General features: G+C 35.8%; 1 protein-coding gene and 3 long non-coding RNA genes across 6 annotated transcripts; 2 read left to right on the top strand and 2 right to left on the bottom strand.

The window, feature by feature from the left end:
• The first annotated feature begins 25,312 nt into the window (after positions 1–25,312).
• LOC146767354 (uncharacterized) lies at positions 25,313–55,583 on the top strand. Its single transcript, XR_014955675.1, has 2 exons — positions 25,313–38,458; positions 40,004–55,583. It is a non-coding gene; the product is annotated as an uncharacterized LOC146767354 (long non-coding RNA).
• Positions 55,584–132,437: 76,854 nt separating this feature from the next.
• Positions 132,438–138,402, bottom strand: LOC146767353 (uncharacterized). The gene is made up of 2 exons (XR_014955672.1): positions 137,904–138,402; positions 132,438–134,736 (listed from the first exon to the last, which is right to left on the bottom strand). It is a non-coding gene; the product is annotated as an uncharacterized LOC146767353 (long non-coding RNA).
• A 10-nt stretch (positions 138,403–138,412) lies between these two features.
• On the top strand, positions 138,413–252,277 carry PRKD1 (protein kinase D1). 3 transcript variants are annotated; one of them, XM_021539325.3, is made up of 19 exons: positions 138,549–138,889; positions 196,933–197,071; positions 209,859–209,990; positions 210,679–210,839; positions 213,584–213,607; positions 222,823–223,033; positions 224,690–224,767; positions 227,653–227,857; positions 230,253–230,376; positions 231,148–231,225; positions 231,808–232,087; positions 234,326–234,378; positions 235,448–235,520; positions 236,389–236,495; positions 236,944–237,105; positions 238,454–238,552; positions 239,608–239,875; positions 249,061–249,146; positions 251,301–252,277. In XM_021539325.3, exons 1-19 carry the CDS (start codon positions 138,701–138,703, stop codon positions 251,517–251,519), a joined length of 2,688 nt encoding a protein of 895 aa, XP_021395000.3. In that variant the 5' UTR covers positions 138,549–138,700; the 3' UTR covers positions 251,520–252,277. The 3 variants fall into 3 exon arrangements, with proteins under 3 accessions (XP_021395002.3, XP_021395000.3, XP_085436556.1); XM_085580430.1 differs by lacking the exon at positions 138,549–138,889 and adding an exon at positions 162,155–162,175; XM_021539327.3 differs by lacking the exon at positions 213,584–213,607 and having other exon boundaries at positions 138,413–138,889.
• LOC116183731 (uncharacterized) lies at positions 195,992–213,026 on the bottom strand. Its single transcript, XR_014955673.1, has 2 exons — positions 212,925–213,026; positions 195,992–196,196 (listed from the first exon to the last, which is right to left on the bottom strand). It is a non-coding gene; the product is annotated as an uncharacterized LOC116183731 (long non-coding RNA).
• Positions 252,278–288,358: the final 36,081 nt, after the last annotated feature.

Here is a 288,358-nt window from a genome sequence, read left to right as displayed (position 1 = left end):
CAAATGCTGAAGTCAGAGCTGACACTCAAGATTTGTCCCTAAACAATGAAGACAGCATTGCAACTGAACTGTACAGATATAGCCTTTTTGGGGTAATCACTGTGTTTAAATTTATCTTTGCTAATGAATAAAGACAATAGCATGGCAGATGGGACAAATCCACTTCATAGATTAATGAGAAAATGGACATATATATATACATAACCTGATGTTATAAATGCAGAAATGCATCTGAAAGTGTATTATTGAAGTATGTCAAGGAGAAGCTGGAAAAATGCTTCAAAAGACTCTTTATAATTCTTTGTCTAATTTTTGAACAGCTATTCGAATAAACTGTGCTTATGCACCTCATTATGTGCTGTTTATGAGCACTCACATTCCTATCAACATCCTGGAAGTTCTATTCTTGAGAAAAATGAAAGAAAAGAATGATGAATAGCTAGTGGTTTAATGTACTTTCTTTTAAGTTATTTCTGTTAAAAATGTAAATATTCAATAATAGTCTAGAAACATGCTATTTTTACAGTATTTTTGCCACACACCCCAAAGTATAAACAATTCATTAGTAGCCTTAGTCCGACCTTTGCTAGTATAAATTGTTGTTCAAGTCTTTTTAATGGCAAATAAACTTGAACACCTCAATATGCAGTCTTAAGAACTGTCTAGGCTGTGCTCAGTTGAGCAACAAGAAAAAAATAGCAAGAATAACAATGCCACTATTGTGCTAACAAAGACCTTGGGTTAATAGAGACTATTTTGACCTTATGACACAAATTAACACTACCTCAGGGTTCCTTTAATTTAGGCCACCCTGCAATAGCCTCTGGCAGTCAGGGATTATTGGATGAAAGCAAACCAGTTTGTTGTGAACAGAGGTTCAGGAGACCTTCATTCAATTCTTGGTGACACCATAGAGTCTTTGGGTGATATTAGGAAGTATTAAACTTTCTGTGCCTCCAGCAGCTGTATGGTGAAGCAGCATTAGTATTTACATACTTTATAAATGTATTATTTAATTAATTTAACACATTTTTGGAAACTTTGTGCACAAACCCCTAGAAGTCCACTAAGAGCTTTGTCAGTCTTTGGTTGTGACAGAAGAGTCCCTAAATCACATCTGACTGCTTCAATACATGAAGGTTTTTTTTGTTTCTACATGTCTTTTTAGCATGCAAAATATAAAACACCCACAACCATCCATAAAAACTAGGTTTGTTAAAAATCCCTGGAGCATATGCTTCCTTGAAATAATACATACACCTGAATAATAGTAATTAAAATATTCTGTGAATGGATTTACACGTATGCATGGATTTTTGTGGAACGAGACGTCTCCAAAGTCCAGTTTTTGGGTATGTTGTAATCAATGCACTGTTTAGGGAAGACTTCTGTATGAAAGAACTTTAGTATAATGGGTTGTGTGCAAATTCTGAAATCTATATTTTGAACAGTTTTGTCATTCAGATGTTTATTTGGCTACAAAAATGTCAGTTCCAGCACACTGAATTTTGTATTACTCTGTAGAGAACTAGTTGCTTTACTTCTAGTAATACAATAATTAATTACAAAGTTTCAATTTCATTGTTTTTATTTAGTTTCAAAGCAAATTCTCACTGATATTTCATCACATCTTGTATGCATGAATTCCATAAAAACAGAATGAAAAATTAACTTTATTTTTCTACAGATCAACAAGTTATCCTTATTTAGTTAGCACATATCCTATGAAATATTCTGAAGGTAATATAAATTAGTAATTTTCTTATTACTTATACTGTCTAAATAAAGTAGCACATCATATTATGTAGAGAGAGAAAAAGTAATCGCTGAGTCCTAGATAAACTAGAGAGGATACATTGTGTACCTAATGCAAAGGAAAGAGAAGAGGTGGTGTTCTCAGGTATATAAAATATTTATGGACTGATTGTAACATTGGCAATAATGACAGGTTGTACTCAAAAAGCTTTAGACTTCCTTTGATTATTTAGTTGACAAATGTCCAAAATTCTGTGCACTGGTATCTGGTGCGGAAATTTTCACTTTAACATAACCTTGGGAGTCCTGTTGTCTTTTATATCTTGGTGAGAAATACATAAATCATTTGCTGGGGCTATTTCCACACAGTCTCTCTCATGGTTAAGAAGTAGGAGAATGGATGCCAAAGAAAAAATCATTCTAAGTCTTGAAATATTATTTTTGGAGTCTGATTTGTAGATTTTGAGCCCGTTATCAAATGCAAGTAATTACACAAAAAATATCCTTGTCTATCATCCAAAGTCATGTCTGTCTGATTTCACCAAAAGTATTCTAATTTCCAGAACAAATAGGAAGGGTATATATGTGTGTACCTGCATTCGCATAAAAGTTGCTTTCAGTTTAATGTTTCAAATTTCTTCCCTGCAGTAACTGAAATCAAGGATGTTGTTTTGTAGCAACCACTTCTTCTTTCTTCAGTTACTAAAGCTCAGCAATATTATTTATGAACTCTTGCAGATTTTACACTTGAATGACATATATTTTATGAAAATAGCTTAAAACAAACCTCAAACTGTCATATATACCTCAGCAGAGCAACAAAACAAATGAAAAAAAATGACAGCACAGCTACACGAATGATGTTTTGTAAGCAGCCATATATGCTCTATATCAAGAATAACAACTTCTTTATTATTTATATGTTGCCATAAGTGTACATAGGCATCAAAGTCAAGGCTTGTAGAATAGTTAATGAACCAAACAATAAATATTTTCAAAATTCTCAGAAGACCTAAGCTAACTCAAGTCCCAGCTGAGGAGGAAGGCAACATCAGAGCAACTGGGGAGTGATGAGAAATCAAACATGTTATGAATGGGGCAGATATAGCCCAAGTGCACAGCTGTTCCATGGGCTCACAAAAAGCTAATGCATTAAATAGTTAATCTTTCATTAAGAGTGTGTAATCAGTTGGCATGATTTGCTCAACACACAAGAAAACTGGTGACTGTTCCCTTGGGAATGCAATTCCAAGCTTCAGCACTATCAGTGCTGAAACCTCACCTCCCAGTTTTAGATAAAAATTTTAGATACAAAAGGCAATTTTGTTCTTTCTCAAAAGTATAAAGTAGAAGATGGAGGAAAAAAGAGAGAAAAAAAGGACAATATCAAGACAAACTCTTCACCTTTGTTGGGACTGAGTGAGGATCAATACTAAGTTATGAAAAGACTTTGCAGATTAATCTGTAGATTAATACACTCCATCAGCAGCACCTGCCATTTCAAAGGAGCAATAAAAGGTGAAGGGAACACGATCAAGCAAGGTTACTCTTCAGCTGTGATTCCTCCTTTGGAAAGATGCCTTTATTTGTTCACTAAAGGAGTGGAGTCCAGCTCCTGGTGTTGGTGTCGATGGTATGAGGAACTAGGAGGAGTGAGGTGGGGGATGGGACTCCAGGACTCCTCTTCCACTAGTTACAGCCACTGGGGCTTAATGCGATCTATAAACTCATCTGTCTGTTTACATACCAGCAAATGATACGTCTCTCTGATCCACTTACATTTTCAAGCCTAATGTATACACAGGGCACTGACGTTGTGTATACAAGACACAGAGATAGCTGGGGGCTGTGTGCTATCCCTGCTTTCACAGCACACTGTCACTCTTATAAATAAAGCATTCGCTCGGGAAAAGAGTCTGAGAGCTGGAGAGCCACATTGCGTGCAAATCCAGCTCACTGCCTGAGCTTCCTCGAGGTTGAAGCTAATCCTAACTGACATGTTACAGTAAAAGTACTTTATAAAATCAATATTAAATTCACAGCCTTTGACATCCTGGGACATCAAAGATAAAGGGGAAATAAGCTGTGGAGTAAACAGTCCTGCAGCTATGCCAGTTGCTCAAGGAGAGAGGCAAAGGAAGACACAGGAGACCATGGGGTAAATTAGTATTGTGCTAGTCTTGTTTTTATACCAAGGTCTTGACATCAATGAAAACATTATAAAAACAGCACGCGAACCCTTACAAACAAGAAAAAAAAATATTAGGAAAGACTCACTCAGTTACAAATTCATACAACCTTTTCAGGTTAAAGGTATATTATGCTCCCTATACAAAACACATTTTTAGCTTTCTCTTTCAATAAATTATACCTGAGAGTGATAGGATAATAAAGAACTGGGCTAGAACTTGACTGCACAATCTTAACGTGACATGATCATTCCAGCTTTCTGTGATGTACACCTGTGTATATTCTAGAGTCATCCAGGCTGACATACAGTCAGCCATCATAGCATTTGTACTATGGGTGTGAAATACAAAATGTATTGAGTCAAGAGGAGAAGAGCTTGAACTATGGTAGAGCTACTTGTTTGCTTAATCCCAAATTCTCTCTTTCATATGTAGAATGACAGTCACAATTTATACTTTAAATGGTAACACTGGTCTTGATCAAGGGTAAAATGAAGACCAGAATCAGCTTAAAAGTAGAAAATCTCCCTTCTTCACCCCTCACTATCCTCCTCAAGCCATTTCCTATTGATGAATAAAAACAGCATGTACTCTTGATGCAAGGTAGTGTAAGTCAAGCTGGTGAGTTGACAAGTCCTTACTGGAGATTTGCATTGTGTGAATTAAAAACATTCCTTGACATTTTGTGGTTCTTGTGTAGTAAAGTTGGTAGTTCTAATGGCTCTTGGTGGTACCTGCATCAGTCTTAAGAACAGACATTTGATATACAATCACTTCTACTAAGTATCGGCATTGAAAGAGTAGAAAAATCAAATCTTTTGTGCAATGAAATTTCCAAAAATTGTAATTAAAAAACAACAATATTTGATTTTTCACAGGAAACCGCTAATGAATTTCTACTCATAATAAATTGACACACTAGCTTGCTGTACCACATAATATTGCTACCAACCATTACCCTCAGGTTAGTATTTATGATGAGACAACTGTTATGGTTTAGGAAAGAAAGAGAAAATTAATATGTTTGCTAACATTGAATATGGACAAGAAGGTACAGTAACAACTGTTTTTATTTAGTTAATGTGTCTTCAAGAAAGAAATTTCTCTCCTGATGCTTAGGAAAATGTAATTTCAATAGTGTTCAACCCTAAAGTTAGCAAGGACTAGATACCTAAAATTATTCTGAATAGATTGATTGCAAATATTTGAGGGAAAGAGACTAAACTTAGGGGAAAGGACTGAAGGAGTGATGCAGTGAAAGTGATAGGCCTGATAAAGGAAGAAGCCAATTCACCTCTCTACAGAACACACACATTTTCAGATATGCAAATGAATATATGTTTTTCTAGCCCTTAGACTGATGTCAACATTTAGGAAATGATAATTAGGGGGTGAGGTGAGATGTTGTGTGAATCCTATTAGAACAAAAAAAAAAAAAAAAAAAAGAAATCCAAACAAAACCCAATCCAAAACAAAAACACCCATAGCAAAGAAAATACCAGAAATGTCAATTCTAACATCTTTTTTTAGCATATGTCTGCAATGCGCAACAGATTTTACTAGGATGAATAAAATCTTTGTCATCAAACAGGATGGAACCATTTTAACAGCCATTATAAAGACCAAACCAACATTTAGCCTAAGGCTAGTGTCTTAATTTGGGAAACAATTAGACCATCCCTGCCTTTTCTAAATATACTACTGGGTTTCAGTGACCAACAACTAGTAATGGCATCTATGGCTGCCCTTTTGGAGCTTTCATGTGCTTGGCAGCATGCCAATTTTAGAGTTAGGCAAGCCAAAAGCTGAGTTAAACAATTCCTTTATGCATTATTTTACCCTTGTAGAATAAAAAAGCAAATATGCTGATTGCCAGAAACCAATGCTTTTCAGCTTGCTTTATTCAAGGGCATAGAGGATTTGGTTCAAAGCAGCCTGATACTTCAGAAGACAGTGAATACATCTGGCCCTGTGGAAGACCCATGATGAAAGATTTGAGGATGACACGTAACTTGAACCGTACTCCTCACATCAAAAGAAAACTCAGGCAAAAAAAGGAATTTTTGACAACAGAAAGGAAAGTAGATGTTTATTAAACCAATACAAGATTCAAGGAAGTAATTTGAGGTTTTGAGAAAGATTTCCTTCATGTTTCTTAATGTACTTACTCCCCACAAGAAGAAGAATTCCTACTGTTGTATTAAGGACTTAGTTTTTTTGTATTCTATGTAATGTTTTGTGTGTTATAGAAATGAAAAATCCAATTATTTTCATGTAAAAAACCAATAAAAATGTGTGAGACATTTGATTCTCTTGAGGTGTCAGCACTATTTATCTTACTGAGTGCTATAGCTCATATAATAAATATTTTTATCATGTTCTGTATATATTTGCACACTGCACTTATAATCACATCTTAACAGCTCTGAGCACTGTACTAAGCAAAAAGAATAACATCTATTACAGATTATTTGCATTTTCATTCCCCCAAAAGAGGAAGCATATACAGTCAGTACCTCATTTTTGTAAGGTTGATTGAATCCTTTTTGGTGTTTTTTTGCTAGGATATTTTTTGGTGAATCTTTTTGTTGGATATATTTGTTTTCTTTTACCAATTTCCATGGTGCTGTACACTTAGCTTAGAGATGGAAGAGTGAAAGTACTAGATTTTGTCTTTGGTTGGAAGTTTTCTGCAGCTACTGCTTTTTTTTTTTTTTTTTCCTTTTGCAATCATTCAGAACAGATCAGTTCTTTAGGATTTTTTGGTAGTTTTGATGAAGATACACTGATGGTCATTCAATAGATTGGAGTGTGCCCAAGAGATTGAAGATTAAATATTTCCCCATAGTGAAGAATAATTTGCATAAGGTAATCTCTAAATAGCCCTGATTTAGAGTCCTTCTGAGGCAAATGTGATATAGAAGTCTGTTCTTTTAGGTCCAGGGTCAGATTTGATCAATATACAATCATACTCCCTACTGTACTTTGAAGACTGTAAAACAATGATTGTATGTCAAAGGAAACATTTTAAATACAAAGTAAGTACTTTCACCATCACTTTCATTTTCACCAGGAGTTAGTACATTCATGCCTGGTAACAGTTTGATTTTAATTAGACAAAAGGCTGTCTAGAAAACATATTTTACTATGTAGCAGAGAGGGCTACCATTACATGTTGAAGTAATAGAGTAGAATTATACTTCTGCTTGTTCCTTCAGGAAATAACACTTCAAATTAAATATTTTGCTAAATGTCCTGGAGGGTATAACAATATGCTCAACATAAAATAGATATGCAATAAATATTCAAAACATTACACAACATTACAAATTCATATCATCACAAATGCTTAATTGAATGGTTCAGAAATAATTTATTATGGCCTCTGAAACTGTTTTTTAGACTTAGGTAAAACCTTAAGATCGTAATCCATAAAATAAAGACTTTAGCACAAAATGCTAAACATATTTAATATTATATTTCATTATTTCTTCTGTAATATTCAAATATACAGGCTCTGTCTCTTATCTTAGAAAAAGTTTTGAATTAATATCTTAAAGTAATCTCTTCATCAGCAGGAAACTATCAAATTTAAAATTCCTGTAGCATGCAGAAAAATTATATCTATTTCTGCTTTGCATGCCCACTTCTTTGTCACTACTAGTAATGAGAGAGGAGACAAGAGATTCAAATAAAGGATTTTGTTTCATATTGCATATTGCTGTTTTTAGCTCACCAAGCCGTGGTTATTTATGGTTCATTTCCAGGTAGTCATGCGTAAGAATCTCAGCTATAAAGTCTATGAACTGCAGCGGATTATTGTGCTAATATAAACTTCGTATACTGATAAGAACACAGATGGAACCAAAGTGTAATTTGTCATTACTACAGATTGGTACACAGAAGTGGCCCAAATTAGGTGACACATTATGACAGTAGTTATTAAAAAGTCAAAATTTGCATATCACCATTACACATCATTATTCAAAATATGTAATATAGTGAGGCTATACATAGGGCATCCCAACTGTACCCCACTATCACTGAGTTCTAATTAAATAATGGGGATTTGAACTGAAGTTCTTTGGTTGAGCTGTGTATAGGAAGCCCATATTAACAATTATACTCTTAAATAACAGTTATCTACTTCAACTGATACAAAAGCTTGTTTCTTCCTGCAAGGGATGAAGTAAAATCAAAAAATAAAATATTTTTCTTTTTGACTGAACTAGTCTCTGTCTTTATCATGTTACTTTTTAAAATAGCACTTTATCAGATGGTGAAGGAAATATTATCATTTCATCACTGATAACTGGTTAAGTCATAAGTCACTACTCTGCAGATTGTTCATTGATGAAATATTAATGTGACCTCAAATATACTGGAAAATTTAAACTATTTGTGAATTGCTAACAGTGAATCTCATTCTAAATAACACAGTCTATGGTATCTGTACTTTTGTAAACCAAAAATTATCTAGCAGTCAACTTTATTGGTATAATCATAATCAAATATGTCAAATGCAGCTATGCCATAGCATCTGGACTCTTTCAGTCAGATATTCAATTAATAAAATAAATAAATCAAACATATATGCAGATGACTCACTCTGCGTTTACAAAGTTTCACAGCTTCAGATTGCAAAGTCACCATTTAATCCATTTTGCTCTCCATGTTTCCTTTTTCATTCCAGGATTCCTTCTGAAAAACCAAAAAGTATGAAGTGGAGAACTCTAGAGAGGTCCTTTCAGAATGCACATGATTGTGTGCATATTGTAGCAGTGAATGCTATTCACCCACATGGGTAGCACAACCAAGAACATTTGCTGGAGCAAGTGCTGCTGAATTTGCATTAAGGCTGTAACTTCCTTCTAAAAAATTAATGCTTTAGAAATAGTACAAAGATGAAAGGTTTTTTAAACAAAAATCTCCAAAGCATTATAGAAGTATTAAGTCTAAACTACAAAGGTGAAAACTTCCTCCATGCAAGTAATACAGTTTTTTGCTTTAATTTTCATTCATAAAACCCCCAAAAACACAACACAGAAAGCAAAACAGTCTGCCCTCCCATAATTATCTCAAAAGCAAACAAAAGATAAAAACTTTTAAGGAGGCAAAATCTAAGAAACCTTAGAGTGCTGCTTCCAGAATTAGCAAATGCCAGTCTTGGGTTGCAATCCAGCCTGCGTCAGCAGATGAAAACTGCTGCTTTACCTCTGTCTAGAGAAGACGGTTTCCATGCAGTATGTTAGAAAAGCATGGTCACAAAGAATACTGATTAGGCCTTATGTTTGCTTAACACCCTCCCCTCTCCACCCCCCAATTTTTCTTAAATATTTTGTTAAGTACTATAATGTAAACTGCACTGGATACCCTCAAACTCTCCAAATTTGAACCACTCAGGGTCATGTTGAAAGCTGTACTGACATTTCCTTTGCTTTTATTGTTACATGTACAAACCTCACTGGTTTTAGATGTTTTTGGAGCTGTCTGTATGATTTTCTCATACTCATCAATCCCTAACTGGACTGAAGTCTCATATGGGTATGTACACCTGCAGCCAGCCTGGTCTTCTGTACCAGATCCCGTCGGTTATGAGTCTTTCACTTTTTTGTTATTTTGATTTTGCTTGAAATTGATTGTTACTCTTTTCAGTGGTAACCAAACTTTACTCATTTTGGTGTAATAAAAATGTTGATAAAATAGTTTTAAGAAGTAGAATTTGTTCTGTCTTATTCATGGACTACCAGGAAACATAATGTAAAGCTCCTTGACTAAACTTTGGACCAGACTCCCCCACTAGTCTACCACTGTGCCAGTGGAGCTGGCAAAGGAGCTTTCTCATTTGGTTTCTTAGTGTCTTAAGGACACAGGGAGATCAAAGCACTTCCTCAGAAGAAATTTCCTACATAAGTATTTCAAGGTCTTTATAATTTTTCCAGAAAAAATTTGGTATAGCTGACCTTTAGTAAAATATTTGTCGGAAGCACTACTGAGTATCAGAGTTTAAGTGAATAGTCTTGAACTAAATCAATACCAAATAGTTCTGAATCCTGATGAATTTTTACACAGCACTCTTAATAACAGAAAAATTGAGTCTTGGGAAACTTGGGTCTTACTTCTGTCTCTGCCATTTATCTGCTCAGTTTGATTCCAAGTCACTTTGCATCTCTTGTGAATTCTCACATGTGTGGCCTACCTTGTCTGTTTAAATAGAAAGATCTTTAGGAAGAGATCTTGCTAAATTTCAATTCTGTGGCTAAGCCAGCAAGGCTTTATGTTCAACTGAGATTTATAATCTTTCTTGACATAAGAAAATGTAAAAATGTAATGCTTGCCAGAACAAGGAAGTTGAATGTTAGCCTCAGATTTATTCCTTAAAGAAGAACTCTACTGCAAAGAACAATTACTTTAATTAAAATTCAATCTTAATATTATTATTTTTCACACGTAGACTTAAATCATCTATTAACTGGTGGGAATATTTTGTGAGGAGTGAAGCACATTATTGCCAAAAATCATTTAGGCTGAAAAAGAACTCAGAGATAACTAAGTCCAACCTTGGACCATGTCAACTAGACCATATCCCTAAATGCTATGTCCAGTCATTTCTTGAACACCTCCAAGGATGGTGGCTCTACCATCTTCCTTTGGCAGTCCATTCCTGAGTTTAACAACCCTTTTCATGATGAAATTCCTCCTGATGCCCAACCTACGTCTCCCTTGGCACAACTTGTGGCTATGTCCTGTTGCCAGTTGCCTGGGAGAAGAGGCCGACCCTCACATCTCCTTTCAGGCAGTTGTAGGGAGTCCTGAGATCACCCCTCAGCCTCCTCTTCTCCAGGTTAAACAACCCCAGCTCCCTCAGCTGCTTCTCCTGCAACTTACCCTCTAAATCTTCATCTTATTATTTAATTTGTAATATTCATATCATGTCATCTTCATTTGTAATATTTCTGTTATTCCCATCTGTTTTTTCTTGTGGTAACTTACAGAAAACTCTTCCACCATCAACTTTTAAAATACATTAAATACAGAAAATCATTAGAAATTCTGCCATTCCAGGTAATTAACTGAAGAAAAACGTATTTGGTTTGGTTTAAAACAATGTCAATAATGTAGTAATTTAGAATTTGGACATTAAGAAAGGCAGTTATATATACTAAAAAAGGACAGAAACTCTTCTATTAGTAGTATGTGATAGGATCTCTCTCACATATGCAGGTGTAGATTATTTATGTAACTAATTAACAACAGGTGTTATTAAACTGCTGTATCCCCAGGAAACAGACCAACAGATGTAATCCTATCTACAGACTGATGCAATTTTGATTTAATACTGATAATATTTTGATATAATAGAAGTTTGTAGTCTTCAGAAACAGAGAAAAACCTGCTAAGTCACTTTAGGGTATTTTAACACATGACAGACATTCCTTTTTGAGAAGTGCTTGCGGCAATTTAATTTAGAATGTGTTCATATTATGCATAAAATCATCTTTGCTATTTGAAGAACAACTTCCAAGTATTTCAGTTCGCTAGGAAAGAAGGAGAGTGGAGAGTCCATTGCATTTCCTGGGGTGCATCAGAAAGAGCATTGCCAGCAGATCAAGGGGGGTGATCCTGCCCCTCTACTCAGCCCTCGTGAGGCCTCACCTGGAGTGAGTGCTGTGTCCAGTTCTCCTCAGGAAAGGAGTGACATGGAGTTCCTGGAGCAGGTACAAAGGTGATTAAGGGACTGGAGCATCTCTGCTGTGTGGAAAGGCTGAGGGAGCTGGGCCTGTTCAGCCTCAAGAAGAGACAGTGAGAGGGGACCTAATCAATATCTGTGAGTATCTAAAGGGAGGGGCCAAGAGGATGGATCCATGTTCTTCTCAGTGCTGCCAAGCAGTAGGACAAGAGGCAACTGGCAGAAACTGATGCACAGGAAGTTCCACCTGAATGTGAGGAAAAGCTTTACTGGGTGGGTGACCATGCTCTGGAAAAGGATGCCCAGAGAGGTTGTCAGATCTCCCTCCCTGGAGATATTCAAGAACCGTCAACACAACCCATGCCATGTGCTCTAGGATGACCCTGATTGAGCAGGGAGGTTGGACCAGATGACCCACTGTGGTTCCTTCCAGCCCTACCCACTCTGTGTTTCTATATAGATTTTAGTGTTCAAGATCTTTTTAATCTTTATTGATAATATAATTTCATATCTGGGTTTTTCAATTATTTTTCAGATCTTAGCTATATTAAAGTTTTCTATGAATTAGTATAGCTTTGAATTCTAAGTGGCAGGCTTACCTATTGGGTAAATTCCCTGAAACTTCACATTGTAATACAATTTCTCCATGGTTAATCTCTCTGAAATTGTAGCTGTCTTTGAACTACATTTTTAATATGAGTGGAGTTTGTTTTGCGATATTTTGTTTCATTTTATTTTAAAATTTAATCACTAGATGAAATTAGAATGGTGATGAATAGAGCGTTAAAACTTCTTGTGAGAAGGATACTATCTGTTATATGTACCTGTTGTATTTTAGAACTCCTCATTTAGGCAATGCCATTTTTTGAATATTACTACTTCTGCTACCCATACAAATATCTGCCCAAAAGTGACACTGTTATAAAAGACTCAAATAAACTTGCCTGTTGTCTGTAATGTTAGTAGAACTAATTTTCTACTATTTTACAATTGATGTTCACTGAACATGCAGCATGTTAGGAACATGCTCTAAAATGCTGCAATTGCTATTACTAATTGCTTAATGGAGGAAGGGGGTTAAGCTCTGATACAATATAGACATTATTTTATTTGTGCTTCAGCGAATTACCTAACCACATGGATGAGAAAGAGGTAAAGGTCAGACAAAATACTAAATAAGAAACCTGGGAAACTGGTGCTAAAGTGGCTTAAAGCTGCTAAGGGAAGTGAAAGTGACTAAATAGGAAAACTGAGGTTAGAAATGATAAAGATGTCTAAGAATTAAGCTATTCAGACAGCAAAGAAAAACTGACAAGAAAAATATAATAATATGCAGCATACAAAGGCTAGTCTCTCAAGGCTCTGTCTTGAAACTGGTGCTCTTCCAGACCTTTGACAACCTAGACAGTGGAATCCAGTACACCCTCAGCAACTTCATAGATGACACAAAGCTCAGCGGGACAGTTGTGGATACCCCATCAAGGCCAGGTAGTATGAGACCCTGAGCAAACTGGTCTAGTAAGTGGTATCCCTGCTCATGGCAAGGAGGTTGGAATTAGATGATCTTTAAGGTCCTTTCCAACACAAAACTTTCTATTCTCTATGATATAATATCATTATAAGAGCATATTATAATGGCTAGAAACTGGAGAGCAGGGGAGGAGTAAGGTCTGGAGGATATGGGGAGAAATATAAAACAAATATAATTTTCAGAGTGTGCAATTAAATTCATTGTTAGTCTGTATATGCTATAGTCTGTTGATAAGCATGTCTTGTGTGCTGTCAGTCTTTGGAGTAGCTCAGTTACTTCAATGGCTTAAGTAGCCAACAAATTTTCAGGGGATTAAAAATAAGAGATTCATCTTGATCCTAGGAGTCTGATCTACTTGTATAGCAAGTATTTACATTTGCAGTAGAAGAAGTTGGGCTATAAGTATATAAATTATACTATAAATAATTCTATGCAACAAATGATATATACTATAATAAATATAAATTATTTTACAGATGAGAATTGAATATGAGTTTCTCTGATTTGAGACTTTTATTTTAAAAGATGCATTTTCCTTTTCTCTCTTCCTCTGTCAATTTCCCACCTGTAAAATGAAGAGTTGACCTCCACGGTCAAAAGGACCAAATGAATATAAATTAACTCTTGTGTGAAATAACAAACAGCACAGTAATGAATGCTACAGAAAAGACATTAATGAATTCTGTCTTCTAAGTAAAGCTTAAACAAAGAAGAGTAAGAAAGTCGTAAGTCCACACATTGAACAATGGACAGAAAACAAAACTCTAAATAAATGCTCATTAAGAAAGTATTGTCCATCCTCTACAGGGAATGTGACAAGAGTCCTGTGAAAACCAGTGTTTGTGATGCTTTAATTAATCAAAATATTGCCATGAGATGCAAGGGGAATGATGCTCAAGAATTAGGTTTCTGCAGGCACCATTACACTAGTCATGTTGAAAGTTTTGACTGCCTGACTTTGAATCTCCATGTATTTTGAAATATTTTTAATAGTTTAATATTACAGGGTATTGACTTAAAAGATAATAGATGATGGAAAATTGCCTTAAATAGCACAGTTCCATTTCAACTTAAAATACATGTTTTGATAATTGTAAATATATTCTGTTGTGTGTATACTGTTATATTAAGTAAAATTGGTGAGCATCAGTACTAAAAGGTCTTTTTTTTTTTTTCTAAAAATGACTGTGTTAGAGAATTTTAGTGTGCCAAGAAGACTACATCCTCTGTGGCGGCTTCCAGCTCAATTTCCTGAACATCTACTGGTACTCATCTTTGGGCCCTTTTTTAAGCTACCAATACATGTGATAGCTGACCTACTTTTGGGAACTTTCTAAGACATGGAACACTTCAAGACTCACAAAATACTTAAAAGCTCTAATTCTAATATAATCACAAATCTCAAAGAAATGCCAGTGAAAGGATTCAGCTCAGCTCTTGCTTTGAAACAGAGCTGCAGACAGGGGCAAGAAGCAGCAGTGATCTGCACGTATCATCTGTTCAGCATTCACATTACTTGGCATTTAAAATGTGTAGACTACTGCAGACGCACTGACCTGGAGGCTTCTGTATAGCACAGGGATGTAGGAAGAAAGAAAATTCCCCATATAGAATGAAATAGAAGGCAACTGGAATTTTATATGCAATACTAAGTGCTTGATTGTATTGTTAACACAATGGCTAAAATATGATAATTTAGCAGTATCTAAAGGTAATAATGAAGAAAATTACTCATCTACATATTTCAGTGTTATTTCTATTACTGGTTCTATATAGAAGAAAAATATTACAAAAAAATTCTGAATAACTCTTCTATTTATTGAGATCAAACATATGAATAGATCTTTGATTTCAATAAATTCTAAGTGGTCAAGATGTTAATTATTATTTAATTTGCACAAATAGCCTTGCTTAAGCTTGAATGTATTTCTGACAGTTTGTATTATTTATTCTTTCTATAAAGTATACCATGAACATTTAATCCACTACTGTTCTGGATAAATAATTTGAAATTCAGAACATTGAATATTTGCCCTTTTGACTGGAGAAAGCTATTGCGTTTTATTATTTATGTGAGGATAGATCACTTAATATGATTCATAAAAGGAGTGATCACATTTGAAAGGATTGAAAATATACTTGAAAAAGAATAATCACTGTTATGTGGTAAGATACTGACTTAAAAATAAAAGCATATTTACCCCACAATGTCCACCTTTAATTCAGAAAATAATACCCTAATGAATAAATGTATCAAAATTGGGCTCTATGGGATTTCTTGCAATCTCCTGACAAGCATCTGTTACTAGCCATTACAGGAAACAGGATACTGAACCAGATGGATCATCAGTCTGTTTTGAGGGAATTGGTTTCTGATGCAAACCAACACTTAAAGTAAGTACACCAGCACAAATTTGCTCAGCAGGCCCAGTAAAAAAAAAATGAATTAAATACATAAGCATATACTTATTAGGAAAACAAGACAGGAAGATAATTACACAGACAATGAGAAAATCAGAAAAGAAACTGTAAAAAAAAATCTTAAAATGAACAAAAAAATGCAGAGAGTAGCATTTTTCCCACTTACTCTGCTGGTTGACAGAGTAATTATACCTCTCCTGCAAAGGACTACCAAAAAAATTCTTTTAACAAATGCTTTTTCCTCAGAAAAAACAACTCAGATTAAAATGTAACTTTTGTTTTTGTAATTTTGTAATGTTTTTGAGAAAACTTAGTGGAAGTGAGCTTTACTCATGTTAATTATGGTCTCTATGTAGATCTTGCTTGTCTGAGGCCCCTGTTACTGAGCTTATTGTAAGACTGCTATCTTAAAACATGGGATTTATTAAGAAAAGAAAACAAAAACTGCATATTAATTTGAAGATAAATTGCAGTGTCTCATAAAAATTGAACTGTTAGCATCCTAATTTCATGCCTTCCCTTTGAGTTCGTCTTTCTGTACTCAAGGCCATTTTACTGATGAAACACAATATGAGGAAGCAGATGGAAGGAGTCTCTGTCAAAGGTCTCCCCAAAAGACTTCTAAAGCATTCCAGCAGGGCTCTCTGCTGTGTTTCTTACTGTTGGTCCTGCTTAGGCTACCCTGGAGTGGGGCAAAAGTCATGCCCATGTCTATACCCAGAGAGGTACCCCATTAAGCCAAACCTTAATCCTGACCTGTGGTCTGACTTCCTGGCTTGACCTGTGAGCTCTGCAGACTTGTCTGGAGGCACTGTCCTGTGTGTAACAGTGGACAATGTATATGGACCTGATTGCATCCCCAGATTGACCTTGGAGCTGCTTCATCATCAAGAACTTGATTAGAGATTTGGATCCTTAGCTGCAACTGATTACTCTTGCCAGAGCTTCTCTGTTTGTCTTGTTTTGGTGCTGTGAGACCCTTGTCAGTGAGACCTCCCTCTGCCTTGTTATTATGCTTGGCTTCTGACTTCCCTGTCCTTGCAGGGTAGAGCAGCTTCCTCTTGCTGCTCCCTGATATGGAGCTTCTGACAATTTCCTGCAACAGATATGTTAACAGAATCTGGAGAAAGGAGAACAATGCTAAATACAACAGAAGTCTGACCAACATTTATGTGGAATGGACACAATCTTATTAACAACTGGACACAGAAGAAAGTCTAATATATCAGCAATCTCTGTTTATTTTCTATATATATGGGAGAATATTTGCAGGCACACAAGAGCTTATTCCATCAACACTGCTCTAACCAAATGTGAGCTGGTTGCTAGGAAAAGTGACCATAGCGCCAGCTTTTTAACTCATTAAGCTCAGATTGAAAACAAAATGTATTTTCTATGCTAAGCTCTACTATGCTAAGCCATCAAGGACCGTAATAGAGCAAGCTTTAGTTTGTCCATAAAACATATGTAAACATACTAATAAAAAGTCTTGACCTGTGGGCTTACGTCTGATGAAGTAGAAAAAAGTACAGTTGCAAATTCTACTCTATTCTGCTCTAGAGAGACTCTATTCTCTGCCCTTAGCATTAGCCTTGTCTTGCATTCAAATCCAGCTATATGTTCTGTTTAGTCTGAACATTGGATCACAGTGGGGACAAGGAGTATGCATGATGTGGTGGTAGGCAAAGTAATCTGTATATTATTTTCACATCAGTCTTTTACCTACTTCCTACAACATTGTGTTGACAAGAACTGGTGAAAGTATTGATCCCAGTGAGACCTGACATTGAGATATCACTGAGATAAAATTATCAGTGAAATAAAGATGTTTCCCCTGAAGGCAAACCATGCCTTACCAATCTCATGGTTTTCTATGATAGAGTGACTGCAGTGGTTGACCAGGGAAGACCAAACAAGTCATCTAGATGACTCACAGTCAGGGTTATCCAGAGAAATTGTGGATACCCCATCCTTGAAAAGTGTTCAAGGCCAGGTTAGACAGGGTGCTGAGCAACTGATCTAGCAGGTGGCATCTCTACCCATAGGAAATGGATTGGAACTAGATGATCTTTAAGGTTCATTCCAAACCATTCTGTGATTCTGTGATTTTATGTTACTGATCCAAATATGGACAGTAGAAAGTCTATTTCCAATACTTCTGAAAAGTAGTAGTAGTGCCTTTATACCTGTAAATTATAGGAAAAGGAAGCTTAAATAGGATGTGAAAACCACCATGAAACTTTTCATTAGCAAGTTTCTGCTGATGAGCACTTTTAATATCTGTTTGCATGACAGGTTCCCCATGCTTTATAACTAATTGAATTTCAAAATGGTATTAAAAAGACCCAGTAATATAAAGGAGTTTTGCAGATGCTGATCTATAAACATCCGTGTCTGCAAACATCCTGTTTTCTTGTGACACCGACCCTCGCATCTTTAATGGATTAGGCTAAGGTATTATAAACCTGCTAATGAATCCTTTGCCCATCTTCCATAGTTATAACCATGTTTGTCAACGTGTCTAATTCACTTTACTGATTATTGGTAGCAAGTTAATGTTTACAGGCAAATCTTGAAATTGTATGTTTCCCCAGAATATTTTTCAGCTAAATATATCCTTGTGAATTGGAATTCTCTTCACATGAAGTACATCTTAAGTATACTAACCAAATTTCATATTTAAAGAACATCCTCCTTAGTCTTTGGAGGAAAACTGAAATTATACATCAGAGAAAAGCAAGCTTTTATTTTTATAAATCCACAAAATCTTCCTGCTGTGCCTTCAAGTTTGTAATTGGTTACAATACATGGGAAAGTCTAAGAACTCAACACGAGCCAGACTAATGTCCAGCTGGTGTCAGTGCAACGGCCTCCTTGGAAGACAAAATGTGTCTCTTTCTTTTTCTACCTCCAGTTTTAATTGCTGAGTATGAAGTTGTATTGTAAGGAATATATTCTTTTGGCCAATCTGGGTCAGCTGTCCCAGATGTGTCTCCTTCCAGTTTCTTGCCCATTCCCATCCATAGACAAGCAGAATGCTGCACTGTTCAGCCAGAACATTGACATGTTATCATCACTGTTTCATCCACAAATCCAAAAAACAGCACAAAAAGAGCTCCTCCAAAGAAAGCTAACTCTGTCCCAACCAGACATAGTACAGATAGGAGATAAAATAAAGCTTATTTAAATTAAAAAAAAAAAATCTATTACACAGAAATAGATATTTCCACTTCAACATTAAGCTACAGGATATATTTCAGCCTTAAATATTCCTCAGCTGCCACAATACATGCTAGAATGGGGCAAGAAATTGTCAGTGATGGGCAATGTAGTGAGACAGAACAAAAGAGTTTGTGGAATGAGAGCCCTTAGAAAAGATTTGTTGAAATTGGTTTGGAGCAGTAGCTGCAACAATGTGGGATGTAATAACTTTCCTATTTAAATGATATTTTATGCTTAAGGAGGTATTCATACATGGAATTTGATAAAATTTAAAAGCTGCTATTTTTAGGGTAAGCCTTTATTTAACAAACCAAACAAATGGTTTATTTTAAAATATTAATGTTGTCATTATTACCACAAAACACTGAGTAATAATTTACACATAGAAAGTGATATTTGAATGTGTCAGTTTACTATCAGTTACCATAAGAAGTATCTCAGTTTGGCAGGTTAAAGAGAAAGATGTAAAAAAAAAAGTGGCATCATGGTCTGAATATAGACCTTAGAGCAAGAAATTGCATCTCAGTTCAAAATACAGGCTCCTGCAATTATCTCAGGGAGATCACAACTTTCTTCTCTGTTTCCCCACACCTAACAGAGGATAACACTGCGTACTAATCTGTATGGATGTGCACATATGTTTTGAATAATGCTGATCCTGATGGTAACTCTCTCTGGGACTACTACTTGCAAAGTAATAAACAGAGCAGCAGCAGATACTCTAGGAGCCAACCAAAAACTCTGTTAAAGAGCCTTCTGAACAGTGGTAAAGGAAACTCATTAAGATATATTAGCATGGCTATCTCCTTAGAACATGTACATTTCTATATCAAGGTCAAGACAAAGTTCTAAAGCAAAAACTCTGAATCTGAAGTTGCTAGAATGTTGAACATATTTGAAAAATTAAAGGTTAATAAAGCATGAGTATTTCTACAGAATTGCTTCTGTAACCTCCATCTTCCTTTTCTCCAGTTGCGTGCTGTATAATAGCCAATCCCACATCATTCTTCAAAGTTTAAGTGTAATTTTAATAATATATTTTCGAGTCCCCAGATCAGTCTGAAAACAGGCATTCTTATTACACTGCTTTCTTACCCCATCACTCACTGCTCTACTACATCTTGAAGCCCTACAACCAGATACTGCAAAACAGAGAAAAGCAAGGCACTACTTTTGGACCATGTAACTGGCCTGAAAACAATTTGGGCGGATCTATTTCTGTTGTAGAAGGCAATGGAGGTTGTTCCCTTGGAATAGTGTCCAATGACAAAACCAGTACTCAGTTTCTCAGGTCCCATGTCAAAAGTATTTCCATGAATAATGGAAATGAGTTCTGAATAATATGAGTTAGATGGGAAAAAACATTTAGATAAATACACATCAGTTATCTGCCATTATGGCAACCAGTTAAATAGGTACATTCCTCTTATCTAGTCTTTCCTTTCTTATTAGCCCATCACCCAACTAACTCTGTTCTAAATATAGAATTGATACCTGCACAGAATGTACTCTATAATCTGCCTAGTGTTATTACTGATTTTAGCTCCTTAATTAGTGCTATTGCCTCCTAGGTTCTGCATGTACCAGGTAAAATAGTATTAACTGAAAAATCATACTAGACTTTCTGTTAAAACCATTTGATCTTTAAATTCAATATTTTAAAAAATAATCCCTCCAGAGCAATAAATTGTTTTATATGCTAAATAAACAATAAACAATAAATTGTTTATATATGCTAGCTTAAATTTTTTTCTTTTGTTTACTATTGTATTTATAGCATTTCCATACTATTGGGAGTCATAATGCCATCTGTATATATAATGACATACTGCAAATTCTTCATTTGGGAGTATCACTAGGTAATTTAAGACTTAAACCCTTTTTCTTTTCCTGTGTTTTGGCTGCAGGACTCTGTCTAACAAGGATCATTACATACCTAATAAAGTTTCATGCAGAATTTTGTCTTTAATAAATTGCTTAATGACAGTAAAAGCATATAGATTTAACTGAAATATCTTCATCTGTTGTTTCATTATTTGGCTAAAAAAAGCAGTCAAGTTGGAAATAATTTGCTTTGAGAAAATGAATTCTTTATATTGCTTATAATTCAATTAGCAGTTGAAATATTTTAATACTTGATTTTTATTATAAATTTGCATAATATTAGATTATTTCTGGCAATTACTGCTGGGATTACTGTGTTTCCAACAAACCCACTCTAAAGCAGAGATTAGCAAGAGGGGTTATCAGAGACCAAAAATTATATTCTTTTCCATGCATTTGGAAGACAATTTTTTGGTATCAGCTCTGGTTGTGAAATCCAGCCACTTCTCTTAAAGTATATAGATCATGAAGCCTTCAGAGTCTGTGAAAAATAACTGACTAACTGAAGTTACTTAGCTGCTTCAGATCTCTCAATTTTCCTAGACAGCCCAGTTTTCCTATCTCTTGCATTTTTCCAGCATCTTAATGACTTGTTGACTCTTTTTGGTGACACTGATCTTGTAAACAAATTTAGTAGAACACTTAAGGGCCCAGACACTTTCAAGCTCAATCTAATTTATTAGTAGATTTACTTCTGTAATACATCTTTCTCTGTGGCATATTTGCAATAACTCTTTTTATCCTTTAAAGCTCAATTATTTCCATTTTAAGGTATGATAGGAGACAATGAAGCAGATATTTACAGAAAATAAGGAAGTTTCATAAATCTGATTCTGCTTTGGATAATACCCCTAAGGGAAAAACTGAAATGGGAAGGGAATGGGAAGGGGAAGTGAAAGAGAGAAAAGGAAGGGTAAAGGAAAAGAGAGCAGAGAAAGGAGAGGAAGAAAATGAAGAGCAGGGATGAGAAGAGAAATGCAGAGCTTTACAATTCTAGCAAATGTTCTTCTTTCTATGCCATCAATTAAATTGACATCACTATCACTTGTTTCTATACCATCAAGTAAAGTGAAATTTATTGCAATACTTACTGTGATCAGTCACATTAGTGAAGCATTAAACCTTGATTTAGACAGAGTTTGACTGTTTGAGCCATACAAGAGTTACTACAGAAAAAATGCACCTGTAAGGGAACGTGGATTGAGCCAACTACTTTCACTTTAGGCTAGCTAGGATGGGTGACAGTAGCGAATATGAGGTACACCAGGGAAAGCCCCTCAGCAGGATCTAGCTTCAGAAAAGAACTCTGGAAATCTACAGTGCAGACTACAGTACCCTCCCTCTTTGCTCTTTATTTCCTACACTGATTAGATGAAACAAGCACCTATATGTTAACTACTTCTACTTTTTTGTGTTTTCATGCATGCTATGGCTATGGCGCTCATACTGCAGTCCAATCCATAACACTTGCTTCTACTTCTACAGCAGAGATAAACTTTTACTATTAAATCAGTTTTGCTCATCTTATAGGAGAGTAATCTGCAGGAAAAATGACTTGTGACAGGTATTCAGACTACATAGCTATGAAATGTGAAAGAGAAAATTCATACAATCAACATTGCAAAGAGGCATCACAGGATTTTGGACTAAGTACCTACATAGCTTGTTCTGTAAGGGCAGGTCAGTCTGTTTCCTCTGTTCTGTTGCTCAGGTTACATGCAAGAACATTCTTAGAACTGGAACTGAACAAGTTCTAGAAATAGAATGGTGTAACTACTTTTCATTTTATAACATTCCTGAAAGGACTGCATACTGACCTGCTAAGCATAGGAAACTTTAGGAAATTATTCCACTGAGTCATCAGTACTGTACTGCTTACCATATGAGCTCCTCTTGTCTGTTAAGCCTACTTGCTAGATAGCTTTAGAAACCAAATTAGATAGCTCATTCCACTTGTATGACTGCAAGGTTTTATCTCAAACCCTGTTTTCCAAATGCTTGCCTCGATTTTGATTTCCTGACTTTTCTTCATTGTCTACACACATTCCGTAGCTGCACCTATTTTCTTAAATTTTTTAATCTCAGAATTGCATGTAGGCTATTGAAAAAGCCACACCCAACAGTCCAATGGGCAGGGCATCTGACAGTCTCTGAGACATCGGGATTTAATTTTCCACAGTACTAAAGATTGCCTATGTGCCAGACCTATATTCAATAGAGACCTTTGGGGTCCCACTCCACTCTGCAGAATTCAGTGTTTCCAGTTCTAATTAATTCCATGTGAGTGATGTAATCTTCATTAGGAGAGAAGCTAGTTTGGCAATTATGTGAGAAACTTCAGCATTCTCCTCAATTTTAGACAGACTTGTAAGAAAATTCTGAGTGTCTTCTTGCCTTGCTTGTTTTTCTATGGGACTTTAATGATGGAGACTTTGAGTATGATGTGAGAATTCTAGGAACTTAAATGTTAAGTTTAGTTGCCTAAAGACTCATTGTGACTGATACCATACCTGCCTGTCCATCATGTACTTTGTCTGAAAAATATTTTTCAAAATAATTTTGTTTTATTTTTATGAAGTGTGCTGTGAATTATAATTAAAGCAAAACCAAAAGGTAGAGTAATCATACATATGATTGTTTCAATACAGAGTCTCTTAGATCCCCTTTCATGTCACTGGATCCCAAAACCTTGAGTTCAGAAAGTATCTGTACAGAATGAATGTCTATGGAAGCTAGGCTGAAGTCTATGTCACTATTTAATAGACTGTTATTATTGTAACATATGGCAGCTAGAACAACATATTTGAAATGAAAATACTAAGGGGAGGCCTCCTTATTTGAAAATATTAGTGCCTTTATGTTGTATTTCTAAAGCTGAGCAAATGTTATATTTAGACCTAAGAAGCAACAGGGCATGAATTATTGCACACTAATTCACAACTAATGTGTTGCTGCGAATGAAGCTAAAGGCTGAGTGCAATCAACTCCGTTCCATCAGTACAACATTAATTCGCACACTAGAAGATCTTACTGCACTTATAAAAATATTATTCCAAAAGGTCACAGAATCTAAAAATAAATGGTAATGTAACCAGGGTCAAGTTCTAAGAATTATTATCAAGTACCAGTTTGATCTATACATTTTAAAAATAAACACATTTATCACAGAAAACTTGTGTGAGCATTAGCCAAACCTAAGCATATTCCTGATTTCAGCAATAAAGTTGCATGTAAAATCACTGAATATGGAGTTCATGGCCATACATGGAAAATAAAACAAAATATGTCTGCTGCATCTGTTCAGAAAAACTGGTATAAATCAAATGGATACAATTCAACATTCTATTTAGATGTGATATTTGTGAAGGACACATCTGGATATAATTCCAAGTGTTATGGACTACCCAATTTCCTATGTCTAGGCCTAAGGAAAATCGTGGTTTTGTTTGGTATTCCTCCTACAATTTTGGAGTTTAAATACATGGTGACTTTTTTGGGGAAGTGTTTTGTTGTATTTTATATATTTATGTATTTTATGTATTTTTGTTTATGCTGTATTAGTTAGGCTTTGCAAACTAAATGTTTTATGGGAATTAAATGTGGTTTTAGGGAACCCAATGTAACTTTCTTCTAATGCTTAAATATAAAGTATGCATTGATTATGGCATCTTCTAGTGTTTACATATTTTTAAAATAGGCTTGAAGAATATTTTTCAGATTTTTATTTAACCATGTAATGGTTTCCATTATGGAATAGACCAGGAATAGGTTAGAAACAAGATGTGAGAGACCTTTTACCAAAGGATAACTGGGGTTATGACTTTCCTGTGGCTGGAGAGGCTATCTTGTCTTTCTTCTTTTATTGGGACTGACAAGAAACAGAGCTTTTGTTCCATTTGGAGGTCTGTCCTAAGAAATGGCAGCTCTATAAAATAGCCTGTAGGGAGAGAAAAGTTTTGAATGAGCTTAGGGTATTCATGTTAGTACTGAAGAAAAACAGATTTGAAAAAGTACAATACAGCAATTAAGAGGAGATTTCAGATTCTAGAATTTGCTTTGCTCAGGAAAGAAAATAAGTTACTCCAGAACTCATGTTAATATTTCTATACATTCCACTTCATTATATTCGAACTTCAATATATTTTCAATGAACATTAATGTAAATCTTAATCCTAATCCAAAAACTAATCCAATTTTTAATATTTCATTCTAAACCCAAATGCCTCACAATGATGATTTAATTTTCATTAATAAAACTGTATCTGCTGAGAAGTATTTGAAAAATGTTGCATGTGCTGGAATTTAATTAAGAATATTGGGATAATTAAATAGATTTAAAATGAATCAAATCTATTCTAAGATGAAAATGTTAAATTTAAGGCAGTTCTTAAAAGGAATTTTGATTTAACAAAATAATGTTTATACCCTGCATCATGACCACCAAGATTCACACAATGTACAATGAAAACTACTTTATTATGGACAGTGGATTTACACTGAAATTATTCTACACAATACTGGATTATTTAATTACATTTCTTTAATAAGATTAGACAAATTAATGCCAGACATAAATAATTTAAGAAATTTATGTACTTTTTTAAGAGTGAGACGTGATAGTAGGAAATAACATAATATTCTTGTGGTAATTCAGATATTGCACTAATATTTGTGAAAGATTTTTTTTGTGAATGACTTCTTAGATAGAGAAACGAACTGTCCTACTCAGTTAAAATATATCTCTTATGTAGAGACTCACTGTATCTATTCTCCATTAAAATGTTTTGTGTACTATTTAATAGGTGGGAAGTTCCTAAAGACAAAATATAGACAAAATATTATTGGTATTACCCTAAAGAAAATGACTGTATTCCTGACAAGAGAAAGATATGTCAGAAGATGGCAGAGCTGTGCCACGTGAGTCAAAGGGCTGAAATGTTGTCTAGGGCCTTCAGGGAGCTAATATCATGTCTCTTCAGACATGAAAAATAATAATTAAACACTGCTTATCAATTAATGCCAACTTATAGGAAGGTCCTACACTTAGATTAAGTGAGGAGATTGGGTTGCTTGAAAACAGCAAGAAAGGAGAAAGAAAAGGACTATGAAGATGCAAGGAAAAAGCAAAAATAATTAAACAGACATGCTCTTATACAGAGTTGGAGCACTCATATTTCTAATTAGAATTTCAATGCAGGAGCCCAATTTAACCTTAGGGAGCCTTATGGTGATGCATGTCACTCAATCTAATACTGATATACTAGTGTGAATTTTCATATTGCATTTAGAAGGATGCTGTTATTTATACACATAATATATTTCAATTTTAGGGCCATTTTAGTGGCTGTCTATAATATCTGCTTGTGAGAAGGGTTTTTTTATTGAAAACCTCTAAACTGACAGTTAATTTCTTTTTTCTCATTCTTACATCATTATGAACGCATGTATTTACTTCCCTTATTGCTTGAATTGACAAAGATCTCCTATTTTTGAGGTATTATACAATATTGTCATTATTTCAGAGGCAAGTTTCTTTCAATATATAACATATCCAGAGAAAGCACAAAACCACTTAGCATTTAACAGGTGAAGAATGTGCCCCAGTGAAATGGCCATAATGATACTGCAAAACCTGCATCCTCTATCAGTTTCCAACCTCTAATGAAGGCTGTAAATTGAATGATTGAAAGAGCAGTCAGTAGATCAGGAAAATAATTAGACAAACTAAAAAGTTCTGGAAAATATTCTATTTGACAGAGTATTTCCTTAGGAATTGTGGTTAAAAAGAGGAGCTGAAACATTTTAAATATAGCTGAAAATGTATATTTAAGACATATTTGGGTTTTATCTCGATTTAGATTGATGGCATCTTTACTTCCTCTTGTATTGTCTAAACTATCATGTACATATCATTCCCTTTGAGCAGAATTCCTCCTAGTTACTTCACTACTTAGACAAATTTTAGCCAAGTTTCATGGATGGCAAGTAGGGTTGTGCTGGAAGGGTTAATTTTCCATTTCCCCACCAACAATGCTCAATGGGGCATATGTGCTGCTGGTCATGTGATGCAATTACAGCTGACAGCCTGTCCTGTCCCCTGAACAGCTGGGTCTGATCCTCAGATTAACGTATTTAAAACCGTAAAATCTCTGTAAGTTGTAATGATCAAGAATGACAACACTTTTTAGAGTATATCCCATATTCCTTCTGACCAATACTTTTCATGGGAAATTACTGACTTATTTTTAAACAAACCAGAGAAAAGTAACTAATTAATTACTTATTACCTGTGAATTTTATAGAAATATTTGGTTTGCAGTTTTATGTGTCTTTATTCCTATTGATGAATTTTTAAAATTACCCTTCTTTAAACCCCCAGAATGTTTACACGGTCCTTGCACACTAACATCTGCTAAGCTTTTTTTGTTCAAGAGGAATAATTCATGCCTCTTGAGTTTGCACACGTTTCCCATATGTCTAGAAAATCATATGCTATCACTCCTTTCTTGTCAAAGGTTTTAATTCTCCATGCATTTATCAAGGAAAAAAAATTGAAACACACTTTATTTTCACAAGTTTTTCACTACCCATGTTTCATTTTGAATCCCTATACATTTACAAAACTGTTCCCATGGAAACCAGAAGGAAATTTTCTCTACAATATTCTTGATGGATGAAATGCAAGTAAAAATGTATTTAATAATTTTAGTGAAAACTTTTGGTGTTTCAGTTCTAGTTCAGGTTTTTAAGAATATATTTTGAGCATGGTGTTGGGGGATTAATAGTAGGGAGCTCTTTCAACATCCATGAAAAGATTCAGGTGCTAGCATACATCTGCAAGCTCAACACAGCCTCACCATGACTTTTCTGCCAGTGGTATGGTGGTGACAGTAAAACTTTAGAAGTTCTGGTTTGGACCACAGACCTTATGTTTTTGAAACAAGAGTTGCCTTCTACATTACTAGCTTGGATCAGATGAAAATTCAGACAGTTTGCTTTACAGGAGAAACTCTAGTGACATCATATAGGCCCCTACTGATGAGAAAAAAGTGGCATCCTATCACTTTTGATTTTTTCAACTTTCAAGTTCCACGGACTCAGGAAGTTACATATGACTAGCATGGTAGGTGAGGTGAGAGCAATAAATGTTTTATATAGACTTCAGTAATACTTTTAGCACTATCTCCCACAAGATTCTTGTAGAGACACTGACGAAGTATGGTCTGGATAAGCAGACAGTGAAGTGGATTAAAAATGGGCTGAACGAGTTCAGAGTTTTTTCACATGACATATTGTGTGAGACCAGTATCTAATGGTGTACCCCATGGATCTATGCTAGGCCTGATTCTTTTCAGTGTCTTTATCAATAAACTGGATGATGGGGTAGAGTCTACCCTCAGAAAGTGTGCTGATGATACAGAATTGGGAAGAATGGCTGATACACCAGAGGTGTGCTGCTATTCAGAGGGACTTTCACAGGCTGGAGAAGTGGGCTGATAAGAAGTCACTGACCTTGTGCAGTTCAACAAAGGAAAATGCAGTGAGGAACAACCCCATGCACCAGTATTATGCTGGGGACCAACTAACTGAAAAGCAGCTTTGTGGAAAACAACATCCAGGACCAGTGAACACAACACTGAATGTGAGGCAGCATGAACCCTTGAGGCAAAGATGGTATCATGGACTGAATGAGGACAAATGTTGCCACCAGGCTGAGCAGGTAATTCTTTCCCTTAATTCAACACTGTTAAGGCCTTCTCTGAGCTATTGTATCAATTTCTGGGCTACTCAGTACAGCGGAGACCTGGAGCCACTAGAGAGACATCAGTGCAGGGCCACTAAGATGGTTAAGGCACTGGAGCATAGCTTCTAAGAAGAGAGGTTGAGCAAGATGAGACTCTAGCTTGAAGAAGGGATAGCTTGGGGGGATCTTATCAATGTATTTAAATACCTGAAGGGAGGGTTCAAAGAAGACAGATCCAGGCTCTCTTCAGTAGTGCCTGGTGATAGGAAAGTGGGCACAAATGGATACACAGGATGTTCCATATGAGCACAACAGTACATGTTTGTTTGTTTGTTTTTTTACTGTGGGGAGACTGAACAATGGGACAGGTTGCCCATGGACATTGTGGAATTGCCATTCCTGAACATGGTCAAAACAACAACACAAAAAAAAAAAAAACCCAAAAAAAAAAAAACAACAACAAAAAAAAAAAACACCAACAAACCCCAAACAAGCAACCCAACCAACCAACTAACCAAACCAACCAACAACAACAACAACAACAAAGAAAAAAAAAGAAAAAAAGAAAAAAAATTAAAAAAGCATTTTGGGCATGGTCCTGGGCATCCTGCTCTTGTCGTCCCTTCTCGAGCAGGGTAGATAGACCAGATGACCTCTAGAGATCCCTTCCAAATTCAACTGTCCTCTGATTCTGTAAATGTGGTCTGTCAACTTAATTGCTAAATCCTCCTTTTTGGCTTTTGCGAGTGTGCATACAACTTAGTACAGAAATAGCTTTAACAATAATTAAAAAAAAATTTCTATTAAGAATTCAGCTATACCTAACATTTGCTCCCAAGATTGCATTCTGCAAAATGGGTCAACCTAGATACATGATAGGAAGGTATGGGTATTACATGATACATGAAAATGTAGTCAAGAGAAGATGTTCATTTTATATGCATTTTACATTTTTAAAGTATAAATAAGTCTGTTCTCTATGTAGATTTTTTAAAGCTACAAACCACAAATAACTTCTGATAATAAAAAGGCAAGAGTAGGGGATCAGAATGAAGTGTAAGATATGTAAAAGAGTACTCATTTATAAGAGAAAAAAAGCAATGTCAGTAACATTTCTATCAAGCAGACTTTTGAAAAGCTTCATCCTCTATAGTAACATTTCTTCCCAACAAATCTATGATTTCTCAGGTTGCAATGAGTCATGTCATGTAACTGAATGTGTCACATCCAACTGCGATATGATGAGAAACAACATAACAAAAAGTGACAAGATTTAACATGACAAGTAAGAATGAAATGCTACAGTGGTAAACACCAGTTTTCAGCAATTTGGTATGTCATGTTTTTTAAAAAGGACACCTAACAGTATGGTTCTCATATAATAATCATAGCTCCTGACAAACAGAATTACTTAGTTTTCAATGATTCATGTTTTCAGACACCCCAATGGTGATTATACTTTTATATGCAATTGAAAGATGGATTTTTGGCTCAATTAACACTGATATACCCAAGAAAATTAACCATCATTGTGAGTTTAAAACAAAGGTGTTTACTTGTAATCAGCTGAAATGGGACAAACTTGTTTAACCAATAATTGCAATTTATATTATTGATAAGGAGAACTGCTTAGAAGAATAATGCCACTGCTCATTTCACAGTAGCTTGTAACAGCATTTGACTTCTTGGTGATAAGTGTTATAAGCTATCATCTGCTAGGCAAATTTCTAGGTAAAGAAAAAGTAAAAATAATTTAAAATTCATCAGTGCAGAGATTAAAAATTGAAAATTTCAGTTCAGACTGGAACTGAAAAGACAGAAACATTAAATCTGGGAGGCAGAAAGGGAAAAAACAAATTGGGAAGAATCAACAAACTTATAGGAAAGAAGAAACTAAGTTTCACCATTGAAATTTTTATTTTGAAAAGTTTCAAAATATTGGTTTAAAATTATTTTCAGCATAAAAAATATATGAAATATAGGTTACATAGTAAATAATAATGTTACTGCTGATATGTCATAGTATGAAACTGCAGTTTGTTAGTGCTCTGAATGAAACCTTTTCTGGATCACAGTGTCCTTGTTTTACTGAGACAGTTTCTTTAACGCTGAAAGTGTAAAACAAAGACTTTGTTATTAGAAACAGAGATCTAAGTAGTTCCCTCAAAATGGTTTGAAATATTTGCCATCTTCTAGTTAATGATGCAGAAATCTATGCAAACACAATCTATCCCAAGCTTGCTCTACAATTTTTTTTTTTTCTTAAGAACTTGATATTCTAACAAAATAAACTATGATTTTCACTATAGACTACTCTGTAGATTATAAGAAACAAATAGATCTTAAGATATGAATAGGTCTAGTTCTCCTCTGATTGATTCAAGAACAAGTTTTCAACCTCTCTGGTGTTTATCAGTTTGTCAAAAATAGAAGTAGGAAGTTCAAGGATTTCTGATTTTCAAAATCCTAAAAAGAATATTCTCTCTTTCTTGATTTTTAAATTTTATTTAATAGTAAACTCACTTGAAACTACCAAAACTCTTTTATTCTGTAAACTTTTTGCTACCAAACGGTAAAAACAAAAACGCTAGAAAAATACCCAAGAATCACTACTGCAATTTAATTGCATCCTTGGTGTCTCTGAGGATGATGCATGTATCACCCTCCATGAACAAGCATCTGTCTGTTTTTTTTTTCTATTTTGCAATTACAGTCAATGATATGGAAGTCCTACAAAAGTTTTCATTGCAGTGGAATAACTAACTTGAGTATGGTCACTAGTGAAGTGTGCAAAAGCCAATTCACAAATAAAGAAGGAATTGATTAAAACTTCAGATCATAATAATGAAGTTTACATTCCAGCAAGGAGCTAATGAAGCCTTTGAACAACAAGAATTATCAAGACACAAACAATTTTTACTCAGATTCTGACTATGATTTTTCCCTTAGATGATCACAAAATGCTGCAACTGTGTGCCTAATTTACAACAGACCAACATTACACAAGCCATAGGGCTAAGAACTTGGCCAAAGTGCCTAACTGACAATCTTAGTAGAGAAAAGTGAGCAGGTGTCCTTTGGGAATCTAAACATTAGTAAATTGAGACAATAATTTCCATTGTGTGTGGCTTTTAAAGTTCTGGCATTACACCCTTTGTTTGGAGAAAAAACAAATGCAGACCAAAAGTTTGCCTGAGTTAGAGGTAAATATAAACTATATTCCTTCCTTCTATTACACATTCAGGATTGCAGAAGCTCCCTTAGGCTTACTGAGGGCAAAGTGTGTCAAAATTACCAACCAGAGTGCTCACATTTTGAGACATGCCTGTGTTTTACAACTAGGTAGTCACACTTGCAAGCAAGAGTATTACTGCTATGATTACAATACCCTGCAGTGTTACAGGTCACTAAGCCATAAGGTATTCAAGCTTTTTTCCCTTCAGTTTGATTGTATGTATCTAGGAGAGACACACGCTAGAATTAAAATCTAGCTCTGATCCACCAGTCTGTGAGCAATGTTTAGGTCTAAAAAAGATGTTCCATTTAGGTGCCATAATCGTCAAGTGCTGATAGCGCCTACCACAGATGGGGAGCTGGTGTGGCCATAGCTCCTATCAGCTGCAGCTTTCAGTGCTGCTTCCCCATGCTCGCTGCCAGGACTGCCTCTGCTGATACACCGCAGTTGTGTTGTTACTGCTGCTTTTCAGACTCGGAGTTTGGAGCAAGAGCGCACATCAGAGCACTAATCTGGTTCTCTTCTTGAGAAAAGGTCTAGCATGTGTTGTCAGTATCTGTTCATTTCATAGAGGTTTTCCAAAGAATTATGGTTAAGTTCCTCTATCTATCCATAATTTCCTTGGGCTGCCAGAAAGTTTTTGGCACTCCCCCAGAAATATGCTTCCACAAGTTCTGCTAAGATTCTCAGAGCAGATTTGCCTACCTAGAGCAGAATATCAGAAGATGAACTGAAGCTGTACAGCTAATGTGGAAACAGTGTACCACTGGCTCCTAAATATGAAACTACACCAGTGTTAAAGGCTCTGCAACACAAGTCCAAGATAGCTTAGCTTTTGATCATATCTTTCAGGGAATATTTCCAAACTTTTCCTAAAGCCATGCTGCCATACAGGAAAGAACACAAAATTCAATGTATCTAGAAGAACATGAAAATAGGAATGGGGTTCTCTGCCCCAGGAATTTGCTTGTGGGGAAGAAGGACTTTTGGGTTCTGACATCTATGGTTAGGCTCTTGTAGTTTCTATGGATTTGTCATTGATTAAAATGTATGAAGGAAAGGGGTGGTAGCAGACTATTTAAATTAATTTTAAAATATGAATTGCTATTTCCACATTAGTGTGCTCATCATGGAAAAAAATATTTTGATACTTGGTAGCAAATTAATAACAGAGTTTTAAAAATTGTATGTATTTCAACTTTTGCATCTCCAGACATGTTCTACTGTCTTGGAATTTGAAATTTGATGTAGACTACAGAAATATAAGGCCATGAAATGGTCAGTTTTTGATGGAATTTTTTCTTGGAGTATTAGCATATTTTTAATAGTCCTCAAAAAAAAAAAAAAAAAAAAAAGAAAAAAAGAAAAAAAAGCACTTTCAAGGGGCTTAGAAGGCTTCATTTATCATTAGCCTTTTCTGTCTTGCACTTTCCATGCAGACAGGAAGATAATGCTGAATGCAGGTGAGATCATTATATTAGTAATATTATTGTATTCCATGAAAACACTTTATTGCCTGTATTTGCTCAATTCAGACAGTAAAAGTAAAGCAGTGATCAATAGAATTTCTAAGCTTATCCCAGCCATATGAGATTCAGAAAGAGTTCCTCAGGCAAGTCTGTTCTAAATGAAAATTCTGTGCAGAAAAGGGTAGCATAATTAGTATGCTGCATATGTACCTATAAAATAATTTAATACTTAGAATTGATGAATTAGAATTTTTTAACATAAATTTCTCAGCAATATCTATAAATGTAGTGTTTTATTAGAAGAAGATATGTTGATTTTTTTTCTTATGTGGGTGTTAATTTGGAATTGAAATGCTGTAAAACATGAAAACTATGATCTCAGAAGCATTACCTAAAGAGTACCATTCAAAACACTCCCAAATGACTGAAGAAAATGAAAGTAAACCTTCTTGTTAACTGTGCACACTTTTGATCCCTTTACTTATCCTTCAGCAACAAATTTGCAAAATGAGGACAGAAAGTGATATTCATTACACGTTAGACTGCTCTTATTTCTATGTAGGCTGATTTTGAGACCTGCATTTTATAAGCCCATTATGACACCAAAAGGAAAAAGCAATTTTAATGACTCAAATTCAGTATGGATTTTTTTTTAAATGCCGATTATAATGCATAAGATATGGACATAACGTCTAGTTGTTTGAACAGTATTTTGAGTTCTTCTAGATCACTAATCCTACTGTCCTATATACTTGAATAGTGTTTAGAAAAAAATATGAATTTGGGAGGATTTATTTTAATTTTTTTTTCATTTTATAGCCTCTACTGACAGGAATGCTTTTAAATAATACAAAAAAATTAAACAAAATTCTTAATTGCTTTTATTTTGATATCTCATTAAGTGATTTAAACAATTGGGTTATTTTCAAACAAATGTTTGAAGTGACTAAAGCTTTATGACATGTAATACATATTTTCCCCAAGATGTTTCTTCTCATCTCTATTTCATGAGGTTTTTTTTTTAGTTTTATACTGGTGATATTCACACTGTTGCTGGATAACTTGTGTCTGATTCATGGGCAGGGAGTAAACTAGAAAATTCCAAGTTATAATTCTGGCTTAAAACAGTTACAAAAAGATATCTTTATTTTTTTTCCTTTTATATATTATAATAACAACTATAAAAATGTATTTTATATTTTGTATTAATTATTATTGTTTATATGTCAAGTCCATAGGACCTCTTTCCATATCCTTAAAAAGAAAGAATATAAATCTAATTTTGTTCAGTCCTTTAATTACGACAATGCTTTCATATTTTGTGTCTCAACTGGACTGCCTAAGCATTTTTTATGATTATTTAAAACTTGAACTTTTCTTTTTGAGTCACGCACATAATTTTTAATCACTAACTGTAGCTCATGCAAAAAAAGTAACAGCTTGCTACTTGTATGAGTCAGAATCTAAACAGAGCTATTTAAAAATCATTTGGAAAATGTGTTATTAGCTAATTAGCATAATGTAGTTATAGAGAAGATATACAATCTAACAAGTTTCACTGAATCAGTTCATAAACAAAAACTGCAATTAGCTACTATTTCCTTTGCATTATTATTTTCCTTGAGATCCTATCATATGGCCAAGTGAACCTAACAGTGTTGTCAAACAGATTTCAGATCTGAAACACTGTGCTGCAGTTAGAGCACACCTTTCATTTTTCATGTATTGCATTCCAACACTTTCTACTGAAATATTTGCATCAAATTTATGCTTCACATCTAAATAACTTTATAATTACTTATATGCATAAGAAAAGATATCCTATTCTAGCTTACCATTTCCACTTAAATTGCCTAGGTTAAAAATCTGAAACAGTAAAACTGAGCAAGAAGGAACGATTTGTTTTTTCTAGACTCAATGTTGAGTTGAATTTGTGTTGAATAAAAAAACACACTGAAACAGGAAAATCAACTGACTTTTTATGGCTATTTTAATTGGTTGTTAAATTTTGCTCCAAAACTGATTAGTTGTAACCATTTGATCATCATGTGAATTCCATGTGAAGTAATAACAGAGTCCATAAATCAGGCCTGACTGGTCTCTGAAATTTTCATTCATCTGTGAACTTTAGCATATCTTACAAAGCTTGGCCACGTTCTCCTCGAAGTCAGCAGAGATTGCAAGGTATGCACCTTCTTCTGAAATCCCTAAGCTCACCTGTAAAACAGTAAGGCCTGAGAGATTTCAGGGATCATTTCTTGACATTCATAGACTATCTCTACATCCTAGTTACACTGTTTCCTAGGCCTCTAGAGAAAAAGAATGAAAGGCTTTTAGCCACCATCTAAAATTTCCCTGATCTATGCAGACTTCTGATATAGCCACATAGGAACCAGCACAGAAACCAGGATAGGGGAGGAAAAAGAAAGAAAAGATAGCTACATTATTAATTGAAAATAAATTTGTATTTTGAGAAGAAAATTTATAACAGTGTAAAAAAGTGATACCATCTGTGTTCAGGGTGAATATCATATTTATTTCCAAGAAAAAGGACAAATTTATATTTTAAAAAATCTTGAGGGCACACTGACTGATGTGTTAGTGATACTTAACACGCTACTGGTGAAGCCAAAGTTTAACTGATTTAAGACTACAGAAGCATCAGGAACATCAAACAACTGAAGCTTTGTAAAGCAAAAAGCAGTATTTTTCAAAAATGTAGTATAATGGTAAAGCTATTTAGAGGAGAACACTACCTGTCACTGGGCATCTGTGGTTATTAAACAGTTCCCAACATGTCATCTTTTGCAACACTGGCTTATGAAGACAGAAAATAATTAGGGTTTTTTTAATCAGAGTTCCCAAGTATTTAATCTTGCAAATATCTAGATTTCCTGGTCTTGTGCCTTGTGTTCAGTGACAGTGCTACAGATGGTCTGGGTAACCTCACAGACAATCTTCTAACTGAGATCTTATCCTGATTCTTCAGATTCCTTCCCAAGGCACATGCTAGTTGTTTTTTATGACTGCCTTTCAATATTTTCTCTTAGGCAGACAACATCCTGCATTAAGTTGATTGCAGAAAAAATGAAACTGAAGATTCATTTTCCCTGTTTTTTAGGTTAAGTTTTAAGATGAAATGATGAAAACTTTACATTAGTAGAAATGGTCATAATAAACAAGAAGAAAAATGCTGACTGTACATCCAATTAAAATAATCAAATGCATTTAATTTAAAATATCAAAATCCCACAAGGCATATAGGCAAATACCAACAGCTGCTGAGGAGGACTCATAATTGTAAACTGAACTGAGAGGAAAGGATTGAGGGAATATTATGGTAAACTCCAAGACTAGCGTTTAATGCTCTTCATCATCAGGGATTTGCTTCCTTTTGCAATATTGAAATAAATTAACTTCATTGTGAAGAAGGAAGATCTCTTTAGTCAGTGGATATTCTACTCTTGTCAGTACCTGACCTCCAAATTTAGTCTGCATGCACTGGCTCAGACAGCTGCACAGGATTTTTGTTTGCTGGTATGAAAGACCAATTGGACAGTTCCTTGGCAAAATCATGGACATTCTTATGGTGCTCCCTCAAGGGGAGCTACAGAACTCTCACTGATACAGCACTAGCACTGTCCAAAAGGCCATCTTCCTCTGAGACAAAAAAGACTGGATCTGAGGAGATTAATATGTAAATCACCTTATTAGTAACATTAAAGTGAACATCTCCAAACTGTATACAAATAGCTCATAAAAATGTTGCTATAGTTTTTCTGGGTTATTTCAGAGTTTCAGCCTGGTCATACCACCAGTTTTACACTTTTCATAGCACAGAAACTTTATCTCCAACAGGAATCAGCTTCTAGGTTTAGTCTCCCAGCCTAGCCACACAATGTATTTTTTTTCATAGTTTCTTTGTGAGGAGCAGATTTTAAATAATTTAATGAGTGAACCTATGTTGTGTAGGTGACTGGAAACATAGATTCCCTCAGCAATTTCCATTAAAATGCAAAGAATCACTGCTTTCTCACCCAGTTCCTGTATAATTACCAATTCATTTGGCATCATTGTAATAATTATCACAGTAATTACAAAACTGGAATTTGTATGAAGACAACATATCCATGCACCTAATCCCATAAAATCATCTACAGTCCAAATGAAACATACCAGACAAACTGGTATCCTGGTAAAACTGTGTTTTGAAGATTCTCATGATACTGTAACAATATAAATACTTTCTCCAAGAGAGGGAGACATCGCTTCTTAAAATACCACTTGAATACTATGTAAAAATGTATATGAAAGAAACACCAAACTCTGTGTAGTGTCTAGAAACTCTTGCTTATGACCTAGAAAATTACTAAACTTATTATGTTCTGAAAGATGAGCAGAGGGTCATAATTTGTACCTCAAGTCATCAAAATTAGGAAGTCAGTCTCCATCAGTTTTTTTGTATAGGCAATGGAGAGACCTTATCCTCTGTGAGAATTCCTTACAGTTCTCTGAGATATACTCTGAAAGAATCTCTCCTACATTTGCAGTTGCACAGAACATACGGAAACTGTCCTAATAAAGAAGGAACTATAAGCAGAAATTTTGTCATCAGATAGAATAGCCCACTTGCCTGTTTCCAGATAAGTAAATCCCTCAGCAGTATGTTATGAAGAAATCACTAGCAGTGATGATTTTTAATTATTGGCTTATTTCACTTATATCTGAAACCATGCTGCACAATTATATTTCACTAAGAGGGCGTAGATGGGACACTACTGCTACTACTACTGTAACTGCTCTTCAAGAGCTCATTACCTCCAGGGAAAACCAATCTCAAAGCCCAGTTTGTGACCCTTGCCAGACTGGTGTTATCCGGCTCCATGGCTGCAAGTCTGCTTCAGAAAAAGTTAATTTCGAGGTGATCCCTCCAGCCCTTCAGACCATGTGTTCCACTGGACTTTTATATAAACCTGAAGAAGTATTTGAAGAGGTGTTGGGGTTTAGGATTCTTCCTTTTGTTTCTTTCTCTCAGGGAATTTTCTCCCATATGTGTTACCAGGAGACAATAATGACCGGGTACTTAAGGGAGACAAAAGAGTTTGCCCAGCTCAGGGGTGGAGGGCACTCAGCTGCACTCCGCTTATCCGGGTTTCTCTCAGAGGGCGGAGATGCTGCGGGAACTGGGCTGGGAAAAGGGGCTGGAGCAGCTGCCAGCTTCTTCTTGCTCACTCGGCATTTGGAAGAGAAGGAGGCTGTATTCGCTGTGGGAGGAATCCACCACCACTGCGGGGCTCTGTCTCCTGCTGCCTTCTGCGGTGAGTGGAGCTCTGCTGGTCAGAGTGACCTGACCATTGCACTGAGACTTTATCAACACCCCGCCTCACCAGGTAAAGGACTCCTGGCCACATGCTGCAGCTCAGGGTTCCTGCTCCCTGTTGTGTTGCTTGCTGCCCGGGAGCCCACGCTGCCGTCCCAGCCGCAGCGGCGAGGTTCCCGCTACAGCCGCTCTGCCGGCCGCCATCAGCGCGGCTCCTCGGCTCCTCGCGCCGCAGCGCCCCCTGCAGGCGCGGGAACCGCCGCGCCCGCCCGCCCGCCGGGAGCCAGCAGCGCCCCTGCTGGCCGCGCCCGGAGCTGCACCAGAGCGGAGAGTGCCGCGGCCGAGAGCCCGGCACTGGGTTCTGCGCTCTGGGCTCTGTTTGGTGTTAATGCCGGAGCTGTTTGTTTGTTTACTTTATCAAGCTTACTAGTAAAGAACTGTTATTCCTATTCTTATAGCTTAGCCTGAGAGACCCTTAATTTCAAAGTTATAAAAACTTGCAGGGAAAGGGATTATGTTTTCAATCCCAAAGGAGGCTCCTGCTTTCATTAGCAGACAAGTCTTTCAAGCCAAGACTAGAGGAAATACTTTCTCAAAATCTAGGAAACCAAAGAGCTCTTAATTCTTTGCAAATGTTTAAAAATAATTCAGACCTAAATTACTGTCTGGGTCAAGTTATTTTGCACAGGAGTTCTCCAGCTCCATATGGCTAATGCTTTTCAAATACAGCTGCTTTTGAATCTCAATTGACTTGACTGGATATGTTTCTTATCCAAGTTAAAAATTTCTAATGCTTCATTTTTGCTTAGAGAAGGAAATAAAAAAGAGTTGCAGCAATAAAAATAATTAGTGGAAAATTTCAAATATCTATAACCTAGAAAAGATGAAGCCATTTTGAAATTAGGCAAGTATGAGTCCTGACAAGATAATGAGGATAGATGATTCTCACCACCTACACAACAGGAGATGAGGATGGAATGGCTGATAACAGAAATACTGAAATATATTTTGTAGCATGATTGCTTTCCTTCTAAGTTTGTAAAATCATCACAGAAATAACAGAATACTTACTTATAGCAGATAGGTAAGCAAAACTGAAGTATAACAATGATGAGAAAAAATAATTAGGTTCAGACTGACCTTTATGGATCAGAAATAGTTAGGCAACTTGATTAGGAATTTTTCTTTAGACTGTATTTATTCATTGCAAATATTGACTTCTCTGATTATGTTGAAGGGCTATAAAGAAGCAGCAAACAATAAAACTATAAATTGGGAGTTCTTTGGAAGATATTCGTTGGGGGGATGCTGTGCAGAGACTCAGAATCTTAGCCATTCAGGAAGAAAGTTACACTTGGGAAGAAATGTTAATTAGCTTTTTCTATAACTCACCAGAGATCATTTGGCCTAACTCACTAAGCATGTATTGCCTTGCCTAGAATCTACAGAGCTCCTTTCCTGTATCTAGTACATTAATTTCTGTTAAGGATTTGGAGTGGGTTTTTTCATTAACTACATGAGGGGTCCCAAATCTGTTATCCAGGTTTTTCAGGTGGAAGAGCTATGTTCCTCTGTCAATGTTGCCAACGATCCTGCTCACATGCACAAACTCAGGCCTGAGTGTGCCACAGGGAGAAGTCTTTCCTAAATTATTCAAGAACATCTTAGTTCTGTTTCTGGCAGCTGCTTAGAGGGTGACCCCTTCATACTCCTGACCTGCAGCATTAGCAAGAACAAGAGAAGAAGGAAGTTTAAAGGAGCATTTTTTAATCTCGGTGAAAGAGCACTAAACCCTGATGGAAGAGGCGATGAAGGACTTAACTGCAGGATTTCTATCTATAGGGTAAAATAACATATTCTCAGATAAGATATTCTCAAATAGATACTATTTTTTCTAGTAGTAAAGTCTTAAAGACACTATTCCATACACCTAAAACAAGAATTATTATTACAGAGAATCCTCTAGACATGGAAAACTGAGAAAATAATTATTTAACTTTAGATATGACTGTGAGGGAAGGGATTATACACACTTCAGTAAAGTTTTTGACTACATATTTCTGTCTGGAAAATAAACCTTGTTTTTCTTTTCTCAGCAACACACATTTGTTTATTTTCCTCTTTGCACTTTCACATCTAGAGGTTATTTTTCTTGGATATTTTTTCAAATGAAATGAATATTATGCAAAAGAAATTCCCAGTTTCCTAAGGATTTTCATTTCTTGATGAAGTCAGTCATACTGGATATGTTACATAATAAATGGCAATGATTTGGCAAGATGTAATCAGGGTCAAACAATCATGTCTAAATTCATACATGCATGTAAATATATGCATTAATAATATTTACTTGTATACATAAAGCTTTTTTAAAGCAGTGTGCTTATTGAATTGCACATCGAATCTGAACTTGCAAGTGTAATGCAAACAATGGATCAAAACTCTGCTTGAAAATACATAATGGAGGGTGAAAAAATAAGTGCAGCCTAAAAAAAAATCCTGCTATTTTAATTATTATATAAGACATAAATTGGGATTTAGATTATGCTCTACACATTGATTCAAGATAGCCTGAAACTAAAGTTTTTGAGATTTAATTTTCTGTTGCTATTAATGAATATTACAACAGTAGCTGCCCCCTGTGGCTTGGTACAAAAAGCAGTGTATATACCTAGCACAACATTTGCAGACCTCCTCAGTTTTCTGTTTTTAATGTGATGAAAAATTGTACAAGTAACAAAGGAAAATGTCATGGTAACTAAAACATTTCCTATACATGTATTTTAGAGGGAAGCTAAATCAAAGGTCTTCAAAGAATTACTAGGGTTCTTTCTAGGAGGTTATTGACAAATATGTAGTTTGTCTTCTGAGTTTGTGCCTCTTTCACAGATTGGTGTATTTGTGATCCCACAGGCAGGAATAAGTGTCTGTAATTCATTTCTCCTTGTTAACTAGTGTGCTTTTGTGTGTAGGATGATTGACAGCAAACTCGGCTTAGTCCCAACGGATGAGCTTGTTAGCAAAACCCTAGCATCCTATCTCTAATAAAGCATATCAGCAGTACATTTTGTCCTATCTATTAGCCTCTCTGTTTCTTTTTTGTGAAAAGCTGAGTGTCCCTTTGAAGCAATGACAAATAAACCCCTGAACTGAAGTGCTAGGCTGCCTTATGGACAGCTGGATAGTAAATGTCACACCGTGTATAGAATGCCTATTATCAGAGTGAGCCATTTGTTCCATTCCTTTCAGTATCTTAATGTAATACAAAATTGCTAAATCAAGCCCCATGTCTGTGACAGAACATAATTAATGAGAAAGCAGGAGCCAATTCAACACTCTTTATTGGGACCTAATTGGCTCAGGCAACAGAGTTGTCACTCAACAAGAGACTTCCTTTAAAGCAATTTTGTTCTTGGTTGTATTACAGAGCCTATTAAATTGTCCCCTCCTTGATCACACAAAGAAGTATCTGCATGCAATAATTAGCTTTTCCAAGGGGATTTTTTTAACTCTTTCAATAATAGCACATTTTCAAGCGCTGCTGGAGGAAACACAGCACAGGGATATGTGCAGCCTCTGGACTGAGTAATTGCAATACATGCATTTCGGGAAAGCCTGTGAGGACTGCATCAAAGTCTGGCCATAATGGGGAGGCTGATTTCAGAGAAGGCTGCAGGTCAAGCTGGGCACCTGATATTGCACTCTGTGCAAACTGTTCAGCTAAAGGACCAGGTGAAAATGTAGAGGTATGGATTGTTTAACTGAGTGCTTGCTTTCTGACAAAATATTAAGCCACCATGAGGAATGAGAGGTCCTATTTCCCAGTGCAAGTATCTGCAGATTCTAACACTGCCATCAGCAGCCATTTATTTCAAGTAAGAATTAAAACCTGGTAGTCTTTTTTTCAGTAATTATTCATCAGAATTTCCTGGGCTTTGTATCTTAATCAGTAGATTATGGGAGAATAAACTGGGAAGACTGTTAGTTTTAAGAGAGATTATTTTTTTTGCCACACAAAGAACAAATGTCACTCTTTAGAGTTAAGCAATACATAAATTGTACCTAAGGAAGAAGGAATTCTAGAACCTGGTTCTGTAATCTCAAAAAGCATGGATTTCTACAACTAGTCAAAAGACAACTTACTCAAACACAAAATACATCACTGATTGAAGTTCAGTGATTTTACCACCATCAAAAATTTCCGGAAATGTTCACTATGTCTGTAGCTAGAAAAATTTAACATATTTTCCAGAAATTTTCAGCTTATTTGAGAGCCAGACAGCAAAATGGGAGGGATCCTGAACCAGTTGAATATCTCTGTGTTTAGAAAAGCTTGTCATAAGTTGAACTTCACATTTTCTGTTCAGTTTGGAGTTAAAGATATATTGAAGTACTTGGCCCATGTTTTTTCTCAAAATTGTCACATAACATCCTGTATAACATATTAATAGATATGTAAATTGCTGTATTAGTTGTTTGTCTTGGAGAAAGCTAAGTGTAAGAAATCAGTATATCAGGACAATTTAGTTCTTCCCTCTTATGTCTCAAGACTAAAATGATTGGACTAATCATATAAATAATAGTGTATTATCACTTCTTATTTTCTTCAGGGTAAAAATTATAGGGATTTCAAAGGGAATTACCAAAGCAGAATTAAAAGAATGCAGGATGTTGTTTTTTTCCTAAGAAATGTGTGTTTATTGTTTAATGTTTTATTTGCAGTTATATTTAACAATTGTGAGGAATGTGTTTTGATTTGCACATTTTATGTAGCTTTTTTAATGGTAGGAGTTCATTTACATCTGCTCTAATATGCAAGCTACAACATAGCCACTGCTTTGAAGGCTCAGCTAGAAGACAATACATGAATATTTTACAAAGCCATTTTTTTCAAATTTAATAATGTGCAAGACAAGACCCTAAATGCAAATGCTAATCAGCAATGTCCTTTCACAGGTGATTCATGAAGTCTCTGAAAGCATATATTCTGAGTACAATTTTATTAGCTTATTCTAGTAACAGGTAAAAATTATTATAAAGACTTACATAATCTATTTTTCTTTAATTAATCACATTCAATCAATATTATAAAAATAACATTTTATGTTATGATTAATTCTACATGGTATAGAATACTAATGGATACTGAAGAATTAAAAAAATTACAGAATGGGCATCTACTGAGAAGAATTTGACAAGTCAAATTAGAATGTTAAAAAAATAAACATTTTAAATGAAATATTTTACCAAACAAACATTATGTGGAAAAATAGTAGTGGAAAAGATATTTTGGGAATATATTCAAAACAGCACTGATTGAAATAGTTTATCTAATGAAACAGTTCTCCGATGTTTAATTTTCATTCAAAAAGTACTTGAGCTCCTAAGTGAATTGCCAAGCTTCTGTAGTTTTGGGCATCATAACTGTATAACATGAGTTGGATGCCATGCTGTCTGAATATAACACAAGACCAAAAGGCTGTTTCTCATTTCAGAAAATCTTGGGATCCAGATATTAGTAACAGTCTCCTGACAACACATAGGCTCAAGTTAGATATCTCCGCATGTCTGTGCTTGAAAGGTCATTGTCACTGATGACATAAAATTGAGGTCTAATCAAGAGAGAAATATGACATCATTTGGTTGTCAGTGCAAACAGAACTAGAATGTGTGATTCCAGGACTGGTGGTTATTAATACTTCAGCAACTGAAAAAAGACAATCCATATTAGTATTGTGTCTCTATTTAATGCATAAGGACAACATCTTGCATCTACATTAGCCGACAGTGGCTAAGAATAGACAAGAATTAGATGTGTGTTTTTGTGAATTATATAAACAAAGTTATTATGATGCATAAAAAACCATTGTTTAGGTCTGCAAGTTTTTCCTCCTTACATATGCGAGGACCTCACAACAGATGTCTCAGTAAGGACTAGTTTACATAGTGGCTTTGAACTGTTTCCTTGTTTTGATAAACAAAGCATTGTTCTAATTAGTAAATTGGGAAAAATGTCTGAGTCAGGACAGAAATCCTTCCATCATTTTTTGTGTCTAGTATTATCCTGTAATAGTCCACAATGTTACCCTAGGAAAATGATGACAAATTCCTTAGCATACAGTTTTCCAGAATATTTTGAAAATGTCATCTTGTTCGTGTAAATGCTGTCTTTCTTCATCTCATATTAATACTTGTCCTAGTATCTTGGTCCCCAGTTGAATAATTTTACATACGTCATTATATTTCAGAAACAAAAATATTGAACACTTTAAGCAGGCTTGGATTTCCAGGCACTAACTCTGAGGGAGTCTGCAACCTCTGAATCTGTCATGTAACCAGACTTTTCTTCAGCACAAAGTATGATTAAAAGTAATAACACATGTCATACCACTGTGGCAATGCCAACACAGAGGATGCGTTTCTACAGAACAGATGGTACTTGCAATGCTAAGAAGTCTATTCTCTTCATTTTACCTCATTGTTGCTTGGCTTCTGTGCCTTCTCACACACGTCACACATTTGAAAGTGTGCACAATGTCCTCTTTCTAAAGGGCATGAGCATATGAACTCATACAAACAAGATCAGAATGCAGATTAATTTATCTACATCATAATTCAATATAGATTAAAAACAATAATAATATTTTAGCAGCAGAACCCTATAGCTATTATTTTAGCATCTAAGGAATTTATAATTTTGCAAAGCAGGGAAAGGTAGTACTGATGAAAAAAACCTAGCAGGAATCAGTTCACCTACTATGCACAGATACTAGTGTGAAATATAGCAGTTTCAAGAAGTGCTGAGTAAACTACATTACAATTTAAGACTGAGCATTATGAAGAATAATTTAAAAAACAAAAGAAGTGTGAGGCATGCAGAATTCTGTCAGACCTTCATCCAAAATTGATACTCTTGTGAAATAATCATGGGACAAAATGATTGTAAGAGTTTTTAAAATATCATTCACAAATTGCCATATCTGCTAATTGAGAGTAAGATACCAAGGCAAGAAGTTACACCTACCTAAGGAAAGAGCTTTCTATATTATATAATCAGTAAAATATCTTCAAGGCCTTCAATTTCCTTCAGAGATATGTAAAACCTCCAAATTAATGTTTTTGCAGATTTTGCGTATCACAAACTGAGGAAGAAAGGCTTCAGTGTGTACAGAAGGAAGGGACTGTTCTGGGTTATGACTCAATAAATCTGTGTACTGCTCCAGCAGTTGTTCCGCTTGTTTATTTCTCAGCACACGAAGTGATGTTCAGTCTATGAGTATAATACTTTCAGATATAGTATGAAGAATCAGGAAGAGTCAGAACTGGTTTAGTGAGCAAGCAGGAATGGTCTGCTGTATATGCACCAAAACTAGTCTGTTAAAGAGTGAGTCTGTATATGGTGTGATAATAAAATGTGGCTCCTTTCTTGATCAGCAAGGGTGTGAATAATGGCCCTGAAAGCCAGTTTATGCATACTTTTGGCAGACTGAAAATTACACAAATGACCTGAAAATAGGGCAAAATTAACTGCCATGATCTATCTGTGTGTAATCTGAAAAATTCTGACAGCCTGCTTAATCCTCTTCTATGACTGCCTCTGGGGTCCCCTGTACTAAGAGATATGTGAGATTCAGCCTGAGTAAGTCTTGGAGAAATACTAGCATATATAGCATCTATATTTTGATGTCATCCTCAACATTCTCCATAATTTTTTCTGCAACCAGTCTAGTCTTAAGAGACCTGTTATAATAAAGTGATCTGCCTGTTACGCCCACTTATCTCGGTGGCTAGACAGAGAATATTGTTAGTTGTATGGTATATGATAGAGTTTTCACAATGGGTGGTACAGCATAGTGACTCACAAATTATACAAATACTGTCCTTCATTTTTTTTCTGCTAATTGACTTTGTTTTCTTTCTCTTTGACTCATATTCTCCAGAAGAAAACATCTTGTAAATCACTGGTCTTTATTGTATTGTGTCTGAAATTTAAGTAGGACACAAAAAATGGGCAAAAAAAATTATTCTGCCCTTTTTTATCTGCTCACTTAAGAGATCTTGACTTTTTTGAACTTTGCTTCTGTAGACAAGGCTTGCTAAGAGAGTAAGTAGCAATTTGTATGACTATTTCAGGGTAAAACAACAACTTTTTGTTAGTCTCAAGCATTTGGATCATTCAAAATTAAAGCAGCAGAAATCCTTGAGGCTGACTATGGTCCATCTCAGTGTTGAACCTGTATATTACAAGTTATGATCTCTGTAAACAGAAGGTACTTTGTCATGTTCCCCCCATTGTCTTTCTTACTGTGACATTCTAAACAGACTTTTGGGAACTCTTGGCAAATTCAATGCATTATTAGTGATCCCTTTCTGGTAGATGCTTCCTGTCAGCCCAGGGAACAAAAAAAATGATTATGAGGAACATGAATAAAACTCCTTCAAAAGCTGACATAGCCATTGACTATGGGTTAAAGTTCTTCACACTGCTCATCAGCGGGGAAGAAAATGACGTAAGCATTGTACTTCTTTCGACCTTTGGGTACATTTTTCATTTTGGCTGGGAATTCTATGTGAAAAGTATTTTATCATCTCAACAGTTTTTAAAATAACTATAAAAACAGTTCACCCTCAGACAACACATAAGGCTTTATTTGGGAAAGAGAATTAGTACGATAAAGCTGACAGTCACTCTTTATTCAGGAGAGATTCAGCAAGCTGTTACTACTTCTGTTTTGAACAAGAAACATTAAAAAATCATTATTTCACTGAACTACAAGGTTGCTTAGACATTGAAGAGTATGGCACTAAACAGTGAATGTGAGCATATATCTGTGTGCAGATCACCTAGGAAAATACAAAGTCAGAGAAACAATCAAAATGACATAGAGACAAAAAGGTAATATGACCCCAAAGAAAGACTGGAAATGCCTCTGAGAAGAGGAATCCTGGGAAAATGCTGAGAAGTGTGAGAAGACAAATTGTCTACAGCTATTTGATTCATGCTGTGTTCTTAGAAAGAAGGTTTTGTGAATTCTTTGTAAATGAACATGGTCTATCAAATAATTTCTCTATCCTCTAATGGAAAAAATTGAAAGCATTTCACTGGTTATGTGTTACTATCAAAGGGATGCAATTGCTATAGATTCTGTATTGCTCTTCCAAAAAAGTCACACGTGAAATTGTTCAGTGAAAACAGCTTGGAGGTAGAGCCTCAGCTAATCCCACCTATGTAGATATTTAAAAAGGACTTTACATGATAAGGCTGAAAATTTCAGTGCTCACTATATGATATTTGTGCATGAAGATTTAATAAAGGGTGTGTGAATTTCCAGGCCAAACCCTCAAATAGCTGTGGATTGAGGAGCCATTGTGACAATAATTCATATGACACAAAGAAATATTGTAGGAAATTATACTTCTTATAACTTATGATTAATTTTTAGGAAAAACTCCTCTGATTATATATTTTTAAAAGGTTTAAGCTGCCTTAGAATTTCCACTAAGTTTTATCACTTCTCTAGAGAAGAGGAAGAAATTGATTTGTAGAAAACAAATAAAAAAAACCAAAACAAGTTAGTCACAGCAATTTGATTTATATGGGAATATAATCTCCATACAGTCATCAAGCTATATACAGATATTTATGTTATTATTCTGTATTCATGACTGAGATTTATTGATGTGACCTATTTTTGTATTTATTTTTTAAAAATATTTTTTAAAATTAAAATTAATTAAATCCACTGCACTATTAAATATGGAACAGACCATAATTTGATTAGCAAGTAATATAGCACATGGAATTTATGAAATAGCAAAGTTGAACTGTATGTTTGAAACAGATCCTCTCTACTAACTTTTCATCCCATTCTCTATGTTGACTGTTGAAGAAAGAAAATTATCTTCAATATTTTTCAAAATCCAGGCTCTTTATTAAACACTATTACATGTGCGTGAATTAACTTGCTTTTGAATGCTGAAAATTCTTCAAATCAAGAGTCTTAAGCTACAGAGGAAAACTGAAGAAACTTAGTCTAGGTCTTGAAACTGCTGCAATAAGAGCACTAAGAATTCCAAACGCTGTTATGTTCATTAGAGAGGGATTGAGAGATGTTTATAGTTTAGATAATATAATTAGTAGACTAATGAATCTAATGTAGACGTGACACACATATTATCAATGTCAAATATGTAAAGTCTTACAAACAATTAACCAATTTTAGTAGTCCATTTTGCTAATGCAAGGCTAAAACATTTCCAAGTTTATTTAAGAAGCAGCCAAAACAATTAAATATATTTTTCAAATGTTGTGTCCTTCACATTTTTTTTATTCTAGCATTTGTGATAACTGGAACTGAAACCTGAGGATTTATTGGTATTTCAGAGTATTAGTACAAAGGAGAACATGACTGTGAGATGACTAATAAAAATTGTCATTTGATCAGGAAAAACTTTATATAAAGGAGAGAAACATCAAATTTTTGTAATTATACTGGATAGCCTACTCTTAAGTATCTTAGTATAAATCAGGGTATTAAAAATATATAATTTTAATGTGCAGTTATATTGACAATTATTATTTAAACAGGAATTAGAACAAAAAAAATTCAGAAAATTAACAAGGAATATGAAATGTGTCCATATAAAATTGGTTATTAAGAAATCCACAGAGCTACTGACTTCAATTTCTCATTAATTTCTTACTCTGTTTCCCTCAAATTGTGCTTCTCTTATTTTACATTGGCCACTCCTTTTATACACTACAGTGTCTTTATCTTCAAACTAAATTAAGTTTAGGATTTTAAAAATCTCATTGGCATGTAAGATTATGACAAAGATGTACTTCCAAATACCATTAAGGGACCTTGATGGCAAACACGGTGATCCAAATAACTATTGTGGCATTACAGCATTTGCCATTCCAAACTGCATCAAGGCACATAGTTTTCCATCTTTCTTAGTATGTATTAGTAATATTAATCTCAAAGACTTGTGGTTTGTTATAGTGTCTTTTTATATATTTCTAGACTTGAAATTAGAATTTTCAAAATATTTTCTTTTATGTACTTTCTCATTTTAATGCTTTGCATTCACAGATATTTGAAAAAGGACACAAGCCCTTTTCAACAATTTATATAAAAACCAGTATATGACTGAGTAACTTTCAAATGAACCCTAGAATGACACCTTTGTCAATGGCACCTCTTGAAATACTAGTTTAGTCTTCTTCCACATACGACTAATTTACACAGCCATTATGACTTGAGACATGCAAATTAGCAGCCAAGAAAGAATGGAGATTAACTGCTGAGATTACAAGTAACAACCTCTTAAAATTAATTAGTATTTTGGCTTCACTTTATTTTTAGGTTTAAAAAAATCAAGATCAAAATGTTTAATATCTTTTTTCAAGTGGAAGTCAATACTGGACATAAGCAGCCAAATTTTCAGAAAAGTTTGATTTCCTTTGAAAATCAGATCACCTTGCAACGCACCTTTATTGGGTCCTGATTTAATGGCAAATGAGCCATTTGAGTCATGAGCTTTTTGCCTCTTCCTTTTTCCCTTCATGTTAGGATTGCTTTCTTCCTTATTGGGAACTTGTGTCTATTGTCCTATTCTTTCTACCAGCATCTATTGTACTACTTATTGCATTTCTATGCATTGCCTACAATGAAGCATAGTGGCATTTCAGAATTTTTCTAAAATAAAAATAAAGTAGTAGATATTGTCTTTCAATTTTTACATTATCGAATAAATAAGGCTTCAAAATTAAAAAATTGAAAAATCCAATATTATGTCCAAATTTATCAAAATATTTCATATATAGAAGTAAAAAATATACCGTTTATGACCATCAGTATACAAATATGGAATAAGTTTCTTAAATAAAAATAGCAAGAACATTTTTATGTGAACATGTAAGTCTTCAATGAGAATAATGTGTTATCTGTTATAAGGACATAATAAGGGAAATACTTCCATTGTTATTTTCACAGTTTAAGACAGAGTGCACTGTGAACTCCTGTCCTTTCTTCTGGAGAGCTTCCCAGGAAAAACAGACTCAAAAGTGCAATATCCATACTACCTGAACCTGGAGAAAAGTATTTAATGCATTTTTGCCAGTCTATAATAATGATATCACTTTCTAGAAACCTTGCGGGGCTGAGTTGTAGGACTGAAAACGTGCTGTTTCTTACCTGGTCTGGTCACCGGTATAGTCTTACATACATAACCACTTTTCTCTTAAGATCTTTATACAGTTAAATGTGGTGAACCCCAGCTCAGGGAAGAAATGATGATGTCTGGCTCCAGATCAGAAAGCTGAAGGATAGCTTTATTAAAACAATACTATATTACATTAATATACTATTTAAAGAGATATTATACTATTCTATATACTTTTTACTTACCTAACTCAAACTAGTGACTCTGCTGAGAGTCTGAGACACAGCTGGATCTGATTGGTCATTGAACTCAACTTTCACTAAAATCTAATTAAGTAATCACTTTACTAGGTAAACAATCTCTATACCACATTCCACATGGGGAAAACAAAGGAGTATAGATTAAGATTTCTCCATACTTCTCCAAGAAATCCTGAGAGACAGAATTATGTCTCTCTGTCCAGAGAATGTGAATATCACATCTTTACTTCCAAAGAACTTTTCTCTAGTTAAACTAATTTCTATTATTTCCTGAGTCTAATTTTTCTTTGAATCAGTCAAGTGCCTTATTCATATCTAAGTCAGACTTTGCTAAACTGTACCTCAAGGACGACAATCTATATTTACCTCTAAGAGTTAGTACACAGCTTTTAAGAAAATTGCAAGGTAGAAAAAATGAAAGTGAAAGACGTAACACAGTTTTATCGCAAAGATTTTTTAACTTGATGAAAAAAGAAAAAGCATAGATCTTAAACTGTAACAGTTATACTTGCTCTTACAGTATTAATATCATGTTGTGTGATAAAATCTTACCACTGAATTTTCAGTTGTTTCTGGAGTTCAGTTTAGGAAACAGTAACACAACTGTCTAATCTACTGTAAGACTTAGATCCTTATGTAATTTTCATTTCTCTGAGGACAACACTGTAAATATAGGTGAAATGACATCAATAAAGTCTTCTGTGAAGTACTTAGTGCTTAAAGAATTAACAGAAAATTAGCTAATGACAATGAAAGCAGAAGTCAGTGAAGAATCATAAAGTATTCAGAATACAACTAGAATTACAATCTGATTTTTCTTCTATATGTATGTATTATGAAATACTTTTATTTTAATCACTTTGAGGTCTAACAGATTATGTTAACCTTTGAATAAGGTTATAGTATACTATATATATATAAAATCTTTCCATATAGCAGAAAGTAAGTGGAGGTAGTAGAGTTTACCTTGCTTCTTCTTTCTGATTAGCCTGGAATGGGTAATATTAACTGATCAGATGACACTGCTTAAAAATCCTGTCATTGATTGTGTGCCATCACTGAGGAGAACAGAAAAAAATCCTATGGATGAGTCAAAAAATAAAAAGCATACATAAAAATACTTCAGTCAACCATCAACCATCATACTTTAATAACATATTATTCTGTGTGTTATCTGGAAATGACTGAAGAAAAAAATCCCATAAAATAAACTGGCCACCATTTGATGAAAAACATTTTCACCTTCTGATTGTGGAGGTTGTTCAAAACTGCAAGAATAAATTGGCATGTGGGATTTATGCATGTGATAAAACACTAATTTTGTAACATTAGGAATGATAAATCATACAAATTTTCTAAGCTCAATCCTCCACATATTAAGCAGAATTACTGGACACTCCCAAAACTTGATGCCAACTTTCATGGAAAAACTTTCAAATTAGTTGATATTTATTCTTTTTTTTTTTTCTTTTGTGCTGCTTTTACAGACCATGGAATTATTTTTTGAGGGGTTTCTTTAAATACATGATTAAGTCCTCTTTTCTGGGCTTTTACTAGCATTATCAATGAATTCTAGAACAGTTCTGTAACAACAAATTTACAGGATCTGCATGATGAATAGTAATAATATACTACAGAAAATGTCAGACTTTTTACAGACTTCCACTAACTGGACAAAACCATTGCAATTACAGCAGATTTCATAAACTCAGCTATTTCAGCAAATAAGATTTAAAAACAATAGACTCTAGCTGCTTCCTAAAATAGGTTCTACTCCAACTCCACCTGAAAGACACTGATCTCTTCTCTTTGGAGACTAGTGATGGCTCAAGGGAATGGCATGAAGCTGTTTCAGAAGAGGTTTAGGTTGGATACCAGCATAAGGTTCTTCCCTCAGAGGGTGGCTGGGCACTGGAACAGGGTCCCCAGGGTCACAGCACCAATCTGAAAGAGCTCAAGAAGTGTTGGACAATCTTGTCAGGCACAGGGTGTGACTCTTGGGGTGTCCTGTGCAGGGCCAGGAGTTGGACTTGATGATCCTTTTGAGTCCCTTCGAACTCAGACTATTTTATGATTCAGTGATCCTGTGAAAGATGCTGCACTGAAATACACAGGCAAAAAATAATTTTAATCGGATGATTTACTAAAATACATTTAGAAGAGTCCTTGTCACAGTTCCCATTCCTGAGAATTTTGGGTTCTGGGACCTGTCATGTTTTGTAATATGGCACCTCAGTTTAAAAAGAAAAAAAACAAACAAAAAAATTTGCCCTTTCTGAAAACTGATTAATAGAAAGCACTGACACACTAAGTTGAAAAATTCTTTCAACAATAAAAACTGAAGATTGCTCAATTAAGCGAGTTGTATTTTCAAAGCATGCATTTTTGTTGAAAAAATTTGTACTATGCAGATAGAGAAGGTTAAAATCAAAATATGGTAAATTTCAAAGCGGCTGTTCTGGAGTAGGAAAAGACAGATCTTTCTCTGCCAAGAAAAATGTGCAGTAATCTATGCATCAGCTTTCACAGACCTTCCTTCTCCATAAGAAAAGTTCAGCAGACACCAGTTCAAACTCTGACCTAAATTTTGAGGGAGCTGTACTGAAATCCACCATGGAGTAATCCATCGATTTCTAACTGTATTGAAGAAAAATATGTGGCCACTGTGTATAGTATGCAAATAGACTACAGTTTCTGGCTCTGTAATCTGAGCTATTGAAAAATTAGTCATATGGCTCAAGAAAAATAGAATCCATGCTCAGTTTGAGAGGATGTCGGTAACAGCTTGTCTTGAATTTCAATGCTGTTTGGACAAAGACTTAAGGACTTTTTGAAGAAAACACAAAAAAATTGGTTTAATATATAAAATTTTGTTTAAAATTCAAGCTGTCACTCAGTGACCCTAATCTTGGATTTAGCAATATAATTGTTTTATAGGGAAGTTCCAGCTAAAAAGAAATCATTGTTCCAGTATAATAGAGCTATTTCTAACTCCTATGCTCTGATAAAATGTCATCTTTGTGATAACCAGTCATCTATATTACATCTACTATCAAGAGCTAGAATATTGCATGCATGTATAGATAAACAGTATCTATACAATAGAATACATCTTGCTGGGAATATTAAGGCAAGTCTTCACTGACACAAAGGTAAGCAGATCATTCATGCTAGGTAATATTTACCCACATTCAAACATGAGTTTGGCTTATCTCTATTTGTTTTCCTATTGGGCATATTTTCTGTGAATACATAAGTATTCTAGATACACTGTGTAAATCCTTCTTGGCACAGCTTATATCTGAAAGGAACCTTATCATAAAGCCACTTTACAACCAACTAAACAAGGTTTAGAAATCAGCAGAAATTTTATCTTCCCTTTATTGGTCTACAAGATTATAAAATATTAAACTTGGTCATAAGGTAGGAAAAAATGTTTCTGAAAATTAAGTGTACTGTAATGCTGACATGACATATTAATCACAAATCAAGAAGATTATTTTTTTACTGAGTATTATGCATTATACAAGTATTGTCACCCAAAGTTTGTGCACAGAACAATTCTGAAAACTTGAAAGAGAAATTTGAGAATTTTTGGATATTATTTTGTCAGAAGATGTTTCATTCCATAGAAATCATGCAAACTCAGAATCTTAGAATAACCCAGGCTGGGAGGAATCTCTGAAGGTCTTGTACTTCAGTCTTCTGTGCAAAGCACGGTCAAGACTGAAGTCAGAGCCAAATTCTAAGGTAAATTTCCAGTTGAATTTTTTAATATATGCAAGCATGGAGATGTCACAACTTCTCTGCCAACTTTGCATCCCATAATTCTGATGTGGCAACTATCAGCCATTTACGTGAAAAGCAGCATTTAGTGGTCTTACAAATGTTTGCCTTCTCAGCTCAGTGAGTAGAAAGAAAAAAGAAAGACTGCTCTAAAAATGGACAGCTCTTTGTGGACATAAAATTATTTTTCTTACAAGTTGCTCTTCTGGAATCTCCCCTGATACAGGAAATACGCCCTTAGCAGTTACTGAAAACTCAAAACAGAAAATCATGAGTAAAAATGGGCTATAGCTGCTGCAGATTTTATGCTGTGACATATCAAAAATAGCTGTCCTTTGGTAAATTTCCATAAAGGGGATTGGCAATTAGATTATGGACTCTTTGAAACACAAAGAATGTAAGTCCAAATGATGTCTTTTTTTTTTTTTTTTTTTTTTTAGGTTGCAGATTACTTACTTCTAGAAAGTCAACCTCATATCAACATCAAATAGGCCCTTTGTCTCTTCAGTGTTCCTTCCCACTATAAAATGAACTATAGGAACTTATCCCCCTGGGCAAAACTGATTTAACATATGTGCTACCCTAATAAGCACTTCTTCTCATCACCTGTTAAAAAATTGAAAATTATTCAATAAAAACACTTTGAAAAAGTCCACAGAAATGAAAGTTATTATTGCTTGTTTCTTCAAATTTGATGCAAATGGAAGTGGGGATTCCTACAGAAGACTCCTCAGCTTCTTGCTGAAAATTAACTGTGAATTCATCCCTAAAGAGACACCGTGATTTTTCTCTTCAGCCTCATATGACTGTTCCAAACTGCTCTTTTTTGATCACACCTGTGTTACAGTAATGATATACATAGTATATGTAATTTAAAATGGGATCTCTAATAAAATACATTTAAACATCTGCCTTTGCACTTTGCTTACACTGTTCTACTGCATCTCTTTACAAGCACTTTACAGAAAACATTTAAAATATCATTGTACTAGTATTGTCAATCATGTAAATTATCTTTGGCTTCAATTTGAAGAATGCTGGTGGTGGACTGAGTCATTTACTGTATCATCAGTAGAGATAAAATTAAAGGGAGTGAAGCAGAGTCATGAACAAAATTTAGCAAGAGCTATAAAGAAATAGGAACTACCCTTAGATATACTGCAATATTAGAATGCAAAATATAACACAGGTAAATGAGTCACACAAAACTGTAAGCTTATAACTATAGTCAAAACTTATAGTCATGTGGATATATATCAATAACTGAATGTGTGGTCACTAGGAAAGTCCAAAGGATTAAGAGACTCCATTATATTTCTGGTAAAATGAAAAATTGCAAAAAAGCAATTCCAAACTAATCTATTAGAGGAAAAGAAGAAAAACAAAGGTTGTTTTCTAACAAAAGGTTGTTTAATAACAAAAATTTCCAACAGAAAACTTGAGCAAAATTTTCCTTTATACATAGCTTCCAGAAATATGCAAAAAAAATATTTATCCAAAGCAGGTTTGACACATAAAGAAAATATTAAACCTCCAACATATCTTGTAGATTTACTCTAGATTGTTTACAGTCTCTACAGATGAAGAAAATTTAGGATAATCATCAAACAGCAGCTGGAAACTCAAGAGTGTTCTAACTTTTATTTTCAACCTATGCTTGTAAAGTGCCAATAAATTTTAGAGAAAAAGACAAAACACAATACTTGGTTCTCTATCCTGTATAAAAGCTAAATTAATTTAATAAAAATGCATTGCTTCAAGAACAGAATTTAAAAATAAAGAAAATATATTCACACACTACCCAAGAATAAACTTAGAAAATGCTACCTTAGATTTTTGGTGGTGATATCAACAATCCTGTCTGTATTTTCCCCTGCAAATGACAGGCTAAGACCCCAAACTTTTTTGCATTCATTTAAACATTCTGTAGCATTTGAAAATTGACAGACTACAGCTCATCTTGAATTCTGGTGATTACAAATGAATGCAATACACTGTTATAATGGCTAAGCTGATATAAGAAGGGATAGAATCACAGATGTTTAACTTCAGATTCTATGAACCATTGCTAGACAGTCACTGGGTACAGTGCCTGTGTGGCACTATACTAAGGACTGAGGCTGGCTGTATTTTACATAAGCCAAGAAATGGACAGAAAGTATTAAATGATAAAAATTATTCCATCTGGTACCTTTGAGAAAGGCATAGCTCAAAAAAAGGTGTACTTGGAGAGAAGATATCTTCAGGGAAAAGCAATATTAGGAACACAAGTAGTGGAGAAACTTAAAGTGAAATCCAATTCAAGAATAGCAATTCAGTGCTCAAACATCTGGGGAAAGGCATTGCTACATTAAAAGGACTAGGATGTTAAATGGTTTGGGCTAAGAGGCCAAGTACCAAATTTTTGGCTCTCTGGAGTACTGCCAAAAAAATGCATTTCTTAGAATAATTACCAGGCTTGTCCTAGAACAGTGAATAATTTATTAAATGCTCAAGTACACTGTCATAACTGAGACTTTAAAAGGATGCATAGGCAGTAATTCCAAAATGGGTAAGATTACCAAAGAAATAATGGTAGCTGTTTTTAGTGCTAAAGAGTATTGGGATTAAAAAATGCAATTGGGCCTCAATAATGGTGTTAGTTCAGGAATTAATCTGATGCATTAGATCAAGGAATGCAACTGGGCCTTCAGGAACGTCATTGCTTTTAATTTCAGACTGTAGTAGAATTTCTAGGGTGTTTTCATTATCTCTCATCTATACTCCTACTAAAAAACTTCGGTGAAGTCAAGCCTTTAATTTAACTTTCATGACTCCATTATTAACATACTTGTAATGATCTTATTCTTGTGCTAATAAAAGTAGAGTAGCACATAATGCTGGGAAGAATGAAGGTCATGGTAGAAGAGCCTGTCACTCTTCCACAAAGGAGGAACAAGAGATGATGTAGGTACCAACATCATACGTGGAAACTAGATTCAAATTATTTCTAAGGTGAAACTCATATTAATTTCCAAAAGTTGTTATCACAAACCCACTACTCAGCTGGCATGAGTTATTGTTGACAAACCTGGGACTGACTAAAAGGGATATCACAATTATCCTAGCAGAACTAGTATTGAGAAATATTGGCAGAATTGAGGAAGCCTGCCTACAACAGTCTCGAGACAGTACTTCTCTTCATTTTAGTATCACAATATCTAGTGTGATTATAAAACCTAAAGAAAATCCCATATAACTTTGTAGTAGCACAACCCAAATGAGTAAAACTGAAAATATGCCAACCTGCTATTAATAACTGACAGACTTGGATAGTAACTGCTGTTAATAGATTTTCAGATCTAAGCATGCCACCAAGCTTCTAGGTAAGGCTAGTTTAAAAGACAAGCTAAACAGAAGGCTTGTTCTGCAGAAGCAATACACAACACTGTCATTACAAAAGCTTCATGTTTGGCAGAACAATCATTCTCCCCTTTGATCCTGGGATCTATAAGACCCTGCAATTTTCAGACAGCAATGGCACAAGATCAAGGTCAATAGTATCTTTTTTAAGATAACATTTTTAAACAAAAGGATAGAAGCACAGAAACAGCCAGGCAGCAGTTGCACATGTGGCATTCATGTTTTGTAATAATTTCAGTTTGAATCCTGCCAATATCACTTCATCTCAAGCCACTTGCTGGGACGCTGAGCACATCCATCCTCTCCTGTAGGCGTTATTTCTACCCAACAAAGAGACTGTGCTTGGCTCCAGAGGCTGTTAGTCTTCAGTTTCATGGGCACAAAAACAATTCAAAATGTACTATGAATAGTGAATAGGAAAAAACAAACCCTTAGCTGTCAGTAGTAGGCACAGCATCATGGAGGGCGTCTCCATTAGTAGATAGCTGTCTTGTAAAAAAAATCCTTGGCAGAACCAGGGCTTGGAGCACATTCAAGGAAGGAAATTTTCTAGAAGGATTTCATGATTTTCCAGAGATTATTCCAAGATTTTTGAACTAATCTCCAATCATTTTTGGTTTGCTCACTTACATATTACAAAATTTCATAGACTTTCTACCAGCAGCTTTGGTGGTACAATAATTATCATAATAAACCTTTATAAAACACAAGACAGTATTTCTGAATAGGAAAGTACACTGGATAAATGCAGCTTCTGTTCTTAAAAAAACAGATTGCGTATGCATAAAGAAATACAAATTAAAAAAAGGTCTACAATAAAAATGCAGTTACTTAAATAAGAGTGGGAAAATATTTTGGCATATATCTTAACTACACTTTTTTCTTCATATTTGTATAGCACAGAGTTCATGCCTAATACTGGTGTGACTGATATTGCTGTGACACAATTGCAGCGCTTGCAGAACATTGTGTATCGTGGAAGATATACCTGGGCCTTCATGTACTCACATCACTCAAATGCTCAATCCCACACTGTGTGTATCAGATATCCTATTTTTTTCTGAGATGACGTGTAATTTAAGAATTGTTTTTAGCCTTTAAAGAGCGGTCTGCATGTTCCCCGTACCTAGGGACCAGCATATGACATGATACCCTTCTGGAAGCTCCCCCAGCACAGGTAGGAAGAGGAGCAGACTCTGCAGCGCCCTGAGTCACCAAGTCTCGATGGCCCTGAGTTGACCCCTCTGCCTCCTCCACCCAAAGCCCTTCCCGTGGATCCAGGGGCTCTGTTCAAACACCGAGTGCCCTCACTTGCCGGGGTTGGGCAGTTCCTGGTCCTGGTTATCCTCACCTGCCCTCATCCTGACCTGCGGGTTGCTGTCCCAGCTTGGCCTTGCACCGGCCGTGTCAGCTGCCCTCTGGCTCTGCTCTGCCACCTGCGACTCTGCACAGCCACGCACCCACAGCTGGTGTGGTGGGACCTCCAATACACCTCCGAAACCATAGAAAACAAACTGTTTAAAAAGTGTAGTTTTAGCAGTTTGGGGATTCTTTGATTTTTAAGAAGTACTACATAACACCTGTTACTTCTAATAAGTATAATGAACTGGAGCAACAGGCTGTACTTCCCAGAGACAAGATATTCCTTTGTCTGATGTGAAGCTTAAAATAACTTCTGAAGAAAGATTCCTCTCTCTCCAAAAAACATCATGGAGGGGGCAATGTTTTTCAATTCTAACAGATGCTTGTCTTCATCTTTATTACATGTATTTCACTGTATTCCTGGGAAGAACACACAGAAGAAAAGCACCTGAAGAGAAGCCATGTAGTGGCTTGTGGTAGGCTGTGTCTCCAGAATATATGACGTGTGTCAGTTCAGGGTCAGGCTGTGCATTGAGACAATTAAAAAAAAAAAAAATCACTTCAAGACTTATCAATCTTTGCTTGTACTCAACATTTGGTAAATTGAGAGGACGACCATGATATCCTATGAGCTACTGCAACAACAGATGTCCTAAGTATGGCACTCTCAGTACAATCTGGATACAAAGGACTCAGATAGCTTTCAGCATTGCAGAAAATAAAATGTTATATGTTTGTTTAAATGTATTCTCAGGTCCACAAATAATATATTGTCAGCATACAGTTCATCAATATGCACATCCTTCTACAAAAGAAATCCTTCCACGGACTTTTGAAAGTACATATCTTGCTGAAGGATTACTCAGTCAAAAACCTGATATTACTTTTCTGCTTAGTGATACAATGCAGTATGCTCAATATAATAATGGGCCATTATCTCTTGTTTTCTAAAAGATGCCTTGAACTGTAGATAGAAACTTACATCTCATTATAACCTTTGCTCTGTTAATGTAAAAATCCAAAACACTGCTGCTTCTGCTGGAAAGTGGATTTTTCATTTTAGGTTTTTACACTTTTTAAAGCGCTACTAAAAGCCAAACCTTTTTTTTTTTTTTTCTAAAGTAGCTCTACTGACATGGTTGGCAGACTATACCAAAGCTTCTACAAATGAAAGTGTGAGTATCTTATATCCAAGTACCATGCACTTGCATCCCAGTTCCATGAATTTCCTTCTAGATTTTAAGTTTCTTCCCATGCCTCTCTCTGATTATCCAAATTGTTGAGTAGTTAATGGTCAACTGAACTGTTCCAGCAACAATGGTGCATTTTATTTTTAGTCTAAGATAAAAACTTGTGAACAAGAGGATCTTTAAATGAAGGGGTTAATGAGGAACATAAGTCAAATCTAAAATCACTCACACAATAATTTTGTGACATTGGTTTGGGTATTTATTCTGTTGTTTAGTCAATTCCTTTGGCATGCAAACCAGGAAATCAAAATGATGCCTCTACATAGAGTATTAGAGGGCAATGCATGAAGATGTGACTTTTTACAGCATATAGGAAGTGATCCTTTTCTCCTGCAGGTATCACCACTGACAACTTTTCTTAACTTCATTTTTGTTAGAAATTAGAAGGTGTAATTATCAGATGGTTATTACATTAAAAACCCCTAAGTCTTCCTTTTAAATTGGCATAAGCCATTGCTCTGGGTTAAGCTGGTATACTGTAGCATAAATTATAAGGAAGAAGACTTATTTATAGCCAATCCTGTCTGTAAGTACTGAATTTGATTCCTCTGTTAAGAATATCTGAGTCACTCAAGTAGATGTATTTGATGGGCATGAGATCTAATTGTGTTACTGCTAAATCTCAAACAGTTGCTATTAGAAGCAAATTAGCAAGAGACCTTTGGATAATTCTACCACTCAAATCAAAGCCTCAATCAATTAGCCATCTTAATAAATAACAGTTTCCTAAAATGAGACCGGAAAAAGAGACTAAATAAATATGCAAAAACCCTATAAGGTGAAAAATTTAACAATTTTTCAAAGGTCAGGAAGGAAGCCAGGATCTAAATTAGATTAAAGGTTTGATTTTTCTACTCTCGTCTTTATTCAGGCATATTAAAACCAAACTAAATTTTTTTTTTCATTGTGATCATAGGCCGTATCTTTGTAAAGAATTCAGTTCAGCTGCATGTTATGAGAGTCAGGAGGGTAGCTTAGAGCAAACAGTTTAGTCAGAAGCAATCACCAGGTAACTGCAAGCTTTTGGCTTTTTGTGGCCCTTTAGCTGTCTTGTCTGCCATGAAATGAGAATTGGTGCTCTAAACAGGAACAGTTTCCTTCTCCACAGCATTTGTGCTTCTCTATGCAGAGAATTTTCACATCCATGCATATATAGTAGATCTCTCTGCCCATTGCCTTGATTTTGCCTTGCCTATGCTGTCCCAGCAATTTGCATCATGTAATTTTCTGTAGGTCTTGAAGTCAGGCCAGCCAAAAGGTTGCTAATGGAGCAAACTAACTATATATTCCATTGCTCTAGAGCATTTCTAAGCAAGATTCATGTCTAAGTGTGATTCTAAGCAAGTCTTTTGGGAGATGTGATGTTGCATATAAATATTCTTATACTATTTTTTAGGGGAAGATATATAGAATAATTTGAAGAATAACTTGAAATAACATACCAGCCTGTAAAAAAAAATTAGAGATGAGTAAAAATATGCCTTGCAATTGTGCAAGTGATAGAATTGATGATACTGTATGGTACAGGTTCTCATGATTTGGAATTGAATCCATATGAAACTCCCTCATATGCAGAGAAGAAACAACACTTAGCCCAGTGTTGCTGCTGAATAATGCATTTCATACTTGCATTTTAAAAATCTACATTTAAAATACTGACTTGGCTGACAAAAATGCCCGTCATAGAGTGACTCCATTTCAGCAAAAGAGAGCTTTGTGAGTACAGACGAAATAAGGGGGATCATGTCATAAATCACTATACATATGGTTACTGGCAGCGACAATTTATAGGAATTAACTCACCTGATAGCCTAATTGTGCTTCTGTTAAAGACAACAGTAAACTCCTTCTGTCTAACATAGAAACAAAGCTGAACTCATAATATGCTTAGGAATTGATAGCTCTGTACTCTACAAATTATAATGCTGCATCCCATTTCTTCTTAGCTGAACACACTTTAACACTGTGATTAAAGAAATTGAAATAAATAAAAATATTTTTAACAAAATAGTCACAAGCTTTGTGGTCTTTTAATCTGGATATATACTTGTGTACCCTCATTTATTGCACATAAATGCTCAGTCTTTGGTCATAACAGTTTTTGTGCATATGTAGAATATTCTTCATAATGTATGTTTCATTCATATTGCAACATAAAAATATATATATAAAGTAATTAAATTAAAGTTCAATTTTCATATACCTTTATTACAGTTGGCTTAAATCTATAAAGAGCTACCTATTAAAAAGTCTTGAGTAGATTCTATAAAAAGAAGTTACATTTATGATGTTTAGTATTACACATTATACAGTTCCTTTATTTTTTGCTCACTTGATCATGCTGTGAAAAATTCATGAATATTTAGCTATTAAATGAAATGCAAAATTTTCATTACCATTTTATTGAAAACTTGACATCTTAAAATACCATACATACCATTAGTATTCTAGTGCATTGTCACCTTATTGAAAAATGCTGCTAAAAAACAATACCACCATTCAGAGAAAAAAAAATTGTCCGCCCAAGGCTATTAACTATAGTTCTACACATACATTAGTGACAAATAAGTGAAGCAGCCAATGCTCACAAAAGATGTCACTAAAATGCTAGGAAACAACTGTAACCATAGAAACCATCTCACACTGCAATCTGAACATCTTTTGTCAGTGTTTGACTAGAAATGAGATGCTTAAAATCATTAGGCTATCAAAAAATCTGAAGTCTCTTCATTGAAATTTACATATTTAAATATTTTGAAACCTGCAAAAACTTCAACATGATACTTTCATAAAATATTGTTTCAGCTCTTAGTCCTCAACTATCACTTTTGATATAATAACAAGGATTATAGAGGAAATTACTCCCTCTCCCAAAGTCTCCCCCACCAGACCCTATCGTTAGTGCATATACCGTAGAAGAAGACAACCTAGGCATTTAAGAAACCCCAAAACAACCCACCCTGAAAAACTGAGATGAGAAGTAAGGACAATTTACTCAGCTCTCTTTAATAAAAAATATTCGTAGGCATGGCATTCACTAACTCTGCCTACTGCGTTGATATTTTGTAAAATATCCTCATTGACACCATCCCCCCTACTAACAGGATTAGAGATACTGTATAACCTTCATGACATTATGCACAAAATTTTCTACAGTCAATAAAATTTTTGGATGAGATTTTTTTTTATCTGACTTATAAAAGTTTGAAAACTTTTGAAGATTAAGTATCTTTCCTTTAGGCTAATGGCTTATTATTAACTAATAAAAATGGCCTATACTTCTGGCCTATAGAACAATAGGACAGCCCAGCCTTTCTGTACACTGACTGATCCTGTTATGTTGGACTGGGGGAGATATAGGAAGGCAGCCTTAGTTCATTTTGCATTCGAAATTGTTGTTGCAGTAAATCTGTGATAGTCTGAAAATCCAGGTGCATATGGGCAGTACTACTTAACCAAGTCACTGTTATGTAGTGTGTTGCTCAATTTCTGTTTTTTATGCCTTTAAGCAAAGTTCAATGGCCTTATTAAAAAGCTTTGAGCTGGTCCTTTAAAGCACTGTTTGCCAATGTATTGTGATTTAACTCTTGTAAAGGAATGTGGAGAATTTCAAATTATGCCTCTTCTGACCACCTCCACCCTTTGGCGGTGGAAAAGGTCAGATTTCAAGGTCATCAATCTCATGCTTTTGAAAGTACTGCAAGACACATTAGAGCTGGCAAGAATGTCTTTCTTCTGGTTGGCAAACAAAGGTGGTACAATTTACAAACTAGGAATCTGCTATTTTTATCAGCAGACTTGATTGCAAGTGAAAAAAGGCAAAAGAGGTAGAAATTAAGAATAAAATTTCTTTACAAAGTGTTTTTATTATGCGTGTTTTACCAAAAAGCTTCACAGAATTATACAGGCAAGAACTAACATATCTTAAATGCTGTCTAGCTCATTGTATAATTTGTGATTGATTGACTTAACATATAGTTCCTGAGATTGTGTATATATAGATATGTTGCAGAAGTTAAAAGAAATAACAGTAATATAAAATGCAAGATGATATTTTCTAGAGAGAATATCATATACATAAGCACACAGGTAAAAAAATTCTTCATAGGTTTTCTGAAAAAGAATGGCTCACAGAACTTTAATGATAATGAAGTAATCCTTTTGGGATGAAGTACTGTATGCAACTACCCAAGCAATTTCATCTAAAATTATAATGACTTTTAATTTATGAACCCAAACTTGTCCTACATCATGTCCACATGCATATTTAAAGTCTATTTTAATACTACTCTGTTTCTGGTAGTTCATTGTCTTCTTATCACACAAAGATGTGCTAAGAAAAATGCTTTGCAGAAGACAAAGAAAGAGGAAAAATTATGAACAAGTATCACAACTGTTGTAACATCTCTAGTAATCTTTACTGGTTCTAGTATTCTGATGGCCAAATAGCAAGTATCTTGATTTTACCAAATCAGATTGAAAACTGCATCTTCGGATGCTTCTTTGGATTCATTTGCCAAACATGCTTTTCTACTTTGTATGTTTTACAGAAAGATTGTATAAGTAGGAACCTTTTGACTTATCCTCACTAGTAAGTGTTGGTTTAGTTTTAGCAATATATGAGGATAAAGCACACACAAAATTACTATATTATTACTATATAAATACAGAGCTAATATAAATATATGTTCTTAACAAAGTCATCAACTTCTGCAATGCTGACAATAAAATTGACAACTTACCACCTTCAAAACCATTGGTATTACAGGGGTTTTAACACATCCAGAACTGGAATTTAGCTTGTTCTACATCCAGTGCTTGTGACATCTGTATTAATTCTTCTGTTTTTAGCTAACTCAAAAGTTTTTCTGTTCAGAAAAAAGTTGGCACAGAATTATGGAAGAGCAGCTCTGTTCCAATGGCAGAAGAGTGTCTTTGTCTGATTCATGGACACATGCTCTTACTCACAGTCATATCTGATAGGAATCCCAAGAAAAAGAAAATAATATTTAAACAATCTCTATATTTATCAGGATTTTCCTGCAGCTAACTGAAAATTATTTATTGATTATACTGATTTATTTTACTAAGGAGAACAATTTAAAAAACTGAAGCTGTGAGGTATGAAATAAATAAATTGTGATTCTTGCTTTTTTGACCTACCTTGAATCATACTTTGTCACCTATACTAATAGTTTTCATCAAACTGAATTCCATAGTTAGTCAATCACTCAAGATGGAGGTATTAGTTGTGGGCTTTTTTCTTGAATATCTGTGTATCAGCACTCACATATTTTTCCATGGGTATTTAGTATACGGTTGTAAATAATCTTCAGTGTCACTAGGCCCCTACAAATCCCTTTTTAGACTGCAAAGTGCAACAGTATAACATCCTCTAGCGGTTTTGGATTATTACACATTTTGGTCTAGCAATGTAATACTAATACACCTTTGCTGATGTAATAAGTGCAGTGGTCTCCTATTTGTTTTCAGGTACAATATAATAATTTATTTGCTAAGATACTCAATAATTGTTACTCAGTAATAAGATACTCAATGATTGACTTTGGTTAGTTGACTTTGTTCTTTCTTCTGGCAGAAATGGAAATCTGCTGAGCTAACATGAAATGGCTCGATGTTGTGGGCTGACCTTGGCTGTATTCCAGATGCTCACCAAGCCTCTCTACCATTCCACTTTCTCAGCTGGACAGGTGGAATAAAGGTAGAAGACAACTCATCGGTTGAGACAAACAGTTTACTAAAGCAAAAGCTAAAGGCTGCATTTTCACAAGCAATGAGAAAAAAATATATTGAGCTACTTTCCATTGACAAGAGCTGTTTGGCCACTTCCCTGGAAACAGGACATCAGGCTGTGTAGTGGTTGCTCTGGAAGGTTAACACTGTAAATCACAAATGCACCTTGCTTCCTCCTTTTCTTAGCTTTGATAGCTGAGCTGGTGTCATGTGGCTTGGAACATCCGTTTGGTTAACTTGGTCAGCTGGCCTGGTTTTGTCCTCTCCAAGGATCTTGCCCACCCCCAGCCTACGTGTGAGGGGCAGAATTTTGGAGAGACAGCATAGATGCTGTGCCAGGGATCCTCACCAGTAGCTAAAACACTGTTTTATTATCAACACCATCCTTACTACCAACACAAAGTACAGCATTGTAGGGGGCTGTGGTGGGGAAAATGAACTGGACTCTAGGATATGTCCAGGCTCACTTATTTTCAGTAAAGATCATCTCCTATTGCTGTTGTCAGAGCAGAACTGTTCCAGATGGCCAAACTTAGTCCAGCCCCAGCAGGGCGTGTCTTGGTCATGTCTTGATGAATTGGAGGCCTCCTATCTTGGCTCATAAAGCTAATTTCAAAGTCTATTTATTTATTTATTTATTTATTTATTTATTTATTCATTAATTCATTCACTCAAGTTTGGCTAAAACAGATTGAACATTAGGAAGAAATTCATGGGCTTATTGGATTCAGTTATGCATTTGTAATGCATTATTTACTTCATTTATACACTTGAATATTCAGTAATCTAAATGATAATTCAGTTCTTTCAGCAACTGATCAATGACATTGTCTCATAATAGTAAATTCTGTATGCCCACAACTGTCAAATAATATGTGGGTTTCTAGTCATATAAATATTTCAAATTTCAAGATTCTCCGTCAAAATATAACAATAGATTTTTTCAATAAAATTGATGTTAGCATACCTAATATTTTAATATAAAGAAGTATTCAGAGGTCGGTTACTTAATTTTATTTCTTTATTCATAGCTTTGACTTGAAAAGATAAATTAGATCATAAATTTGTACTTTTTAATGTTTTTATATTTGCAATAAATAGGTATTTCACATATTTCTGTTTTAAGATGAAATGAAACACTTTACAGAAAGATTAATGATATCTTGATTGATTATGTATACCATAAGAGTGCAAAATTATAATTTATGTTTTGGACTTAAAACTTTATATGCTCTTGTACAATTAAATTGCAACATTATGATATTATGATATTAAATTACAACATTACAACTCTCATTTTCTGTGATAGGAAATTTAAAGGAATGTTGTCTGATGTACAATAAAGGTTGCTGCAATTTCTCTGCAGTCAACCATTTCAATTGCTGTTATGCTTCTGCTCTATCCTTTCACACTCACACTTCCTTTGTTTTTTCGTTTGTTTCACTAGGATAAAATGTCATTATCCAGACACCAAACATTCCAGACATGTACTGTCATTTCCAAAGTAAGAAGGTAAAATCTCAATCCAATCAAGATTAGTATAAAAGTGCCCCATTTTCCTTTATCAGACATATCTATTAGTATCAATCTGTTGAATCTGTATTTCTTGAATCTGTTAAATAGACTTTTGGTGTTAGAGTCATTAACTGCATTTCATCTTCATACTTTGGTTTCATGAATGCTTAATCCAAAACATTTGTTAAAGGATGTAACAACAATGTCTCTACCAAGACAGATGGGGTCTTTAGAAAATGAAACCCAAACCTGAGTTTTAATACCTGATGAATGAATGCATCTAAAGATACATATCAAATCATGCACATAGCTAGACATTAGTCTGTGTAGAAATAACCTTTATTGCAAGTAAAAAGACTCCACACAGTTCATGAAAGAGGCAAATTCCCATTTTTACCAAGCAGTCCTTGAAACATACACGTCAACCACAAGTTGCAGAAAGGTGACCAATTGTAGTAAGTGATGAAGTAGGGAGTTTGGCTATACTGAATATCCACATTTCAAGCCTTCTCATATTTAATATTTTTAGTTTTGAAACCCAACACTTCAGTTAAGGAAACACCAAAATCATAGTCTTGTCCCTTTTTTACAAAATAAATTAGTTTTTAGGGTAAAGGAAAATATAAGATTGATATTTTTGTCAAGTTTTGATATGTCACCATTAGCGCAGTATCTTCACTCACAATTAAAAATAAAAATCTATGCCTAATGACTTCATATAACCACAGGCATACCCTGACTATTGTAATAGTGGTGATTTCTGATTTGAAACCAAAGTGGATGTAAATATCCATTATTTATACCCTCACAGTCTATCAAGTAAGTTTACACCCAGCATTTGTGCTCCTTGACTACATGTACTGGTGCTGATGCTAAATAGGTTAAAATATTTATATAATACTTCATTATTAACAGTCTTTTTCATGACAATTGCAACAGCAAATTTTGTTCCTCATGCTTGTATAGAGACTGAACTTTGACAGTGGATCACCAGACTGCCTTCCAGGTTATCTTGCTGGCTAACTAGAAAATATTGACATGGGATTCCAGGGCTCAGCAATATAACATATTCCTTACATATAGAAAATTTTCATAATTTTATTGTTAATGACACAGGATTGCATTCTCATATAGATATTACATTCAATACACCACTGGGTAGACAAAGATATTTCATAGAATTTATAAATAATAATCTTATTTCAGTTTCAGCTGTTGTTTATTGTCAAGCTCACAATAATGGATTCAAAGCTTGACTACAAATATAAGGAAAAATACAGAAACACAAGAGTAATTATCTGAGATTTTCACTGAAAGGTATTTTCACTGAATTTTTTTTGATTACATAAAATGAGCTAAACAAATTTGATCTCAAAGGAATTTGGTGTTTCAGTGGCAGATTGCAATATCTTCCAAACATCATAAAGAACAACCTGTTTCACATTACATATAAATATGCTTTCACTTCTGTAGTAAATCAGGACCAGGACTATGTATAATCTCTAATGTAAGTGTGCTGGTTTGGGCTAGAATGGAGTTAATTTTCTTCACAGTGGCTAGTGTGGGGCTAGGTTTTGCATTTGTGCTGAACAGAGAGCTGATAATATGAAGATGCTTTTATTATTGCTGAATTTACAGAGCCCAGGCCTTTCCTGCTTTTTGTACGGCCACGCTGGAGCAGAACTTGGGGTACATGGGAGCCTGAGAGAAGACACAGCCAGGCCCGCTGACCCCCGCTTAGCAGAGGAATATTCCAGACTATGTGACATGTTACAGCGAGCTCATGGGCACTCTATTTCCCCTTCCCCGGGCCCCTGTGACTCTGATCAAGATAACCCTGGACCCTCCTTCCTGCCCCAACGGGGTTGGCAGAGAGCCAGGAAAGCCCACCCTGTCCAAAGTCTGTATAGACCCCTGACATTTCCTGTTCGTGCTCTTTGTCCCGCTCTCCACATGGACATCACAGAATAAAGACAGCTGAACCAACATACATTGGGGGTAAGAGCCTCCTTTGGAAATCTTTGCCATCTCCTGATAGTCCTCCCCTCACAGCCTCAGACCTCTGAGCTAGCCTAGGATATTTAGGGGGCTGTGCAAGGGGGGGACATCAGTGACATTATAGTGTATAAGGCTCATTGTATAAGGTGAGGGGTTACAGGAGGAAGGGGGTATGCTTTGAGTGATGGTGTGTGTCTTCTCTATCACTGTTGCATGTGATGAGGTCCTGCTCTCCCAGAGATGCTGAACACCTGCCTGCCCATGGGAAGCACTGAATTAAATCCTTGTTTTGCTTTGCTTGTGTCTGCAGCTTTTACTTCCCCTGTTAAACTGTCTTTATCTCAGCCCATGAGTTTTCTAGGTTTAACCCTTCTGATTTTCTCCCCAGTTCCACTTGGTGAGGGAGTGAGCAAGCAGCTGCCCAGGGCTTAGTTCCTGGCCGGAGTTAAACCACCAGTTCAGGACTTGAGTCTGGCACTCTCATGTGATCATCCATATTGTTGAGTTGTTGTGCTTTTGGCCTGGATCAGCTGGCATTCTCTTTGCCAGGAGCAAGCATGGTATGCAATCTGGGCAGGGAGAATTTGGTGAAGATTTTAGCCAGTGGCCTAAATAGAAAACTGCTGTCCTTGGTGTGGCATGTTCTGAGTAGGTAAAAAAGGCCCCGTGTCACAAATGAAACAAAATGAAACCAAACCAAAATAAACCAAACCAATCTGACTGATAAATCTATTTGCAAAGGTTTAAGTGTTACAGCGATTGGGGACCTCAAGATGTGAGAGATCTTTTGTGTTTCTGGGCATTCAGCAGAATATTGGAATTTAGATTATTTAAGGCTGATGAAATAATGAGTGGAGATGAAGAAATGAGTGGGAGATGAAGCAATGTTCTTAAATGTTGGAGCTGCTGTTGAAATATATTTGGGGAATCTCATCCTAGATGTTTTTCCTATAAGCATAATCTGAAGGACCACATGGCTGAATGCCAGGAAGTTCTTGGAATGGTATTTTCAGAAGCAGTGAGCATAATAGACAAATAGACCACTGCAAATGTAGTTTCAGCATCTGATAGAGACCTTCAAATTATACCACAAGTATACTTGAATTCATTATTTTTTTATGAGTGCTCTGGGTCCAGCCCTCCTGCTACCAGTTTAAAAAGCAGTTTCTCAAAGTGAAATCGAATTCCATCATTAGGGGACAGATTGTTCTAACAAGCTGGATTAGAGCAGCATCAGCATGAATTTCAAAAACTTGCATGGAGCTATAAATATAATGTGCAATATTTTTGCAATATCTGATGTGTTTTGGTCTAATGTTGAACATGCCCCATTGTTAAAACCAGCTGTGTTCTTTCACTTTTCATTCCTATAAAGCTATGATAAAGGCTGTCAAAGCAAACCCTGCAGCACCAGCCTTTCTTGATAAAAGTTCTGTGTACACAGTGCACAGTAATCTCAAGATGGAACTTTGTTTCAAACCAGAACAAAATCTTCAGCTAATTATAAGTGAACTATATTAAGCACAAAAGGCAATTTCAATTTATACTGAACAAAGTTGCATTTTACTCTTTCAAAATGCATTTGTCGAGGTTTCTGGAATTAATTGAAAATTCATTTTACTTAATTTTCTAAGGTTATTTCTTTTATTGCTGTAAAGAAGACTGTGTAATGCTGTAACATCTAAATCCCCCCCAAAGAAGATTAGTGGGGTTTTTTCTTTGTGTTAATTTGTATTTAAAGCTTTAGAATAAGAAATGAATCATTCTTTTCATTCCTTACATCACATTAGTGCAGCAATCACTAAACTAACAGTCTTATTATGAACACATTCAAAGCACTTGGAGGAAAATTGCCAACAGAAGTTCTACACAAAAATAGGTCTGCTGTTTAAACAGAAGAGGATTAAAAATAAAATTGTAGTTTATAGGTGACTGGTTTAAGTAAAAAAAAAATATTTGTGCACTTCTATTTGTTTTGACTTTCTTTTATATGGTATAAAGAAAACCTGTGGATTTTTTATTTTTAATTCTCTTAGCTGTTTTTTGGGCAGGATTTAATGGAAATAACATAGAATTGTCTCTTCTCATTTTCCTGAAAGATTTGTGACCAGTGGATAATTCTCACATCCCTTTGTAATACAGGATTGGGCTGGACCCAGGCAAAGATATAAGGGCTAAAATATCCTACATATATTACCTTGGCTCTACATTGTCAAAGAACCTTTGAGTGGCTATATTTTTGTCCCAGAAATGTCAACAGTAAAATCTATGAGCTAGAATTCAATTCACATTTTTGGTAGGATTGATCATGTCAACAAGAAGGACATTGTTTACTCCTTACAGAAACTGTAGGGTGGCATGTGGCTTGCTCCTTGCACACAGAATTAATTTGCCGGTCACCCAGCATTTCATGAAATGGCATCAACCCAGGATGTGAGCAGGGTTTTCAAAGAGTCTCTTGAGACTAGGACTGAGTTCTTTATATTCCCTGGTTTGTTCACTGTGGGTAGGAGCTGTTCTAATCCAACAACAACCTTTCTGAAGCCCAGGTACAGGAGACAAAGTTGATGAGCAATTAAAAGTTCCAGACATTTCCTCTTGCCTTTCAGATCAGAGGAAAATTTTGGAAGAAGCATTTTGAAACCAAGTTAGGAAAAAAGCAAAAAGACTGGAGGAGAAAAGAAAATTTATTTTAAATACATCACATCATCATTGCAGTTTCATCTGCCTACTCTGGGGTCTGCAATGCTTCTAAAAAAATAGGCTTCCTTTCAGTGAGGAACTGCTGAACAGAATTCAGAGGCTGGCAGAAATGACTCAGAGACAGCTCAAGTCTTCTCAGCAGTGGTGACTGATTTTAGTTCCCTAATGCTAAAGATAAAACTATCTCTGAGGCTATAACATAGGATAAGAGGCATAGAGAGTAGTAATTTGTCTTTCTACTATTAAAGGACTACAAGAGATGTTTAGTTCTGATGATTACTTAATACTCAGGGGCTAATGAACAACCATATTGACATCATCTGAATGTAGAGGTAGGAGGCAGAGACCAATAGGCTGGTTTGGAACTTTTGGCAAATGTGAACCAGAATGTGGAAGTTGTTATTTGAGCCAGTGTGGTGTCCTAGGCAAATCTGAAATATCTGAACCTATCTCTGGTTTGCCATTTCCAGTACATTGTTAAAAGGAAAGCTATCAATTGTGTGAGAAAGAGAGAAGAGTAAGAATCAGGTAGAACCCAGGCCATGCAGGTACTAGCAGCTCTCCTGCAAGTGGTTATCAGTCTTCCTGTTGCTTAGTGGTTATAAAGCTTTCTTTAAGAATTCATATAGTATATATAGCTAGAGACAGACAAAAATATGTAACTGTTATCAAGGTAAATTAAGAGGAAACTAGATCTGAGATGCACAGAACTCAGAGCCAGAATACAAATGAAATGCATGAACCTTATCACAGTGTACTACTGCAGACCTGCTAATATGTGTGTTCTGTGTGCCTGGTGAGTTGTGTAGGAGCCAATGTTCTACCAGACAGGATTTTCATTTCCTTACAAAGCCATAAGGTGTTAGGAGCCCTAACACACCCTTCCTGTTATAGAAGATTAGGACCACAGGAAGATTCTTGCTCTGTACAGGAGTGACCAACCCAAGATGCATGAGTCTTCTCCATTGGTTTGATGGTTAAAAATGACCAGACCAATATAGGTTGATTTTTGTTCCCCTAGTAATTTACTATTTGGTAAATGTTGCAAGTGTTGCACACTAGTGGTATGTTATTAATTCTATTTGGTCAAGACCAAGGTCTGGTGTGTATTATGAAGTGTCATATTTAGTCCTCTTCCTTCTGTTTCAATGTGTAAAGTTATAAAAAACCTGTGGGTTTATGGATCAATGTTTTTCTGATCAGGCTGTAATTTTTGTTTCAATGGCATAGCACAATGCTGAAAGAGGCTTAGTCTGGCAAGCTGGTAATCACAGGTAATTCATGACCTTGACAGATACCTCTTTGTAAGCAAGCCTGAGACTATCAAGTATGGCATTTTTTAGCTGTGTTATGGCTATCAGAGGTATATCAGGAAAAGAAGGATTTTTAACCTTTTTCCAGAATAACAAAAAAAAAAAAAAAAAAAAAAAAAAAAAAAAAATCAGAGACTAGCTTGGGTGAATCCTATCTTTTATAGGATAGCACTTAGGGAGGTAAGAGCTAATAAAGGAGAACCAGCATTTTTGTCAAGATGTTGAAGGTATATAAGTCTGATCTTTAGGTGTTCCAGACTGTGTACAGGTAGATGTCTCCACTCTTAGGGATGGCATGTTACACATGGCCATGTTATGCACCTCTAGGGGATGGCTGCATTCATCTTGCTGAGCAGATTAATTCACCTAAGCTTTGGTTAGGTGAAACAGGAATTTTGGATATGTACCAGGACAATAAAAGAAAAAAAAAATATTTGAAACTGTCAAACTGAGGGTGGAAATATATTGTTAGATTTTTAAAGACTCTTGCTATTTAATTCAACTCTGCTGGCATTTATTATAAATGTCTAAAAACAGTTGAAAGAAAAATATTTTTGTTGCATTCTTCACATTCTCTGATGCTGAAAGAAGGGTTCATACTTTGGTCCTATTGAGAAAATGTTATAGTCTCTTTCTTGTCAGTACAATAATGTATTTAAAACAAAAAGTAGCCATGCTTATATCAATTTAACTATTCACATACTCAATTTCATGCAGGTATAAAGGCAGTTCAGGTTACAATTTGCAACAGAAAGCAGAAAGAGTTGGTCTTCAAAACCCAGCTCTGTAAACCCTGTAGTTCTACAAGTAATACAGTATATTAAAAAATCCAACTGACATTATATTCCTCACCTGGTCCCTCCTATCCTCCTCTCCCCCCTTCCCCACGATGCTTCCCATTTCCCCCCAGAATTAATTAAAAAAAACCAAAAAATTATTTTAAAAAATCAGGTGTTTGTCTTCATTTAAAAGATGATGTAGGGAATGTAGAACTGCATTTTATTTTATTTTTGGTTGATTTCTTAGGGAGTATGACATCCTAATAAGCTTAATGCAAAATTGGTATGTGTTCCCTCAATCCTTATGGGCAACACCTAAAATGGACAAGATAATCTTCTGCACCTGTCTGGGAACATTTATCTGTATAATCATAATCTATTTCTTAGCTGTGTGCTGCTTTGTGATTGACTTATTTTATGTATTTTAAGTAATTTGTTTTATTTGCTTTATTTTAAAAATAAATTCAGTTAAGGGGGATGTTCCTGTCTTATTATTTTCAAAGGAAAAATGCGATATAGTTTAACAAAGGACATAAAGTAAAACTTGTGAAATCTGTGGATGCCATGTCTCTTTCCTTAGGTTCTGAGAAGAAATGTCTCCCTGCAATTGCACAGAAAAGGCAAAAAGTTGGAATACCATAACAAAATATTTGTAGAAATGAGAGAGGACACACACACTCTTACTCACATGAAATTACTCTAGTAATTAATTAAATTGTTGTTGCTACAAATTTAGCATTGTTCCAAAGTGCACATTTAGATCAACAATATTTCCTCTCAATATAGTACTGGTGAATTTTTCTGTCTCCTAAATAAAAAATAATATTGAATTGCATGTGGCCATTGCTGCTCTCAAAAATGAACTGGAAAAGCTTCAGAATGGATTCCCTTCTTTGGATGATGCATTTTAAAAATATTTGGGATACATTTGATTACTGGTTGAGATCCACAACTCATTGGTATATGCTTAATTTGAAGCACACGGATAATTTCACTAATTATAATGGGATAGTTCAAATATTTATTAAAATTATTTTGCTGAAATAGCAAAAATAATAAATTGAACTATACATGTGAGATAAAAGCACCCTTATGAATTTTTTATTTCTCTACTTTAGCTCCATCTCTCATCTCAAGGTATTGGAAACTAAAATATGTTCACAGTTTCTTAAGGTTCTAACTGAGAATGAGATATTATAGTCCAAGTTCTTTACTTATTTTTTTAAGAGTATGAATTTTTTTCCTCCTAAGGAAATTCTTTCTATGACGCTGAAAATATATTCCTTTCTCTCAGGAAATAAGCATAATCTTTATCTCTGAAGGCAATAGCATTGCCATCTTCTTTCACTTATATATTCCTTCACTTGAGAGAAAATACACATTTCATTTTCCTCTCCAGCTGTTTCACTTCTGTTCGTGTCTTCTTTGAATGTATAAGGAAAATATCATAACTGTAGCTTCCCATTAGATGTAATCTAATTTGAGCCTGATGACACATTTTATTAAGACTTCTAGATGATTGCTTAGATCTTAAAAGACATTTATATTTTTATTTAATCTGTAGAAGTCATAAATGCTAATCATCAATTTGTACACCCAATCTTTAGCCCTGCTAGTAAAAAATGTGTTCTTTAGATAAATCTTTCTTCAAACAGTCCATTACATCTTTCCAAAAGGTTATAAAAATGTGGTATGCAAAGCAATAAAGCCAATAAATTTTATCTAAAATATATTTAAAACACTTGGGTCAATTGTACCACTTTTAAATATGGAAGGTACAAATTCACTAAGGGAGTCATAGTAAGATAAATAAGTGCTAGTAAAATTATGATTCATGATTCAGTAAGATATGGCTTAAAACTGGAGATGCAGTTGTCCATCCAGGTGAGAAAGCTCATATTAAGAGTCACTTCATGGAACAAATGTGCACATACAAATCTTTGACAAGAGAAGAAACACAAAACCAACCAGGTCCATGAAGAGCAAATAAAAAAGAAGGGAAAAACTCTGCCAGTGATGCCACTTTGACAATAGACTTCTTTTAGCCTTGCATTGTTCCCATTTAGATGAAGATCTACTGTATTGCCAGGTCTACAATGAATGCCTTGTACATATATGCATAAAGGACTTATTATTTCCACAGTGACTCAAATATATCATGAATAGGTCAAATCTACAGCACGTGCACAGTAAGTTTCCACTATGGTTGTGCTGAATTTTCCCCAGGATGCTCAAATACACAGTGCATTAACAGCAAGTTCACATATGTACATCCCTGCATCTCCAGAGTCAGGGTTTGGAGAACAGACTCACAGCTTGGGCAGTCTGGTACCACGGCCCTGAGCATGAACGCGGTGCTATCACTCAGTCACAAGGCAGGAATGCCCTGTCTCCTCAGGGATGCCCTCTCTGGGGCACAGGGAACTCCTGCACAGGACAATGGAGCTTCCCTCTGGCCTTTCCTCACTTCAATCTGACAACTTTAATACTTGGCACATGAAGAATCCTGCCTTAGGTTTTAAACCTCCATGTCGTGACACAAAAACAGAAGCAGAACCACAACTTCCTTGTAACTTGAGGCCCTATATGCCCTGATGAAGCTCTTCCCAAGAATTACATTCAGAGCAGGAAAACCTAGACAGATGTTGTGGCACCATACAGCAGGAAAACTGAATATGTGGCATTCAGCTTTCCTCCCCCAGCTTCATCCTAGAACTCTCAGACAGTTTTCTACTAAGCAGATGGGTCAGGTGCTCTTTCTCCAAATACTGTGTATCGCACCTTACTAGTGAGAAACAGGAAAATTAAGGTGTTTATGCCTCTCAAAAGTTGTAACTTCTGGAAGCTGAAGATACAAATTATTTTCTTGGCTAATCTTTCTCATGAGCTGACACTTTCATGGTATTTAGTCTAGAGAAATATATTAATTAAAACAGCCCAAATGCATAAGGCCACGACGCTGCTAGCTGAGTGACAAAATCCACAGAAAGGTGGCTAAGGCTAATCAGCCAAATGAAAAAAGAAAATACGTAGGTTAATAATGAGAAAAGTTCCCTGTCCAAATGATACGCTCTTCAGTGGAGTAGTTTCCTGAGGGAAATGATGGAAATGCCATCAAAAGAGAATTTTTAAACTGAAGTAGACAAAAAAATGTGCTTCAGGAAAAATCCTGTATGTATCCTCTGCCAAAAAAATGTGCTGAGTATATTTCTATTTCTTAGATTTCTCTGATTCCACATAAGTTTATGCTATGTAATAGAAAAACCCACTGTTTTAAAGATATAAGCTGACTATGCAAACCCAAACAAAATTATTTTGATAATTCTTAGATAAACTTTCTGTATCATCTCTAATAGCAAGAAAGAAACAAGAATCTGTTCAAGATAGTGGCAGATATTTTCTAGTATTTTTTGTCTTAATGTTATAGACTTAATATATATTTTTGACTCTTAAATTAATCATTTTATCATTTTCCAAATAAGAGTCCTGGATTTCTTACTTTAACTTACTTTTTCTAAATATCAAAAAACCTTTAATTCCACAAGATACATTATAACATTATTCCAATACTTTAAAATCTATTATAATCAATAATGTGGTGAGAAGTTCCTTTTCTCAGAGAAATTCAGAGCCAAACAAAAGTCAGATCAAAGATACCACAGCACACATGTCACAGCACACAAGGGCGAATTTTCTGCCTCAGACTGTGTTAAAAGCCCTCACCAAAAAAAAGCTGAACCAAAACTATTCAGGAGCATTTACCTTGCTACTCTCCATCTTGTTGATGTTTTACATATATTTTCTTTTCATTTGTTATTTAAAAATTGTCTGCGCTCTAATGGAAATAAAATCTCAGTGTCATTAGATTGTTAACTTCATGGGAGATTTCTGAGACTCTGCTTAATTCTCCATAATTCACTGGTATTCTGTGAAGTGGAATAACTTCTAGATCTTTGGTGATGAAGGTAATTTGAGTTAGAAGAAAATTCCCATGGTTTCCCGTGGTGGACGCTGAAAAAGATTAATGTAATCCTAGACTATTTCTCAGGGATGTTATAAATCTCTGCTCAATCAGTTCTGCTGCAGTGTCAGGAGAATGTCTGTCACAGAAAAATATCTGCTGCAGAACAGTTCATAAAAATGAAAACCTTTTCATTTTGCAATGCAGTATTACAGAAAAAAAATGGCAATTCATATTTAACAGACACTGTTTTACAAATATGCTGAATAACAAACAAACCACCAGAGAGCCAAGTACAGCATTTGGAAATACATATGGGAAGAGGCCAAGATACGTATTTTTAGAAAATTGCAACGTAGGTAACCAGCTACAATAGTTTTTACAGACAGGATGATGCCTGACACTCACAGGCTTAATTTTGTTAAGCAAAGGAAAGGCTTATTTGTTCACGTTCCTATCAGCCTGTTCTGCAGTACTGTAGTTTTTGTGTTTTAAGGAGATTTTCTCCAGGGAATTGCCTTACTCTGTAAAGAGTGGAAAGAGAGTGGAAGGAAAATGGAGCAAAATAAAGGCTCTTCCTCACATTAATAATCTGCCTAGTGTGAGGTGGAATTGTGTTAATCCTGCGAGTTTTAAAAGCCCGTACATTTAACATCTTCTTCTGGGAGGTAGCAAAGTATGAGACCCAAATCCAAAATCATATTTCATGAGCAAAGCATCAAAATGCAAGCAACCTACTTTGAGCTGCGGGTTAAAAAAAAATAAATCTGAATTAAGTTAGATTGCAATTTTGTTGTTATTGCTGTGCGAGTTATACCTGACATCGCTCACATAAAGTATAGGAATAACTTTAAGGAATAACTTTATTGATGCGCCGCAGGGCAGCCCCCGCTAGATGTCGCTGCAGGCCGCGGGCACAGAGCGGCCCCGGCGGGAGCGGCGCGGTCCTGCGCGCTCAGCTCCGCGCCCCGCGCCCCAGCCCGCGCTCCGCCCCGCGCCCCCAGCCCGCGCTCCGCTCCGCGCCCCCAGCCCGCGCTCCGCCCCGCGCCCCCAGCCCGCGCTCCGCTCCGCGCCCCCAGCCCGCGCTCCGCCCGCGCTCCGCTCCGCGCCCCCAGCCCGCGCTCCGCTCCGCGCCCCGCGCCCCCAGCCCGCGCTCCGCTCCGCGCCCCGCGCTCCCAGCTCGCGCTCCGCGCTCCGCTCCGTGCTCAGCCCGCCCCGCGCCCCCAGCCCGCGCTCCGCTCTGCGCCCCCAGCCCGCGCTCCGCTCCGCGCCCCGCGCTCCCAGCTCGCGCTCCGCGCTCCGCTCCGTGCTCAGCCCGCCCCGCGCTCCGCGCTCCGCTCCGCGCTCAGCCCGCCCCCAGCCCGCGCTCCGCGCTCCGCTCCGCGCTCCGCCCCGCGCTCCCAGCCCGCCTCGGCAGCGCCCACAGCATCAGGCCAGGCACAGCAATAGTTACTGTCGTATAGGCAACGAGATACCTTTTATTCACAAGTGGGAAAACAATGGTTTGCGAATGCTAAGCATTAGGAAAGTTCACACCATTTTTTTTATTTGGGATATTGGGAGGTGTGTGGGTAACCAGTGGCAGAAGAAATATGTGGCTTTTTCCTTATGAAGAAAATCTCATTGTTTAGGATTAGTTTACAAGTTAATAAACAACTGAGTAAATGGAGGACCATGTTTATTGAAAAATACTTAATTTTTTTGTGTTTGAGCTTCCAAACTGGACATTCAGATGGCCCAGTTTATCTCAGTGGTCTGCAAATATAATCAAAATAGTTTTGTAGGCATTGATTATTAACCTTCTTTAATGTTGTCTCAAAAGTAATTTAAATTATTATTCAAGTAGCATTCTTCACTTTTATTACAAATACAACATTTATTGGATAGTGTTTTCATAAAAAACAACCAAATTTAGAATTTTTCATGTTAAGAGTTATTTCTGTTTTATTCTTTCACCAAGCTATGGTACATTTGTGGAGTGTATCTATGTGCAGGAAAAGGCTGCACTAGGGGTAAGCAAAAACAACACTCCATATGTGTACAGAGAGGAACTAAACAGAAGACAGCAATGATTTGTGGCATAGAGAGAAAAGTTGAAATTTTTTTTTCTTTCTGAACACATTTGGAACGCTTAAAGTTACACATTCATCTGTGCTAAAGCATGTCTGGACTAAATGCAACCAGCATGTGTAACCAGTAACTGCAAGGGGCACATGTACCCATGAGGGCACAGTGGGATATGAAAATGTACCAGCAGCACGACAGCAAAATGTGTGCACATAAAGGAAGGATACACTGGAATAAGGGAAAGAGAAAGCTGGTTAGATTTATTGTAGGGATACCTGAAAAAAGTAAATCAGACAAGTTTATCTTGGAAGATTAACAGAATCCTAGAAGCATTAAGGTTTGAAAAGAACCTTAAGGACATTGAGTCCAACCATTAATGTGTACTAAGGTACACTAAGCCATTCCCCTAAGCACCACATCTACACATCTTTTAAATACTTCCACTCTTTCCTTGTTTCCAGCCTGTTCCAATGCTTCACAACCCTTTAGGTGAAGATATACTTCCTAATATCCAATCAAAACTTCCTCTGGTGCAACTTGAGGCCACTTCCTCTTGTCCATCCTATGGCTTGTTAGTTGGGATACCAAGACTCACCTCACTACCACTCATTTCAGGTAGCTGTAGAGAAAATAAGGTCCCCATGAGCTTCTTTTCTCTAGGCTAGACAACCCCAATTTCTTCAAGTGCTCCTCATAAGCCTGTGTCCCTCCCCTTTTCACATCTGGAATATCATGTATGGTTTGAATTCTTTGAATAAAGCAGCACTTAAGATCTAGTACAATGGACAGATTTCTGTGTCAGAACTTTATGGAAATTGTAGCAAATGATTTGCCATGAAAACTAATTTTAAAAATTGGTTTAAATTACTACTGTGTCAGCATGGTCATGTGTTTGGGGTTACATCATAATAATATGAAGTCTGCAATTCTTTAATATTTTTCTAGGTATTTATTTTAATGGAAATGCAAAAGGTGTAATCAAATTTAAATATTATCAACTTGGGCTTATTTTGGAGACAAGTAGCAGATATTTGGTGATATGACATACCAAATGTCATTCAGTGGTAATTGCCATTGCTTTGTCCCATCGCCCATTATATAATTTTTTACTAAAGTCTGTTTAGAGACAATGTCAGCCTAAATGAAAGTGATCATCTATAAGAATCCAGGACTATGTGTCCTCTGTAAATCTAAGCAAATGCTAATTAGGGTGTTGCTAAGAAATATTAATTACCAGATATTCTACCCATAACAACTGTACACGATACCCATTACAATTAATAGGAGCTACACATGCATACTGAAGAGAAATAAAATAACAAGTATTTAAATAATTTAACTTGTCTCCTTACAGGAATCCTCTAAGTGTGGAGAAGAATATTAAATAGGGAGAACACAGAATCATATAATCTTCAACTTTGGAGGAGACCTTTAAGATAACCAAATCCGTACGTCAACCCAGCACTACCACTGTAAGCCTTAAACCACTAAATCACCATCCAGTACCAGATCCAGATTCCTCTTAAATACCTCTAGAACTGGTGACTTCCTATCTCCCTGGGCGACCACTTTCATGTCTGATCACCCTAACAAAAATTTTTTTCCAATATGTAATCTGAATCTTCTCTGACCTCTTAAGGTCATTTCCTCTGCAGGTCTTCTCACTGCAGGCATGGCAGAAGAGACCAGCCCCACCTCACTACAGCCTCCTTTCAGTTGTAAAAAGTGATGAGATTCCCCCTGAGCCTCCTTGACTAAAAAAGCCATTCCTCATAAAACATAATCTCTAGTTCTTTCATGAGCCTTGTTGCCTTGTAATCTCAGTTGGTTTTAGTAAGGTTTTCTAGCATCTCGCATAAATGTGCAGCTATGCTAAAGTAAATATGTTGAAAAAAAGTTGCAAAGTGAGCCCTGGAGGAGACATGAAAATGTTTCCAGTACTTCTAAAACATGCATGTTGTTTACATTTAGCAGCAGCAAAATGCAGTACAAGATGCAAAGATTTCAGTGGCATGGGATCTCCCACAATGGGAGCCTTTCTCCAGCTCAAGGATTGCTAACAACCTTTCAAAAGGCAAGAGACACTGCGGGAATACGGACAAGCCAACTTGCTACTTGGCATCCAAGCTTTCATTTTTAACAAGTCTTTAGAAAAAACAGTTGTGAAGGAAACTGAGAAAGCGTGCCTCAGTATAAATCACAGAACAATGCCTTTCTGAGTTAGCACAGAGGTGAAGCAATAGCTGTGATATGTGAAGAGCCCATATTTATTTAGTAAAGAAAACAAGCCCTGGAATTAGGGTAAATGACACTGACTCTCAGAGATGAGCTGTTATTGTTCAGACTCCTGCAGCTGTTCCAGCTAACAATTTCCAATTAGAATGAAATTACTCATAATCAAAACATGGGCCGAAGTAAACTGAAATCCCTAACTTCCAATATAACACAAAAAGATAGTAAAGGAAACAGAAAAAATTAAAAAACCATACGATAAAAAACCATAGAAAGAAATTCACTTCAGCTCCCAAAACAAGGCAATCTATCTTTCCTGCAAAGACTGAATTATGGCATTCTCTCATGGACTAAGGACTTTCAGTTCTGCCTCTAAATACCTGGCCATACACAGCCAATGTGAAAAGTATTTGGCTGTTAGCATTCATTTGTTATTTTAAGCTATTCCTTTACACCTCACACTCAAAGGTAGTAGGCAGATGGAGTCAACCTGTGGGCTACCTGCAGTGAACTCTTCCCCACCCCTGTTATAAGAAGGAGAATGAACACCACAATCAGATATAACCAGAGTGTCACATGGCAATTCATGTAATCCTTTCATTTTTATTACTATTACTATTTATGAATAAAAATTTCCAAGTTAATGAAACTTTGCATACTGCAGGTGGAAGCAGAGTCTTGAATCTATGATTGCAGAAGGCTATTGGAATAGTATGGTTGCTTCAGATTGCTGAAGAGATTGCTCTTTTAAATCAACATTGCTGGAATGCTGACATTTCCAATAAAACCACAAAAAATATATACCAGAACATGTGAAAAATTCTTTGCTTGTTCTCTGGTTTTTACACTTGTCAGTAGCAGGATTCAATATCCTGAGTTGCTGTGCGTTATTTCATTACAGAAAGCAAAAGCTGAAGTGGATCAGCAGAGTCAAAGTTGAGAGGTCTTAATAGGTGCATAGGTAGAGTGTCTCAGGGAGAACTTTAGGAAGCTGGAGAGAGAATTTGTACTGAGGTGGTGTTTTGCTTAAATCCCTAGATATTTCATAGTTCCTAACAGCTGAGAAGGTAGGCTTACCTTTTTTTCAGCTTATGTGTCATTTCACTTTAAAATTACACCTTGCAATATTAGAAGAAGTAATATTAAATATAATGTCTGCTTTCTAGCGTTGTTAGAAAAGCTAGAATTAGAGATAGCTCTGAAGTCTACTGAATTACACCCAGCTTGACAAAGAGAGCGTTTCCAAGGTTATGTCCGGTTAAAAAAAGTGTGAGCCATGTTCCCTGGGAGACTTGTCCAATATGTAATTATCATAACTGAGGGCTTAAATCAAGAGAAAGTGACTACATTACAATTCTGTATGAGTATGCCAGAATTTTTTCCCTACTTTAGGCAGGTTCTAATTAACAATGTTAGAATTTGTAAGTAATACTAACTGCTGTGGGTTAAAATTATATTTCTCCCCTCAGATATCAAAACAACCTAATAACAAGGAAGAATTTTAAATATAAATCAAGATTTAGGACCATATTTACCTCTTAGTAGAAAATCTTTCAAAACTGGCAAAATGCTACAGAGCTCACCTAGGGAACAAGTGTTTAATCAAAGAGAAGAAGAGCTTTCTGTAGCATTGCACATACTCTCTGAGAGATACCCTCAAGCAACTACTCAATTCAGAGACTTGACAGGTGATATTATTTGTGGGAATGACTGTGTGCTTTACTTTTTGCCATGTAGGTACAGCAGCTTTGCCTAACAAGAGAGTCAACACGGGAAGTTCAAAACTACTAAGTAGAGAAGAGAAATACCCCAAAGTGAAAAACACTTTTGCAAAGGACATAGGCAAAGACATCTTTACTGTTTTGTTTTGCCTTCTATCTGCCTGAGTAAAAGGGAGAGGTGGGAGTCTGTTAAATTTTTTGAGCTTGTGTCAATAGGTATGAACAATAAAGTTCTGGAAAAATAGAGCCTATATGTGCTTTATTGATGTTCTCCTGGCTTTACTATAGCAAGATGTTTGTTTGCATTGGGGTTGCTGTTCTAAAAAACCCTCCAAGAAAGCAACTGTAATAATAACCAACCAAGTCAAACTTATCACTAAGTAAATAAAGTAGATTTATTTTTTCTTGTTACAAAAAAGAATCTCGTCTAGTAAAACATTTAACTGATTTTCTTCACTATAATTTCTTCCATGGTTTGGTTGATGTATGCAATGTGAAGTTTCAGCTGAACTTAAAGAGTTTTTATGCATGGCATTACACAATGTTATATAAAAAACCTGCTTTAATTCTTATTTTCTCTGGAAGCAGCACAGTCTCAAAGTAAGTTTCTTTCCTCAGTGACAGACAATGAGTTCATGCATGTATTATCCACCTTTTACCAAGTTTTGATGACCTGAATTGTATTGACATCCAGGAGAGGTACATTTTACAACATGAGAAGATTTTTTTTATTGTAGATTACACAGCCTACATTTAAAATAATCATAGTATCTTTCTGATGAAAATGTCCAGCATTCAATTGAAATGTGTGATCTCGATCACAGAGGCACAGAGTGTTAAAATGAATGGGGTATCATCAGACTGGTCACCTATCACTAAAAGGGTTCTGCAGGCCTCTGTTCTCAGCCCTGTGCTCTTCAACATTCTCATAAGTGATTTGGACACAGGACTGGAAAGGATAAGTGAGCGAGTCTGCCACTAATATAAAACTGGGAGGAACTGTTGACTCCCTCAAAGGCAGGGAGGCCTGCAGAGAGACCTCAACAAGGGCAAGAGAGCTGAGCAATCACCAACCATCAGGAAGGGACAGTGCAAGCTCAGCTGCACCTGGGACAGGGTAATCCTGGATGTACAAACAGAATGGAGAATGAGATGCTGGAAAGCAGCAGTGTGGAAAGGGACCTGGGGGCTCTGGTTGACAGAAAGCTGAATCTGAGCCAGCAGTGTCCTGGCAGCCAGGAGGGTCAGCCCTGTCCTGGGGTGCATCAGGCACAGGATCACCTGCCAGGCAAGGGAGGGGATTGTCCCGCTCTGCTCTGAGCTGGGGTGGCCTCAGTGTGGGGGGACTTTTGGATACTGCAATACAAGAAAGATATAAAGCTATTGGAGAGTGTCCAAAGCAGGGCAGCAAAGATGATGAAGAGCCTTGAGGGGAAACCATATAAGGAATGACTGAGATCACTTGGTCTGTTCAGCCTGAAGGGAGAACAGGGAGACTATTCTCCTTCAGGGAGACTGAAAGGAGACCTTATTGTGGTCTATAACTTCTTCATGAGGGAAAGAGGAGGGGCAGACACTGATCTCTGTGTGGTGAGCAGTGATAGGACCTGAGGGAATGGTCTGAAGTTGCTTCAGGGGAGGTTTAGGTTGGACCTTAGGGAAAGGTTCTTCACCCAGGTATTTGGGCACTGGAACAGGCTCTCCAGGGAAGCGGTCACAGCACCAAGCCTGCCAGAGTTCAAGAAGCATTTGGACAATACTCTCAAGCACATGTTGTGATTCTTAGAGCTGTGCCGTTAGGCAGGGCTGGGAGTTGGGCTTGATGATCCTTGTGGGTCCCTTTCAACTCAGCATATTCTGTTATTATGTAATTAAAAACTTGTATTGTTCTATTTGTTTTACCATGTAATTATTTAAGTTATTCTGAATCCATTTTCTTATAAATCCTTGGTTAGTGTAAGAATGTTTAGAGAAACTTCATTAAAATGCCAGGACATGTACTAGTGGAGCAGTGATTGCATCCTAATACCAGTTGCCTTTTGCTGACTTTTAGAGAAATCAGAAAATATCTATGTCAAGCATTGGCAGTCAGAAGATAATGAATGTCTATCATATTCTCATACTTTTCCTTCCTTGGCAAACCAACTTTTATGCTCACATATTACTCATATAATGCTCAAATAACACAGTCTACACTCTGTCTTGAATGGGCCTGTGTCATTTAAGTGAAAAATATGGAGTAGTTACAAACATGACATCAGAAATAAGTCTTAAAAACAGAGGCATTTGTGTTCTCTCTCTCCAAAGATGCACAATATCCCGAAGAATAATTTCATGAACTGTATATGGTAGTGGCACAGAATCAGACTTCCAGAAAAGACTAAAAAAGGAAGTAAAAGTTGCAATTCAGATCAGTTTATGAAAAAGGAAGGAATAAATCAAGAATCTACCTGTCAAGAGGACCTTTTTCAGAAGGTAAGTGGAAACTGAGGATGAGACGATGGGAGGCCAGAGGCAGAGGTACAAGAGGCACTTGAATCAGAGCTATTCCAGACCTTGTAAGTGCATGTTGAACAACTGAAGGGCTTTACTTATACTGCTAATGGATGCTCCATTACCAGTTAGACTTACAGTCAGTTGCAGATAAACTGCTCTTAACTTTTGAAGAGATTCAGTGTAATCAGTTTCCCAGCCAGCCTTCTCTAGGTGGCCTATTTATTCCTTTCTTGGTGACACAAATTTTCTTGAGCATATCAGAATATTTCACATGGACTGTGGTTTTTGAAGGTAACTAAATAGAAAGAGTTTACCGAAATTTTCAGTCAGTCAGTCTGAAATGCAATCAACAGTCTATGCAATGCAATCTTTCTCTGGACAAACTGAAGGGATGGTGGCATGTGACTGATGCATCCTTGTCCATATAAGGCTTAAACTAAGACATAAGAAATGGTGGTAATGTAGTATAGTTGCTGTGTAAATTGGTGCAATCTTTCACAAGAACAACTGCTGCATTCAAAGTATCCCTACTCTAGCCACTGAGACAATGGGACAGTTCAGTTCAGTGGGTACTTACTAGGTTCACTAGGTATTTTCAGCATCCTAGTCTACTATTTTTTAAACTGTACCAAAACTCTTTGAGCACATGAAGGACAAGTAGATAATAGAAAAAAGACATTTCCTAGAACAAAAAATACCCTCTGTATTTTTTTGCCTGAAACAATGCTTGAGAAGTGCTGAGAGAATGGACTTGGCTAGTTGAAGAAATGGAACCATTTGATACAGTATTTCACAAAAATGATCAAGTTTATATTATTATGGGAACCAACATGGAGTTCTCTTTGGGAAATGGTACACATTTCTTGCCTAGCTATATTCTCAATTTTTTAAAAAAATTCTGTCTGCTCTTCAAAGGAAAATGTTGAAGGGAAGGGAAGGGAAGGGAAGGGAAGGGAAGGGAAGGGAAGGGAAGGGAAGGGAAGGGAAGGGAAGATTCATGAGATTGAGTTGTAAGGATTCTTTGTAAGGATTTACCTCTCCTAATCCTCTGCTGAGAGTCTTGACAGGGACAAACCACAATTTTTGAAGAGATAATATAATCTTTCAAAAATTTTAATGGAATGAAATTGTTCTTGCTTACGTATCTTTTACATTACTCTTGCACAAATATCTACATTTTTTGATGGATATTTTAAAATGGATGGATGCTTTTACTTTGTACAAATGTCCTAGTTTCTTAATATTCATGTTTTTTTCCCTAAGCTATTTGGCTCCTACCATTTAGATGTTGGTGCATTTTAATGTTTCTGCTCCTGTTCAGCTTGCAAACATTTTGAGGAAAGTAGTCCTGATGAGAGAAGCTATACGCTAGTAAATGTCAAGTATTTATAAAAAAGCAGCTCTCCAACTTTAATTATATTTTAAAATTAGATGCTAGTGTGTAAAATCTCTGAAAAAAGCAAAAGATTTTTTGACTGGCATACTTTCGGATGCAGTTTTGTGCCACAGAAGTAGTTTTGAGTCAGCTCTCATACTCTCATCTATCTAAACTGACCTACCTGTATTTCATGTGAGCAGAAATAAATACCTGATCTTCTCAATTAACCAATATTTTCCCAATTCCCCAGCAATACTGCTACCACTAGGGAGTGGCATTGTTATCTACAAAGTTCCTTTTTTTTAAGAAGATTAAGACTAGCTATTTTGTGTATATGTTTATATATTAAATATGTTCTAGTGTGCTATCTACACAGTGCACAAATTTTCTTTGGGAATGTAAATGCAATGTAGCTGCAAGTGCCAGTTCTTATCCCTCTCAGACCTCACAATGCATCAGACCATTAAGTTAAGGAGAGGATTGCTTTCTGTTCTAACCACACTTATTGATTTCACATGAAAAATAAAAATTGTATTGGAAGTCTAGATTTTCAAGATGATGATTAAACTTTTAAAGGCTAAAATGTCTGTGCAGCACTTCCTGTCACTCTCAAAATGACTTATAGTCCTATTCTCTTCAGAAGAATTGTTTCACAGATGAATGTCATCAAAAGCCTATGGTCTATACCATATTAACCTAAGTGCCTCCCTTTCTAGCTTTTTTCCCATAAATTTCAAAATGAAATGACAGGTAGTGTTTTGATGTGGAAAATAGTCCCAATTTATGTCATTCCTTATCCCATTAGTTTTTTCAAGTACAAATATTCTACTAAGATGAAAAATTAATTAGTCCTACTTAGAGTATTTAGACAGAAGTAAAATGCCAGTAGTGACTATTACACTCCTATAAAATCTCTGTGGCAGCAGCTCCCAAAGTAGGTATGTAACATACAAGCCATTTTTCTCAATACAGAAGTAAAAGCTGCTCATGATCATGGTCATTAGTAACTACAACTACTAATGGTGGCTGCTGTACACAAAAAAATTATACCGTTTTTCTCTAAAGTCTCTCCTTAGTGTGAAGGAAATCTTTTTAGTTATAGAATTGTAGAAACTATTTTTTATTCCAAAATATTTAGAATTATCAGAGGTTTCTCTAAATAAATTATTTGAAAATAATTTCTATCAGCTTTCATTTAGCAATCTGAGAGATTCATTACTACTTAACCAAAAAAAATTGTACTTTAAGTGCAACAAAACCATTTACTTATGCATCTAAAATGCCATATTAGTAGTAGATCATTATATTAATTGGAAAGCTATCTGGTAATCTAGTACACTTCAGCGGTTTCTCTACAAATCCACTAAATTGAAAGGAAATTTTGCAAAGCTTTCTTAGGAGATTTCATGCAATACCATCCTAACCATTTTCCTAAAATATTTTCCTTTTTATACTTAGGAACACCATGGAAGAAACTCTAATTTAGGTGCTAAAACTAGAAGAGAGAATGTCACTGAATGGTATACACAGAGAGAAGAAATAATGGGCTGTTTTTTTCCTAGCACACTTATGAGATTTCATATAAGTTCTTCAGAAAACTTAAAACAGTGAGTTTGCTCCATACCTTTACTGTCCCTGAAGATCTCTGTGAAATAACTAGTGGATTCACAGACACCAGTTGTATTACATACCTGAAATGCAGTAGAGGGAAAAAAAGACCATGTAAATTTGATCCAAATTACTGAATTAACTTCATTGTGAGCAAATCAAGATGACAAGGTACTGTCAATTCATTAAAAAAGGTCATTGTTTTGACAGGTTTAACTCAACCTACAGTAATCTGATCAGCCTTCAGAGTGTAGAAAATCTGAAGCTGACTTGGCTTTATCTGTTTTGGCACTTAAACTGTTTATTAATTAATGATGTGAACTTTGAACATATAAGGCAGTTTTCATCATATGCTAGCAAGCAATCTCATAATGTCTCTTTGTTAATACTAGCTTCATATTCCACTTCCACAACTTTTCCAAGTATTTTGAAATGACACTCTAGGTTCTTAATTCTTCTCCAAATGAATGTTTTTGTCCCACTAGAACTTGTAATGAATGAATAAAAAAGAATAATTATCAGTTATTCTTTGTCATTGTGACAGTCATTATTTGTCATTGTTGACAAATTCTTAATGCTTAAAAGCATAGAAGCTTCTAGCACTACGATAAATTCATTAATTTTCAAAATCAGTACAATTCAAAGTGGCTGAAAAGTCTCACAAAATGGATTGTCTCAGAATTCTCTTATATTAAGTTTATAATTAACCTACATTGTGGTGCACATTTTTTCCCATTTACATATTGCATCTTAACTGCAAAATCCCTACCTGTCCTTTAACTCTGCACAGAAGTAAAACTGAGACCATAACTGCCTTCTAACAGGGTCCTTATTGCTGTAACATATTGATGTGTTTAGATGATTGCATCCCTGTAGACAGGCTATCCTGTCTTTTGCAATTGTTGCATAAGCAGAAACATGAAAAACTTTCAGAGGGCTCATCTTCAGAACTGAAAATGTAAAAACATTCATGTTTTTAAGTAGCTGATAGGGAATATAGAACAGCATGGGAAATGAAGGTTTGTCCAGGTTATGGCCAATAAATCGCTTTTACAGTGTTCAATCTTATGACAGCCACACCCCATACAACAGCCATTCACAGTGTTTTCAGCTGTGCTCTGACAGTGACAAGGTTTTGGTAATAGATATGGAACTCAGACTATTTCTAAAAAATTTAATTGGAACAGTCACCTCTTTAAGTATTGAAGCCAAGTGTAAAAGTCATTCTTCTGACATCACTTTTCTCTGCCTGAAAAACATCAGTAGTTACAATCCTCCTGAATGCTATTGCATGGACAGTCACCAAGTTGCTGATCCAGCCTGTGGATCCCTTGTGCTCCTTAAATGAGTGAACCTTAGCAACACTTAAGATCTTGAATTTGTGGCTGCCCTATCAGGTATGGCCACAGTTGTAAAACCACGTTTCAGTCTAAACTCCAAAACTGTCTAGAACTTAACAGAATCTCTACCATGCTAGGACTGCTAATTATATTATTTTATGATCGGTGAAGCATCACAAACTAGCATCACAAAGCTAGCATCACAATGACAAAAAAATCAATAATATAAAACTTTAGAAAGATAGACAAAACATTTTTTTAGTCATTGTGAAAGTAGAGTTGACCTCAGGCCGAATGGGCCAGGTCAGCTATGCCACGTAGAGATTTTAGGACTCTGCTCTTTTATTCTTCCTATTCTGTCTAGTTAATTTTTCATTTGTCAGTAAATGCTTCCCTTTATACAGTTTTTCTTCTGGTACTTTGTATTAATAGACCACACCTTGTGGTTTCTAACAGCAGTGGGGCAATGCTACTGTGTCACACATGATTTCTAGGGCCTATTCAGAGCATGGATGGCAACCCAACAGATGCATACTCTCACCTTAATCTCTTGGATGACCCAGGGACATGTAAATATACTTACAGATATACTCTTCCAGATGCTTTTTAAAAAGAAAGTTAAATTCACTTTAAGAAATAAAATTATGATTTTCTGGCTTGAAAGAATATGTATGAATTAATCACAGTTCAGCAAAGGAAACAAATGAGACTTTGATCTATAGCTACCTTTGAATCTTATTTAAGAGATAGTGGTATTAAGTTGTTCGCTGGAGCTACATAGTAGAATGAGTTTAATTTGTGTAATTTATTCTTAGATGCAAAAATAATGGATTTTTGAAGGAAAAAAAAAAAAAGAAAGTAAAAAGGATTAAATTTCCAAATTGTTTTCAGGTGCTTGTAAGCTCATCTAAGACATTCCACACTCTGAAATGAAGTAATGTCTACCTCACATTCATCTGGTTATTCTGCACAATAAAGGAAAACAGAAGCACGAGACAAACTATTGGAACAGTCAATGAATATGGGAGAAGAATACAGAATGACAGTAAAATTTTTCCTTTAAAATCTTGTGATAGAAGTACTTCTCAGGTGTAAAATTTCATTTTGGTCCACCTGTTCTTTCTATAAATATGAGAGGAAAATTTTCAAACACACATTTCTGACACCTTTACTAATTAACCCCTTCTTCCTGCTTTTTGATAATTAAGTCCCAGAAAAGCTTTTTTTCTACTTTTATGTAAATGAAATTTGTTTATTAGACTGGCTGACTCTATTGTATTTATGGTGTTATCTTTTAAAATGGGTTTAAACCCAGGTGTTTAAAGTCTTTCAGAAATGCCAAGACTTAAACAACAGACTTCTGCCTGTATTCCCTTGACCTGAACCAGATTAGCATCACTGATTACTGAATAGAAGGAATTAGAAAGATGAGGCAAGGCAGTCCTCTGAATAAAAATAATACAGCCTGCCCCCTTGAATTCCAATATCCTTTGTTCAGATTTCTTATTTGGTTACACAAAGGACTTAGTTTAGAAAAAATCAGTTTGTTATTTTCAAATAGTAAAAAGTTTCTTAAGATCTACATTCTGTTCCATTTTTCAGATGAGTAGGATAAAAACCAAGGTTCCACCAAAACAAGTTTTTTCCAGCCAGATAGAACCACCGCTTTTAAGAAGTGGCTGAAGTGGTTCCATCTGCATTGAGAGCTGCACCTGAAGCCAGTGTTAGAGGTTTTATCTTGCCAACATTTATATGCTGATTACTTCTTTAAAACTTGAGAGTCATTTCCCCAGCAGCACCTGGAATAATTGCAGAGTGACTGGCAAATGAGTTATGAAGTCACTGTTAAGTGTGCCAGTCACTGTTCAGCTAATAATTCTCCAGAATCAACATGAAACATCAGCACATGACCTTTTGCTTCACTGCAACCCTGTTTTTGTATCCCTCTTACTTGATTTGTTTGTTGATGCTTGTAACAATGACAACAAAAGACCTATCCAAACGAGATTATTTTTCTGTGAAAAGGAACAGTGTTCATTAAAATGAAGAATGAAAGAAAATGCTGCTAAATCCAAAAGGGTTTTATCAAAATAGATGACTACTTATTACCTGAAAATACCTTTTACATAGACTTGCATCAATTGTGCTTTAGTTCTGCTGAATAGCCACTTAGTTAAAGGTGTAACTTTTAAACAGGGAAAAATAAATTGTATAAAATGTGGATTTTAAGCTCTCAAAGAACACCATTTACATAGCACACTCGCCAAAGATGATTATCTGATTAATTTTTAAAAAATATGTCAGTGTGAGCATTGCATTGCATCTGCCTTTTTTAATCTGAGAATGATTATTTCAAAGCCATCTTTACATCACTTCATGCAAAAAACTCACTTTTAAAAGAAAGATTGGGCTATTTAGTCAGGTTAAGAGGCTAGCAGTTTGTGATAGTTTACCTTTATATCGGGTTTGTGTGGCAAGGTTTTGGATGCAGGGGGCTCCAGGGTGGCTTCTGTGAGAAGCTCCTAAAACTCCCCTTGTGTTGGACAGAGCCAGGGCCAAGGTGGGTGGGCCTGCAGTGGCCAGGGCTGCATGGCAGTGCCTGTGGCATAGCTGAGCCAAGGAAGGGAGGCTGGGGGATCCCGAGCCATGGCAGTGCCTGTGGCATAGCTGAGCCAAGGAAGGGAGGCTGGGGGATCCCGAGCCATGGCAGTGCCTGTGGCATAGCTGAGCCAAGGAAGGGAGGCTGGGGGATCCCGAGCCATGGCAGTGCCTGTGGCATAGCTGAGCCAAGGAAGGGAGGCTGGGGGATCCTGAGCCACGGCAGCACCAGAGAAGAGCAGCGAGCACCTGAGAGGGGCTGCTGACACCAGTGCAGAGACCTCCCTGCAGCCCCTGGAAAACCATGGTGGAACAAGTGGGTGCCTGAAGGAGGCCGAGACCCTGTAGGAATTCTGTGCTGGAGCTGGCTCCTGGCAGGACCCGTGGCCCCATGCAGAGAGGAGCCCACTCCGGAGCAGGTTTGCTGGTGGGACGTGTGACTCCATGGGGAAACCAACGCTGGAGCAGCCTGTTCCTGAAGGATTGCAGCCCTGGGAGGAAAAGCAGGGGAAGAGTGTAAGGAGTCCTCCTCCTGAGGAGGAAGTAGCAGCAGAAAACATTTGAAGAACTGACCATAACTCTCATTCCTCATTCCCCTGTGCCACAGGGTGGGAAGAGGTTAGAGGAAAGCAGGAGTAGTTGAGCCCAAGAAGAAGGTTGTCTTAACCCATGAGTCTTTCATTATATTTTCTATTCCCTCTCCAGATGAGGAATGGAGTGACAGAGTGGCTTTAGTGGGCACCTGGCAGCCAGCCAGGGTCAATTCACCATGTTAGGTGTAATAATGTCTAACAAGTTCAGGATAATCACTTGATACAAAGAAATCCTAACCAGGGGTGCACTGGAATAATTTGAAAACCTTACTCTGATGATGTTTATCAGAGAAATGTGTGTCAGTGAAAAAAAGCTTCACATTTAAAAATATAGGTTTTGTGCATAAATATATAATACACAGTATTAAAAATACATAATTATATATATATATATATAATTTCTACAGGAAAATTAAGTATGAGATTTTCAATAAGGATTCCCACATCCAGATAGCTGCCCTAATTTCTAGTCTTGTCTTTTCCTTGCATTATATTTCTTTTGCTCAGATTACATTTTTCATGCTGTTTCTGGAAGGGTTTTGTTTTTAATGTAGGATGAAATAGTTTTACAAGCCTCAGAAGTATCTGAAAGATAAGTTTGATTTTCTGTCGGGTCCTCATTTAAAACAGTATTACAGAAACTGCCAAGAAAATCTCTTGTGATGACCACAGAAAGAAATGATGACAACTATTTGTCCTCAGTCTAGATTTATTTTCATGAAAATAAGAGCAAAGGATTTGGAGATCAGCATAATATAACCAATATTAGATTAGGATACAATTGAATGCTTTCCAAGAGAATGGTTCCCACCTGTTCTCTTATTTGTAATGAGAGACAGTGGCTTCAGAAAACATATAGCATACAATTCAATTGCAAGTGCAGGCTAATTAAATTAGGAAAATGCAAATTTTGTAGGATGTTGGGGTTTTTTTTTTCACCTTGTTAATCCTCATTTAAAATGATGCTTCAGAGTAGTGCAGTTACCACAGTGATAATTAAGTGATCATTCTCTGGTTTACTTGACTGACAAAACATAAAGAAGATAAATATTCTGCAAAAGCATGAACTCTGGGAACCTCAGTAGTCTGGTATTCTAGCTATTTCCACCACTATATTTCAAAATACCTTCTTGCTCCTTCTTTTTTGAAATCACCACTTCCTGATATTCTTCCATTTTCTTTTCACTCACCATAAGAAGAATCCTGTCCCAGAAGAATCCTGTCCTGGGCTGCACCTGAAGTATTCCTGATGCCTAATGTCCCTGACTGATAAGTAGCTACTGTGGGACAAGGAGCCACTGCTAGGTATGTCCAACTTTCCAGGAAGGGAAAGGTGTCACTCACTGTGTCACTACAAAAGCACCTCACCACTATCCTGGAGCTAGTTTTGAAAATACGTAAATGTAATTATCCAGTGAGTACTCACTGTAGTCTCTGCTTTAACATGTTAATGCTCCTGCCTTCCCAAGCCTTGGACCAGCAGGATTAAGCCAGAATTAAGAAGAAAGAGACATTTGTGGGTGCCAGTTGAGTTGAATGAATGGTGCTTGCATTGTTTGAAGTTGTACAGAGAAATTCTCACATATTAAAGGACAGATACTTTCACAGCTTCCTATGTTCTTACAGAAACAGCTTGGAAATTGCAGCTACTATTTTTTATTTTACACATTATTTAAATCAAGCTTACAAGGTCCATTAAATATGTTGTAGTTTAGGAGCTGCTGCTGTAGTGCTTGCCTTTCTAGCTTTCTGAGAGACAAGTCAGATCTTTCAGATCAATATTTGTTTCCTCTTCAAATGCTTTCTCTCTCAGAAACATCAAGAAGTGTCCCATGTGAAAAATGGTTCTAATTATGTGTTGTGTCAAAACTCTCCTGACCCAGACAGGCAGAAAGAGGAAGAAAGTCTGAACTTCATTGATAAAAATAGGGAGAGCAAATGGGTGGCCTTTTGACCCACATGAACAGACTCAGTATAAATTCTAAAGCAAGACAGAAAACAGAAGAAGATGTACTCAGATCAACAGGGGACAAATATTTGCAGCTTAGTGTATATGTGAGACTGGAGGTAAGAAAAAGAAAACTCATACCCCCTGCCTATCCCTCTGAATCTAAAGCATACCTTCCCATCTGAAAAGTCATCTGCAGCCCACTTGGACAGGACATACAGTCTGTGTTTTGCATACAGGTTTTTTTTCTTAAAAATCTCCCTGTACCATAAGTTTATATTTTCTCTTTTACCTAATGCACTATATACACTTCCAAAAACTCTCATATAACTAATTTATCACTTTGCTACCAAGACCATAAAGCTTCTCATTCATAATGAAATATTTTCAATCTATATAAATAAGGTTTACTGTTAGAAGAAAACTGAGGATGAATAGCAAGGTGTGCATTTTCTTTCTTAGTGCATCAAGTACAATATTTATATATTCATGTAGTTGCCTGATTTAAGAGGCTGTCATAAATGGGCTGAAGATACTTATGAGAGGCAGGCATTCAAGGAAGTTATAGAAGCTCCTCCATCTTCCAGGAACAACCTCCCAATTAACTGCTTCAACATGAAATTGTGAAATTCTTAACGTGATAATACCAAGAAGCACAACATTTGGTGAAGATATTTTGATATGAACAGAGCTGGTAGCAGTAATACAGCAATAATTGCTAGCTCATTTACGGCCTATTTAGCTCGTGCAGTGAACCAGATGAGAACAGCTAATGAGCACAGCTTCTTGCTGTAATTAGTAGAACAGTAGTGGCTCGCAGATGATTTACAGTTTGCAAAAGTCAGTGTATTTACTGAAAAGCTTGTGTTCTCTGTGAAGCTGTGCCATATGATGAACTAAGGATGCCATGTTTTACTTTCTAATAAGCCTTAAGATTTAGTTTATAATAACCTCAGAATTCATCTCAAACAGAAGTACAACATTGAAGATTTCTGTGTGCTGTTTCTTAGTCTGCAGTCTAGTCTATCAGAACTTATTTTGGCAGTTGATGTATTTTCTTTCATTTCTCTTGTTGCAGAAATAATTTTTTAAAAAATGGTATAATTCTTGCCCTACTGGCAGATTACAGACTATGTTATGTTGTGGTAAATCACAGACATATATGCTGTGCAAAGCTAGAATTCAAATAAGTTAAAGAAGGGACAATAAAATATGGGAGGAAAACATTTGCGAAAGACCAGAACTGATATTTATAGACCCCAAATTAGAAAATAGATAATTTTAAGAAAGGATAAATTATCTTCCTTTCCTTGACCATTGAATGGACTGTTTATAGACAAGAATGCAATTAGAAATGTCAGACAACTAAACCCAAATTATATTTACTAAATCTTTGTAGAAATAATAAATATTCTTATGAAGTGTTGAGCTCAGACTCACATAAGTCAACCAGAACCAAGGGTTGGTTGGGTTCTGGGTTTTGTTCTTGGGTTTCTGGAATTTTGTCTTCATTGTTATTTTTAACACTGTGGGTGCTCGAGTGCTGCTTTTGTTCTTGAAGGACAGCAACTGAAATTGTGAAACTACTAAGTCCTAGTAAAACAGTAAAACAGAGGCTTTCCTTTAGCCAAGATTTGTATAAAATCATACCTCTAAGAGCAACCAAAAAATAATGAAAGTGGGAAAGAATTATATAATTCATGATGGTATGTAATTAAAAACCACATAAATAAACTTTTTAATTGAAGAATGACATAACTAAGTAAAATGTACACCTACTTCAAAACACAATCAAGACAATGACATTATTCAGCAAATTCGATTCAAAATTGCTGGTCGAGTTGAAAGGAAACAGAAGTAACCCTGTTTTAAATTTCAAAATAAGCAAATTATCTTTTTTAAAATCTCATATTCAGAGTGTCATAAGCACTTCATAATAGTTTGTTTTAGAGATGATCGCTTGTCATTCATTTAAGGGTTCAACTGTTGTATCTCATATGCAAATGAAAATCTCCGGTCCTTCCTGAGGCTTTCCAAGTCTTCACCATGGTGTTCTGTCCACTATATTCCACTGTAAGGACTGCTTATCACATTTCTCACACTGACCTGTTTTCTTTATCTTGCAGGAACTGCTTAATTATTTAATGATTTAGAATAAAGGAATTCAAATGAAGACTTTTGACATACTAGGAACATACCAAGTTCACTACCTTAATCAATTATACTTAATAGCTCAATAAAATCTTAGCACTGGTGAAAAGTTCACCCAGTCCACACGACACTGGTTATACACCTCAGTTAAATCCAGCTGCCTACAGTACTGCTCTCGTAAGTCAGTGAAATGGGTTTGAACACCTTTATGAAGGGAGAGCAGAATACACTTCTTCAAGACTTTTGCCAGAATGGGGAGGCTAGACAAGGTGGTCTCTTTCAATGTCAACCATTCTGTGATTCTCAGGTTGTGTATTGTTGGGGTTTATTTTTTTATTTTTATTTTTTAGCATGTAGTAAAACAAGAAAAAGTAAAGCTCTGACACACAATGTATATATTGTTCACTTGGTCGCTGGACAATGAAAAGTCAACTGTGCAAAAAAATACACAAAATAGACTAAGCAAAATTAAGTAGTGTATATTTTCACTTTCTCTTTTCACTTTACTTTCTCTTCGTACTCACTCTTTTTCACTACTTCTTTCATGTTTTATTTGTATTACAGGCTGGATCAGAATTCTGAAACATGATTAAAAGTCCTTAAAATGTTTAGCAGAAACTCTTCAGCAAAATGATAAATAGAAAGTAATGATATTTGCAAGGTTCACGTGTGGTAGAGAGGCATTACCAGTCCCCATTTGTATGCTAATACAAACCTGCATCATATAATATGGCACCTGCCCATTTCTAGTTGGAAAGAGTTTTCAGCAAAATAAGAAATATTTGATGCAGAGATGTTGAATACTTTGGCCAGTGAAACAGCCACAGAATCACAGAGATTCACCCTGCTTTTAAATACTGTTTGATCTTACACCAGTTTCATTTTCTTGCCTATATTCCCTAATCACCATGGCTTCTTTCTTGTTTTGTGTCGTATAAGAAGAGGAACAGAATATTTGCCTTTCTTTGCATGATTATTTTCCATTGCTACTTGGAATCTTGGGTTGCTTTGTGACTCTATAATGAAAAAAGCTGTCATAGTCAAAATGTAGAAATCTCCCATTTAGCTGCTGCAAACAACCCTCTTAGTCCCAAACACTACAGAAAATTTTAGCTACAGAGTGTGACTAGTCTGTCATGTTTGACTTAGTGCACCCAGAAGCATTGATTATGTGCTTAAAGGCAAACAAGGGAGAACAGTAATTTTGCAGGAAATCTGCATAAAGGCAGCTTCCTGTTTATTAGCAAACCCCATAGATTTTCTCTGGGTTTGTTCTGTCAGTTTTTCTTTTTCTGTCATGTCTTTAAATTTATCTTCATGAGTGTCATAAAACGATCCATGTGAAAGTGACTAAAAATGTTTTCATTATACATACAAAGTTTAAGGACTTTTCTCAGTGGGTTTATATGAACAGAATTTTTTTACAGATATATCCACTGCCTGGATTCGAGTGCAATTATATGTGCTTGGTGCAAGTCACTTGGCTTTTAACACCTTGACCTTCACCACAAAACTACATGTAAATGTAGCAAAACTGTGAAGACCTAGATTTCTCAGAAAATTATATTTAAGAGATTAACAAATTTACTTTCTCTGTTTTTTTTCCCCAACCTTATGCATGGTTACTGTTCAGGAAATTCAGAAAAAAGTTACAGTCTGGCATTTATTGGAAAAAAATTCAGAAAAAAGTTACAGTCTGGCATTTATTGGAAAAATAAACTATCACATGCACATCCTATACTATTATTGCATGTTTTTTTTTCCTTCAAGTATACAATTATGAAAAGGTAAAAGGCTTTAAGTTGATGCTGATAAACTATGCCTTGAATTACTTCTACTCTGACATACATAGGTGAACCTTACATTTAGCTTACCCAGAGAAAAATCTAAATTACATTGTATAATATCATATTTAGGGACTATTTAACTATAAGTTAATACAAACCTACAGTAGTAGGATGCAAAATAAGGTATAATCCATTAAAAATGAAGTGTCTTCCCTTGGAACTTCCAAATTTGTAAACATAAAAATAAGCTTTCTCTTTTTGCATTGGTCTCTTTATTTTTCTCTTTATGCATTGGTTTTGCAGAGTTCTTTGTTCCATCAACACTGTCACACCTCCACAAACTTTGCACTATCAGTATGTTCTGTAAAGGACAAACACATCACAGTGACATCATGCTCAGCTGGGACACTGTAGGAAGAGAGTTATGAGGATGCACACTGTTGCTTTTCCATAAACACCCCTCTAGCCAGTCCTCTTTTCCCGTTTAGATCAGTGAACTGATAGTAGCACACAACAGGAACCTTTGGTCTGAAGACTCCAAACCCACTCCAACCAGCTCAAACTCTTCCCATTGTGGATATTGACTGCTCAGAGCTTTTGATAAGTGATGGAGAACTCTCAAACTGGCCTGGACTCAGCAGCAAGCTCTGCCTGGAACCCCAGCTGCTGTGCAGGTCCAGGAAAAAGCAGGTAAAGAGGATGAGAAACTTTGGTCTGAGTCAGTATGACTGGTCTGTCAACATTTTGATGCTTGTCATTTAGTTTTCTGCATGGAAAAAAACCCCTTTTGTCTCAAAAAGTATATGAGAGATAAAAAATAATCACCTAATATATCAGCGTGTGTATCACAAATGGCATTTCACATGGAGTTTTCATTCATACTAGAATATAATTTTGAAATGTGGAATATTAAAGAATAATAGTATTTGAAATAATTGTAGGATTGTTTTCCAATTCACCACTGAAATATAATTACATTGTCAAAAATTTACTGTCATAAAAATAAAAATTAATACCTATTCAAATTAATATTTTTTTCCTGAACATTTAAGTGATATGCAATACTCATATTGTCAAACCATTATATGTAATAAAATGTAAGGCTATTATTAAATGCAATTCTTATATCTCTTTACATACATAGGTCACCAGTATGTCTGTTATTTGGATTATTTTAAACTAAATTATATATTAAAAGGTTCATGTAATCCCTAATTAGAGCTGTACAAGCAGGAATCAACTATATACATTGAATATAAAATTGCAAAGAATTATGCTTTTAAAAATATTGATATAATTGCTGAATATTAAAAGAAAATCAAATGACTAGACCATTTTTGTGTATTTCCAATACTATATCTTTATTTTAAATAAAGGATTCATTTTAAAGAAATTTCTGCAAAGACACAACAGGACCTTAGAGGCAAAAAATATTTTCTTCACACTTTGAAAACTGAATACCATTTGAATATGATAGAACTTGTATTTTTCAGATGCTGTTTAAAAAATGGTTTTTAGTCCTGGGAAGGAACAATTAAAAACATTACTGGCTCTTAAACTTCAGACCTTCATTCATCTAATAAAAGTAGGCAAGAAGTGTAGTTGCTTTTTTATTAAATGCTCTTTTTAAGAGGGCAAGAGTCTCTCACAGAGGAGTTTCCATAAACTCTTTGGTCTTTCTGTCATAATAATTGGAATAGATACTGTAGAGTTATGTATATATACTTAAAGACTTTATTTAATTGACCCTTTTTTGGGGGGAACTAAAAAAAAAAATCTGGATGATTCAAAGTATAATTATTTTTTTAAAAAAATGATAGAAGCTAAGATTCAACATGATGCACTGCTAGTGAAGGACCATAGTTCTCTACCTATGAGACAGAAAATTAGACAAGTCTGCTACTAGAGCACTGTTACTGGTTTTCTAGATATTTATTATGTGTTATAATGTTTATAATGTATCAGTGTGAAAATTATTTCTATTACATCAGAAAAAAAGGCTTAAATGTATTATGTGAATGTTAAAATTTCATGTCTGCATACTATTCTTGGTCATGATCAAGGATGTTTCTATGATCAATGCTATGTCCTTTCTGAACTTTCTTAGATCAGTATTTTATTTGGGCAATACAACTCTTAAGATTCTGCAATTGGGTCATTTTCAGAGAGATGAATAAGTTATGGCTTGAAAAAATATCTTTTGTCTAAGTTGTGTCACAAGATGCACTTATTCAAATGGAAGTATTTTCCTCCTAGAAATGTGCTTGCTAACACTTGGATTTCAAATCTAAATAGAGATACCCAAACCCTAAAATTGGTACCTTTGGTATTTCTTACTTCAGTTGGAAACAAAAGCTAAGAAAGAAGCTGGCAGAACTTTAAGAAAAGGCTTTCATGCCTGGAGTTGCAGAAAAATGTACATAATGATTTCTCCAGTGTTGCACAGTGTGCATCTTTAAGAATACATGAGTCCACCCAACTTAAAGTCACACACGCACAGCAAAACAAGTAATGAATAATGAGATGGTGAAACTGAACTGTCACTGAGGTTGTAATTCTCTGTGCCTCACTTTTGCTTCAGTGACTCTTTTCTTTTAGCCTGAGACACAAGCAGAACAAACAATTAGTGCAATAATTGGTGATCTGTGCCTTCAAAGCTTGTGGTGGCCATGCTCATGTTTTATAAGTCTACTAATGCAAACAGCTCTTGTGATTAGCATGCTGCATTTTGTTCAATGACAGTGCTTGGGAGGTGCACCTGTATCAGACAAAAGATTTTTATCTGCTCTTTTTGGTCAGTGAATAAACTATATGTTATTCCTTTCTGGTTTTAGACTCCAATAACACTTATATCTGTAATTGGTGGAATCATTACATATGTAGTTCATATTTTAAAACCTCACCTTGCCTTCTGATTGGGCTGAGTTTTTCTTGAGAAATTGTAAAATAATGCTACAAGTATTAAAAAAAAACCCTCTAAATTTATATATCTGGTTTTGCTTTCCTTGATTTATTCAAACATTGATGTTTCTAGAGTCAGATTTTATCCACAGTAGTCTAGTAAAGTTTTATTTATTATTAAAAATAAATTCCTAGCGTCTTTAAAAGCCAGCAAAAATCAAAGAGCTGTAGTTTTATTCTTCATCACCAAGTTCCAGGGTAGGACAAAATGAAATTATAGGTGGGAAGAATAATTAAATTGATAAACAGCATGCCATCTTTGCAATAGAATATCTTCCATTGTGTATTCAATTCCTTGATTTAGAGTTTAGAATCAGATAGGATCTGGATAAGTTAAGTATGGAAAAAGTTTTATCGTGGTCTGAAACCATTCCACAATGAATAGAAACGTAATGAATGGTGTGCACACTCACCATTGATTTTATGCCTCTCTAGCACATGCATTTCTCTAAGGCTGCTTGTCAATACTTCTATACTAACTTGCTTTCCTGTTTTAGCTAATAGGTAAAATAAACCTTAATTATGGTCCACATTGCCAATAAGGAAATGGAACTGCCCTTAGAATCTTATTAAAATCTTCTGGAATCTATAAAATAAAATAATGATACTCACAGGAACCTGCTTTGCATGGATCAGCTTTAGTCTTTTTCTGTATGAGTAATCTAAAAGAAAAAAAAAAATAAAAGAAAAAACGCTGTTCTTTTGCAATAATGGGGGAATCCCCCCACTGAAGAAGATCCTTAAAAGATGATTGATTTTTTTGCAGACATCTAATTTTTTTTCATACTTCTATACTTGTAGAAAGACCCAAGAAGTTTAAAGGGCTAACAATTGAGATTCTGTAGTATCCCATATTCAATTCTGCAAGATTTCATTCTTATAGAAAGTGTCACAGATTTGAATATTCTATGTTAATGGTGCTAACACAGGCAATTCATATATTTAGAGCTCTCAACACTTGTGTCAAAACACAACGCACAGTGTTAACAAAGCACTCTGCAGTTCCTGGGTAAGTGCAGTTATCCACGGTAGGAAGAGTGACTTCAGATCTGTGAGTTTTGGATATCAAGGGATCCTTACTGGAGGTTGTCTTCTCTCTCTCATCTACCATTCAGAATTCATCATCCTTTATCTACTTGCACACCATAAACTCCAATTCTTAACACATTTGGTGTCCTCCTTCAGCATCACTTAAAAGACTGCTCTAAAGGTATGCTGCTATGTATTGAGAGAGGAAAAAATCTTCTGAAAAGTATCAGATTACTGATTCATTAAGTGACAGCTAACCTGAGATAAAATTTATAGCCACATTAAGTCCAGCTCTGACAAGAAATCCACCCAAAGAAATATGCTGTGGGAAACACAGCATAAAAATATTACTTACAACATTTTGATGGTCTTTCTATTGACAGGTAAAATCTTATGCAGCATCGTATTAAGCCAAAGGGAAATGTTGAGGGGAAATTTAGGAAATAGAAAACTAGTTGTGTGAACTAAACCTGAACTTATCTTTCAAATGTTGTTGTTAGTAATTTTTTAGCATTTATACATGAAACAAGATCATTATACAGGATAAGGTTTACACAGCAATGTTTGTTGAAGACCTTGCTGAATATTTACAGTTGCGTCAGAATTCAGTTAAATACCTGAGCCTCTACTGCTTTTATTCTTTTCAATGTTTGTTTACAGTGAATATATCTATTACCACCTTCAGAATATGTTGTGTTTTCTTTTTTTCACATAGCTAAATATTTTTCTATACAAATTGATGTAAAAAAAATCTCATTGTTCAGTTTAACCACAAAAGCAGATAATTTATGCTCTCATGCATTTCCATTTCAACTCCAGTTGCTCTAATTTCTTATCTGACGTACATCCTTATTAAAAAGAAGTCTTTGTTATTCAGAACTGTAAATTAAGTTTCAGCAGATTGAGTCTGATCAAAACATATTCAAAAAGTGCTTGGCCATAGATGGTCAGTCAGATAAACAATTCTCTTACTCATACTTAAAGAAAAAAAAATATTATTAAAAATTTTAAAAAGTCTGTGCAGGATTCAAAAGCAAATCCAGCATATTACTACACACAACTATGTATCACAATACTGGGCTCATACTGGCTGTGATATGAAGGATAGCTGGTAAAAAATAGCTTAACAAATGTGTCAGCTTAATGCAATGTCAGAGGTCCTGCTGTTATCCATGACTCACAACAGCAAACATGAAGCACAGTCTATACAGCTTCAGAGAATTCCCACTGATTATTCATAGCAACATATACTCATTATCAAGCTTGCAGTGTGTTTTGTTCGGTCTCAAAGCTTTTATTTTGACGGATTCACTTTGGTCTCATAATTTTGAAATCCTAGCTCAAATTTTCTCATGTTTCAGCTATTGTTCCCATTGTGTATGCCTGGAAGAGGAGAAAAAGTAGGTGGCAAAAAAGGAAAATTGAACAGATCTCAAGATGTGACACTTTGAATTCTGAGACCTTTATTAAGCACAAAGTTTTGAACAAAAGCTTCCTAATGCTCTTTCAAGGCCAAGGTGAGATTCATATCTTTCTGCTAACAAACTGAAAAGATCCTTAAAATCTATTGGACCTAAGGCTTCTTACATTAATTGAATTTGAACTTCTCTATTAACATTTGACAAAAGCAAATATTCAATGGAGGAGAAGTAATTTTATTGTGCTTGGTGCATGGTTACAGAAGAGCAATCAAAAAAAAAAAATCCCATCAGCAAACTCTAACTGCATCATCATAAATTTTTGCTACAAAAGTTAAATATCCTAAGATTTTATCATTTTTCTTATATCTAAGAATACAATGTATCCAAATTATATTTTTTACTCCTTTGCAGAGAAATTTACTTTTCAAAATCTTTTAGATAAAGCAAGCACAAAACAAAACTTGTAGAGATTGGTTGCAGAGTTGACATAATTTACTGGCTTGTTATTTGCAGACACATCCTATTTAACATCAATCAGAACATTCAAATTATGTAGCAAGATTTTTTTGGTACTGCTGCACTTTTTTCTGAAAATCTACTGTAATTACTTTTTTATAATGCATATGAAACACTAAAAGACAGCATAAGAGGCAGGTGATGAGTTTTCACATTTTGCCTAGCGGTCGAAAGTTACAAAGACCTATCTATGACACTGCTTGCTTGCACATCCTTAATTACTTCCTGAGGAAGTCAGCACATCTGACTCTAAACCAAGAAAGTTAAACTGCAAAGAGTACATAGAGACACAACATAAATCACAACAAGGAAAAGAAATAGAAATTTTCCTGAAGGACAGTTCATCTGCTGAATGCACCAGTGAGCATCCCATTAAACCTTGCAGAGCAAGAATGATTCATTTGCTGGACTGGTACCTGTTGCTCCTTGTCAGCTCTGCCCTCATTCTGCAACAGCAACAGTTTGTCCAGCCAGCTAGGGCAGCATGGGCACAAGGAAGGTAAGCCAGCCTCATGGGGGAAAATATGTGTCACACTGTGTTTTGGTTTTGAATTTCTTACAGGTCCCACCTAGCAAGTATGAGTCCTCTATGTGTCAAAACTAGGTCTAACAATCTAATAAAACATGATTTTACAAAGCTGAGCATCCAAGTGGACTGAAGAGTTTAAAGTAAATGTGTGACAGAATATCCAGACAAGAGTCTGTTTAGGGTCCTGTCACAATTTGGCATAGTTGAAAATGCAAAAGTAAACAATGAGCAGGCAAGGTGTCACTTTTGTCCCAAGTAACAATTTCTTAAATAGATACTAAGTAAATCTTTGCAGAATGTTTAGCATATATCTGCAATTTCCTGATTTGAATGTCTTTTTCAAGAAGTCAGTTTAGATATAGATATTTATATAATTATATTTATTTAGTAATTTCAAGGACATCTTAATTGGCTGAAGAGGAAGGAAGGGAGAAGAGGAGACAAGTGAGGAAGGGTTTAATGATGTCTGATCTGATTTTTTTTCCTTTTTTTCCAATAGTAGTTAGTGTGACACTGTCATGTTAGAGACTTATCACTTAGCTGCTGAAATGCATAGGCAACTGGAACCAACACATAAAGTGCATCTCAATACAAGTTATTAAAAGAACAGAGGCTTTCAATTATAGTAAATTAAATCAGTTTAGTGAGAAGTGTTAGAAAAATGCATGTAATTTATCTGATTGTGTACTTTTGTTCCTATAGTAATTTGAAAGCAGACGGTTTTGTTAGCAAATTATCCACTAGAATTTGGAATCAAAAAGTGTTCAAAATGATATTTGAAGTAAAGACTCAGATTTCTTGGTCACACCTTTATTACCATTTGTCTTCTCCAATTTAGTTTTCCTACTTTACATGTATTGTAGAAAGAAGCTGTGATGCTAGTCACTAAATTAAAAGCCTTCCCCAGGTTTTGTGAAAAATCTGTCCAATAAAAAAATTACAATGAAAATTGATCTCTTAATCACTGTGTTATCAAAGCACTGTGTATTCTTAGTCATACTTGCAGCTGATACACCTGAAAATGGATGGATATCTGTTATTTATGTTCTCATCTGGGTAAATGGGTATATCCATTTCAGTGCCATGCCCAAATCTGAATTTAGGAATTCTAGGAGTCATTACAAAAAAAACAGAAAAAAGGAAAGAAAAAAAGGAAAATCCCAGAACCCCCCCAAAATAGAGTAGAATAGACTATTTCAGTTCTATTGAAGTTTTATGAAGGGTTCTACAGCATCATCTAGCCCACATGCCTGACCAGCCAGATGAAGACTCACCAACAGTTAAACCACATAATTAAAAGCATGCCTAGATGTCTCTTAAACACTGACAAACTTGGGGCATCAACCACCTGTCTTGGAAGCCTCTTTCAGTGTCTCACGACTCTCTTGATAAAGTAATGGTTTCTGTTACTCAGTCCAAACCTTCCCTGGCTCAGCTTCGAATAATTTTCACATAATTTATTTGAATAATTTCACATTTCCTGTCACTGGATCCTAGGGAGAAGAGATCAGTGCCTCCCTCTCCACTTCTCCTGAGGAATTTGGAGAGAGTTAAAAGGAGACACTTTCCCCTCACTTCATAAGCTTTCTTCAGGGTCTTTTCTCCAATATGTTTGCTTAGATGGCTGGAATTCCAAGAGTGAAAGGCAGGTCTCTCCTGCATGGCTAAAAAAAATTGACAAATACATCTTCTGCATCTTTCACCATATGAGCAATTAATAGTGACTAATCAAAATCAGAGTTGACAGACTGCCACATTAATTTATATGGGAGAAACCTAAGACTTTTTGCAGTGTTATTGTTTCAGATAGAGTAGGCCAAGAATATCAAATGTTCTCCAAGAGCATAGTTGAGTTTCCTGTGAACTACAGATGAATTCAGGTTTGTTCTCAGTTCCTAGTGAAACACTTCATGATATCAGCAACAAGCCTAGTGATTAAGCAAAATTTTTGTTGTTACCTTTGTGCAGTGCCTTTATGTGACATGCATGTCTCTCCCTGTGAGAGAAGGATTAATTTTAAAAGTTACAGTTCTATTTATTTTTTCTTTTCCTGCTCTTATATTTTCTCAATTAATTCATGTTTCTTTCTTTCCTAATTCATTCCTTCCCTCTATATTTTATTCAATGAAAAAATCTTCATATCTCCCAACAGTTTTGCCTCATTTCCTTCTGTGGTATGTACACTAAAATAATCACTCCTAAGACAGTGAATATGGTTGCTAACAGAACATCATCGGGCTTTAGAGCTAAATATCACAATGAGGTTAATGACAGATGGGAAATGCTCATACATTGCAGTCATGGTTTCAGTCTGTCTGCAAACACAGTTTGCATTACTTTATGTTTTGCTTTGAAAGAACCTCAACAGCTTGGGTTTCTTTTTAAGGTTAAGGTTAAAACCTATGAAATCTGAATATACCATTGCGTCAATACCGCAGCAAAGCAAAGCACGTATGTCCTGTTGTATGGGTGTCTGATTTTCCTCAGCTGAAATCTTAAGCCAGAGATGGAGATTGTTTTTTGGTTTCGTTAATGATTTTTGAGGGTTTTTTTTTCACAGTCAGTAATAGTCCAAAATTCTTGGTTTACCACATTATTGTCAGATATATAACACTCCTATCTTTCTGCAAACTATCATTTTCCATCAGAGGGAGACCTGCACTCCATTAAAATACTTAATCTTCAATGTCTAGAGGGAGACATCAGGTGTCCTGCCTGGCAGCAAGAGGGCAGGTCCTCAGGGATGGCTTGGACACTCTTGCATTCAAAGCCATCCATGTCACTTGGTCCAGCTTGCCATAAGCAAGATATTATGCCACGTAGAAGAATGATCACACTGCCTTCCAGGCCACCACATAGGTAATAATTTTTTTTCTGCTCTCTGCAGATATTTCTCTACCTCTGTCTCTATTGTCCCAGATCTTCCTAGCCTGGGTGAAAAATATTTCTCTTGCACTTTCCTGGTTCTGTCAGCAGGTTTTATAGTAGGGAGCTTACTAATGCCAAATCCTGCATTTTACTATAATAGCTAGTCTTATAACATTCAGACCTCAAGTATTTCCACTAACAGTAAGTGGAGGTAAAAAAACCCCAACTAGTACACCAAGTCTTGGAAGTGTTTGATGGCATGATATGCCTGTTAACACATGATGTAGTGCACTGCTGTTCAGAAAGGGATGTGTGTGACACACAACAGATGCCCCATAGCCAAACCTCAGTAAGCTTTGCAAATGTCTGAGTGACTGCCTGAGCCCAGTTATATCTATTGCTTTGCAGCCCCAGAGATGAATTAGCAAAAGAGGTCCAAAATGACATAGCAGCTACTGGCAAGTATATGTGGGCTTAAGTCAGAAGGCAGAGCCTTGAGATCAGTGTTTCTGTTCCTGTAGAGCTGTAATGGACTGCAGGAAAATAGAGTTCTAGTGAATACTGATGAGATGAAGAGGAAAAGGAGAAGCCAACCTGCCCCCTTTAGTAAGCTGTTAAAAGTTCTTCTTTGCTAGGGCTGATGGAAATTTATTCTTATAATATTACACAGCATATGGGCTTAATACTCTTAGAAATAAGATCTCTTCAAACCCATACAAAGAGGACCTTTAAGGGTAGCTAGTATGTCTTACATTCTTGGTGCACATAGAGGGGCTAAGATAATCAGCATACTCCGTGGCCATAGGGATCACATGGCTAGGATTTCTCCTCAAGAGAACTATTTAGTTCACCCCAGAAGGGAGCTTGCATGCACATTAACATCTCTGCAGCATGAACAATAGTAGATTAGGACCCTGGCAATAAACAGGGAATGGGCCAATGCAACAGTGTAAACATATCTTTTGAGTCTGTAACGTTCAGTAACATTCCACAATTCTTCTCTTCCATCTTGTCCAAATGAGCTTCCTTTGGCTTTAAGCCATTTCTCCATGATAATGTCAATGGCTTTGGCAATGCTAAACAGGCTGTGCCTGTTATCTTCACATCATTTTTTTGCATTTTTTTATTGTTACAGCTGCTCAGCCAAATCATCAACAATTTATTTTCCACAAACTAAATTGAGCCAATAACATTGTAATCCAGTATAAACAGAAAAGCAGTTGATTCCAATTAGGCAAAAGTTTCAGTGTTTCCAGGCTTGCAGCCAGTTTGTGGTTTATGAAATTTAACTAAGTTACAGCTTAATCAGTTTGCTAGAAAAAAACCTCAAAAATTATAGCCAACAATATCCTGATGATAAAGGAGTGTCATGAGGAATGGATAAAAAGATCTTGGTGATGATTTTTTACAATGGCCATCCCCAACCACTGACAGTAGGGAATCTCAAAAATAATAACTTTACCATTCCACAGGTGAACCAAGTTGCATAACAGCAAGAAGCAGGAATAAAGTTACAAAGTCGGCCTTGCTGTTACTGTGCAGTTACCTCAGTGTGGAAAAGAAAGCAGTAAGGTAGACAATTCTCACAAAAATATGCCCCAAGGCTGGTGCTATAGTTAAGGGGATAAATACATTTAGAAAGCTATACCGATCATTCAAATCCTGAAAGACAGGATGAGAGCTAGAAAATTGGAGAAAAAATTGAATAGTCTAAGTGTTTTAGAATCAACATACAAACATGTAAATTAAGTTTTATTGTTAATGAAGTTAGGAAAGACTGAATAACTCCTGATAATACTCTTGAAAAATGACACTGTATATTCTAATGTTTACACTATTACAGAATACGAACAATATTTTTTGGATTGTAATATGGGCAACGCTGTTGGCATGACAGCTGGATAAAAATTTTAAAGTGTGGGTCTTATACTCATGCAAAATTCATTACTATAATATTGCTAATAGAGCAAAATCCAAATGAGAGTCCTCTTCCTTCATAGCTATTTCTTTGGCAGCACTGTTCTGACAATTCTATAAAAATGCACTGATTAGGCTGTGCAAAGTTTAGATGGACTACTCTAACAACCAGTACAATATGGAGAACTTGAGAGCAGTTTAGTCCAGTCAACCCATCTTTCTTTTTTAATTTTTTTTCCTAGCTGTGCATTTCAAACAGATTGCCCAGAGAAATTACGAGTCTCCCTCAATGGAGTTATTCCAGAATAGCCTGGAGGCAATCTTGTGTCATGTGCACTAGGATGACTCTGCTTGTGGACCCACAGAAGTAGGAGTGGATCCATTCTGATTGTCTGGTTTGTCCAGTGCTGAATATATCTATCTTTCTGTTCCTGGTAATCCCCAAAAGACACAGAGAGGTTGGACCCAAAGAGGAACTCAACACTTAAAGTTACATTTCAGGACATTTTCAGAATGCAGACACAGAATGAGACCTTAAAGCCAAAGACAAGATTTGTGACAGCAATAAGGTTGTCCTGCTTTACTCAGTGGACAGTGAGGGATTCCATTTATCAGGGAGACCTGTAAGATCAGAATTTATTCTGTGCACATACAGAACATCTACTGAGATTATAAGACATTTTGCGTCAAACTTTCATTGTTTTACCTGTGCTGCAATCTCATTATTTTGAAGTATCTACAGAAGGGTTATTGCACAGCAGTGACCCAAACTGCTTTTAAGTAAATTTACTCCAAGTCTCTAGATTCAATGTGCAAGTACAGGGAAGAAAAAAAGCTTAAACTTATAGGCAGTGCTGGTATGAATTCTTATTGTTTAAATCCCATTCAGAGACCCTGTTGAGAAAGGTTGCCACATTCAGCAAGAACATATACAACAGTCACTTTTTCAACTACTGTAATGTAATATCTAATTTATCTAGTTGAAATGCCTGAAGTAAGGGTTAATTTAGGGCTTCCTGATTCTTCCATAAAAGATACTATGAAAGTAAATTACTATATATGAAAGCCTGTATATGTACTTTAATTTAAAATTTGTGTAATTGCTTTAACAGTGCACCTACAAATCTGTAAATGCAGTTTGAGTAAATGTAATAAACCTAAACACAGCAGCTGTTAAATCTCTTAATATATGTAAAGCTTCTTTTAAACACTGGGAAACTTGTTCTCTCTCATGATTAACTCTTTGTTGGGTAATGTAATATAGCATGAATATATAACTGGTGGGACATTTTTGGTATCAGGAGTTATTTTCCCACTTCAGTTGGAAACTTGTTTTTTCCTTTTGTAAGGCAGTACCTTAGCAGGAGTAGAAGTGCACACATTTTATTTTCTGAAAGAAATTAAAACCATGCTTCTAATATATGTTTTGCCTTATTTATATACAATCACAATTGTTCTAAATGTTCCAAAAAAGATCTACGGACTAGGGAATATATGGAAATTATAAACAGGATGATACCAGTTTATTAATATTATTTTTACTAAGCCTTTAGATAAAATTACTGTTTATTTCCAAACAAAAATCTGTGTACCTTTAGAAACAGAAAATCAGAATCCTTTTTGGCATAGTAAGTCAACACCAGAGTCAATAGCTTTGTTCTTCATTTATAGAGATCTACCTCTCAACAGTGAATTATGAGACAATATAATAAATCTACATCAAACTGTCTTTACTTTTATACACACTGAGTCTTACTGTGTCAGTCTTGTCAACACTCCTGAATATTAATGGGAATAAAGTTAATTGCTGGGTGTATAAAGGTCTGATGCAGTCAAAGGGAAAGAAAGTACCTAACAGAAATCTGTCAATTTTGACAAGCTGTAATTTATTTCTACTGCATGATATGTGCTGACACGTTTCAAACCTTACTCTAGTCTTTACCATAAATTGCAATTATTATAATTCACAGCGACATTTGACACAAAGGTTGGGACCTAGTTTACCATATATAAAAGAGTTTACATTTCAGGGAATTCACGTGCTAACTCCAGCACATATTTCTCATTGTAAATCCAATTGTTTCCACTCACACTGAACATGCACAGTAAATTCTGTGACTTGCTCAGCTTAAGAAAAGAAATAGCACATTGCTTTAGCTGAAATAGAAAGTGTTTATGACAAAATATTTACAGATATTTAAAAACTAAGATTAAATTTCAGTGTGACAGTACAATTATTAGTAAATTTTATAATATTAGACACTGGAGACATATAAGCCTGGTGGAATTTTTTTGAGTATTTTTATAACCAATTAACGTTGGTTGCAATAAATATTGTTAGTGTTACTATCAACAGCATAAGGTAATTTAACTCAGTTTTGTCCCGGAACTTTTGCTCCTCTGTTACTTAGTATAGTTTATAAGAAAGGTGTTGATGAGTATTCAGTTCTTGGACAGAAGAAAAATTTCCAAGATGACTGGGTTTATGGTGAATATCTCTAGATCTATAACCCTAGTTTTGAAGTCTGGGTTTATTATGAGCCTCGTAATTTCTAATGCTTAATAACTGTAACTTGCAAATACAAATATCCCTGCTTAAAATTATATCAATCTAGTAAAGATCACAAAGGTTGTAAAGGTTATCAGATTATGTAGATGAGTTATGATCACTGGGTATACTTTTAACTAACTACACAGCTTTATTTGTCTTGACGGTACCTTTGCCTTCTCAGGCCAATAGCTTGTCACCAAGCAACTATCAATGTTCTTCCTGCAATAAAAATACCTTTTAAGAGAAATATAATCTGCATTTTCACAAAAGCTCTAAATTCCAATTAAATTTCACTAAGATCAGAGCTAGTATTTTCTTTCTGCTTCTCTAGACAATTGCACTAACAGTCTAAAGACATTTAGAGAACCATAAACAGACAAAACAACAACAATAATAATAGTAATGATAATAATAATAATTCCACAGGGAATAACAGAAAGACCTATATAAGATATCCACTTATCTTCTTATCTCAAAAGAGCACATTTTCAGCTGCTTCTAAACCATCAACTGGCTTAACTGAGAAACTAGTAGAGCCATCCACAGCATCACACTAGGGAAATCATACATGGAGGACTAGATTAAGCTGAGATATTGCACTTTTTTTTCTTGTTAGTAAGACTTTGGGCTTTCTGTGGATTCTTATCATGGCAGAGCACAGAACAGTAAGCTTAAACCATTACTGTGTGTCTATTTACATAGATAAATTATAGATGTCAAGTAATGGTGTTAGAGGAGAGAGGAATAGGAATGTTTTCTATCAACCACAAGGACTGAATCTAGAAAAGTTTAGGGTCACCAGAGGAAGGGAGAAGTGCAGAATAGTTTATGATATTTTAGATATAATTTCCTGATATGCTTTTCTCAGTAAAAACTGTAAAGGCGAAGGTTTATGAAGCTAGTATTTTTTGAGTTTTACATATGCTTGTTAGCCAGAATCCCTTCTGTCTTCCATTCCTTTTGCAGCCATTTGTTTTTTATTAATACAAGAAAAGAGAAAAACTAAATGTTTTAAATACTGCAGTTCTCTACAAACATTTAATTATATACAGGAAAAGGGTCTTGATTAGTTTTCATGCTTTTAGTTTTTTTTAGTTTTCATTAGTTTTTGACAGAAATATAGTGGAATAACACTGTGGTAAAATCATGTTGCCCTAGTGGCCACGTCTATTGTGCATTTCTCTGTGAATTTTATTTGAAATACTGAAACTGTCTTACAATAAAGGCATTTGAATGCTTTTTTCCCTACATCTTTTTCTAAGTGGTGCTAGAGCTATTAAGATTTAGAAGTTGCGTATTGAAGTTCTTCATGGTCATGGTTTGCATAATTATTTTTAGACATATAGACAACTAATAGGAAAGAAATGCCATGAAAAAGACATGAGGAGAAAATTAATCTGAAAATTCAGATTTATGTATGAGTTTTTAAAAGAAATTAGGTATTCCAGAGAGGATTCTCCATTCCATTATTTGCAGTACTACACTAGAATTTCAAATTTACCAAATAGATTAAAAGCAGTGACTTGGGTAACTATATGGGAACAGTAATATCTAAAAGCATTTTTTTTGTCTTTACAGAATAATTAATATTAAAACATGGAAAATATTAACCCTGAAATTTAGAACTGAAGCAAATCTTTAGTGCAAGTTACATTATAACCTCTCCATTATGTAATTCTGTGCCAAGTACCCATTTAACCGTGTGATTAGGCCAAGGTTTCTGCAGCTTTTAACAAAGATACTTACGATGGCAAATGAGCAAAAGCAGTACATTCCAGGATTAATACATTTCACATGTCCTCCCCCTCTGAATTATTTCACTTGAACACACATATACTTACTGAAATCCAGATTGCTTAGAATGTAAGTCCCTGAAGTGTTGTTCTTCTTAGCTGAAAGGATCTGGATGAAACATTTAGAGCTGATCCTGGTTTAATTACCATTATCTAAAATAATTTCAGTAGACACTTGTAATAAATCCCTACATATAACAAAGTTATAGCAGTTGTCTGGAATTCATGATCTTATTCCACTGCCTACTGATCATATGTCAGAATAAAAAGTAGTGATGAATTATATGCTTGCTAGGGCAATAGTGTGTCAAAGTTTGGAGTGATGTAGCACATAACACTTTTCCTCACTGGTTGGCCCTTCCAGCTATTGTTGTGAAACATGCTTCTTGTAAAAAGGTAAAGGCTCCACCTTTTTTGATCCTGAAAAGCATTGTTACTGAGAATTCAGTTTTATTATTACCAAGAACTTCTTTTAGTCATAATTTCTTAGTACTTAGGAAATTAAGCAAAGAATTCAGCATTTGTCCATGGGATCAAATCTACTATACATAAACATCTTGTAAATCTGCCAAAAGACATACATCTGAACAGCAAGATTGTTGTTTTTTTTTTTTTTTTTTTTTTTGCTAGACATGGTAGGAAATATTATGCTTTTAATAAGGAGTTGGCTAGTTTTCAGGCTCACCTTTTTGTTAAGGCAGAACTGAAAGCAAAAGCCTTGGAAGTAGTTAGAAAAACAGCATAATCACCAAGATACCATTATCCTGTCTCTTGTAGCTTTTATATTTGTGCTTCTCAAAGCTATGGACAGCAAATTACTCATGTGATACCTGAGCTGCATAAAGAAGATTGAGTCTGGGCTGTTAATGATCTTTTCACTCTGTTAAGGTGTTTCTCTGTAAAAAGCTCACATGTAGCTCAGGCGCTGGGTGTCTGTATTATTCCTAGGTACCCAACAAAATACAGAGATGGAAAGTGTCCTTCATCTTAGATACAGTACTGCTGAAAGAAATCTTATTTCTGTATGATTTTTTTTTTTTTTTTAAGAAGGAATTGGTTTTCTAGGACACCAGATACAACTTGCAGAAAAACATAAGGTTCCTCTTTATTTTTTGGTAGTAAGTGACATGCATTACTAAATACCTTAAATGAATAATCAACTTAGATGAAATAGAAATTTTGGCTAGAAAGTAAGATGGTGATTAATAAGAGTATAGGCAGGCAAATTATTTATTAAAAACATTATTATCCAGCTAATATTTTTATGCTTAATTTTTAAAAAGTACTTTAGACAGAAATTAAATATATAAGATAAAAGATCACTACTACTTATTTGGCTGAAGACACAAAGAATTTATAAAATTTACTTTTGTAATTTCCATATAGAACTTTTTACTACAAACTTCTGCCAGGAACTCCAGAGAGACAGGAAAAATATCAGCATCACTGATAGTACAAAGCTGGGGCTTACAAAAGATTAAAGGGTATGCTCAAATCTGGGGCATCAAGCTTCATGTTGTGATCAACCATAGCCATCTGACTTCTCACTTTTCTTCCTATGCCCTTTTATTAACCAGATAAATGCAGCTGTCCCAGGATGACATTGCTAATTCAAAATATTTTATAGCAATCATTAATTTTCTTTGATCCTTTATCAACTATTCCAGTTGGTGAAATGTGTTCATGGAATCAATATTATATTAGCCTTTAATCATCTTATAGATAGCACTTATCAGACAGAAATGCATCTGGTTCTGAATCAAAGACAAGACTTGTTACATTCTGCTGGGTACCTCAAGAAAAATCTTTTTAGGGAGTATTTTAGAAGTCGCATTTCTATTTTGTTGGAGTTTTGTTGGATTGTGTTTTCTCTTTTTAATTTGACCAATCTCCGTTTTAAGTATGTTTTTGTATTTTCTTAACTTTCAGAGGAGTTTTCAGATCTTCAGCCAAGAGTGAGGAAATAAGTAATGCAGTGCAGGTAGCAGAATTCTCAGCAGTGTGTTCTTAAGGCTCCTCCAGGTATTTCAATTTATAAAATAGTGTGATCATATATTCCAGCAAATCCAGGGTTCATTCTAGTAAAACACCATGATGAATAAATAAATTTTCAAATTTTAACTTCCTCTATTAAAACAGAAAATAATCTCTTCTTTCTATCCTGTGAAGGTTTAACACAGAAACCCTCTGCAAAAAGGAAAAAAAAGAGGTGGATTATCACTAACTGAAATGGTTATAGGAAATCCTGTCACACTGCCCTAAATTCTTTCTCAAGAAAGCACGATTAACATGGAAGACCATGTTGTTTTGATAGTTACATTAAGTAATAAAAATATTTATTTAGGAAATATTATTAGACAATTCCTTGAAGAAAAAAAAAAAAAAATTAAAAAAAAGAGTTCATCTAGGGTAACCTCAAAAATCACTTTTTTTCCCCTTTTTAATTGATAGGCTAAATAACTTAACAGAATCCATTGAGAATTACAGTGTTACAGTGTTATACAGCAAGAAACCAAAAATATGCTTTTTTTTTTTACTCAAATTTTTTCCTGGAATCCAACCCCAAAGAACAAACTAGAATACTGAAAGGAAAGGGAAGAAATATTCACTCCATTGAAAGACACACAGCTAAACTTTGTTCAGTTTATTTTAATTCAGAAGAAATAAAAATTTGCATGCATGAAGGTAATGTAAGCATTTTGTTTTACTTCTCCAATGATTTCAATAAATCTATCTGCATTCTTGCATGCTTTTTTGCAGGCTTGGAAACATCTCACACAGTAGGTCTTCATGATAAAAAAGTAACTTCAGACATTTACAGAAGAAAGTGATTACAGAATTTTTACAGAGTATTTGTGGGGAATCACTTTATGAATAGTTAGTTGTGATCCCTTTTTCTAGTAGGTGGCAGAAGATGCACATCTGTGGGGAAGCCAATAGCACAGAAATCTGCTTGACATAAAGTAAAAGAGCAGTTCTGATTGGGAAATGTAGAACGAACAAATGTCTGCTCCACATGGATATTAAACTTGGGATGATATTTGCCTTAAAAAAGAAACCAGTATTTTAATATTTCCTCTTTTGCTGTGGACTACCCACATCTCTTCTTGGAATAATGTGCAAAACATCCTTCAGGCACCACTTAACCTATCTAAATGCAGAAAGATGAATTTGGAATGCAATCAAAGCACATAAAGAATAAAAGAACCATTCTGTTTCAGCAGCAACAAAAGAGACCTGTTTTTCATTATGCATGTGAAGTGTTTAATTTAAACTGGTAATGGTTAACCAGCTCTGGCCTCTAGCTATGGAGATCTGGGGAAAACATCAATAAACAAAATTCCTTCTATTACCCTTCAATTTTTTTTTTTTCTGGAAAATATGAAGATCACTTATGCGATCTATCTTTCTCCCAGAATATGCAGAGAAAAAAGGTAAAAAGTGGATTACTTATACTGAGAAGCCGAAGAGCCTTAGGATTAGCTGTACTAAAATTGTAAGGAAAACCTTGGAGCTTGGAGTTAGAGGTCATCAGGAGAGCATACACAAAGCATTAATGAAAAAGGTGTCTTAGATGTCTATGGTTTACAGATGTTCAGGTGCATGTGGTTAGCTTTGCACAGAGGAATCCCAGCCTCAGCATGGGGCCTAACTGCATCTCTCAGATGAAGGGAATTTGCCACTATTCAAAAGGGGGTTTGCATATTTTATCAATAAATGACACGATTAAAATGCATTTATAATTCACAATAAATTAGTTTATTTTAATAAACACATAAATTCTTCAATAAGAAAATAACTAATATAGAATCCAGGCCCTGTGTATGCTTCCAAAATTAAACTAGCATATATACAGTTCAAACAGAAGGCAAAAGTTCAAGATCTTTTTTGCCTAAAGCATTTATATTTTTCAGTGAGAGTAACTATTGTCCAACTCTATTAATGGCATAGAGATTTCAAATATTTCCTATCCCAGTGTGAGAAAGAAAAAAATTAATTTTCTAGAAACTGAAAATAATTTTACTGCTTAATCATTGTTTCTTTGGTAAAGTGATAAATTATACTGTTATAGGTAATTAAACTAAAAGAAAGCAAACATAGGAGAATAAACATATATAATTTCTTCCTTAGCAACAGTATCTAAAAAAGCACGACAATTTCAGCCATAAATTATTCAGAAGGTAATACTCTCAGAGTACCTTAATAATGGACAATAAAAGTGAGTTTCACCCAAAAATAAATGGTATTCAGTATTATAGTCTTATATAAAGAATTTTCCCAGGGCTGAAAAGGTTTATTTCCATAATAACCTTTTAGGAATTCAGCAAAACTTCCTTGATGGCAAATGGTGACATTCTTTGTTTTCCTTTCAGGCCTGTCATGTTTTGTTTAACTATAGATTTAAAAAGGGTAAATCGACAATTATTACTCTTCCTTTTTGCAGTTTGATCTGATGGAAACTCAGCTTACCAAACAATTCATATACTATGTTGTTAATATTCAGGCAAAACACTGCTTCTCATATCAAAATGGACCCTGGGAAGTCATATTTCTTGGAAGCTGTAAGTAATATTTTTTTTCTTTCTGTTCCAAGTACCTTGGAATTAGTAAACCAAACAAAATGGTATTTTAGTCAGACTGTCCCAAATCCAACAGCAACAAAGGACTAATTCACATCTTTACATTTAATGACTTTTTCTGGTTTTTAAGCAGCCCAAGTGACCATACTGGAAAGAGATTACTGTGATTTATGGGACCAGAACTAAAAGTCAAGAAGAGATTAAAATAGACCTAAAGTAATTTACCAGTCCCTTAAAAATGAGACCTGAATCAGAAAAACTCACTTTAATAACAACAAGAGTGTTTCTTTATGTAAGTGTAATTTTAAAATACTATAATTATTCTTTTTTAAAGTATAAAAATAAGGATCTGAAAATTATTTGTCTGCTTTCAGTTGTACACCTTGTACATATCATGAAATGGATGGTCATGTGGAATGGGTCAGGAAAGATGGCAAAGGTTTTTCTTACACTTGATTCTTAATACTTGCTTAGATAAATTTAAAATGAATTAATTAGCAATCTGAAATTTGAGGAGTTGAAAACCTGAGTTAAATTTTAAGACTTATATTTATAAATAAAACAATAAATTAAATAATGTATGTTGAAGTTAATTTAAAATTTCTTTACTGAAAAAAGTCAATAGAGTAGTAGAATGGTGCATGCATTGTCAGAACAGTTAGCATGACACAACTTAAATGCATTGTCCTTGTACTTCCAGTAGATGGCAGGTATAGTACTTCAAACTTTTTAAAAGTCATAAAACTTAACTTTTTTAAACAATAATATGCTATAATCTGGTAAATTTTACTTATAATACAACCCTTTCTATATGTGTGCATTTTTTCATTTAATATCATTATGGAAGATATGCCAAGATGAAAATAAATGTTTAATACAAACACATTAAGTACTGAAAACAAATTATAAATTATTAAAAATAGAACACACTGAACAACATGCATAAAAACTGGAATGCTCAGAATAACATTCACAATAAAATAAAAGCCACAAATGGCAATTTAAAATAGGAACTTAAAAACCTTTCTATTTATTTTTATTTTTTCATAAATCTGCCTCTTTCTAAAGCAATGGTTGTATCTTTTTCCATAATGGAATGTTTAATTTTCTGTTATGTGTCACTGCAAAACTAAGAACCATGTTATGATAGTCAAGCATTTATAAATTCAGAGATTCAAGCAGTAAGGTTGTTGGTTAAACCAAGATAAATATACACACGAAATGATGACTTTTTTTTACTGCAAGATTGAGTTATAAAATTGTGCTTGAAGCAGAGGAGTTCTTCCTCTCTCAGAGCAGAGAGGAACAGATACATTATTACAGAATATTACAGAACACGTAATATTCAGTTACAGATTAGGGACAAAACCTTTAATTTTCTCTCCATTGTTCAGTATATGACTCCATGCCTTGTTCATTGCACATTGCTACAACTTCAAACTACTCTGAAGCTTATCTTATTGATTACTGTAAATGCTTTTCTGCATGCTTTTCAGCTTAATACTGTCATCAATGCCACTTTTTCTTGACCAAGTTTTGGCTAGTTGGCTTTCTGATATCATCTCTGCTTTAGAAAGGGGGATACAGAAATGCTTTGAAATTAAGGTCAAAAGTATTTGGAAATGTTCATGGAATTGTCTGATGGTTTTTGGTAGTGGTGGTACATGTTGCGCATTATAATAGTACAAATAAGTCAAACAGATATTTTATTAAGTTTTTTTCTATCATGCAAATTGAATGCAAGATAATTGTACACCTAGTGAGAATTTCTGAGATGGATGGTTTAAAAGAAAATACTAATATAACACACAAACTGCGATAAAAATCATCATCTAAACAGCATTTTTCAGGCAGGTTTCCCCATTATCATAATGAAACTGTATCTTGTGTACTTTCTATTCCATGCCTCATTCCATCTTCTGCACAAAAAAGAACAGCACCTACTTTTTAGTAGTTTTCTGTAATTATCCACTGTTTGGTCACACAGCACTGAAATAAGGAGTAGAGTAATACCAGCAGCATGTTTACTACCCTTGGTTCTCATCTCAGACTCACCATGTGAATATTAATTACACTGCCTATTTCCTGTCTTCGACGTCATATCCTCCAGCCACCTCTCATGAAATTTCAGACAGTTTATCTTTGTACTTAGTAAACTCTTTGTCCTCTAATCAATACTGGCATTCATTGTTTTTCCTTTCTGTTTTCTTCTCATCCAACCTTCTCCCTGACTTCTTATGTCCAACTATCTGCTAGACTATTTCACTTCTTCCTCCACATTCCATGTCAAGCCAAATAATCTTCTGTAGCTCTTATCCCTCCTCCAACCTTTCCTGAAAACAATGTACTGATATCTTGTTTCAATATTCTTATGTAATCAATTTTGACTTTGATTTTGAATTTGTTTTGGTTTCAGCAATTCATTGCCCATCTTCAACGTTCCACTGTTTAGACACCTGTGTCTTTTCTCCTGCCTTTACTGTTCCTTCTAGACTCAGGAGCTCTGAGTCCCTTCACTTCAGTTTTAAGATGCCAGACTTGAATGAGATGCCTTCCTTACTTCTCTTGCCTGAAAACCACAAAACAAAGCATGGCACCATATAATGAAATAAACCAGTAACAGATGATCATGAACACATCAATAGCCGTAATGCTCTTCAGCCCAGAGCCTAATATTGACTTTCTAAATGAAGAGGCCCATGCAAGGAAACCTGGTTTTTGTCATATACCCTAAAGTTTGCCTTCTCAGTTCCATGGTGAAGATGGCAAAAGCCCCATCTTGTCAGTAATAAGAGGTGTGAGAGACACAAGCAATGATGGCATCAACAATTATGAAACATCAGTGAGCATGCACAAAGAGACCTCCCCTAAAATCCTGTTACTTTAACAATTTTTCCTATTTAAAAGAAATGGGAAGACTTTTTTTTTTTTATTAATAAAATGCTGCCTAATCTCCTCTTCTGCTTATAAATACGTGAGTTGCAAAATTTTTCAAGGAAAAGATCAGGAATTTTTTTTTTCCTTGGCTCCATCCTTGGAAACCATGCAATTAGTTTTGGCTGAATTACAAAATAAAACAAAATAAATTCTCACGCAGTTGCCAAACATGAAAGACTTCAGTGAAACAAATAAATTAAATAAAATTGCATGACACAAATAACAGAGAAGTTACCTTAGTAAAAAGTAGAAAGCCTTGATGATAACCAAGTCTGTTAATATGTGTTCATAGAAAGTACATGGTAGCCACAGCTTACACAAAACCCCCACTGCTCATACCTTTCCCAGTGTTTCATTTGTACTCTGCCTATTTCCTGCCTTGGCCATTGCACTGAGGTCATAACTTGGATAACAAGAGTTGTTTTGATTTGAGTAGGAGAAATTTCTAGTGAAGACAATTATGACTTTAATGAAACCTTATTTATTTATAAAGAGTACAAAAATTTTCTCCATTGTACTTAGGAGTTACAATCTTTGTCTGGGCTGCCATGCCCCAGTTAACAATCAGAATAAAAAGCTGCTTCCAAGCTTTAAATTTTGCAGCATTTCATTTTTGCAATACATTTTGCTGTTCCCTCACACACATAGACATAATATGCAATATTATTACTTAATTAATCTACATTCAGATAAAATTATAAATACAATAAAAAATATAGGTACCAATATACATGCACTGTAAGTGCTAAAGTCCTCAGACAATAGCCACTTCTACAAAAATGTGAAACCAATACTATCTTTTCAAAAGTGGAACTTCTTCAGATAAAAAATAGTGAGTTTGCATATATCATAAAAAATTCTAGCTAATCAGTTTTTATTTTAATGGATTATTGCATATATATGTTATATACAGGCTACAGAAAATAAAAGGACACCATTCAAATGTGAAAAGGACAGTTTTATTTTTGGATAATAAAGATGCTCGATGATAAAAAAAAGATTTTTCATTAGAACTAAGTAGCAGTATTAACCTTAGCCATCTTCTGTTTTTTTTGGTCACTTGAATTCACTTGGGAAAAATAATCTATCCCTGAAATTATAGAAAGAAAAGGTGAGAAATAAAAGAACAAAAGACTTCAGGAAGTAGGCCAAAACAATGTTCACTACCTAATAATATGGCAAGACTTTGTCAGCCAGAATCAGCCCAGAGCCTTGAATCTATTCCCTGTGAACATATTACTGTTAAAAAAAGAGAGAAAGGAGCTCTAACATGGCACTCTGTAGTCAGTTTATTTCACAAGTGTTGAAGGCTAGTTGAGAAAGTGGAAAATTTTTGAAGATCTTGTCACATGCTCTAAATATGTCAAACAGATCTAGAACTAAAGCTTTGAATGCGTATTTAGGGATAACACTGTACAACAATAACTTTTTTTTTTACACTACTCTTGCAGCATGGTAGCAGTGAATGTATCCTGAATGCCTGGCCTTTGATTATCAACTACAAAATTTTTCTGAGGAATTAATTTCCATCACATTTTCCGTCTTTTTCATATTACCATACAGCAGGACAAAACCACAGAACATTGCAAAATTCTCCTGTAATGCAAATCTTCAATGTCACTAGCATACAAAGCTGTAAGCCCCACAGAAAATGCACAGTAACACATGACAAAGACTAATGCAAAAGAGAACAGGGATATCTGAAGCCAAATTAATTTATGTAATATCCTGTGTACTTCAATGTGAATATACTGCCATGTAATTTTTCAGTAAATATTATGAGATTTTAAAAATCTTGAAAATCTAAAAAACCCCTCCATCCAACAGTGAAAAAATCCAGAAATTACCTTGTTTGTGTAGTTTCAATAAACTGCAATGGGATGCTGTTACTAGCAATCTAGGGATAAAAAAACCCCAAATACACCACAAAAACAGATGCAAAAGCCAAACCCTAAGTAACCCACCAATAGTGGTTGTCAGTATTTTGAGTCCTTTTACTGGAAAACTGCATCATCAGTTTTACTACCTTCTTTCCCCTGAAATATTAAGTTCAGTCTTTTGTCACCTGTTCTGTCAGCAGAGCATAAAAAAGGTATATTTTCCTCTCCAAACAAAGATCTCTAACTGAAATGTTCCAGGCTGCTACACATGTGTGGTGGAAATGGGCCTGGCCTAATCATTTTTCCTCCCTGTTCTGAGAGAAATGCAGCAGAGAGTATCACTGCCTCTAGAAGCTCTGCCCAGACAGAGCTGTAAGGCAGCCCAGGGCTTCTTGTTTACACGTAGATGTCAAAAACAAGTTTCCTGTTCTCTAGAGGTTTAGGCCAAAAATCTAATCACAAACACATGCATGGAAGTGGTAGCCATCAGTCTTAGGAAATTAGGTCATTGAATTATAAGGGAAAAAGGTTCTGAAGTAGACATTTACTGGAATTTTCAAAATCATTATTTGAAAAACAGCAGCTAGCTCTCTGAAACTAAGAGTGTGACCAGACTAACAAGGCCATTTTGAAAACACTAAAATTCTTTAAAAAACATGAATGAATGCTGGCAGAAATTCCTCAAACAATGATGGCAAAATACAGGACTGGAGAATATGTTTATTCAACATGCCTGTATAGACAATGGAGAAAGACAAGAAGCCCCAGAGGCTGAGTTAGTTCACAACTCTCTCACCACTGACTATATAAGACACCTCAAATAATTCACTTACAGGAGCCTTTGCTAAGTACATTAGTTCATCTGAACTAATTGACAAATGGATCTTTAATTTGATGAGATCAAAAAATGAAAGAGGAATAATGTAAAGTTGTTCAGTGGTAGTGTGGACCAGATAAAGGATTTTGAATAACTTCTCCATAACACTTAGAGAAGGAGCACTGAAGCAAGAAATCAGATATAAATATCTGAAATCAGATATAACTTAATGTCCATGGCCTTAGATATTTGGGATCTTATTAATTCCATTGTTTCTGAAGTCACTGTCAAACTTTTCCAGAACAGAGATGCTATTAAGAGGGAGTAAAGAGAAATAATAATTTTCTTGATATTACAAAGACAGAAATTTCATATATGAACAACCAATGAGGAAAAAAGACAACTGAATGAAGAAAAGAGGCATTTGAAGGGTGTGGTGAACTGACCCTAGCTAGACACCAGATGCCCACCAAAGCTTCTCTATCACTCCTCAGTTGCACAGAGACTATAAAGGAAGGCTTGAGGGTCACGATAAGGACAGTGAGAGATAGCTACTCTCACAGGCAAAACAGGCTTGACTTGGGGAAATTAGTGCCTACTTTGGTCACATCCACCTGTTTCAGGGTGGGGTCCTCCATGATCAACAGGTGGAATTCTACTCACTGTGGATCCCACGGGCTGCAGAGGCACAGCCTGACTCACCGTGGTCTTCACCATGGGCTGCAGGGGAGTCTCTGCTTTGGCACTTGGGGCACCTCCTCCCTCTCCTTCACTCATCTGGGCACCTGCAGAGTTGTTCCTCTCAAATATTCTCACTCCTCTCTTCTGGCTTCTGTTGGTGGTGTGCAGGTTTTGCCCTCCATTCTTAATTATGTTTTAACAGAGATTCTTCCACCGTCACTGCTGGGCTCGGCCTTGGCCGGCAGTGGGTCTCTCCTGGAGCAGGCTGGCATCCCTTCCTCCAGGAGCTTCCCAGAGCAGCAATGCCTGCAGACTCCTCACTACCAAAACCTTGCCACACAAACCAAATATGACGGCATGAGGTTACAATCACCACAGATGATCCTGGCCGTGCATTTATGCTTTGAGATTATAAAGTCTATTTGCCTTAATCATCACATCACCATGGATTTTGCTGTGAAACACACATTGGCTTAACTGTCTCTTCAGTACTGATTAACACTCCTGTAACATAGGGAAGTGATCGTGTTAAAATGGCTTGGAGCAAATGAAAGAGAAAATAATAGTCTTAATTTTGAATTAATTGCTTGGAAACTGAAGTCAACGAACTATTTATCTTATTGCATTAAAGTGCAGTTAACTGTCTGTAGGTCATAGCACTCTTGCATAAACCTGGAATCTGCAGGTTTTGCACATAAAGTAACCTATTAATTTTGTCTTCACCTCACTGTAACTAATAAAAGTCTCAAAATTTCCAGGATAACTATATCCAGCTGCCATTACATTAAGGCAATTTTTGCTGTGAGCCATGCTCACAAATTTTCCTGTGTCTATTATCGAGTCTCAAGGGTCTCAAGTGTGGAATGTGACATAGTTGAATATTTCTATTACAATGATTCTTCAGTCCACATGTTTCAATGCTGTTTTTTTAATTATGCTTCAGAACTGGGCCAGATCACAATCTTCTGTTTTGGTCACAGCGTAGTAAAAAAGAATTAAATATATCTCTGCTTATTTAATTAAGAACTGCATGTAAAAATTATATGAGTGAGTGTTGCAATAAAGATAATTGATATGCCTTCATTATAATTTTTTTCTTATTTCTAAACACCATTTCCCCCAAGGCAGAACAATACCAGTATTATGGAGGTTTTTGATGCAAAGCAACCCATGTACTAACCTTTAATCAGGAAATATGGTGGTTCTTAATTTTATTCTGTATCTCTACAGTTTAATTCACTGCAAGTGAAGTGGTGAATTTATAGAGTAAACTGCAAGACAAATGCTACCCTGAGTAGGCTGTTCTTTGCAGTATGTATATTTGAATTAGAAAGGTCAACTGCATCCAGAAAGAATGCTTAAAAATTTTGAAATCTTTAGTATGAAAAGTGTATAATGTACATAAACACCAGAATCTCATATGAAAAGAGTCATGTTGGCATAAAAGCTACAGTTTTAATGTGTAGAATATTTATAAAACCTCAAAGAAGTATGAAATTATTTTTTTTTTCCTTTGCAGAAAGATTTTTGTCTGTGGAAATGTCTTTAAGCAGACTACAGTTAAGTCCAATCCATTCTTGAGCCAAGATCACCTAATGGTTCTTTTCAAACTACCTTTTAAACATCTGTTTATTATGAACAGTCATTAAAATTTTCTATCCATATTTCTTGCTTAAGTGTGATACCTAAGATAAACCCTAACTGGATGAATTTATTTTAAGTTTTATTACATGCGCATATGACTGTCATTGTTGAAGATTATTGACTGTCTGCAAATATTTTTGTCATTAAAATACATAGTACTTTGGAAAAAGAACAGAATAAGTATGCATATCAATGAAAATATATTTAAAGTTTAAAATAAATTTAAGAAATATTTTTAAAGTCCGTGTCTAGAGTGTTCAAGGTAGTGAGACAAAAAGCAAATATAGTTCTATAGACCCAGCTAAAACTTTGAAACTACATTTTCAAAATGGTCAGAAAACTCTGTCTCTCTTCTGCAAAAAATAATCTGTTGGATAATGTTTGTGAACATCATGAGATTCCTATCCCTCCAAACATTTGTTATTGTATTCATGAAAGGAATAAGGGAAGTGGTCACAGGCCTTCACGATGAAACACTTCTGTGACAACAGCTGAACTTTATCCCAGGCAGAATAAACTTTTGACAAAGAGTTCTGGCAGAAATGTTGAACATCTATCTTCATGAACAGCATACAGGATAAATAATCCAAGTGATATTATTACAAGAAGCACTTTGTGAGTGTTAACTAGAGAATTCAGAGCTTAATCCAGTTTATTACCATATATTCAACATAAAGATTTAATTTAATCTAGTGTTATAGATGAAAATTTAAATATGCCAGACTCAGGAAATATAAAATTGAGGTGTTCACAGCCACTGGCATTGAGCCCCTTTGCAGAGGCATTGACTTTTATTAGATCAATGCTATAAGGATATGCTGCTGGCAACGATGCAGTTAAGTGACAGGTGCTGTGAACATTCAACTTCCCAGCTTCCCCACACTTTCCATATCCTCTTGAATTAACATAAATATTTGTAATGAATATAATATATGGCATTCCACATAGAATTATTTTGGCTTTTGGAAAAAAAGATTATTTTTCATTGGAAAGTACCTCTGTGATCTACCAACTACTGACTAAATTTAACGAGGTGCTATATACTAAATGTACTTCAAATCTTTATATTAATAGCTGATATTTTCAGTTCCTGGTTTGTGTGGATTGTCTATTGCAAAATGCCTAAAAAGGTAATGTATTCTAAACTTTAATTGAAACCTGTGAGCTAAGGGGATTTGGGTTGATGGAAATGAGAAAAAAAATGTTTTCTGATAATTTGCTTCCCTCCTTTTCTTTCAAGGTCCCTAGAGTTTCCAGCAGAGCTTTGTACCTGTATGCTTTATATTTGCTTACTTTGAGATACTATGTTGCTGGTAGAGGATTCACATAATTTATGAAATGTAACTGAATGTATTTAAGTGTTGTTGTGAATACAGAGAAGAACCTTATGATGGCAAACAGCTGCAAGGGTCTACAGTGCACAAAGATCAACCACCCTAATACTGAAGATGTGAGTCACTGAAAAAACATCATTAACTATTTCCTACATCACATCACCTGATATTAGGTCAAAGTAATACAGACCAGCTGTTTCATGATCCCCTGACCCCAAATATCACTGCTGCAATTAATATGGACCAGCCAGACTGGACCATCTAGAACCCTAACGAACCAAGCCTTAGACAAATGCCTGTTCTTTGCTATGTCTGTGAGGACTTTCAAATCTCAGTGTCTTAAAGATGGAAGATATAAATAAAAGTATTATTTAATCAGATTTCTTTAATCAGGTTTATTATAAAATGCTGACTTATAACACATGCATTCAGAGCTCTCTGCAATGCTGTGTGCTCAAGCCTGAATGGAAAGCAGCAGCTAAAGTTTTGCCCCAAAACACACATTCATAGCCTCCTCCTCAGCAGAGAACATTTTCTTTCTTTCTAGATAGTAGGCAGGTGGGGGACAAATGGTTATTGAGTTAATTTAATGCTGGTCATACCTAAATTCAGTTCCCTGCTCTATTACAGAACAATGGGGTCCATAATTTATGAGAAATTTTCACAGCTGTAAAGCACAGACCACTGATATGAGATTCAGCTTTAAATAAATTAATTGTATCTCTGTAGCCGGCAAACTGCAAAAGTATAACTCTTACATGTATACTATATTTTAATCAAGACTGCATACCTTTGTTTTCACAAAGTATCGTGGGTTAAAAATACACTTAATTCCATGGCACTCAATATGGAAATAATAGTCTCACTCTGCTTTGCAAAGCTGCTATAAAAATATACTTCAGAAACCATGCTGCATTCACACGGCATAGGATGAACATATAGAATGCATGTTTGAAAGACACTGACATACAAATTTGTCCACTTTCTTTATGAAATTCAAAGGGGAAAAACAAAAGAAAATGTGACTTATTTTATTTAATGTTTGATTTCCATGTGCAGTTTTAAAATTTTTTTCCTAAAAAAATCCTTTATTATGGATAATATAAACCATGATCAAGATCAGATTAATTATGCATTTTTAAAATATTCTTCTGTTTGTATATCTTTACTTCTAATTTCACACTGCTACATCCTTCTGTATCCCCAAAATCCATTATTCTAATCAAGTTACTTTTAAGACTCTCTTCACATGCTTCATCGTGTCAAGATCCATTAAATTTAAGCATAATCAAACACAGTTAGAAATCTGTTTGAAATGTCTTTCTACTGTATCTTACGATTTCCTTGTTTATTTAACCCTGGGTGAAAATACTGCAGCATTGTGTAGAGCTTCATGTTGAGATGTTTGTCTATTATGAAAGGGAAAAGATACCCTTTTTTCTCCCTGTGATTAAGCTTACATTATGGTTTAAATGAAAGGGCCTTGTATTACTTGAAGTTCACTAACCAAGTCTTTTTTACACATAGTTGGTGTTTTTTTATGTTGGAGTAAGATACAAGAACAGATGTTTTGTTTTCTGCCTGTATTTAGTTCTATAAGGTTATCCTAAATAAACATGTGATGCAATTGGTGTAAGAGTGAACTTTCATTATTTAAAAGACTTGTAAATAATGGAAGTTCTTGTGTGTTTACCAGTCTTTTATTAGTTGAAAATTAAATTAAATGTTTCTTAATCTGAACCCCAAATTGAAAATCTACAATAAGGTAAGTTTAATGTACAAGGCAGTGACTGTAAATTAAGGGAAAATGTAGTTTTAATTATCATAAAACAGAGTCTTCTCAACTGTTAGGGTCAAATTTTAAAATCTGAATATTTTCAAGTAAGAAACTATGATGTACAACAGTAGTACCCCTTGCAATAATTTTCTTTTTCTGTGAATCTTCTCTCTTTCCATTTGTACCTTCTCCTCTTCTGCAGGTTCTTTGTGATCCCCTGCATCATTCCATTCCTTCACCCTCTCTCCTCCTGTGTAAAAATACTAGGTTTCCCCATAATGTTATTCTTAGCTCTGGCTTTTGAGTGTCATGCAGTGAAACCAAAGCAGCAGCAGTAACTAACATCAATAAATATTAAAAGATCAATGATAATTTAGGTAAGAAATGTATTGATTCTTTGTTCCTATATGCAGTCACTTTTAACTCATTAAATCATCATAAGTGAGGAAACATGCACATAAGAACACAAGAGCAGTGTTTATTGACTGTATTATTTCTTTGCCTCAACAATCCCACCTGTTTTACCTGGACCTGTGTGTGGTTTTATTATTCATGCAACAATCATTATATAATTTAGGTTAACCACGATTTTATTTATTCAAATTATATTGGGGAACAATACTGTTATAAATATATAAATATAAAACAAAAATATCAAACCACATAAAAATATGTTACAACTGGTCATAGAGAGACTAATCAACCTGGCAAGATCATTTAGCATATGTGTAAATATTTCAGGCATATCTAGCAGTTAGATAAATTTCTGTCACAATTTTAAAACTGCTTGTAAACCTGTGTCCTTTCTGTACTACCAGACATTGCTTAGCTCACAAATAAGACTCCATAATCCTTATTTTCTCTTGGACACTCTGCTTGTTCTCTACTTTGGCTCCATAAGCTTTGGACACAGCTGTTGATAGATTGTTAACAGACTCTTTCTTCAGGCTGTATCCACTCACAGAAATACTATGACAAAGACACTCCTACAGGTCAAAATCATGCATCAATTACAGCACACATATCTGATTCTGCAGTGACAGTATTTTCATTCCCAGGACCTGATTAAGGTCCCTTTTGAACTGATGAAGAACTTCAAAGATCTGGACAGTAGTCACAAAAATGTTAGTGTTGAGTAACAGTATAATACCCTCTTAGGTATAGGATAAGGTACCCTCTTGATGTGTAAAAGCACAAACTTGGTAAATTTGTTATGTTCCTATGTACTAATTAGAGAATAGTGTTTCAAGAAATCTGCTATTATACTAAAAAAATAACTGAAATACTGTATAATTGATTTTCAATTGCATACATCCTTTACTAATGAGGTTATCAATCTAGTTTCAAGAAAATTACTAGAAGGCAGCAATCACACTAGCTGCTTATTGAAAACTATTCCCACTAAAAAGTGAAAATCATGCAATCTTTTCTGAAGAGGAAATATGTATTATACATTATTAGAAAGCATATAACTCTTGAACTCAGAGATTTCAGGTCACTGTAGAATTCTAAGATGGTACCATTCAGGACTGTTTAGTGAAATGGTAGTATGTAAGTGACAGCAAAGTGTCCTTCACACAGGATACTCTGTCCAGAAATCACCTAAGAAGTAGCATTAAGAAATTACTGAATTAAACCTGTGCTTTGCCTTCCCTTAGGCACAATGACTTCAGTATCCCCAGAATGGAAAAAGTGCCTCAGCAGTTTCAAGCAGCAATGACCATCTTGTTCCAGGCATACTGAACTCCTAAGAACCAGAGAGCCAGTGAGGACAATTTGTATAAATATGCACAAACAATGCCAAGATACTCATGCTTATCTGAATGCATCAGTTATTCTATCATCAAGCCATAACAAACATCCTCAAGTCATACTTTGGGATAAACAGAGCCTGCCCTATGCCAAAATTTTTCAATTATTCTGAGGTCAGTTTGATACACAGGGAATTAAGAAAACCAAAGAAGAATTTTTCCTCTCAAAGCAGCACACCTTTGGCTCAAAAAAAAACCAAACTATGCAGATATTTGACATAAAAATGCTTTATCCTGCAATATTTCAGATTCTGTTTTAATGTTATCTACCTTTTATGTCCATGATCAGTTTGGTTCAGGCTGGCAAAACTGTTTGCTGACTATGGAAGCCTATCATTGGGCAAAGTCTAACTTCTATGTCTAAGATATAAAAAGAGAAAAAAAAATAATCAAAATTTTTTGTGATCCATTTATAAAAAATACTACATTTAATTGTATCAGATTTTTAAACTTGAATTTTAAATTATTAAGCTTACTGTTTTTCAATGTTGTGTACCAATTATCTACAACATTTAGTAGAAAGCCATGGAAGATAATTTTCTTTTGCTTTTAGAAACGATGAAGCATTTTTAACAACTGGAAACATTCTTTAAAAAAAAAAACCCAACATAACCAAAACAACAAACAAAAAAATTGGGAGATTTACTGTATTCACAACAACCATTTAGAACCTGAAATGTTATCATTTTCTCATGGACATAAGTAGCTTATCGGGAAATCCCTAACCAGTTGTACAGCTAACATCTGCTTCTCTCCAAATAAATACCCAGGAGCTTATCTGACACTATGCTGTCACTATTTCAGATATCAGCTCCATTTTATTTACCAGTTCAGCCCTAACACAAAACCAATTCCAGATTCAGTGACATTTGCATTTCGAACTCTAGTATGCTTTTATTTTCCATCACAGTCTACACAGTACTTCCCAAACTTCAGTCCATTGTATTTACCAGTTAGATTTTCTGTCTTTTCCTTGGTTAATTACTTTTCAATACTTTGCTTTTGTTTAAGGAGAGAAATTACAGGAGCATGCAGTCCACTTTAAACATCATTTCAGCATCTGAAAATAACAAAAAGAAAAAAATGTTTTCATTTTTGTAAACCTGTCTTTGATAGTGCACATTTTGCTGCTTAGTAAGAATGCAAATAACACAGTTTGTATTCAGCTGTAGAATACAGTTAGATATGTTCACTAATTCTTAACATAAATAGATCTGGCTGCATATTCAATGTTAAAATCTAAGTCTATATAAAGAATATGTAACTTACCTTTAGACATGAGAGTTACTCCTTGTAAAATTTGAGGTTTCTGCTCTAGCATAGAGGTGTATGAGTAGATTTGGAATGTGTAAGATGAAGGAAAGTGAAAAATTTTAGGGCTAGGATGCAAAAATGGGTATTGGCCTGACTTAGCAACAAAGTGTCTGCCTACTTTAACATTTGATCTGTTGTTGCATGCTGAAGAGATAAATTTTCAAAGATGAAAAATTGTTATCTTCAGTAGTGGCATGAAAAGTAAACTCTTCCACAGGCTTCTGCTCTGCATTGAACTGCATATGGAGTCCAGCAGAAGTGCACATGTGAAAGTGACCTAAGACACAAAGGACTTATGCCAAATCTCTTTCTTCCTAGACAGATGATGATTTCCTTCTGAGAAAAGATACATTTCTCACAAGGGAGAAAGAAAATTTACTATCTTTACATCCTTGAATTCATGTTGTCTGTCTTTTCTGGATTCCATTAGGAACATAACAAACAGCTAAAGGCAAATATCTTCCACTCTGACCTTGGGAAACCAAAGAAGTTACCACAGTACAGGGCCCAAAAAGCTTGCGAGTAAACACTCAGTCTAAACTTAAAAACATCAGAAAATGTTACCTGTAACTTTAATGGCCTATTTATTCTAATGACTACTTGTTTTCACAGTGAAAATTTGAACTTTATTTTCAGTCACGCTTTCTATCCAGTTTCCAGTGACTACTTCTTTTTACTCTTTGTTTGCTTTTTTCTAGTCTTTTTTCCTTGCCAAGATACACTATAATATTGAGCATATTGCCAAGCAATCTTTTTTTCAAAATACTGATCATAGGATGAGATATATTCCACTACCGGCCTCACAGAACCAGCAGTAAACGTCTCATTGTAATCACCTGTGTTCTACTTTCTTTGTAAACATACAGGAAGCAAATTTTAGGTCAACAACTTTAACCTAGAAACTACCACCATCTAGGTAAAACAAACTGACTTACAGAATATCCTCCATTGTTTAGGCATATTTTGCATTAATCTTTGCTGGCTGTTTGATTTTTTTAAAAATTAAAACATATGTGCCATCTTCTGTTGAAAAGATGAAAGATAAACGGACTATTCAAAAAAGGACCAGTTACATCACCAACAGAGAAACGCAGAAAGCAATAAAAACTTTATGAAGGAGATGTTACTCACTCCTGGTGAATAGAACAGAATATAATCTATACAATGCAAAAAGCTGAAAGAAGAGAAGATCACAGGTTCAGAAACACATCAAAGTGGAGGGTCAACTACACAGTGCATGAGAACATACAAAGACCATTATTCATCCTTCATAGTCTGGCAATGTAGAGAAATTAGAAGTAACACTACAGCAACTGTACCTTGAGGGCAGCTTGGAGATGCTTTCATAATGTGATGTTACAGTGACATCCTCTGCTGACTGCCCTGTTCCTGTAGCCAGACACATAAACTGTGTAGCCATGCCAGGCAAATTTATTTTTCCCCTGCAAGCTTGGACAGCTCATGTACTGCTGAACTGATCTGTATAGGTGCAGTAAAGCCTAAGCTTCCAGTGTTTTTTTACACCTGTGCATGTACAGATTAGCAACCAGGCATGCACTCTATGAGGTCAGATACTGCTGTGAATTACTTTTTCCCTTCCCTGGCTTCAGCACAATTCCCTAATCTGGAAGGATCATGAAAGAGATGACATTTCAGTAAGTACAACAGGCCAGGTTGTACTCAGGATCACATCATGTGGTTCCACTGAATCCTTTTATAAATGGCATTTGTATATGACTGGCTGACACAGCACCGAAGAAATCCTGCCTCATCCATGCTGATTACAAAGGTGTATTCAACACAGCTGACCCACTAAACAAACAACTTGGCAACCTACAGCTTTTAAAAAATACTGTAACCTTTCTTTTTGAAAAAAAAAGTTGTATCTGTACAGAGGATGTGGAGCTGCAGGTTAAGTCACAACATATGAGCTCTATTGCTTGATTTCACATATATGAGAACACCAAGGACGTATAACTCTCAATATTGTTACTGCTACCTCTACTCTGGTTATCTAAGGAATTGCAAAAGAGCTGTGTCATGAATGAGTGGCTTAGGCTGCTCTAAGAATTGCCATCAAATACATCAGCAAAAGTAGGCTTGATATGAATTTGTAAAAGCACAACTTTAAGTCTGATGGCAAGGTTCACTATATTACTTACTGTACGTATGAAATACACAAAAGAAAATTGATTTCGAATTAAGCCTGCCTAGAAGACACAAAAGGGTAAGGGAGACCCTCCCGTTGAGTGCTTTAGATATTCTTCTATATCCTTTAAGAGATGAGCCATTGACCATGTCCGAGTCAAAGATTCGAACTGGCCACATCTAAGCTCTCATTGGGAGTTTAGGAAGTAAAGGGAGTCCACTCTGAACCTCAGATTCAACAACGAAGCAGGGCTGCAGGATCTTCTAGTATGTTGCCCCCACGCTGACTCCTGTATAGAAAAGCTGGCTAGGCCATGGGGTCATGGGAAGCTTGCAGTACTTTCCAGGCTGGAAATAAGCTGACAACAGTAAAATGGATCCTACTAAGACAGGATCAAAATAAAACAACACTGCAGATGTAAATTTTGGTCAAAAAAAAAAGCACTTTGCAATGAAACAAGTTATAAATCAGCTCAACTGCTGAATTTTCAAACGTATATGTATTAATTTCACACTACCTGTGTTCAAACAACAGGTACCACGTATACCTAGCTTAAGAGTCTTTCCGTTGTTATTTTAAACATTTACAGCTCATATTTCCACCGCCTTTGCACATCTTCAAGAGGAAGTTTTAAGATTACATATTGCCCTGCTATGAATGCTGCTTGTGCAAACGGGTGGGGCTTGCACCGATCCCAAAAGCTGGGAAGAGTAACTCATCCTGGTTTTGGGTGGCAGGGTGTTCCTCCTTAACACACACTGTACCTGAAACTGGAAGCGGGTTTAGAAAAGAGGCGGCACAACCTGTCCCTCGCTTCTTCCCAAAAGGCGCGGGGACTGCAGGAAGCGGCGGCACGATGCTGACCGGAGCGGCCGAGGCCGGGCAGAAGAGGCGGAGACCGACGGGAGCTCCCGCTTCCCTGGCACTGCTTTCATCTGGGGGGCAGCTGCCGCCCTGCCCGGGAAAGGGCACCGTGCTGCCTGTCAGCAAGGGACACCTCCTGCTGTCCTCGGGCTCTGCCTCCACCTGCCTCTTGAGGTGCTGCCCAACGGGGATCGCGGGGAAGAGGAGGCTCTCAGCCCCGCCAGCACCTCAGCCCACTGGCTGGCCAGGTGAGGAGACCAGAGCCGACTCAGCCAAGCTTTGCGGCGGGGAACCAGCCGACACGGCCGCGCTCGGTGCAGCCCTGGCAGCGCACGGCCGTCGTTTGGCGGCGGAGCGGCGCGGCCCGGCTGGGCGCGGGCCCGTCCCGGCGGAGGGCGCGGCCCGGCCCGCCCCCGCGCCGCGCACGGCGCCAGCAGCCCGAGCGGCGGCACCACCTCGGCGGCGCTGGGCTGGGCTCCCCCCGCGCGTCTTTCTCGCCGCCTTTTCCTGTCTGCATCCTCCCCGGTCCTCTCCCCCACCCCCTCGCCATTTTCACCCGGGAGGAGCTCGGCGGGACTTTCCTGAAACTTCGCGGGGAAACTCGCCCGGCGCCTCCGGGGCGGCCGCAAACTTTTCGCGGCGGCGCCCGACTCTGCCCCTCCGTCCGTGACTCCTCGGCTCCGGCGGGAAGATTCCGATGAGTGCCCCTCCGCTGATCCGGCCGCCCAGCCCGCTGCCGCCGCCGGGGGCTGCTGCCGGCGGCGGCGTCGCCTTCCACCTCCAGATCGGGCTGAGCCGGGAGCCGGTGCTGCTGCTGCAGGACTCCTCGGGGGACTTCAGCCTCGCCCACGTCCGGGAAATGGCTTGCTCCATCGTAGACCAGAAGGTAAGAAGAAGGCCCCAAAGCGAGCCCCGAGCCGCTGCCCGCGGGCGCTGTTGTTGGCTGTGAACTTTCCTTTCCCGGCGGCTCTGCTCCGGGGATAAACGAAACCCATCCCAACTTCCCTGCCGCCGGCCCCACCTCCTTTCCCCGGCGCCCCACTTGTCTCTCTGCCGTGTCCCCCACGCCCCCGGTGCGGAGAAGGTTCTGTGCGGGATGCTCGCATGTGAGCTTGACTTTTTAATTTTGCTGCCAGGGGATGTAAGTGGCTGTGCGAACTAAAAGCCGTTATTAAAAACAAACTCCGGCCGGATCTATCCGCTGCTTTTTAATGCTGCGGAAGGGGGGGCGCGGGGGGCAGAAAGCTGTCAGCTGTGATGGCAAGCTCGGCGCCCGGGGCAGTTCACGCTGTCCCAGCTTCTCCTGGGAAAGGAAAGTTTCCACTTGAGAAAAAAAAAAAAAAAAAAAAAGGCAAACAGTAACAAGGAAAAGCCAACCCCGACAGCCCAGGATTCAAAGCGGCGCGCAGCGCTTCGCACGCCTTTCCTTGTGCCGGGGAGCCCGGCAGAGCGGCCGGCCGGGGCCGGGGCCCCGCAGCGGGCGCGGCGCTGCCCGGCCGCCGGACGGTGCCGGCCGTGGGGCGGGCGCGGGACGGGGCTGCGGGGCGGCGCTGGGGCCAGCCCCGGCGCTGGGGCCAGCCCCGGCGCTGGCAGGTGGCCGCGGCGGGAGGCGGCCGAACCAGCCCTGGCTGGCGGCGGCCGTGGTCACTGTGGAGCCCCGCTGCCCGCGGGGATGGCACTCACCGCAGCCCCTCCGGAGCGGCGCCGTCCTCAGGCGCAGCTCATCTACGCTTCGGTGAAACTCACGCTATACGCTGAAATTCGCCGGGCTTCTGCCTGAGCCACCGCTGCCTTTGTCTTCTCTGATTTCTCTGTTTCAACTATCGTGTTGTATAGTAAAGTTTTACTTTATCTGTGTTCGTTGTGTGAAAGGCCCATAGGTAAAAGTATCATAGTGATTGCAAAGGAAAAAAAAGCCAGCCTAAATATTCAGGATGATTATAATGGAAAAAAAAATCTTCCTCTTCACCCTTGTTTTTACCGAGGTAAAAAAAAATTCAGACAGAGACTGATTTTTTTTTTTTTTTTTAAGTTGATAGCTTTGCCTTACATCCCTCCATAGATCATCAACCTGAACTTCACTGAATAGTGGAACTTTTTTGTTGAAGTGCAGCTAATGAAGTGTTTTGAAAAAAGTATTAAATATGCATACTTTTTTCTAAATTTTGCATTTTCATAATTTAAGAAATGGCTACCTGCTTTTTTAAATCAAATTTTGGAGAAAGGTGTAACATTTCATGTTACCATATTTGTTTTTAAAGCTGGGCAAACACTTGCCACTTGGTCACATAAACGTCTGAAGCAGCTTAAATACATTCTATATTTCACCATTCAGAAGTTATTGTGGTAGCAATAATAGAAAAGCTAAGATTTTTGTAGTCATTGTTTCTATTTACTGTTTTTGAATAGTTTATTAATTAATGGGCTTACTGTAAGCTTGATTTTAAACCTAATTTCCTAACAATGTACCATTGTGTAAAGAAAACTAAATGTGCCGGCCTGGGCTCAAACGGTCAAACTTACTTGAGTGAGTGCTGACATAAAAATTTTGAACACTAGTTTGTTGCAGTTTCTTAATTGCATAAAAGAGAGCATCATGTAGCTGCTTCCCTGCAGGGCACACTTGAATGAGGAACTTTCTTCTAGTCACAGTTTCTCATAGCTGAAATATCTGCTTTCCCAAGGCTGTTGAGAGGGAAATAGCCCAAAGAAAGGGAAAACTGGAAGAAAGATAGGCTTTGGTTTGTTTGTTTTTCTTTTCTTGTTAAATAGTGGCCTCTACCTCCTCCACCCTGCAGAGCAATTCATATGTTATTTAGTCCTCAGAGTCTCCATTTTCAGCTTAAGACTACAAGTGTGTATACACTATATACATGATTTTATTGTTTCACTAAACCCGATGGGATTGTTTGCGTATTCAAAGTTACTTGACATACTGGCAGAGACTTAAAAAAAATTATGTGATATCTAAAACTGTAATGAGGTAACTATTTATATGTCGTAGGTTCATGATTTTATCTTTTACTGAAATGATTTGCAATGGTGTCTACGCTTGATTTTATAAAGAAGATGTATTTGCTTATCACAATCAAGCAGGAGACTACACTATGAAGAATTTTATATTGAAATCTCATGCTATTTTTGAAGTTTCTCTGGGTCCGTAGAATATGGTCAAGCAGGTAACAATTTCCTTCGAAACTTTCTATTTGGTCTGGACAGTTGAAGCAGTATATAAGGATGAGAAATTGTGGTTTTGCTTTTCTGGATGGTTGTCATCTTAGACTGCTAAAATCAACACTGTGTCTGTAGTGTGGTGTTAAATATTTAAGCAGTCCTCTTGCACACAGCTTTATTTTTAGGATTGTGCTGACTTTTCTTTAGTATCAGTCAGATGATCTGCTTATAAGGAGCCTCTTCCATGCTGGTGTGGGCATACCTGATTTCAGATGATTATGACCCTTACTCTGTAGAGGTTTATGCACCCATTTAATTTACTCCTGCTCAAAATTTATGTTAAATTGAAATAAACCTCTCAAAGTGTGCAGAATGGTGCATATGTAGGCCTGAGTAGGATGTTAATACATTGTGTATGTAGACATTTATGTGTGTATATACATATAGACACTATTTCTGTATCTTTATATGTTTTATATTATCTTTATACTATTTCTAGATTTTTTTGTATGTAAATAATATTAGTGCGAGTTCACATGTATAAAACTCAATGCTATGTACAATTTAGAAGTTTACATTTCTTTATAAACATGTATTTGCATTTACTTACATTAGAGTAACTTTTGCACTTTAGATGCTGTCTTGTTTTTAATTTTGGTAGGGAGTATAATTATATTGATGATCTAATGTACATGATCTGTAAAATAGAATGAGCAAACTGTGGCTTCTTCTCTATTTTCCATGAGAGGCATTCCTTCAGATGTTTTATCCTGACATAACTGTACAGACACCTCCTTTACAAATCTGAAGATAATACATATTGATTTCTGGCATAAATTCAAGCACATTTAAATCTGTTTAGAAGTGTTCTGAAGACAACAAAATTTGATTCTTTTGAGTTTGTGTGTTTTGTCTTGCTTAGAACCAGTGACATGAAAACCTTGAGACTTGTCAATGTGGGATTATTTTTTCTTCAGTTAAAATGGATCTTTAGCATTTAAATGATGATGTAGTTGACAAGAAATGAGAATCAACTTTAAAATATATGCCAGTGTTTGACTTCTAGGCTGACAGCCCCATAAGAACAGTGGGAGGATATTGTAAAATACAATCTTTGTTTTCTGAAGACAAATAGTATGAATTGTTGGCCTTTTTGCGTTAGCTGCCCACAATAAATCCAGTTCTCTAGGACAGAATTGTAACGCAAAGCACACTTTAATTGTATGGAATTACCATGTTACCAAAGACTAAAAAGACAAAGAAAGTAATCTTTATGCAAATTTTTAATACAGATTCATACAAACTTAATTTGAAGGGGATATTATTATTTGTATTTTATGTTTCTTGAAATTATTTGTCATTGTTATAGCTCACATACGATGAGTTGGGGTACTGTAGTGGCATTGCCAAGTTTTGGAAACCTTGAGTTCTCAACTAAATATATAAGGCAGTGTTACATGACTTGAGAATGTGTATTTTATAAAATAGCTCTTAGGTCAGCTGTTAAGATCATATGCTGCCTTAGGCCTTCAGCACTTCAGAACAAGACTTAGAAGTTGTGAGGAATACAAAAATCATAAATACGAGAAAAAAATGTGATCAGAAACAGGAAATAAGAGTTGAGCTGCACAGGCTGTGTAGTTCAGACTGATTTATAAAAGTGGTGTTGTAGATGGTTCAGTGGTTTGAATAATTCTGCAATTTTACAGTGGGGGGAAAAAAGTACTAAAGAGGCCATTTTGGGAAAGGGAAGGGACAAAGAGAAAAGTACTTGATTCAAGTAGCATACTGCAACTGGAAGGAATACTGTGCCCAGATTCATTTTTATGTGAGATTATCTGGTGTTAAATTAGGAGAATTGCTGCAAATGGACTCAAGAGCCATATTAAGAGTATTCCTTAGAATTGAACCAAACACATTCAGGAACAGGTATGCATTCATTTTTGCTTCTAGTAGTCATTACAAAGAAAATCTAATTTATTCTTAAATAAATGAAAAAGGAAAACAAAAATTAGCTGAGCTTTGTTTCCTCAGGCTGGAATCTCTTGTGGTATGAGCAAAGAAAGGAGAAAGCCTTTTCCAAAGGTTGATGTGAAAATATATTTATCTTTTTCTGCAATGTTTTTAAGCTGTCATGGAAAACATAAGGTGTTTGTTTATATGAATGATGAGGTTTTTTTGTTTGGGTGGGTTTTTGTTTGGGTGGGTTTTTTTGTTTGTTTTTCCCCCAAACCTACACATTCTCCTAAAATAAACAAGAGCCTGGTGGTAACGAAATCAATTCCTTTAGAGTAGGATAGGGACTCAGTGTACATGAGGTACTGTAGAGATTTTTAGCTTCAGAATAAACAGAGAAACTGACAGGTTTTTACCATGCTGACCAGGAGTCATATATCTTCATCCAAATATACAAATATAAACATTTCATGTATTCACAACACTGTTGTCTATGTTCTAGAAAAGTTATTACAGATGTGGTGTTCATTTGTGATAGTTGAATTCTCATGCACTGGTAGCAAAGCATTAATTTTTCTTTTTTTTTTTCCATGAATTGAGTTTTTCTCATCACCAAAGGTTTTCCTCTGCCTGTGTTGTGGAAGTACCAAGTTGTTACACTGAATTTGAGAAATGCGAGGTGCCTTGATACTATGCACATAAACATTTTCCAAACTCAAGGGAGACTTCTGGTGTTTACAGTTTAATCTTTTATTGACTTTACATTTATTGTTCTCCACCCTGAAAACTGTAAGTTGCTGTATGTAACATTAGTTGGGAACTTAGTTATAGTTACTTTTGGACCATATCTAAGAAGATGCTAGTAAAATGTAACTTCAGTGAAAGGGAGTCAGTCTGAATTAGTTTAAAGGAACTGGGGTTTTTAAGAAATGTTAACTCTGTTATGTAATCTGTCATGATAAGGAAAATGGGTTTAATACCACAAACTGTGTAGAGCATTTGAGAATTTCCTAGCTAACAATTAAAAACTGTTGAATGCATTGTAATAGAATAAAAAATAAGATGGAGCTTTAGATAGAGGACAGGCTTGTAACCAAAGCACTTTGATCTTAATTTTTAAAGGAATTACAGAAGGAATGTGTTGATCTTGTGTTATTTCCACTGATGCTTTCCCCAGGAAATATATAATTTCCATAATGATTTAAAGAAATTAGAAGATGAATAGGCATTTGAGATACTTCTCTCACTGCTGATGAGATTCAGCTCTGTTGCCAGAGAAAGGATGGAATTTATTGAATGAGGTTGCAACACTTCCCAGACAGAGATGCCATGTGGAAATAGTATGGCATGTGCTTAGTGAATTTGAAATACCCAAGGTCTGACTGTTCCATAGAAGGCTTACTGGGTGTAAAACACATGATGACCTGAGAATGCACAGAAAGCCCATTGTGGCCTGAAAGTGTAGTGGGTTTATGAGATCTCTGCTGTGGATCATGTGAAACACCCTGGCATATGTCAAATCCTTGTAAGGATTTGCTCAGACTTTGACTATAGGTGTTTTCCTGTGATTTCTGGAAATTGCTCACAAACGTCTGAAATTAACTTGTTCTTCTTACCTAGATTTTCTTTTCCCTCCTTTTTGTTTTGAGAAATCTGCCTGTATGGCTACCATATGTTTATACTGTGGTTACTTGCAAGGAAACAAACATGCTTGGTGAAGTTTGCCTATTGTTACTTTTGATGTCTTACTTTTACTGTATTTTGTATATGAAACTATTTCAGTTAAAAACTTCTGCCAAATATTTGTTGTTTATTTTTAGTGACTATGCAAGCAATTATTTTTAAGATACAAAAGTGTAGAATTAAAAATTACAGTAGAGACAATTCTCAGTTTCAATGTACTCTGTGTATATCTCGAGCAACCTCTGATAAGCACATGCATTGTTTGTAGATGTTTTAAAAATTACAGTTGCGTAGATTATCTTTGACTTCTTGACTGGTTGACATCAGACATGTTTATGTTGACATTGTGTAATATGGTTGCAGTTACATAGTTGCAATCAAGTATATAATTAAAATGTCTCTTTCAAGTGTTTATCCCAAGTGCAGGTGAACTGTCCTCTAAAGTACTTGATTAATATTCCCTGTAGAACATTTTGGCTGTATATATTGTGTACTTTTATGTATATCTTTAGTTAGTGCTAGCAGTTGACTTGTATATGTTGCTGCTTGGAGGAAGACTTCCCTTTCTTCTGGAGCTATTACATGCCTTTTGCATACTGTCAAATTGTCATTTGTAAAGTCTCCCTTATGGTGCCTTCTGGTAAAATCATAGAATGATTAGTGGAAAGGACCTTAATGATCACAGAATCATGGAATGGGTAAGGTTGCTCAGAGTTGGCTTCTGGGCTGCAAGTGTGCATTGGCAGCACATGTTGAGCTTTTTGGTCCACAAACATCCTGAAGTCTTTCTCCCCAGAGCTAGTCTTGATCCCTTCTCCACCCAGGCTGTATTTATACTGGGAATGCCTCGATCCAGGTGCAGGACCTTGCACTTGGCCTTGTTGAACTTCCTGAGGTTTGCTCAAGCCTGTCAGGGACCCTCTGGATGGCTTCCCTTCCCTCCAGCTTGTCAGCTGCACCACACAGCTTGGTGTCAGCAGCAAGCTTGCTGAGGGTGCCCAAGTCACCGACAAAGATGTTAAAAATGCCCATTTCAGTGCCACCCCCTGAGGAACATCCACTCCTCACTGCTTTCTGATGAATATTGAGCTGGTCACTGAAACTCTTGAGTGCTACCATCCAGCCAAATTTTATCTGCTGAAAGGTCCTTATATTAAATCTGCATCTCTCCACCTTGCAGAAGAGGATGTCATGCAGGACATTGTCAGCTGCTTTGCACAAGTCCATGTGTATAATGTCCTGTGCTCTTCCCTCATCCACTGCTGCTGTAACCCCATTGTAGAAGGCCACCAAATTTCTCAGGTATGATTTACCTTTAGTGAAGCCATGGTAGCTGTCACCAATCACTTTATTATTTTCCATGTGCTGTAGCATAGTGTCCAAGAGGAGCTGCTCCATGATTTTGCTAGGCACTGAGGTGAGAAAATAGTTTTTTCATTTTTCCTTATCAGACTTGAGTGTCCCTTTTGCAGGGTTGACTGTAGAGGTTCTGTAGGAAGGCTACCTACATTTTTTAATCATGTCTCACTTGCTGCAAAATAACCTGCTCTGCTCTGATATCCGTTTTGTTTACATTTTCCTTGCTTGTGGTTTTGGTATGAACATCCAGGATTTTGGAGGCCAAAACAGATTTTTTTCACAGGCTTTCAACTTTTTTCTTCTTCATATATTTTTAGTACTGCTAAATGAGCTCTTGCTTTTTGAGACTTTTCTTTCTTTTTAAATATTTCTATCCAGGAAAAGGTCTAAAATGGTGGCAGACTTGTCACTCAAAAACTATGATTAAAATAAGTTGTGCATATCAGCATTTGATAATTGAAAGTATAGAATATTGACATATGCACTTCAAGTCAGCTAGTTCATGATGCAGAATTTTGCTTTCTAAATGCTCTTGTTTTATCTGCTGAAACAGCATGTAAGGTTGGAAGGGTAGGGTAGTGTGTCACTATGTTGAGATAATACTATGGATATATTGCAGTGATTTATACATAGACATGAAGTTAGACATAAATTACAGTGTATATCCCTGTTGTCTGCTTTCTCTTCCTCCACTTATTTGTGGCTTCCTTTTTCTTGTTCCTTTTATGTGTGTGTTTTCTTTTTCATCTGAGGAAAACTTTATCAAGAGGTAAGGTTTCACTTCTCCAACTATGTTTATATTTGTGTTGTGATTGTATCTCTTATGTAGTTTGTGTGTGCCTCTACTGCAGTCAGAACCACACAGAACAGTATTATGGCATTCAAGATAAAACATAGGTAATTATTTTGAGTTAAAAATATCAAATTTATTTTTTTTTAAATTAAGCATGAATGTACATCACTTAATCTGGTTCTTGGCTGTTTTCTAAGAGAAGAAAAGAGGTGCTTAGAGACTTTCATTACTGGTTGGCATAAATAGGCCTTCCTAGTGTGACTTTATGCACAAGGTGTATACTAAGATCTAAATAAAGATCTATACTAAAGATCTACTAAGAGAAGCTGTAAACCATGACCACAGTTGCCAGCTCTAAGCCTCTACCTTGTACATTTTAAAAGAGCTGTATCTGAACATGTCCTGTGTAGTCTGAAAGAATGCTTTATTTGTTCTTTCTTCAAATTATTTTTTAAAAAGTCAACCCTTAGAAGTATTTTTTTCCCAAGTGTTAGGAGGTTTTCTCAACAGCTTGTTAGATGCTACAGCATGGACAAGACACAGCTGGGTCTGGGAGAAACATTCTGGCAATGAGGCAATTTACCTGAAAGATACTTGTCCTTAGAAACATAAATTTATCTATTACCCAGTCTTTCCTTCTGAGAAATCCCTTTATATAACAATAGAAATACTATTGGGCCATATCTGTGGCTGTATGTGGGCTATAGTGGTCAAGCATATCTTGCTCTCCCTCTCTGCAGTGCTGTATGTCCTTACATAATTTATGGGTGCTAGGCTAGGGTCTGATGCAGGCTGAAACATTTCTTAAAGCCCCATAGAACCTTGAGCCACAAAGGGTTAAACTTCTTAAATTGTGTTGTTAATCCATGGAGTGAGGGTCTATGCCATGAAGGAAACCTCACTGGTAAGGAGACGAAAGTGTGAGCTGATGTTTTCTGTCTAGCTGTAATAATTTTCCCATTGTGCTCTAAGTTCAGCCCCCTTTTGTGTCAGCTTTTAAGGGCTGGGTTACAGGTTTGCTGTCACTTTATGTGACAGGACTCCAGGTGTGCTGACCATGCTGTCTGGTGTTGCAAGTGCTGTTCTTACCTCTCTGAGGATTGTGTGTCACCACCCAAAATCAAGTACATCTAGGAAAATGTGAAAACACCAGAGTAATAAAAACACACATACTGTAGATATCTGAAAGGTTGAACTCATGCTTTTATTCTGTTATATTTATTATACTTACCTCTAAATAGAAGGGATGCAGTGAAATATGTAGAATATGAGTAGGAGTTCATTCTGTTCCAAACCCACATGGTTTTCACTGCATTTTTTCCCAAAGAATTGGCTGTCCTACACTTAAAAAAAAAAGTTGAGTGAAAATTGAAACAATCTGGTCAAAGTCTGTGTGCATTTGTAGGGATGGAGGGAATTAAGTTAGGGGGAAAGATCTCTTGATTTTAGACTATGTCATTTCCTGATTTCTGGAGGAAAATTAAACATTGCTGTCGGTATGTTATCCTTATTATGCCTGCAGACCATATTGTCACAAGGCGAATCAGGTAACTATAACAAATTGTCAGGCAGAAAATATAGTAAAATCAAATAGTTCAGAAAATAAAAATACTTATCCTCTGCATCTAGAAATATCTCTCTAGTATATCTCTAATCTATGTTTATGGTCATGTATCATGCTATGTGGACTTGACCCAGGGATTGACATGTTTTTCAAACCTTACAAAGAAATGCCAGTGTCCTGACTTTCAGTTTGTAAACTAGCTTAAATGGTTAATCATTTATGATAATAAATGATCATCCAATGTAAACCTACTCTTTCTTTCATTTGACTACTTTTATTTAGGCAACTCCCACAAAACTGGGGAGGTTCTGAGATGTATTCTGGTGCTAAATTGGTTCTTGAGTGAATCCTTAAGAGGAGTTTACAAAGCTTATAGGGCTAAACTCTTCCAGCTGGTGAGAAAGGGTGAAACTGAGAGTTATGCTTTGAAAGAGATTCAGATTGGACATTAGGTAAAAATCTCTCTGATAGGAGAGTAGTGCAGTATTGCAGCAGGTACCCAGAGAGATGGTAGAGACTTCATCCTTTGTTTTTGGACTTGGGTAAACAAAACCTTGTGTCGATGATAGTTCAGCTGCAAGAGAGAAGTCAGACGAGACAACTTTCAGAGGTTCTGATGCTTCTGTGATTATCAGAGTATGCAGTGAGTCTTGGTTTATATTTGTCCATTTGTTACATTAATGCCTAATAGATATTAGGTGGCCTGTAATATAATAGAACCTTATTATATATTGCTATGTTTTTGTGTACAGGGAAGAAGTCCCTCCCTTCAGTACATTGCAGTCAAGGTGTACTGGACAGCTGGTGATTACACCACATATTAAACTGCATTGAATGATATCTCAGCATATAAACCCAGATGTTTATTGGCAGTATCTTTGAAAAAAACTCCTATGAGAAATTCATCTTAGGTGGTGGCAAAAGCATGGTAATTCCTTAGGGAAAATTGTTAATAAGAACCACACCAACCCTTTCCATGTGAAATAAAGACCTTAAATCTTACTGATTAGACATAAAGAATAGTTAGAGGAATGGCCTGCTGAGTTATCTATTGTTATGGAATGGTGATGGATTGGTCTGTGCAGAGATTGAAGGAAGGATTGATACAGTGCAGTAACACACACATCTGCTGCAAAATTTGTTTCAAATGGAACAATGTACAACTTTTCAAGGAAGGAAGATGATACACTGCTTGAGAAGTGAACTGATGAGTACACGTTTGATTTATGTGTCTTTGCAGGGAGGACACATGCATGTTAAAGATGTTTTGCAGGGCAGAAGATGGATTATTTATTAGGGTTTAGTGGGAAGACCAAGGTAACAACCGAGCTAAAATTGATGTTTGTTGTATTCCTTCTTGTTTTAACTCCTCTTTCACCTGTGCTCATTTTTCCTGTGCTTCTTAACAAGCTCTTATTGACTGCTGATACTATGTAATCTAGGCATCTAAAGTTAATATTGTGGACTGGTAGATATTTGAGTAAACTAAGGGCAGGCATGCATTTCAAGCTAGAATTTGGCTGCTGATTTTTCAACATATTTTAATGTGCTGTGCATTCCCAGTTAACACATATGTGCAATTGTAGGTTTAAATTTAAGAATGTTAACACTTGGTAACATTCAGAGCACTGTTTCGTACTGCATTCACATAATTTTGTTAAATACCTTGGTCTATCCAGAAGTAAATGATTTTATGTTGTTAAAAAAGGGGGAAAATCATATCAGTTATACTAACAGTTGAGCAAGTCTCATTTTTTTGGGTATAGTTTAGTGAAGAGGGTAAAAATCCTTTTGAAGACTGATGTGTGAAACAAGGATTTAGAAACTTTTTTTAAAGCTGATGAAAATCACACCTGTTTCTTCAAAGGTGACCTAAGAATGAAAAACTTCATCTTATCAATTTAAAAGGTCAGCAAATATCTGCTTCCTTATTTGAGAGGTAAATAATCAGTATGTAAAAACTTGATAGAATATATTTGGAGATGCCTCAGGAGAAGATCAGAAGGGGAAAAAACTTGTTTGTTGGTCTCACTGATATATCGAGTATATCTCCATCAATTGCTGGTGAATGAAGCTAAACTGTTTAATTTAGAAAGCATATTCTTATTCTGTTAACTCAATTTTTGAGTAATCCATTTCCCCCTCTATTTAGCAGTACAAGAGAGAGTTTCTGAAAACAACAAAAAATCGTTACATAACAAGAGGGGCTTTCCAAAGAGCAAGTCAAAGCTTTACTTCCATCTTTTGAATAGGAATGCATAAAATTCTTTCATTAGTGTGGCTTGATTGTCACCCCCTTCTTTTTCTTACGTGTTTCAAACAAAAATGAATGTTGAATGTCACTTGACATGTTCAGAACATCTTAAATGAGTACAAATAAACAATAGGACAAGAGTTTAAAAAAATATTGAAATTGCATCTTACGATAACATTTATAAATATTACTATTTCTTTTTAATCCAAGAATGATGCTATTTTTTGATTACAAAGTTTGCATTCATATTCTTATGAAATGATGATTGACCAGCACTGTGACAGTTTGAAAATGCATGAAGCTTTAAATTGGAATAACCTGTATTTTTGTTCTTTCTCTGGACATCAGTGGGGGAACTGGAACAAATGACAGGTGAATTGAGTGGACACTATTGAAATAACTAGATCTTGTTTTTTTTCTGATAAATAAGTTGCTTTTTATTCTTTCATCCCTGCCCTCTCATGCCTAGGTTTTTTTGATTTTTTGCATATTTATCAAGTTCAGTTACATTTGATGAAAAACTAGTAATAGCAAGGAAAACTTAGTTCCATTTCTTTCAGAGGCTGACGTGGGTAGAACAAGGGGCCAAGTGATGTTATAGAAGGTAGACTGCCTTGGATTTCAGGCTTTTAATTTGAAGAGAATTCATATGGGATTCAAACATTTCAACAGGCTTAAGCATAGAAAAATTTGTGTTACAATTCACAAAGTATTGTGAGACAAGTACATTGGAAATCAGGCTCTGTTACTGGGTTAAATGGAGGCAAATCATTGAACATCCTTGGATTTAGTTTTCCCTTCTAATTTGTCTCAGCAGATAACAGTAAAGAAGCTTGTTACTGGGTTCTCTAGTTATATGTAAATTCTTAAATATTGATAGAACATTAATATGCTTTCCTAAATTAGTTGTTTATTATAAAGACTTTTTATCTCTGTGCTGCTGGGGGACTGTGCTGCTGTTGTACCCAACGCTGCATGTTTACTCAGCTTACAAGATTGCCTATATGGAGAGTACAGTGATGTAAAGATGAAATTTAACTTCTTGCAGGTTTTGATAGCTTTTTTGAGCTTTCCTGTGATACCTGAAGTGTTTGAAAGTTTAATTTGGAAATCAGTTTGGACCAATTAGAGGTATAGAAAGGGTAGTCTTTCAGGTTAATAAACAATCTAAAAGTTCTAATAAGGATCTAAGTTTGTGATTTGTTTTAGGCAATAGTCTTGAGTTTTTACTGTCTTACTTTTAATCTTCCCCCTTTCCCCCATCTAGCCCTAATGTATTTGGTACCTACACTCTTATGTTTTAAGTTTTGATTACTTGAGTTGTGTATGATGTCAGTGATTTCTGAGTAGTGTTTAAGTCATTTATAGAGCTGCCAGGTGCAAATGAGGTCTGCTGCACTCAGACCAAGAAGGCTCTGGGTAGCAGTTGTGTGGAGAGAGGTAGATAAATGGCCATGGGAGGTTTCCCCGATTAGGTGTTTTACTGTAAGTGAACAGTATATTGGCAACTCTTGTCCCTGCTTTTAAGTAATGATCAACTGATAATGTTTGCTAAATGCAAAAAAGAAATCAAAAAGCCTTTGAATACATACATTGAAGTAAATTTTCATGATGAGGAGAGGAAGTATTTAAACTTCTGGTTGTATTTTTATTCAGGGAAAAAAGTGAAGCACACTTGTTCTTCGTGCTGTATGTATATATCTGCTGTGTGTCTTCAATTATATGCCAGTTTGTAGTACAGCCAGGTAAGCAAGCTACTATTGCTACAAAGACAAATTTCAGCTAGCAACTCTAGATACAGAGGCATGATTTGGAAGTGGTTACTTGTCTTAGTAGATACTTGTTTTCTTCTGACAGAAGGGGGAAAAAAATCTTTCCATCACTTTACCTGTATTTATTTTCACATTTCTGTTTTCTTTGTGTGCAGACTTGCTTATGTCACACAGTTTCAAACACTGTTTATCTTCTACCCTCTGCTTTCTGAAACTACATTGATGTGTCTCGGCTGTCTTCTGCCAAATCCCTAACTAATGACAAAATGGTGCTTTAAAATTAATCAGATCGTTTCTGGGGGGATGAAAGAGTGATCTGCATGTAATCACTTTATCCAAAGAGAAGAAACTAGTCAAACACATAAATTAATAGTATATAAAAAAGCTTAAGAATCAGAAGTGTGTACACTGCTGTATTTTGTTAAAAGTGCCTACAGCTCCTCAATTTTTTCAACCAATTTTTAAAATGTATTACTACAAGTGAATCAAATGTGACTCATAAATCTGAAGGCATATTGGATGTAGTTGTGCTTAGAGTATTCAAAAATGTCTTGAAATTCAAATACTGAATTTTGAAATGTTTATAAAGCTGTGTAGCATCATAGTTTTCAAAACAAATTGTTTTCATTTTCCACTTTTTTTGGTCCTAATAGAAGATTTGAAAATTAATTATATATTTTTAGATCTTATCAACAAGTACCAGCTTGCTGCAGGTAGGAAATAAGTGACTGACTTGTCTTGTGTTATTTTTCTTACTGAATAAATGTTGTAATTTTTTCAAGTGTAATTATGGCTATGCTGACCCCTTTTCTTGATAAAAAATAATAATAAAGGAAGTCTCAATTTCAGTGTAACTGACTAAGAGCCTGAAAGAGTTAAGAAAAGATAATGAATTTTATATTTTTCCACATGTGTTTCCACTGCTTGATTCTATGTATGAACTTTAGTGATGTTATGGATCATCTGAGACAGCACATTATCTTGTCTGGATTATGTGGAAACCAGTTGTATTTTCCCTGAAGAATGCCTGTACCTTACAGTTTTTTTTCTAAAATCTGTCTGAACTTTTTGCATACTGATGTATTGTGAAAATGTGCTAATATTGCATGCTTTTTCAATGATATTTTGAGGCCTTCAAAAAATAGATTTAATATAATTGGGATTTATCAACAGAAATCCATCCATACATATGAAAATTAAAATGTGATCTCTCATCCCCAAAATCAAGAAAGTTTAATAAGTTTAATGAACCCGAGGGCTACATGAAGACGTTTCAGTGACTTCTTATCCATCAGAAATATTCTCTGTAGGAGTTAAGTAATTGGGATGGTTGTTGAACAATGCCTATTCAGTCAGATTGACATCTACAGCCTAAAACTATCAAATCTGTCTCTAAGTATCCTAATGGTCTCCTTTTTCCTGTCAGAATAGGAAAGTTCAAAAAAGTGCAGCCTTGATTTTGCTAAAATATTTAGGATATCTCCAAGATTAATTAGACTTCACAATATTGTAGCAGGTGCAGATATATTCCATATGATAAGTCATACTATGTTTCAGTTGTAAACTGATTTAAGTTTTTAGTATTTGTGAAGTTGCTTCTTAAAAGGTTGGAAAATCCTTCTGGTTGAAAGGAGAAAGCTGGAGTGATTTTCCAGAATATTCTGATCTAAACTGACCAGCATGTCTAAAAAGAAAATTGCCATGCTTTAATAAGATAAATTGGTTCATGTTTCACATATATTAGGCATTTTATGATGTAGCAGTAAAATATACATTTATAACTGTTGGTCATATTATTTGTGCTTATAGCCATGAATCTGAGCAAAAACTAGATCCTCTGAAGTTATCTTCAATTTGAGCATTTTGTTTTTATGATATTAGTATGCATGAATGCTCATGAAAAAGGGTGTGCAGTTGAATGGGTGTATTCTTGCTCATATACTAAACCTCATTTGTTTGGCCTCTGTCTCATGAAGTGTGGAGGAAATCTGAACTGCAGTTCTAATATTTTCTGATTGCATCAATTTTTTTCCTGTCTCCAGTTAAAAATGGAATTACATTTTGTGTGACCTGCTTGGGATAATCATGAAGCAGAAGCTGTGTTGTCATGACCTAAGAAATCAGTTGAGTAAGCAATGACCAAAACAATTAGAATAAGTAACTTAATTTGAAAACTAGGAGGCAAGATGAGAAAAAATAGCTGGAAATGTGTTTATGTTTTGGGAATATTTGACTGAGAGTAAGGGCAATTTGTTTCTGAACTACAGAAACTACAAAAATACAGGACTAGGTTTTGCAGCATTTTGGTTTGTCTATATGGAGAAAGGATTGTAGAGGAAGAATTATGCAAAAAAAAAAACAATTTGGCTTACCAAATTAATTTAGTTCAAAAAACCTTTACAACTCAATCTGAGGAACATAATCGAAGAGTATAAGTTACATTTTTATTTCCAGCTTTTTGTTAAGAGGATGCAATTTATTCCCATAGACAAGCATAAATACTGCATTTCATGCAATGGACAATGTATAATTAAACTCAGAAATAGTATGCTAAAAACATACAGGGAATTGCTGTGCACAGTTTTAGTCTAGGGTGAATCTTGTGTTTTAATCTTAACTGTATTTTTCCAAGGAGAACAAATTTGATTTAAATTAACTTGGAAAACACTGCACTTTTACTTTGGTTAGAGTTTGAAGCTGTAAAACTTTAATGTGATTTGACTTTACATCTTAAGAATATAGTTAAAGCAAGATTTTTACTGAATATAAACATAGTAATGTCCTTAATGCTCTCTGTAGCTGCCACAGGTTTTCTCTACCTGTCAGGATGAGGATAGTCACCTGCATTCCTTAAAGTAAATTAAGCAACACTAAAATAAATACTTGAGCCTGGATGGAAATGGTCATTTTAGATCTGATCTCAAAGACTTGAGAAATAGTTGCCTGTGAGCTTTTTTGATTTGCCATACACTTCCAGTGTTAGGTTGTTTCGTGTTTGTTTTTCCATCAACTGTTTGCACATGCATGCTTCTTGCATAGCTCCCTGAGTCTCAGCCAGCACTTGAGGGCACTTGAGATTGTGTATCTACAAAAGGAATGTTTCCTGGGGAACCTGAAGTCTTTTCTTCTTTTACCATTTAGAATTCTTTTTGTGCAAGCCAAACAATTGTTTCAGAGCTGTAGAAATACTTTGAACCAGTTTTAGGAGACACAAGTAATGTGTGAGTGAGTTCTTACTAGTCAGTTCATGTGCTATGGTAGCTGCAAGAACCACCCCTTGGAAGAAACAGATTTTCAGAGCCTCTCCCCAGCATTAGATGAGTGAATAGGCTTTTTGGAATGAAAACTTGGGAACAAAAACATAGTGGAATTTACTGACTGAAATAATGCATGAAGAAGTGTACCCATTTAAGAAAATAATATTATTAATTTTTTTTAACCTGAGAATAAGATACTCTGTAAAATGTGCATACTGAGGCTGACCTTTGAAAAAGTTGAAGACAATTAGGGCAGAGCTGTAAAACTGTTGACATCTGGTTCTTTATGCAACATCTGTATCTGGAACCACTTACATGCTATGTTCTAATTTATTTGCAATGGTAGAGCAGGAAATCAAGTTTGTACGGCTCACTGCACAAATACATTGAAGTAGTGAATATCTAGTAGATTTAAAGCGATAGGTCTGCGCTAGATATTTCACTAGGAAAGAAAGAAATTCCTTTTTCCTTTTTCCTTTTTCCTTTTTCCTTTTTCCTTTTTCCGAACAGAAGATGACCAGAATTGTCTCTAGAAGAAGAGCAGTATCATGAACCACAGTACTTAACTAAACCAAAACTTGAAACACACACAGAGGAATACAGATATGCATAAATTTTAGGGCTGTAGCTCTGGCGTTGAACTGGGACTGGATAATGAAGAAGGCCAACATGAAAGCATAGAATCATAGAATGTTAAGTGGCTAGAAGGGCCCTTAAAGATCATCTAGTCCCACCCTGCTGCCATGGGCAGGGACACCTCCCACTAGACCAGTTGCAGCACCCACAGCCTCCTTGGGCAACCTGTGGGTTGTCTAACCATCCTCACAGTGAAAAATGTCTTTCTAATGTCACACTCAAGTTTCCCCTCTTTCAATATGTACTCCTTGTTCTGTCAGTAGAGTTCCTGATGAAGAGTTCTCTCCAGCTTTCCTGTAGGTCCCCTCGGGATACTGAAAGGTTGCTGTGAGCTCTCCATGCAACCTTCTCTTTTCCAGTTGGATTTGTTGCAAATTCTGAAGTGCATCTGGTGAATAAGGCAGGGAAAAAACTGATCAAAGAGAAGAGATAATGGCATAGTTTATAAAGTTGAGTGTTATGCTTGTGTTTATCCCCATGCCTGCTGCTAAATTGCTTTGGTGGAGCAAGTCAAGTAACTAATACTGCACTGTTGCTTTCTGTCTGCTCAATCCGTGAGACCTGGCTTGCTGAAGCACCAGAGCCTCAAACCGCTACTTCAAGAAGTGCTTCATTTTGAATGAATAAACATGATATAACAAATACAGACGTATTTTTGGTGTAGCAAAGGAGCAAAAGGGAAGAAAGAGTTGTGGCTTTATCGTCTCAATTACCTTCCATCGTCCTTCATCTCTATAACCATATATGTTTATATAACCGTATATATTTTTATAACTATATATATGACCATATGTATTTATATAACTGTATAAAAAAGTGTTTTCCTTTAGTGTTCATGCTGTGCCTCTAACCACATCCCTTCCTTATATGACACAGAGGGTGTGCCACCTTAATTTCTTGGTTTGCATTTGCTACATATAATGGGAAGTACTTTGAGAGGCAGAAAAATGTGAAAGATTAAACTGGGCACAGGCAACTACTTTTGGCTTGCTCTTCCTTGGACTAAGTTCCTGACAATTCACAGACCTAATCATATTTCTCATTTTATGTTGCAACAATATTTTTAAAAATATTAAGATATGCTAGAAAACAGTATCATACAAAAGTGACTGAGAATTTTTTCAATTGTTATTTAAAAAAAAAGATCAGCATCGTCAAATAAGTTGCTCCATACTGTATCCAAACAGTAAAGGGAAAACAAACCAATTAATCCCAGTCATGGATTGATGGAGGCATCACAAGCAGTATAATTATAAGTGTAGTGACTCAGTAGTATGGTCCTGCAGAGCAGATGGAGTTTTCATAGACAGCCTTAATTTTGGCACTTTTAATTTTAAAGTGTCTGGCTTTGCAAACTTAAACATCTTTTTGTGTATATTCAGATACATATACTGTTACACTGATTCAGAAACGTACAAAAGGAATGGAAGTTATTTGTACCAATGTCCATGTGCTTTATCACTGGATTTGAAAAACTGAAATGCTTCTTGCAGTTTGCCAATTGACCTAATAATCCAGAGAAATATGTGTAATGTTTTTGTTTTCACTGTGCAGCTGGTGATATCATCACATTCAGTGATGAAATATTCTATGTTTAGAAATATCTGTAAATGCTTCACATTTAGAGAAATTCTGAGACTGTTATAGTTAAATACTTTTGCCAAACTGGTTTTGGGTAAGTAGTTCAGGTGATCAAATTTAGTTTCTCTTTTGTTGAACAGTATAGCAGAAGAAAATCAGTGCCAGAAAAAACTCTTTGATCAAGTCATATGATTCTTATGAATTACACTATTTATACATTATGAGATTTATACTCAGAAACAATTCTAATGTGTACTTACGTTCTCTAATAAAAAAGTATATTGTATGCATTTGGTTCAAGAGCACTAGTATTTTAAATGAATGTATTTTATATAAAATTTTCTTCCAGTATATGGTATCCAATGCTATTGAGTGGCATAGTAAATTGAATCCAGCCTCATCATCTTAGGTCAAGTCCATCCATCACTCATTCCAATGACTTGGAACTACATGGTGCAATTAACTTTACTTCTTCTAAGCAATTAGATGTGTCAGCTGCCCCTTCTGCAAATCTGTGCAGGCCTTCAAACTTTCTTTAAAATGGATCCCCAGAGGCAACTACTTTCTGTACTAGGAATAAGGTTTAAAAAATTGTCTGCCTCATGAAGCACGTTAAGTGTGGATGCTATTACTGAAATTCTACTTAGAACATCTGCAGTAGGAATTCTGTTTTCTTTCTCCTCAGTTGCCTTCACTTATTTTTGCTTTAGGGAGGAACACAATAAATGAATTTAAATGACCACTGCATACGTAGCTCTGGTGGTGAACCATTAAAGTTTTTCTTTAGGGTTTTTAAATTTTTAAAATGATACTTTGTTTTTCTTCTGTTCTCCATGCTGCACTGATTTGCCTTTTGGACCTAAGTTTTGAGTACATCAAAAATCCCACCAGTCAAACTGGCTGTTTGTCTACCCCAGTACACTGGTCTCCAGCAGTTATAGGAGAAGCTCATGAAAGAGGTGTCTCATGCCTGGCCCCCTCTTATAAGTTTATTTCTCATGCTGCCCCCCAAATTTCTGTCATTTATTAGGGATTTTAGAGAGCATATCCATACTTACTTCAGGTTCAGCTTTGGACCTGTGGTCCATTTATTTGTGTAATGTGTTTTTGATTCTCTTGATGCTTTTTGCTTCCGCACTTTTTTCATATAATTTCCAGAAGAACCCTGGAAATTATCTGTAGAAAAAGAGCTTAGAAATTTTCTCTTAAGTCTTGTGTGCTCTCTGTGTAAGGAACCTGAGGCTTCTCTTGCTAGAGTGGTATTCCCAGTTAGTGAGAAAGGGTGGTCGATACTTGTCAGGTGGGACATTTTGAGAGCTGTGTGTGTGAACTTTTTTCTCCCATTTTCTCATATCATCGTCCTCTGAAGTATTTTGCACTGTAGTCTGGGAATACACTAGAAGGTTTTGGAACTGTGGGCCTGAATAAAGTGAATGATCAATGCAGCCAAATCAGTTGGTCTGTAATGTCAAAACTGTGTCTTGCACCCTGCTTCATGAGTTCCTTGCAGGTATTCAAGAGTTGCATGTACAATTTTAATGTGGGGGAAAGAGCAGTCATCCTTTACCTTGTGGTGGACGTTACTGGTAGGGTATGAGGACAGTCATGTGTCTGAGGAGTAGATCAGTCTGCTTAGGTTGATTTGGTGTGAGCTAGGGGGGCAGATAATGAAGCATGGGTAAATTATCTTAGCCACATTTGATGCTGTAACTGTGTCTTTTTAGCTCATCTCAATATCAAAGTAAAACATGTTGTTTCAGCCATAATGATCATGTGTTTGTTTATCCATCAATCAAAATTCATCATTATGTGGTCTTTGGTCCTGAACTGAATATTGCAAGAATACTAGATTTTTTCAGTGCTTTTTTTTTTCCCCTAGGAAGTCTGAAAAACTCAATACATGTGATACCTCACTGTGATAATGTATATAGAAGCTTCCTATATACATTAGGAGGCTAATATGCATTAGTATATTTACCATAATTGTTGCTTCTGAACAGATTATGAAAAGTCTCCTTACATTTTTGGCTAGGTGGGAGTGTCATACAGGAAAACAAGTTTCCAATTTGATAATTGTCATGTCTTTTTTCCTAAGGTTTAGTCTTCCTTTTATTTTATATTTCTCCTGGCTGTAAATTAAGTATTTATTTAAATTTTGGAGTTTCCTTATGCATCTCTAAGGCATCCTAATTCAGAAAATGATGTAGAAAGGGATATAACTGAACATATGCACTAGCTAATTTGCTTGCTTTAAAATTATGTTTATTAATGTAGGTAAAGAATGGAGACTGAATTGTTCAGGAAGAAAAGTTTCAGGATGGAACAATAATCTGCAGCAGTTTTTGTATCCTGATGTATTTGAAGTTTCCATTATTTTGTAACTCAGTTGATCTGCTGTCAAAAAAAGAGTGACTTGGGCAATTACAGCTTTCTCAGATGAGGAAATAAGGGGAATGTCTACACTGCAGTAATGTAGAGATTTGCCTTCTGAAGGCCAGTGAGGATATATGCTGCTCGCAATGTGGTAGCATGACTACACTCTTAAGTGGTAATGGGCAGGCTATCAAGATTTTTATACATTTTTCTTTCCCCTCATCTCCCAAGAAAGGCCGCCAATTCATTTTTACGTCTCTCTTATCAGACTGAATATTCTGTGACATGTGCTGTACAGATATGTTCCACAGCTGAAAAAGACAATCTGGCAGGTTGTTTTGGTTTTCAGCTGTTTGACTAACTGCTATGTATATAAAAAACAGTAGGCAGAAACAGAAGTAGAACATATGAATTTTCATTATCCTGAAATCCTCTAGTCAAGCACTGTTTTTTAGAAAAAACAACAACAAAAAAAAGATTTTGCCTACTGATAGAGTGGTATTTGTTTTTTTCATAGTGTAGATTAAATTCTTTCTTTGTATATTTAATGGTGAATTAGTGTCATATTATGACCTATCAGCTTTTGAATTGCTACTTGATTGAAAAATAATTATTTCTAAGAAATTTGGCTATGTAGCAACAAGGCATTTCAATATTTTTTTGCTCTTGCACCTTACTGGGATCAAAACATACTATTTTATATTGAATTTCTTAAAAAATACGGGTTTTTTTTTCTGTTCTCTCCTTTGGTAAAGAATATTTATTTCACAAACCGTTTTACAAAACTCAGTAGGAAATTTCCTTAACTGTCTAGTAAAGATTACACTTAAATGAAGAAGGGAATGTACATACTCTTGTTTTATATGTGTCTAGCTAATGTGTTTCCAAGTGTGTCTAAAACCTGTAAAAATTTTAAGACATAAGCCTTTCTTCCCTAGGTCTTTTATCTCTCTGTTTTGACATACTGCTGTAGATAGAACTGACCTTACATATGGACTGTAATGTCAAATGTGGCATGAAAGTGTTGACATTAAGTTACTATTACTTTCAATATTTTGTCTCTGTTATGAAAATTTTACTGTTTGACGCTTTCATGTAAGTGATGGAGTCCTTACTCAGTGCCTCATGTTTATTCATGTTTGGAAGGGACAATTATATTTCAGTCTTTCTTCAGTTGGGTACTTCGAGATCAATGGGCAAATTTTACAGGACCATTATTGGTAATAGTACTATTAATTAGCTATTAAAAAAAATTACTTCTATTCAGAATAAGAATAGGTGATTAATAGTGTAGAAACAACTGGTGCTATGAGGACAAAGTTTAAATGTGGAAAATGGGTGTTTTAAAGATGTATATTTAATCGTTCTTATAGGAATACAGTTAATTTCTTATGGTGGATGTTAGGAAAAAAAACCCTTTGAATTTCAGTTCATATCTGTTCTGGAATCATAAAAGGTAAAGACTGATGCTTTAGGCTTTACTATAACCAGGTGACATTTCTGTTTAGATTTTGGAATGCTAACATGTATCTTTGTACTATCATGTCTCTTTTTGTTGTAGGTCATTCCTTGCATTCACACCTCTTCCAGTGATGCACAATTTAGTGTCTATGTAAATTCAACTGGGGGCCAATGTCACTGTTTCTGCTTGTTTCACATGGTGTATTGCTAAGCAACATGTGTGCAAACAACAGTCTTTGCTTTCATTTTATCTCTTTCCTGTCCCTCTTCAGCCCCGCACTTCACTAAATAGTGACACAAGTTTGAAAGGTATGTATTAGCTTGTCAGGCAAAACAGTAGTTTTAGTTCGTAGTCTGTGAAAAATGAAAGATGCAGTAGATAGTGAGGATTTTGGATGTTGGATGCTCTTCAGTTTCACTTCTTAAATAGTGATCACATTCCCAGCAATTACTTTGTTTTCCTTGCAATCACCTTTTTTTCTCTTCTGGAAGCAATGACATTAGGATATTTCTACACACATCCTCAGCCATATTCACTGAGGAAAATAGTTTTGGAGTACTGTTGTTCTCATGTACACACCTGTTATATTGTACCTGTACAAGGTATGGATAAATTATAGATGTGAGTGTCTATTTTTTATATTGCTGAAGACATTTTATTGCCCTGTCTAGATTCCTGAAGTGTAAATGGTAGAACATGATACAAATGTGTGTGTGTGTATATATAAAGAGAGAGACAGGATTTCCTGTAACTAGAGTTTATGGTGTATTACATTTCATTCATATATAGCAAATTAGATTCTGGTGAGAGAATTGAGGAGGGGAACCTCAGTAATCAACTGAGTTGAAAAATTACTCATAGTCAACAGAGTTGAAAAAATTAGAAGTAAAGGGTACGTTTTCTTGCCTGAGCTATCACTAAAGGCAAAACTCAGGAAGTGGATATATTCAAAGGTGTTTTATCAACTTCATTTTTATTTTCTGGGCAATAACTTTATTTTTCAGTATTAATTTTATTGTGTAGTGAAAAGAATGTCTGATATTGCCCCCCAGTGTGTGGACTTCCCTGCTTATGTTTTGCTAGGTTTTTATGTGGTGGTGTGTTCTGACTACCTTTTCTTGTTTTTCTTGGTTTTCTCGAAGGAACAGTTTGTGAATTTCTGAATATGAGCTGTCACTGCTTGTCCTGCTAGATTTGGACTTGGAGCAGTTGAGTGTCTTGTTTACTGATAAGTTGCTTTGCAACTATGCTGGATTTTATATCTGGTATTCAAAATCTGAACTGCTTTCTCAGATTTCACCATTAATATTATCTTACAGAACTTAAATATTGTACATATTTGATATTATCATTTGTATGTAACATGTAGCTAAAGGCAATCAGTAGTAAATTTATTTGATTTACAGTTTCTACTTTTATTGGGAGACTACTGGTAGCCTTGTTCCTATCTTGCCTTTGCTTTTTTTTCCATTTTTGAGGGGAAAAAGAATGTCTTTCCCAGAATGTTTGATTATACAAAGGTGAACTCCATTATTCTTCTCATTTGATATTCATCAATTTGCATTTTAATGTTTCCAGTGGAGACTAAATATGCTAATTACACAGCTTCTTAGCAGATTTCTTAATCACAAAGATATTTATTTGTGTGTTTAAAAAGAAATGAGGTAAACTGCCAACATTGCTTCATGAAATTATTCTACAGGTCAATCTGAAAATTGTGACTGCTGCAGGGGCCTTATCTCCATAGGGACTAGAACCAGCTAAACTATAAGATTTGGGCTGGTTCTGGGTTGGTTGATTCCTCCGTCTTTTAGCTATGGTTTATGTAAACAGTTAAGCAAATGTTTGATCAGCAAGTCAGTCAACAGGTCTTCCAATCTTTTTTGTATATGTTCTTAAAAAATATGTACACATAGTACATATACGTAGCTTCTTTACATTCAGTTGTGATTAGACTGATAAGGAGTTCAATGCTTTTGTCTGTTGTAAAATGGAGTAAGCATGATGAAAGCCAAGAAGCAATTTTTTAGAAAAACTAAGAAGGTCTTGGTAAGACTTTCAAAGCTTCTCTTATGAGGCTAACTGAATTTTTCACTTAGTGAAGTTAATTCCTTCCATGTCTGCAGAGATACGACTGTAATGTCAAGGTAAAATAAGCTAAAATACATTAAAATAGTAGTACAATGAACAGGTTTGCTGTCCTGGTAGCACTGTAAGCAGGTCCACTGTAGGGTTGGGACGATATTTGAGATATACCTAAAATACATTGGGCTCTTCTGCATAGTAAGACTCAGAAAACAATTTAGAGTACCTCTGTTAGGATTTGCCCTCATGTCCGGTATTACCTCTAATATAGTCACTCTCCTAGTGGTGGTGGGACTGAGTACTATCAAATGACTGGGAACTCTTTTAAATATATTGAGAATTTTTTCAATAATATTAGATCACAGAGCTGTTTAATTTGAACTTCTTGCTGGATATAGTTTGTGCCACATTATCATTGTATTTAAACTTGATTAATATGTCTTCTGACTTAATTTTCTTATACTGTATGGTAAATGCTGAATAATTAGGTCTGTAAATTCATGCAGTTTAGACCTTATTCATTGCATTTCATAGTCAAATTTTACAATTGTCATTCAAATGTCCTCATTTAAATGAGATATGCATCTCATGAGGCTGTCCCGATATGAAAAATTTAAATAAAATATGTTGTCATGTCATGATGATCTCTGTGAAGAGATTTTGCTCTTCAGCTGTATTTCAGTGTTAACCCAGTTCTCCATACTAATTCCAGTAACATTGTTGGTTCAAAGGAATAAAACATTAATTACATGCTTTTTCTTTAAAATGTACTCCAACCTTTATACAGTGTATCTGTAATATGTACTAAGCACTGTTGTTATTGTATTTATAACTAGTTAAACCTTGACTATAGGCTGATGTCTGGAAATTAATATTTTGATGCTCCTTAAATTAATTTTTGGTGACCCTTGTTACAAAAACATTATGAAGGCAGACTGATATCATGCAGACTCTTGGAGCCAAGTTAATATTTAAAAATCACATTTCTTAAATAGTTTCTTAACAGGAATAATTTGGTAACCTTCAGTAAGTACATTTGATGAGGTGGATGCCCTTTTCCACACTAGATTTCAAATACGACTAAGTAAAAGCAATACTTTTAAAAAAATGTGTTCAGCAGAAAGAAGTGCAGTTTGCAGCATGCACTGTTTCAAACTATTTCTATGAATAGGCTAAGACAGATTTTTATTCTCTAATCATATGTTTAGGGAATTGGCTATTTAGCAGATTTTTAGCTTTCCAGATGCTCAAACAATGCACTCTTAAGTACAGTATCCATAGATTATCCCCAGAATGCTGTAGATTAGCTATTTTAAGATTTGAATTGTGACTAAAAGCTGAGAAAAAGCAACAGCAGTTGTAAATGTGTTGTCTCCATTAGCTCATTTAAAATGTATTTATCAGGGAAAGAGACAAAGTAGGCTGTGTCTGCATGTAGCACTGTTACTTCATTAATATTTTACATACATATGTGTGTGTCTATAAATAAAACCTTTATGTGAATTCTGTCAACAACAAAGAGTATCCAAATGAGAGGCCGGTTTTGTTTGTTTATTTCACTAGGAGGGCAGTACAAGTTGTGATCACCAAGGACTGATTATCAAATTTTGGACAATAATGAACATAGTTAAATTTAAAGTAGAGCTTCTTTATGTTTGTTTAGATGCTCAGAATTTTACAGTTTTGGCAGATAGGTTATTTCACCAAACAGTGAAATACAGCACTTTTAATTTGCCTTAATTTAGTAATTGTATCTCTTACAAAATTATCTTTTCATGGAGTACTTTGTAACATGTAATTTTTAATCCTTAAAATTAAGGGTAACGTATGTTTAGTTTAAGATAATTGCTTTAAATGTTTCTCTTATTAACAAACCCTACTTGTTGGGTTACCTGATTTAGCCAACTTAGGGCAAATCAAGTTTGAAGCTCTGCTTAAAATATTTAGGTTGAAGAAATATTTGTTAATTAAATGGCTTTTCTGATTAAAATTGTCTGTCTCCAAACCAGGAAGCTGCATAGATACTTTAATGAGAAATCAACAGAGCTGTAATAAGTTCTCTACACAGAGTAAAGCAAACCCAAATAATTTTTGAATGGCTTATGTCTGAGTTGCTAAAAGTCTGGAGTGATGCAGAGCTTATTTCAATTATAGGAACTATCTATACTCCAGCTGAGTATGTTACCAAATACTTTTTTAAAATGAGGAATGACAGGTTATTCAGTAATGGTTTAATATTCTGACTTAGTCTGGGGAATAAAAATTGTATCTCAGTGCACCCCTCTTCCCTGATACATAGTAAAAAGAGTCTCCATGTGTTATTTTAGCCTTTCTGAATTCAAGAAATTTAGAAAGGCTAAAATAGAGCCTACACTCAAAGCCCATAAACTTTGAGTGGTTCCTGCAGAACGTGATGGTTCCAGTACTTTTCAAATTGATGGAGGACAGCTGCAGAACAGGGTTAGAGGCAGAACCAGTATATGTAAACCCAAAAGCACTGAGTGGCATTATTACCCTGCTCTAGTGACAAAGATGGCATGAAAAATTGCTTTATTTATTCATTTTTTTTAACCAATAATGTTCTTTCAGAGCCATTACTTGTTGTTAGCATTGACAATGTTTTGTGTATGTTCCTTTGTTTCCTCTTCCTGATGGTTAGATTTTCATGTCTTACAGTCATAGAACAGCCCAGGTTGGAAGGGATCTTGAGAGAACATCTGGCCCAACATTTTGTGGGAAAAGCAGCCTAGGTGACATTTTCTAGCAACTTCTCCAATCACATATCAAAAACTTTCAGTGATGGGGACTCATGTAGCTGGGGAGGTTGTTGCAGTGGGTTGATGCTGGCCTGATGGCAGGCACCCACCAAAGCCACTCACTCAGTTGCCTCCACGAACTTGAGGGAGGAGAGAATATTATTGAAAGGTTTATGAATTAAGTTCTGGGAGACAGATCACTTATCAAATACCGTCATGATAAAAACAGGCTTAACTCTGAGATATGCATTAAATTTATTACATTAACAGAATCAGAGCAGGATGCTGAGAAGTAAAATAAACCCTTAAAAATACCTTCCCCCACCCTTCCCTCCTTCTCAGCTCTTGCTCCAGTGGAGCATGGAGGCAGGGATTGGGGTTTATGGCCAGTTCATCACTTGAGGCTTCTCCCCCTGCGCAGGAAGAGGAGTCGTTCCCCTGCTGCACTGTGGGGTCCCTCCCACAGGAGACAGTCTTCCATGAACTTCTCCAGCATGTGTCCATCTCGTGAGCAACAGCTCCCTGTGAACTGCTGCAGTGTGAGTCCATCCTATGGGGAATAATCCTCTCAAAACTGCTTCAGCATGGATCACTCTTGGTGCATGTTCTCCAAGGACTGGCTACTCCAGCATGAGAGCAGGGCCCCTCTGTTCACAGATCTCTCATGGGGTAACAGCCTCCTTCCAAGCATCCACCTGCTCCAGCATGGAGCTCCTCTTCCACAGGCTGCAGGTTGATCCCTGCATCAATGTGGACCTCAGTGGGACCAGCCAGCTTCACCGTGGTCTGCATCACAGGCTGCAGAGGAATCTCTGCTCCTTTTCCACTGATCTGGATTGTCTGTATGTTGTTCTGCTCATGTATTCTCACTCTTTTCTTTTCTGACTGGAATTAAAACTGTGCAATGGTTGTTATGATTACCTGTGTTATCACAGAGGTGTTGCCACCATGTCTGATTGGCCAGCCTTGGCCAGCGGCGTGTCCATCTTCAGAGCCATCAGGGATTGGCTCTGATGAACATGGTGGAAGCTTCTGGCAGCTTCTCACAGAAGCCACCACTGTGGCCCCCCCATTCCAAAAAACAGGCCATGCAAACCCAATGCACTTTGACTGCTCTTGCTGCAGAGAGTACTTAGATTGAGGTGGAACATTTCCTCATGCAGCTTCTACCTGTTGCCCATATTTTTCTGCCTGGCTCCTTGTGAAGAGGGACATTTCTGTCCTCATTGTACACACAAGTTCATTGTACTTTAGGTACTTGAGTATGAAAGGGTTAGTACTGTTAATGTTTTTGCCTCCGTTGGAGAATTTTCACCCAAGTATCTGGGACACTGCAAAATATAAATGAAAAAACAATCTCCAAGCAAAAAGAATACAATAATTAAGATATTTTTTGCACTTCTTCCAAATATAAGATTATGTAATATCAGCATGCTGAAAGCTAAGCTTCACTGTTTGTTGAGCAGTCCAGCTGCAGTTACTGGAAACAATGGTACAGATAGATCAGATTCGTCTTGTCAACCTATAAGCCAAGTGTCTTACTACCAGCTGTATCTCACATCCGGTACTGACCATTAGTTAAATGTACAGAGAAGTTGGAGGCAGTGAAATCTCAGCTATCAGTGCAGCACTGATAAAAGAGTATTTACAAAAAAAGGATTGTGTCATTTTTTTCCATACCTCACATTTTCTAATATGAAAACATTTTTTGCTCTCTGTTGTTTGCTCAGAATAACACTGTAAGCACTGCTGGGACTATAGGACCATCCTTGTTGCAGATAACTCACTTGAAATGCGCATGGATTGATTAAACTGCTGAAGTGCCCTGAGTGCTGACTCCAGCTGTGCTCATTCTGATTGCTGCTCACGGTGTGTGCTGGGAACTCTGCTCATGCAGAACTGGCAGGCATTTGTTATAACCCTGCTCAATACTAATTGTGTAATAGAACTGGTAATGGGGAAAAATGGGGTTCATATTCTCAGGTATGAATGGCCTTCTGAAAGAAAAAGAAAAACCTGGCATTGCTGCATAATTCAGTGTGAAGATGTTCAATTTTCATATACTTTCCATATATAAATGCTAGCTGTATAACTAATAGCACAAACTAGATGATTTACTGAATCCTGTTGTCATGGCTATTTTTTTCCTCAATTTTGCCTATCAAGGCTAATTTTTTATAAGATCTTTTGAGATTTTTAAAATTTTGACTGGGCTGATCTTACTTGCATTGTTTACTGAAAAATACTGAAGGCAACATGGCAGCATGAAGGAGGAGCATTACTTATTTGTATTGTTAACCATTACTATGAAATTGGAAATTACAGAAGGAATCCTATTATAGATTATCATCTTTTATTATTAAGGTGCAGGCTATATTGCTGGTATTTCAGATGGGTGGGTACTGCGAGTGATACCAGATCATCACATTGTGAGACTTAGGAGATCAAAAGACCGTAGTAAAGCCATTGTGTTAATTGTTGGAGTTACTAAATTTGATCTGCTGGTGACTGAGCTCTTCATCTTGAATGTAATGAATACTTAGCACTGAACAACTATGTATTATTTATTCAAATCTTTCATCCAGAAAACTAGATCATTTTCTGTGATAATGGGAGAAGTGACTGTGACTATAATCCATGAGCTACTTACTAGTAGAAGCAGAGTCAAGGAATAAATATCCTTAAATGTACGAAGAATTAGATTCACCAAGTTCTCAGCACTAGTTCATTACAAGCAGTTGATTACAAATATGTACTTGTACAAATTCTGACACTAAATTGGTGTGAGATGTGAGTGAAGAAAGCTAGAACTAGTCCTTTATTTTATGGTATGTTTTTCTTTTTTGTTTGTACGTGTGGTTTGGTTCCAGTTAAGATTTTTCTGGATTCTTATTTTCTTTAGTACAGATATATTTCAGATTTTGCCCTACAAAGAGAGAAATTTTATGCAAACTAAATAGTTTTTTTTCTTTTAGAAAATCTAGCTGTTGGCTGGAGTCACTGTTTTGAAATGTGAAAGATTTCTCACCAACAGTGGATTGGATTTTTTACTTAAATGACCTTCTCAGTGTTATTACTGAATAAATAGTAAATGTACAATCTAAAATCTGGTAACTATTCCATGACTTTATTTTTACTTCTACATGCATTTAACATTGAAGTTAAAGTCATTAAAATTAATGTTGTATTCAAGAACTGTTTAGCCAACCCTCTTGATAGCAAAAGGCTGGCAGTAATAGTTCCACTTTCTTCATTAGCTTTTAAGGAAATTAGATTTCAAATAAAATTAGTAATGAGAGCAAAGCCTCAGATCTCTGCTATAATGATCATATGTGACTTAAAAATGGCTTTGAGACTAGCAGCAGTTCAATAAAATTGCTTGCAGTTTCCTGATTAGTAGATGAATTTTTGGAGATCACCATTTAGTACCGTTTCCAGTAGGCCTGAAATTGCAGAATGAAAGACGGCTCTTATTTCACTGGAGCTTTGCTGTCGTACCTTTCAACTTTCGAGCCTGCCAGTGTGTGTGATAGAAGGCATCAAAATGTGTGAGAAATGACCCAAATGCAGAGCTGTTATTTGCAGTTATCAATACAAACTGTTATTTTGCCATAATTGACAGATGGTTTTGCACTCTAATATCTGTTTTTAAGGATATTTTTACACTGATTTAGACAGAGTTGTGTTGCGGGTTGTGGGGGTTTTGTGTGTTTTTGTGTGTTGGGTTTTTTTGTTTTTGTTGTGGGAGGGTCTTTTGTTTTGTTCTTTTTCCCTCTAACGCAACAGACACAAACCCCATGAATTAATGGTACTCAGCAAGAAGGAATTGCACTGTAAAAAAATTGGGGGCATATAGTAACAAATTGGAATTTGTTATTTGAGCTGGGTAGCACAAAGGCCAAAACATACTTTGAACCCCCTTAAAAGTTCTGGTGAATAGCTGGATGCTCTAGTTTGAAATATATATTTTTCCTTCTGTAAAACTCTCTAAGATCTGAAATTTATTTTCCTGCAGAGGGAAAAATACTTGAGAATTTATAAAGCTGGATAAAATGTAAACTGATTTGTTTCTAGTTCCTTGGCAGGCTCATTTTGCTAAAGCAATGACAAAGTCTATTGTTAAAGTGACTTCACCCATTTCTTCCCTTCAGTCCAGTTATTTACTTGGAATGAACAAATTGTAATTGTAGCTCTGCTTGAACACTGGCATTAATATTAATGTGTTCTTGGAAAGTTCTTATTTTCATACAGGGCATGTCTTGTTTTCCTTAGGTGTACAATTTCAAACACAGATTTCTCCAGTTTGGTGTAATTTCCACTGGAATTTTCTGAGAACCTTAAACTGTATATTTTAAAACTAAATTAACATTTTCTTGATTGAAAATCATCAGTTTACAGTCCATTGCTTGAGAACAACAGTAGCCAGATGTTTGCAATATAGATAAGAATTGCAGTTATTAGGGAGGTGGATGTCAGGGTTTGCTGACCTGTTATTAATATTGCCAGGTTTCGGTGGAAGGTGTTGCTTTTGCGGGAGCTGTATAAAAAAACCACATGGTTTGTGATTATGTACTATTACAGAGAGTTTTGTAACTTCCATTGTGCTCCTTGGATAGATTAATAGATGACTTTTTTGGCTCATGTCTTAACTGTTGATGGATAAGCATGTAATGTGAGCAGCAGAACAATGTTTCTGCAACACTATAAAATTTCCATAGATCCTTTACTGGTGTTAATTACAAAATAATTCTCCTATGAGAATAATTTAAGTGACTGATTTGAAACATCTTCAACCTCTCTGTCAGCAAGGTTTTCTTCTAAAGATTACTTCTGCAAAGTAGAAATGCAGGAAACTGTGTTGGCTGTGGAAGCTGTGGTGTTGCTGTGGCTCTTGGGTGAATTGGTGATGGAATGAAAGAACCTAGTGATAGTCTGAGGACCTGCCTAAATCTGGAGCTTGGTGTTTCCACGTGAAATGGTTTTATTTTCTGGAGAATAGAAAAAAGTTGATCTTAAGAGACATTTAAGTGAGGTAAAATGATAGGGTCCTGCTCAGGGAGGCAACTGTTTGAAAGAAATCTGAGAGGAGAAGTAGAAGCAGAAAGGAAGAGTTGTGTAAGATGAGAATAAGATGGTAAGGAATGTTAAGCTAGTGTGCAACTACAGGAAGTACAAACAAATGAGCTCTGAAATGTTTTATTTTTGTCTATGAAACAAACCATAGTAGGTATTGTGGAGAAGAAAATACAAAGCCTGCAAAGAAACTCAAGAAATAGAGGGAGATATGAGGCATGAAGGCAGACCATTTGGGAATACTGACTTGTCACCATTTCTTTATACTGCACATGCTTACAGCTCTTGTTCCCTAACATGGCCTTCTTGTGTAATTGCTAGTCCAAAGTTGTTTATATGCAGATCTCTCCTCAGGCCCTTCTGTGTGTCAGTAGAGCCATTTCTGGTATTTGAAAGTCCAGAAAATGAATTTCTGACTACACCTAGCCATCTGTCCATATTCTATGTCTGCAGCTTTTATTACTCCTAATGGGTTTTAGGGGCTTTCCTTAGCATTTGCTGAAAGTAAATGTTAGCATGTATTAGTAACAGTTGCATGGAATGTGTTCATAGCAGCCACCTTTAAGCACTATTTGAAATTGTTAGATGCATCTCCTGAAATTTTAGTAGAAAACTGTCATCCAATATGCTTAGTGTTTTTTTTGTACACATGTGCATATATATATATAAACACATATAGTTTTTTTCTCTTCGTGTTTTTATTGCCTTTAATCCATTGAAGATCTGATGCTTGGAGCTGTCACAGGAGGTTGCTTTGTCTCCTCTCTTTTGCTATAAATATTTCTGTCATAATCTTAACAACAATCTGTAATGATACAAAATTTGCTAGTTTGCAAAAGTATTCTCAGAGCTACATTTATGAGCTAACAATGAGTTTGGTATTAAAAGAATAAAGAATGAGCCCCAGAAATAGCTTGTTTGTGATCTAGTATCACTTCCTACCCTTGGATTTTTTTTTATGCTGTGGGTTGTTTTTATTTTTTTCTTCTCTGTTTTATATACCTTCTGGGGGACTACTGGAACCTTTGTACAGGGATTAAAAAAGTGATAAAAGCAAGTGTCAAAAATGTTGGTGCTTTATGTAAACCAGAGTTTTAATATGATGAACAGCAACACCTAGCCTTTAGGCATGAATGTTCAGCTGCTGAGAGCTTCAGCATTAGGTACTAATGTGGGCATTCCTACCCACTGCCCTTTGCTGTAGTAATTCCCTGTAACTTATTTACTTTATCAAAGACACCAACTCTAATCTGACAGCATTTGCAATCTGCCAAAGTGTAAAACTGTCACAAGATGCATTTACATATATAGCAGAATCTGCATAGCTGTACAGGAGGTGAAAATCAGTCGATATAAACCTGTGTCAGTGAAGATGGGATTTTGTGTACAAAATCTGGCAAAACAGTTTATCAAATTTTGAGCTGTCCTTGGTGCCAGAAGAGAAATGGAAAATTTTATGAGGAAAAAAATGACAGAATTTTGTATCAGTTTATTATAGGACAAAGTACAAACAGTATACTAGCCACTCAAGTATTGAAAGCTCACAGTACATGGATGTTAATCACTGCCTACAACATGTTGCTAAATTGTAATTCTCTTTCAGAGGCTAGCTGTTTGTCTAGGTGACCATGCTTTCTTTCAAAACTTTATTTTAGGGTTTGATATCTTGATATAGTTGTTGAAATTCTCAAAAATAAAACAAGTGAGAGATCCAAACAATTTTATGAAGCATGAAGATCAGACTAATGGTATTGATTTCTGTTTTGGTGGTTTTTTTTTTTTTTTTTTTTTTTTTTTTCTTTTGTGTATGTTTAATTTTGTGAGGTTTTTTGTGGTTTTCCTTTTTTCTGTTTTTTTATATCTTCTCAAAAGATGAAATTTGGATTTCTGTCACATGCACAGATAAATGAGTCTGTTAGCCACACATACGTCAAAATAAAGTTTAGTGCTATGAGCTGTTTGTGCTTACTTACATATAAATTTCTTTCGTAAAATAATATATCAGGACAAAAAAGTTGAGGACATCTGAAGTGTTGTGCCCCTTTTTTCAATAGAGGAGTTAAAGTAAGGGCAACTTCCATAATATGCCAAATCACAGGCAGTTTGTTACATTTTCCAGCTGTTTGTTATTTGCTCCATGTGGATCAGAAAAGATGGAAGAGCCATGCTCTGGATTTTAGTGCTCCTCCTCTGCTTGCATTTGGGAAGATGCTACCCTTTAATATATCCTCCTGAATTTATATCCTCCTGAAATATTCCAGTGATACTCACAATATGGGACGGTGTCATGAAGGTAACTGAAATTTAGGCCCCAGGAAACTAAGAAGTGGAACAGTATGTACATGGCGTATGCTGTTACTGGAATGTAGTGTAGAAACTTGGGCAGAGCAGCTGCGGGCGGGCCAAGGCACATGGCAGCACAGTCCTGGGCGACCCCAGTGCAGAGGCAGATGCAGCCATTGCTCAACACCTGACAGAAGCTGTGCAGAGGAATGCTGTTGTGGTAAACTCTGTCATTGCATCTGCCAGGAGCAGCATAGTCTAATTGCTAATGAATTGGTAATGGACTAACAAGAATGAAAATGTTAGGGAATATAGAAGTAGCCTGAAGCTGCAGTTCGGACAATGCAAGGCGAGGCGCAGGTTTCCTGTCACAGATGTAAAATTGTTAAAATTGTGCAATAAAATGCTTCAGATATTAAAATACAAGGCACATCTCTGAATCCTCTGTCTGGTAACATTAGCAAGTGAAAAATGAATGTTGCATGGTGGGACTATAAATACACATCTATTGTGCTAAATTATCCTGGATGGAGGATTAACATGTGGAATTGCATAGCATCACATAGCTTTTTAAATGCAAACTTGTGAAAATTGTAATAGAATCATCATTAGTTTCTAAAATTACTGTTTCTGCTAAAAGATGTTGAATTCACTGACTTTTTTTTTTGTCAAAATGTAGCTGTTTTTGCTAGATAAAATTGTGAGTTGTTGCAAAAAGTAGAGTGTCAGGAAGCCAAAACTTTGGAAAACAGGAGATGAAGCATTAAACCACCATGCTGACATAGGAAGGTCAAACCCTCAATTTACCCACAGTTAGCTTTACTTAGAAGGTGGAAATAAATGTGCTTTATATTGTAATGAGAATTCATGTAGATTTGTTCCAGACTCACTAATTAAGTACCACTTGAAATTAATGATTGTTTTATGCTGAAAGCATATTTATATTTTTTCTTTTTGTTGTGGCAAGGGATAGTCCAACATGAGTATTTATTATAACTTTTCAAGTTATTTAACATTTTACGCAGTGCTTCTTTTAGCAGTTTGTTTTTCCCATATCAGTTTTTGAGTAGGAATGCAAGAAGAGGTTTTTGTTGGGATACGGAAATTGAGCAAAAAGTTTATTCCTTGCCCCCCTAAGAAAACAATGTGAAGTTATGCGCTTAGGTTTTTGTTTGCTTTGTTTTATTTTAATGTTTATAGATTACATACATAATATTTTAGTAGATGTCAGACCATGTCCCTTGAAAGCATCTGGATTTTTTTGTTATATAGCTAGATAACACATCATGTATTCACACCTTCAAGTTAGTAGTCATTAACCTTTCAATTCCCAGTGCTTCCCATTACAAGAGACATTTAATGACATATGCATTACTCATGGGTATTTTGAATGTATGTTCTTCAGGTGTACCCTATTTCAGATAAAAGCAGTCAGAAATTGCTTCTAATTTTTCAATAACAGATATCTAAGAAGTGGGATGATTGATCTTAAAACATTCCTGTTTAATGGTCACCTTAAATTTAGTAAAGCGGAAAATTTAGGTAAGTTCTAGATTTGGTAGTGTAATATACTTACTAATATACTATAGTTTTTTCCAGACTGCTACAGAGAAAATATATATTTGATCTCTGTCCATTACTTTGGAATTAACATCTTTCTGATACTTTTTGGCACTTGATTTTGCAAGAATACTAGGTAAAAATTTGTGAGCAAGGAATACAGAGGAAGAGCTTACAGGAGTAGTAGTCAATATAATGAATAATTTATCTTGGATTATGCTTTTAAAAACAAAAAGAAAATACTTCATTATTTGCCAGACCATTTAGAGGGGACTTTAGTAAGCGAAGGAAATAAGGATTTTTCTTTTCCTCATCCAGAGTATTTCCATTGTGTTGCCCATGTATTCAGCTTTAAAAACTTGTGCTTTGACAGTCCATGTTTTCTGCTGTTGGTTAGTAGAACTGACTTTTTTCTTCCAAACTATTTTGTACTGTTGTGAGACTCAAAATCTGTTTAGCAGGTGATGTGTGTAACCTGTATCATTGACACAAAATATGAGTGATAAATGCTTTCCCCAGCTACCAGTACAAACAGAAATGATACAGTGGAATGATGACTTACAGTGAAATCTTGTGCAAATATGTTTTTGTCTTGTCTTAGCAAAATGAATCTTAAAAAGATGTTAGATTTTTAATTTAAAATTCTGCTGCACTGGTTTTGGACCAGGTGGTCCAACAGATAATTAAATTTATTTGTTCATTCTATCATGCTTAGTGTTCTCTTTTTGTATCTCAGTCATGCTGTTAAAAGATGCCTTCAGTAAGTGTCAAGCAACATAAGTCCCTGCGGAGACTTATATTGTAGAAGGTTACGATGTGAGGCTGTGGACATTGCAAGCTTGGACTATGAGCTCTTGTATGGCTTTAGATTTTAAAGACTTTCTTTGGTGTAGTAACATAAAAACCAGGTGACCTGACTGTCCAAGTATTTATCATGTGTTTGAAGCATAACTTCAATAAGTCTTCATGGTGGGCACTAGGTGTGTGGAACAGGTGAGAAAGGACTGGACTGCCAAGATGTGTACTGACTGATGCTGTGGTCTCTCAGGCAGCTGGTGGATGGGTCATCAGCAAAATATTCTGCCCAGATAACACAAGGGCTTTCCCATGAACTTTACCCTTCTCCTTTCCCCAGTCTTTGATGAGGTGTGAAAGTGCTGGTCCGTTTTGGTTACAAAGATATGGCAAGCAAGAGACATCAGAAAGTGCCATCAGTGTGGTGTTTTTTATACAGCAGAGACAGAATAACCAGAATTGGTGCTTTCTTACACTATTCTGTGGCTAAAGAATCCTTAGAATTCCTTTTTCTCAAGCTTAAGCTGCAGGCTGTGGCCTGTCTCCTAGGCAGGACTCTGCTATTGCTCCATCCTTCTGCTCTTAAGGAAACTTGTTTGAACTTTCTGACTTAGACTTCTTGGTATTTATATTTCTATTAAATGTAAATTTTTATGCTGATGTGTAAAGTAAGACCTAAGTGTTGGCATACCAGAAAGATGCCAGTGTCCTGGGGAGGTTGGACTGTGCATTGTGTTCTGGTTTGTAGTGGTTTGCCAAAGGAATATACTAATCCTGTGCTAATGGGATCTCTTTCATGCCTCTCTTCATGCTTACAAATGCTAAGCCTACACATATTTTATTTTGTGTCTACAAGCATGCATTCAGATGTAAATACATACTTATATGTGTATATAACAATTTTTAAACTTTTGTCATCCACAAGAGTGGGCTGGGGAGAGTGATGTTAAAACGTCATGTATATTCCACTGGGAATGATTGCTGTTGGAAAGTCTGCTGGGTAAAATCATGTAGTCAATCAGCTAAAGTTCTTAATAAATTATTTTTACTTTTCCTATAGCTCTTTGTATCTGATGGTACTTAAATTATTGGATGTAGTGTCAGCAAACTCTGCTCTGCAATGGCACACATCCACTGATGGTGTTAGCTGCTGCATAGATGTTCACTTGTTGCTGTGGTAACCCTGTTCTGAGGAGCAGGAGAAAGGACAGGGAGAACTTTGTATAACCATGGTCTTTGGTTTCCTTGTGATGCTGACTATGTACAAATGTCAGAGCAAAATTAATATTCCTTAAACCACCATGGATGTTTTAGAGATCTGTTTTAGAGATCACATTCATTTAAAAGAGAAATGGGAGATTTGACTTTCTAGAAATTCAAACTCGATTTTTGTTTTAGTTTCTTAGACTGAAATGTAACACTGCTTTGCCTTTTGTTTGCTTCAAGGCTGAAGTTCCCACGGGGAGGAATTTCTGGCAGTAAGTGATTGTGTCAGGTAGCTTTAGCAGGCAAAGAAATACACTGTTTATTCAGAGGGCAATCAAAAGTTATGTGATGTTACTGCAGCCTCTTTAGCTTGAGGTGCTTAAATCCCAAAGTGTTAACTAAATTCCCATAGAGAAATGTAAACCCCTCAAAGATTGATTGAAACCCCTTGTTGTTTCTCAAGCTATGACAAAATGCTGCTTGTTGTTTCTGTGCAGTGGTATTGCTAAGCATGTCTGCATTCATTGTGGTGTAAATACAGGATGTGGTTGTGCTACTGTAGCATCTTTAAGTTTGGTTTGACTGTTTTCAGAGGTATGACTAAGATGGTGTTAATGCAGAAAACTGCCTTTAAATAAAAAACAACAGTAGATCATTCTTTAACACTGTGTACTTTTTTCAAATGTAAGGTTAAGACCAGATATATGTGACTAAATGTAGTGATGCAGCTCTGTCAACTCTCAGTCCCAATTAATTTGCTTCATATTAGTTTATTTTGAGTCTCTTTAGATTACAGTTGATAAGCATGTGTGTGTGGGGAGTTGTCAGTAGACTTGATGGAGATGAAAGATATGAGGCTATGAAAATAATTAGATAGGAATAAATTATTTTAAAATACTAAATAAATGTATGTTATAGAATTTCAAATTATTAAAATTATAATAAAATCAAAAGAAACTATAAAACAATGAGAACTGTATAAGCAGATTTAATAAGAACGCAGAATGCATATGAAGAATGCAGAAAGCATTAATAAGATTTTCTTAACAGATGCCCATTGGTATTGGAAATTACAATATTCAGCCCATTGAAAAAGCTAGAAGAGAATAACACTTAAAACAGGAAGTAATGACAATTTGAATGATATTTGAAATAGCACAGAAGGAATGGATGTCAGTGGTAGCAATGAAGCTTTATTGGAAATAAGTACTTAAGCCTGGTGAAGATAGCACCTGTATTGTAATGGTTGAAGGCTTTCCAAAGTATGAGGGAAAATTTATGTTGTTTCATTGTAAAATTAAAAACAGGACAGAAAACTATGGTCTTTGACTTCTGTGGTAGGAAGTGGTAACATTTTTGTGCATGCATTACTGATATATTTGGCAACATCATGCCAGCCCTTCATTAGGGGTAAAACAACTAAGTGGCTGTGCAACTAAGTACAACTGAGAACATCTGCTCTGAATTTTTGTTAGTTATGTTAATCCAGTTTTCAGTGAAAAGAAGCTTGGAACCTGTGGCCAGAAAGAAATATTAGCAAAGGAAGTGGTAGTAAGTTTGTCAGCCTGTGTAAAAAAGGGTTGCAAGACAAGTAGTTATTGCTTGTACAACACTAAGAACTGTTTGAAGTTCTACATCATCACGATTGCAGCACTAAATTCTTTTTCTTCACTTCTTTCTGCCAGTAGGTCATTTGCCAGCAGTGATAAGTGAGTCCAGTTTGAGATTCGAGTTCACTTGTGAGATGGCACCTCAGATATAAATCATCTGTGGACAAAACACGCGCTTGCACATTACTATTAACAGAAGTAGTTTGTTATAAGAAAACCCAAACTATATTCAAACAATGTTTAAAAGTTTTACTTAGTAGATAGTGAAACAACAGACAACAGCAGGGTTGAGCTCCGTGTTGAGCCCCCTGCCCAGCTGATCTTTTTAATAAAGGGCTGAACATTAATAAAGGCATAAGCCCTGTTCATTTCAGAGACCATCATAGACGTATTTTATATATATTATATATTACCATGATGTAATGTTGCTAGGTATATAGAAAAGGTTACAAAAGTTCTCAGGTCAATAGGAAAGAGTTTCTGGGCTGATGAAAGTAGAATTAATGAATTTGGTTTTCTATTTCTATTAATGGTTAAGATAGTTCTGAAGGAAAGCTGCACTGTTTGAATTATTTATCATACATATTTAAGTGTTTGTACTTAGCAAAAGTTAATGCTTTCTACATTATTTCTTTGTCATAAGCCAATATGAAATGTGAAAATTTAGCTCTGGGAGATTTCGGCAGATTTCAGCTTTAGTATTGGCATGGTTCAAAAGATTTTACATTGCTTCAGCAGCTTATTCTTTATGCTAAGTTCTAAGAGGATAAAACTGATTAACAGATTAGTAATAATTTAGTATTTTGGTAAGATTAATAGCAATGTGGATGTCTTGGGTTTTTTTTTTCATTTTTCTCCTTCTTAAACTCTAAATAGGATTCTAGAACTGGCAAGGAGCTCCGTGTTACTGTCTGCTGTTGCAGACAACCATATCATTTAACTTGTGTTGTAAAATTGTCAAAGTTGACTTTAAAGAAGGTTTGGATTTCTACTCCTGGGGCTTTACTTGGAAAAACTGTCCAAAAGATAAATTTCTTTTGAGCTGTGGAATTATTTTTAAATATGCAGCCTGATTATCTTCCTAGTCACCTGATACTCGCTTTTTTTTGCTGTATCATGGGTTTTCTTTTTGTTTTCTGTCTAGATTGCTGCCTCTGGAAGCTTGTCTTACTTTCTTTTTCAAGTTCATTCAGACAGATTAACCAAGCACAACTTTGTCTCACCCCATATGATACATTATGTATTTCTTTAATTCTCTTCATTTTATCTTATTTTCAAAGAATCTATTTGATATTTTATTTATTTATTTATTTATTAGCAGAGGAGTTTAGGGGTTATGCATCATATTGACCTTGAGTTCTACCAGTGCTTTCTACTAAAGCATGAACAGATCAGTCTACTGAATATACTTATAGTCAGAGGTACAGATTTTTGTCTGTAGACGCACACCTCCATTCTCATACTCAGCTTCTGTTGAAGGTAAGGTCAGTGGGCCATGGATTAGCAAGAAGTTTCTGCCGGATATGAGGCCAGATGCTGATGTTGAATTTATTTAGTAAGAGATTGTGAACAGAAAAGTTGTTTCTGAAGGAGTTTATGATGTGTTCAAAAGAGAGTTAAATAAGTTACTTGATACGACCTGACTCTTTTTTGATTTCCCACTCTAAATCAAAATTTTATTACTTTTGTTTGTCCTGAAAGAGGGGGCAACAGTGTATCTGCAATGTACTGGTAACACATGTGGAGTATATGGGATGACAGCAAGAATCTGGTGATTCTTCTCTAATTGTAGTTGTGGAGGTTAAACAATCAGAATTAATTAGTGAAAATAACCTATGTAGCAAGTTTGCTTTTTTTATTGTCAGGGAAGATGCAGGAAAGAAGCTGATTATCTACTCAAGCCACTGTAAAGAGATGCATTGTATGCTTTTATGAAGACATAAACTCACCTTTTTTAGTAAAAAACAATTGTTAGAAGATTTTAAAATTTTCTCATTTGATTTCAGTGATCCTTTTGCTGTATACATTTTTATTTATTTCAAAATCTCAAGGGAATACATTAATATAAAATGCTGCTGACACATGGTGAGTTATTTAGCCATTGCGGTTGGCAGGCATGGGACCCTGTGGTTTAGTGGCTTCTTATATCTTTGTGCAGGCGCAGACTTTGGAGGAAGGAGAAGGGGGAAGGGAGAAGTTCATTTGTTTCCTCATTATTATGTTTTTATTCAAAAAGAGTTGATAAGTTTTGGTTTTTTTTACTAATTTGCTTCTTGCTATTTTGAAGTTTTCTTGAAGACCCTATTCCAGGGATGACTGCTGCATTTGAAATACAGGATTGAGTGTCTCTTTGAAATGCCATTCTGTTTAGAAAAAACACCTACCATTTAAGTAAAATTATAGTGCTCTGAAAGCAAAAAAATAGTCTTTTGTCACTCCTGTATATTTATGCATATTTCATTTTAAACAAAAAGGAATTTTTTTCCAGCTTGGCAAAAGTAATCATTGGCAATTTTTTTTTTTTACTTTTTAATGTACCAGTCTGAAGACTTCTCTTTCTGTTTCATAATTAATCTCAACAGCATAGATTTTTTTTTTTTTAACTTCAGCTTTTTCATAAACACAACTAGTTCCATTCAGAATTGGATGATTCCATTGTTTTGGTTGTGTGGGCTTTTGGGTGAAATTAAATGCTTTTCTCTTGGATACAGCTGTAGTTCAGAGGAAGGGAGGAGGAGGCTGATGTGATGTGGGGAAGTTGGCATGGACTCTTTGCTTGTTATACCGAGTGGGCAGACTAGCTGTGAGTGATTTGCCCAGCTTTTTTTTTTTCATGAGACAACCACTTCAAAGTGGCCACTTTCCTCCACTTACATGGTTATAAAACCTTTAGAACAAAAATGAAACTGGGCTGTATTTAGGATAAGATTGAGCAAAGTATAGATAAGTTTGCAAGTTGGAAACATCCCGAGTGATGGTGAGGTATTACAGATGCATTATTGCACTAAAGAACATTAAACATTTTGTCTTCTTCCCTTTACAAGTAAATAAAAATATACAGTTGCAAAGAATACTTCCAGATTATTTCTACACTGCTCAAACCTTGCATATCTGTATTTAAAACTGTATTTTAAGTATCCAGTTATTACAAGTTTCTCTGTAATTTACCTTTCTCTGAGTGGTGTATTTTTTGCCCGTTGAGGGAGATTAACTGCATGGGCTTCTGTAGGCTGTAAACAGAACTTTTTGCTGCAACCAGGTTTGTGGCTGTGGGCTGAGATGATCTTTGGTCTCTAATCAGATCAGTCCAAAGAGGGACCAGTGGGCAGGATGGGAGGGAATGGTCAGGAAACAAGAAACAGTGTACATGTGCATGTAATTTAAATATGTACCTGCCCATGGTGCTGCGGCTGTGCATGCAAAATTATTCCTGGCCCTAGAAATTTGGTCTATATTCAGATTTGGCTTTAAATAACAATACAGGCATTTGATTTTTACTTCTTTTTGCTACTTGTTAATTTTTGTTCATTTTTTACTGGGTTTTGAGTGTGAATAATAAAAATCCCTTTCTCTTCCATGTATAATTGCCAATGGTAGAAATTATCATGCTGGTAAATCTTTTGGTGTGGAAAATGTGATCCGGTATACATAGAACCTTTGCTTATATGCATCCATTTAATTGACTTTTTTAGCTTTCTTACTACATTTTAAGTTTTACTGTGGTACAGGTTACAAATACTCTGCACAGCAATAAGGAATGAATGTAAACCAAATGAATCTATTTCCTAAAGGTCAATTTTTGCTTACATACATCAGAGCAATGATGCTTTTAAAAATCATGGCCTCAGCTGTTATTTTACCTTGCTGAAAATTCCAGAAAGTCAAACTGGTATGTCAGTGCATTGTATCCAGTTTCAAGTGCTCATTTACCTTATTGGAGCATAGTAATTAATGACCACTGTATGCTTCTAATGGTGCATTGCATAAAGTGAATCAAAGATGACGTATCCCATGAAACATTTTTCAGCGACTGCTTTAGGGTTTTGAAATGTCTTCTGTTGTTACTGAAGCCATACATGTTGGCAGTTGAGCTCAGCATGATGGATCACTGCAGTCAGATCAGTGCTTATTTGAAACGTTTATAGCTTTGTTCTCACGCAGTTGTGCACTTGCTGGTTTTAAAGGCAAAAAATAATTGAAGCAAAATTTCCTGTTGATAATGTTATTAGTTGAGTAAAAGTACTTGTTGGTGTGAGGAAAAAAAGAGAAGCTGTTCACAAAGCATAAATATTACCTCTACAGTACTTTGGTAAACATTGCAAGTACAACCCCCCTCAAATTTTCTTTATGCAGGTACAGCGGATCTGATACATTGAAACAAATCTGTCATAGTAACGCATCCATCCATTATTTCATGGTTTGATTATGCATAGTAAGAGCATTTACAGAGAATCAAAACAGTTGAACAAGTAATGGGAAACTACTTAGATTTATATGTCTAAATGATTATTGAAATGTTTTTATGATAATAGTGGCCCTTTCTGTGCTTGAGGAGAGAGTAAAGCTGGTTGGCATGAAGGGTGTTAGGTAGCATGTGGCAGTAGGTGTTCGTGTATGGAGCATCTTGAATGTTCTGTACTGGGCATGGGAAACACTGGTGGGTTTCACACATAAAGAGTATAGAACAGAAGCACCCAGCTGCAGCCGTGCTGGCTTGGTTTGGACTCTGGCATGTTGTCAGAATGCATGGGCCAGGAGTCTCCTTGTGAGGGGCATTGAGAATTCATGGCTTGCTGCCATGCAAGTAAAATGCATATGGTCAGAACTAAATGGATTAACCACCACTGTTTTTGAATTAAAAAATGGCCTTACTTCTTTATTATTAGCTTGTTGTGCTACTTGTTACCCCTTCTGCACAGGCAGGGGAAAAATGTGAAAGTTCAGACAACAAAACTCAGAATGTTTTTTTTATCTTGCCAGGAAAGATGTGTATCTCAGCTATGAGAGGAAAATTCAAGCAGCTTAACTGTGACTAGATTTTAAAATGGTGGTGGATGAGGCTAGCTGTGTTTGTCCCTCTGTTTTCCTTTCATCAGAAGTTAGCTTCCTAATGTTTTTACTCACATTTGTAGGGTCACGCAGTTTACTGGACATACAGGTGTCTGACCCCAATGACTATGAATGTTACTGCTCATCTTCCTGCCTCTGATCTATTCCAAAAGACAAAGGTGGCCTAGGAACACCTAATTTTGTATATTCCTTTTCAGTGTATGAGATCTTGATCACTCAGCTGCTGGCAATACAATCCCCTGCTCCCTGCAGACTTCTAGTTGCTAGGATCTTTGTATATTAAGTGTCTGTCTTTTCACCCTGGCTGGCTGGGTGCCAAATGGCTCTGACTTCAAGCAAATAAGATTATTTTACAATGACTCGTTTGTTTTTAGAACTTAGAAGGGTTTCTTTATATGTTAAATGAAGGTCTAAAATGCTTTCTTACTTTGTGAGAGCTGCTTTTTCCCTGGCAGGAACATAATTTTGACGTTGCTTGTAGTCCTCTTCAAGACTTCAATTTCTCTATAAAAGGCAGGAAGCCATAATTTCCTTGCTCTAAGCGATGTATTTTTAATATGGTATTCTGTATGAAAATACCCTGTGAACCATAAGCTTCAAGGAGCTGATCCACCTTTCTGTTCTCAGTGAAAATTTCTTCTGGGCATCATTTATAAGTTAACCATTCTGATTTTAAGTAAAAAAAAGAGAAATCTTTATTTTATGGCCTTGTTTAAACAATTGTTAGGAAGATGACTATAAAAGAAGAAAAAAGAAGTTTTCTTAAAAACGTCTAGCATCAGTTGTGGAACACAGTTCTGCAGCTGAAAACTAACACTGCTAATTAATAAAAAGTGCATTAATTTTTTTTTTTTTTAATAAGAGTTTTCAGGAGGGCAGGAGCCAGCAGTTGAAATTAAATATTCAGAGACATGATTAAGTCAATATATTTTCACAAAAGCATTTACAATTTTTTTAGCATCAGGAGAGCTTATATATCTTCAAAAACAATAGGGAGGAACCTTCCTAAAGTCCAAAATCAGAGGGGAAGAGCCATGAGAAAAGTTCTAGTCCCTTCTTGTGCCTGATAACAATAGTGTCAAATGTGTTCTCTTTTGTAATAAAAGAGGTGAAACTTAGTGAGGATGAAATTCTGTACTGGAAAAATTAAGTACTTAAGTAGGGCAGTATGGAAGTGGATATTTGAGCAACCACATCCATGCAGGAGTTTAGGGTTGACAGTGTGTTCATTTCATGTGTTAGATACATGATTTCGAAGATGCACATCCCAGACACATTGAACTCCAAGACAACTTTTGTCTTGATGTTTAAAAATATTCTTGAGGCAGATAGATCTGACTGAAACTAAACTGTCAAATAATCTGTCAGTGCTAGTTGGATGGGGGTGGACATGTATTCACCCACGCTGAGATGCAAATACTTCCCTTGTGAAATGTGGCAGCTATTTAGGAGCTCCACACAACCGTTCAGGATAAAAAATGAGGAAGTATTTATCCAGTTGAACTTACAATGGGAATTTTAGATAATCAGGAAAGTCACAGGAATGTGATTTGCAGAAAGGAACATTAAACTGTAGGAATGAACATTACATAGTTACTTTGCACTGAAAGTTGGGGGATTTTTTATGTCATACAGGAGAGATACAGATTTTCAAATACCCAAAAGGATTTCTTCCTATTTCAAGTCAGAATCAGCTCTGTCTACACCTATCTTTGTCTAACCTGTTCTGGGAACATCCAGTGATGGAGATATCACACATGCCCTCCAAAAGACATTGCTGGTGTTTTGCTGTTCTTTTCTTTTAATATTGAACTTCAATTCACTTTATATGCATGTATTACTGCCTATCTAGAGGCAGAAGTAAGGACTGTCAAAGTTTCCTTCTGACTATATTCTTTCACCTAGTCATTGGTTAGCTCTTTACATCTTGCCTTTTGTAGAGCATTCTGCAAAATTTTTTTCTGCTGATCCTTGGACTGTCTTTGGACACACAGAACTGGACTGTGTGTTACACTTGAGATGTCATCAATGCCAAAATGAGTTGTATTAAATGCCTCTTTTGATGTCCCGAGACTGAAAGAAAAGAATGTTCTGAGAAGAGTCCCAAGAAATCTGTTAGCCAGTCTCTCCAAATTATCCTGACAATGAGTGTTGTTGCAGAATATAACATTATAGTAATTTATTCTGATACTTGTTTGTATAAGAAAGCCATAGGAGTTGTCTAAATTAGCTCCTTTTTAAATAGTGCCTCTATTAGAAACAAAAAAACCTATCATGTGGAAATAGCACAGCCATATTTGTTTTTCAGTGAGCACTTGTTTAAGATACTTAAATTAAGCAAGAAGAGAAGTTGGACCAGCAAAATAATTGTTGTGTAATCTAATTCTACATAGCCTCAGCTGCTAGAAATTGGAACTTGCAGTTTCTTTGTCTGCTAGGCAGATGAATCAATAGAAAATCAGATTTCACTTTCTAGTACTGATGTTTATCAAAAATGATCAAATACTGACCTGCCTTTAGAAATTAAACAGTTTAATCCCCTGCTGCCATGGATGGGAGAGTATGTCTTTCAGTTCCTTAATTATTCTATTAGTCCTTGCTGAGTCCTTTTGCCAATGGCCTAGTTTTTTAAATTTTAAATGCCAGGTATGAGAAGACTTTTGATTGCATTTATATCACTGCCAAAAGCTGAGTTAGTAAATCCACATGCTTTTGATATTCTACAATTTATGGCAAAAACTGTGTTCACTACATGTGTTAAGTGCATGTTCACCTAATGATCTACTACACTGGCTAAATTTCATTGTTGCTTTTCAGAATAGAGTCCTTTTTACATCAGAGCAGTTTATATTCCATGTTTCCACATGTCTGAAGTAATATTTTGCAGAGTCTGAGTCTGTGCCACTGTTAAGCCACGCTTGCATTTTCCTCATTACATAACCAAGTTATCTAGTTCTGCATAAGCCAAGGTAGTTAAATAGTAATAGTGTCCATCATGTTTTCATTTGCTCTGTCATTTTGAGCAGCCTACAGCTCTGTGTCCCTTTATGAAGAACAGTAAATAAGTTTTCTTCATCCTGTTTACTATAACCGAATCACCGACTTCTCAGCTATTTCAGTTTTGCTTTTTTGGACTTGACAATATGTGTGCAGCTTTTGTGAGCCCTCTTCAGCAGCCATATCAACTGATGCTAGAGTACAAAGTGTTTAATCATTAATATTCAATAATATCTTTTCCCCAAATGGGAAAGTGATTGATAAATCATTGTGAGTGGTAGAATTGTTAAAGTTCTTTTTGTTCCTAAAGTATTGGCAAAACTGTTAGTGTGCTTTAAGTGTGCTGACAGTGATATTTCCACATTACTTTGGGCTTCTTCCTTGGTTTTCTACAACTCTAATGTTTCTATTTATATCTGTTGCTATCAAGTTTCTGTTTTGAACATTATAATTCTATATGTATGGGGGACATAACCTTAAAACCTCCTTCTTTTGACCTGGCAATTTCTGTGTCTAATGCAGTTACTTTTTTGAAAGCAATAAAAACTGAAAATTAATTACCCTTAAGGTTTATTCATATACTTATCTTTAAATTGTTTTCTTCATTTTGTGTGTTTCTGGATTCACAGAAGGCTTAGACATATGTTGAATCTTTATGCCTCTTTGTGCTGTGTGTTCCTGCAGTGAGTACGTGCAGTTAAAGGAAGCACTGGATGTGAATGGTCCCATTACAGAGACAGAAACTTTGATGATCTGCTTGTGATCCCATTCTCCTTTCAGTGGCTTCCATTTCTTTACTGACAGCGTCCTAGTATGATTAGGAGTCCATTCAAAAAGTTGTACACTCCACCTTTGAAACGTTAAGGTAGGAAGGTGTGGAACCCAAATGGCCTTTCCCAAAGTGATTCGGGCTCTAAAAACCTATATATAGATTTTGTATTATTATATAAAAGCTTCCATTTTTTGTCATTTTAAAAAAAGAAAAAAATGCATGTTGTTTTCCTATCCCTAAACAGGTGTTTGCAAGGGAAATCCTTTTGGGTGTTGTAGACAATGAAACTTAGACTTCCTAAGACATGGCTTACTCAGAGCTATGAAGTAATGTTAAATCTGCATAAAACAATAATTTACAGGCACTTTTGTCCTAATGTTTTTTACTAGCTCTTATAGACAGCTTCTTAGTGTTTTGGAATAGAGAATTAACGTGTATAACATGGCATTATGAGTTGTTTATTCTAAGTTAGTCATCTGATGCCCAATACAGACCTGGTTCTAGGTATGTGTGCTCATGCTTAAACTGGTGTCGAACATGAGTACCCTCAGCCTTTTCTTCTGCTAGAATTCCCTCCTGAATTCCTTACAGACCTTACAGAATCAGGAGACCCAGTAATCCCGTTACTTGGTGGTGTCACTTTATGCTTTATTAAAAACGTTTCTAGATATTAATAAATGGAAGTTTTATCCTTTATTAATAAGGATCCTAGTTAATAATAAATGGAATTAAAACTGACAACTGACTATGGTGCAAAATGAACCAAGATGATCATTAAACATTCACGTTTCTATCACATTCAGTGTGAAAGTACCCTTTACAAGTATTTTTCAAATGACTCTTGGTGTATTTCCTGAAATACAGAATCAATATGGAGGGTGGATGAAAGAGAACTAATTTTCAGATTCTCTCTTACTGTTTTACTTAAAGTGTGTGGGAATTCTGCTTTTTCAGGAGTAAACCACATACTTGGGAATACTTCATTTAAAATAGTACCCTTGATCAGAGATATGTTGTTTTCTGTTTCTGTGCAAAACAAAAATGATTTTTAAGCAATTATGTACACTGGCATCTATCTTGAAGGAAATGAAGTTGATTTTGAAAGTACAGCAGAGGTACAAGGAAGTGAGAATGATCTGAAGGTCTCTCATCTTCTTTAGATCTTTTGAGATCTCTTACCTCAGGAACAGAAGCTTTGACTGAATGTAGGCAGTTTGTGTTGTGCAAAAGATCTGTAAAAAGATCAAAGACACTTGTTCTACATCTGTGTAGTCTGTTGAGTGCAGTACGTGACTGGTGACAGTCTCCTGAATTGATGTAATGCATCAATGATGCTGAAATGCATCTGGTGGTAGACTCTCACAGAAGTGGGGGGGTTGTTCTGTTTTGTTTTGTTTTGATTGTTTTAATCATAGTGTATGGAATTGGCTCTTGGATTGGTTTCCTTTCATCTTTCTTAAATTAGGAATCCCAGATGTAGTATATAGCATAGAACTAGTAAGACTACAGGTTCGGAAGCAGTCAATACTTGTAAGCAAGGCACTCTTTAGATGTTTTTACGTTAATGGAACTAGGAAAAAAAAATCTTGATTTTGTTGGTGATTCATCATCCTTTTTCTGCTTGTTTGCTGAAGGGCATGAAAGTTTCTGCTCCATTTCTCAACCTCATTGGTGAGAAATGCAATCTGTTCATGAAGCATCTACATAAATGCCTGTCAACAATCTGGCACTTGTTGTCACGTTCTTCTCCTAAACATTTCGCAGGAAGCTCCATAATTCTACACTGGGGTGGACAGTGTTGAGCTGCACAGAGAATGTGTACAGGAGCGGTGGGAGCCTTTCTGCTGAGGTCCTCCTGTTGACTTAGAGAAATGTGGCATTAATGGATCAGCATATCTCAAACTCTCAGCACGAAACAACCTAGAAGACAGAAACTCTTAAGTAGTCTCCTTCAGTGCTTCTACCCATGAAAATTTTCAGTTAAAAAATGCAATATATGCAGATGTAGTAGATGTAATAATATTTTTGCCCCAACAGGATGTGAAGACCAGTTTATATTGTGAGTCTCTTTGTGATTTAATTACTACTACTTTTCTAACTGTTTCCATTGAATTAACCTCTTAATCTACCTGACAGAGCAGTCAGCTATACATGTATGCTTTGATTTGCATGGCACATTAACTTCTAGAATTTTTATGTGACAAAATTGAGTGCTTTCTTAATTTCTGAGTTATTGAATTTGTTCTTTCTTTACATCTTCTTGACTCTGCATCGTCTCCATTGCATTGGAAGTTGTAATAGAATATTCACAAAATGCTGAGGAAATAATAGTAAAAAAGATTAGTCTTAGAGAAGACACATTATATCTGAGAGTCAAAGGCTATTTTAAATTAAGATAGTCTTTGTCTGGTAGTAATAAAAATCGACTTCCAACACATAATTAACATATTTTTAGTAACCCATTGCATGTGGTAATTCACAATAAAGTACTTCCATAGAAGTTTCAATGAAAAATATATCCAATATTTTTAATGGAAATGGAGATGTATTTGTATCTTGTAATAGAAAAAACAGAGTGACACTAATTATGCTAAAGTTTTCTTTGTTTGAGAAAAAAGTGTTGTTATTTTAGATTTTTTCATGTTCAGTTGCTGTGGTGGAATTCAAGAATAGTGAGAGAAGACTCAGGCCTGGTTGCCCTGAACTGGGAGTTCTTAAGGTCTGCACAGAAGTAGCATGAGTAATGTGGTGTTTACTCAGTAATTTTGTCAGTGAGCAGTTTGAGTGACAGGAAACATAGGTAGCAAGAGAAGCTGTTTTTTTGAAAAAATACAAAGGAAACAACTCCTACCCTGAATGGCCACAGGAAACAATCTGTACTAAAAAAGGCTAACAAATAGGTTGTAGAGTTCAGGCTCTCTCCAAAAAAGCCATATTTCTATGTTTCACCATGACCATGCTTTTTCTTTTTCATAGGTAGTTCTGTTAAGGAGCTCAGCCATGTTTTAACTCTGTAGATCTTCATTGTTCCACAGCCAGTCCAAGTCAGTGTGTGTGGGCAACATCGTCTGTTCCTGATCTGAGAGAGATGAAAGAATCTGATTTCTGCAGCAGATCACTGCTGCAGAGATAGAAAAATATTTGTATGTACGTATTTGTTAACTAAAATACTGTTTACCTCATAAAGCAGTCATTAAGAAGTTTCAGGTGGCCCATTTTGAAGCTGCTTACTCACTGCTACTCCGCAGGTAACAAGTCCTTTATAAAACATGTTTGTACAACAAGCATTGTAGTAAAAATGTAAAAGGAATAATTAATAATGTAAATAAGGAATGATCCTGCCCAGAGTAAAGCATTAAGAAGCTTAACTGATGTTTGGAATGTACCACATGGAGATAGCTCTCTGAGGTTATATCTAAAAATACGTTTATAAATAAACTGAAATAAGAATACAGGCTCAAGCATTGGCCCAAAATCACATAAACTTTTTAGTTGTTTAATTGCATGCTTCCTGATACAGTTTGAACTGTGCCAAGTCACATTCTTTCAGACAATTTGGGTCCTAGCATGTGTTAAGAGACTGGTTAAAATAAGGAGTGGCAATGCCATCTCCCTGCTTCTGGGGAAAGAGGTCATCTGTGTGCCCATGAGCCACTTCAGTGCCACTTAGCTGTGGATCCAGAGAATGGTTCCTGGCTGGTATATTCTTAGTAATTTGTCTGTTTCACTTAGCAGTTAGATTGGAAGGAAATTGCTAATATGTTTTTTAGGAATGCAAAGGCAAAAAGGGATCAAAGACCTGTGTTGCTATTCCCATTCACCGCTCTAACCCTTGTAAATACTGAGTCTTGGCTATCCTAAAGGGTCATGAGACAATCAAGGTGTTTCCTGTGTCTTTCTTCTAAGTGTATTTTCCTTGTTCTAGTCATCTCTTCTTCACCTTTCAAGATTTCCTTTGCCTTTCCAAATCAAGATATTTGTTCATCTATCATTTGTCTGTTTTTATGAACCTGTGACAAATGGGTTTGACCTGTGCCTGTCTTGCGTAGTACTGCAACATAAGCAGCATCAAGTTGATTTGTACTACTCCTTATATTTTCCTTTTCCTACCTGTATAACAGAGAACTGATTGCCTGGAAAAAAATAAAAAATAAGGAAAAAAAAGATAAGGAAGTAGTTTGTTGCCTATGCTTGCTGTTTGTGTGCTGGGCAAGTGCAAATGCAGTTACTGGAAAGGTCTAGGGTGAGTCACCATTTCTGAGACGTCTTAAGCACGGAATGTGACATCCTGGATTGAGGTGGAGATGCCACTGCTGCTGGAACAAGCTCCACCTCCTGTTTGTACTCAGATGTTGCTACATATATTCTATATAGGCTTCCTGTAAACTTCTAGAATTTGTAAAACTCTGGAGTTTGTGTTACTTTGTAGTAACTGTAGTGGAGTAAATGTGGAGAAAGTCTTTGAACACTAACTGATGTTTCTTACAACAAAACCATGAAGTCTTGTGGTATTTTCTTTATGCATAAGACTAATGTTTTCATGGTAGCATTGGTAAATAGAGCCTTTTAGAAATCTCTTGAGTTTCGTGAGTTAATGACTGCCACAGCCAAGTGAAAATTTAGGCAGTCCTCTTGATGAAACACTGGCTTTTCAGTGTCATGATTTTACTGTGTTCTGACCTCTGTAGAGAAAGGAAATCCTGACTTCTAAAAATAAAATGCACTCCTATTTTAAGAATATAAAAGAAAAATGTTTCAGTTTGGTTAATATGATTGTTGAAGTTTTGTATGTGTATATATTTATAGTAAAACAGTGGTATTGATGTAAGACTGTTTATTTACTATTTATTTACTTATTTATTTATGTACATTAGGGTTAGGTCAACAGTCTTGTTTAGGTTAGATCAAGGTTACTTGTGTTTTAGCCAGTTAACAAACATTCAGTGTGACTCAGCTTCTCCACATGCTGTGAAGACATTGTTTAGCCCACACCCCTTATGTGTGCTGGATCAATATCTTTGTGCTGTAAAAGACTTCCAGGTTTTATCAAAGTTCTTGTTGCAGATGCTGGTATGATAATCAGTAAGGGCTTCTGAAAACCTAACTAATCTAGAAGAAAAAAACAGTCATCACTAAGACAATTCATTTTAATTTTAAGGAAAAGTTCTGTGATGACTGAAAAAATTAAAAAAACTCAAGTTTCATGACTTCCTAGAATGAAGCAACAGAAACTAACCCTTACAGATGATGTGCAAAATTGTAGCAACATATAAAAAGACAAAAACAGGAAGATGACTTTTTTTTTTCATTCTTAGCAGTGAGAATCCATTCGCCTGTATGTTTCAATTTTATTATGTCAAAAGAAGTATTTTTGCAAAAATATCACAGCAACAGACTTTTTTGACTATTGGACTACCTTACTAATTGCAATGAAAAATCATCATTGTTGAGAGTGTATGTTTTCCAGTTCTTCCAGGTTAAGTTCTTCAGTGGAAGGAATTTATTTTTCATGTGGTTTTCATTTGACATAGCTACTATGCTAATCTTTCTAATACATATTTATTAAACCAAACTGGTGAAGAGTTGTCTCACCTTAGAGAGTCTTATCTTTCTTTGAAGTCAGTTTTCTTTCTAAATTGTGTTTACCAGAAAAAAAGGAGGTAGAATAGGTTTCCATTCAGATAACTGTGTATATGATTTGTTATTATTGATTAAATTTTGAAAGCTTGATAATTCATTTTGGAAATATGTTAGCACTTAGATACATTAGTTCTTGTAAAGTTTAATTCTTTAATAATAAAACCATTTGATTGTCACAAATAGTTTTAAATATCACTAACATTTTCTTCTGTCAGCTTCTCTTTGATCCTTGTTTTGAGAAAGACTGTTAAAAACAGTGCAGTTATGGATGTACATAGTTCAGTTCATATTTGTGTGTGGCAAATGCCATTGAATGCCATTGAAATTCCTGTCTGATGCAATGGATAGTGGATTAAATGAATTATTGAATACTTATAATCAGACATTCTAGTTACTGAAATTTTAGTCTACCTTTTTTTTTGTAGTAACACTTGAAGGCTTTTTAATTGAAAATCCAGAATTTGCATAATCACTTGGCTTCTATATTGTTATTGATAAAATATTTTGGTGGATTTTCTTGAGATTTACAGTTGCTAGGGGTAAAAACACTTCATTGCTTCTGTGTTGTATCTGCTGAGGAAAGATTAGTGCTGAGGTTCCTTTTACCCTGTGTTTTATGGATGATCTGTTGCCAAAGTGCCCCCAATCTGGGCAATAACAAATTGGTTTATAATAACTTGTGATCCTGATCAGCAGTCATTTTCATCTGAAAATGTAATTGAATTTTGTATTTCTTTCAAGTCTTATGGGTAGATAATTGTGATGTAATGTTTTTAGAAAATGAAAGAAGCACACAGTTTCAGTGTGCTTATTGCAAATTACTTCAAATGCTAATAATATTTACACTTTTTACCATAAAAGCTACTACAATATCATATAAAATGTGTTCTATGGGAGTGTTTAGACAGCATTTTTTTTAATGCTCAGTGTTTGGAATAGAAGTCTGTTATTTGCCTGTTGCAGTTTCACTTGTTAGTAAATTTATTTCTTCACTTATGTCTACACATATTTTGTTTCTGATTATTGGTGGAAAGGGTTGGTTAAAACAAAGGAGGAGAACTAATTTTAGAGTGTTTCCCTTGACATTTTTTTAAACCAAGACACGTGGGTATCTAATAAATAATATCAAGACTGGGGATAGACTTGAGTTGATATAGAAATTTTACTAAATTTTAAATCTGGAACCTAGAATTACTGGTAAGTGATCATGTTAAAAAGCCAATATTTCTATTTCTAAAAAGCGGGAGGCAGGACACGTTTGAAATACACAGCTAAACTGTGGCAATTGAGTTACTATGCTGTAAAGGTCATTTATCCAGTTTCACTTGTAAACTGAAGCACCTTTGACTGAAACACACTGAAAGGCCATTAAAGTGATTCATTTTGCTTCACACTTGGAGTAGGCAAACAAGGTGTTTATGGACAGCTTTGATATCTTAATTACTACTGATGACTTGTTAAGCAGCCAGAAATACATCCTGTTTCTGAACCCCATGTAAACAAGTCTTCCACTCCTGATTTTTACAGATGCACTGTATTTTCTCATTATGGCAATAATGATGACCATTTTATTCTGGTAATTCTGCTTTAAGCAGTTATTATAGTGAAACAAGACCTTCAATTAGTATTGGGGAATTTAGCCCCAATACCATAGTTCCCCTGTTTTGTTTCATATTTAGCAAAACTCAGTGCTGTTTTTGGTGGTGTAAAACCTTCAAGCACCCTGGCTTCTTTTTGTTTTCTTTGGTCTGTGCATATCAGCATTATTGTTGGCAGGAATAAGCACAGCTGAAGGAATTTTTGTGACTTGCAACAGTTGGTCCTTATACAATGTTTGAAGAATTGCACCATCAAAATGACTGTTTGATGTGACAGTAGTGTATCTGGGGAAAACAAATTCAAACAGAAGATATTACTTGTATGTAATTTATCAAAAAATCCTGTGATTGAGTTTACTTTTTTCTACAGAATATAAAAACCGACACCTCATGATACACGTATTTCTACATACATAGTATGTGTAATATTGAAAATACTTTTTTTAGGTAGAAAAAGTAGAGCTATTTGAAAAGAGCAAATGGAATGGGAATATAAAGAGAGAGAAAACAATTTAAATCATAATTTATTTAGAGGGAAATGCCTGTGGTGCTTATGAAATCCAGTGAAATGAGAAAAATCTTGCAGTTTTTGAAAAGGATCATCAGTTCCCATTTTGAAGAATAATATTTCACTGCGTCTATAAAAGAAAATTCTTAGGAATGCCACTCTGTTTGTGTATAACCTCAAAACATACCAATTTATTTCTCTGGATGTTCTTGTCATTGTGTTTTTTTCATTGCATGTTGCCAAAACATGCAGTAGTGTATTGATACAAAATTGAGTGGATTCTTCTGTTACATAGAAGGGGTTCCTTGGTTGTGTTTTCAGGACAAAGTCTTAGTTCTTTAGGCTGGGAGCATGAAGAAAAGCATCAATCTTTTTGCTGCAAAAAAAAAAAGAAAAAAAGAAAAATGTTATGTAGATATTAATCTCCAGTATAACCTCAGAGATTTAAAAAAACCTTTTTTAGTTTAAACAGTTTTTAATCTGATTTTGAAACTCCAGTTTCTCTGCATTGAAACAAATGATTATGATTAAATTTTGAAATACTCCTTTGCAACATTGTTTCATGTGTCTGGTAACTTCAGTCTCAAAAAACAGATATTTCATATTGAGTTGTCATTTAAGCATTCCATCTTAGGCAGAGCTGAAATATATTTCTTTTGGCTTCAAAGCATCTTTTGGGCAGACATCTGGGGAGAGATCTTAGAATCCTGAAATAATATAATATAGACTAGAAGGGCAGTCAAAAGGACATCTAGTCCAAACACCTGCTCCAGGTCTAATTAAATCATCTTACTCATGAACTTATGTGAGGAAAAAGTTACCAGTAGTGGCTGCAGGATATATTTACTTCTGTCTCATTTCCTAGTGGATACTGCACTGTTCACAGGAAGAGAAAGGCAAATGAGCTTACTTGTTTGGAGGAAAAAACATTTCAGAATATAGTGATAAATATTTTCGTAGATGAAAAAATATATATAATATTTGATATTAGTCTGAGAAGTGGTCCAGTCTGCCCTCATAATTTCATTATACATTCATTGTGTTTTACAGTTTTGTATTTTACAGTTATATGTTTTACAGCATAGTAAATTCTCATGGATTTGCATTTGCAGTTTCCCGAATGTGGTTTTTATGGAATGTACGACAAAATCTTGCTCTTCCGCCACGACCCTACCTCTGAGAACATTCTCCAGTTGGTGAAATCAGCTGCAGATATCCAAGAAGGAGACCTAGTTGAAGTTGTCTTATCAGGTAACTAAAAAGCAATTAAATTTACTCTCCTTCTTTTGCATATGAAAATATCCAGAGTAGATTTCTCCCAATTAGATTTTGACCCAGCATAGCTGAGAGTCCATACAACCAAAATTTCTTTTTTCTTGATTCCTTTCTCAGACGTATATACGCATATTATGCCTTTTACCTTTTTTTCTGTTGCTCTGCATATTTTGGAACAAATCCTTTCATCCATATTACTAGTTAATAGTGTTAATGAGCCAGTTAAGTAGTTAATGTTAACATTAATAAGCATTTTGCTCTATGTAGAGTGCTATGAAAATGTCTACTGGAAATAGAGTAATTGCATTTTCAAAGCCCTGGATAATTATGCTTGCCAAGAATGCTCTGACTCTTTACATTATTTTTTTAAATTATAAGAGGAAGGGGAGAGCACAGTTATGTGACTCAAATATAGAAGAAGTCTGAGGATGTCACTGGGTGTCAGTAGGACTTGTCAGAAGCTTAGATGTAAGAAGATGTGAGCTTTGTGACTCGGAATGGTGCAAAGTTTGCATGGGTGTGCAGTAGAGTGAATGCTGGAACCTTAAAGATGTAAAGGTGCTATTTGGCAAGTAAAACTTGGAAGATGGTTGAAGGGCTGAATTTTTGGAACATGCAGTTAGAGGCTCTGGAAAGATGCTTAAAAATACAGAGACATATATGCCATATGAAAGTAAAACTTGCAACTGTAGAAGAGTGTAGGATTACTGAAGAGAAAGGCCAAGTCCTAATGAATGCTGAAAAGAGTGGAAGTAAGAGTGAGGTCACATTGTCTAAGCCAACTGGGCTTTTAAACATAGTTCTTTTGTGTAGGACCCTATTCCACATTCTTTAGAATAGGATAAAGTGAAATAAGGAATAATGCATGTCATTCCTATAAGTCATCATTCATCTTTTCCATATCGGGAAACAAGTTTTCCACTTTCAAAAAGGTACCAGTAATCTGAACTTAGTATTTCCCACATCAGTAATTGTAATGCAGTGAAAAAAGTTAACAAGGACTTTAGTGCTATATTTGATCATTGCTTGTATGAAGTGTAGATCACATAACTGCTAATTTGCCAAAATTAGGCAAGTAGCTGTTTAAATCTTTAGGGGCAAAGAACACCTAGTGAAATTTATAGTATGTCATGGCCTGACTGATGGCACTAATACAAATTAAAACCTTTAGTTCGATGCCTCGAATTAAGCGTTTCCTCAATAAACACTTGAAACCATTAGTGTCCTCCCCCAAATGAGCTTAAACTAAATGGAGCAATTCATTTTTGCAGACAATTCCTGTGTCATAAAGGGTGGGGAAGTATTCCCAGTTCTGCAACACTGAAAATGAGAAAGAAATGTACAATCAATCTGTAAGGTTTAGGGAATTATTCAAACTGCAGGCAGTTTTTTATTGAATAATATATAGATGTAGTTTAAAATTATTATGGATTTTAGAAATAGTGCATATCGAAGTAGCTGTAGATGGGTTACCTCCTTTTTAATTAAAGGACAAAGTCTATCTAAATAAAGGGCCATAAGAAGTCTTTTTCAGAATGTTTAATAATATGTACCGAAAAATTATTTTGAAGGGATTAAAAAAACCTGGAACAGAAGAGATTGACCTTCAGCACTATAGTGTATGATATTGAGTGCTTGAGCAATGGAAGGACAAATGATACACAATATACATTCAGATGCTTATGTTGAACTGATTGAAGTATTCTATTTCTTGCCTTCATTATAGAGAACTAAACAGAATATACATTCTAAATTTCTGTAAATTCAAGGTATATTATGGTAATAGTTTTTGAACATCATGTCCAAAAGAGGCAGTAGAACACATTGTTACTGCTATGGCTTTGCTGCTGAAAACTCCATGTGCTTTGGGTCAGCATCCCCTGGGGCACTGATATCTGATGTCAAAAGCTGTACTGATCGACTGCATTCATTTTTTATTGCTGAGGTCAATACTGGTCAGAGTAGAGAAAGCTGAACTGTCAGACCTTGTATTCTGGGTTATACAATTAGTAGTATGCATTTTCAATTTTTCATTGTCATTTATTTAAAACTTTTATTAAAAAAGCTGGACCAGCCATGATTATTTTTTTCATACTGCACATATGTTCTTGGCAGTTTAAGGATTAGTAAATACAATTGTTTTATGGTTTAGAGCTTATATTACAAGTTCTTGAAAGAGCTGAAAATTACCTACAGAAACTTAAGGGGAGAGGTATTGTTCACTGTAGCTGAAGCACCATAGTCCATTTTAGTGAAGAAAATTGTACCTGCAGATGTCATGCAATGTTACTGAAACAGTTTGTGTTAGAGCAAAAGATTTCTGGTGAAACACAAGAAATTTACTCCGCTCATATTACAGCAGCTGCTGTGCTTTTGTATTCCTAATGAAAATTATTGCTTGCATTTTGCACTGGTGCAATAGAACGTAGTATTTTAATGGACTGCAAGAATCATGTAATGTGCTGAACAAATGTTGTGTGTCTGTCTGCTGACTCCTCCAGAGTTGCAGCATAGGCTGTTGCAGTCAGCCAGATGAATTGTGGTTCAATGCCAATATAGATTCTGGCATTTTGGAACTGGAAGGTCAAACATTATTATAACAGTGTATGAGATTTAGTTAGCTGCAAAAAGAGGAAAAGGGAACTTTTATTATGAATGTATAGTAGCTCTAATAAATACGGCTTTCTTCTACTAGAAGTTCTACTTCTGTTTTTTTTCCTTTTATTTTATGTATTTTTAAAAATATCTGTTTGAACACTTTATTTATGGGATTCTGATAGTGTTTGTATAGGAATATGGGAAGACTTGAGAAATGTATTAGAACCAAAAATTTGTATGTTGAATACATTTGGTTTGTTAGGCTGAACTCCTGGGCAGTTATTGAACAGTATCACTAATACCCACTAGTATAACTCATCATGTTTCTGTTTTCTTAGCTGTGTATTTTCTAATTAATTTTTTCTTCAGAATATTGGAAAGTTCATCTTGTCTTCAGATGCACAAAGGAAGAAAATTCTTTGCTACTTCTGTGGAAATCTCTGCTAATACGTTAATTGAATCCAAGATACGCTTCTATGTGTTTCAGAGTGAAAAGCATCTGAATCTTTGGAGAAGGATTTTATCAAAGTGTCTTTGTACAAAGGGTTCCTTTTATTAGAATACCATATAAAAATTAATAGGCAGCCCAAAATCAGGAAGGAAGGTAGAGAAGTTGCAGTCTAACTAAGTTACAGTCAAAGATGGCTGTAAATGAGTAGTCAGTCAGTTATAAACACTGAAAGGAACAGAAACCAGAAGTTACATCTTTTTAGATCTCTCTCTCAAATGTAGTTTTCCTTTTTGTTCAAGAAAAGAAAGCATGTTGATGTAAAGTGAGTTTAAGCTGAAAAATGTCCTTCAATCTTGATCAAGCGTATCAAGTAGTATTTGCTGAAATCTTCAACTGGATCTCTGAAAAATTAGCTTTCATGTTCCATTCGTGAAATAAAGGATGCAAACATTAATTATCAAAATAATATAATGTAAACTTCACAATAAGTTTGAACAGAATGGATTATTTTTGCTGTGATAAACTCTCTTCTTTTAGTTAACTCCTAGGTTTTTGGAGATCTTTAGTGTTTTGACTAGCTTCTAAAAATAATTTATTTCAACTGCAGTTTGTTGATGCATCGATATTAATGATAGGTGCTGTCCTTAATACCTACCCTTTCTTTGCAGAGAAGTTAAATAGTTAACAAATTTTTGCTTTAAATTGTTACATGAGATATGGAAAGTAGATGAGTTTGCCCATTTCTGAAATGAATAATGTGTTGAAGATACTATTTAAAGATTTCTGTTCATGCAATTGCCACCCTTCATGTGTGTATGTGTGACTTTTTTCAGAATAACTCTATTTGTTGGTTTTTTAAATGGAGGCACAGACTCTAGAACAAGCTGACAGATGAGAATTGCTGTGCTTCTGTACATCTGTATTCTCTTCTTAAATTCTGTTTTTTGATGACTTCAAGGAAACAATTACTTTAGATGTCTTTAGACTTGTTTTTGTCAGTGTAGTTTGTCCTCTTCTGTACCTTGTTCATGAAGTTTATTAAAAACTGCTGTGTAAATTTGCCAAGTCTATTCATGATATAGAGGGAAAAAACATGTGTGTTTACAGTTTTAATACGGGTTTGTTTATAAAAATTCTGTATTGTTTTTAGTGGGCAAAGTTCCATTGAGATGTAAGAGGTTTTTGTCTGCTGCTGGAAAGCAGATAGTGAAACGTTAGCATCTTGTGTATTAGTGGAATGTACTTCATCTGCTTGCTGTGACCAGTTGTGCTCAACTTGGCAGGATTCCTAAAGCAAGAGAGTCAAATAGCAGCTATTTTACGTTCCCTTGCTGAGCTGATGAGGGCAGGAATTGATCCAGTGCTTTTGTTAAGAAGCTGTTTCTGTTGCAATATCACATAGATGGTAGATCACCTGATTGTTAGATGTGGACCTTTTATTTTGATTTTGTACAGTATATACTGCCTGTGATAAAATATACTGGGCTGAATAAAAGCTGTGGATAGCTGTACAATTACAGTAAATGCCATTTATCAACACATAACTGGATTGTAGTGTTAGTTCAAGTTGAGATGAAACACTATGATATTGTATCTCTGAACATAATATTATAGTACTTATATAGTTGGTCACAGTTTGTGATTTTGCTTTGTTGTGATTGAAGAGCATCCTTCTCTTGGTGCCTTCATGGCTATGTTAGCATGCTGTTTTTTGGTGTCTTTAGAAATATAAATATCTTTATTCTGTCTAAGATGAAATCCTTAACAATTATTCTTCCTTTATGTCATTTCAGCTTTCTCTAGCTGTCATTTTTCTTGTTTCTGTAGAATTAAGGCTCATTAGTGATTAGGTTAAAGTTGATTGATTTTGTATCCCTCACTTTTCATTAGTCTAACATTCTTCTTGGGCCATGAATTTCAGATAGATGACTGTATTTGCAGTTGTCAGGACTGAAAGATTCTTTCATTTTTTGTTTGTGTTTGCCTCTTTGTCTTTTTTTTCCATATATAACTGTGTTATTTGTTACTTTCTGGACAGCGCCTGTATATGAGAAGTCACTATTCCACTGCTACCTAATAGATCAAACATCCAACCTTACACATCTCTAATTGTCTGATTTTTCGAGAGAATACAATTTTGGTTTGTGTTCTCTTTAACAAAATTGTCGGTTCATTTGAGATATTTCACTTAGTTTTCCAGATTTAATGCAAACACTTTCAGTTGTAAAAAAATGATGCTTTCACAAGAGAAAAGGGTAAATGCTCAAATGGATAAATAACTGTTCATGGCTTAGGAAGCAAAAGGTAGAAGTGCATGCTGTTTTCACAGTGGAAGCAGATTACCAGCAAGATACTTAAGTCTGTGCTGTTAAATGCATTCATGAATATCTGGAAAGCATTACTAGTAAAGTGTCAGGTGTAGCAATGGAACAGAAAATGGCTTGTAATGTCACTGCCCTTGTGTCATCTGCCTTTGTCACCTTCTCTGCTTCAGAGAATACTGATGCTGCTTTGAGAACAACCCCTTTCAAAGACAGGATTCCAGGTTTAATGTATTTTTGTCTGATCCACTAATTCTTATGCTTTTGTATTTCTATCACATGATTTCAATGTAAAGAGACAAAATTCATGTCATACCACTTTAACAGGCCTCAATAAATTGTACAGCCATCTTTCCAAGAAAGATGGAATTGATGCTGATTAGCAGATAATGTTAAAAAATGCCTGTCAGCTTCCAAAGTGGACCAAATTAAGTATTTTATTTGTATATTATATTTATTTGAAAGCCTCTGGATTAAAAAAAAACCCTCCTTATTCTCCTTAAAGTATTCTTAGTTCAGTGAGGCAATTTTTTTAACCTTTCTTATTAATTTTTCCTCAGTTTTCTTAATATGATACATAGCACATTTACCATTTAAAAAAAGATTTTTGATACTATAATTTTGACTGAATTTAACGCAATCCACTTAGTAACAATAACTCAATATGTTATTCAAGATTTATACTTCAGCAGCCTCCCTGTCAACTGTTCCTTTCTTAAAAGACTTGAGGTGATGAATGAAACTTGGAGTCTGCAAAAGTTGTCCAGTATTTTAATGGATGTTTGTGTGCTCATTTAGACTTACAATGCAATGCTATAATCTGATTAGCATTCGGAGTCAATATGGAAGGCTTATAATTAAAAAGGCATTGATGGAAAAAAGTACATGATAATAAAAAACATATTTTCATCAAAGGACTTTTTACCGTTTTGCAAATTGATTTACTATTTAGTCTTTCTTTACATCTGTGGTACGTGAAACTTGTGTATAGCTATAAATTATTTCACAGGATATGTCTTTAACAGCACTTGAGCTTTTCTTAAAGATACAGTGGCAAAGTCAAAATTTCTTTTTGTGTACCACATCACTGAAAATCTTCAAGCATATACATTAAATATGTGTGTATTTATTTAAAATTTATATAAGTAGCTGAAGTTATAATAATTTCTTTCTGTACCCTAATGGATTGTCGTTTGCACACCCACAGGTGTGTGCACCTCACTTCGGAGACCACAGTTGTAAGTTCAGTTGAAGTGTATATAAGGAAAAAAGAAATTCATCTCTTTAAGGAATTTAAAAAAATATTTGGCTAAGGAAGCGTCAATTAATTTTTTTCTTATTTTCACAGTTCTTCATATTGTGCCAGTTGTTTTTGCTACTAACACAGATTTTAATTATAAAACTGCCACCATTCAAAGAATGGAGCAAGCCTTGCTTCAGCTAAGTGGAAAACTCTTTGATTTGTCATACAGGGTTTTGTTTGATTGATTTGTTCAATAGTTTCTTTGACCAGTATGTGCTTGATGAAACACTTGTATCAGTGTGTTCGTTAAATGACAGTAGTGGTCCAGAATAGAGAGTAGCTGTAAATGACTCAGCACATGTTAAAATGAAGAGTGACCCACTTGGAATGACTTACCTACTTGGAATAACATCAGACAATTTATATATGTGGTCAACAGTTTATTCTACACTGCTCAGATTTATGTCAGGAAAAAAATCTAGTGTTTAGAGGAACTCTGCTTTTTTAGTTTTTCTGAAGTTGTCTTAACTCGGTGCTTCAGTAGGCTTCAAATTGAATATGGATTATGTAAAAATATCACTATTGAAATCATTGAATTTATTTCCATTGACTCACTGCTGGCTTTGACTTTGAAAGAGCAAATAGAAATACAGAGTCTCATAGTAATTTACAAAAAAATTATGTTTGCAGCCCTTTGTGGTAGGATACACATCTTCTTCTAGGAAGTGCTTGGGGTTTGTAGATAAAAGAGGTCCGAGTAAAAACAAGCAATCCTCTTCCCTTGGGGAATAGAACAATTTGAAATGGCAACTAAGGAGAAGGAACTCAGGCACTGCCACAGATTACAGTCTGCTGGTTATTATATCTCGATGGTAGTTGTGACTCAAGGCTGGAGATTTTGTCATTCCAGCTGAAATCTGGCTCACTCTGGCTTTTAAAGAGGCCCCAAGAATGTTTCTGTTAACATAGTTAAGATGTGATTTGTTGCCAAAAACAAGGCTGGAGAGCTTTCCTGATTCTTAGGAAATGAAGACTCCTATCACTGTAGTTTGGTAGTGCAGAAGGTTATTCTGCCACAGTTATGTTTGTTTCCTGGTTTGTTGGGGTTTTTTGTTGTTTTGGTTTTTTTGTTTTGGTTTTTTGTTTGTTTGGTTTTGGTTGGGGTTTTAGGTGCATGAGTGAAATACGGGGTAAACATGTTGTGAGTAGAACACTTCTGTTGTCTTTAGTGAGCAACTAAACATTTTGCTTATGTAATTTTGACCTTCTGATCAGGTTAGGCACTGGAGATGTTTTAATGATGAGTCATTATTGAAGTTTTGTAAACAGTTTTAAAAAATCAACCACAATTCAGAACAATAATTAATTTATTTCTTCCAGGTTATGTCATCTTGTGTGTTTCTTCAGCATTTTTTATTTCCCCTTTCCCTTCTCTAGTGTTATCCTAGAAAGATTCAAGTGGGGCTGAGAAAATGGAATGGTTATATATAGTCATGCTTCTGTTCCATATCTCTGATGGTCTCATCAAAAATCTGAGATCTTAAGAAAGCATTATTAATCAGACACTAAAGCATATTCCAGAAGAGGTCATACTAGGATTTGTTGTTTCGTCACCTTTCAGACGCTTCAGATGAGACTGTCCTGGCATTTCGTTCCCTTGGGTCCTCTTTCTCACCCTTCCTGAAGGTGGAAATGACATTTGCTTTCTTCCAGAGTTTGGGCATTTCTCCCAGTCACCATGATCATTCAAAGATTGTTGCCTCACAAGCACATCAGCCAGTTCCCTCACTACTGCTGGGTGCATCCCATCAGGGCTTGTGGACTATAAAACTACGCAAAAAAAAATCCCAAAACAACCCACTTGTATTTGTTCTGTAACAGTACATGTGTATAAATTTTTGGGGTAATTCTAAAATATATCTAGACCTTTGTAGATAGGTAACAGTATAGTTAAAAATAATTTAATATATGCAGAGGTGGTTCTTTCATTCCTTACTGAGTTCAGCATAAGATTGTACTTTTAATTCCATTATATTTTTAGCCAGTAGCTTTTATTCACCATATAACAAAAAAAAAAATCTTAACCTTTTTATGAAAGGAACTTCTTGGAATTAAATATGTTTTACAAGTGCTATTAATTCTTTTTGAGCACCTCTTCTTTTTGAGGTTTTTTTCAGAATCCTTGGAAAAGATCTGTGAAGATCATTAAAAAAAACAGAGTAAATAAAAATGTAAAGGAGTCACAGCATTTCCTTTAAGATACTAATTTAGATCAGTCAGAGCATAAAAAAGGAGCAAGAGCTTTTTTTTTCATTTGGGGTTGCTCCTTAATCCCAGTAGCCAGAATCAATTTTGAACACTGCATCCATAGCTCTAGTAAACCTGCAGAGTATTTAATTTGTTTTCCTGTGCTAAATTGTTACCTTTGCAGTATTTTGTGATTAACCAGGCCTGAAGCTGTGAAGTAAGGTATTGCTGTTTTTTCCACTTGGGTGAAAAATGGGTAAATCCATAATGAAAGAATTGTGTGATGGGATTTCAAATGAACTTAAACCTAGTGAGCGATATAGTTTGTAAATTTGAAACTGTGGAATCATTTGCAAATAAATAGAAGTACATCAAAATTGAAGTTTAAAAATTCAGAGTGTACAGATGAATCAAGGATATTGACTCATAAATGCTAATCTTTTATTATTAACACTTCTTAAAATTCTGAGCTAGTACTGGACAAATGCTTGCAAATGCTTTTTGTCCCCTTCAGGTTATTACTTAATCACATGTGACTGATGAGAAAGAGCCCATAGTGAATCTGAATACTGGGATTTAATAAGGAAGGAGATGAGAGACTTACTTGGATGCCTCCCACCCTGACTAATTTGCTCCCTTCTCAGCCTTATATTTGCCAGCTTCTCACTGCTCCTCTAAGTAAGGAGGTAGCTGCTGGCCAAGGAAGGCTGGGCACAAAGTCTTGTTTGTTCTTGCTGTGCCACCACGTGCAGCTACCAAACTTGGGCATCATGGATCAAAATTACAGAGGAGGTTCTCTGGCTTCCATCTCTTTCTGATCTCTGGGATCTTCCCCTATTTCCAACATCTTCCACTTCTTTCTGACATGACTGTTTCTTTTTAGGAACCTTTCTTTTTCTTCTCTGTGACTTTCTGGACACCCAAGCTCATGTTTCCAAATTAAATAGTCCAGGTGTAGCAGGACAACATGTTATCAGCCTTGTAGCAGGTGATTCGGTTTCTTGTATTTCTGTCACTGGATGATTGAGGACATGCAGCTTTTGATTAGTCTGGGTATTATAAAATGTGGCTAGCCTGTACCAGTTGCTTTTAGCAAGTAGCAGGTTTCTGCTCAAGAGTTCCAAATTCAGTTTGGAAAAGTATCTTTCCCTCTGTCCCCACCTCCTACCTGAATGTCAATTTAGCATTCCTAATTAGAACTGGTTTTACCTAAAGCATTGGGTTGAAATTGTAATAGGTAAAGAAAACAAAATAAAATTTATTGTATTAGAAGGATTTTCCCTGTATGTAAAATCTAGAGTGGTAAAATATTCACATTCATATCCAAAAAGGGTTCAAATTTTCCATATCGAAGTTTCCCTACTTCAAAGCAGAACAAATAAAGAAACAGAATGATTATAAATGTGCACATGTATAGATTTTAGGAAGTAATTATTTCTAGTCAGTATTAAGGTCCTGATAACTTTAGTTTAGATTTTAATTCAGATTTTAGGATGGAGATGAGATATTAAGTCTTTGGCCTGTATGAACTGCCAGAACTCTGCTAACCTAAATGAAACTCTGGAAACTCAAACTGTATTTGATTGCCATGATTGGAACATTGAAAAGAATAAAATGGTTTCCTTTCTCTTAGTCCAGCTGAGTTGTGTAGTCAGTCATTAATTGTTATTGTTTAACCAGTGTCTAAGTTTAGTAGTGTATACTTGTGATTTATATTCATTTTTTAAGTGATGGATGCCAGCACTTCTTGTAAGGACTCAAGTTACAAATGCCTGTGGGAGCTCAATGAAATACATTACCCTTACATGCATTCCAGATGGGAGAAGGTAGCAGGAGCATGCCTGCTTTTCATAGCTGAAAAATATTGCTAGTCTTGTGATTGATGGTTTCTTCTGCTGTGAGGGGTATGGATGCAAGATGACAGTGCTCATTATGTGAAGCTCTGTTACTGATAATAGCAGGATCTCACCTCTGCTTATAGTTCAGAGCACTTTTGGACTTGGAACACAAAATGGTGAAGTAAATAACTTGCCTCTTTCTGAATGTAATACATTTTCTCTCTCATTTACAATGTCTTCATGTTTTACTTTCCAGCTGTGCTGAATGATAGATCTGCTAAAAAGCCCAGAACAAGGAGTACTAGCCATTAACAGCCAAGTCATTAATAGACTTGATGAAATAGTCTTGTCAAAACTGTTGCAGTTTCAATGCCTATGTTTTGGTGATACTAGGAAAGCTTAAATTGATGGTGATAAGGTAATCTGTGAGTTAACAGCATAATGTTGTCATATTAAGAACATAAAATCGCAAACTTCTGCAGAGTAATTAAGTTTTTTAGGATGTGCTTATAGGTGTATTTGGCGGCCTTCTTTTTTTTACAGCGCACATTTACATACAGCCACAAAATTGTCGTCATCACATCAGTACTCTGTCAAAGCAAAAGGGTAGTCTGATTACAGAAGGTTTTTGTTACCAAGAAAGGCCTCAATTTAACGTGGAAAAAAAATATACATCTCTTTCTCTTAATCATACATCTCTTTCTCTTAATCAGCAGGGCTTTAGGTTGTTTGGTTTTTGTTTTTTTTTTCAGTGAATAACAGGAATATTCTGAAGGTTAAAGCTTTGAACGCTAATGGCTATATGAAAGACTTCCTAATTAATTTTAAAAAAGTTGACTGACTAGGTCGTAGGAAGAATTTGAATTTGAATTGAACCATTAAAAAACAGGGCTGGAGGGGGGGAATGGTTGTTTTGGTTTTGGGTGGGGTTTTTTTGTTTTTTTGTGGGTTTGTTTTGGTTTTTTTTGTTTTTTGTATATTCTCTCTTTCTTCTGTCAGTTGCAAATCAGGAATGTATTTCTGTTGAAAGACCAAATATTTATTTTAAATGCCTATGTACCTGTTGTATTCATCCTGATATCTGTGAAGAGTAAGCACACAAATAACTTGTTTAAATGGCAGTCTGAGTGAGATCAAATGTTTGCAAATGTGATTACTATTTAACATTTGACAGATATTTCTTTAGACTATCTGACATATGTTTAAGATAGTTAATAAGAAAAGGAAAATATTTCATTTAAGTCTGTTTTTCAAACTGTTGTGGTACTGGCTGTATTATAAATACTTTTAAAAAACATCTTAGTTATTTTTAGAGTTTGCAATAGTGCCTTTTGCTAGCCACTCTTAACTTGTGCAGCTGTTACTTTAGTTGCAGGCAGGCTCATGTCACTTCGTAAGGATTTGGTACTTCAAGAAATGCACAACCATCCTCCAGGCTGCCCAGCAAGGTTTTTTTTCTCTGTTGAAATTTGTACATATCATTACATGTTTTGTTTTTAAGCTCTAATATACGTTTTTAACTTCTGTCATTAGTTTACGGATGCCAACATAGGCTGCTGAATTAATTATACCAAGTGACCAGCAGAAACAGACAATTTTAGATGCAAAAACAAAAAACCACTACCTTGCAGTATTTCTTTAGTGAATGTGTTCAGTTTATTTTATGTACTTATTACCTTTAAGATGTAGTGAGTAAAATCTATAAAAAAGTATTTTGAAAGGTTTCTGATGATTGATTGAACTCTGACAATTTTGGTTAATATTGATATACTGCTATACTCACTCCTGTGTTTGACTGGAAAAATGTTGTCAGAGACATCATTGCTGCAGGTTTGTAAATGCAGCTTTATGCTTTTTCCAGTGGTCATTGTAGTATGAAGAGATGCCATCGCTCTTTTTGTTTTCAAAATATTATGTAGTGAGCAATTCCAAATTCAAAATTCATCATCTTGGCGGCCAAAAGGAGTTTTGTTTTGTTCTGTGGTGAAGTACCTAATAAGTGAAGAACAGTAGTTATGTTACTTTTTATTTATCTTAATTTTTTTGTATGATCTCACTGCTATAGCTTCTGCTACATTTGAAGACTTCCAAATCCGGCCCCATGCTCTGTTTGTTCATTCGTATCGGGCTCCAGCCTTTTGTGACCATTGTGGAGAGATGCTGTGGGGGCTGGTGCGTCAGGGACTCAAATGTGAAGGTAAGCTGCAATGAGATGTAATTTTTCAGTCTAAAGAAGAGACTTTTTCATTGTGCTTCTATGTGTTGTGTCTAAAGTTGCTTTTAAATTAGTTAGAGACAGTAAGAACTGTCAAAGGAATTAACTGATTAAAGAACTTATCTTTTTGACTGCTCTGAGGCATCTTAGGTATGGCTCTGTAACCTTGAGTGTAAAAAGCTTCGGTTGATATGTAGTTTTAAGAAAAGGCTGCATGTCTTACTCTTCCCTTACGTTTTTTAATGAGCCTGTGTCTCATTTTGTATCACAGTAATTCAGATTATTTAACTGAAGTTACTGTCAATCCATATGAAGTTGTAATAGCTAAGTTTTCTCACTTTGCCACACCTATTTGACTTTTGGTAGACTAAATCAAATTTGCAGTGAGACCTCCTTGCCTTCTAAGTGCTGATCATAGAAATTTTCTGCTCTTTGAGACCATAGATTTTGAAAAATCAGAGAAAAAACCACTGGTCATAATGTATCTGTTAGGAGCTGTTAACATTATCTCTCTAACAATTTGCTAGAATAAAAGATCAGGGTAGAGGGAAGAGTTTAATCAAAATTAAGGTTAATGTTTTTGAATTTGTGTTGTTTTTGGAACATCCAAAACTAATTGCTTTTTTGAGTAGTAAACCATAATCAGATGGTTTTAAATTTCTCTTTTCAGGATGTGGTCTAAACTACCATAAGAGATGTGCATTTAAAATTCCTAACAATTGCAGTGGTGTACGGAAAAGACGCCTGTCAAATGTATCCCTAACAGGACTCAGCACCATTCGAACAGTTTCTGCAGAGCCCTCGCCCAGCGTGACGGATGAAGCCCTTCTGGTATGGCATTCCCTTGCTGTAGAGGCCATGGGAGGAGCTGAGAAACAATGATATTTAGTGCTATAGAATCTGGTTTTGCCTATTACAGACTACAGAGGAGAGTGGTATGTAAATTATAGATTAAGAGAAGGCATCTTGATGTAGAAGGGAGGTCACCAACTTAAGGTATGTGGGTTTAAGGTATGTGTCACTTCTGATACTCCCAGGAGTATCATTTGTCAAGAATTAAGTTATTTTTAAGGCCTAAAACTGCCACCCATGCTAATATAAGTAGTTGGATCTTGAAGAATCTCTTCTGGAACTAGATGTTTAATTTCTTCTGTATGGGACCATTATTTCCCTTGGCCTATTAAGCGTTTGCCTCATTAGAGCGCTGTGACCCAGACACTACAGCACTAAACCGAGTATCTGTCACAGTCAAGTCTGTTGTTGATTAGTTGGAGCCTGTGTATTTAGCATATTTCTGGGTGTTCAGAAGAAAGTAGGAGAAATCTCTATTAGATCCTTAAATGGCTCTTTGTGGTGAATGTATTTATATGTCTGAATTTAGATGTGTAGATGTATATATAGATGTACAGTATACACAAAAGCATGTAAATATATGGTGTACTTGTATATTCATTAATATGTTTGTTTTCTGAAATGAAAGTGGAATGTTCATTGGAGTAAATTACAATTATACCTATTTTTTATTTTTAGCATGTCTATTCTCTAGCACTCATGGTCATAATATACTTGAATAGTTAAGATTTTACACAGTGTATAAATGAATCCACTCCTAAGTGAAGGTTTTGAAAACCTTAAGGTGTAAAAGAGAGGAAATAATTTATAAGTACACACAACAATTATCATGTTTTCCTCTCAATTAGAATATTAAACTTATTAAACTTGACATACTGAAAGGACACTGTTGCAAATTATATAGACATGGTGTTAGATGCAGTACCATCTATGAACCATAATTATGTACTTATGTTCCTGATTATCATTAGTCTAAAGCTACTTGGAAATTAAGGTTAACATTATGAATCTGTATTTTTAATTGAAAAGCTGCATAAATGAGTAAGGTGCTTAAGTTCTGCAAACCACAGCAACAAATGTTTATGGGTTAATCATAATTCTCAGCAGGTTGTTTCAGAAATTACTTGGACCAAGACACAAAGTTTTGAGAAAGACAGGCTCTAATTCTGATCTCTTTTTTTTTTTTCTTTTTTTTTTTCTTTTTTTTTTTTAATTTTTGTTTAAAAAATGGTATGAATGAGCATCGGTATGAATGAGCATCCTGGTATAACCTCTAGAAATATTCACTGCACTGTACAGTTAAAATGTAGCAAAAATTTTTCAATTTGAAAACATTTTAAATTATATTACTCTGTTGTTTGCTGACACATTGTTATACAAAATACCTGTTCTGCAAAGCTATATATTTCAAAGTGTTTGACAGAATTAAAATTGCCAGTGGAGAGATGCAGTAAGTGCTGTCTATATTGCAGGCTATACCTGTGAGAGCTTGTAAACACTGGTGTCCCTATGTTGATGATTCAGAACATCACACATGCTCACACACACGTGCACGCCCAAAGAAAATATATTTGCAGTAGGTAAAGGGAGGGGCCTGGAGAAATCAAATAGTTTCCTTATCTCACTTTTATTTCATGAAATCCTAGTATAATTTACCAGGTTTTCAGAAATGCTCTCACACATGGCTTCATGTCTTTTGTTCTGTTTAGTTTTTTTTCCTTTAAATGTATTTCCATTCCTACCCTCCCACCCTGCTTTGTTAAAGTGGCATAAGCTTTGTCAGTTCTCATGTACCAGATCTGTCCTTTGGACTCAATTCTTCTGCAATGCTTATGAGATAAGTTTTATGGCAGTTTATGTAGTGATGCCAATCAAACCATGCACTTTAGAATGTCTTCCATTTTTCTATAGTCTTTGTGAGTATACTGAAAAACATCAAGCTTGTTCAGAAAAGTGTACTATTCATTAATAATATTGTTTTGTTACTTTAATCACTGCTAACAAAATATAATCTCTGTTATATCTATCAGTTCTTCAAATAGGACTAAAATAATGTATTTTTACCTCTAATTACCATGTAGAGTTAGAGCAGTTGCGAAGGAATAAATCCTGGAGGTCTTTGATAGATGTAATTATCAAACTGAGTTGTTTCTTTTTGTGTTGATCGGTGCACCTGATAGGAGACACAGCATGTAAGCCTGCCTTCTGGAAAAACAGCACTTATAAAGTGAATAAGTTATGAAATTTTGTCCTCTAAAAATCCTCGCGACAGGATGATGTGGAATCATGCAAAATGTATCTATACTTCAATTATCCTTGCATAGGGAATCACCATGCACAGAAACCGTTTCAGTTTGGGTATAAATGTTTTCATTAGCCAATAAGACATTTCATTTGAGCTGAAAATTGAATGGGGACTGTATTTGAGTACAGCTTTAAAAATCTACTTCCAAAGAATAAAATCTTCTTCTGATTCTTAACTTAGTAGTATAAAACTCATCAACAGAAATGTTAAAAACAAAGTAGAACTGGGAGGCTACAATGCAACCCAGATTTTAACATGTCTCAGCTCAAATGCAGTTCTTAAGCATTTACTCTGTAAAAAAGAATGAGAGAGAATATGATCCCACATTCATGCTTGCTTCTAAAATAACATTATTGTCTGTCTTTTTCTCCCCCTTATTTCTTTGTTCTGTTTTTTCTTCTTTCCAACTACCTGTCAGTCTCCTGTCAGCCCTGGCTATGAGGTATGTACTGAAATTACTCCTTACCATGCTATTAGCAACATCCTCTTTTATGATTATCAATATGAGTTTGAAGGTGTGCAGGACTTAATTCAGATTAGTAAAGTCCAGATTCCAAAGTGAAGACCATAATTCTTACGCTAAACAGTAAAATTAGCGAACATGAAAATATTTCAATACACAAGTGACTTTTGCATTTCTTAGGTGTGAAAGAGGTCATTGGCTAGACTGAAGCCCTAATGGTAGTAACACATAGGAAAAAAAAATTAACTTCACTTTCAGGACTTGGGAATTTGCTGGAGTAATGTAGAAAATAAACATTATATTTTTAAATATACAATTACAAACAAACAAACCTCACATTGAAATGCTCATCTGCAATAAACTTCTGACACCATACTACCATCGGGGTAGCTCTTCCTTTCAGACTGGTGGAATTAAAAAGTCCCCAAACAGTCTAGGATTCTATATTTCTGTGGAAATAGCCATGAACTGTGTACAAATAAGTTACAGCTCTATATAAAAAGAGTGTCAAGTCTAACTAAGAAAAAAAAAAAAATTGAGTGATTCAGGTCAAAGTTTGCTCTTTGACTTTCACTGTGGATTTTCTAAAGAAGTTTGGTTTGTGTTTAAAGTTTCAAAAGCTTTTGAAACTAAGAAGTATTGGCATCTTTCCCTTGCAGCATATATTTGGGATGCAACCAGAAAAGAACAGGCTTTGCACATGTTAAAAATTCAACATTTTAGAAATATGACATAGTTAGTCTGAGGAATATTTTGTTATGCTAAAATGAAGATTTCCATGGTCATACATCTATTTCTTTGGAAGAAATAAGTTTATTTCCTATAATCATAGAATGAATTAGTTTGGAAGGGACCTTAAAGACCATATGGTTCCAGCTCTCTACAATGAGTAGGGTCATCTTTCACTAGACCAGTTGCTCAAAGCCCCACTGAACACTTCCAGGAATGAGGTTTCTGTTTCTTCCTAAAACGCATACATTCTTACTGTGTGCTGCAGAATTCCAGCTCCACAGAATATCCATAAAGCAATACAAAAATGTATATATAAACCACAGTTTTTCTAATATCTAAGATAATTGTATTCTAAATACGGTGCTGTCGGATAAATGATGAATCCGCCAATCTGGATGTATGATGGTGGGTTACCCTAAAGTAGCAGTAATTAAAGGTAGGCATGAAAAATGGTATTTGGAGGAAAAACAAAATTGTGTTCCTATTGTGAAAAGAAAATGTGTTAGCTGTCTGTGGCTTTGCTTCAAAATACATTTATTTGACACAATAGTATTTTATTTCTATTTTTTAATATATGTTTCCATTATTTTGGGAAGTTTTTTTTTTCTAGAAGTAACAAATATAGTAAGGTCATTTTATAAACACTTGAAGTGATTTCTCAGAAAACGTCTAGCTGAGCTTTACTTTTAAAATAGGAATAATGTGTCTCTTGGGGCATAGGTAAGTGGAATGTTGCATATTATCTTTGCTTTTTGATGAAGAATCAGGATTTACAATTCTTTTTTGCTAAATAATTTAAAATTTAAAATGTATATAGTTTTAGTTGAAAATATTATTTATGTATCACTGACAGAATACAAAGCACCAGGTGTTGCTTGCCTCTGTAGATTTGTTATAAGCAGAGCTGGCTTGAGGCTTTTTAGCTATATATAGAAGAGTGATTCTGCAGAACTAGGACAGTAGATGCTCTGGGAGGGAATAGTCTTGAGTCGTGGGTGGTCATTTTCTTTCTTCCTTCACACCCAACATTTTAATACAGATGCCTTTTTGTCTTTGCCTCTGAAATAAGGAGTCCTTGTTTCCAGTGACTCAGAAATAGCCACTCTAAGAAGCCTTTGTTTTCCACACTCCTACAAAAGATGCATCTCCTTATCCCAGTTCCAGTCCCGACAGAGTCTTGTGTAGGGACTCTCACCAGCTCACTGAACTGGAAAAAAAAGGCTCTTGAGGGAGGGAATAAGCTGGGGTGATACAGCTGAGAGCATCTTGGTGCCTTAAACCACTTCTAATTACAAGTCCTTTTCTAATGGCTGAAGTAGAGTTCATTAGACCAAAGATCCTCAAAGGCAAAATTAATATTTTCTTTTGAAGGCACTCGAGTTAACTGTGAATTAATACTGTTCTGTTATGATTTATTCTTGTCACCCTCAAGTTATCTTTCCATGCTCCAGTGATACACACTGCACATTCCTCTCTGTCTGAATGGAAATTTACTTGCAGTGTGCCCATATGTTTAATAAAAACCCTTATAGATAGAGCTCCTGGAGTTTGCTCCAAAATCTAGAGTTCATTTGAAAATAATAGAAGGGGATAGAGGCTTTGAGTAATTAAACTGATCTAAGTAGTGTTCACATTAATCTAGTGCCAGAGGCACCAGGTGAATATAGGGTCATGCACTAAACAGAACTAAGAATTGAGAACTCAGTGAATCTGACACTGAAAGTTGAATATAGGAATTTAAATTAATTCCAAATCTTTAATGTATTTTTTAGTTTTCTTACTTTTTTACAGTAATTTAGTTAAACATGCTAAAGGTCAAAATAAAAAAGTATTTCAAATGTAGTTCTGTTTTTTCTTAAAGTGTTGCAGATCTGTGATCTATGATATTCAAAGTGGTACATCTAAGGAAGATTAGGAGGTATGTTCCTGTGGTTTCTAAGTACTAGCAAAAGGATTTGTGCATATTGAAAATTGCCAAATGCTGCAACACACATTTTGCTTCCCTGTAGTATCTCTGAGACTTCATCCGTGATCATTTGGGTTATTGTGAATTGTGAAAACATTACTTTGAGGGATAATGGCAATCAACACAACCTTTTATCTCCACTTACGTGGCCTAGATGTGTTCAGTGGTGTTTTCCCTCCCTTCTAATACATAATCTTGTTTTTCTGTGTTGGTTAGTACTGCCCCCAGACTTACTTCAGGCCTCACCAAATAGGTTTGTCTTTATCTCCTCTGTCCAGAGTCAAACCTTTCCAAACCAGTGTCTGTGATTAAGCCTAAAGACCTGTCAGTTGTCCCTCATTTGGTAAGGATGGTATGTAGACAGTGATAGATAGGACATGTTTATACAGGCATGGGGGGGGGGGGCGCCAGAACCCCAAGATTTTATATGAGAGGATGCATCAGAATAGTTCAAAGACTGTCTAAAGGGTTTTGTACTGAATTATAATTTGATTACAATTTGGCTGTGATACCTTTGTGTCATCATGTGTGTTTGTTCTCCCCCTTTTTATAAGCTTTATTCAGCAGGAATAATGAAGCTGCCAGGTCTGGCTTCTGATGTGGACATTCTAATATTGCACAATACTTCTATGAAAATAACTTATTAATTAATATACTTAAAATTATGAAGTACATGATGCAAGATCAAACTAAACCTAATATTTTTGAATAACTTCTGTCTGTAAGATGCTGGAAAAAAAAGCTTTGTGCTATGTAAGTCTTACTATGGCTGCTGGTACTAGCAAATCCAAAAAGAGTTTTTGTTTTGGGAATTCCCTGGTTTTGAGGAATCAGCATAGTCCCACAATGCCTGCTGCAACCCAGTAATCTTCTATTGTTACTTTCCAAAATAAGGCAGGTTACAGACAGAGCATTCAAACCACTGTCTGCTGCTATACAAGAAAGGCATATATAATAATACCCATCTGTGGATAGTTTAATATTAAACAGCTTGTACTGAAGTCAGTCCTTTGATGTGTTTACACATGTGAAATTGAAATGTTTTTCAGACCATAGCTATCTAACTGTAGTGCTTGTAGGATTAAATCATACACTTGACTTAGAGAGGAGTGCAACAAGCCTTGAAAGACAACACAGTTGATTGCAGTCTTAAGTGTGGTATTGCAGTATATTTAACTGAAGATTTGTTTCTTTGAATTCACTTAATTACAGTTACATAGTTTAATTTGTAAAAGAAAGTCAACATTTGCATTGCATTAAAAACAGAGTTCCTGTGGTTACATAGATATCTAGCATCTCACTTGACAGTAGCTTCCTGTGAAGAAATTGTGTATGAACATATTAAGGCTTTATCCTCTGCCTTTAATGTAGGAAGGAAATGCATGTTTCAACAAGTCCGTTTCAACACTAAAAATGAAACTGCATCCAAACATTTATTGCTGTTTGGTTTTTTTAAAATAGACATCACTTTTCTCTATTGTCCAAGTAAATAAAAACCCGTAGATTGTAATAGTTTATTCTTTAGTTGAGGCAAACATTTCAAAATTGTAGGAATACTTTTTTTATTTCTGATTTAATATCTCAGGGTAAACTATGGGACTAATGTTGCAACACTTCTTAGATATTGAGCCTGCAAAAGGTTAGCACTTTGTGTAAGTTTTGAGAAAAACCGTATATTTAGTTGAGTAGCCTGTTCTCTTTTGAGTGAAGGTTACTAACTTGAGCATGTTTCTGCAAGCATGATTGCCAAAAGAGAAGTAGTTGCTTTCTGACTCTTAAAATTAAAACATGAAGCTTTTTGGTAAAGGTTTTCATAATCCCTGGGACGTATTTAGTGGGGCTGTCAAAACTTTTTTTAAAAGGAGTAAGGCAAACAGCAGTCTCTTTTACATTTTAGACTAGACCATGCAGCTGGATTGCAGAGCTGGTCCTTGTCTTTGTTCCCAAGAGGCCACCTCTGTGTCCAGCTTTTATTGCATCCCATTAGTCCCTTCAGCATCTCTCTACAGTTTCTTTGATTTCTGTGCCTGGAAGGAATAGATATGAATGCTACAACATGGTCAAACTCATCCAGGTAATAGGAACAGCTTAATCCATTGATGGGTAAATCAGTATTTATTTCAGTTTCTTAATTGCAGTTTGAAGTGTATTTGGACAATGTAGAAAAGGCAGGAAAGATCTGCTGAGCTATTTTTACCTTTGGGGGACTGTCTTCTTCCTGCAATGACTGTACAATGATTTTATGCTTCTGGCTAATGTAGACAAATTGTTATGTCTTCTAGTAGCTTTCAGCAAAGCTCACCAGAACTCACACGAGGGGCTTCAGTATATTCCAAAACTTCAAAGAAATTGAACAAGAAGAGGAAGCAAGGCTTCAGTTAAAAAAAGTGATGAGGAATACCCCATGTTGGGGAAAGGATTGCCATTAAAAAAAACAAAAAGAAAAAAAAACAACTCTTTTTTTTTTTTTTTTTTGTTCCAAATGTAAGAGTAAACAAAGTGGATTATATTAGATATACTTACAGTTAAAACATAATTGGAGTATCTGGATGTGATCAGTGTCACTGGCTTAGTTGGATAGTCCAGTATTCAGTAAATGCACACATTTCTTGGTATTTGTTGTCACTTGAAAAATCAGACTCTTGAGCTCTTCAAGTATAGATTACCTTGCTGGGATGATTGTTCTAAAGGACTGTTTAGTATTTGGAACTGTGCAGGCTGTTACTTTCCATGGTGTAATCTGGTTAAGCAATCATTTCCTGGGAAGTTTCCAGACTTGCTGAGTCAGTAGTCTGGCTGGCTACCAGGAAAAGCTCATTTATCTTTCTAACAAACCAGCACGCCAGCTGAAGGAGGAAATTCTTGCTTTTCCAGTGAAAATAGGATAGCTCCTGGTTTCCTGTGCTTTCAGGGGCTTAAAATTGTGGCATCTATCTGATGCTGGGAATGCTGGAAGTTAGAGTTGAGGGATCTTGACAGTATTTTTGGACAATATTGAGAGGAGAAGCTTATCTGACAAGAGGGAGGCGATGCTCCTCCTAATCAGCCAGTCATCAGAGGGTGTGGAAGATGCTCCAGCTGCTGCTGCCATGAGTTATCTGTCACCAGCTTCCCGTCCTCTGCTACCTTTGAGCAGGACCCAGGAGGCACAGTGTTTCTGGCTGGAAGAGGGAGGGAATGGAGACAGGCATATCAGGGCATGCAGGAGTGAGGCCAGATCCATGAATTCTGATGTCTTTTCTAGCATGGGAGAAGGTGAAACTTGGCTTTACCTCTTGACCTGAAGGCGCTGTAAGTTGAGAAGTGCTGGTGCCTTACATGGTGTGCTGTGGTGCTGGCACGCAGCAGCCCAGCACTTGTGGAATGGCCAAGAAAAGCTGAAATACTTTTCTCTATAAAATGGTCTTGAAGATTGACATCTTACAGTAGGTTTTCCAGTATTTTATCTTTTGTTTAGTATCCATTACTGCTTGAGCTGTAGAGAACACTTATGAATTACTAACAAAAGCTTAGTTAATTGCCTGTTCAGGAATACAACTTGGCAGCCATGTGAAATGAGACTTGAAGTAAATATTTCAAAAATTATAACTGTGCATTGACTAATACAAATTTTGAGGGAAAAAAATCCTACCAAACAACATGACAAAAGCTTTATTAATGGTAACTATTTGATCTAGGCTGATGGTATGATGAGTAACTGTTTCAGAGTTATCTCAGAAGCAATCAACTCAATGAAGAGCATCTAGAATTCACTTTTTGTTCAACCTGACATTTTCTCAGAAACAGACACTAGCACATTAAAACAGAAAAATTTGCCATCAATCTGAGCAAAAAACGTAGCAAATAATTTGTCCCACGCTTGTACTGTACCACACCTGAGATTTGATCAGACATCTAGGTCAGAACCAAAGCTGTAGGGAAGACTGTCTCTCTGTTAATCATAACTGCCCAAGAGTAGTCTCAGTACATTGCAGCAACACTACAGAAGTTTCTAAAACCTACAAGGTGTTTGGTGAGGAAAAAAGCCAAACCATCTTCCTAAAATCCTTTAAGCATGAAGTCACCTAGGTATAAGTAATTTGGACTTTGCTTTTAGCAGTATTTGGTTGCCAAAATAATTTTTCATTAGGCAATAATTTGGAAAATGAAAGCAAAGTGTGAACATAGAAAATAGGTTTAATTTAGATGATATTAGTCAGGGTTCTAAGAGAAATTATGTCATTAGGAGATATTTGGATCAATTTACTACAGACAAGGATAAGATTGCCAAGAAATGTCTCTAGTGATAAGAATGGTAAACTGAAATATTAGTTTGTTACAGTGACATAATGAAAGCAGGCACTAGAACTCTTTTCCTTACATATTCTCACTCTTTTTCAGTTAAACTTTATTTTAAGAGAATAGTATCACTACATGCAAAATGTCCACCAAATGTCCAGATTCAAGAAAGAGAGAGCAAAGTGTTGTGACTAATGCATTGCAAGTAGTGATTAGAAGGAAGATGAATCCTTTAGGCTTTTTTTTTTTTATTAAAAAAGAAAATATTTACATTAAATTGTAGTATGCCACAAGTACAACTCTTCTTGTGGACACTGAAGAGCATACTCAGAGATAAGTCTCCAGTCATAGGTTAGGGTTGAGGCTGTGACTTGGAAGGCATTGAACTAGGACAATGAAGTAAAATCAGTCTGGACCAAAATTGTTTCTATACTACACAGGCATAAAACTGAAAGAACTGCATCTCTGTTTCTCACTGCTCCTTGTGAGCTTTGCCCTGTCCACAAACACTGAGGGCTGTAATTTCCAGGTGGCTTGTACTAGCTGAACAATGCAGTTTTTGAGGAATATGTGGCTCATTCTTCTATCCTGATGGTCTTCTGCATTCCATTTTGCAGGCCTGCTCATGTTGACTTCATAAAACTTAGTGCAATCTGCCTAAAAATATTAGGTGAATTTTATTAGCAGTTAACAAATACGAGAGAAATTTATTCTCAAATTGAGACTAATTAATTGTTTGGGTTTTTTAAATGTACATAACTGCTTTGCAGAGCATGAAGATTTAAACCTCTGGAAGCAACAAACCCATAATATCAGAGTATGTACTCAGACCTTTTCCAATTTTGTTTGTGATAAAGAAAAGACAGATGCTTTCTTACACTTTAAATCTAGTTTCTTTGTGGTGACCATATGTACCTGGCTCATACAATGTATTTTGCACATTTTTCCTTTATTTGAAAGGACTGCATTAGTACACTGGATCTTTATGCTTCTTGGAAAAGACACCTAATTCTACAGTGTAATCAAAGAATTTATCTTTGCAGCAAGAAATCTATATGAACTTTGTAAGGAAGAAATTTTTTTCACCCCATGGCAACACTGTGAAGGCAAACCTGGGAACTAATTCCTTAGGCTCTTCTGCCATTAAAATGACTTTTCAATTCCTCTTTACTCCAAAAGTCTCAGATAGAAGCAGAAAAAAAAAGTATTTTTCTATATTTTTGTGACTGGGAAGTAGTAATCAGATGCAGGAATTTCTATAGCATTATGTGTTTGAATCTAAGCAGTGTTTCAAGTCCACCTGAAGCTTTGGCTACTGCAGTTTTTGAACAGTGAAGGCTCATTCTGAGTGATTTGTTTTCTAGTGTTCAGTTACCAGATTATTTGTGGACAATAATGAGAAGATGCTGAGTTTTAAATAATCAAGTTGCATTTTCTTACTTTTTTTTCTCCTTCCAATGTTAATTGTGGGTGTAGTTTGGTTGTTTCTCAAGGGCAAGTAGTAGGAGAAAGCAGTTTTCTAGGTGAGTTGTTTTCTGGGTTAATTATCATATGTACATCTAAATTTAGTAGAGAAAATAAGGTAACTCATTTATTCTAGAAGTTCTTTGGATTTCATGACTTAGACTGTGTCTCACATCAAATATATATACATACATATATAAAATAGGTATTTAAAGTTGTGTGCGTATTTATATATATATGCACACATCTTTAAATACCTGTTGTGATCCATTGTGTGCAATCTAGATGTGGTAAGGTTAGCAACAGCAAAAATTATAAACAAACAGTTTTTCTATCATTAATCTACATGCACATAGAACAACATAATAATTGTTTAATGTTTATATAAAAATACAGCCTTTTAAAGTTACTTTTGATGTAAAACAGAAAATAAGAGGTAAAAATGTTTTTTATCAGAATGTAAAATGCTTTTCTGAGAAATTTTAATGACCATTTTAATGTTGATTAATTTTTTTAAATAAAAACCTGTTTCAGTCACAATATGAAGTATATGATAGTAGTATTGGCAAAGGTGGTCAGTGCCATTCAAATTTTTTAAAAGCAGTCTGAGATGGGCATGATGCATGTTCTGTTAGTGTTTAAAGGCACTTACATGACTTTTTATGACATACGACAGTGTTATTGAACTGAGGGAATATATGAATGTGATATTCTTCTAAAATGAATACAAAACTCGTTTTTATATATTTTACAGCAAAAGACACCATCAGAATCATACACTGGGCGAGAGAAGAGGTCCAATTCACAATCCTACATTGGACGACCTATTCAACTAGACAAGATTTTAATGTCAAAGGTTAAAGTGCCTCATACTTTTGTCATCCACTCCTACACACGTCCAACAGTTTGCCAGTACTGCAAGAAGCTTCTCAAAGGGCTTTTTAGACAGGGTTTGCAATGCAAAGGTAAGTAAATGTCCTTCAGGAACATAAAAGCTAAGCATAATAAAATTAATAAATTAGTGTTTGAGTGGTTACTATGTAGCCTGATTCATGATTTCCCCACTAAACTGTCTATGTGTAGGCACATGTACAATTACACTAGATTGAGCTGCAGTCAAAATTACAGTAATTGGTGTTCTGTAGGGGCTGGCTGAAAGGCTGCTCATTTTTACCCTTTGGTGTATGTGCAGTAGGTCAGATTTTTCATTCAGGTGTAAATGATCTTGTGTTTGGCATAGGTGAGTGAACCTGTGCTTACAGCAGAATAGTTAACATAATGGACTATATTATTTTCTTCATTGTTTTTGATGTACAAAGTCCTGTATTTGAATTGAAGCATATGACAGCCTCAGCAGCTCAGTGTTTTGGGGAAGTTGTAATGGAAGTAGAATAAGATGGGGTTATATGAGAATTTAAACCCACATTTTTTCAGTGTGACTAATGTGCTCTCAAGTCTCATGGCATTGTATACCATAGTAGGTGCTGAAGTGAGTCAGGCCCCTTGGATTGTAGCCTAGATTGCTGGCTCACCTTAGCCAGCCTTAGCCTGTAAATACAAAGCCTTGTGCATGCTGTGGGGCTGGAATGTTAGCTAATGGATGCTTAAGATCACCTTCCTTCTATTACAAGAAATAATAACTGTCATAAAATTAATCAGTATACTTTGTGTTACTTCTTTAAACCCTGCAAAATTCAAACTTTTATTCATTTAACTTAAGGTGTGGTTCCGATACAATTTAACTAATGTAAAATATCTAAAACATCTATCAAAGCATCACCTATTTCAGTTCATTTCAGAGTCCTGGTGACCTAAGCAAATATTAACCTAATTAAAAAAATATTAAAATTTATCTGTACTTTGGCACTGCTGTACCTCCAGTTGGTGTTTGGATCAATCTTAAATAATTAAAAGCATATGGACAACCTTAGTATATTTTTTTCTTTCCTCACTTTGGTTCTCCTGGTGTGTTAGTAACTTACAGCTCTTAGTTTAAGTAAAATGTGTTCATAAGACAAAAGAAAACAATTCCCATGACATCTAATGAAGTGCTACTTACACATATGAAAGAAGTAAAAAAAAAAAAATTGGAAAATAGGGAAAGGACTGAAGGACTCGGTAGTTGCAAGGCATCTAGAAGTTGCCCTGTGATGTAAAAAACAAATATTTTCTCATTTAAATTGTTTGCTAGGGTTCTTCTGTTTCAATTTTCAGTCATCAGTATTTCCTATGTAGTCAGTCCCTTAAAGTGCTGCTGATACACTAAAGCCCATTCTGCTTCTTTCACTGGAAAGGTAGCTCTGGCTTTGGAGCCAAGCACTTGTGTCTCCTCATCACTGCCTTAGATGAGTTGAGCTGAGCATCTCTTTGGCTGCTGTAGTGCCACTCCACCCAGCCACCCTTGGAAAGGCATTTTTTCCCCTTAGAAACGCTTCTAGCATCTTCATCCTGTCCCTTCCACTGACAGGCAGCATAGAGCCAGGCTAGTGCACAGTCTCTGAACATATGACTTGTATTAATGAAATTATAGGGCTTAATATCTATAGGCTGGATAGCAGGGAAAATATAGTTGTGTCACAGAAAGAGAAATAATTTGGCTGTATCCCTTTTTCACTTACCAGACTGTAGATTCAACTGTCACAAACGCTGTGCTCCTAAAGTGCCAAATAACTGCCTGGGGGAAGTTGCCATTAACGGAGGTAAGTTGCATTAACAATTGTTCCTGTCACTGTTTAAACCATCAGTTAAATAAAAGAAATGTAAAACTGTGATGCGTACAAACACATTTTTCCAGTGCTTGGGAGTTGCCTTTCCTCTGCAGTATTTCTGTTGTATGTTGAAGATGTAGTGTGAGAGGAATGCTGTGAGTGGCTTATACACCATCCCTTCGGAGTGTTTCTTCCAAATAGGTAGCACTGGCAGACAGGCTAAGCTCTGCCACAGAGGTGATGTCAGCCCTGTGATAATATCTGGTGAATGCAGAATGCCAGAGGAAAGCCAAAAGCCACAAGTTGGCATTCACCTGTCAGCTAGAAGCACAAAAATTTTCTTTTAATGTGAGGGGAGAAAAAAGTGGTTATGGATGATCTTGCAGAGAAGGAAAAACATACCTAGAAGAATTAAGAATGCCCTTCAGAAAAAAAATTCCACCATTTACTGATGGCATAAAACTAATCATACCAGTTGTCACAGATCAAGTCTTGACTATCTGCTGATTTTCCCATGCATGTGCTGCTCGTTTTGAGTTAAGTATAAGGGTGTATGAGTAGGCTTGACAGATGGTACTGGAGGAAGAAAGGAGTGGCTGTAGATGAACTGCTGATTGCCTTGAAGATGTCACTTTCCTTTGTGATAAGGGAATGAGAAGTGTGGTGAAGTGCTCAGTTTCTAATGTATACTGTGTGTTGTCAGTCTAAACTGCTTCTGAGGTTAATTATTACCTTATAACGTCTTCTTTTTACTTTAAATCAGTGGTCTACTTTATTGAAGACATACCAAGAAATTCCAAAATTAGGAATATTAACTAATACTTTTCACAGGATTTCTCATAGTATGTTACTGCATCACTATGAAATTTTTATGTTTGATAGGAAGATTCCTACAAGTACTAAGTGTTCCACTTCAGATGTGACAGTGCATGATTTTCTGGAAAGTAGATGATGTCTTCTTATTGAATGTCCTTTCTGATGCACCTCTCACTGGACTCTTGGAGTCACTGTTATTTTTTTCATTTTTTTAATCTTGTGCTATCTATGCCTCAATTTAACCATTAACCATCCCACAACACAACTGTTTCTTCAGGAGTGCAAGTAATGTTGATAATGGAAATTTGTGGTTTGGTTTTCAAAACCTAAAATATACACTATGAAATGTTAATTCCATTGATAGGAGTGTAAAGTTTTCCCTGAGATTTGTAGTCTGAGAAAGTACCTAAATCTGCTTATAAATGATTAACTTTTTACTGCATAGATGCAGTTTTAGAGTGGAGTGATCTACAGTGCTGTGAAAAGACAGGAAAGAACATAAACTTTGTTTCTGCACAACTGAACTAAATGAACAAAATTTACTTTTGTTTCTGAATTGCTCCTCCAAATTCCCTCTTTCCATCTGAGGCAGGTGTATTTCATCCCTACAATACACCCCCTCTGCCCTCTCCCCACCTTTGCTTCACAAGCAACATGCTGCTTTTGTTTGGACTTTCCTCCTGGCACCAGAATCTGATGCTGAGCTGATGGGAAGCGATAGTTTGTCTCAGGAAAGCTTGTGCAGAGTCACTTGGGGTGAGAGCACATATTCTGGGCTTACTCCAATTATAGTCCTTTAAGATTGCAGTCTTAAAATTTATAGAACTTGGCTTTTATACACCAAATAATACTCTTAGTATGATATATGTAGAATCCTCATAGAACTCTGAATTGTGTGTCCTGAATGATTGATAGAGGGTCCCTGGGATTAGCAAAGGCAATTTTATCTTGTATATAATTTGTATTTTCACAGTACTTTGGTTCACATTATTTTCAAACTTAATAAACAAAATACAGTATCTGTCATTTTGTCCATCTGTTGTGTGATGCATCTTCCCTAAAATAGTATGTGAAAAAGAGTTGAGTAATGAAATTCCAAGAGTCGTCAGTAAATGCATTATATACAAAGTGTAAGGAGTTATTTTTAACTTATTGTAGGTTTATTAAAAATAGATATTTAAAAAGTGTTGTAGGAATAGCAAAGAGAGAGCTTTGCACTGTGAAGTATCATTCATGACTGAATGACTGGTTCTGCTAGAGATGAAGTATGTCTCTTAATCACACATCAGTCATTTATATCCAAATATCTTAAGACTATTGTACATGAAAACAAAGTTTTCAGATGTGCACATCTAATTTCAGTGAAATGCCATCAATTCCAAACATTTTGCTGTCAGACAATTCAGTGGGATTCTTCTTGTGTTACATTGCCTACTCTGGCTGTTAAGAGCCTTCCTCCACACAATTAGGCAGAAGTTGCTAGGAGAAACTATTTGATGTGTACCATGTGATTTTAACCTTACTTCAAATTTTGGAAACAGTGCAACATGCCAGAAAAAACTAGTGCTGTCTTTACCCTCTGACTGGACTAATGATTTTATATTCCAAATAAATCCATTCACAAGCAACAATGCAACAAAAAGTTGTTTCTTACTCTGATCTCTTGCTTAGGTGTATTTAATTTGGAAATTGGAAAGTTTAATATAATTTAAATATAAGATAGATTATGCTATTAATGCTATGCCATAGTCAAATCAGTTAAACCCTAAGTCTTTGGTTTTGGTGCTTGTTTAGTATTTATTTTCTAATGGCAGGAAGCATTGTTTTGGTGGTATTGATTATTGTGCTGCTTTGTGCAGGCTTCACAGAAAACAATGTTCCTGTGCAAAGGAATATATAGTTCACATTGTAAGTAATTGTCTACATATATTGTCTAGATGCAAGCAATAGACTTCCAAAGAGAACTTGTGTTTTTTTCGGAAGCTTAAAATGTGCCAGGATGTTGTAGTTCGTATTGTTGCACATGTTTCTAGGTAATAACTTGCACAATTGTATTCCAGACCTTCTTAGTCCTGGGGCTGAGTCTGATGTAGTCATGGAAGAAGGGAGTGATGACAATGACAGTGAAAGAAACAGTGGCTTTATAGATGACATGGAAGAATCTATGGCTCATGATTCAGAGATGTCAATGGCAGGATGCCATAGTGACAATGGAGAAATGCAGGATGCTGATCTGGATCACGATGAATCTAACAGGATGATCAGGTGAGCTGGGGACTGAGTGTACCTTCCATCTTCCTTTATATTTATTTGTACAAATCATGTCTAGGGCTCAAGGGGGAATGTACATTGTCACTATTCTCAGTCATTTAGAATGGGAAATGCTGATGAAACATTGTGGGTTTGAAAGTGCAGTGAGAATGCTTCACTGATTATATGCATTAGTAACTTAAAGGGAGCTTTATTGTCAAGTTGAAGTAGCATTTGAAAACTTATGCAAAAGTAGTTCTTACAGGTCTGTTCTCATATGAAAATGATGTGAAACTATTTGCATAAGTACTAGTAAAATATTTATTTATTGTTTACTTATTTCCAAGGCATTCTTTCCCTGGTTTAACAGTGCAATGCCTGGACATTTAGATAAATAAAATGTATAAGTAGCTATGGTATAATTGAATCTAGATTGTTTTTATTTTTAGATGCCTTTATTTAAAAGGAAAGCTTGTCAAACTTAAGTAATAATTTGAGGCAAGTTACAGTATAGATTGGTGCTTTGAAATGACTGTTCAGGAAGGAAAACGGGAACTGAGTTGTGCAACGTACCACAGAAGTGAATTAAAAGAAACATTCCCTCATTGGAACTGTCCAAATACTATGGAAAAAATTATTAATTGTTGGAGAGCCTAAAATGTATTAAGGCAATTTCAACTGTAGTTTCCTTGATGCAATGGATCTATACCTTTAAGGGATCTATACCTTATAAAACATTTTTTCTTTCACAGGACTGTTTGACTGCAATTTCCTCTTTTATTTTGCTTGTTGGGAGTCTCTCTCAGCAATATGTTCCCCTTGTTTCATTGTTACTGTCCTGTACCTGTTGCACTAGTAGGAAGCAATCCATTTCAACAATATGCAGTTTTATTTTATGCAGTGGTAAACTACTGTCATATTTATCTGCATAGGTACAATGTGTATGATGTATAGACACCTTGTATGATTGGAATATGAGCCTGTGCTTAGATCATGAAATCATTGTCACAGAACATTTTAGATTTCCAAGTTCTATGAAGCAGACAGCATTGCAAGCTTTCAAAATAAAAATACCCAATTGTGCTAAGAAAATGTTTATAACTAAGGTACATGTTTTACTTATGTAAGGGACATTCCTCCAGTAATACCTTTGTGCAGTTATTTCTAAGGATAGTTTCCATATCCATGGATATTTTTTAAGTGATTATAAAAGGCAAATAAAAAGTAAACCTTTTGTCCTACAGGCAAGAACAGCTAAATAGAAACTACAGATGATTAAACCATTTTTAGGCAGAAAAGAGATGTTAACTATATGTTACCTACTTAATTATACTTTCAGACAACACTTTCTGCATTTTGATGGGAAACTACCAATTCATAAAACTTATTTCCAGGATGCATTACATTGAAGCAGGGCCATCTGCAGACATCTACAGTCACAACAACTTTGGGGACTTAACATACTATTCTTTTCCTAGACACTATCAGCCCTGTTTTGTTGGAGTTGTTGCACCAATAGCTTTGCTACTGGGTCATAATACAAGAGCAGTATTGTGCTCTGTTTTCACATACAATGCAACATCACTGTTTATATTTCTGCCAGGAATCACTGAGTATTCATGATTAGGACTGAACAGATTGAATTCATATTCCATTACACAGAATCTGTTTTAGGAGTTGTCAACTCTAACAGCAAGGATGATGGGCTAGGTTGCTTCTGGTTACTACCAGATTATATCTGAAGGTGCTTTCAGGCATGCTTTCACATTCCCATGGCTTTTCAGCTTACTGTGTGTTGGCTGAATGGTAGAAAGTTGCAGTGTGCAGGCAAAGGGTTTCACCTGAAGTCTTTGAGTGTAGAATGGCTTAAATCTCTTTCTCTGAGAGGTTCCAGCAGATTCTCTGCTGTGCCTGGCCAGAGTGCGTGCAGCTGGGCAGCTGACACGTTTTCTGCTTTGTAAACTGGCACATCAAACACTGGTGTGTTTGAGCCCAAGCAAGATCACAGGACAGTAATCTGATGTACAGTGTCTGTGTAGGTTATGAGAGGTTCAAATTAAGTACTGCTCTGAATCATACATAGCACAAGCTTGAGCAATGGCTCCCACAACCTAGCTAAGGCCCTAGTCATTTGCCCCTTTTCTTAGCTCATCTTTAGAAATATTTTTGGAATGTAAGCCTTCAGAAGGTCTCTGACATTCCCTTGGTGTAACGTTTTTTCTTTGTAATCTCAAGATACTTGGAATGACAAAACAAAATAATGTACAAACCAGGTCTGCTAACAATGATAAAAAGAAACGTGGATATTTTCTCTGTGTGTATGTACATATATTCTGATTTTAAAGATTTTTTTTTTCTTTTTGTCCAAAGTTACCTTCTTTTTAAAAGCCTTTAATGATTTATTCTTAAGCCCTTCAACCAGCAACAATATTCCATTAATGAGAGTGGTACAGTCTGTGAAGCACACAAAAAGGAGAAGTAGCACAGTAATGAAGGAGGGTTGGATGGTTCACTATACAAGCAAGGACACACTGGTAAGAATTGTTACAGAAGACCTGTCTTCCAGTAAATGTTATGTTATAGTATAGAAACAAATTCTAACAATACTCTGATAATTTACAGTCACTCATGTAAGGCTTTTTTTGCAATTTTTATGATTCCTAAAGTCACAATTCTTATCATAAATAGGACTGCCACTTCTTGTAAGAACAGGAGACAGTTAAAACATGCAAAAACCATCTGAATGTATCTGTTGCATTATCATAAGGAGCCAAATATAAAATCATTCTTAAGGAAGTGAAACATAATGTTAAAGGGCTCTCTAAAGTAGCTTTACTTTCCCGCTGCACTTTCCCTGATATGTTACTGTCAGTTGAATTGAGACTTCTGTAAAGCAGATTTATTCTGGAAAAAGGCTATTTTTGTTTCGGCCTGTTAAAACATGAATAAAGCCGTCAGTATGTGACCTTCAAAAGTGAACTGGCATGTTACAATGGATACAAAAAGCAATTTCAATTGTTTTAGGATCATATATATTAGCAAATTTTGCTGAATGTAATGCAGACATCAGAATGGCATTTTAAATTTTTAAACGTTGTACAGTTTTAACAGAGCTATTCTGAAATAGCAGAGCATAACAAGAGGTCTATACATTCTAAATTCAATTAGAAAGTCTTCATTAAAATCTTGTAATGGTAATTGGGTCTTTATTGTTCACAGTACATATCTTCAAACTAAGGAAACATTTTGGCAGTGGTGCTTTTGCAAAATGAGCATTTCATTAATTTACTTGTTTTTCATTGCAGAGAAAGCGACACTACTGGAGACTGGACAGCAAATGCATTACACTTTTTCAAAATGATACTGGAAGCAAATATTACAAAGTAAGGAATATTTTTCAACCTCTTTTCATACCAGCAGAATATAAGGACTAAATTGCTAAGTTGATGCTTACTAGAAGGACAGTAATAGTATAATTTCTATCTAGGTTTTAGGTTTTTTTTTATTTTTTTCATTATTTAAAGTGTGTCTGTGTGTTCTGCTTTTCAAAAACAAGTCTCTGTCAGAAAGGTGTCAGCTAATGAGGACACGAGCTAATAAGATGTGTATTGTGGAAATGAAAAGTTTTTATATGAGAATTCAACAAGGTTTTATTTTCTAATGGAGTTCTCTTGATATATGGATGGCCCTGCTTTTTCTCTGAAGGTACCTCACTACTCTCTTTGATAAGTTCATTTAAATAGTTAAAGCTGTATTTAGTCTTGGAGAGAAACATTTAGTATTTTACCATCAACAGTCTCTGTGTCACAGTTTCAGGTTACAAGAGCCTTTTTGTTTGTACAAGAAGCATTTGTTTGTACAAGAAGGCAACAACTGATATCATAAACTAATCAAATAATGCTCATGCTGAAGTTTTTTATGTTGATAATCTTTACACAGAAAGTAAAATATTTTTTTCATTTCAGGAAATCCCATTGTCTGAAATTTTGTCTCTGGAACCTGCAAAAACTTTTACTTTGCTGCCTCAAGGAGCCAATCCTCATTGTTTTGAAATAAGCACAGCAAATATAGTCTATTATGTTGGAGAAAACATAGATAACCTCTCAAGCGTTCCACTGAATAACAGCGTTATCAGCAGCGGTGTTGGCATTGATGTAGCACGAATGTGGGAGATGGCAATACAGCATGCTCTGATGCCTGTCATCCCTAAAGGGGCATCAACTGGGTCAGGACCCAGCCTGCACAGTAAGTTTGTTCATTTCCTCCATTTCTGATATTGAGAATTATCTCTCAAATGACGTTGCTCAGTCTTCTGCACACATTGAAAGGATGTACTGCACAGCTGGTAAAGGCTATTCTGTCGTGGCTTGTCACTTGTCTTCCATATTATTTTAAACACCACAGTTTCTTATCCATGTGTTTTCAGTTTACAGTTGGACATCTGTATTGATATACAAGATGCAGATATTTTAGTAAGCAAGTGGTTATGAAATCAGTAAGGCTTCTAATTCAAATTTGCATTGTTTGTGAGAAATAGCCTCCTTGTGCACAGAGTTGAAATTTTCTGAGCTCTACTTCAGAACTGATAGATTTTTTTTCCCATCCTGACTGTAATTTATATTTCTAGCTGTCTGCAGAAGCAGCTCTTCACTCTTTGGGTCACTGATATGCTCCCTTTCATCATATTTGGCTGTACAGTTGCTTCAAACATTGTCCCATGCTGAGATGAAAAGAGCTCAAGTGTGAAGAACAGCTATTCTAGGCACAACAAGGCATGTGTGTTATCCAGGACCAAAAGGACTGAATATATTTTAGCTTCCAATTTACATACCTTTGTGTAATTCTCTAGCAAAGGTGACAGTAAATGTAAACAAAATATGAGACCTGTTTAAATCTGTCCAGGGTACTGATAATGAAGTAGCACAGAGCAAACAGTTCCCTACTACTAGCCATGTGTTGCTGTGGTTGCTCTGTACTTCTGTTCAGCCTAGAGAGTGTAAAGAGAATTTGGATATGTCTACATAATTTGGATAAGACCGTTTTTTGCAATATACAGCCACTTTAGCACTTGACATCTGGATGCTATTAATGCAGCACAAAATGCTAATGAGACCACAAGCCCTTCAGAAATATAGGAATACAACAGGCTGTGGCATTGCATCTCCAGGCACAAAAGCTCACATATCAGATTAGATCAGCAATGTCATTTGCTTTCTCGAATGGGATCTTGTATAAAATAGTGTCAAATTCTGCATGTCGTTTCCATCAGACTAGTTACCTAGTGCCCCTGGTTTGAGTCCAGTGTAGCTAAACAAATCACCTGAAATACTGGACTGGGCATGACAGCTGCCTTATCTCCCTCTTGGGAAGTTTGAAAAATTTCTTTACAAGTTAGTAGCTATCTTTGGGTTATATGTGCAAAAATTAAGGTCGTTTTGAGACCTTTAGAGCAATTTCTTGTGGACAATGATAATGATAGCAACCTTCTTTCTTTTGCTTAGATTCTAAGTTTTGTCTTTGTCCATGCTTTTTTCCCTGTAAACACAGCAGTATATCGGTTTGAAAACAAACTGGTAATGATTAAAAACCTCTCCATAACTGAAACATTCTATGCCAAAAGCAGTCCTCCTAAGGAGAGGAAATAAGTAAGCCATGTTACTTAACTGCAGCTAGGATTAGTGGTGATGGGTAGTAGCAAGTGTCTTCAGTGTGTAATATAGGCCTTATAATAGGGGACACTGGTTTTGAAATTCTTACTTAAACAAATGGAAAGCCAGCATGAATGGGATTCTGCACAGAAGTAGGAGACTGTGCTTCCAAGAAGCACGCTTTCCTTCCTAAAGTATTATCTTTGTGTAATGCAGTTAGCAGTAGGCATAGTCTGAATTTTGCCTCAGTAAGTTTTTAGTTCAAATGCTTGTGACATGCTTATAAACATCCTAAGCTCCACTTTGATAGAAGTTGACACGTGTATTAAAATGCAGGTGCAAGGTTTTGTTTCTACTATGTCTGTTATAATTTTTATGTTTTAATAATGTCTGTTAAGCCAATTGAAATGTGTATTACTTGTAACAGTATGCAGTCTAATTTGAATGTGTATTTACCTTCATCTGAATAGCATCAAATATGTTGTAGGTTTATATATAATAACCAATTTAGTTGCAGTTGTTACTTGGGAGAGATACAAAACCTCAAAACAGAATGGGAAAAAGCAATAAGAAGCTTGTTAAGAGATTTCACTATTAAAAATTTATTAATGAATTGTATAATTCTGTTTTTCCCTTGCTGAAAAGCTGTTGTTAAGTTCATGTGTTTGTGGGCTGTTACAATTTTATATTAGCTGGTAGACAAACGAGCTGACCTAATTGGTCCAATTTCTAGAGCTGTCAGTAGATACTGATGTAATATGAATGTCATTTCCTATTACCACATGTTTGAACTAAAAGCACAGCAATCTAAAGTATATTTTGCTTTCTTCCCCAGGGGATATATCCATCAGTATTTCTGTGTCAAACTGCCAAGTCCAAGAAAACGTGGTGAGTGTTCTCTGTATGCTGGTGCTAGACATGCTATGATTAAGCTGGCAGAGTCATTGATCTGCTTTTCAAGAGGAGTGTTAGGGGAATTTCTATCAGCCATTTCTCACTTACTTTGAAGAAATTAATAAACAATTATGTTTTTAAACTTTAGACGAAAACCATCTTCCTGGCACCTTTTCTCAAGATGCAAGGATTATGTATGGGTATATTCACAGGATTTAACTGTGGGTCTGTGCAGGATGTTTCCAAATGGAAAAGTGAGGTGTAGAAATTACTAGTTCATGGAATTTGTCAACTGAACTTTGTAAAACTGACCACAAACCTTGATAAATATACCATTTCCTGTCACAACTGAGAGATCAGCTATTCTTTGTTGTACAAAGATGAAACTCTAGCCAAAGGAAGAGTTGCATATATCAAAACACATACATAGAGAATTCTGGGTTTCTTTTACTCTAGGACAGTTAGACATAGGTCGTGTTAAGCAGTTAAGTTAAGCAGTCACACTGCTTGCTTTCTATCTCATGGCAGATGGAAAAAATAGATACTCCCTGCAGCCAGCTAAATTCTGGAACAGCTCTGGTAGTTGTCAGAAAAAGATTGCAAAAAGGTTGCCTGCTAGGGATGTGTCCATTTGTTTCCTAACAAAAAGTAAGACAGCTTTTATTATGAATTAGACATTCTTTTACTCTGTTATATACCCTGCTCTTTAAATATCAGGAAAATAAAGCTGAGCTGCAAGGTTTGATGTTTGTTTGAGTCTCCCAAATGAATCTGCTAACAGCTTGTGCTTTAGCCTGTGTTACAGCAATGCGAAATAGTGAGACATAGACTGCCTCTCTGGCACAAATGGAATATTTTACCCCTCTCAGTGAACCTTCATCAGCTTTTACATCAATTGCAGTTACTATGGCTTGTAAGAAAACACACCTGAATTTTTTGGCAGATAATGTATTTTAAAATGCACTGTACTAAAAGAATGCAACTTACCACTAGAAAAAGCAAATGAAATACAAATTTTCTTTTCATATTCTTAGGGCTTAATATCTATTGTTTGTATAAACAGGATATTAGCACTGTATACCAGATCTTCCCAGATGAAGTATTGGGATCGGGACAGTTTGGAATTGTTTATGGAGGTAAGGCTTTGGTGTGTTGTACAATTGTGCTTAAGATAAAAATTTTCTTGAATGGGGAAAATATTTGGACTCTGAAATCTTTTGTTGCAGAAATTCGCATTTCATTTAAGATGTATACCGTCAACAAAATATATGTTTGTAGATTGAAGTTTTCTGACCATTGGTGGGTCAATGTCTATCAATAGCTTCATATTCTCTGTAAGTTCTAGTAACACTGTTCTTTTTGAGAGCTGTAATACATGAAAAAAATATTATTCTGCCTCTGCATTTTGTTACATATTCCAGTGAGGGATTTTTTTATTGTTTCTTCAGTAGCTTCTTAGAATTGTTTCTCTTTTTATTTTCTTACTAATTTTTCCTCTCTCCAGTTTTTGGGGGTGTATTTAGGTACAGCTGTTGTTTGAGATAGTGTGAAGTGAGGACTAACAACAAATTTCTCACTGAGGTATCTCTGACTCTCTGATAAACCTGGGACATGCACTAACATGCCTAAAGGCTGTCACATATTTCATTATTTGGTAGTGTGGAGCTATCAGTGAAGGACTAAGCCTACAACCAGGCAGTTGCACAGAATGCAGTTGCAGCTTACACATATATGAGAAAATTAACTTTGCATCTATACTGTTGAAATGTAGAGTTAACTTTCTCATATGTTTTTTTCTTACATGTTTAAATGGCTTTGTCAGGTGATAGTAAGTTCTGTTGTCAAAGGGTAGAAAGAAGAGAAATGACAGAAAACTTTTAATGTCTTATCTGCAAACCGGCTCTAAGGATTATTTGGTTACAGCCATTTGTACAACCCATGAAAAGGGAACATTTTTCATAATGAATCATGTTAATTGATGCAGAGCTTTTGTTTTATTTGCAGGAAAGCATCGCAAAACTGGAAGAGATGTTGCCATTAAAATAATTGATAAATTAAGATTTCCAACTAAACAGGAAAGTCAACTTCGTAATGAAGTTGCCATTTTACAGGTACTTTTCTGTTTTCTTTTACTAGAATAATACTATGTATTAGTTCCATTTTTTTTATTTCTGTAAATACCAGATAATAATATAATTATTTTAATTTATAATCACTGGGGCTTTTGCAAAAGTATTAGTATTTTTGCTGCATATTTTCCATAAAAAGCCAAAATCAAATGTATCAGCAATGTCACACTAGGAGTTACAATTTCTGCAGTTTTAAGCACCAGACACAATAAGAAAAATGAAAGTTAAGCTAATTTGAAATTCATACATTCTCCTGTACTTCCCCTAGAAATTTAGTCTCTGTTGCCTGCAGGGTAGGCACACAGTTTAACTTATGGAATACTGAAACATTGTCTGGTTTGGGGGGTGGGGGGGGTGTGAAGTCTAAATATGTAATGATAAAAGCTACTGATCATATTGAGAAATCTAGTGCTGTATTTATCTTTAATAGAATCTTCATCATCCTGGGGTTGTAAATCTGGAGTGTATGTTTGAGACACCAGAGAGAGTCTTTGTTGTTATGGAAAAACTCCATGGAGACATGCTGGAGATGATCTTGTCAAGTGAAAAGGGCAGATTGCCAGAGAGAATAACTAAGTTTTTAATTACTCAGGTAAGAAATTAATTATAGACCTAGAAAGAGATTTGAGGTCAATTACTATCACTGTTTCTTTTGTTTTCCTTTTGACATCATTTACCTGACTGGTTTATGAAAATCTGAGTATAACAGGGGTGGTGAAACAGTTTTCTTTACATTACTGTACATTACTATCTACATTATAGATAGTAAACCATTAAGAGGACTTAAAACTGGACCCATGTAGAGCTGTTGGCTGCTGGATGGAAGGGACATCAACCTACAGTTTCTCATATGATGGAAGAATTAAGCTCAAGGAAGGAAAGTGCTAAAAGCAAACTATTGATGAACTACAGAAAGAAATTTGAGCTTCTTGAACTGCCTGATATCAAACCACTGTAGTTCATACTATGCGCTGTTAAATCTATTTTCTGTGCTGAGATTGGATCTCAGTGCTACCTGTGTCTGAGTCTGGATTCCATTATTACTTCTATTAACTATTTGGTATTGGATTTATTTGAGTTTCCTGTTGTTATATTCCTGTAATATTATCACACTGCTTCTTCGGCTGCCCAAAATACTGGTTTAAATTTAGATATACACATTGGTAGTGAGCCACCTCACAGTCAGAGAAACCCATGTTTCAGCAGTCAGGAAAAAGGAAAATAGCAGGAGCAGCAGTATTATGGTGTTTATTATTATCAATTCCTTATTTGATGTAGCACTTAACAGGTTTCCTAGTTTCCAGGTTTTAATGGGCAAAACTGCCACCAGCTTTAGAATTTGATTTCTTCTGTTCACAGGTTCATTCAGCCTCCTCACTGCTCACTGTTCTAATGCAGTGGCAAATTCTGTCAGCCCCTGACCAAACACAAGGAGTTAAAGCCACACAAAAAGGATGGATAGCTGTCACACTGTTGCTATATTTATGTGTATGTAACAGAACAGAAATACATACAACAGTCTCCATTCTTTCTGTTGTCAAGAAAGAACTTCAGTTGGATCACATAATATTTCTGTGGAAATGTTTTCTGGTTGAATCTAGGTATGAAGGGCCATTCTGCAAATGTTACTACATTCAAAAATTTCATGCACAAAAAAGTAAACAAATACTTAGGACAAAGTTTTTAAAATATGTTTATAGTGTAAACTCTTGGAGAGGGAAAAATATTTGATGCAGTGAAACATGAAGAAAACTTGAGGCACAGCATTTTGGTTTTTGATGTTTGTTGTTTTTTGTTTTTTTTTTTCATTATTGACATTCTTTTAATAGGTACATTCTTGTTGGATTGTTTTTCTTCACACCAATCCTTGCTTCTCTGGTTACTGATACTGTTCAAACAATATAAAACAAACAACCATAATTTGATTTGTTTATTCACAGATCCTTGTTGCTTTAAGGCATCTTCATTTCAAAAATATTGTTCATTGTGACCTCAAACCAGAAAATGTGTTATTGGCATCAGCTGATCCTTTCCCACAGGCAAGTAGAAAATGCCCTTTCTTAAGGTAATTTGTTGTAATTAATAAGTGTTTATGTAACCTGTCTGCACAGAATTTTTAGGTAAGAAGTTAATCACTTGTTCAGGCTACTTCATAAAGAAGTTATGTCTGAAAATCCTTGACACTTGTCATTTCTTGAACTAGATATAACTAAAATACTGAACTAAATTTTTAAGTGTGACATAGCTACTTGTGTGATCATTTCTAATATGCTCACTATTAAGCACAATTTACTTGGCTGGTTGATTTGCTCCAGAAAGAAAATTATTTTTCTTGAAATTTGGGTTGGGCTCATGAAGAATGAGAGCTGCTTCTCTAATTCTATAAATTTAATTGTCATGTAGATCACAGTATATTTAAATACACATTCTGACTGGTTATATTTCTCATTAAAAGGTATTTTTATCAGCTTCTGTTACCTTCAATCTACAGTGCTCATTTATAATTTCCCTCAGTCTCCCATATTCAAAATGAGTACTATTGATAATTTTAAAATAATACCAGTATCAATAATTGGAAGGGAAGGATCTGTACTGAGCTGTTTAAAGTGAGAATTTTCAAGCTGTTTAATCTGTTACTTTGTAGAACTCAGACAAGGAAGTTTGTAGAGAGGTAGAGTATAACTAAATCCACAATAAAATAAAAATGGAAGTTGAAGAACTAAATTTTGTCAAGTTACTTATTTTAGGAAAAAGCCATAGGTAAAACATTTTTTCTGTTTGTGGTGTTCTTGTGCTATGAATGAAAAGTATTACTGTTTATTACTGCTTTCATCACGAACCTGAGCTGTTGACCCTATCTGCAACTGTGTTTTATTCATGGAATGAAGGAACAGAAGAGACACTATGGGCTGGTATTCCAGTCTATTGTTTCAGTGGAATAAGAATATTCCTCTCAAAGAGGATTTTAAAAATAAGGACACTTGAAGGAACAGTAGAGATACATCTTGCAAGTAATTGATGATAAAAGTTCCCCAACTGTGTATTGGATAATAAAAATAATGTATGTCTTACTATAGCATTTTTCTTTAAACAGGTAAAACTTTGTGATTTTGGCTTTGCCCGAATCATTGGAGAGAAATCATTTAGACGTTCAGTTGTAGGAACACCAGCCTACCTTGCTCCAGAGGTTCTGAGAAACAAAGGCTATAACAGATCTCTGGATATGTGGTCAGTGGGTGTCATCATTTATGTAAGCCTCAGTGGTACCTTCCCATTCAATGAAGATGAAGACATACATGACCAAATCCAGAATGCTGCTTTCATGTATCCACCTAATCCATGGAAGGAAATTTCTCTTGAAGGTAATACCTGTTTGTAGCTGTTCTTATTTAAGTGCTGAAAAGAGTAGATGTATTTTGCTTTTATATTTTTTCCTGTACATAACAGAATTTAAAAAAAAAAAAATTCCAGTAATGTAATCTGTCTGTTTTGTGTTATCAGCTACTTTAGACATTTCCTGCAGAGCATGTATAGACTGCATATGGCATAACCTCCTAGCATGGGATTGCTCCAGGAGGTGTTGAAGGAGGCACATAACCACCTACAGATGAGATTGCTATAGAATCTGTGGGGAGCTTAATTGGTCATGTGTATGTTTATTTATGTACCTCATCATTCAGCTCTATTGCATCTGTAGTCTGTTTCTTGTTCTGCTTGTTCCAGTAATTGAGTTTGGTTACAAAAGGGTATTGTACTCTAATACCTTTGTGTGGAGAAGATAAAAGTGAACAATTCCATAGATGAGATTTCAGGATCAGTGTGAGAAAATGTCATACAAGAGACTTTATGCAGTTTTGGAGATAACTGTAAGACCTTTGAAACTCGAGTTCTGGTCAATGGCATTAAAGACTTCTGATAAAAATCAAAGGAACAATGTGACTAGTTCACTAGGAACATCTTTAAAGCAGGTTAATTAGTTCTATTAAAAATGTATCTAAACACAACCAAGTAGGGCATTTAAAAAAATAGGTGCTTCTAGTTTCACTAACATTTTCACGTACATAACATTTTCAGGCAATTTGATTTTCTTTGAGGTTTTTTTTTTTTTTTTTCAGTCCAGAATTCTGCAGGGTTATAAGTCTTAAAGCAAAGAAACATTATAAGTATCAGACTCTTATATCCTTTTCTGAATTGTAATATGTGCCAAACTGAATTACAATATTAGCATTTATAACTTCTGTTATTTATGGTACTGGTTTTCTGTTTTTTAGGTGGTATGTTTAACATACCCATTAGGCATAGTTGCAGTGTACCTAATGCTTACTATAATATATATTACAGCCATGTGAGATTCTCTTCTGAAAATGCTCTGAGAGCATTCTTTGTTATTTTATCTCAGTGGCAGATGAAGTTTGAAATCTGTTGGAGAAAAAAAAAGCTATAAATCTGCACAATTACACACTGAAGTTCTCCTGAACCTCCACACACTTTGATATGTAAGCTGACAGAATCTGTTGGCAGCAATGCTTTATCTGTCGCTAGAGATAAGCAAACAGCAATCAACACAGGGGAAGCTGCAAGAAATTGTCTCCCACAAGTTTCTACTGTGGTAGACAGAAGATCAATTTTTGCGCTCAGAGGTGAAGATTCAGTAGAGCACCTACAGAAAGCTCACCTACTTGGGTGTTATCTCTCCATTTGTAGAATCACAGCCTTCATTAAGAGTTGATGGATACCAGGCTGTAAGCATGCAGAAGGGAGGAAAACACACTTTAACAAATTGCTAAATTAAAATCTGTTTATATGTTATGATTATATTACATATTTGGATTGCTAGGTCACGAACCACTCTATTGTGCTAAATGAAAACCTGGAAAATATCTCAAGAGATTCCATTACATCAGGGAGTTGAAGTCTGGATCTCTGTCCACATATTACTTGTTAAGGCTGATTTTTAGAGTTTAATTTTGAACTCAAATTCCATATTGCTTAGGGAAAATAAAGGAATGTTTTTCTCATGTCCTGCTCCACTTTCCTGCTCAGCTTTTGGAGAGGAGCTTGTGAGGGGAGCTGCCCCTGTGGACCTGCTGGCTCCATCCAGTTTCTGTTACCTCTGACAGTGCAGCCTGGTTAAAATGCAAACCTGTCCTGGTGTCCTAATGCATCTAATCTGGATTACAGGTCTGAACAGTGCCATGTTCATTAGTGCCACAAGTGATTGGATCATTTAGGGGAGAAACACAGATTATTTTAAAGGTTTTATGAGAGAACTTCTGCATGCCTATTGCAAAGATTGGTGCTAAGGAAAGGTGAACAGCAGTTAAACCTTTTGTGTCTTGTCCATGATTATTACTGTGACTCAGAGAGCCCAATGTCTAAAACATTTTGCAACTGTAGCTATTCCAGTGCTCTCTTCAGACCACTGCTCATGTAAAAAGTTTAAGAATAGCTAAACTCAGTTATTGCCATCTTCTATTTTTATTGTAATCAGAGAGGGGAAATCATATATTTCTTTGAATTCAATAGATAGTGCAGCAATTAGAGTGAATAGTGTGTTTAGCACCACTTTGGTTTTAGTGCACACTACATACTTTTCCTAATACTTGCTAAATAACAGCATATTAATTTGTGAGCTAGAATGGAGAGGGTAGCAAAATTCAAAAGGAAAAAAAAGAGTGATCATATTTAAGCAATGTGACTGGAAAAATAACAGTTATGGTAAAATAGCCTAAATATTCCAATATATGTTACTTAGTCAATGACTGGTCTTTTAAATAAAATTGGCTTTTCAGATTTTAAATTGCATTGATGAGGTGATAGATTAATAAAAAACACATGAGCCATAACAGTTTCAACTGTGTGGTAATAAAAATAATATACTTAAAGTCTAACAGATTCAGAGGAAAAGCACATGAAGATAAGTTGTATTTTGGAGGAAAAGTGTGTCATATTGGACAATGTTCTGGTCTGTGTTAATTTTCTTGATAGTAACTTTCTCTGTAGCATTTTATAGCAATTCTTAAAATCTGCAGTCACAACCAAGACAAAAGACAGAACCTATTTGAGGATAATATTTTCTGAGTGCTTAATGTTTTTAAGTTACCATCAACAGTTGTCTTCTTTGCCAGTCATTTATATGGCCTAGTCATTCACTAAATCCTCTCTTTCCATAATGTGTCTGTCTGATGTCATAACCCCTGGATTAATTTCATCAGCTCTTCCTGATGAGAAATTTAGCATTTTTGTGTAATGCTTTGTCCTTTTATCCATTAAAATGTAGCTTAAGAAAATGTAGACCTTTCAATTTTGTAGGTCTCAGATTTCTCCATAGGGAGATTTTATTTTTATCTAAGTGGCTTCATTTTTTCCTATTGTTCTTTCAAAAGAACACATCCCAAAACCAGATTCTGGTTTTGGATGTCTAAATAGGATTGTAACACATTACTGGAGATAGGTAGTTTTTGTGGTAGATGTTTGGTATGTTTTAGAAAATCAGGTTTTGTCAGAGCCATTCAGCATTTCATTGTCCAGTCTCCTTCTGCTCTTTCTTCAGTGTTGGTCAAGCCAGGCTACATTTCTGAAGTTACTGAATTGCTGTATGACAATTTGAACTTAATTCAATCGTCATTGTCGCACTTTGCTAGTTACTGATATAGAGTAATCTACTTGCAGAATTCCTGTCTATTTTATAACTTTAAATTTCACGTCTCAAACATAGAACCTGTTTTCAACAGCTTTACTGTTTGTTTCCAGTTTTAACCTTCCAGTCTACCAAATCTGTATAATCTCAAGAGATTTATTTTTAGTTAGCTACATGATACAAGAAATAAATGCTGCTAAATATAAAGATAGCACTCCATGGTGTATTTTTTTCTCTCTACCTGTTAGTATATTTTATGTAATATGTCTTCACTGTGGTAGCTGTTCTTTTGAATTGTATGGTCCTAAAATGTGCAGTGTCAAGATTGGAATTATTCATAATGTGTTTCATTCTCTTTCCTATTTCCATAAAAAATTGTATTTATAATTGTTTTTTCATCAGCTACCACCAGCACAGCTATTGCTACTAGCCTGATGGGTTGAGCGTACATCACACATCATTGATTAGGTGCTTCACATTACTTAATATTATTAAAATAACTTGGGAAGAAACAATGCAATTCCTATCATGCATTAAATTTGATCATGATGTCCCTGTTACAGTGCTTTGTAGTCATAAATAAATACCACAGCTGGCTTCGAGTCAGTATTTATTTATCCTTGTTACAACACAATGTGAATAGAAACTCACAGTGCTTCACACATTAATGAGAAAGTCACGTGAATGAGTGAGCATTGAGTATGAGGAGGTCAGTGCATGTTATAGCTCAGAGATGCTCTCTGCCTCTTACAGTTTAGCTAGCTGTTGAAAAGGAGGTCTTGGCTCTACTTACACATTTGCTTGGATAAATTACTATTAGGAAGCCTCTCTTGTAGGGTACAGCTTAGAAGTGTCAAGGATTTCTTTTGAGAGTACAGCTGAATCTATGTCACTGAAAATCTCAGCCAGCTGAAGATCATTTTATGCTAAAATAGCTGCATGTACACTAGAACATTTGTCAACAAAGCTATATTGACCAGCAGCAGGAAAGAGATTTGTGTGTATGTAAAAATTATAATAATGATGACCTCTAATCAATTAACCTATTCTTAGAGAAATCCAGGGCCTAGGAGGTCCTGCACCTCCTATGTTAGTGGCAGCAGCTTAAATTTGTACAAATGTTGGCAGTAAGTTTAGGTAGTGTTCTACGTGTACTTATTCTTGATAAATTTAAATTTATCATTACTTTAGGACTTTTTTAATATCCTTAAGGTGATTTCTTGTTTATAATCTTACGTAAAAAGTTTAAATCTGTAGGAAAGGACTAAATTAATGATATGTTTGTAAATAGGATTTTCAGATATTTCCTAAACTTCTGCATTCATGTGCAGGTCACATCCTAATTGAGTTAAAGCAGTCATTCACGTGAAAAGCAATTATTGTATTAATTTGATACTTAGAGTGAAAATTGTGACTTTGTCTGCACTACAGCCATATTAATGAACTTACATAAGCAGTATAGAGTCCTGAACCTCCTGACTGTGGAGGTGCTTTCCAGTGAATTGAAACTAAAGACCCATCTTTCCTAAAATCAAAGGAATTCAGAGCTTTCTGAAGTTTGCATTTGAATTTTTCTGTTGGGGATTCTGTGGAATGATCACCTATCTAAAAGGCCAGTACTCATTCTACTGGAGTAGTTGGCTGGTTTGTTCCCTTTAACAAAGTCTCCAGCTCCTGGAACTTTGTAAGTCCTCAACTGACTGCTTACACTGTCATGGAAGGTAAGCAGGAGTCCATAAAAGTGTTAGTAAAAGCACTTCCATAATTCTCTCAGAACTTTCACTCAGGTTGCCTTCTTGGTGATAACATGGTGCATTCCCATAGACTGTGTGCAGAGCATAGGTGGTCTTTTTTAATGCTCTGAATTTATTTAATTATTGATTTTACAGAGGAATACTATAAAATTTTGTAAAGCTCGTAAAATATCTGATAAGGATTACTTGAAAACCCGATTTAAAAAAAAATCAGTGAAAATACTTAAAAATACTACGTGATTATTACCCTCTCCTCAAAACTGCTTTATCTTCCTAGGCAGAATATTTATTTTTTTTAACAGATGATGCCTAGATTTGGCCCCCTGAAATTGTATGTCTAAAGTAAATATTAATGCATTCCAAATTTTTATCTTCAGTGATTTTAAGCAGTGCAACTGAAAACTAATATCAAATAATTATGTTATTTTTTTTAATTCAGAAATTGAGTCAAATGAATCTTACTATTTATTCATTTTACATGAATTGAAGCCAGACTATGCTTTGTAAGAGTGGCTGTCAGGATCTGTCAGAACAGGTTGGGGGTTTTGTGAGTTTAAACACAGAGAAAAACAGTGAACTTCCCACATGTCTTTTAAGCATTTTAGTTCCAGCACTCACAATGTCATTATTAAACTTCCTAGATTCTTCTTTGTTTTACACTGTACTGTTCTTTTGTTGCCCTGCCTGTATCTATCACTTGCATCTTGGCTTCTGTTACTCAGATAGAACTCTTACAAGTTCAAGAAGTGGCATTTCTTGAATTGCATGATTCCTGATAAAAAGTAGGAAAGACGCTTTGCTGTTGAAGCTTGTATTTTCTTCCTTCACCTAAGTTTGAAAACTTTGAGTAAAAAAGCAAATAAAATTGTATCAGATAGTTTGAGTTTCTACTTCATGTGTACTTCTAATAGTCATGTTGCATTTCTGATTATTTATTTATTTGTGCTTGTTTCTTAAGAGGCAGGGGATAGGCAAAACTTCCCTGACAAAAAGAACTCTAGATAAAAAGCTGAAAACAAACAGCAAAACTGGCTACAGAGACAGCAATATTGCAGTGGTGAAACAAGCAGACTATCTGTGTAAACTGTTCTCAACTGCTCAATAGTGACAATTGTAACAATCTAGGGAGAACTGCCTTTTCACTCTCATCATAGTTTGCTTCCCTGTCTTTTTTTGTGCACCTTCTGTAGTGATTTTTTTTTCTAGACCAGTGCCTTTCTGGTCTGTTCAACCATTGGTAATTTCCCCCAAGAATACAAAGAAATATGTTATTACATGTAATACATCCTTGTCCTGAAGTGAAAAAAGAAGCCAAGGGGCCCCTCGTCCTGTTGTAACTTGAGGGAGGTTGAAGAGCTAAATATGATTTCATCACTTGTGAGGCTCACAGTCATATCTGCTTCCAGTGGGTTGCACAGAAGGAATGTAATAGAGACATTATCAACCCTCAGAGGCAGGAAGAACATTCAGTAGGTACTTGACAGTTACTGAGTCTCATGCTGGGATATGTGCACCAACATTGCAGCAGTTACCAGGACAATCCACCCTTTCATCAAGTTCTTGGCCTATTTTCCAAACTGAGATTCATAGTAAATAATTGAAAAATGAACTCTGAAGGTCATACACACCAAAATACCACTGAAAAGAATAAAGAAACTGTAGCCCCGTTAAATTCACATTCAGCACTGGCTTATGTATCAAAAGACAGACTGAAGTCTTACTGTAATTCTGCTGAATTTAGGGGTAAGTTGGACAGTGTTGCAGAAGATGCTGATGTTTGTTGATACACAGATATACTGCTGTGGGTGAGGGATTATGTTTTCCTCTTTGAAACATGAGATAAAAACAATGGTCACTACTTTTTGATAGGTGGTATCAAAACCATTGTGTATGACTGATTCCTAGTCTCTTCCCCATAGCTTGAACTTGAGAACGTCTCCTATTAATAAAGAGAAAGAAGATTAAACCCACTATTTTGGAAAACAAATTAAGTTTTAAGAATTTCGCCATCTGCCAGTAATGATCCTACTGGATATCCACTGACTTTCTTACTGCACATACAGTTCACCAGCATTTTGAGAGGGAACAAAATAAGAGTTAAAGAATTTAGCATTAACTGTACTTGATACTAAAAGAGTCAGTAGATAAGAATCTGTTTGTCCACAATAGAAAAGTAAAATTAGGACCATCTGTTCCAGGAAAAGAATGGCTCAGAGTCTCTGGCAATGCTTTCTTTCTCAAAAGTCCTGAGATTTATTTTCCGTTGTTCCCATGATTGCTTTGATTTCCAAGACAGTATTCACCACCAGGAAGTCAGAGCTGCTTTAGTGATAGTCTTCTATCACCAAGAATAGTTTTGTCTGTCAAACTTACTGCATAAATTCAGATAGACTTCCATGTCCATTCCCATTTTCCTGGATGTTGTTTTCATTGTGCTCTGCCCCGTGGCAAAAGCACACGTAAAGCCCTAGATGGCAAATGGAGCCTGCAGTGAGAAAGTCTCTGTTAATAAAGAAAAGCTTTTCCACATTGTTATACAAAATACAACCTCAGAGATAATAGGTTTAAAGAATTCTGTTCCATCTCATACTCTTTAAAACAGACAAGATGGTTATTCAGCTCCTTTAATACCCAGCTGGCAACAATATCCATCTGACCCAGTGTTTCAGACTCAGTGCCCCTCAGTGATGCCATGTGTCTGTTAATTTCAAGACCATCTTTCCCTGTCTCTGTGATAGAGAGAAATAAAGATGTAAACCAGCATACTTTGGACATGCCAAGGGATAATGTGATGTAATGGAAAAATTACAGGAATATTATCATTCCTTGTGGCTAGTCAGTAATTCTGGAATGACAGTAGGTTTCCACCAGAACACATGCTGAACATTTAGCACCACCTAATAGGATTTAACCTTTCATTATAGCCTCATTTTTTTAATTTTTTTTTTTTCTGTAATTGCATTCAAAGCTCATCAATCTTATTCCAGAGATTTTTCCAAATGGGTCACTCATTGTAGTTCCATGCACTGGTCATTAGCTCATGGGTCTCATCCCTTCAGGCACCACAGCACACATATCTACAGGATGAAAGAGTTGGGTTTGTTCAGCCTGGAGAAGAGAAGTTTCCAGAGGAGACCATATAGCACCTTGAACTACCTAAAGGAAGCTACAAGAGAGCTGAAGAGAGACCTTTTGCAAGGGCATGTAGTTTTTAACTGAAAGAGAGTAGGTTTAGGTTGATTATTAGGAAGGGGCTGGATATTAGGAAAACTTCTTGATTGTGAGGGTGATGACACAATGGGACAGGTTGCTCAGAGAAGTTGTGGATGCCCCATCTGTGGAAGTGTTCAAAAACAAGTTGGACAGGGCTTTGAGCAATGCAAATCTAGTAGAAGGTCTCCCTGTGCATGGTAGGAGAGTTGGATCTTTAAGGACCTTTCCAACTTAAACCGTTCTGTTGATTCTGCATACCTCAGTGAATCACTACATTTTTAAAAGAAGCCCTCTCACTTTTCTGAAACTTCCAACTGTTGACTAGCAAGTAGAAGCAATGCTCTGTTCAAAAGAATAGTATTGCAAGATTTGATGACTTACAAAACCTGATTTCTCCACTCAGGGACTAGTAAAGTGCTGCTGTCAGCTAAAAGTGACACTGAAAGTCTCAGAAAAATATATACATGTATATTGTTTACTGTGGTACCTGAAGAATACTGTTCTTGGGAAGAAAATGCTAAAACTGGAAGATTTGGCCATGAGGGAATATTTTTACTCAAAGTGACCTTTCACCTTGCTGCCACAAATGTTGGTGTAGGAAAACTCAATTTATTATGCCAAATGTTGCTCATCCTCTGCATCCGTGTGTCAAATCACACAACTGTAGACCTCACTTACATGAGTTTTCTTTTCTCCTGAGCAGGATCAGTTTGAGAATTATTTTCAGGCACCAGCTCAGTAAAAGAATTGTAATCCCATTAGGAAGGGTTGCATGGGTGCCTTCAGATACATAAGCATTGGCTGCAATTTGTAAAAGGGGAGTAAGAAGGGACGAATGGCCTCTTTTTACACCTACCATGTCTGTGTAGCTCTCTGTTTGCATGTTCTGGTTGAAACAAATACATTTGAACTAACATTTCCCAATATTATTTCTTTTCAGCTATTGATCTCATAAATAATTTATTGCAAGTGAAAATGAGAAAGCGCTACAGTGTGGACAAAACCTTAAGCCACCCATGGTTGCAGGTATTTCTACAAATTCCATATTTTTTCCTTTCCTGTTTAGACTCTAAACATATAACAAATCTTCAACAGCACAATAGAATCTACAAAAATCTACAAACCTGCAGATGTTTTTATGTCCTTAGAACCTCATGCTCATTCACCGATTTACCTCATTAATTTCTGAAGTATTAGATTACAGTACTAAACAGTCTTATGCTGTCAAAATACATTTTAAAATATTTTATTATTTTTTTCTACTTAAAAAATTATGTATATAAGAAAACTCCTTGTAGCCATTTGACTTACATTATTTCATTGCCTACAATTTACTCTGATTCACTTATTAAAATTATTCAATGGGCTTTCACTTCACAGTCATCACAAAAACTAGTGAAATTGTGTGCTTGCCAGGAAAATACACTAACCACATTCAGCTGAATTCTTCAACTAAAAGCTGAGATATAAGGAATTTCTAAGAAGTCAGCAGTCTCTGTCTTGTGCTCACCATATGATATGGCAATTTTTTTTATCCTGGCAACAGCAAAATCGCTACAACTTTAAGGCCTGAGACAAAGCAGGGAGGAGCCAGGGCTTGTCCCATCTCCCCAGCCAAGGAGCTGGGAAGCCTGGGGACAGCCCAGGCCAGGGCATTGTGTCCCTCCCTGGAGATGAGGACAGGCTGAGGCCAGACAGATGCATCAGCCTGTCGGATCTCCCAAGGGAGCTTTGTTTGCATCTAGGAAAGTCATCATGGCACAGGCATGGCCTAGACCAGATACATAATCCCCAGTCCCAAAAGAATCTTTATCAAACCAGAAAACTGAGTCCTATTTTGGTATCTTATAGCTGATACTGTGTCATAAAGTAGATGGTGACCTTCTGGTATAGGAGATAAAGGGCTCTAACTGCCCTTGCTGCACCCCCCCCTTCTCAGGGACATTTATCTGGAGCTTGCTTTCTTCCTCTCAGATTTCCTGTCCCTCACTAGTTTTTTCCTCCAAGACTCTTCTTCTCCCTGGCAACCATTGCAGGATGCATTTGCCTTGAGTCTTTGAGGACCAGAAATGTCTGGGCTAAGGTCTGCAGCAAGGATGTTTGCTGTCTGTTTCACGTGACAGGACAGGGTCCTTCTCATCTGGATCCACTTCTATTGCTTGTGTAGTAGTAAGTGGAGGTGAACTAAGATGAGGCAGATCAGCAGCAGCTCTAGCACCAGGGTTGGGAGGAGTCCTCTCTCTACAAGAGTCCTACCTTGCAGGCTAAGGAAAGATAATTGATTAATTTTCTTACAGGACGGTGATGACTCTAAAAATGGGCCAAAGTATATGAGATGCTGAAGATGAAAGCTTTATGCATTTACTGTGTTTGGGCTTTCTGGTACTTTGGCTATGTGGTTAGGATTGTGTCTTAGGCTGAGACAAGATGGAGAAAAAAGAAAACTGGATACAGGATCATGAGGAGAGATGAGTCTGCATGGGACTAGTATTGGCTCTATTACTGAAACTTCATGCATGCTTTGGGTGGGAATAAGAAAATAAATTATTAAACTTGCTTACTTTGGACAGATAAGAGGCTGCAGTACATGATGGTCTAAACAGCATGAGACTCAAACTAACTTCCATCCTTACATTTGGCTGTCAACATGGAGTTCCAAACTACCTTATTGTTTAGATATATACATTTCTTTGAGCAAGCCAGTAATTGCCCATGTTCGGAAAAGGAGTTTTTCCTAGCCCAATCTGAATGTATGTTCTGCATGATTATACTGAGATACAGACTCGACTGTCTTGACTGATAGAGATCACTAGAATGTACATGTATAATTTAAAGATGTTTCTTCTTCCTTATCTTGTGACTAGAGGAAGGAATTACTTTACCACCGTGCCTCAGTTAGACATTATGGCAATCTATACATACCCGTATATTTTGCAAAACAACCTGTAACATCTCAATACTATACTTGTGACAATTCAATAAAATCAACTTATCAAAAAATCCTCTAGAGATGAAATTTATATCTTTAGACTGATTTCACATTTATATAAGATTTTTTCCATTGTAGAGGAATAGGCATGACTCTTAGCTGAGTTAATAGCACTTTGAGTGTTATTGATAGCAGAAGGGAATATAATTTATTTTAGGAAATCTAAAAGTAATACTGTTATTCTTTTTCAGGACTACCAAACCTGGTTAGATTTAAGGGAACTGGAATGTAAAATGGGGGAACGTTACATCACCCATGAAAGTGATGACTCCCGGTGGGAACAGTATTCAGAAGAACATGGATTGCAGTATCCAGCACACCTTATCAGTCCAAATGCTAACCATAACGAAAACACCAAGCTAGAAGAAACAGAAATGAAAGCCCTCAGTGAGCGTGTCAGCATCCTTTAAGTTGCATCCCCTATAATCTGTCAAAACACTGTGGAATTAATAAATACATACGGTCAGGTTTAACGTTTGCCTTGCAGAACTGCCATTATTTTCTGTCAGATGGGAACAAAGCTGTTATGCTGTTACACTGTTGATATATCTGAGTTGCCAAGACAAATCAACAGAAACATTTTTGTGTGACCAACTGTGTTGTATTTACAAAAGTTCCCAGAAACACTAAACTTGTTATTGTGAATGATTCATGTTGTATTTAATGTATTAAAACCTGTCTCCACGGTGCCTTTGCAAACTAGTGTTTTTCTTACTTGAGCCTCATTTTGGTAAGAGAGAACTTTCCCGTGAAGATCTCGGGGGTATTTTGTGCATCGTTAGTATTGTAATTGTAAGCAAACTCTTGAAGAGTAGATTATAACTGCTGTTCTGTGAACAACTTCTACCATTTGGATAAAAGCTTTATTTTGTGTTCTAAAAACAGAAAAGGCAAAAAATAATGAATTGCATAGAACTGTACAGTTTCAAATCAGATAACCTGTGTGTGTGTATTTCTGTGTTTGTGTATATAGATACACATGCACACAGCATAACTTGCTCTTAAGCCTAAATGCCTTAGTAAAATATAAACTGCAGCATGTCAGTTGTATTTCCCTTTTTCTTAAAATATTCTTCTCTATTATGAATATTCACTAATATGTACATTCAGAAGCTAAATAACGTGTTGACTTTGTGTATGTTTTCAATAAAAGTCTTGTTAAAATAGGTTCATTGGTGAAACTTTCTGTTTGAAGTAATCATGGAGTGACTTCAGAAGTATGTAGAGCAAATTAATTCATCATTAAAGAAGACAGTGTGGACGTAGGTGAGAAAATGCTGCCGGATAACCTCTGTACCTATCACACGTATTTTATAAGAACCTAATCAAAGTGATTTTGTTCAGTTTTGAAACACACTGAGGGAGTGGGGAAGTTGAGGATGCATTAAAAGAACTTTAGTTTTTTGAGGAATTTGCTGCTTCTGCTTTTCCACTGAGTTACACTGAACTGACAAGGTATTGCAGATCTTTTTTGCTCTTCTTCTGAAAACTTTAAAGATACTAACTGTAATTTCTAACAATTACTTAGACTACCAATGCTAATACATTTAGTTTTAACAGTGGGGGATGTTCAGGTTGCACTATAAAAACACGTGACAAGGAACTCACTGAAAAGCTGAAATTTATTATATGCTGTGTCTGTCTTGGAAAAAAAACCCAGTTAATGTATAGGTATTGAATACTGAGGTTAAAAAATTAAAGATGCATTGGGCTAGAGGCAGAAGTACGCAAAGGTAAGAGCTAGTAGCCACATATGGTAAAGCTCTAGTCCTCAAATACTGGTTTTATGTTAGTCATGAGCTCTTCATTAGATAAATCCATTCTTTCATTGAAGAGCTTTGTCCTGAGAAAATTTTTGCCAGATATAGATCACTGAAGCCAGAAGAATTTTTCCTCTGTATTTTGCACCTCTGCTGGATACTTATGTACTGTATATGTAATGCTGCTGGATAGTAATATGTACTGTAATGGAAATTAAGAAAAGGCACCTCTATTCAAACAGAAAAAAAAATGAGATTCTAGAAAACTAAAAAGTATTGTGAAAAATCTTTCTCCTTCCTCCCCACCTTCTTTCCCTACTCCCACTTCCAAAAAAACCCAAAATCCTTTTCTGCTTAAGGTCTCTCATAATCATGGCCTTTTAACATGTTCTGAAGCAGTTCTTGTTGGGCAAGGTCAAATGTGTAAAATATTCTGCGATGCTGTATTTTCTGCCATATTTATATTTTGTCAGGATGTTTCTACAAGACTAAAAATTGGCTCATCATTGGCCATTGTTTATTTTTCTTTCAGCTTTACACTTAATTATCAATTGACTGTACTGTAAACATAAACATAGGCTTGAGCTGAGTATCAAATTTTCTGTCAGTAAAAGTGTATGTGCTTGAGTATATTTAAAAGCCCACTTATAGGTGCACTGGGGGACTCATGGATATAAGAAGATTATATCTCTTCCATTCTATGAGTATTCCAGGGCTCAAGTGAAAGAAACTAACTTTTCTAAAGGGAAATTAGGAGAATTACCAGAGTCATATAGACTTTTTTCAGCTGCTGATATCATGGCTGCTCATAAGGAGCTTGGACCTCATAGAAGTGCCTTAATTTTGTTGTGTCATTCCCTTGGTATTAACCAGCAACAGATTTAGAGCTCTGCTTTCATACTGATCAGTTTAGGTGAGTTGGGATTTTAGTAGTGACTTGGTTTCATTTACAATTAATGTACTAACTCTTGAGCAAAGATAGTTTTCAACAACACAGATAAATTCTCAGAAATATCAACATACTGGCACTCTGTTCTTAAGCATGGACAGTAGTGTAGAAATAGTGAGAAAGCAACCACTGTAACGTTCAACAGCATGTCTAAGAAGGTGTTTGACAAAAATAAAAACTACAACTTTCAGTGAAGGACGAAGAGCACTACATGCCTCTACTAAACCCCAATGTCTGCTGATTTCTTCCATAAGAATCCTTGGCATGCACATGAGTTTGCTAAGCACAGATCTGTGTTAATAAACTTTTTCAGTCTCATGGAGCACTTTCAATACACTGTTTGCCAGTGGAACAGAGACAAAAGGATAAATAAATTTCTATCCTGAGAAACTTTCTGACTAGCTACTGAACATGGTTTCCAAGGAATTCTTATTACTAGGGGCACATTTAACTTTTTTTCATCTCCATGCCTGTTTTGTTTTTGCAAGGGTTTTTGAGTGCTGAAGCTTGCTTCATCACTTTAAGAAACTTTTGTAAATATTCATTGCTTTTCAAAAAATAATCTGCCTTTAGCCAATATAATATATTAAATTTTTCCCTGCTGTTGTTCAAAAATATTACACTGTGAAATTTGAGCTGTTTGCATTTGAGCCAGACAGATGAATTCACTGATTCCTAACCCGTAGCCTAAATGGAACAGGCACATCAGCATCAGTGTACTGAAGGAAATCTGGGGTTGTGCTGTCCTGTATAAATTTCCTTTTTTTTTTTTTTTTTTTTTTTTTTTTTTTTTTTTTTAATTTACTCAGGAAAAATAAATGATAAGCTAGTCTGTGGCAATATTTCCATGGCCTTTACCATTTTCCATTAGGCAGTTCCTGCACATGCATCATGGAAGAAAACCAAAAGTGGTTATGCTGCATATAAGTGTTGACCTGTTCATGGTATTTCATTTTCTGCCACACCATATCCTGTGCATATCAAGCACGTGTACAAGTAATCATACATCTGAAGACACATTTATTGTGTCAAAACTTAGCTGTGGAGTGCAGAGAAGTATCCAACACATACTTGGAAGTCAGAATTTCCAATTTATGTGAAGTAGCTATTTTCACTTTTACAATCTTTGGTAAGTCAGAAACAGTTTATCCAGTGTCTTGTCCAGCTTAACTAAAACAAGGTGAGCAAAAGCAGGCACTTTTACAATTTGTACAGTTCAAGTGTCATGCAGCTGCTCAACCAATTGTCACCATCCATCCATCCATCCATCCATCCATCTATCTGTATCTTCGCATCATAGTATGGAAAGGAATTCCCATCAGTATGCCTTTCTCTTCCATTATCTCAGATATGTATCAGACCTCCTCATTCTCATCTTAGCAGGATCTCTTCAAAACCAGTTGGATATTCTACTTTCCTTGGTTTTTGTCCTCCCTACTCTTACCCTTCTACACGTCACTCCTGAAAAGCCTTCCTAGAGTCTCATCTCTCCAGGAGTTAGAAAACAGCAAATCCTGTTCTCATGTCAAGGCAGTAGCTGTCTGTTTTTTCTTAATTACAGGGTTTTGGTGGGTTTTTTTGTTTGTTTGTTTGTTTGAAAGATTCTTTTTTTCACATTATTAGATAAACCAACACCTCTTCTGCACACCTGAATTTTTCCTGGACATTGAAGTCATAGGCATGATAGGGAAAATGCTAACAAGCTGATACAGATATTTGGCATCCTTTCAAATAAGGGAGAAAGGAAAAAAAGAAAACTAGTAAGAAAATTTTAAGATTTTATCACTCGGCAAGTTAACCCCCGTATACTACTTCAGTCTGTAAGACTGGGCTAAAGATTACAGTTGGATAATTATGAATTATGGTGCAGTATTATTCAGCTAGATGTACAAAAATACTGGCATCCTGGAAAAGCTCTACTTCATGCAGATACTCCAGAGACTAAGACTAATAGCTGTAGTTGTTTAGCACCCCAAACTGAGCTAAACTTACCACTTTCATGGAGAAACTAGTTAGGTTTTTTTTTTCCCCTAGAAAAATAGATCAAAATGTATTCAACAAAGGAAGTCAGGCACAAACTGCACTGGCCATCTTCTGTCTCACCAGACCTGTGGCATCTGAACTAAAATCTTATATTCCTGGGGTTTTCCATGCATTTGCCAGGTGGGAAATAACCAAATTAAATGTAAACCAGAGGAACTCTTGGTAGATCAAGCACTTTCAGTGGTGACAAATTTGACATGTGAGTGGGATGCAATTTCTCTTTGCTTTTTGCTTACCTTTTTTTTAGCAACTGGAGTGAGTCAATGCTGAAATCGGAGTCTACTGGGTGAGCTAATATTTGTCTGTGCTTCTTGATGCATCATTGCTTTATTTCAGTGAAGAACAGGGAGCACACGAGCATAAACTATTTTGCTGCCTTACTAAGCACATCTACAAATTGAACATCAGCTGTTCACAAATAAGAATTTAATAAAAGTCTACTTTAGTTTCACACTGAGAACTTGCTCTTTTGAAAGGTACTATGAAATAAAATGTTTTGCATGGGCATCCAAACCCTAAGGTTCTAAACTAAGGGAATCTTATCTCTTCTGTGAGTCTGGAGAACCTGAGGCCTCTCTCTGCAGAAGTCTGCCAGGCAGGGTGCCAACCAGGGGAGCTACAAGGAAAACAGGCATGATGAAAATGTGTCTTTAAGGCAAATGCCGAAATCTGTAAGCATGTGTGTGCTGCCAAAGTTTGACAAAAATTGGCAGAATCTGTTGAAGTATTTCTATCAAGACAAACTATTTTTCTATATAAATTTATGATACATTTGCCAACTATAACTTAAATAGTTTTTTGTATAACTTCCAAAATGAATAGCGATTTATTGGTAATGACCTCTGACACTTCTAATGGGGACTGTTTTTTCAGAGAGTCCTAGTGACTACCCTGTGAAAAGCAAGTAGATATTATGGTTCCTCTGATGACTTAGGCATATAAAAACATGAGTTATTTGAGCAGTTAGGTCACTGAATTTAATACATGGAAACTTAACTGGACGTATTCTTAAAAAAATAAAAATTGACTTGAGGGACCTGGCCCACATTACCAAGTAAACAGCTGCAGCTGTTTAAGATGTTACTGTCTCAGCCTCCAGCTGTTTGTTTCTGGCCTTATAACAGAGCAAAAATAGAATATTTCAACTCTTCTGGCTGACACTCAGAAGAATCTAAGCACAGTTTTTATCTTCATGTTTAGGTGAATTTTTCCAGTTGTGAATTAGAGCTATGATTCTGCCATCTCTGGCATCTGGAAAAGAGGCAGACAGGAGGGCATTCTGCTGCTGTAGCCAAGTTTGCCAGAAGTCACAGGTCAGAGTGCTTAACTGTATTTCTCAAAAGTGAAATATGCTTGCAAGTATGAATCCCTGAGGGTTTCTAGGTGTTTCAGGCTTCCTGATTCCTCTGAACTAGGACTTAAGGTCTTCAGAGACTAATTAGGCACTGTTGCGGTTTCTAAGCTTGCCACTTTTTCTCATGGCATTGTACTCTGTGCTCACCACAGATGACCACTACGTGCTATGAATAGGAATCTTAATAAAAACAATAACTAAGGTGATTTTAAAAGCCCATGTAAAATATGTGTGTCCACAGGCTTTGCTCTGTCATCTGCCAAATGGAAGTACAATCAAGAATATGCAAGAATAGCACTAAGTGGTGATAAGTTAGAGTAGGCATTTGGCTCACAGCTCCAGACTGGAAAACCTCTAATATGAAAAATGAGACCTACTAGCAAAACATGGTGACTGTAGTTTTTCTTAGGGAAATAAGGATATCTAAATAAAGAGTACTTTTAATATTCCTGGGTTGAACTTGACTTTGCCTTTATCCTAATGGGAAGTTTTGCACACCAAAGTTCCATCTGGAAATGGGCCAATTCAAAATTAACTGCTTGCATTCTGATAATGGCCTTTTCATATTCATTGTGGTCTGAAAACAGCCTCTCATTGGCTAAAAAATGCAAATGTATGTATATGCATATACACTAACATTAAATCTGGGAGAGTTCCTACTAAACAAACAGAGTAATCAGAAAGTATTTATTGAAAGCTCAAATACCCCTTGTTCTCAGAGCTCAGTAAAACATGAAGGAAAAATTCCACAGACTGTTGCTTTCAAATGACTACATTTCAGGAAATTCAGAGAAAGTTTTAGGATTAGAAAGTTGAATGCAAACATAGAAAGAGAAGAGGAAGAGCACAAAGACTGCTAGGTATCCAGTATACCTGCTCCCCTCTTTGCAACAAATGAGGTGCACAATATTTTTACAGATTCTAAAAATTTATGACTATTAGCCCCTTGCTTGTGAAGAAGAATACAAATGTTTGAGCTTCAAAGCTGGGGTAACCCAAGTTTGCATGCATGAACTGGCTTGTTCTAAGCAATTAATAAAAAATCAGTCTCAGTACAAGGGTGCCTACACAGATATTATCCTGACATATCTTAGTCTTCTTATGGATTACTGACGCTTGGAAAAATGCAATATTCAAAAATATGCAGGAATGTACAATATTCTCGGTCAGCTCCTCCTTATGCTTCTATATTTAACTACATTTGTAGATGGCAAACTGACAAAGAAAGTAAATTAATGACTTGGGGCACAGAGACCAGTAACCTTGAACCCAAAGCCAATAAAAGGCAGGCATACTAAGTGATATATTCTCACATTTACAGTTAGCTTATATGCATCCAATGACCCTTAGATGAGACATTCTGTGGGAAGCAAAGGGTATACTGTGTCCATAAAATGTGAATTATATTCCACTTACAAAAAATCTCTTTGTCACACATTTGAAGTACTCATAAATACACAGACTCCCTGTAACTACAGCCATGGTTGCCTCAGAGGTCACAGTGTAGTGTGGCTGCTGAACAAAGGCACAGCCCTTGAAGTCCCATTGGCAGGCCCAAGTTAGTCATGGCAGATCCATTTGTTTCCAGCCTTGTTTAGCACAAATCTCTCAGCACATTGCTAACAAAGTACTGTGACAAAGTAGAATATAGTTTCATAGTATGTTAGAATAAGCTTTTCCTGTGCATATCCTGTCTCTGTGTAAAATGTGGAGCTCGAGGTAGTAAAGAACATGCACACAAAGAGGCTTGTCTGTCAGTGATTTGTGACAGCAGTAAAATCCTTCACATGCTATATGGAAAAGAAGCATGGTTGAATGACATAATTCACTCTTTTGATCAAGAGGACAGAGGTGTCAGTGACTGTACCAGAGATGTGATTTCTTCTACATTTTGTTTCCCAGCCTTTCAGTCAAAACTGACCTTGTTTGTCCCTGGAATCATCTTGTGACTGGGCTCCAGTTCCTGGAGCAGGGGGCACTCCATGCTCTTCCTTTAAAAGTCCCAGGCCTTTGCCCTTGCTCAAGCCTGCACAGTGCCTTTTCCATCTCACAGACCCGCTGTTTCCACATTTACTGTATATCTGCTTTTCCTTGTGAGGAGGGTCAGGAAGCTTCTGGACCAAAGGAAGGAGAATGTCTTCCAGCTCTTTCACTCTTGCAGCAGATTGTGGCAAGCACAATAGCAGACAGAATATGAAGATAACAACTCCATGACTCTGAGAAGGAGACAGCAGAGTGTAGGCAAGGTACTGCAGAGGATACAGGACTAGTATTATAAATGCTGCAATATTCTGCATACTTAATGACTCTCCTATCACATGCATTTAAAATCTTGATTCACATATTCCCTGTATAATTTGTTTTGAGCAGACTTATTCATGTATTCATAGCCTTAAGGGTGATGAAATTAATTTATTACTCTCAGTAATCCTCTCTCAATATTTGTACTCTTTTGTTGGCTAAGCTGGGGCTTTTACCAGTAAAATGATATTGGCACGGCTTCTAAAGTAGACATATTTATATGAGCACAAAAGTATCTTATAACTATAGTGGTTAAATCCCTAATCATACAAAAATAGATACACAAATATGACTAGATTCAGACAATATTATCACTTGAAGTAAATTCTCATAAGTAGCCCAACTTTACTGTACAGACAAAGCCTTAGCCTCCTCTTTCAAATCGCTTTGCCAAGTATCTGTCATCATTTTATGATGCACACAACCATACATTTGCCTGAAACCACCAAAGCAAACTCTTTTGAGCCAAGTGGGTAATATCACAATTCTAGATTGAACTCAAACCACTGATCAAAGACAAAAATGCCGGGGCATTGCCAATTTTCTGAGCCATCCAGTAACTATTAGCTTATGTTGTCTGATTTGCATGATAATTGAAAAAGAAGGGGCTGTGTGATTTTACTCCATTAACAACATATTTTCATACTTTGGGGTTTTTGAGATATGGGGTTTTGTTTTTTGATTTATTTTTTTTTTATTTTTTTAAATTTTTTTTAGTAGAAACATATTACTGACTTATTTCCAACCCCCTGCAGACTTTAACTTTTAAAGTGTACCATGCAATAAGGAGCCATCCTCGGAGCAAGCCGAGCCCCGCGGCGCGGCAGCCGCCAGCCGGGCGCGCCTCGCCACCTCCTGGCCAGCCCCGGCGTAGAGCGCGATGTAAATCCCTGCCGGGATATTTTTAATGTGAAACCGCAGTAATTCGCGTTCAGATAGGTACTAAGTCTCCTTCTGTCCGATGTCAGAATGCTTTGGATTCTGCTGCTAGTTACTCTGTATCAGAACAATAATGTTCCCCCTGCTTTCCATTTGCATAAAAAGAGCGGTAAGTTCTTTTTAAATATAGAAACAAACGCCAACAGCTAGAAATGGATATCGTTCTTCTGGCAGCTTTTAGTCAGCAGAGGTCACAGAGCAGTGCTGCCAAGCAACTTACAGGCAGCCACTTCCAACTAAATTAGAAAATAATGCTTCACAAGAAGACAGCTGAAAGTCCCACTTTCAGTTCAGAAGCATTGATCCATGAGACAATAGTAAGATACATTTTTTTTCTCTCTAGATCAAAGTGATTTTTCTTTGACATGAAAAAGTATATTTGGAAAAGCAAGTTAAAAACCGCAGCTAAACCATAATGAGATACACTTGGGAATATAAAAAAGAAATAGGATATTCAACTACCTATACGTAGATGGCAGCTTATTATTGCTCTTAGACTTCTTTTACCTGGTTGCTTTTTACTTCTTGATAGTCTTCATGTTCAGTCCCACAACTCTTTTGCCTTCAAACTCTCCAGTATCTGGCATCTAATATATATTGAAAATGTTGACAGTTTAATTTTTTATTTACCATTCTGATCATAATGTCTCCCTAAGTATGTTTTGAAGTCTTCAGCTGTTTTTTTCATAACTAGATACCCTACAGTATCAAGTACTTTAACATGTAGCTCACATCTGTCTATCATTAGAGTTTTCCAAGTAAAAATTCTGCCACTTACATAATTTGACCTTTTCCAGTAGATGTGAAGTTCACTTCTCTATTCCCTTGCAAATTGTTTTGTTGTAATCCACACACTATTTGTGGCAACATTTTCCCTATTTCTTTTACTACCATTTCAGCTCATCTGCACATTAGGCATCACATAGTAATAGAAATAGAATATTTTCCAGCATGATTCTCATGGGACTGCTCCCAAAACTGGCCATGGTTGGGTTCCTTTATGAATTTATTGATTAAGATGTACTTTCTGCAAAGCCTTTCTGCTGGAGAGTCTATACACTTGTCAGGGGAAAACAGCCACAGCCTGGAAGTGGCTGGTTTGGTACTGGATTATCTTTGCATATCCTTCTGCTCTTTCTTGGGGAAGATTGAGAGGATGGCAACAGGATGGAAGCATGGAAAAACATGACCAAATAGATAGCAAATTAAAATTCAAAACTGCTTTCCTCCAAGTCAAAAAGACAGAGATTTCAGATAATTAAATTGTGGAGTATGATAACACTGTTCAAGTCCAGGATAGAGTAAATTTAGTGCTGGCTTCTGAGCATAGAAATGTGAAAAAAAACAAATACTACATCAAAATGGAATCTGCAACACTGAAGTCCTTACACAGAATACATGTTAATTCCAGCTTGTTAGTGGAGGTTGCCCACAGATTTCAGGAGACTATGTTTCTGCAAAGGTAGCTAACCTGTCATCCTACAGAAATCTGTGTATCAAATCTAAGGAGAGTAAAAGCCAAATTCACCTTCACTAAGAAATTTTCAAGTTTACACACAAGTTTATATCACAAGTTACCTGATATGTCATTCAGAACTTAGTAGTATATAAGCCCTTTGCAAACTTTATTTTATCGATCTTTACAGAAGATATTGTGAAATAATTTACTGATTAAGTTCAGGAATTAGATACATGTATATTTCACTTATTCTGCTGCAATGTCTTAGTATTCCTGAGTTCCACCACACTTTATTTCTTAGATCTGAAATGTGAATCCTTGTAAGGCTCTGGACACAGCATTCAAATATTACTAGTCCTACTCAAAATCTGAAGACATATTTCTTATTGATTTAAGCATGCCATTAGCCTCTTCCAGTGTACAGTTCCTTTGTTTCTCAAATATTCTCAACCCACTCTGCCTTGCACTATTGCTTCCCCAAACTATGGTGGCTTAGGACCTGCACTGGTATGCAGACTCATTGCTTTCTGTAAGCATCATCTTATTTGATTTTATGTTGCTTGATACTTATGGAAGAAATAAATGAAAGCAACCTGAGCAGGAAAAAAATATTCTTTACCAAAAGCAGTGGGTCTATATCCTGAAAGTCCTGTTCTGAAATACAGTGTTGTTTAGTAAAAGCTTGTTTCCTATTTGAATATTCCTTTATAAATAAGAAAACAGACATTAGCAGATAAAGAGATCTAAGTTACTTTGTTTACCTCTCTTCAGGGCTATGGTATTAAAATAGAAAGTGTAAGAAATTTGTAGGGGCAAGGATTAGTTTAGCAAATTGCTACCAGGAGATGGCACCATTAACAAAATAATTTGAACGCCACATATAAGTTCTTCTTGACCATCTCTATGTCTGAATGCTTTGGCAATTCCAGGTGTTGTCTGAGTGTGATCCTGCATATCATTTGTCCAGGCAATCCTTGCTGCCAGCAATCCCAGGAATGGTGAAGGCATCCTGCACACTGCCTCACTGTTGACTTTTTTGCTCCTGTTGGCAGATCAGGACTTACCAAACACAGGAAGAGGCTAGGAGATTCTGGGCAGCATTTTCCTCTCTGATAAGTATATACTGATTTGGAAATAGAATTGAGGGGGTATAGGGGTGTAATATATATCCATATGTAATAGGTTTGGAGCTTTATTTATTTATTTTTAATATATTTTCTGCCACTAATTCAATGAAGACCTGAATGCAGTGTCAGAGAAGGGCTGATGTGAAGCAAACTAGCTCCAATCACAGCTGCAAGAGCCAAATGCAAATATTTAAACACTCCTTCCTAGAGGCTGAAGGTATGACATTGTCATCCTTCCAGTGTCTCTAAAGAATAGGATTAAATTATTTTATATTTGCAAGCCTGCAGGGAATACAACTTAAAATGACAAGAATTTAAATGCTCTGAGATCTTACTCTACCCTGCTCTGAGAGCATCCCTCTGGTCGAATTGGCTCTGTGAAAGGTGAACGAAAGATTTTCATTGATGACAACAATGTCAGAATTTCACCTGTTAACTGCAGATGAACTGGAACTTTGCACTCACACAGCTTGCAGGATCGAATCCCCAGTGTGACAGGAAGCAAAATATTTGCCATGTGTTTCATTTCAGTTTTAAGCACTTCAGGTTTTGAATCCTCTCGGTTAAGTAATTGATGTTTGAATGCCCTGTCTCCTGCTTGGTATTTTAAAATAAACCTTGCTACAGCACAGATTATGAATCAAAACAGCTGCTGAAACTGAAAGTGTACTTAAGCAGCAAGATGGCTCTTTGTGAATCATAGGAACTAGTCTTCCATATATTACTTCAGCATCCAAGGAGCTAAATTTCATGTACTTTGGTTTAAACAATTCATTCTATAGATCTGGTGTTTACAGATTTTTTTTTATTTTTTATTTTTTTTTAAAGTTTCCCCCATCACTTCCTGCCAAAAAAAAAATTAACTAAAAAAATCACTTTTTATCAATATCTGTTGTCAAATTTGTGTTTTTCATATGCCACAGCATATGAGATTATGAATAAATCTTTTGTCTTCTGCAAATACAACCAGAAACCATCAAAAATCAATGTTTACAAGCATTCCAGTAAGCTGTTTGCAAGACAGTTGAACTCTCTCATAGAAGCCCCTCCAGGCATGGTTAAAACACCTACGTTATCACTTGTTCATTGATTGCATGGTGGACTTTAAGGGGGCTGAATGAAGAAAATGAGGGCTCAAAATTTGAATTTTCACATGGGGTTAGGTTAGGAGCTGTGTGTGTTTCACTGTAAAGAGGCCAGGCCATGAAAACATGTGGGAGTAATTAATTTCTCTGCATTAGAGATTGCAATGAAAATGTTGTTGTAAGACTAGATACAATTTTCTTGTAGCATGCAAGTGCTCATATGAAATCTAGGTACAAAAACTTCACTCCTCTCCTAAAACAAAAAGGGAGGTGCTTCTCCCCTTCTCCTCAGCCCTGGTGAGGCCATGTCTGGAGTACTTTGTCCAGTTCTGGGCTCCCCTCATCAAGAAAGACCTGGAGATCCTGGAGAGGGCCCAGCAGAGGCTACAAAAAACTGTGAAGGGACCAGAGCATATTTGGTATGAATAAAGGCTGAGGGGGCTGGACCTGCTCAGCCTGAAGCAGAGAATGCTGAGAAAAGATCTGATCAATGCATAGGAATATCTTAAGAGCAGATGTCAAAAGAATGGGGGCAGAGCCTTTTCGGTGGTGCCCAGCAACAGAACAAGGCACAATAGGGACAAACTGAAACACAAGAAGTTCTGTCTGAACATGAGGAAAATCTTATTTACACTGAGGGTGACAGATCACTAGAACAGGTTGTCCAGAGATGTTGTGGAGCCTCCTTCTCTGGTCACATTCAAAATCTGCCTGGAGATGGTCCTGTGCAACCTGTTCTGTGTGAATCTGCTCTAGCAAAAGGATTGGACTAGATGACTTCCAGAGCTTCCTTTTAGCCCCAACCATGCTATGATTCTGTAAAATCAGAAATTATAGAAGCTGTTGCTCAAAACACACAAAATCAATCAGAAGGTATAATAAAAGGAGCATAGTAATTGAAAATAAACACTAGGCACAAAAAGCAAATTAATGTAGAGACCATCGGGATCCAGGAGGCAAAATTACAGTATGGTGCTATTTTATTCATCAAACAAACAGCCTAAATGAAGTAAAAGTAGTGTAATGATGTCAAAAATTAAAGAACTGGGGCAAAATTCAACACCTAGAGAAGCAAATGGAGATATGAGCAAAGGTGTTCTCAACTTTTTTTATCTACAGTGAAAAGGGAAATAAAAAATTGCGCATGATCTTTGTTATCAACCAGAACTCAGAATGAGTTTTTCATCCTAGCCAAAAGCAGCACACAGAATGCTCTCTAGCTGCTTGGAATCATTAATAAATGTTTTAGAATTAATCAGTCATTCTACTGCACATTGATGAGCTACAACAGCCCTTGTCTTTCCTAACTTATAGTCTTACTGCTGTAGCTTACTAAACCTTGCTCTCTGAGCTTCAGCAAACCCTCTAAACTACATGTTTTGAGAAGCTGTGTCCTCTAAAAAGCTATATTTAGTGCAAAATATACTTTACCACACACATTCATGGCAAAAGACAATGGAGTCAGAGCTCTCTGACTGAGTTTATCTGCATTTCTGCTTGCAGTTCAACATATAGGGAAAAATGCTCAAAGACATTTGAGAAAATATGGGTGTCTTTTTCCTTGCCTATTACTTTTAGTGAAATTATTCTTTGATTATTATATAAATTTAAATGAATAAGGGAGGGTACAAGTTACAGAGTTGAAAGCAGGACCAGCTTTAGTTCTTCGTTTCTACTGGCCATTCATCTGAATGCCATGAGGGAATCCAGCCACTGAATGCCTGAATGTTTGGAGTATCTGGAACTGATGGGAAGCCTGAGCACTGCCCTTTAACCTTCTGGCCTCTTGGCTTAATCTTAGATTCCCTCAGAAAAACTGAACCTTGCTGTTCAACTTCCTATCCCAGCAGTAAACTCAAACTCCATTGTTACCTAAAGTCTGAGAATCTCTCTGAAAAGTGAGCTCTCTGCTTTACAATTTAACCCTTCAAGCACCAAAGTAATGATGCAATCAACTTCCACTAGAGCAAAAGTTTTGTCCTCCTTTTGTAAAATCAGATTGGTTTTTACTTAATACAATGGAGGAGATTATATAGTTCTGGGGAAAGAACAAATATCCTAAATGTAATGTCTTTTTTTATCTGTCCCTATTTATGAAAATCTTGGAAATTCATCTGTCCTCAGAAAGATGGGGAAAGACTATGTCTTCCCTTAGCAGAATGTCTCATCCTCTCTCCACCTGCTGCAATTTGCAAGCAAACTGCTATCAAGTAGGAATTCCACTGCTAGAGCAACTAGAGCTTGCTGTAGTTGTAGGTCTTGTGTCTGCAGTCCCTAGAATAAAAATAGAAGACTGAAAGTGGGAAACACATCTTAGACTTGAAAACAAGGTGGATTTTGCAATCTAATGTGATTATGTTTACATTCTGGAAACCATGCATTGATAGATTCACACATTACGTGCATTATCCCAAGGAGAAGATAGAATTAATAAAACACTCCATCAAAGCAGCAAATAATTGTAAGTAGACAAGTGAAATTGAATATTGTGTTGCATAGTAAAAAAGCTGGAAGTGTTGTGAAACAACTAGGGCAACCTTGCTGTGAAGAGTCTTCACTGTGCTAGCCTGAGTTAAGGTGGAGCAGAGAGGCAGTAGTGTGCAGAAAGTGCAAAAGCAAGGAGGTAGATTCTCAATGAGAACTCCAGAAAACAACAGGAAAAAAGAACAAGGATGAGGCTCAGAGAGATGATTGGGGTTTTTTTAACTCAAGAAAAAATTATACATATAGCCACTCTAATTTCTTCCACACAATAGATGTAGAATCTCATCCTAGTTATCTTCCCTATCAAGTGCAAAACCTTGTGATTGAATATTGTACAACAATATTTTAAGTTCTTTAAGCCCTCCATCCTCCTTGATAGGCTGGAAATTTTTTGGTATAGTACCTATGGAACAACTCTTTTACACAAACTTCAGGCATTAACTTCTGTCTGATTCATTTTTCTGTTCTCATGTTTCTGTTTTAGAGTTGATTCGAGGAGAAAAGGAAAAAAAAAATATTCCATGTGCTGGAATAGAACTGCACTTCTCCTGACCCTGATCTTCAGTTCTGACAAAGAAATCAGCTGTGCCCTCAATCATCCCCCAGGCTGAAAGCACTTAGATCCAAGAGCTTCAGTGTAAAAAATCAGCTAACCAACAAACAGGCAAACAAAACATTTATTGGTTCACAGTGAGCTATTTTTCAATTAGTTCTTAGTGTCTGTAATCTTGGCCAAAACATGATTTGGAGACCAATCTAACAGTGATGAAAGGCTCACCAACAGCAGTGCAAGTTGTATCTGAAAGCCACTGAGGCACACTTTGATTCCAGGCTTTACATAGACACACTTTGAGGCATGTTTCCTTGTACTCCATACATTTACCAACAGGCCTACTAAGCTCAGTTTTTCTCTAATTTTAGTGAATTGTCACATTTATTAGTGCTGCTTCTTGCTTATGTTTTGATGTAAATTTTAGTCTGGATTGTAAAACTTTAGGTCCATCTGCCCATGCAAAGTTACAAAACCCTCTGATTTTAAACAGAGCTGCCTAAAAATAACAGAACTAGAGTAATACTGGTAATGTTGAAAGGCTTTCTTTTCTCCTTCTTGCCCAATTCACTGAGAGAAACTGATGACTATTTTGAAAAGCAGATCACCAACATCTAGAACTCTGGAATGACAGGGCAAATCTCTGAGTGTTCACTCAACTGTTCATCCTTCCAAAGTACCTAGTGTAAGTAAACAAAAAAAAAAAAAAAAAAAGGGGCATCAGGATGAAACCTTGAAAGAGGAGCACCTGCCAGTACCAAGTTAAAATATCTCCTAAGAGTTCAACCATAGGCAAGTATTCTGCTGGTGGTCCTCAGTAAAATTTCCCTTCCAAATTTCACAGTCTTGATAAAGGCCCCTTTTCCCTTGTAGAAGTCTGTATGAATGTAACTCTTCAAAGCTGTAAATAAAAGTGGCCAAATAGTCAACATCTGAACAGTTTTTTATGCAGAATTTTGTTTTCAAGTGTCAAGTGTCAACTCTTCCAGAAAAAATAAAAAAGCCAAACCACAAACAAAAAACCAACCAAAACAAATAAACAAAATCTCCATGAGAGTTTAATAAATTTATGTTTCTCAGAAATATTTTTAAAAAATCAGTTTTGTTTTCCAAGAAAAAAACGTTTTTGACAAGCAGTACTTCATGCTAGTTATAGGTTTAGTTAGATTTTCTCTGATTACTTTAATCAAAGTAGGCAAGCCATTCATTAAAAGGGGCATGATCATGAAAGGCATATATGGTATATCTGATAAATATCTTAAGTATACACAAATTAATTATTAGGAAAAAAAATTCTGAAAGAAAGAATCGGCTTGAAACTGAAAGCATGGCCAAGCATTGCAATAGGCTACCCAGGGAAGTGGTCGAGTTACTACCCCTGGCAGTGTCCCAAAAATGTGTAGATGTGTCACTAAAACACTTGGTTTTGTGGTGCACCTGGCTTGGCAGTGTTAGTGGTTGGGCTTGACGATCTTGAACATCTTTTCCACCCTTAAAGATTCTATGACATAATCTTTCATAGTTATTTGAAATGGGGATGACAAAACACACCTTCTAGCAAGTGTTGTAGTGGGACAATAAAATGTCAATTTTTTTCCCAAAGTTTACGAATAGGATAAAATTAGAGGTAAGAAAAATAAAACCCTTTGATAATATCAGATCCGAGTTATCAGAATTGTTTACCACTTATAGGCAGTTCAGATACACTAAGATCTGAATAACTTTCAGACAAGTGGTGCATTCTTGTTTTTACAAGGTTCCACAGCTGTATTTTTTTTTTTTTTGAAGTACAAAGAAAAGCACAGAAAAGAAAAGCCAAACCACTGGGATAATCATTCTTCTAAAACTGGATTAAAATCACTAAAGCAATCAAACAAATTGTAATTGAATCAGTGTTTACCAATAATTTTGCTGTATTGTACCTTGAATTTAATTTCTATTCTCTACCTAGAGAGCTCTCTCTTTTTTTTTCCCTATGTTTTGTCCTTACGCAATATTTCTTGCTTCTTCAGGCTTTTCATCCCACAGTGTGAGGCCTAAAAGCTCCCTCTAAACCACAAAGGAACCATGTGTACATCACTTCCACATAATTTAACGGAGAATGTTAAAATTAATATTTAGACTTTATTCATCAAATTGTATCTAAGCTCTATCTAAGAGTATATGAGTGATGCAGGGTTCTGGGAAAGGAAGGCAAGGTGGGGTAAAGCAAGTGGAGGAAGACATGGAAAGATAAGGCAAGGCAAGGCAAGTAAAGGATATTCATTCACAACTTAAAGGTCTGAGTGTCCACCTTTTCTTCTTAAAGATATGTTATTATTTGTTATTGATATTATGCTATTATTACCTTATTACCTTTTACTCCACCAGTTAAGGATCAAAATATGCAAATAATATGATAGCCTCAGAGCAGCTGGTCAGCAGAAAAAGGTTTTTTTTTTTCTGGAAGAGTTTGAAACCCATATAATAACAGGACCATTTTAAGTTCCCTCTGTACATTTTCTTTATATTTGAAACACCTTGTATGCAGCTATTCTGTGACAGATATAATGGTCTCATTCTCAGTAGTTTATGATATTTCCATTACTCCTGAGATTTTCTAGAAAGTGGAGAAATCCAAGGATGGAGAATCCATTGGCAATGCATAACAAACAAACATCTTTCTCACTCTTGTATCAGCACAATTTGTTTTTACCACTTTACCCTAGGAATTAAAAGTGAAGTAAATTAATAAAACTCATTACAGACAGAATTCTGATAGCTACACTCATTAGCATATCTGAGTTTGTTCTGTGTATTAGCAGCACCAATGCTAGGCTGAGGAGTAGCAAAGAGCACCTGTCAAAACAAAAGAGCTTCACGCCTCACAAGTTTAAGCCCCAGGTAAGAAACTCGGCCTTGTGGATAGGCTGAAAAGAAGGTGTTGCAACCTGAAACGAAATAGACTTGTAAGAGAGAAAATGAGATTCCTCTGGGTGCCAATGGTCTTCTGTTTGCCATGATTAAATCCTCTTTGTTTCATTACATACATCAGTGGAGAAACAAACAATGAGATCAAGATAAAGAGCTTGCAACACATCTTTCTCTCTTTTTCCCCCTCTCCATCAAAATTGCCACCTTTTTCCTTGGACAGGCTTAAAAGAGCTGCCTTGCTCAAATAAAATTGATGAGACCTCTGAGCAGGTGTACAAGACAGCTTTTGGCTTTAAAAAAGTGCGAAGCACTTATGTCAATGACCTGATCAAATGATAAGCATGCTGGCTTCCTTTGCTCTCTAATTAATTTTCTCTCTTGAAGAGAATACCTAGCATTGCATGATGTCTAAGCTAAGTAATTAAGTTTTAACACCAGCTGAAAGTCAATGAAATAATGCTTTTCTAGGAAAATAAACCATTGTGGAGTATATGCACCTCACCAGAATTAAAAGAGTATAGTAATTCTCCGGCTTGGGCCAAATGTTTATTTCAGCAATTGTCTTAAGTATTGTTAAAACAACATAGAGTTTCATTGTTAATGGCACACAGAGTTTCTTTGTCTAAACATAACAAAGATGCTGGCAGCACAGTGGCTATATAAAGCTGGAAGGAACTGGAGTCAGATAGACATACATTTTAATTATCTCTTTGAATCAGTAACTTCATTCAGAGACATTTATTATCATGTACTGTATTGTAAAGCAATTACAAATAATTGTGCAACCTCTTCACAAACACTGATTTCTCCCTGCAGAAGTGGTATAGTCCAGTGAGGGAGTGACCAGATCAAGTAATGAGTATACACTGAAATAATAAACAACCCTTTGTACTTTATTTTTATTGAAGTGGAAGGAGTTAGCATCAATACTGTTCAATGGTAATATACATCTTATAATGCTGAAGTGCAAAGCTGAACGCTAAAAATGAATGCTTCTTTAGCTGAGGTTGATTGTGAAAGAATAGAGTTAACAAGCAATTTGTACTTAGGGATATTATCTTTTTGTTTTGTGAAGTTAAAGTAGTTTGCAAAGCTTCCTCCTCCTTAACCTGTTTATATTCTACAAATGATATGGATGTACTACTTCTGCTAGTAAAAATACATACAGGACAGACATCATTGCCGAATTAGTGTAGAACTAATTGCAGTAACAGTTTGTGTTATTGAAGTTAAACTGATACTCAGCTTAGGCATCCTCGATGAGGTGAGATAAGGGTTCACTCAGGTGCAAATACACAATACAGTTGAAAAAAAGAGAAGCTAGGCTAGTCTGATAATTACACTTTTTTTGTTGATGACTTCCTCTCAATGGAAGAATAGGATTCCACAAATGAAGTATGCCTTACTGTGTTTATTTACCCACACACACAGACACACACCCCCCACAAGCACCTGGATATAAACAGTTCTTGCTTTCGGCTTTAGTTGCTTTGGCCTCAGCCTATGGTTACTTTTGCTGACTCTAAAGAGCTTAGGTCATTAAATATTATTTCTAGAAACATCATCAACAACAGAAAAGGATGCTGCATAGTTAAAAGAAATATGCAAATGTCTAAGTCTGAAATCACATGTTTATATTTCGTGATAAAGTTGAATCAAAAACCCACCTATAGTTATGATTTTAAACTAATATAACAAAAAGGACAAGGTTGTGGTAATGCTCCACTGTTATTTTATGTAATTTCTCTGATCCACTGGAACAGCCATTGCTGAAATAAGCATTTCATGGTGAGTAAAAGTAGGGCATTCATGCTGAATCCAGTGGGATGTGGCAACTTATTTTCCTTGGTCTGTTTTGCAGTCTACAAAGGGATTCAATAGTTTGTGGCATCAAATATTTGGAATTTCAACTTTGGATTTCAGTTCTTTTGGAACCCTGAACTGACCCAGTCTAAGACAGTTCTTACCCCTGCAGTGACTTAGATAGCAGACAGCCACTTATGACCAGGCCATCATCCAGCTGTATCACTGCTGTGTTGAGATGTTAAGAGTGCTGAAGCAAAAGAAATACAGCATTATTACATATTTTCTTTATTATTAGGGGGAAAGATTGGTTGTTGTGAATTTTTAAACTGGAAATACTAATCACACAGAAGAGTTTTAATTCTGCTGTTGCCATAGTCAGTCATGCTCAGAATTCATACTTGATCTCTTTGTAAAGGCATAAAATAAGAAAAATTTAGATTCTCTCTCCTTACAGCACACAATTACCCCCTAGTGCTGTTTTGCCATAGACACTCCCAAGACATAAGGCAAAAAGGATAAAATACTTCAGGGGGCATAAACTAGTAACTTCTTCAGTTAGGGAAATTGGTTTTAATATGGCAGCCAACACCCAACCACTCTGATGTGAATCTCATGGATTGTTTTGTTCCCACAGGATGATCCAACAAACTGGTGTATCCATTTCTCTTGCATGACCCTGAATAGTCAAGGAAGCTTCACTGTTCATTTTACAATTCCTGTTTGTTTTACTACATCTACTGTAGGGATAATCCATTATAGAACTGAGTACTTCTATTTCCCCATGAAGATGCTGGTATTAATATGTACCAGAGAAGACAAAGCTTTTGTAAAAAATGACATACTGAAAAAAAGACATATTGAAACATGTTTTTAAAAAATTATAAGAATATCAATCACTTTAAAGTAGAAAAGGACCAATATTTGCATTTGTAACAAGAAAAAGTTACGGGTTTCTTGCTTTGGTTTTTTTTTGAGTTTTTTTTCCTTTGAGAAGAAAGATGCAGAAAAGGGCACTGTATTAGCTAAATATTGTACCTTGGAACATCAGTCATTTTCTACTCAATAATACTGAAAGGGTCTAATTTATAAGTTTTTCCATTTCTCTGTTATGCTGGTTTGTAAGTTCTGACATTGCTACTGGTATGTTAATGAGAAGCTAGTGTTCCATTAAGAGTAAACCATATGCTCTACCGCATACTGTGAAAGAGAAAGCATATAATGTGACTGTTGCCTTAGTAACACATTAATTCATTTTGTCAGTGTTGGCACAGATCATTTCATTTATAAGAAAACAAGTATAATAGTTTACCACATCTATAATATTTACAGTGTTTCTGTTACAAAACAGTGACAAAATGAGTTTAAAAAATAGAGTTGGGATAGTATTATTAAAATACGGAATTTGTGGTAAAAATGTTCCCATACAAATTAAAAATAAGATTGGTGTAAATTTCTTTTCACATTATAGCACCAAACTGTTTGGTTTTTTGCATATTTGTATTCCACTAATAATATGCATAAAAATATAGTCCATGAAAAGCCACAAGTACATTAGCAGTTTTTAATGAATGCTAAACAAAATATTTCATACAACAGTTCTGTTAAGTTACAACCATTAAAACCTAATTGTATGTTAGTGTGTTATTCATAGCAAAGCTAAACATTTCTCTTTTATCTGGTCTTCCAGATGTTTCTTAGAATTTTAACACCACTAAAATGCTGTAGTTAAAGTATCCTGTTCACTTAAGTGATCATATATTTTATTAATTTAAGACACAAGTATATATGAACATATATATTTGTGTGTGTAGACATAAATGATACTTTATGTGAATTGAGGGGACTGCAAATATTTGAAAAGGAAAAGAAATGCAGAAAGAGGAAAGGTAACTCCTCTCATTATAGTCAGCACCTTCAGAATGGTCTTGGCCCTACTTGTTCTTAGATCATAGATCTAAGATCATCTGTAAATGCATGTTTTTAACAAAAAAACCTTTTACATCTGGAATGCACACTGAGAACCTTGTACTAAAATACACAGCATTATATTTTAGATACCACTGTCATGAAAAAATTATTTTTTATACTGCTGCTACTCTGTTGCACATCCCAAAGAAGCAATTAATAAGTCATCAATTTTTACAGCTCTTTAGTTGTTTGGACTAATGCACACATCCTATAAAGGTTCAGTACAATTAAATTTCCTGTCACTGTATATGTAGTGGGGCAATTTACTTTCACAAAAATAAAGAAGAAATAATTCTAAAACTGATTTAGGACCATACTTAGCAAATCTACTGTGGGGTATTATTTTTTAAAGAGGATTTAGTTAAAGATAGTTATGGAACTTTCTAATGTATCTCACAAATTATTTCCATCCAAGTCTTCTTATTTCCATCCATTAAGTCTTCTGAACAACTTCGGAAAAGTTAAAAGGAAAAACTTATGGTAATATAATGCACAATAGTTTGCCTCTGAAATACAATAATGGAAAAGAATCACAGTCATAAAAAATAACATTAGAACACTATATCTAATTTTTGTAGTTCCTTAATATTTTATTTTATTTATTGAAGAGTAAAACCAAATCTTTTAAGTCTGAAATAAGATTTCTTTTAATTAAAGGCACCATAGCCATTAAAATGGATTTATCAATTGTACAACCAAATTAATTTCAAGACTAAGATCTTAATATTTTTCAGATTAACATCATGCAATTCAAACATTAGTGAATACGATTGCTCATATTGGGTGGTTATCAAACAATGTAGGTAGTATATTTAATAATCTCCAGATATAGCAAATAAACCAGATATAATCATGAGAGCTAATAGAGTAGCTAAAATCCTTTCCTAGATGCAATACTACAAGCCCAGTTCTGCATTACTGGTAGCTTTTTATAGATGTGTGCTAACATCCAGCACATGGTTAACTTGACAGAGGAAATAAAATTTTACATTTTCTTAGCTTCTAAAATGAAATTGCATGCTGGAAACAAGATGTTGTACTGATATAAGATCACATGTAGTGATATAAGATCACTGAACACTCAATTTTTCTAAAGACCATATCTAATAAGGAAAATGGAAAACAAGAATGAAAAAGTTTGTGAGCATGAGGGTTGAAGAATTTTTATGGGAGATATGCAGCACATTTGATCCAAGGACTGTGTAGCATACTCAAATTTTCTTTCACCTCATGATTACACATCACACCACCAGTATGACAGGAGAATCAAATCAATAATCTCTTAATGTATATACAGAAAGTATGAAATAAAGAAAGAGTGGTGACGTATGAAATAAATAAATAAATAATTATTGTAGCGTGCAATATCAATTGCTTACTAAAGTTCTCAGGACTCTGAACTTTTGGAATAGTTTGGCTCTGACTGATTTCTGACTACTTAAAATAATAAAGAAAACTCAATATACCTAATTTATCTTGTTTTTCTTTTGACCTAAGTATTGAAGATCTTTTTCATTATCAGACAGAATGGCGCATCCACTCTTTAGATGTTTTTGCATGTTTTACAACTGTTATAGAGAAATAAGATGATTAAGTATGATTAGAAACATATGTACTAAATACATATTACACTAAATCACTACCATAAGCTTTCTCTGTAGAAGTCATTATGTTAATGTATATGAAAGCTTAAATCAATGAATGGAAGTTTTCTAGGTACACCATATCACTACATATGCAAGGTTTCAATATTGATTACTTTTTAATAAAAATCATAGTTATGGGACGTTCTGTAAAAGTTATTATTGTCATTTTCTTTGTACAAGCCAAACTGACTAACTTGGCACATTTATACAAATGGTTCCAAAGAAAAAAGATGATTTTTCAAAAGTTTACTGAAGGCTTCTGAAGTTTAGAATACAAGCGTGTATTAGCACATCATTAAGGAAACCTCATGAAATGTACTTTTCTGAGCATGCACTTTTAACAAGAACAGAAATCCAAGTGTGTCTATATTAAATTGAATATTAGACTCTTATCTGAACCCAGACCTGGGGTAAACTTTGCCCTTATTTCTTCAACGTCATGGACATGAAAGATCCCTTGCATTTGTGCTGGACATCTCACATTGCTTACCAGTCCTTTAAAGGTGAGTTAAGGACAATTTTAGTGTCCTACTTCTCTGAAGGAAACATGTGGCTTGGTAAGTAGATAGAGAAATGCCTTCTGCTGAGTTGCTGATGCTAAATCAGCATTTAAATCCATTTCAGAATATTGGATACTTTTGAAAAACTCTGTCAGAATTTTATTTTTATGTTTCTCATTTAGTCAGTAACAAGCAGAATTTTGACCAGTGGAATGCAGAGCAAATTCAGATTCATGCCAAAAGGTTTAAGTTCTGGCACCAAGGTGTTCTCTCCAAAATGACAGTCTGTTCCTTAGACACAGTCACTGCTAACCAACATATCTACTTTAGACTGCATGTTCCCTGCTAATCTTTTTTCAAGCATTCTGGACCTGACACTGTGTATAACACTATACACTTACTCTATGTGTGTATAAAAGACCTGGGCTAATGTTTCAGCATTCCTGATGGGGCACAAAGAACAGCCAGGAAAAACAAAGAAAAACCAAGTTTTGTGTTGGATTCTCAGGGGAAACATGCAAAACCTAGTTCCTCTCTAGTGACTGACACGAGTACTGACAAATATCAGTTGACCACTGAAATTCAAACAAGTTATTTAAAATTCTTCAAACCTAAGGTACAAGCCATTATACTACCCAATAATTATTGTCTTAATTGTTGGACACGTGTCAAGCAACAATCACAGCAGCAAAACTTAGCAACACTTCCTGCAGTGTTGGCCTCACTGTAATATGCCATTTCACTTACAAAGCACATTGTGAAAAAGCAGTGGTGTTCTGCAGTCTTGACACTGTCCCTGCATGCTGGAGGGACAGCACAACCAGCTAGAGCAGCTACTGTAAGAAGACACTCTGTTCCTTAAAAACAACTCATTTATTTTCAATCTGCCTCTACCACTGCTTTTGTCCAGAGCTCATCAACTAGATAAACACAGCTTATGAAAAACAATTAGTAAAGAAATGGGAATCTGTCAGAAAGGATAAAGAATTTTAAGTGCAACATATAATATTAGAATGTTTAAAAGCTATCGTCCTCCAGTCAGTGGCAAAATGTTTAGCTTGTGACAACCTTGCAATATGTCCACCATAGCATGCAAACACAGTAGAGCTAGTTGTATCTGGCACACAAGCATTTTAACTTGCTTCTGACAGCCAGATCACCAGAAGCTTATTCAGATTTAGGGGGTGGTGGTGATGAGTCTTTGCCAGTTGTAGAAATAGTAGCCTAACAACTTGTAATACATATAATTACTCTCTATATCCCCTGGTCAGCATATCTTCTGATATGTAAATTAGATGGAGCAAGCAGATGTATAACCTAGGAAGCATTCCAGATTCATCTTGATAAAAGTATGGTATTCATACTGGGCAGGGTTCCTTTGTCTAGAACAATGACATACCAAAAATACATGCAACGTAAAAATAAAGCTATTGATCATTTCCAGGGGTACTGTCTACATGGAATATTTTTATTCCACCTGCCATATCTAATAAGCAGTATTATTTGTCAGCATCACACTAAGGTAAATATGTGACAAAACCACAGAAAGAAATGATAGAAAGTGCAAATATCTTGTAAAGAAATTCCTACAACTTTTGAATTTATCTAAAAAGGAGACACTAGGGAAAGATGAAGATGAAAGTGGTAAAATTAATGGTTAAAGGAGTTACTTTTATGTGCATTTGAAAGACTTAGCTCTTTACCTATCTGCCTAGCTGCCTACCTACCTGCCTGCCTATTACAAGTGTCTCCTGCACAAACACTGAATCATAGAACCTTAGAATGGTTTGGATTGGAAGGGACCTTAAAGATCATCCAGTTCTGCCTACCTCAATGTCCCAAGCCCTGCCACTAGGTAACACAGAGAGTCCTAAAGAAAATTATTTTTATTTCTTAGGGAAAGGAACAGCTGTGGGGCACTTAAACCACTCTTTCAATTTTTCAGTCAATACTATGGCTTACTGAGCCTTTCTGGCATTTTAGCTGACTTCTTAAATAGAGAAAGTTAACACGCACGATGTGCATTACCACATGCACTTAGAATAGTAGAGGCACAGTTTTAAGGATTTGGGTCTTTTTTGTTTTGGGAGGGGTTTTTGTTTTGTATTGAGTTCTTTTTTGTCTCTCATGATGGTGATTATGCTTGTGAAGCGATCTAGTTTTTGGACATATTTAGATTTAAGAACACTGAGTACATTAAATCCTGTATTTTAGGAAATATCATGATTTGGCATATTGTCACACACAGGAAAAATCAAACCTTTTTCTTAAGACGAACTTGTTGACACAGCTAAGATATCTTTATAAGACACGATTTTCACTGTTTAATGATGCATTTGAAATAATGTAGCAAATAAAATCTGTACTCAATGTGACTGTTGAGTGCTGTTATTCTTTAGCATTTCTTTGCTAACTCATGGAATAACAATGGGTTTTTTGTTCTTGGCCAGATTCCCCAAAGGGAATTGTATTGCAAGGTATGACTTTTTCTTTGTTTATATATTTGTTCTATCATATTAGAGTGTATTATTGTAACGGGGTTAAGGCTATCATAAATTTTAAATGATTTTTCAATACAGATGTTTTGGATCAAACCAACTACTGCAAAAGCATTCCACAAACTCATTGCTGGAATGTTTCTGGATGCACTCAGGCTATCTTGTTTTAGTATCACCAAATTCAACGCCTTTTATATTGTTTTAAATTACATGTCTAATGCTAAAAGGGAAAAATACTAAACAAGTATAAAGTAGCCTGATTTTTTAAATTAGTTTCTATTATGGCATGCAGTGTTGGTTAGAATGTTTCTAATGCAAGCCTAAAAAATATTTATTGACCTGATCCATTCTACTAATGTCCAAGTGGGTGGTGGGAGCTGACACATAAAATTACATTTTTCTTACCAAACCATCAGTTGGGTAATGGCATATTTTCCTTATATTTCCAACTTATAAAATTCTTAGTTTTCTTAACTACTGACAGTTTTGAGCTATTGCCTTCATTCTGTGAATCTTCAGACTAACTGGGAAAGATTACCTTGACCTTCCCTTAGAAATATTTCTAGAACTGCCTTGCGTGAGATATAGAGGAATAGAGGAACCATTTTGGGGAAACTTTTCAGTTGAGTGAGCAAATTAAATAGCATGCAGTGCATATTTATAAGCTGGAGAGTTTTCTACTGTTCCTATGGGCTTTACAAGGGAAAATTTAAAATATTTATTTATATTATCTTGATAAAATCCAGGAGATGAAGAATGGACACTCTGTAAGAACAAACTATAACTTTAATTGCTCTCAATGCACAGATGATGAAGCAGTATAAAATTCAGCAATTTTGTCACAAACTAAAGAACAACAATCTAGAATATATAGGAAAATTTATAAGCTAAAGAAACTACTAATAGGCTCTAATATGTGTAAATAATTTTTTAGCTTACCTGAAATTTTGAGGAAAGGACTTTCAGTAAAATTTACTAGTCTGAACTTTATATAAATCTTTTTATAGATCAAAAATGTTTTAATGCTTATTTTATGGATATTTTTTTCTGATTTCTAAATTCTCAGCATTGCTTTCTCTTTTTATCTGTTGGTTTCAAATTGCTATCTAAAGAAATTAAGGTTTTCTATAATATCTTTCTTATGAACAACATTTTAAATCCATGGGAATGAGAGTTGTATAAGGTCAGTATTGCTACTTCTTCCCTTAAAACCTCAGGCCTGACAAGCCAAACAGAAATTAAAGAAAGTCTTCTATGTACAGAAGTTTAATCTCTAAAATTTCTATCTGCTTATTTTCTGTTATGACCTCAACATTAGTTGGCTGAACTACCGTGCTCGTGATTGAAAAAGTAATATCAGAGGAAAAACTGCTTGCATTTTTTGAGATAGTCACCAGAGGGCATTTATGGACTAAGTGAAGATAAATTTCTGCATTTACTGTGGGAATGCTGAGAAGTGTTCTGAATGACACCATATTGCTATCAAAACTCAATCACTACTTTCATAAATGGAAAGATTTGATTTAAAATGAAATCTTAATTACAAAGAGGAAAGAAAGAGAGATGACCAATATAATTTTTGGCTTTTCTAAAATTATTTGAATGCACTATAGATGTCAGATGACATGAATATTCACACCACCATGGGAAAAAATGTAACAGGAAAAGGAAAAAAAGGTAGCATACATTGTTTTCTTTCTTTCATCATTTTACAAATATGTAGTTGGAGGAAGAAGTTATTTTTAATACTACTACAATTGAATTGGAGTAGAGCATTGTTTTTTTTGAGAGTTTCATCTTTTATGTTGGAAGATGTGCTAATTATTACAAAATAGCTGCCTTTTATAGTAAAATAGTATAATATACAGCCTTATAAATTTATGACAGCTTTGAGAAAATAGTTAGGGATCAGATATTAAAAATATCTGTGATATTCCAAATGCAGGGGCAGGTCCAGAATATAAATTTACTTAAATAATGATAAATTCATTATTAACCAATTTTGACTATCAGCTTCTGTGAATATGTAAAACTGTATTTCATGTATGGCTATCTTTCATGATGAAATAATATCTTTAGAATACCTTCTATATCAGGAAGAATGTCTTTTTGCCCCAGTTCTCCCAAAACAGAGATCTTGTCAGTATGAACTGTATAAAATAGAACTGAAATCCTTAAGAGACATGCATTAGACAAGAAACTGTATAAAAAGTAAAGCTCAGCTTTGATAGTGGAACTAAATACCTTAGAAAGTCAAGTTTTATTTTTCAATAGATAAGTAAATGGAAAGAAAATATAGGGTGAAAAATATTTTCAAAATTAAGAGAAAAGTCCTAACGATCAGTTAAAGAAGTGAAAAATTTCTCTTTTTGGTGGATATGTGCACTTTACAGAGTTCAAAGTTAGTAGGATTCAGTGAACATTATTTTAGAAAACACCTGTTTTAAATTTCACATCTAGCTTTATCATCTAACTTTCATTCTAAAGAGATCACAGGCGTTGGTAAAATAGAATTTAATCTGAAACCTTTTGCAGAGAATTGCCATATATTTAGTAACAAAAAAATCTTGGTTTTTTTGGTAACATGAGTATATTTCATGCACTTTCTTTTCCACACTTTTTGTCCCTTTGAGAAAGGCTATACATTGTTTATATGTTTCTTATTTCAAAGCAGCATTTTCATATGTATTTGTAAGCCAATCCTTTCAGAATGTAACTGGAGCAAGTTCAAAATATTTCCATGCTCTCCATTTGCATTGCACACACTAGAGTAGTCCCTGCCATTACACCATGTTTTCAGTCACCTTTCATCCCTCAAGAGTGAATACAGATACTCCTCCAAAGGGTCTGCATTGACTAAAATTTTTAACTTAAATAGTGTAAATCAGATATTTTCAAGTAAAAAAAAAAAAAAAAAAAAGAAACACCTAGCCAAAACCATAATAAATATATTAACTAGGTAATAGAAATGCCAAATAACCAAAATCATACACTTGAAATACTCTGGTTGCAGACAGAACCTTCATTTGTATGTCTCAGTGAAGTTTTGACTTAACTCATTTAATGGCTCAAAGTTCATAAGAATCCTCCTGCTTCAGCATTGCATGAAATATCTCCAAATAAAGGGTTACTGCTGGCAATACCTTGCTCTTCTATGTCACCCTGAAGGTTCAGGTGTTTTCAATTATGTTAACAGTAGCAAAAGGGAGGTGAGTTGCTACCTTGATGGTTTACTCCAAGTTTCTATAGACCAGATCATCAAGAGAGCTGCATTTAACCTAGAATAATGAATTACATGGTAAAAGGATACCTGCTGTATTGCACAAACCAAACCAATTCACTGACTGGTACAGTGGCATTATTGGCAGCAGAAAAGAGACATGATTTCTGAAGTGTCTTCTTGATGGCCATGCATTTCAGTGGTAAAGATTTAATTTGAACTATATTTAATTTACTCTTATTAAAAGTATCCTCCCAGAGGCTGGGTCTTTAATAATGTAACTATATTCAACAGATAAATAAATTAAAAATAAAAAAACATATTCAATTTGATCTCTTCTTTCTTTGGCTACATAATCTTTCAGAGCAGTGAATTATTTAGTAGACCTTACCTAGTTCTGTGAAAGCAGTGGTACATGCCATAGAAATCTGCAGTATACATGCTAACTGCTTTGAAGTAACTGGTTCAGGATTATTATAGATTTATCTACATACATGTTCATATGTATATGTATGTGCATATATATATATGCCCATGCATGGAAGTATTGCCTCTATATAAATATATGCTGATAATTGTGAATTTGCACTTTTTCCTTCTTCATTGTATATATCCAAGAGGGAAAAGATTTACAGACTTAAGAAATAACTGGGAAAATATGTTTTCAGAATTTTAATAATTTTTATGATTCTTTATAAATGACCTAATTTTTATAAAGTTATCATAGTCCTAGAATACTTGTACCACAAGGAGCTAGTCACACTCCTAAAGGACCTTGAACACATGCAGTCTTCAGGTATATCACTTCATGAATAAAATTCAGGTATCATCAATGTCAGAGGAGAAACTTGGTGAATAATTTGTTTCTCTGTGATACAAAAAAGCTTTTAACCAGGCTACTGTGTTCAGAAAGAAAAAGCAGAGTGTTTGCTATGGAAAAGAAATGTGACTACAATCAGGAAAAAGGGACTGAGAAGACAGAATTTCACACTCTGGAAGAATGGGAGAGGTGTAATGAGAATTATATGGAAAAAGAGAATACATAGGAAAGAAAACAAAGAATCAATGGCCTCTAGGACTTAAGAAAACAAGGTTAGTGAGACACAAGGAAAGTGCAGAATTTCTTCAAGCCACTGCATTTCAACAAAGTAATCATCATACTCATTTTCACCTGGAAATGTAGCATATTATATAAACAATCTATGGTTATCTAACCAGTCATTAACTTAACTGGACAGACATAAGAGAAAAATGAGTAAAAGTGATGCAGGATTACTAAAAGAGAGACAAGAATTGCCTGGACTGAAAACAAATTTTTAAGGTAACAGATTACCTGTTTCTCCTGGGATTTGAGCAGTATCTGATGGTACATAGCATTTTCATTAATTACACTGACCAAAAAAAATTGTTTTAAAATTTTCTAATGACACGAGAGAGAGATTCATAATCAAAGTGTTCCACAGGACAGCATCAAGATATTAAGGAATGAAATTAGAGAAATGTAAAGAAACATATATGATAAATCATTATCTGAAAAAAATCAATGGAAGGGAAGCATTTAATTGATTAATGTTCATTGCCAAGGGATAGATACAAAAGCAGAGACTTTTTTAAGAGACTTTAGAGAGACTCTACTTTACCAACTTTGGATTAATCAAGTATTTCCAGAAAAGCCATATACCTGCTAACGCACAGGAAACTGGTAGGATCATTTTACTATTGTATATAGCTGTGGTCATCCATAGTCACTGGAGATAAGCTCATGCTGGAGCTGGTGAAGAGAACCACTGGAACGATTTGAGGTGGATTTTACAGGAAGGGATTAGTAGAGAGTGCCTTAGTTAGTATAGATAGGTGGAGTACACAGAGATGTCCCAAACAGGAGCATGTGTGAATATCAAGGACACCCTGCCTGCAGTGCAGCCAAGCTGCTTAGCCAGCTTTAAGGGCTTGATCAATGTGCACATATATACTGTTTGTCTGTGTGGTGGCATTGTGATGGACAAAGTGATTCCAAAGCTCCTTTCCAGGAGCGGCAGCAGAATTGAATATAAACTTTGGCACAAATGGAGACAGAGCCTATATAGGCCTGTAAGTGAAAATTGTTTGTTCTTGTGTTTACTAGATGTGCAACTGCATGGAATTATACAGCATGGATAAAACATGCTGTATAAAAATAGATACAAAATAACCCTTTTCCTCATCTAAGCTCTTCTCTTAGAGGAAACTGTAAACTGTAAGCCATGGCATTTGTTTATAGTCAGACATGCTCTTAATCCCCATGAATATGGCATTACATTACCACCATTAGAGATTTATGGTGGAATAAGAGGAATTCTACTGTAAGAAGTGCTAAATGCAGATTTTTATTTATATTGATTGAAATAAATATTTTTAAAATATTTTTTTAAATAATAGTTAAGAAGCATGAACAGAAAGAATTTTTGGATGCTGTAATTTATGACTTCATAGCTGACAGATTGGCTGACAAAGACTGATGATGCTATGGATAATAGATCTGTTCCCATCTGTGGGGAGAGAAACACTTTGAATGGCAGCTTTGGAACCTCTCTGCTAGACAAAGGTAGCAGCAGAATGCTAGAAATATCTGAGGTTGAAGTGGAGAGATGAGCAATTGAAAGCTTTAGGAAGAGTTATTGTCCTTCCAGATAAGGAAAATAGCAGCTTTCCCCCCGCTTTTTTTCCTCTATGTCTATGAAAAGTGAATATAAATTTGATCTAAAGAATTTTGAGCGCACTGATTTGTTTCACAGGGATTCTCACCCAGTGGGTCAAAATGACAGCAATATATCCATGAATGAATTCAAACTCACACACTTTTTTCAGCAAAGCATTAAATACCTGCATGCAATAACTAATTGCATGAGCTAAAAGCTAGTATTGACAGTTAGACCACTGTATATGAGTACAAGGCCTCTGAAGATTGTCATCAAGCACTTAGGTTTTTAGTTCTGTATTCTCTTGCAGAAGTTGCAATGATGTTTGAGAAGATATACCATTCTGACATTGTTGCTGATGCGATTATCCTCTCTTGTAAAAGGGCACTTGTGGCCAGCAATTTCTCAAACACGAACCCATGGTTGCTGGAACTTCTTTGCAGTCACTCAGTGTGGCATTCAACTGGCCTAACATCTGCCCTGCAAACATCTGTCCAGCAAGCTTTGTGCTGTCATCTGTATTCTTTTTCATAGCAATGAAGAAAGGAAGAAACCCTATTGCTCTAAGCTAGTTGCTGTGTCTCTCTGCTAGAGATTGCCACCCCATCAGGGGAGCTGGTCAGTGAAACAGAGCTTTACATTCCACATCCCAACACGTGTACTTCAATAGCCACCAGTGAGTTGAGGCAGCACGCTGTGCTTTGGACAGTGGGGATACATATGAGCTTCTCTTCCATCTCTTCTACACTGGAGACAATCAGCACAGGAACAAGATAGCTGTGGATTGTAACAACACAACACAAAATATCACAGTACCTGTACTTATGTTATACAAAGCATATGCCTGCACTTGTCTGAGCATCTGTTTTCCAATGCGTAAAGAATGGTTAAAAATATTTGTCTGGTAAGAATGACTCTATATATGAAAATACTTGCTAGATCCCACACTATACAGTTCATTAGGATTTTAAAGTACTTATGAGTGCAAATATGGGTATAGAAAGACATATTTTTCAAGTGTCTGAAAATAACTAAATAATGATAAATGAAATGTCATTATTTTGAAAATGACATAATTTCCTTCTGAATCAATTGCAGAATAGAAAATAGATTACTTTTTTATTTTGCTGTTTTTGAAAACAAATAATACCTTTCTCATGAGCATTTTGCCCAGTTCTAATGTTTCAGAAGCAGTATTGGATGTTCAAAACATTTGTCATATAAAATAACACTGCTTCAACTTTCAAGCCTGCAATGATAATAATTAATACTTTCTATCCATACTTTATATTCATTGCAAGTACCAGTAACATTAGTGACATTGTTAAAAGTTCCTCATCTAAATGCTGCTGAGATAGATGAAATGCATGATTTTGGATAATAATGCAGTATCATTTAAACCTGGATTTACTTGCCACCATTTTTCCTGGCTTCTACATTAAATGGTGCTTTGTCGAGATTATTTTGGGATCCAAAATGTTAACTATTCATTGGAATGCACCATACAAACTTAGAAACATGATGAATAGTATTTTAGGCATAAGCATTTTAAACATATCTGTTCTGTGTTTAAATGTCAGAACAAAGCATATTACAGGAAAAACACCTACAAATGCAAAAATGCAAAAGCCACAAAATATGGGTTAAAAATTTCCATATTTGATCTGGGTAGCAAATTATAGAGAGAGCAAAAACCCCCTACGCATAACCAAAGCTGCCAATTCTGGATCTTTCAAAAAGCAAGGGCAGGATACCAAGTACATGATTCTGCCTTGTGCCAAGCAAGCATCTATGAAAATGTCACCTTTATGCAAGTGAAACACAAAACGAGTAGAATTTGCCCTTAAATGTGAGGGGGAAAGTGTTCTGAAAATAAACAAATTGCTTTTTACTGCTAATTAAAACATGAATCAATAAATATTTTCAAAGTTAAATAATACTGTTCCTCTCAAGCTGAGCACCAATCTGCTGGGCTCCAGCCAGGAGAGAATCTTTTCTAGCATAGTTACAAACAACTGATGAGTGGAGCTGAAAACAGAAACATGAATACAACTTTCACAGTAATTCAAACAAAATTGTGTGACTTTTAACATATCATTTAAAGGTTCTTTACTCTTTCCACCTTTTTGTATAGTGGTCAGCACATTGGTGGTGAGATAATGACCTACAACAAGCAGTCAGATTATGGGAATTAAGATGTCAGTTTCAAAATAAACACCAGTTGGTTCAACAAAGCCTGCAGCTAGGATTATGTCAGGACTAGGAAGACATTTAAAACCCAATTGAAACAGACTTACTGTTTCTGAACAGAAAACATGCTGTAGCATCCTGTTTTACTGTAGACTTACAAAACTGCTGTTGCTGACTCCCTGAAATTGATTTCTCAGCTAGGAAAGTGGTCAAGTCAAAGTCCTTGCTTTGGATGCAGAATCTGATCAGATTCTTATTTCTTGTCCTCTTGTACTTGATATCCCTGGTTTTCCCACAACAGTTTTCCACAAGTGAGACTATGATCCCAGAAAGAGATCCCTAGTTAATATCATCTACTCCTGTTGCTTTGCATATTGACTGTGGGATAACATTCCCAGCAGAGAAGCATAGCAGGGACAACAAGGGTTACTTTGAATTATAGAAATGTAGCTGCTAAAATTTCAGAATTAACCCATGATGCTTACTGACTTCTCAGGAATTAAAGAATGTAATGTTTGTTAATTACATGAGCATTTAACTTAATATGAGAAAAAAAATTCTATGAAAAATTTTGTACCAAACATGATTAGACAACTCTACAAGATTTGTTTTTCTCTCTCTTTTACTTATTCTGAACACAAAAAAACAAATTAAAATCCCCCAACCCTCCTATCCTCAACTAAATTTTTTAAAAGAATGAAAAGGTCTCTATATCTGAATTGGGGGAAGTTTGAAGGAACACTATATACCAGTTATATACCATAAAAAAAAATTATGTTATCTTTTAAGTAGCACTGTAATATTAAGAAGGCAAATATTTTTCATCAGTATTTTCTTTCTATTCTGGGATACATTTGCTATAGTCCTAATGAAATAAATGTCTATCACCTGTGAAACTGTGATGTGATATTCCTAGAAACTGCCAGTAGCCATAGATGTTTTAGTCAAAACTCTTAGTAAGCAGTTTCAATTTAAATGCAGATTTCTTGAGTTGCAGGTCCTGAGTTTTTGTGGTTGGTCTAAAGTGTTAGATCTTGCAAATATATACACACTCAACCCCTTTGTGCCTCTAAACCCCAAAAGGTAGCTGCATATCAGCTTTCTGGACAAATGTATCACATTATATTTTATGTCCATTACAGTTTAGACTAGACAACCTCAAGTAGTGAACACAGTACATTAAATTTCCATGAAAAATATTAAATAGAACAGTCTGACTCTATTATACCTCAAATAGTCTTCCGAGTCACTGCTGATATTATTTAAAATATCTGGATTTTATTCCAAGCCAATTGATTTATGACTACCTACAGTATTTGGAACTTTATTCAAACAGTTGGAGATAGATTTCTAAGTCACATTACCAGGCATGGAATGAAAATTTCAGCCCTATTCAGCAATACTGGAAAGTTTTCTAGCAAGTACAGGAGAAAGGATGCTCTTAGCACAGACTGTTCTGGACAAGGATTTACCTATGGCTGTGTCTGATCTATGCATTCAAAAAGAATGTTCTGGATTCTTACTCTGCATCCCAGCCTTCCGCTCAGTCACTCTGTCTCGGCTGTCTCAGTTTTGCTTGTCTACAGCTCTGCTACTCCTTTGTGGGTAGCGTGGGGGTATATATATGTATATTGCATATATATTTTGAAGCACTTGGGTGGTGGGTTTTACAGCATTTGGATGATGAGTGCTAAAAAATACTGAGCAGTATGTGAAGTCAGGTGGTAGGGAAATATCAAGAACAGTAAGTGGCAATGATAGTGTTGTCGGTGGCAGTGG

Source organism: Lonchura striata, chromosome 5 (assembly GCF_050655825.1).
Source record: "Lonchura striata isolate lonStrDom1 chromosome 5, ASM5065582v1, whole genome shotgun sequence".
Classification (NCBI taxonomy): Eukaryota; Metazoa; Chordata; class Aves; order Passeriformes; family Estrildidae; genus Lonchura; species Lonchura striata.
The sequence above is the reverse complement of the archived record's forward strand: the minus strand, read 5'-3'. Positions and strand labels throughout refer to the sequence as shown.

What these genes read in the sequence shown, in the direction of transcription:
- PRKD1 (XM_021539325.3), top strand. Translation starts at nt 138,701, where the DNA reads ATGAGTGCCCCTCCGCTGATCCGGCCGCCCAGCCCGCTGCCGCCGCCG. An exon ending in TGACGGATGAAGCCCTTCTG is followed by an intron (nt 210,840 to 213,583) that starts GTATGGCATTCC and finishes ACTACCTGTCAG; the next exon opens with TCTCCTGTCAGCCCTGGCTA. An exon ending in TAAGCCACCCATGGTTGCAG is followed by an intron (nt 249,147 to 251,300) that starts GTATTTCTACAA and finishes ATTCTTTTTCAG; the next exon opens with GACTACCAAACCTGGTTAGA.